The following is a 264,947-nucleotide window of genomic DNA, read 5'->3' as shown; positions in this document are numbered from 1 at the left end:
TAATGGATTACAATGACCAGACCACTGTGTTTGCTTGTCTATACCATTTAGTCTACTCCGTTTACTTACTCAGCAAGCTTGCAGGAGTGCTGAGCAATACCTTAGCTCTTACAAGTGACAATGGAAGCTTACCATTGTAAGAACGCACAGTCATCTCTGGTGAAGTTTACTTGAGATCATCCTGGATTAGGATATTAATCTTCCAACATCTTGACCGACTCAAGACTTGGTGACTTGCTGAGTATTGAACTTAGAAGATATAACCTATCTTACTGCTGTTTAAGTAATTAAAAGTTTGCATGGGAAAATGGGCTTAGAGGTAACTCTTTAGATTAAAGGCCAGGCTGTTCTGCATGGCACTAACACTGCCAGGGTTAGGGCTTTGATTCCCACTATGGCCATCCATTCAAAAAATATATGCACTCACAGTACTGTAAGGCACTTTGGATAAAAGTGTCAACCAAATTGCATATGTTATATTAAGAAAAAAACAAGGCAACACTTCCCCCATGAATGCTGCAGGCCCCTTCAGGGCCAATCAGTAACAAATAATTCATCTTGTTTTGACCTGTAATTGCAGCACCTCCCTTGGGCCAATCAGGGTAATTTTGAAAATGCCAGAACACAGTGGTGAGCTGCATCATACCCCCTTTTGCGGTGTCTGAGATATTGCATGTGACGAATGGATAAACAAACAAATGACACACGGACAGAGACCGATACACAGTCCTCTCTCATAATGGGGGACAATTACAAGTAGTAAGGTGATAAGATGATTGTAAACTACGTATCATGTCTCATTGTACTCCCTGACTTTAAGTGTACTTCTGCATTTAGTTATGTAGCAAAGTTGCTCACAGCTACCATGCCTAGAAATACTGACAAGGATTGATAACCAAAAGAAGACAAACTTTTCTTCTCCCTGCAAAGTGGCCTAGCAGTGTCACAGTAAAGAAAGGGAAGATGCGTCCCATACATTTTAAAAATAAAACATGGTGGGAGGTTAGGAATGTCCTGAAATTCCAATGGGTGCATTTTTGTTCCAAAACAGAGGCAGTGAGTTTTGAAAGCCAGAAATCTCAGCACCTGGCAAAATAATTGTTGAGTCATTGGTATTGATCAACAGCCCTATCAATCACCACAGATATATTATGGTCATTTTGTGGTATGGGGGCAGTAAAAAAAACAAACATAGGTACTAATTCATTTGCAATCATCTTATCCATCAACTACTTGGAATTATTCCTTCACAGCATTTAATCCACATCGTTACCAATACAACATGTTTGAAGTTCCTCAGCCTATCATCTATTTCATCTGTTTTTCCATCAACTTAATTCAGCAAACTGTCTGTGCTATTGAATTTAAATACTTCTTCTGCTCTTTTGTTTCAGATTGACAGTGTTCAGAGTCTTTTGCAGTGCCCCAGTGTGCTGGTCTGTTTAGGGCGTGAGCCTTTTCACCCTACCATCTTGGAGAATTTTTGGAAAACATCTAATGACAAACTTCCACAGCTGAGTGTGAGGTCACGCTCCACTGGCTGCACTGAAGGACTTGAGGGTAAGATAAATAATACCCTAATCATATGAAAAACATTTTTGGATGTGCTTTCAACATAAAATAAGTTTCTACTAACAAAAATATCTACATGATGTAAGAGTATTGTCCACCATGAGTAAAATATAACTAATTCCATCTATGTTTTGTCTTTTTCTTTCTTCCTGTCCTGGTAAACCAAGGGCTGGATACAAGAAAAAATGTCATCCATCCAAAATTGGAATCTAGTAACAGATCTGCCAGACAGTCATTGTCTTCCGACAAGTCATTACCGGATGGAACAGACTCTCCAGAACATGTTGATCCCTGCCCACATACTGATGAAGCAATGACAGATGACGATATTGAGAAGCGGGTTCGTATTAATAAAGATGGCAGTTTGTCAATGGAAATGAAAGTGCGCTTCCGGCTACTGAATGATGAAACATTACATTGGTCTACAGAAGTAAGAAAGACCACAGGAAAGACCTGTGAGTACCCCCAAGGACACAATAACTTCTTTCTTGAACAGGTTAGTGATGAAACCTGTTCAGAATCAGAAAACATCTCTGCTGGTGTGGCAGATGAGGCTTACATCACCAAGCGTTATCAAAAACATATAGAGGAGCCTCACTGTCCTCACTGTTGTACTCACTGCCAGGAGTATGATATCTGGAAAAACCTTATCCCAGGGACACAGGGAGCTAGTCGTCACATTAGATCTTCCAGCTCAAGTGCATCCTCACACACAATGGTCTGTAGAAAGACAACGGTTGAAAGCAGGCAAACTATGTCTGGATCAAGTGAAGAGCATACTGAACAAGTTGTGGAGAGAGAAACTTCTTTTGAGCAGACTGTTGAGGAGGTTGAGACTGTAGAGTATTGCACAATCAGGAGCGAGTGCAAGGAGCAATCCTCCACAGTGGACAACTGTGAAAATGATCAGGTCAGTGTCAAAATCACTCAAGTCTCAGAGGAAGAAGAGCGAACAGGATCTGCTCTTAGTGCTTCCTCTCAGGTATTGGCATCCCTCAAGGAGGACCAAGATGATGAAGATGATGACATCCCACCAAGTGCTTCAAGAGCAGGTTCATGCTCTCAAAATAGTAAACCTGAAGAGGAAGCGACCACCAGAAGGACAGTTTTGAGTACAGGATCATCTATGCAACATTTATGCCCGAACCCTCCAAGTAGGGCATCTAGTGCTTCAAGGCATTCTGGCAAGTCAAGGAAATCAGAAAAGTCTGTGTCTCCAATGGCAGATGGACCAGATGAAAGTTACAAAGGTTCTCCCAGTGTAATTTTGTCTACTTCTAAAGTATCATTAAAATCCAAAAATTCAAATACTTGTCAATGCGGAGTATCTGATGTATCTATCTATGCAAGATCAAGATCAAAACCTGAAGTGGCAGGAGAGATAAAAAGAGAACAATCATCAAGTGCCATGTCTGTGAAATCAAATGCCTCTGCAATATCGAATAAGTCTGAAGAAATAGAGAATGCAGGGTATGGAGATGTAGAAATGAAACGATCCAAAAGTGCCATGTCAGTTAAATCAAATGCCTCAACAAAGTCCAAATCAGATGTTTTAGAGGTTACAGCCCAAGAAAAACAAATACATGATAGACCATTGAGTGGCATGTCTGCTGAATCTTATATTTCTGTAAGATCAATTAAGTCAGAAGTGGCAGTTGAAAAACATAAATCAGAGGAGGATGTTGATGACAAAAGTGAATTAAGTTCTTTGTCTATAAAATCCAATACTTCTATTAAATCAAAAAGATCAAAAGTCTCTTCTTTTCCAGATGAAGAAAAAGCTGAGGAAGAAACTGAGCAAAGAGCACCCAGTGCCATGTCAGCTGTGTCAAATGCCTCTGCAAAATCAAGAAAATCCAAAGTGTCTGCAGCATCTTCAGAAGAAAGTGTTCACATCCCAGTTAAAGAAAATGGGAGTGGAACTGGAGAGAGAGCACGAAGCACCATGTCAGTGAAGTCAAATGCTTCTGAAAAATCTAAAAAGTCAACAACCTTTGAAGCTCGGCCTGGAGAAAATTCAGAAGACAAACCCGAAGAGAGAGCACATAGTGCTATGTCATCCAAGTCAAACGAAGCGGGTGGAGATACTGAGGAAGAAGTGGAAACTGAAGTGCTGGATGAGGAAAATACTGAAGAGGTAGGAGAAGACCACGAGAGAGTGCCAAGTGTCATGTCATCCAAGTCAAATACCTCTGCAAGATCTAGACATTCAAAAGCATCTGAGACTCTGCCTGAAGAAAATTCTAAGGAAGACACTAAAGAGAGAGTACTTAGTGTCATGTCTAATGTTTCTGCAAGATCCACTAAGTCTAAAACCTCTGAAATTCCAATGGAACAAAATGCTGAGGAAGTCGATGCAATGGAAACTACAGAAAGAGCTCCAAGCACCATGTCAGCAAAATCAGCGAAGTCAAATGTATCTGCAAGATCCAGAAAATCTAAAACCTCTGAAGGTCCTGCAAATGAAAGTGCAGACAAACCTGTGGAAGAATATTCTGGGGAGCAAACTCAGGATAGATCACCTAGCGCCATATCAGCAAAATCAAATGTATCTCAACAGTCAAGGAAATCAAAAGCTTCTGATCTTCCAGTTGAGGAAAATGGTGATGTGGTAAAAGAAACGGAAAGAACACCAAGTGCAATGTCAGCTAGGTCTGTCAAGTCAAATGTATCTACAACATCTAGGAAGTCCAAAGCCTCTGATATATCACTTGTAATAAATGCTACAGAAGAAATGCAAGAGAGAACACAGAGTGTCATGTCATCTAAGTCAAATGCATCTGCAAGATCCATAAGGTCAAAAGTCTCTGAAGGAACAAATGAATTAAATACAGGAGATGTAGAAGAAACTAAGGAGAGAGCACCAAGCACCATGTCAGCCAAATCATCAAAATCAAATACTTCTGCAAGATCGAGGACCTCAAAGTCCTCTGGTGTTCCATGTGATGAAAATGCTGCAAATGATGAGGAAACAGTGGAGAGAACACAAAGCTCCATGTCAGAAAAATCTGCAAGGTCAAATGCTTCAGCTAGATCTAAGAAATCAAAGGCTTCTGAAGTATGTGTTGACATCCCTGATGAAGGAAATGCTGAAGAGGAAACTGAAGAGAGAGCACCAAGCTGCATGTCAGCTAAATCAGCCAAGTCAAATGTTTCTGCCAGATCAAGTAAGACAAAATGCTCAGATGTTTCAGATGAAGAAGATGTTGCTGAACAGGAGGAAACTGAAGAGAGAGGACCTAGTGCCCTGTCAGTGAAATCAGCCAAGTCAAATGCTTCTGCAAGATCTATTAAGTCAAACACCCCTGAAAGAGCTCCAAGCAACATGTCAATCAAATCAGCAAAATCAACACAGTCAAATGCTTCAGCAATATCTAAGAAATCTAAATTTTCTGAAGTTCCTGCCGATGATAGCGCTGACATGCATGATGAAGAAAACACTCAGGAAGAAACTAAACAGAGAGCGCCAAGCACCATGTCAGCCAAATCGTCAAAGTCAAATACTTCTGCAAGATCGAAGACCTCAAAGGCCTCAGGTGTTCCATCTGATGAAAATGCTGCAAATGATGAGGAAACGGTGGAAAGAACACCAAGCGCCATGTCAGAAAAATCTGCAAAGTCAAATGCTTCAGCAACGTCTAAGAAATCAAAGGCTTCTCAATGTCCTTCTGACAAAAGTGCTGACATCCCTGATGAAGGAAATGCTGACAAGGAAACTGAAGAGAGAGCACCAAGCTGCATGTCAGCTAAATCAGCCAAGTCAAATCTTTCTGCCAGATCAAAATGCTCAGATGTTTCAGATGTAGAAGATGTTGCCGAACATGAGGAAACTGAAGAGAGAGGACCTAGTGCCCTGTCAGCAAAATCAGCCAAGTCAAATGTTTCTGCCAGATCAAGTAAGACAAAATGCACAGAGGTTTCAGATGAAGAAGATGTTGCCGAACATGAGGAAACTGAAGAGAGAGGACCTAGTGCCCTGTCAGTGAAATCAGCCAAGTCAAATACTTCTGCAAGATCGAAGACCTCAAAGGCCTCTGGTGTTCCATCTGATGAAAATGCTGCAAATGATGAGGAAACGGTGGAAAGAACACCAAGCGCCATGTCAGAGAAATCTGCAAAGTCAAATGCTTCAGCAAGGTCTAAGAAATCAAAGGCTTCTCAATGTCCTTCTGACAAAAGTGCTGATATCCATGATGAAGGAAATACTGACGAGGAAACTGAAGAGAGAGCTCCAAGCTGCATGTCAGCTAAATCAGCCAAGTCAAATGTTTCTGCCAGATCAAGAAAGACAAAATGCACAGATGTTTCAGATGAAGAAGATGTTGCCGAACATGAGGAAACTGAAGAGAGAGTACCTAGTGCCCTGTCAGTGAAATCAGCCAAGTCAAATGCTTCTGCAAGATCTATTAAGTCAAACACCTCTGAAAGAGCTCCAAGCAACATGTCAGTCAAATCAGCAAAATCAACACAGTCAAATGCTTCAGCAATATCTAAGAAATCTAAATTTTCTGAAGTTCCTGCTGATGATAGCGCTGACATGCATGATGAAGAAAACACTCAGGAAGAAACTAAACAGAGAGCGCCAAGCACCATGTCAGCCAAATCGTCAAAGTCAAATACTTCTGCAAGATCGAAGACCTCAAAGGCCTCAGGTGTTCCATCTGATGAAAATGCTGCAAATGATGAGGAAACGGTGGAAAGAACACCAAGCGCCATGTCAGAAAAATCTGCAAAGTCAAATGCTTCAGCAACGTCTAAGAAATCAAAGGCTTCTCAATGTCCTTCTGACAAAAGTGCTGACATCCCTGATGAAGGAAATGCTGACAAGGAAACTGAAGAGAGAGCTCCAAGCTGCATGTCAGCTAAATCAGCCAAGTCAAATCTTTCTGCCAGATCAAAATGCTCAGATGTTTCAGATGTAGAAGATGTTGCCGAACATGAGGAAACTGAAGAGAGAGGACCTAGTGCCCTGTCAGCAAAATCAGCCAAGTCAAATGTTTCTGCCAGATCAAGTAAGACAAAATGCACAGACGTTTCAGATGAAGAAGATGTTGCCGAACATGAGGAAACTGAAGAGAGAGGACCTAGTGCCCTGTCAGTGAAATCAGCCAAGTCAAATACTTCTGCAAGATCGAAGACCTCAAAGGCCTCTGGTGTTCCATCTGATGAAAATGCTGCAAATGATGAGGAAACGGTGGAAAGAACACCAAGCGCCATGTCAGAGAAATCTGCAAAGTCAAATGCTTCAGCAAGGTCTAAGAAATCAAAGGCTTCTCAATGTCCTTCTGACAAAAGTGCTGATATCCATGATGAAGGAAATACTGACGAGGAAACTGAAGAGAGAGCTCCGAGCTGCATGTCAGCTAAATCAGCCAAGTCAAATGTTTCTGCCAGATCAAGAAAGACAAAATGCACAGATGTTTCAGATGAAGAAGATGTTGCCGAACATGTGGAAACTGAAGAGAGAGTACCTAGTGCCCTGTCAGTGAAATCAGCCAAGTCAAATGCTTCTGCAAGATCGAAGACCTCAAAGGCCTCTGGTGTTCCATCTGATGAAAATGCTGCAAATGATGAGGAAACGGTGGAAAGAACACCAAGCGCCATGTCAGAAAAATCTGCAAAGTCAAATGCTTCAGCAAGGTCTAAGAAATCAAAGGCTTCTCAATGTCCTTCTGACAAAAGTGCTGACATCCCTGATGAAGGAAATACTGACGAGGAAACTGAAGAGAGAGCTCCAAGCTGCATGTCAGCTAAATCAGCCAAGTCAAATGTTTCTGCCAGATCAAGAAAGACAAGATGCACAGATGTTTCAGATGAAGAAGATGTTGCTGAACATGAGGAAACTGAAGAGAGAGTACCTAGTGCCCTGTCAGTGAAATCAGCCAAGTCAAATGCTTCTGCAAGATCTATTAAGTCAAACATCTCTGAAAGAGCGCCAAGCAACATGTCAGTCAAATCAGGAAAATCAGCACAGTCAAATGCTTCAGCAATATCTAAGAAATCAAAATCGTCTGAAGTTCCTGCTGATGATACCACTGACATGCATGATGAAGAAAACACTGAGGAAGAAACTGAAGAGAGAGCACCAAGCATCATGTCAGCCAAATCGTCAAAGTCAAATACTTCTGCAAGATCGAGGACCTCAAAGGCCGCTGGTGTTCAACCTGATGAAAATGCTGCAAATAATGAGGAAATGGAGGACAGAACACCAAGCGCCATGTCAGAGAAATCTGCAAAGTCAAATGCTTCAGCTAGATCTAAGAAATCAAAGGCTTCAGAAGTATGTGCTGACATCCCTGATGAAGGAAATACTGAAGAGGAAACTGAAGAGAGAGCACCAAGCTGCATGTCAGCTAAATCAGCCAAGTCAAATGTTTCTGCCAGATCAAGTAAGACAAAATGCTCAGATGTTTCAGATGAAGAAGATGTTGCCGAACATGAGAAAACTGAAGAGAGAGTACCTAGTGCCCTGTCAGTGAAATCAGCCAAGTCAAATGCTTCTGCAAGATCTATTAAGTCAAACATCTCTGAAAGAGCGCCAAGCAACATGTCAGTCAAATCAGGAAAATCAGCACAGTCAAATGCTTCAGCAATATCTAAGAAATCAAAATCGTGTGAAGTTCCCGCTGATGATAGCGCTGACATGCATGATGAAGAAAACACTGAGGAAGAAACTGAAGAGAGAGCACCAAGCATCATGTCAGCCAAATCGTCAAAGTCAAATACTTCTGCAAGATCGAGGACCTCAGAGGCCTCTGGTGTTCAATCTGATGAAAATGCTGCAAATAATGAGGAAATGGAGGACAGAACACCAAGCGCCATGTCAGAGAAATCTGCAAAGTCAAATGCTTCAGCAAGATCTAAGAAATCAAAGGCTTCTGAAGTATGTGCTGACATCCCTGATGAAGGAAATGCTGAAGAGGAATCTGAAGAGAGAGCACCAAGCTGCATGTCAGCTAAATCAGCCAAGTCAAATGTTTCTGCCAGATCAACTAAGACAAAATGCTCAGATGTTTCAGATAAAGAAGATGTTGCCGAACATGAGGAAACTGAAGAGAGAGGACCTAGTGCCCTGTCAGTGAAATCAGCCAAGTCAAATGCTTCTGCAAGATCTATTAAGTCAAACATCTCTGAAAGAGCGCCAAGCAACATGTCAGTCAAATCAGGAAAATCAGCACAGTCAAATGCTTCAGCAATATCTAAGAAATCAAAATCGTCTGAAGTTCCTGCTGATGATACCACTGACATGCATGATGAAGAAAACACTGAGGAAGAAACTGAAGAGAGAGCACCAAGCATCATGTCAGCCAAATCGTCAAAGTCAAATACTTCTGCAAGATCGAGGACCTCAAAGGCCGCTGGTGTTCAACCTGATGAAAATGCTGCAAATAATGAGGAAATGGAGGACAGAACACCAAGCGCCATGTCAGAGAAATCTGCAAAGTCAAATGCTTCAGCTAGATCTAAGAAATCAAAGGCTTCAGAAGTATGTGCTGACATCCCTGATGAAGGAAATACTGAAGAGGAAACTGAAGAGAGAGCACCAAGCTGCATGTCAGCTAAATCAGCCAAGTCAAATGTTTCTGCCAGATCAAGTAAGACAAAATGCTCAGATGTTTCAGATGAAGAAGATGTTGCCGAACATGAGAAAACTGAAGAGAGAGTACCTAGTGCCCTGTCAGTGAAATCAGCCAAGTCAAATGCTTCTGCAAGATCTATTAAGTCAAACATCTCTGAAAGAGCGCCAAGCAACATGTCAGTCAAATCAGGAAAATCAGCACAGTCAAATGCTTCAGCAATATCTAAGAAATCAAAATCGTGTGAAGTTCCCGCTGATGATAGCGCTGACATGCATGATGAAGAAAACACTGAGGAAGAAACTGAAGAGAGAGCACCAAGCATCATGTCAGCCAAATCGTCAAAGTCAAATACTTCTGCAAGATCGAGGACCTCAGAGGCCTCTGGTGTTCAATCTGATGAAAATGCTGCAAATAATGAGGAAATGGAGGACAGAACACCAAGCGCCATGTCAGAGAAATCTGCAAAGTCAAATGCTTCAGCAAGATCTAAGAAATCAAAGGCTTCTGAAGTATGTGCTGACATCCCTGATGAAGGAAATGCTGAAGAGGAATCTGAAGAGAGAGCACCAAGCTGCATGTCAGCTAAATCAGCCAAGTCAAATGTTTCTGCCAGATCAACTAAGACAAAATGCTCAGATGTTTCAGATAAAGAAGATGTTGCCGAACATGAGGAAACTGAAGAGAGAGGACCTAGTGCCCTGTCAGTGAAATCAGCCAAGTCAAATGCTTCAGCAATGTCAAAGAAATCAAAATCTTCTGAAGTTCCTGCTGATGATAGTGCTGATATTCATGATGAAGAAAACACTGAGGAAGAGACTGAAGAAAGAGTGCCAAGCGCCATGTCAGTCAAATCCTCAAAGTCAAATAGTTCTACAAGATCGAGGATCTCAAAGCCCTCTGGTGTTCCATCTGATGAAAATGCTGCGAATGATGAAGCGGTGGAGAGAACACCAAGCGCCATGTCAAATGCCATGTCAGCCAAATCAGCAAAGTCAAATGCGTCTGCAACATCCACAAAATCAAAGGTTTCTGAAGTTCTTTCTGACAAAAGTGTTGATATTCCAGAAGGAAATGATGAAGAGGAGACTCGAGAGAGAGCACAAAGCACCATGTCAGCCAAATCCGCCAAATCCGCTAAATCCACCAAATCTGCCAAATCAGCCAAATCAACACAGTCAAATATTTCTGCAAAATCTAGTAAGTCAAAAGCCTCTGATGTTCCAGGTGAAGAAAATGTTGCTAATGAGGAACATGTGGAGAGAGCTCCAAGCAACATCTCGAACACCTCAGAGGCCGCTGGTGTTCAACCTGATGAAAATGCTGCAAATAATGAGGAAATGGAGGACAGAACACCAAGCGCCATGTCAGAAGAATCAACAAAGTCAAATGCTTCAGCAGGATCTAAGAAATCAAAAGCTTCTGAAGTTCCTGCTGAAGATAGTGCTGACATTCCTGAAGAAGGGAATGTAGAAAAAGACATTGAAGAGAGAAGCTGCACGTCAGCAAAATCAACCAAGTCAAATATTTTTGCAAGATCCAATAAGTCAAAGTGCTCTAATGTTCCAGCTGAAGAAAGTGTTGACAGTCCTGATGAAGGATGTGACAGGGAGCAAACTGGAGAAAGATCACCAAGCTGCATGTCAGCCAAATCAGCCAAGTCAAATGCTTCATCAATATCTACAAAATCAAAAGCTTCTCGAGTTCCTCCTGATGAAAGTGTTGATATTCCTGGTGAAGGAAATGCTGCAGAAGAAACTGACAAGAGAGCACAAAGTGCCATGTCAGATAAATCATTAAAGTCTACTGTTTCTGGAAAATCAAGTCAGTCAATAGTCTCTGAAGTTCCTGCTGAAGAAAGTGCTGATATTCCTAATAAAGCAAATGATGAAGAGGAAACTGAAGAGAGATCTCCAAGCTCTATGTCAATTAAATCAGCAAAGTCAAATGTATCTCTGAGATCAAGGAAATCTAAAGCTTCTGAACAAGCAACTGAGGAAAATATGGAAGAGGTAGACAAAACAGAGAGAGCACCTAGTGCTTTGTCAGCCAAGTCAGATGCTTCTGCAAGATCTAGGAAGTCCAAGGTGTCTGGAAATCCACCTAGTGAAAAGATGGTACATGATGAGGAAACTGATGAAAGAACACATAGTGCCATGTCAACCAAATCAGCAAAATCAAATACTTCGGCAAGATCTAAGAAATCAAACGCTTCTGAAATTCCTACTGTAGAAATTGCTGACCCTCCTTATAAGGGAACCACATCTGCAAGCTCTAAAAAATCAAATGTCTCTGCATTTGTAGCTGAGGAAGATGGTGATAACGCAGAGGAACCTGTGGAAAGATCCTCTAGTGCCATGTCCGCTAAGTCAAATAAATCCATAAGATCTAACAGATCAAAAGCCTCTGATATTCCTGCTGATGAAACAGAAGAGAGAGCACTTAGCTTTATGTCAGTAAAATCAAACATTTCTGCAATGTCAAGCAGGTCTAAATTATCTGAAATCCTTGCTGTGAAGGTAGAGGAAACTGAAGACAGAGCACCAACAACCATGTCCAATGTTTCAGCACATTCAAAAAAGTCAAAAACACCTGAAATAAAAGCAGAAGAAAATAAAGGAAGACCACAAAGTTCTTTGTCTGTTAAATCAAATCTGTCAGTGAAATCCCGAAAGTCCAAAGCTTCTGATATTTCTGTTGGTGCTGAAAATAAAGGGAAGAATGACGACAGAGTATCCAGTGCTATGTCATCTACGTTGCATACCTCAAAGTTGAAAATGTCCACAGCCGTTGATGCTCCTGCCGTTGAGGACAAAAATGTAAAAGAGGAATGTGATGAAAGAGTACCCAGTGCTTTGTCATCCAGATCCAGTTTTTCTAACAGATCAAAGAGGCCAAAGGCCTCTATTATACCTGATTCTCAAATAAATAAAGGGGAAGCTGTGGATGAAGTCAATGGGAGTGGTCATTCAGTTATGACATGCAAGTCAAGTAAACAAGGCTCAAAAAATGCAACTGTAGAGGTTACCCCCAGGCCAAATTCTGTTGCAAATTCTAGTGTGTCAGAAACTTATGCTAGTCCAATACCACCAAAAGGAACTCAGAGTAAAATTATACATCCTGTGATTTTACTTGGAGACTCAAAGGACAGTGATTTGTCACAGTCTCTGTCAACTTCAGATGTTGCCAAAGGGAAGTCTGACATGAGTCCAGCCATTGAAGAATCAAAATCCAATGTCTCTAAGAGAACAAGCAATGGGCCCTTGGAAGCTACAGACTGTAGCAGGAATATCACTGATAACAAAAGTGACAAAAGCAGCAAATGCAGACATAGGAAAGGCAGTAGTTCATCAGAACAGAAGAGAGATGATGGTGTCCTTGAGCTGGTCCCATCTAGCCTACCAAATGCATCACCCACTGAGGTTGTGAATGAATGGCTGAAAAAAATACCAGCTGACAGTGACATGTACGATGTTGTGGATGAATTTAATGAAAACTGTGATGGACCAAAAATTGGGCAGTCAACAGAGGAACTACACAAAAATAATAGAATGGAGAAGACTGAAACCAATGATGACTCTGTTGCAGAGAATAAAAAAGACCCTAATGAAGCAGATGGAGTTGTGATGAACGATGTTCCTAATAATGATTGTCAAACAAACACAGATGCACCAAATACAGATAATAGTCCCTGCACCTGTACTCAGAGAGATGATGCAACAAAAACATTTCACTCGTCTGTACAGGTGATGAAAGTACTGTTAAGTCCAAAGCTTGATAGATGTAACAGTTTACCAGAAATTTCTCTGGTGTATGGACGGAAACTGAGCACTTCAGCTAGAGGTCTCCTGGATTGCCTTGTTAAGTTGCAATTAATAGACTTTGACCCTAAAAGTGCAGCTGCCAAAAATGAAAGATACCAAGAGCTAATGAATATCCTTCAATCTCTTTGGCTTTGTGATCCTTCAGAGAGCGAGAAAATGTTAAAGCAGAATGAAAAAGTCAAAGATCAGCATTCTGTGGATGATGAATTCAATCGAAGGTCATCCTCTGGTGTGGATGTCAACAGTGGTTCCACAGGTTCTGGGAAGAGTAGTGTTAATGGTGGTGTGATTCAAACACACGCTATTGCAGAAACGTTAAAGAAGGTACAAGAAGTCAATGAGGGTGAAGAGGAAGAAGGTGCAATGTCCCCAGCCTCAACATCAGATTTGGCAACCCCAAACACAGCTAGTCAGACTCAGGGGACATCAGAGGGAGAAGTAGGAGGAATGTATAAGGAAAAACAAAATGAAGATGACCCAGCATCAGATGACACAATTAGAAGTAATGATAGTCCAAGAGAATTACTAGAAACACCACCATCCTCAAACAAGAGCTCGGGAAATGACAGTAGCAGCCAAAAACTACCAGAGGAAGTTGAAACAGAGTATCAAGAGGACATGGGTTCTGGGAGTCAAAGGGCACAGTTAGCCAAAAGGATTTCTCAAGATCCTGATCCTGTTTGGGTCTTAAATTTGCTAACCAAACTGGAAAAGCAGTTTATGACACATTATATCAATGCAATGACAGAGTTCAAAGTCCGTTGGAACTTGGATGATAATGAGCAGCTGGACGTCATGATAAGTGAACTGAAACATGAGGTCCGCAGAAGAATACAAACAAGTGTAGACAGAGAATTGAAGAAAATTCAGGGTCGAGCTGGACAACCAAGACCTCCTAAAGAAGCAATGTCACGTGAATCAACAATGCAGACCGAGGAGAGAAGGAGGAGGCTGAAGGTCATGATTAAACAATCGATTGATGCACAAGAAGAAAAAAATGATAATGACACAACAACAGACACATCTTACAGTGACCACCGCAGTGAAAATGATGATGAATACTGTCCATGTGAAACATGTTTGAAGAAAAAAATGGCATCTAGGCCGCCACTCCCTGCAGAAGTTATGACTACTGCCCCTGTAATGATGGATTTTGATTTAAAAAGAATTCTAGCGATGAAGAAAAGTGATCCTGGAAATACACAGACAATCAATTATACAGCTAAAGATGTTACTGAAGCCAAAGCTGCAGAAATGCTTGTGGAAAATGTTATTCATGAGGCTGTGAGAGAAGTGGAAGGAGATAAAGTACACCATGACACTGAAAATGATCGTGAAATTGCAGGAAAAGAAAAGGAGGTAGTTGATGTGTGTCAAGAAGCAGATCAAGAAAATGTGTCAGAAACCATAAAACTAACTAAAGCAGATGAACAGAGATGCATTGAAACAACTGAAGATAACACTGATGAAGAACAGGGGCTTATGGGAGCCACACTTGAGGATAAGATTGCTGAATCTGTGTCAGATAAAGATGCAATTGTCAGTGAAGTAGCAGAAGAATCTGTAGAAGCTGCTGCAGAAGAAACAGCTGAAGCAGGCACACATGAAGATAAAATTCCAAGAGAAAAGGGAAAAGCTGAGGTAGCTCCTGCAGAGGATCAAGCAGAAATAAATATTGCTAAAGCAATTCAAGATAAGGCTGCAGGAGAAGAAAAAACCGCAGAAGCAGCCATTACTGAGGATGAATTGGCACAAGAAGAGGACATTAAAGAGGCAACACCTGAAGATACAGCTGAAGATGAGTTTGTTGGACCAATTAAAGAAGTTGCTGGTGAAGAAGAAAGTGAAGAGGCAGCCACCACTGAGGATAAATCAGCAGAAGATGAAACAATTAATGTAACAGCTGACAATCAAGCAGAAGTAGAGATTGCGAAAGTGTTGACAGAAGTGACTGTCACGGAAGAAGAAACAGCAGAGGCAACCATTGTTGAAGATGAAATTGCTGAGGAAGAAATAATTGAAGAAACAAGCAAAGCTAAAGATAAAATTGCTGGAGAAGAGACAGCTGCCACAGCTGAAAATGAACTGGCAGAAGATGAGACTGCAGACACAGCCACAGCCACAGTTGAAGATGAATCCGTGGAAGAGAGTGCTGAAGCAGGCACAGCTGAAGATGAATCAGTGGAAGATAGTGTTGGAACACTCATGGCTAAAGAGGAGTATATGGAAGAAACTGCAGGAGAAGAAGAAACTGCTGTCACAGCTGAAGACGAATCAGGAGAAGACAGTGCTCAAATAGCTACAGCTGAAGATGCAACTGCAGATGAGGAGACAACTGAAGCAGCTACCTCTGAAAATGAATCATTGGAAGAGGACACTGCGAATGTGGTCACAACTGAAGATGAATCAGGAGAAGAGAGAGAGGAAGCAGACACAGCTGGGGATGAATCAGGTGAAGAGACTGCTGAAGCTGCCACAGCTGAGTATGAAACTGCAGGAGAAGAGGAGACTACTGAGGCTGCCACAACTGAAAATGAATCTGTCAAAGAGGAGACTGTGGAAGCAGGGAAAGATGAAGATGGAGAAGAGACTGCTGCCACAGCTGAAAATGAACTGGCAGAAGACGAGACTGCAGACACAGCCACAATTGAAGATGAATCCATGGAAGAGAGTGCTGAAGCAGGTACAGCTGAAGACGAATCAGTGGAAGATAGTGTTGGAACACTAACAGCTAAAAAGGAGTATATGGAAGAAACTGCAGTTGAACTGGAAACTGCAGGAGAAGAAGAAACTGCTGTCACAGCTGAAGAGGAATCAGAAGAGAGTGCTCAAATAGCTACAGCTGAAGATGCAACTGCAGACGAGGAGACAAATGAAGCAGCTACTGCAGAAAATGAATCAGAAGAGGACACTGCAAATGTGGTCACAACTGAAGATGAATCAGGAGAAGCAAGGGAGAAAGCAGACACAGCTGGGGATGAATCAGGTGAAGAGACTGCTGAAGCTGCCACAGCTGAGGATGAAAGTGCAGGAGAAGAGGAGACTACTGAGGCTGCCACAACTGAAAATGAATCTGACAAAGAAGAGACTGTGGAAGCAGGGGAAGATGACGATGGAGAAGAGACTGCTGCCACAGCTGAAAATGACTTGGCAGAAGATGAGACTGCAGACACAGCCACAGCCACAGTTGAAGATGAATCCATGGAAGAGAGTGCTGAAGCAGATACAGCTGAAGACGAATCAGTGGAAGATAGTATTGGAACACTCACAGCTAAAGAGGAATATATGGAAAAAACTGCAGTTGAACTGGAAACTGCAGGAGAAGAAGAAACTGCTGTCACAGCTGAAGAAGAATCAGGAGAAGACAGTGCTCAAATAGCTACAGCTGAAGATGCAACTGCAGACGAGGAGACAACTGAAGCAGCTACCTCTGAAAATGAATCATTGGAAGAGGACACTGCGAATGTGGTCACAACTGAAGATGAATCAGGAGAAGAGAGAGCGGAAGCAGACACAGCTGGGGATGAATCAGGTGAAGAGACTGCTGAAGCTGCCACAACTGAAAATGAATCTGACAAAGAAGAGATTGTGGAAGCAGGGAATGATGAAGATGGAGAAGAGGCTGCTGCCACAGCTGAAAATGAACTGGTAGAAGACGAGACTGCAGACACAGCCACCATGGAAGAGAGTGATGAAGCAGGTACAGCTGAAGATGAATCAGTGGAAGATAGTGTTGGAACACTAACAGCTAAAGAGGAGTATATGGAAGAAACTGCAGCTGAACTGGAAACTGCAGGAGAAGAAGAAACTGCTGCCACAGTTGAAGAAGAATCAGGTGAAGACAGTGCTCAAATAGCTACAGCTGAAGATGCAACTGCAGATGAGGAGACAAATGAAGCAGCTACTGCAGAAAATGAATCAGAAGAGGACACTGCAAATGTGGTCACAACTGAAGATGAATCTGGAGAAGCGAGGGAGAAAGCAGACACAGCTGGGGATGAATCAGGTGAAGAGACTGCTGAAGCTGCCACAGCTGAGGATGAAAGTGCAGGAGAAGATGAGACTACTGAGGCTGCCACAACTGAAAATGAATCTGACAAAGAGGAGACTGTGGAAGCAGGGGAAGATGAAGATGGAGAAGAGACTGCTGCCACAAGTGGAGATGATTCTGCAGAAAGTATGGATGCCGCCACAGCTGAAGATGAAACTGCAGAGGAGAATGATGACACACCCACAGCTGATGAATTGTCAGAAGAACCAGCCAAAGCAGCTACAACTGAAGATGAGATTGCTGTAGAAAAAGAAGCTGCTGCCACAGATGAAGATGAATCCGAGGAAGGGCATGAGAAAACGGAAATGGCTATAGCTGAAAATAAATCAGTGGAAGAAACTACTCATTCAGCCATGGCAGAAAATGAAACTACCGGAGAAGAGGAAATCAATAAAGCTGACAATGAATCACATGAAGAGAACATTGAAGAACATGAAGAATTTGTAGAAGCTCTGGCTGCAGGAGAAGAAAGCTCCAAAGCCATGACTGAAAATGAATCAGGGGAAGAGAGTGATGAATCAGCCATACCTGAAAATGAACCTGCAGACGTATCGATAGGTGAAGTAACTACGGATGAAAATGAGACTGTAGGAGAAGGGGAAACTGCAGAAATCACAACTGAAAATGAATCAGGAGAAGAGAGTGCAGAAGAAGCTATAGCTGAAAATGAGACTGCAGGAGAAGTGGAGAATGTAGATGAGACTGCAGGGGAAGATGATACTATAGGAGAGGATGAGAATGTTGGAGAGGCCACAACTGACGACGAGACTTCAGGACAGGACAAGAATCAACAAGTGGCCACAACTGAAAATGAGACTTCAGGAGAGGAGGAACATGTTGAAGTGGCTGCAGTTGAAGATGAGTCAGAGGGGGAAGAGCTTCATGAGAGAGAAACATCTGAAAACCAAACTACAGAAAGTGGTGCCACCGGAGATGTCGTAGCAGGAGAGGTAGAAGGTGAAACAGCAGGAGAGGAATCGGAAGAAGCTGAAACAATGGGGGAGGAATCTGCTGAAAATGAAAGCGCCGGGGAGTCTGGAGCAACAGGTGAAGATTCATGTGATAACATAGAGGAAGGGTCTACAGAGGCTGTAACAGCAGGAGATGAGATGCGAGAAGGTGAAACAGCAGGGGAGGAGTCTGAAAAACCTGAAATGGCAGGGAATGAGATTAGTGAAAGTGAAAATGAAAGCGCACAACAATCTGCAGCAACTGGGGAAGACGCTGCTGATAATATTGAAGTTGGGTCTTCAGAAGGTGTATCTGCAGGGGAGGAGGAGGAGTCAGCTAAAGTCCAAAGTGACAGACAGCAGCCTGCTGAAGCCTCAGTAGGAGAATCAGTAGAGGCTGAAACTCCACAGGATGAGTGTATTGATGCAGAGATTTCTGTCAGTGGATCTGAGACCGAGAAAGACCTTGACATAGAAAATCAGCTAGAGGGAAAAGAAACAGGGGAAGAAAGTGACATGACTAAGGAGTGTCAAGAAGATGCTTTGACAGAGTCTAATGATGAAACAGAGGGCCATGATGATGTATCAGAGCTGAAAGCAGATGATGAGGAGGATGTGGAGGACATATCAGAAAACAATGTACATGAAGAAAATGGAGAAAACAATCAAGAGGAAGCAGCAGAGGAAGATAATGACAAACAGATAGAAACAAATGTAGCACACTCTGAAAAAGAAGAGGAGGAAACTGAGACAGCCAATGAAGATGATCAAACTGGAAACCAAGGAGAATCAGCTGATGGAGAGGATGAGGCGGAAGATGACTCAGAGGAACCACAAGAGGAAACTGATGATGGAGAGCAAGATCTGGTTTCTACGGATGCAGAAATACAAGAGGAAGACAACATAGTAGCCGAGGAAACAACAGTAACCTCATTTGATACCTTGATCAAAGTGAGTGCACTATCTGAGGATGGTGCTTATGCTGATGTGGAAGATTCTGACACTGAAATTCACAACCATGAGGAAAGCATAAGCCTTGACTCAGAGAGTGCTGAAAAGATTTCATCAGAAGTTGACTGTGACTCTAAGAAGCCTGAGGAGAATCAACTGACAGAGAAAGATATGCAGGAGGAAGTTGGGGAGGCGACAGTTGAAAATGACGCGGAACAGGAGAAGACAATCAATAACACCGATGCCACAAACCCAGAACAGTCTGATGAGGATGGTGAGTCGCCATCTAAAAAGACACTGTCCAGGCAGCCAACCAAATCCTCAATGGAATCTCAGCCTGGGTCCATTGAAGAGGTCCTTAATGAAGAAACTGAAAAGGCGCCCAACAGTGGGAAGAGTTAACAAACAGGCTCAGTCCACCTGTCTGTCAAAAGTAATTGGACGCACTCTGTAGTTTATAGGGTGAAAAAGTAAAGAAACGGTTTGTGATGGTCATTAAGTGGGGTTTTAGGAGAGATATGTAGTCTCCTCAGAGAAGTCTTAACAACAAATGCAAAGTCAGGTAAACAAAAAGAGAATGACACTGATCAAGATTATCTTAATTTCTAACTTGATATTCAGAGTTCTTGTTAAACAAGGATTAAACAAACACAAGCACTTTGTTACAGCATTTCTATTGCTGCGATTGCACTCATGCACTGACTGTTGGTCATAAAGTTGTGCTAAAGGGGATTTTTAAAAACTTGAAAATATGTGAATTTGAAGGAGGTTTTACCTTGTGGAGGCACTTTTTATTTTGATGAATTATGACTCATTTAGAATATTTGTTTCTAGCACTGAAACTGTGAGCCTTAGACTGAAGGGGTTTAAATATAAGGAACTACAGGCAAATTGTTTTGCAGTAGTTACTAGATCCTAATGAACTAATGAGTGAAAAGTATCATAAACGCACACATAGTTGTCTTCAAACTACTGCAGTATGTTTCATGTTTTGGCAACATTCTTTGCTGCTGGATAATGATAAATCTCAGGTGTCTGGAATTTTATATTCCAAACATTTCCACATATACAAGAGTATGAGTATTTGAATGTATTTGTCTGATTTCAAAATTGTTCTTTGAATAAGACTATGGGTTTCACTGTTGAAATTAATACACAATGACATATTTTTCTAGTAAATGAGGTGCTTTTTTAGAAAGTTGGAAAATTTTGAATATTTAATTTAACATTGCACAGATACAGTGGCTTGGAAATAGGCTTTAAACCCCAATAATATTTTGGTTTATTTTTAAACTATTTCAATGCTGGGTTCAAATAGTCAACTCTGCTGAATGAATCAAGTACCTTCTTTGTTACCTATCAAGCTATATTACACCGGTGTATTTGTTAATAAGGTGCATTTTAAATTAACCCACTGTGTTTGCTCAGTGTAAGCTCCCTTACCATTCCATCATGTTACTATGTATGATAATTTTTCATTATGTTGTATAGCAGATAAACAGAAACTAAGCTGAAGTCATTGATTCTGTAATGTAGCAAAAGTCATGGCACTTTTTATATGTATCATGACATAATTAAAGGCTCTCTTATTCAGTGATCTCTATTTAATTAATCTGTATCAGCGAGAAAATACATTCTTCTCTGTGGTATAATGATGTTTGTGATAAAGGTAATTACCTTTGCTGAATGTACTGTATTAATGTTGTTTATGAAATTAAATGTATTAAAAAAACGCTGTTTTGTTGTTAGTTTGTACAACATATAATTAAAACAAAAAAATAGAATCTGTGCCCTTGACATGTGGCACTTTACATCTTAAACTGTGATTCCATTCCCAACATTGCCTCTACTAACAATAAAACAAATGAGATTTTGATAAACATTAGTCTGGAACATGAAAATGTGTTACTACACATGTATTGTACTATTCTTAGAAGAATATTTATGCATAGTGTTTCATACACTCAAAACCGATAACTTTGACATAAATATTAATGTATGTTTCAGTATACTGAAACACTAAAGAAATACTAAGGAAATATGTTAATAACTCGTATTGTGGTACATGATTAACAGAATTACAGCCAACCCAAAGGTTAGATGAATGTGTAAAATTGTATGGTTTTGCAGATAAGCTACACTTAATAAAAATGACAATAAACACTGGCTACTGTTCTATGATGTCATATACATTCTGGAGCTACTTTATGGGAAATGAATGGAAAATTACATGTGTGGGCGCTGACTACCTGTTTTTGGGGGCTATGATCCTCTTGCGGAGAACTATTAGTACATGGATGAATAAAGGTCATTTGAGTCTTAGGGCTCAAACATATGTTTTATAAATCTATTCACAATCACAAAATATGTATTTAATTGTCCAAGATCATTGAGATTAATTGGATATTTTGTGTTCTTCTCTTCTTCACTGGAATTGAGTGAAAAATGATTCCAAATCTAATTCGTATTCCATACTCAGGTACAGTATAATCAACTTCTTTATTAGTAAGGTATGGTGAATGGGTGTGTGAGGTTGTCTATTGAGACTTCATTCATCCTCCTCCTGCAGTGAGCCCGAGCCACAGGCCAGATGCCCCATTGGACGGGGCTGATGGATGTGCCTCTCTCAGAGAGTTCCCATTCGCTGTCTCCTGTGGGGATGTGACATAAATAATTGGTGTCACTCTGATCGACTGCATAACACAGCAGTGGAGGGGCAGTCCACTCTCCTCTCTTCTTATTTAGACAGGAATGTGACATTTCAGTCTTTGACATATAGCCATTGAAGTCCTTTTTACTGCATGTGCTGCATGCAACAGTGCACTGCTACTCCACTCCCAAGTGGAAGTTAAGACAATTCAATTTTTGTTCTCTCTTCAGGCATCAGAGGGCATAAGGAATGGTCTGAATTCAGTTTGAGAAACACATGTTTTGTATTTTAATGTGCCTCTTCAGTTTACTCTCACTCCATACAAAACCTGCTCTTGATGCTTTGGCCTAGCTCCAAATTCTATTTTCTGTCAGGGGTTTTAGAGAAAGTAATGTCAAATGAACTGATATGTTTTATTAGTTAAAGCCGTATTCTTGTGAATTCACACTACTGAATCTTCCCTCAGGTGTAAAAAAGATCAAATGACAACAAGTGTTTACCCATACCATCCTGATGTAAACAGTTATGTCAGCAACTAGAAGCTGGCTGACAAGAGTAGTTGTAAGCATAGTGTGACATTGTTTCTAGAGGAGGAAACTGTGTGACAAGCAGTATTCAACACTGTATCGTGCTCAAATCAAATCAGTTTTGATTAAGAGGCTAAAAATCCATGTAAGTTTCTAACTGGCACATAATAATCTTAGCCTCTTTCATAAAAACAGAGCACCAATGTTTGATTTGGTGAGATGGATTTCCATAGCATAATCCTCAAATCTTGTGGAAAAGCAAAGAGATTTTGAGGAAGCACCTGCTTGCTGGCACAGAGTTATTTCCATGGTAAACACTGGAAGAGTGAGGAACGTCATCCGGAGCACAATAATAAGGGGCTTTCCCCTTAGCCATGTTTACCTCAGAGCCACTTGCCACTGGAACAGCTGCATAGACCTGCTCCCAACTACATTACTGCAAAGCCCAACTCCAGATGTTTTAAACAAAAGAGTGTGCCAGGTACCTTTCACTGGGGAAAATATAATGTGCTGCTTCAGAATGACACCTCAGCAGAAACTGTTTTTTACATATGAAAGTTAAGAAACATGAAATGAATGAAAATATAACAGAAGTATAGAAAATATATGAATATGCTGAATGACAATGTGACATCTTTGTCATTCTGCACCTGGCATAAATGTACTGTCTAAAACCACTAACTACCATTTTAAAATCACCAGAACTGTCATAAAACTTGAATGTGCAACACAAAAATAGACCTTTCTCCAAAGCAGAAACTTATTATTGGGATGAAACCTAAGATTTGCATTTTTTAAAAGCAAACCCTGCATGCTAATATTAAGTGCCATCACTGCAAACTCCATAAAGCAGCAGACAGCTAAAGCTAATGCAGTGGCTATAAGCCAGCCCAGAACTATCCTATAGCTCGATGTCTGCTGCGCTGACCTCCTTAACAGAGGAAAAGCGACATGTGAAGCTCTCCCAAAACTCATGGACGTCCCGGCGGGACAGCAGAAGTGCCTCTTGAATGCATTGTTGAGCCCAATTGTTCCTCGTTTATTGACAATCACCTTGTCTTTTTAAAAGGCAAATGCAGGAGTGGGACCTTCTCTCACTCCACGTGTGAGAGAGGATAGAAATGGTTCCCACACAGGCAGGAAGTGAAAGAGGGGCCTCCTGTGATGTAGGGGGGAAATCAAAATGAAGCGAGGTGTGTGTGTGTGTGTGTGTGTGTGTGTGTGTGTGTGTGTAGGTGTGTGTGTGTGCATGTGTGTGTGTGTCAGGGTCATTTTGTGATCGAGATAAGATACTCCTTTCCATCAGTGCAAGTATGGATCAAATCTCTGATGACATTTGAAACTACACTCAGTAAACACTTATCTACGTTGACTTACTGTGCAGCTCCTAGTAATTATTCAACATATAAAGTGCATGCATACTATAATTCATGGCCACACAGGCACACACACTAACACACACGCATAAGCACGTGCATGCACATTTTCAGTCGGATGCAGTGCACACACACACATTAATAATGGGAGTTGGAAGCGGTCATTGGCAGCGTGTTTGCTTTTGGCACACAGGTGACCATGCCTGCTTTACTAAAGGAGACCCACGCTCCCTTTCTTTCCCACCGTTGTTCAGGTTATCCTGTGGGGCCACTTATGACCCTTCTGCAGGCAGGATGCAATGTCTGGGGACCCCAACAGAGCTGCGCACAAGCATCCGCCAAGCCCTGGGAAGAAAACAAGGGCTGATGGAAAACCAGAAGAAGGGAATATAAAGAGAAACAGCAGTTAGCAACCAGGACACACTCAATAACACTCACCATGCACCTGCAGCCTCTGTGTGTGTGTGTGTGTGTGTGTGTGTGTGTGTGTGCGTGTGTGTGTGTGCGTGTGGGTACAAGAGTGAAGTGAGGTTGTTCCTGCGGAGAACTACAGCACAGCGCAGTCCCCACACACAGCACAGGTGGTCCAAACAAAAACCTGTGAAGTGTTGCCCGGAGAGTAATATCCCCACGTTGCGTGTTGTATAAAGCCCCCCATAGGAAACAAACACTTCCGGTGCTATAAGATTTATTGTTCCCCGCTCTTATAGGTTTCAACGTATCCTGAATGATGTCTTCCTTACAAGTTGCTTTGATTCATTTTTTTTTTTTCATAAAAGAGGAATAAAAGGGATAATTTTGCCACCTGATAATACTGAAGGACATATTGTCTTATGTTTATTGTTTCCATCCCTGCAGAAGTGGTGAATTCCCTCTTCAGCACAGTGTGTGGTGAGAATAGGAAAGACCCGGCCGACGATACTGTATGGTGTGAAAAGGTAGAGCATTGTTATACTTTGATGGATTGACTGAGCATTAGCTGGCAATTTTTCTTTTCTTCCAATGTGACAGACTTAGCATCCGTATTCACACCGGCACAGTGCCCTCCGCACCAGATATAGTAACCAGCATTACGCAATAAAAATCCCCAAAAGTTCAACACCCCATTTAATCATTTCTCCTCATATAAGAGGTCAGTGTAAGGGTTACTTATTAATAGAAAGAGGATGAGTTTGGGAAAGAGCTGGCACTGTGTCTTGCAATGGACCTAGTTTAGTAGAGTCAAGGCTTAAAACATGAATTCCTGTGCCCTCTAGTGTCAATACTGATGAATAGCAACTTTCAGCAGTCTCACATGTAACCATATAGCATGAACCACTTAATCCTTCCTCTGGTGAAAATAGAATAAGTATTTGAATCTTTTTTTTTTTTTTCTCTTTTCTCAAGATGTTACACTTCAAACCCAGATCAGTGCAGTAAGACTTAATGATTCCTCCCATATAAAGTTGGCCTTATTTATACATGAATTAACAGTTTTATCCCCATATTGTATTGTCTTATAATCTAAAGTGATATCTGTTTAACAACTAATGAAATACACATGTCCCTATTACCATTACAGGTATAGGCTACAAATATACTGAAGGTGTAATAGTATTGAAAAACTGATGAAATAGTATTTTGTTCATTTTATGTTACAGTACCTTCAGCTATGCAAGGAGTATTTATAAGAAACAGATTTATATTTGTGTGTAGATACCATGGATGTAGGTAGATACTCTGATACTGTGTCTCAAGGAAAACAGATTCCCAGACCAGTCAGTCCATCTTGTGGTGAGAATGTGTACTGCTGCTAACCAAGCGTATGTCACGAGATGCTAAATTGTGAAGATGAGCTGTGTTGATAAGTGATACAGTAGCTCAAATGCCAAACCACCACAGGAACTGAGAACCATGTCATGGAAACCACGGTCTCTCTTTAACACATGTAACCACACCCATTCCCAAAGACATACACACGCACACGTACGCATGCACAAAACACATACCTTTAAATCCTAATTACAAAGCAGCTCTCACTTGATAGACATGTAAATGAGTGTTTTTAAAAATAGATTACTAACACACATTATAGTGCAACCTGGAAACTTGTCATTGTGGAATTGTAAGTAATGAATGAATGAACACTGTACTTCTCCCCATCACAAAATCCCACTCTTCTCATTCTAATCTACCAGCAACTAAGCTATGAACAGAAGTTTTAATGAAGTTACAGGTATTTGTAAATAAAAGTACCTCTAAACTTGAAATAAATCTAAGTGTCACAGGCTATTAGATATTAATAAGCAAACGAAGTGAAGGCTTACTTCCTTCTCTCTCTAACTTTGTCAATCAAGCTGACTTTGGGATTTGGTTGTGTCACCGTTGGGAGTTAAATCAGAAAATGATAATTCTACTATTCCGTTAGTATCAGCCACAGAGGAAAGGGAGGGAATTACCAGGCAAAATAAATAGACAAACCACTATCTATTTAAACTGAATGTAGTCCCTGAGGGCAGGCCCTAGACCTCACCATGCGCCAGTGTGTGTGTGCGCTTGTGTGTGTGTGTGTGTGTGTGTGACAGAGACAGACAGACAGAGAGAGAGAGAGAGAGAGAGAGAGAGAGAGAGAGAGTTGTGCTTCAGAAGGAACATGAGTGAGTGAGAGTAAGCGAGAGACAGACTGACATCAAGCAGTAACGTTTTAATAAGGAAATTGCAGACATTTGCATCTGGAAAGCCTGGGCCAAGTTCAAGGTATTTATGGAATGTTTATTTCACATTACATTCAAACAGAAGTGCATGCATTGTAATTTTATAGTGGTAAAATGAAAAGCCGCAGTAAACTCTGTAAAAGAATTGAAAGGAGTAATTAATTAAATAGTAATTAGTATTTGCTGTATAAGTAACTCATTTTTATATTTTCATCAGAAAAAATCTACATGCTTGACAACGTTGTACACTAATAGATTTTTCTAAATGTGTTGCAAAGTCACACACTAAATAACATATCTTGGTAACATTTCAAGAGTCCAAGAGACACTCCAACTCCTTTAGGCTACAGAGATAAACTATATAATTCAATATGAAGTCTAATTCTCAACAACAGTCCCCACTGTTTATCACAAAAGTAAATACTTAAATTCATACAAATGTTAATTAATAAACCATATTGAAAAATGGAAATTTCCAGTGTGTGTGTGTGTGTGTGTGTGTGTGTGTGTGTGTGTGTGTGTGTGTGTGTGTGTGTGTGTTTAAAGTATTTATAGGGGACATTTTCTGCAGAAAAGTAGTTTAGGCCCACTACGATGCTAAGGTCAGTGAGTGTAGCGCTCATTTTCTTTCACTTGTCAGTTTCCTCACATGACAGCAGATAGAGGATGTGCTGTATGCTGAAGGCTATTGAGGAAGACTGAAAAGCTTTAACTACCATGTAAAATAATGACCATAGTGGGGAAGAAGAAAGCTTAATTACATATCATTTGATCTATAAAAGGAAAAAAAAAATGCCTTTCAATCTATTTTGTAAGACTTTCGTCATGACATGTGTCTCCTCATCTGGAGTTTCATATATTGGTTTATGGCAAAATGGAAGCACGATCATTTTTGTAGGTTCCTACTACAGATATGACCAAACTGACTGAAAAAGTCAAACAAACATGGTGTGACCACAGTGTGAAGTCCAAGCCTCCTACTCTCTGGGGTTTTAGTGATGTAGGACGTTGTTACAAGTAAAGCAATTTGCATGGATATCCATAAAGTTTTACTTCCTCTATCCCATCAAAAACATTAATCCATTTAACACTTGCCACACAAATATTGAAATATCCTGTCTGTTAGGCACTGTTTAGTTCAGTAATGTTAACTTCTTTTTTGTTTTTAATTCACCAGCTATCTATAATTATAATACAGAAGCATACAGTAAAAAACCCTCACGTCATACAGCCATGGGTTCAGAAATAGCCTGCAGCACAAAGTACACCACTGGTGAAAAACAAGATGCTTTCACATTGCAGCAAATAACAAGAGTTCACTGTAAACTGATGCATCATACCAGCTATTTGTGGCACTTTGTTTTCCACTATTTTCAGCTCTGACATAGTGTATCACAATTTTTTACATGCAAATCTTACGCCATAAAGCTGCAAACATATTTTCCACTTCCTCTTATGAGAGTCAATTTGTTTTAAGTGCCCTTGCCGCCAAGACTTAAACCTAAAAAAACAGACTTGCCATAGATTTAGCCGTTTCTTGAGCTGAGTTTAATTTATTTTCAGCGCCAGGCATGAACTCACAGACCAGGCCCCACAGTGGGAGGAGTGGAGACTGACACCGGTTTCAGTGGAGCTAGTCTGCTTTATCAGGTAAGAGCTTAGGAATAAACACACTGTGACTATCTACGCCTCTTAGCAGGAACTTAGTATGGGTGGTGGTGTTTGATAGTGGAAAATGAACTGCACAGTATTGTGTGGCAAGTGCTGTATTATGACCGAGAAAATCTTGTTACACAAGCTGGTAGCGCGGTAAACTGGAGGAGAGAGAGTAATTTCCACTGTACATTCAGGATGGGTTGCACTTGCAGTGGTCAGAAACAGTTGCAAGATGGAAAGAAGAACCCTCAGGCATCCAACTCTTCTAATCACATAGTAAGTAGACTGTATTACGGCAAAAACCTTCACTCACATACTCAATACTCAGATACTGGAAAAAGGAGTCCATGTTCATATCAACAAATATACCAAAGTACAGGCTATATAATTCAGTATGATTTGAAATGAATCTAGATGAATGACTTTTGCCAGTATTTTTTGTTGACCTATATTTTGAATGCTTTTTTTTTCTATTCTTAGGCGCAAAGTGGCCCGATTCATGTGGATAATGGTAATGACTGAACACCATGCGTACAACAAAATGTCTACTCAAGAATAACATGGTTAGGTTTATGCTGTCTGCTGCTGTGTACAGAGAAATGACTAGCTGTAAGATGAAGCTACATTTAGTGATTGAAATCTCTCAGCATGAGAGTTCCTCTCTTGTCTTCTGGGGCAATCATGAAAGATTACTCAAGAAAGAGAGTCGCCCTCGTGTCACACGCAGTACGAAAACTGTAGAATCCTCATTCCTCAAAGAAAAGCTTTATTAACACTGTATCTTACATACATTTATGTCCTTGTGCTGTTATATCTTTGAGCCCTTGTCACAATGTCAAGTGGTACTACAGCATTACATCCTAAATAGCAGCCAAAAATATATATTGTAAGACTTTTTATAAAATCTGAATCGACCACCACTGACAGTCGATAAAATGCCATTATTATTGTTATTGTCAGTTCTTTTTAAATAAATGTTGCTGTATTTGCCTTTAGACGAAGACGTGGTTGTCGCTCAACATGACTTTAAACCGACCAACGACAGTGATCTGCCGTTCAAAAAGGGAGAGAGACTTAAGGTTTTGCAGGAGTAAGTAACATCTAAATCTTACATTGTATGCAGGAATACTGAGAGCAAACTAATACTAAATAGTATGTGACAACATAACCATTCTGATTCTGCCATCGTCTTGTTTGTAGAAATGGGGACTGGTGGCTCGCTAGATCCTTGGTGACTGGAGACGAAGGGTTTATACCATGTACCTATGTAGCCAGAGCAGATACACTAGAGATGGAAAAGTAAGCAACAATCTAACACACAGCCCAACATACACTCACCGGCCACTTCATTAGGTACGAGGTGTACCTAATGAAGTGGCCGGTGAGTGTATAACCAAATTGCAAAGCGGCATTGGAACAAACAATAATGGAGCTTTAAATGAAACCGCAGAAAAATTAAATCAAAACAAAAACAAACCAAACAAAAAGTATGTTGTGTGGCTTGTCTCTCCTGCAGATGGTTTTTCAAGAACTTGAGTAGGAGAGAGACGGAACGACTGCTCCTGGCCCCAGGAAATAAACCAGGCGCCTTTCTGGTCCGAGAGAGTGAGACCAGTAAAGGTGACCATCATCACTCTCTCTTTCTTAAAAATAAATGTTAAATTTCAACAGTAATGCATCTCTGACAGCTGTAACCAGAAACATGTGAATAAGTCCAATTTCAAAACTAAGTTGTCCATTCAGAGTGACGGTATTAAATCATGCGTGTTCCTGTGTGATGGGCTTGTTTTCCCCTGTAGGAGCCTTCTCACTGTCAGTCAGGGATTCTGCATCAGCAGAGCAAGGAGATGTGGTAAAACACTACAAGATCCGCTGTCTGGACAAGGGTGGCTACTACATCTCCCCCTCCAACACCTTCTCATCCCTACAGGAGTTGGTGAAATACTACACCCGTAAGTAACAAACTGGAACACATAATGACTCTTCAACACACTCACTGCATGATCACATGTTTCAGGGTTACATCAAATAAAAAAGTGCATACTGTATAAAGGTTTCAAAGCGTTTGCCGGATCATTATTGGCAGGGCATATTCCAGTTATCAGGACGCACTCCAAACCCTTTTACTACCCACTCTCCAAGACAGAAGAATTACACTGTGTAGGGACTTTGCACAGAGCCTTCTGGACTCCTTCAGGAACTGGCTCCCCCCCACCAGAGCCCAAATATCCAACTGACAGACCAGACAAAGCACACAATTACTGATTCCCAAGACGCGCACTGAAAGATACAGGAAGTCACCCATCCCTTTTTTAACAAGACTCTTAAATGAAAAATTATAAAATAAGGTTCAATTACCATGCTTTTATTTTGACGTGTGCATTGTAAATGCTCATGCATTTCAGTTTTCTGGATGTAAAACTGCCATATGAGTGTTAAATAAAAACTTGAACTTGAACTTGAAGCGTTACCGAAAGAATGGGAGATATATAACATCGTTGTCGTCATGGGCCCACAGATTCATACGTTTCTGTGAATTATAAGTCATCTCCACCAACATTAAAGGTTGAACACAGACCCTCATGATGCGCTGTGCATTTCCTGTGAGAGAGCAGCAATAATCTTTTCAGTATACTGTGACTAAACCACAAGATAAGAAGGCCAAATCTCTTACTTGGCGCTCAAGGCACTGCAGCTTATGAAGCAGAAGTACAGGCACAGTCCTTTTCTTTCACACACACACACACACACAGACACACACTTGCAGAATTATTTAATGAAATATCATAATTTAGGACATTTTTAAATAACATTATTATTGTGTTATAAGTGTGTCGTGAGCACTCATTTGACCTGCACTGATGCAATAACCAAAATTAGCACAACAGCAAACAAAGTAGGCTAGGTCAAAATATTCTTGACATTTGGACTCACCTGATTGAATGTACTATGTTTTTCATTAAAGCCATTTTGATCTAAAGGCTTATGCTTAAACACTTGAAATTTGTTTCTTGGACAAATATAAATAGTGAAGTTGATGCCTATGTATGAATTTCTTTCCAAAGCCTTTGCCTTTCCATCAAGGCAAAGGGCGACTACTTTAAAGAATCTAAAATATAAGACAGTTTTGATTTGTTTAACACTTTTTTGGTCACAGCATAATTCCATTTGTGTTATTTCATAGTTCTTATGTCTTTACTATTATTCTAAAATGTGGAAAATAGTAAAAATAAAGAAAAATGTGGTGTGTCCAAACTTTTGACTAGTAGTGTATCACCATTACATTTGTGTTGGTGGTGTTTGGGTTACAGGTAAAGCGGATGGTTTGTGCCAGCGGCTGAACGCTGCTTGTAAGGCTAAGGCACCTCAGTGTCCCTGGGCGCAGGATGAATGGGAGATACCTCGCGAGACACTGAAGATGGTGAAGAAACTGGGGGCCGGGCAGTTTGGAGAAGTGTGGATGGGTGAGAGACAAACTTCAGTTAATCCTGTTATCGGAGGCATTATATGAACCAGGAAGTTGTCAAGGGATTTGCCACCTGGGGATGGGGGAGGGGTTCTTCGTTGCTTTTTTTTTGTGTTTATTATATTCATAGATATTTGCTCATTGGTATGAAGTGATGAATAAGAGCACATACTCCCACAAACCCTCCATTTAAAGTTGACGGTAAATTTGACTCGACTCGCAGCGAGTTGCAGCGAGTAAAGTGCACCCTTCAACTTCCTACAGGTTACTATAAGAGCAGCCAGAAGGTTGCTGTCAAGACCTTGAAGGAGGGCACCATGGAGCCGGAGGCCTTTCTTCAGGAGGCCAACCTGATGAAGCAGCTGCAGCATGAAAGACTGGTACGCCTCCACGCTGTGGTCACCAAGGAGCCCATCCTCATCGTCACCGAGTTCATGATCAATGGTGAGAGAGAGAGAGAGAGAGAGAGGGAAGGGTGTTTTGATGATTGAAGCAGATATATGACAGTTGTCAGTGAAGAATTTTGATGGCCTAGTCTGAGAGTTTGTTTGTGCATACATATTGTAGATGTTGTTGTTTTTTTTGCCACAGACAAAACACCTATTTGCTCCAATGTGCTTCAACAATTAAAAAACTGTGATCATGAAATCATTTACAGCTTCAAAATACATTTAAAGCTGCTGTTTAGATGTCATATATTGTCAGTCCTTGTATTAGGAACTCAAAACTCTCACTTAGTTGTGAGAAAGCATAATGTGGACTGAAAATACATAGCTTCTAAAGCAGTGACAATGCACCTACTACTTAATACAACAGCATTATAAGAATTTGGTTGCTTTCAGTATCATAGATATTAGGTCTATATGTGTAGCCTAATTGTAAGCAGAAGCTAGGTGGTACTACTCTATACTAAATTTTAAAAATGTCATCCTCTGCCTTTCAATTCTCATTCTGAAAGAGTTGTGGTTCTCCTTTCCTCATTCACAGGAAGTCTGCTGGACTTTCTAAAAACAGATGAGGGAAAAAAGCTGAGGCTAACCAAACTGATAGACATGTCAGCGCAGGTGGGAAACTTTTCTGCTTTTACCGACCCTGTCGCAGTGACACAGACACACAGTGAAAAGAATGACATTGTTACAACCACACGCTCTTTGTTAATGGGCCCCAACTATATCTTATTATGTCAATATTCACCGCACTGCGAATTTAAAATAACCCAGGCCCTTCTGTTTTTGAAAAAAAGGACAGCTCCTTCTCAGAAAATCGTCTAACCATTTTAGAAAACTTTTTTTCCACCTTGTCTTACTTCCGTAATCTGTTATCTCTGAATATATTTTTCATCACTACTGCTTGCTGTAGGCACTGATGTCAAATTGCTATCAGATTCTCTGATTTTGCATCAGCTGTCAAAAACAAACACCTGCATTAATAGCTGCCATCACTGCAGAGAATTTGGTCTATTTATAGCGGGGTTAGAGCAGGACAGTTGTAGAGGCTTTTGAGCGAGTGTTTTGACAGCAGGGTTAGGGTTAGGGTTAGTGAATACACGTGGAAACTGTCAGCACTAACTGTGCGGTTTCTGTGGCAGGGCTTTTGCTCCTCAGGCTTGAAAGCCTCGCCCTGCGTCAATTATTAACATCCGGACAGGAAATCGTGTTGTTTTTTCCATCCACAGTGTGCTCCCCCCCAAACTCTCTTGCCCCCCCGAGACAGCACTGTTTTAGCTTCCTGAGAGTTGGCACATCCTGTTTAACTCAGTTTACTGATGTGCACATACAGATGAACACAAATATGCACACATATGTACTGTTGCTATGTACTGTACGATACACACACACACACACACACACACACACACACACACACACACACACACACATATACATACATATATTCCATGTATTCAGCAAGCTTTAAAAGCAACATGTGTAACTCTCCAACAAATGTAACTCTCCTCTTTCTCGGGAAATGAAAAAAATCTTGAATTAACACCTAAATATTCTCTCTTCGTATCAGAAAATCCCATGAAATGCCTTTTCCAATGTCTCTCCTCTCTTCATGACAGATAGCTGAAGGCATGGCTTACATCGAGAAGAAGAACTACATCCACCGAGACCTGCGTGCCGCCAACATACTGGTCAACGAGACCCTGCACTGCAAGATAGCAGACTTTGGCTTGGCCAGGATCATAGAAACAGAGTACACAGCCCAAGAAGGTACAGCACACAGCAATGTCAACTGATGGATCAAACAGGCATTCCAGCTGTTCATGACCTGATGTCACGCGCTCCTCTGTGTGCCATATTCATATTATGATGCGTCCAAATCAGTTCAAATTCGTGGAGCCCAGCGGTTAGATGCACAATATCTGAATATTCACTCTGACAATATACAGTGAATCTAATGCAAACAGTTATCGTGAGCCACATCAAAATATTGCAGATTCATTGGCTATTAAGTCACAGGAAATCCATCCTGTACAAACAATCAACTAAAATCAATTAAACCAAAGTCAAGTCTAATAAATTAGGATTTCTAGGCTTCTTAAGAAGTGATTAAGAAGTGATTATATTGTTATTATATTATATATATATATGTCCACATTATTCTAATCTTTCACTTTTCTATTCCATTATAGCCCTAAACACCCCATCCACTCCTCACACACACACACATACACACACACACACACACACACGCTCCACAGTCACAACCCAGTAACAGAATTCTCCTCTACTTTCTCTGTCTCCCTCTCTCTGATGATCAGGTGCTAAATTCCCCATCAAATGGACCGCCCCAGAGGCCATCAATTTTGGCACATTCAGCATCAAGTCTGACGTCTGGTCCTTTGGGATCCTCCTGACAGAAACAGTCACCTATGGAAGAATACCTTACCCAGGTACAGGAAAAGAGAAATCAATATTACCAAATTGTATTTCATTGTATGCAGGGACCAATGTAAATGTGTAGTTCTTTGCCGCAGAATAGTTTAAACAACAAATCTCAAAATATCATGAGTAAAAATTGGTTGTATTTTATTTCCCTCCCCCTAGGGATGACAAACCCAGAGGTGATCCGGAGCCTGGACAGGTTGTACAGGATGCCCTGTCCCGACGGCTGTCCCGAGGAGCTCTATGCGCTCATGATGCTGTGCTGGACGGAGAAGCCCGAGGACAGGCCCACGTTTGAGTATCTGCAGAACACCCTCAACGACTTCTTCATCGCCACTGAGGGACAATACGAGATGCAGCCATGATAAAAAAAAAAAAAGGATGAACAATATTTGCTGTTGAAGCCCATAGGGAAAACATGCACGAAAGGCAGAAATGGAACCTGAATGGATACAGCATCAACATGACATGTCGTCTTTATGACTGACATGATTTCATTTTGTTTTCCCAAGCCGAAAACAACAGCCGATCAAGTTTTGAGCCGACCTTCTAAGTGGATGTAAAACCTCACTGCAATGTCAAAAAGGAAAGCTTCAGAACTTTTATGGAAAAGAACTTTTGTTATTATCTTGACTTTATTCCAGCTTTTTCCCTTGACGACAGACTATTAATCAAGCCATGGAGAATGAAGAGATGATGGATAAATGGAAATATGAATATACAAATACATGCATGGACAGATCGCGTAAACAGCCGTTTGGACCTGAGAAAGTCAGCACAGGTACAGTTGCATAGTAAAACTCTGCATGGTACAGAAATTACCATCCTGAGATTACCTGGACTATACTTAGCACTTTTTGATCCCTTCAGTCATTCATAAGTAATCTTTGGGTAATAAAATAAAACAGAGGCTTTCTGAAGTGAAGTTATACTTGAGAGGATATATATTTTTTGTAAATAAATATTTACGCATAACTTTGGTTTGTTGCTGTATTTTATGCCAGTTGTTTTGATTACAGCGCTATCAGACGTTTCTCATAAGTAAATCTATTATGTTTTTTCAAATTGTGTCTGTCTAAACTTTAAAATAGCGATAGCACGATTTGGCCTTTACAGTTGTAGTATCAATCTACTGAGACTCTGAACTGGGCTTCCACTTTAACTTGAAACTGTACACCAGCGGTTATCAAAGGTTGTCCAATAGGGCTGTTTACAGACTTCTGTAGCAGTTTTGACATTATAAAAAAGTGAGCACTCAGAATGAAACAGGAATAGAGAGCGATGGGATGCACCGTGGAAAAAAATGCCACATACAAAATACATAATAATCAAACATAATCTGCGCCACCACTTTTGCAGCATGGAGGACATTTCAAAGTATGGCCTTATAATTTTGGATTGACTTCTGCCAGCAATCATTCAAGATTCAAACATGGGTGAATGATGGAAAATGCAACAGCTTGATTGCTTTCAAGTGAAGTTTTCATTTTAATCGCTACTATAATAACTTAAACAGTGAAACTCTGACTTTATGACATACTGCTGCACCTCAATAACAAAGTAGGGCAGAATACAGCACAGGAAGCCATCAAAAGCAACTGACCCTACTACATCACAGTGCTTTTAGTCCTCTAACTAAACCCTCCCCGGGGGACCAGACGAAATCTTGAAGATAAGCCGGTGGAATGGCCCTCCCACCCAGGGGCGAGCGCTGCCACTTCCTGAGTGGACAGGAAACAGGAAGTGTGAGTCAGCATTCCTCTCGTGCCACACGGCTGGAGCACACTCACTGGCCAACTGGCTGGCCTGTGCACATTTTTGCTGCTCAAAAATATTTGTTTTGTAGTTGGTTAATGAAAAAGACGCACTGAGGAAAGTATCTCATGACCCAACAGCTAGAATGATATGTAACATTGGAAAATACATTGGGTTTGGTGATGGATGACAAGTTATTTGACCTGATATTGTAGTTTCTATATTAATGATGCGTATTATTGCAATTTTGATGAGAAGAAAATTTTGTATAGCTGTGATAAGGAGAGAAAAGAGACACACACAGAGAGAGAGAGAAAGAGAGAGAGAGAGAGAGAGAGAGAGAGAGAGAGAGAGAGCCTTTTGACATGTTCTGAAACATCTCACAATAAAACGGATGAGAAAGGAACTAAAATCGCCTTCAAAACTTACCATCTCTCAGAAATCCCTACCCATACCCACCCACACACACATACCCACCCCCCCCACACACACACACGCAGAAGTTACATTATTTACAGTGCCAGCAGCCCTCATAGGTATGCAAACAGTCAGACACTCTTCTCCCACCATACATATTGCATTCTGCAACCCCGAAAATTCAAAAATTTTCTCAGTGAAAAATACATCTACTCCACCTTAAGGCAGCCAGAGACCCTGCCTTTCAGCGTTGCCACAGCAAAGCCCCCCATCTTTTTCCTGCAGGTCAGCCAAATGCACACTTGCTGCCCTTTTCCTGTCAGACGAATGAAGCTCCCTATGCTGAAAACCTCGCCCAGCCACAAACACAACACTCAGTAAGTTCATAACCCATATCACCTGTTTACATTGTAAAATATGGATAACAGCTTGAGATAAAACACAAAAAGACGAACCATCTCCCTCCCCCGGATCAAGCGTGCCAGGAGGCGATTTGTCACCCTGCAGATGTACAGGATTCTCTATTTGAACCCTGCAGCACCCTGAATTCATTCCACTACCACATTTAATACTTCCTCTCTTTCAGTTGATTTCCTTACATAAATAACTATATAAATAAAACTATAACCAACATGTCTGCAGTACAAAGCGTGTAAATTATGTTAAGAAAGATGCTTCATCATCACATTTACCGTTATCTGCCATAACTCTGGGAATATGATGACTAGAGGGACTAATGTTAACGCTCCACAGGCTCCCCTAATGTTGAAGCTTCTTCCCTGCCTCTAATTTATGCCAACTTTGCTAATGTATCATGGAAACTGCTTATATCTGCAAAAAACATGAGAGAAATCAACAGGGAGTTCAACTTTGGAGCGTTTCCAACTGACACGACAACAATAGGGGGGACCTCACTATATATCAAAGAAAGTTTAATTTACTGTAGTCTAACTTCTTTATATCAACAAAGTGCATCATTTTGAATTCCCTGTATTTGAATTCCCATTAGAGTATCGGATAGTTGCTACATTGGCAAATCTATTCATTCTTTCATAGGGATGTCAATGAAGACAGTCACTATTTAATGCCTATGCTGTCTCGGTGATACTGTATCTATTTCCCTGAATTATTGCACAGTCATTTGTTTCCTTTTCCCTGTACACTTCATTCAAATCTAATATAAATCCATACATGGTTATTTGGTGTATAGAGCCATAATGTGCCATTGAGACATAATGTGTTCCACCCACAGCATCGTTTCTCTCTCTTCTCACTAAGATCACTTAATACTCACATCAACGCGTTTGGAGATAGCGGTGCCAGGCAATGTCTTACAAACTGCTCTCATACAGACTGTAGAGAGATAAGGGATAAAAAAAAAAGTGCATTTGCTTTAAGAATGTGCTATTTTTAGAGTAGAAAGACTGATAGAAGAAAAAAAGTGCACAGAGCATAAAATACATGCTTCATCGTCTCAGTGAGAGACTGCTGTCTATACTCTTGCCATCCTGCAGAGGTCAGTGTCACACAGTCTTACATGTATCCTGCAAAGATTCAGTTCAGAGGAAACTATTGTGCTGCTAATGTCAGAGGAAGGGAGAGTTCTATAGCTTTTGGTGAACTAAGACAGAATAGGATATCCTGACAGGCCCTGTTGGATTCTGGGATACAGTAGGAAAGAAAGACCTCATAATAATATCAAAACGTGAGTCAACTGTTTCTCTAATGCACATAAAAACAGTCTGTGGCATTTATAATTCTGTAGTTGTTTGCACACTCAACAATTTGTGTTAACTGTTACATTCTTGAAAGAAAATAAGGAAAATGCAGCTATCAATAGTAAAATAGAGAAGGGATAAAGGTTACAATATGGGAGCTAGATATCCAAAAAGCAACTCTTAATATGGCAGTTCACTGTACCAAGTGTCTTCATGCTACACTAAGCTAGCAGGTGGACATTCTCCAATGCCAGGCAGGCAGATGTCTGCAGCCGCTCCTAATGGCATTTTGTATTTGGGCCACGGCTACGGTTTCTTATTCCTGTTGATATTTGGGAGTATCTAGCACCATGTACTAAAATGTCCAGTTGCACCTCACACATCCTAAAATCATAGATACAATCAAAGTTAGAGCAAGCAGTAGGGTAGGAAAAGGGGTAGAGGTGTATCTGAGCTTTACCTCTAACTCAAACTGCAATCCTGTAAAGCTCTTCAGAAATTTAAAACTGTGGAAATGTTGCTTAGAATTTGACTTTTTTTTGTCATTTAGCTATTGCTCTTACAATGAGAGAGCAGGAAGGGGTTCAGTGTCTTGACACAACAGGATGGACACAGGCTGTTGCAGGGAATGAGTCTGTGATGTTACAGCTATGGGAGAGTGGCAAACCACTAGACCAACCTGCCACACACTGATCCACTAAGATTTATCTGGATTTATCCAGTCTTTATCCGTGTAATGTTCTTGCTTTCTTGTTTTTGTGCAGGAAAACATTTTACAAGAGCAGATGAACTTTAACGTGAAATCATAAAAGGTGATAAACCTAAATGGCTTAAAATGATTAAATATTATTGGACAAAAATCTTAATACTTACTGTAGATCAAAGTAATTACCCCTTAGCCAAATTTAGCAGGGTCAGTGGTGGATTAGCAATGTCTCAAATATCCTGACCATTTATCTTTATCTCTTTCTTTTCCTCATGAACCCCCAAGAGGTTTTGATGAATGAAAGCAACATAGTTGAACTTCTTAATCCTTTTAATCCTTAGCCTCATACAAGATACAAGTTGTAGGACGCAGCTAATATTTAATTGATATTCTCAAAACCCACCATCCAGGCACAGCACATGACATAACACCAGTCTCTCAGTAGATATAATGATGGAACTTCCATTAACAAGCCTCACACTGTAGTATGATTGGTATGCAAGGCTCACTTTGAGATGAGCCGTGATGTTGACACATCCAAGATGACAAGACATGTGGGGGGAAAGGTTGGGAGGCCTAATCGCCCCTCTCCCCTCCTTCTATTCATCACTCCTTCCTCATTTTGTGTGAGGAATAATGATGGGAAACTGGGTGGCTCATACACAGATTGATGGCTGATCCCTGGAGGAAGGAGCGCATCATTAGCATCCTGCGAGGATTCCCCTGCACCGGCCTCCAGGATAAAAATGAACCAGTCACTACAGATAAGAAAAAATGTGTTTCCATCCTGCAATAATGTCACTGTTTTCAATGGTGTTCAATGGGCATTTACGCTCCTCATAAGCATGCTTTCTCCCCTGGGCTTTGATGTCATTAAAACAATGGGCTCCATCAATCAAGAGTGTTTGGTCCAATAGATGTGAGGGCGCTTGAAACAAAGACAGAAGATGCCTACATAACATTTCACAAAATGAGCATTTGTGCAGTAGATAACAAGGACTAGGATGAGAAATACTGATAAGAAACTGATCTTAAAGTTACTGGCTGTTCATTAGCACTTCCAAACTCATGTACAGCATCACATGAGCTTTCACATGATTAATGGATTTCAGTTAGGAGTGAAATACAACTTAAACTTTTAGTATTTTGGATACGCAGTTGATTGACATATGAAAGGAGCTGAAACAATCAGTCTTGTCACTCACTCTGGAAGCAACACCTGATGTTATGGGTTGCTAAAGGCTGTTTACCCACTGAAACAACATCAATTTAGCTCGCTGAAGGTTCCCGGCACACAGGCCAAACACAAACACAGACTTTTTCCACGACATTGCCTGACATCAAGATTTATTTCCATTGCCTTTGAAATGCAGATCGGTCCAAGCTGTTTTCTCTATGCAGTCCAAAACAGAATTTCCTTGTATTAACAAAAGGGAAAATTATATTGTTCAATCAGTTGAGAAACAATCTTACAGAAGGTCAGAGATGTCTACAAGACACAAATGAAATACTTTGTACGTTCAGGAAAATAGCTGTTAATGGTGCAAGTTGAGTGCTGCAAACAGGGCATTTTCTTCTGTTGTAGGGATTTATGTAATATAGAAGGTTATTGAAATACTCTATTTTATAGTTTATTGAAAGTGGTCACATATCTCTGTGAAGTCATTTACAAACTACATACAAACGGTTTATGTCAGAACATTACTCAATAGGCTGTGCAGTCACTACCTGTGTTTAATTAAGTGACAACAGGAAGATTTATAAGATAAACGGTTTGTAATTTTATCCCCATCCAAATGATCTATGAGTTTATGAGATCATATTGGTCAAATACTTCATGCCTTAACACAAACCCTTTCAATGAGCAAAGTATAGATATAGAAATTATAGATGTGACATTTTTGTCAAGCACTTCTATTTCTGATAAAAGTTAACATATTTAACTTGTTAAAATGTAACAAATTTCCATCCAATGTAAAGCAACATTCACATTATTTCCATCATCTTTGAGACTTTGGTCAACATTTGTGTACATGAACAAGTCATGAAGCAGCACTTTCTGGAGCTGCTCCACTGGAAATGAATACATAATGATACAGACTTTTTGGACACAGTGACAGGAGTTCTGGTGATTTTGCAGAAAGTGCCCCTTGACAACACTGCAGAAATGTTGAAATGTGACTAGTCAAGATCATATTAATAACATATATATTTTCTTAAACAGTGTATTTACCCTTTGTCCAAAGTTACTGTGTCAGTGAGATTACCATTCTGTTCCACACAGTGAAACCAGGTGGCACATACAGATGCGACTGCTGACAGTGACACCAGTGTCCTTGAAAAGGGCTTTACTGTATATGTTAATATTTACTCATCATATGGAGGAATAAAAAATCTTTTCCTATCTCTGCTGTTTTATTCAGCACTGAGCAACTGACGCAAATGCCAAATAGGGAAGAAAAGAAAAAAAATGACAAAGATGAGGAAGTGTGAGTTTGAATTTATTACTTGGCTTATATTGTACAGATACATAAGCTGAACGCATTCTCTTTCTTTCTGACCAAAATCGATTTTTTATGCAGAGGCCACTAGTGCTAATGGAATTTCCTTTGATGAAGCCAATATATAAAAGATCTGCACATACTGTACTGTAGGGGCACAATTTATAGATGCCGTTTCTTTTCTTTGGGTTCTAGGTAGGGAAGGATTCGAGAAGCCATCTGCTAGATTGACATTTTCTCTTGATATATGAGTATATGTCAATTCATTTAATGTTGGGAGCCTCACAGCCATGAGGTAGCTGGACCCCCCCCCCCCCCCCCCCCCCCTCTCTCTCTCTCTCACCCCCACAGTGCGTCTGGTAATTGACCACCCTGGTTGAGCTCAATGATGAGTCAAGGGCACCGGTAACTACAGGGAAATATAATTATATGTGCACTGGTGCAGTAACAAACACTGTAGGATATTGCTAGCCTATGCAATGTGGGCTGAAATGTGAACATTCAACGTGCTCCTAGACTTTATGTCTCCACTGTTAAATAATAGAAGAAGAGATAATCCATTCAAAATTCTAAGTAGAGACAAGAGAATGAGAATCACACTAATTAATGAGTGGGAGAGCATCCGTCTCTCTGTTGTTGCTTAAATGAATTACAGTAGAGTCTCGTATACCTTTTAATGGACAGTAAAACAGTGGGCTACACTTGTTAGTGATGTTTGACACAGCTGAAACACGTATGTAACACCTGATATCTTGCGTCACAATCATTTCAGTCTTCTGCTAGCTGACCAACAAGACACAGCTCATCATCCCTGCTCAGTATGCAGAGCGGTGCCCCGGCCCATTTAAAGGTCTCCGGTGTCACTATCTCTGTCCTCCTACTAGTTTGTCTAGCAAATGTCAACATATATATTTATATAGCAGAAGCATACTCCTTGTAAATATTCATATATGTACCTTTGACCTTGGATGGCCGTCTCTTCCATTAAACTCATCACATTCTCTCTGCCTGTCACTACCTTCCATGTCAAAATTTAAAAAAAAATCAAGAAGCAAGTAGCACAGAATGCTATGCTTTATGTTTCAGTGTGGCACTATAAGGAAATATAGAAAAATATAAAGTATACATAATGAATATGTAGGAATATGTCGTCATGGTCAGTTTTCAGTGGTCCATGTTGTTGTTTTGTACCGACCAGGCTAAAGCTGATTTCTCTAATTCGGTAATTCTGACTCATTGACTTTTTGCAGTCTTTTAACAAGTTAATCTCAATTTTTCTGAAGGTGGAGGCAAGGTGTTTGTCAACATGTGACCCAGAGCAAAAAAGCAAAGACTTGAAGGACATATGCTGTTATGGACAGTATATCCAATATTCGCCTGTACTCACTTTGTATGGAAAATCATTGACGGAAAGATTTCCGTTTGGTAAAAGTTTTGTAAACTTTGTATGATTCTGTATGATGACACTTTTCTTGCTCTTAGCATGTGACTAAGACATTATGTTATGTTGATGCTACTACTTCTTCTCCAAGCCAGAAAACTCTTTGGATTTGGGAAGTGTCATCTGCCATAAGGTTTCCAATCTCATAAGTACCTTAGAGTCATCAGAGGATGGACAAATAGGACAATAGTCAATATCCGCAGTCACTCATTCAAATCCGTGCATATCTTTCTGCATTCCCATTTCTTACAAAGCACTTCTACTAGGCACTGAACACCAAGCAATTAACATTTTGAGCCTTTCCTCATGCCAGGTGAAGTTATTTTTGAGATTTCCAAGCCTGTCCTTCGGGGACCTTGAGTTTGAAAGTTTCCAAACTTAGTGGGATGGTTACATAACAACTGAGTAATAGAGAGAAAGGTAATTTAGGTAAAGTAAGGAGGGGGAGTTGAGATACTTGTGCCAAAACATGGTGTTCAAACCCCAGAAGTGGTTCGGATGTGAGCCGCTGCCTTTTAAAAGGTGCTGTGCGCTACGTACACTTGCTTAATTTATTCATTAAAAATCAGCTCTTAAAAACATGACCTGCATAAAATTAAAAGTTCTGTGTCATAGTGTTTGAACTTTATCCAGCAATTCAATTATTAATATATGAGAATGTGGAGGCAAATTCCTTAATGTATACTGTGGTTATGTAACATCTTTCCCTTTTCTTAGAGCACAATAGTGAGAAATGGATTGCATTGATTTGAAACACCAATTTGTCAGCAGTCAGTTGAGAATTTCATATGTTTAAGTGCAAAGGTATCTTGTATCTTGCTGAGGATGTGTTACAAGTCTATAGTGTGGACAGTAGGAGGAAGTGGACTATTTTAAAGTATGCTAACAAAGTGTGTGTGTGTGTGTGTGTGTGTGTGTGGGTGTGTGCGTGCATGTGTGTGTGTGTGTGTGTGTGTATTTTCAGGCCTAATGAACTGCGAACATGCCAACCCCTTGAGCAAACCTGAGCCCTATTAAACCTTTTTGCTACTGCTCCAGCAAAAACTAGGAGTTTACTTGGCTTTAAAAATGATTCAGTGCTTTTCCTCACACTCTCCTGGTGTTTCACTCCACAGGAATTACAAGCATAAAACAGTATGTTCACCGATGATGAACTAGCCCATCATTTCAAAGATCATATTTAATTTGTATTTTTGTTATTGCAAAATACAAGCACAAACACATGCACATACACCAAGACCTCTTGATGGTAGATAATGAGCACTTACACACAGACACAGTAAGACAATCCACCTGTAGCTTTTTTTAGGCCTACATGGTATTGAATATTTCTCATGACATACTATATCTCTTGCCCTGAAAGTAGCCAATGAACCAGACACACTTCGACAAAATGTTTTTTTCTCTAAGCAGTCATGACTAATGTTTTGCAAAATTTAAGCAGAGGAAGTCAACATCTGACTGAAATAAAATATATTGTGTGTATCCACTGAACTCTAACCATCAAGAAAAAGATCCAAAAGAGCAAGCGTATCCTATGCCACAGCTGAGTAATATTATAAATAATAAAGCACCTCTGCAAACGTTCTGAACTCAGTAGTGTCCATTCTTAATTTCTGTCTGTTTTATCAAATGCTGCCACTGTGCAGACCATCTGTTATGAAGCAAGCATGTGTTTCAATATTCCAAAAACCTATTATGAGTTCCTAGGGGTTTAAAGTCCTGGATATCGCGCAAATCATCTGTCACGAATGGTGCTGGCACACTAAAACGTGTGAGGCTGAAAATCCACCCCCTGCGGCACACTGTGTAGTTGATACACACAGCTTGAATTAGTTTAATTTGACTCCATGTTGCACCTAGATTGCACACACAATGTAAGACTGCTCTCCCTCGTGTAACGGATAGCTGAGCAACTGAGGCTACTGGTGCAGTCAAGCAATTATGTTAAAAACAAACAGCTCTGTCCAAAAATAGAATGGAGCTAAATCCCCCTATGATGAGTACAGGGCAAGTTGAGTGCTGCTATGCAAAATTCAAAACTTTTCTTTTGTTCAGTCCCACAAGGCTGAGCACCCCCAAAACATCTGAGTGTAAAGATAATTACTGTTCCATTTTAAGCCAATGGACAAAGATGATCTTGAAGTATAATTTGGTTCTTTTATGGCAGTTGACATTCATTTAATTCCTTAATGCAGTTTGATGACCTTAAGGTAGCAGCTGCCTTCCAGTCACTGCAGTGTGTATGTAAGTAATGCCATGATAAGACTTTGCATAAGGCTGCCACAGACTTTAATAAACCAATGGGATAAAGGTTATTAAATTAAACCAATGCACATTTGAATCAAACTGCCATCCTTGCAATTGATGATGGGTAGAACTGAAAAGTTTGGGTTGAAAATGAAGTGAAGTTATCCATCAAAAGTGGAAAATTAGATATTTATCTAAATGTGTAGTAGGCTACATTGAGAGTTTCCATGCAATTAGAGGACTTTTTTTTTTTTTTTATCACTTTAGAGACAAAACAGAGGGGAAAGAACATGAACAAATATGTGGACATTGCAAGACTGCAGAAATTGTGTAACTGGAAGGTTTGATGTGAAAATCCAACACATTTCATGGTGAACCAAAAGCTGAGAGATTGTAATTTGATTTGTAGATCATCCTATAACTTGAAAATAGGCCAGAGTAGGCCGAGCAGCTACTACATCATTCCAAATGCTATTTTTGTTTAATGTGGGATCCAAGGATGGCTAATGTTTTATTTGCAGGATTGAAAAGGGACTGAAAAAGGATTCAAAAGTGGAGATTTATTGGGGAAATATAAATCCCCAGCCTACTTTGTCAGCTTACAGCTCTCTCCTCTCTCTAGACATCATCATTACTCACAATTTACTTGAGCGTGGTTGAAAACAAATGCATTTTTCAGGAATAACACATCACTAGAAAGCAATGCTGAGCTGATTTTGAGAACTCAGGCCTGAGACTATCATACTAAAGCAACGTCATGATGAGGATGAGTCATCAGTGAGACAACAGGCTATTTTGCAATGAAGCACGCCAAGGTCTAATATAATTGAAAACCTACAAAGTGTAAGGTTGCATCTACAGTATTAAGGAAATTCAATTGATTCTGCGTTACAGAGGAGCTCAATCAATCACTGGAAGGAATTCAAACTGTATTATTAGGCGGAAAGGAGATTTTTAAACTTCCATTAAAGGATGCACAGCAACAATCAATCTGCCCCTGTTCATGTAAATGTCATTTTCACAAGTGGGCTTATTTTTCTGCACTAATGACTGAATTAGTCTTCATCTGGTTATCATATCATGTAGTCTGAACATGTCCTGGAGAAAACATTCAAATACACAATCAAGAGGCTACACAGAAACAAAATTAGGCAGCAAACCATGGTGGATTTATTTATTTATTTTTTTCAGCATTAGCCACAATAGTCTGCTGTTTCCTGGGAGTATCTTTGCTGCAGAAAACTGAACAGCTCTTATTGAGCTAAATGTCACAGAAATGTCAGCTACAAATAGACAGCTGTCATGGTAACTCAAATATCTAATATCTAATATCTATAGCACACCATCATATTTTTAACAAAAGGCTCTGTCTGCTGCAACTCAAAGAGGGTTGATGAGCACATCGAAACCATGGCAACACCTCAGAGAATGGAAAACAATCTCTCCTTGACCACTAAAATATTTTGAGTGGTAAAATAGAGACAGTTATGGGAAATAAAGTTTTGAAAAGTGCCACACACCTACACCACTGCCTGTCGATGGAATAATTAATCTGAGTTATGCAAACATATTCATAAAATACTGTATGGTTTCCATACTAAATCATCTTCAGATAAAATCTCCGTATAGAAGCTGTATAATATGGAACATGTTTTTTTCTTCTTCATTGTGTGGAATAAGGATTGCAGTTAGCTGGCACACACACCCCTATATAGACAAGCGATCTGACGTGGACGCTTGTCCCACAAGGCAATGCACTCAGTTTATCAACATGATTAATCTCCGTGATAACACGACGTGTAATGTCTTATGCATTGCGCAGTGTATGGTGGAATCATATGGTGTGGGACATATCGACCTTCTAAGATCTTGTATGCAGCCAGAACTCAGGGGAATCGTTGACTCCATCGCTTCGTGCTTATTAGATATCTAATCCCCAGTTTAATGAATGGAATATAGGCTCTGCGCACGTGAGCCGTATAGAGCGTTATTTATTTTTTACATAGTTGTCAGATAAAATATAGGCCTACTATTCCCTCTCAAACAGTTACACAACACGGTAATGTTTGTCTCAAACAAAAAATCGGATTTCAGTGACATGCAACATTTGAACCAAACTGCCACATTAATTAACACGCGAAAACGCTCCTGTTGCTTCACTCTCATTGGAGCGAAATTGTTTTTAAGGCTGAGCATGGCTCATAACCTGGTAATATCACCACTCTGTATCATATTGCGGTAAATATTTTCTTTGACAGGTCTTTAAATATTAAAGGAGCTGGAAAGGCATTCTGTGAGCAAAGCCAAGGCTATGCGTAAACTGCTCGGCCGTCCTCTGATGACACGTGGATGAATAATCATGCTATGCTGCACATACATTGTGCCAAAAAGCTAAAGTGCTAGAAACTAGGAGGTTCTTACAGGCTGTTTGGGCAGCCGCGGAGAAGACACTAGGATGACCAGTTCGCGCGGATGAATGAATGAATGCATCCCGTAAACAGGCAGCTGTGGTGCGGGAGGGCGGACTGAAACTTAGGCGCTGTCCATGGTGCTGAATCGCCCCGGCGCGTCCCCTCACTGTCTGAGGGGACCGACGACCTCCTGAGCGTCAGTGTCCTTACGACCTGCTCATACAAGAGCACTCGGGAAGATTGATGATCGATGGTCCTGAGGATGGCATGAACGGCTGCTGAAGCCTTGTTTCAGTTACCTGCTTTAATCGGGCACCAAATGTCTCAGACTGCTGTTTGGTGCGAAACCAACCGCATGAATGAAGGATTTATGGAATTCAAATAGAAATGAAGAATCCGGCTTGTGTTGACAAAATGTTTGCGAACAGATCTTTTGTCACACACTTTCATAGGTTATTTACAAGTGATTGACCTGCTGTAGCCCGATTCAGTCAAACTGACCGTTCCATGACGAAACGATTCGTTAAAAGGAATATCAACATGTTATAAAATGAACTAATTAAGAAGTAGGAGATCTACGTTTTTATCTTTCTAAGAAGAGGAACAGCATCCATCAAGACATGGCTCGGCTGCTTGTTTTGATTAACTCCGTGGTCCTGTTGCTTTTTGGCAGCGACATGTTCCTGGTGGGAGCAAGTAAGTAAGCCTCTAGCAAAGGAGTCCAATCAATTATTTTGTACTTTCAAGGCTTATAAAAATGCACCATTAGCTCCATTCACAGGATTATTATGTAACACGTGAATAAGTCACACTAAGCTGCGTTTGTCAGTGTCTGAAGAGGCTTCTGTTGTATGTCAATTTGAACCTGATGCTATACTTGATTCTCAACTTCCTACCAGTCAGGCCTATTATACTTTTTATTATTGTTTATGTAGTCTACTTACTTATTTTGTACCTGAATGGCAAACTCACCCAGTAATATCTGCTTTTCTTGATTTGGATTAGAAAACCGGTATACTGTATAGTGAGGTACAAGGCTAGGCTTTACTTTCTTTAAATTATTCATGAAAACAAAGACATGATGTCTAACTCTGTAGATTTCTATGTCAAATCATTAATGTTATATATTTAAATTTATAGCTATGATAACCTTGATAATAACCTTGACAGTTTGTCCTAATTGTGCATTTAATAAGGGTGATGTTAGCAGGTTTACAATATGACTAACCTGGAAATTATTTCCTGATGAGAGAGCCCTACACTACAGCCATATCCAGCTTGTACCCCTTGCTTTATGTCTATGAAGCTTCTATCTTGTTTGAATCAGTAGAGCTCAAGTCATTCTTATATCTGGGTCATGGTTCTGGACAAAATGCCCTTAAAAAGTGCCCACTGTGGGACAAAATACAGGTAAACCCACATCTTTAAATTAACTCAATATACCACAGCAGTTGGAGTTCAAATCTATAAAGTCATGTCATTACAATGGCAGGCACTTTATCTTACCTCCAACCTAGCTTGGTTTATACCATGTGCGATCAACCATGTATGTCACCTCCACATTCATAGAGGCAAAATCACATGTGCTTTAAAACCAGTAACATAGCCTACTTGGGATGTAAAACCCTCTGTGTTCTTTCCATTGTAAGCCCAGCTTCAGACTTGCTGTTTATTAATCTCTCATATTTCTGTCACAAAAGATTCTCTCTCTCTCTCTCTCCCCCTCTCTCTCCCCTCTCAAGGGAACTGAGTCCTACATGTTACAGTGTCATGAGAGAATCAGATTGGTGCTCCTGTGCTTCTGTGGGCGTGTCCTGTCTGTTTGAGGGAGAGGAGTATTCAGAGCTTTTGCCATGTTCTGCTCTAAAATCTAAAATCTCAGTGGCAAAAGGAGTGTTCTTCATGGAGTTGTCAAGAACATTAATACTATTAAAACAATAAATAATTCACTTAGAAATATGAATTTGCTGTTGCAATAAGCTACGAGGTAAATAAAATAAATGTTGAAATAATTACTGCCATTCCTATGCATGCTATGAGACTGTGGGATTCACAGTGACACATCGTTCAGAGGAAAGTCTACTGTAAGCCTCTTTGGTTTATATTGAGGTGGCCCATTAAATTTTCAATGATACAATGAGGCAGGGAGAAGGGGAAATTCTGTGTGAAGTGTCTGTTAGGTAACCCAATTAATGGAGACCTGGAAACTGGCTCTTTGCTGTAATGAGAGAGTAGTACTAAAGTCGTGAAAGGACAAACTATCCTCCAGTGGAAACTGGTGAAGGCTAGTGTACTATATTAGTTGCAAATTGTTATCTGTATGCTTCCTATAATCACATCCCAAATCATATTCATTGTATATACTGTTAGTATCTTTTTGCTTTTATCTTACCAGCTGAAATAGCTTTTCAAAGCTTTTCACACATCCATTAGGCATGTTTGTCACCATGAAACATGACTGCAGTATCAGAATGTATAGATGTACACAGGCCTGTCTTAAAATGCACATTTGGAAATTCCAACTGATTTCTAATCATTCAAATCTGTAGACACATGACATATGGTCCAAATGACCATGTAATAAGGTCAGCATTGAGCCAGCTGCCAACATCTGAATAAAACAGATTTCGCCCACTCAAAGAGAATCCCAGTATGTGGCACACTAAACCAAAACTCTGATGATACCTCCCTAAGTCAAACAGGAGAGACACACATAGGGAGAATTACAAAATAAATAACTTTGACTTGATATGCTTCAGTTGCTGGGTCCAAAATGAGGAGAAATTATTGGCTGAGGGGGCCTGTATTTATTTACACAGTCGGAAAACAAGCATGTTGGAAAATTAATCCCATATGAGGTCAAAATAGTGCTCCAGAAAATAAACAAAATGTGTATTATAATTTATTGGATGGCCAGGTTCATATCACTCTGCTAAATTGGCAATTTGCTGTTCATAAATCTAGTGACACATTCTTGTCAAATAGATATTCTGTATTAGAGCTAAATATCCATCAGAGCGAGGCCCATGTTTATTCACGCACTCATAACTTTAGCTGCTGTATGAAGCAGCAGACATTCTACAAACTTACAGAAATATAGACTACAGTGCCGTGCTGACAAACTCTGATTGCAACAACCAGTAATGTATTCAGTCCTCCATTTTACATAGCTGTGATAACAAGAAGTTTCATACAGTTTGGCATCTTGTTTTGATGTTCATAGAACCAGCAAGTCAACAATTATGTCCACTGTAACTGATAAGATGGCTGCTAGAAACTTATGGAGAGAAAGTTATGGAGAAATTGTTAGAAATCTGCTCCTGCACTCCACCTCAGTCGTAGCCTTTGCCTTTCTGTGATGATGAAGTGTTGTTACCTCACAGCCGAATAGCCCATGGGAGTTTGGCCACCGATTACATTAACCTCAAACTGGCACCTGGTCCCATCTGGTCACACTGTTGTATCACCGCCTGCAGGTCCCTGACAAAGTGGACAGTGTGTACCTGAAGGAGATGGAAAGGGACAGTGAGTGCCTCTACTGTAAAGAGGCATTGAAAAGTACAGGATTTAGCTAAGCCTGGCTGCACAAGTCTTTCCATGCTCAATTCAACATCGGCACTTTACCAGTGTTGTTGCTACAGTGGATACCAGTGTACTACAGCAATGAAACTAAGCAAAGATCACATGTACCCACTGCTCCCGCATGGCATCAAACAAAAGTAGGATCTGAATGTCATCTTGAAATCAAGCTCAAAAGGGAATGCATAGCGGAGATGAAACAAGCGACTGGCTTTCGAAGGCAGTGTGGGGAAAGACGGTGCTGAGGGTGAGATAAAGCCAGCGTGATATTGCCTAAGATCCACTGCCAGGCGATTTGCAACATCGCGGCCTGGGAGCAGCAGTAACACAATCCCCTGCTGTGCAGAGGCGTGGATTTAGTCTTCCCATGGTTGAGTTTAAAACAGATTGACTTGTGAATACATCTATAAATATCAATTAAAGTCCATGTATTGAAATAGGCAGACCTATTATGATTAGTTATAGCCTTTATTCATCTGTTCTGAGTGAATATATCATACACAAGAGACCACGGCATTACAAGCTATTATAACAGTAAAACATTACAAGCATACCTTCAAACGGTCATAAACTTCAAATATCTTGCAGAGGTAATTGAGACTGAAATGTGATCAATAACATGGGGATACAGAGTCCATCACCTTAGTAAACCCACTGTGCTGTACTGTGCCTTTTGAGTGTTTGAAGCGATATGAATTATGCACCCATGGGAGTTCCATTATGACAATGTTAGTGAACCGATCAATCACTTGGAACTTTCACGCCCCCTGAATAAAGTGCTGAGCACTCATTCGTGTCAGGCTTGACATTGTCAGTAAAATCTAGCAGCAGCAGCCTCTGTCTCTCTATCTAGGGCAGTTACTGAGCCATAGAGCAAATGGCACTGCATTATATTTCATACATGTGCCCAGCTTGTGTGTTGATTCAGAAACCAACACAGGAGCAAGCACTGGGTTTACATTCTTCTAATGAAATTTTGATTTGTTAACGTGTGGATGAGGCTGTTTGATTTGTCAACTGTCAATTTGATCTTATAAATCTTGTCTTTCAATGTAAATAGAGAATATAATTCCAGTTCATCTGTAGAAGATTTTCAGTACTGAGTTGTGACCGTAGCCCAATTCAGGGTGGGTCACTGACTGTGCCATCACACTTTCTAAAGACATGCATGGAGATGAGATTTATGTTTGCCATCTAGCAAATAATCTATGATGCTCATTAAGCCTGTGATCACCTTATGGAAGCACGATACATTGATTGCAGATCAGTAATAAAAACCTGCACACATTCTGTTATGTTAATGCAGTCGTTCTATTGCTTGACCATCTCGCTCTATCAGCTCTACTAGACAATCTCCAGTGTCTTTTGATCTTGTTTTGAACGCAACATAAACAACCCAAAACATTCACTGCACAGAAATAGCGGAGTGTACTGTGCGTATTTCCCCTACAAGTAAACACAGGACAAATATAAGATGCCATGGTCCTAACTTTTTTTTCATCTCTTTTTTTTTTAACAAATCTCAAACAGGGCTCCTTTCCACGTGGCTTGTCATCCATTCAGACATCCACCTGCACTTTAGCTATCTCTGCGTGTGCACTCTGTCTAGATGGGGAGTAGCTAATGTGCCGGGCTGTGGCTGTACTCTATGATTCATCCTGACAGTGCGCCCACGTCCCAAGAGGGTGTTACCATTTGTATGCCCCGACCTACACCTCACCCACTGCGACCTATTGCTGTTTGATTTTCAGATCTTACATAACACGTCTTCTGGAGTGGGGCTACTCAAGATATGTGGTCAATAACAAATATTGAAGTCTCCCCAATGACACTTGTTACAGCAGAAGGGAACATCAAACACGGCTAAGCTAGGAGGGAACATTGGGAAGAGGTTTGAACTTCATAATTGATATTTGCACTAGGAAATCACAGAGCAACAGTGTTCATCTGTTGCCTGCTCTTGAGCCCGCCCAATCAAACTGACAATGATGAAATATTTGAAATCTCAGGGTCACTTTGCTTACATATCTAAAATTTCTCAAACACTGAACGCTTTATTGGTTTGTAGATGAATGGTAATGAGAGCAGTTTTTGTGTCTGCATGTCTGAGTCTGCATGTGCACGACAGTAATGGGGGTTTCATGGTAGAAGAATGGCACCATATCCAGACATTTCAAGTTGAAAATATACTTGTCCTGCTCAAGTCCCTGCAATGGAAATAGCCATTCTATAGCAACGGGGCAGTAATACGTTTGTGATGATTCATGGCCTGCTTCAACTGAACCGTCACTTGCTCCATCAGCAATAAATGACCTATAGACCATGCTTCATGGTTACTGCCTGATTCTTTGCCCATGTGTGGATGTCTGTAACCCCCATTACCTAAAGGACAATGAGTTTCAAGAGAAATGAATGTGTCCTTTCCTAGATAAATGGTGTACCTTAGTCTGAGGAATGTGCACTGCGGGAGGTACGCTCAAGGCAATCAAGGCTTGGCGTTGTTTGCCTGCTAGCTAAAGATTCAGAACAATCCTGACAAAACAAATGGATAACCTTGCTATTGTGGCAAAGTGTGTACTGTGGATAATTCACTTACAAGGCTACAAGTTTCTGTGTGGCAATCTGAAATGTCCTGCAATGAAAAGAGTGGCAGCTAACTAGGTTACTGTAAGGCTGTTCAGTGTGGGTGTTTTATAAGGTGATAAACTGAAAACAAAAAAAAAAAACAAAAAAAAGCCTTGTCAACTAAGTTGAAGAAGAATGTGTTTTGGTAAATTGCTGAGAGCCAATTATTGACTCAGCATCTTGTGATGTAAGTTTATTGTTGGTGATAAAAAACAATTATTATCATGACACACAATTAGCATGTTATTACATTACATTGAGAAACTGCCAAGGCACAAGGACAAAGAAACCATTAATGTAAATATATCTGTGACTCATTCCCCTCAGCCCTCAGATGATCAAAGACAATTTGGACAATGTGACTCTTCCACTCTCTTAACCTACGTCTATCTGAACACATTAGGACCCCTGCTTCCATGAAGGAGCTTTTCATTAAATGGACAAAATGAGACAGGCGTAACCTCTTGACCTCATGATGTCAGCGTTACCAACAGCCAAGCCCCCCCCTCCTCTACCCCCAGTTGGAACATTCATTTCCCCTTATTCTCTCCATCAATGGGTAACCATTAGTCTGGTCCCATGTTCAGCTCAGTCTCTGCCCTCCACTAACCAATCTATAAGCATGTCATGGGTCCAAGGAGCTGTGAGCCATGCAGGTGTCTGACCCTGACCCCCTGAGGTTTATGATGCCACGAGGGCTGAGACGGGGAGACATTGTTAAGACTGATAGCGTGACCAGAGGGTCTCGTGACCTCCCGCAATGTCATTGGCTAAGAATTGATTGTCATTTTGATAGTATGTGTGATCGCTCACCTTTGCAGCAGAACACGGAGGCCATTATTGATTGTCTCTCAGATAAAATAGAGGGAAGTGCGAGAACCGACAGAGCGGGAGCGTGAGATAAAAAGGGGAGACAGGGAGAGAGTAGCAGCGAGGGAGGTGAGAGGAATGGGGAAGGATGAAACTGCAAATCTTTTGAAATAGCTCCCAATTTCAGCATTTTCTCTTTCATCTTTCTCTCCCAAGTGCACTTTTGGGATGAAATATTGTCCTCGTACTGTACATGCCTTTGGCTGTCATCTCAAGACAACTATGTTATAGGGTAGTGAGCTTGTTCCTGATAAGTCGATAAAAGGTTTGCAAATACTAATTGACTGTACAACCTTCAATTAATATTCACTTTGTATTGGACTGCTACTAAAAGCTATAACTTGGAATCCTCCTTATAATTTATGTATATCAGTGTCTGCTGTATTTTAGCTTCGAGATTCTATTTTTAGGCAGGGCATACCTGTATAGCTCCTTCAGTGTATCCTTATATCCTGATACCATCCTCAGAAACAATTCTTTGTTCTCATTCTTCTTCACATACCTGACAGAGCGAGACATACGAGTCTCCCCTCACTTGACCCTCTCCACATTGCATCCATTAGTTTCTGTGACAACACACAAAGTCCATTAGACCCGCGTCGACGACAAAAGCCCTGAGGAGAGCCTCCAGGTTCCCTCTACTCTATCTGCCCAACCAATCCCATCTTACCTATCCATTTGACCCAAGTGATTGCTTGGAGACTGTAAAGCTGTACAGGCCCTCTATTGGATCTGTCACCCTCTGTTTCTCCTGCCCATTTGCGTTGAAAGCTTTTGTCCCGCCGTAATCAGCTTGTCCACTGGCAACTAAATCATGATAGATGGCTGGAAAGTGACAGAGTGAAGAAATGCGGCCCTGTCCAAGGGGTGGGGACATGAAATGGACACCCTGGTTACTTTTAAAAAGGCCAGTCTGTCAAGTTGAAGGACAAGGCTGTTTGGAGGGAAGGGGGGAAACAAATGCGAAAAATTCAGACACATTTGTGATTTGCAGTGACCCTGTAGTTTAATAATTCAATGCAAGCAAGCAATGCATTGGACCAAGTAACTAAATGAGCTCAAAGATTACTCAGCATTTATTATTTTGTACCCTAATTGTTCAGTCAGAGGAGCTGATATAGTAACATGTCACCACAGGCCTCCCCTCAAAACCCCACTGTCAAAATATTCCACCGGCTCCAGAGAGTGCAAAGACCTAAAGGCAGACATGTATAAAATATTCACTATACTGTAGATATTTGTGGTTTGCTGAGATTGCTTTTGAAAGCAGTTACATGACCCTCTGCAGGAACATGCCATGGTGATATTTAAATTCTGACATGGACCAGCAGAGTTAATGGAAGGATGGTTTTGTTGACACAAGACAAATTATTTTGCCCCATGCATAAATACAGCATAAGGGTTTAAGTGTGACTCAATAATCCCGTAGCAATGGTACAAGAATGTAATTACATAATACTGATGCCAATGTATGATGGATATAAAGTGTGGGACAGAGGTGTTATGGTGATATGGTTGTGGTGACCGTATCCTGGTGGCTTTGTGGTCTAATGTGCTCTGCTGTGAATACTGTGTGTGTGTGTGCTGTGGATGCACAGGCTCCACTGTAGCTCATGCTGTGGTGAAACAGCTTGCTGCTCTGTTTCCTGACTCCCTTCGCTGACTCATCTACAAAACTGACAACAAGTGCTTTGAGAGTATAAACTGGCCATTCTCTTTTATAGAAAAAAAAAAAAAACAGCCGTGGTGAGTTGAGAGTACAGATACAATGCATGAATGTTTTCTGGTGGAGTGTAGACACAGATGTCCTAGATAATTCAAAATGTAGAGACGCATCAAATAATTTTATTGCCATCACAAACCTGAACGTTATCTGTTCAGTAACATAACAAGCTATGTTCAGGCTATACATTCTAAAAAGTACATAGAGATAAAATCATGTATCAGAGCTTTTACCAGATGTGTAAACAATACCTTGACATGACAGTGTTCACTGCATCTTCACATTACCATACCTTCCACAACATAATTATTCTGTTTCCTTTTCACCAGACCGGCCACCGGCTCCCGTCAACGTGTCCGTCATGCACCTGCGGGCCGACTCGGCAACTGTATCCTGGGAGGTTCCAGAGGGAGATATAATCATTGGCTTCTCCATCTCACAACAAGTAAGTCCTAAGTTTCTAAATCTTTCCAAACAATGGGAAGATCAGCAGAACAAACTCTGAAAAAGAGAAAAATTACCTCAATTTTATTTTTGGCCACGGCCATGGAGGTTTGGCACCGAGCCTTCATCATGTCTATTTGAAAAGGTTTTGGCAGACCAGTAGACAGTATGAGGAACAGCACCTGCATGGTATCCATTTTCTACTAAGCCACAGTTCTTCTTGACAGTCTGTGGTACAAACGGGGATAAAATGCCTAAGAGCAACTTAAGTATTTGTTGAACAGTGAAAAGACAATTAGTTCACTGACTGAACTGAATTTGTGTGCTCAGCAAATACTCATCATCACTCAGTGTATCCCGAGGTTGCGTAGCATACTGAGAGAGTAGTAGCACACGCACACAAGATCCATGGTGAATAAAGATTTGTTTTTGTCTGGATGCATATTCTGAGCAACCCCTTACAAAGCTTTGCTTAGCATGGAGGAAGGCTGACTTAATCTTGACTCCAAGCCTGGAATCAAAATAAAACTTGGCATGCTTGATTTGTCAAGAGAAAACAAGGTTGCAGGGTGAATGCACATATCTGTACCTGCCAAACTGCATTTTTCAGGATGAATAGATTTCAAAGGCTTAAAATAGGCAAACGGCCCAATGAATACTAATGCTGAATGACGGAATACCATATAACGACAGTAATCGTGTTTATGCTTTATGGAACTCAATACATTATGCAGCCGTTTCACTCTGCTGTTCACTCAGTGCGACTGATGGGGCGTACCCAACATCTAAACTTCTCTCCATGGCTGTTCATCATCTTACGCATCTGAATTGAACAGGTCTGGTAATTGTCTGGAGTGTATATGGCGGTTTAATCATTACATTATTCATTGTTTAAAGAGAGTAGTGAGTTGCTTTATCAGATCCCTCAGTCTAGCAGGGCCATAAAAAACACATAAGAAGACATCTGGTCCAGTGCGTCTGAGTGCAGATGGGCCAGAAAGCGCTCTATGCACAGAGCTCAGCATGCAAATAGGAGGAATTAATCCCACAGCTTATGGGTTTTGATAGCCCAAATAACATTCTCAAAGGTCAAAGACAGAGTCTGAGACACAAAGCTGATGTCTCGAGGAACTTCTAGAATTTGGCAAAATTTTCACTCCACAACTTTTCAGCTTCCAGCCTCCAGTCTTCAACACAGCTGTACATTTTCACCCCCTTAACAACCATTCCCTGCCACATTTCCGTCCCACATATACATATATATTTGAGTTTGTTTTGTTTTTACATTTTCTAGAGGAGGTGATACAATATTGATCCTCAATGTGGAAATATATATTCTTAAGCCACAACACCTTTTAGGGAATCAGTGTCTTCCTCAAGGACATTTCCAAAGGGTTGATATTTGGGGTCATGGGCGATCAAACCTGGCACCTTCTGGTTAAAAAATGGTCTTTCTGAACACTAGACCACCCTGCTGCCCACTATATCAGTTCATTTATCTATCCATTCAGCTATCCATTCATTCTACTGATTCTATCCCTCTTCCAATCCCCAGAGGCAGGACGGCCACATGCAGCGGTTCATCCGGGAGGTGAACACCACCAGCCGGGCTTGTGTTCTCTGGGACCTGGAGGAGGAGACAGACTACATCATCCAGGTCCAGTCGATTGGCCTCTACGGGGAAAGCCAAGCCAGCAAGAAGGTCCATTTTCGCACCCTCAAGAAGTCCGACCGCTTCCCCTCCAACAGCTCCAACCAAGGTAAGCTGCTCTGACACAAGGGTCACATTTAAATATGGAAAAGTTCATGTGAAAAAACTTTGTTTGATTCTGGGTTCTAGGACAATAACAAGGGAAGTTTTGTCAGTGAGGGAGTTGGGGCAAATGTTTTCTCAAATACAACAAATCATAAAGGATTCATGGTGGACCTTTGTAAGACATTAAATGCTTTATAAATTAAGTTTTCAGACTACTGTGCCATTACTCTTATATTGACAGTATAACACATTATAGAGGAGAAGGCCTGTACATACAAATCATTGCACTGAGTGTAGTGTTTGCATAAAGTTTAACCTGCTACACACACAGCAGCCATGCTTTGTCAAACTCTTTTCAATGCTTGATGCTAACCCTAACCCTAACACCTCTGGGTGTGTCAGCCATGAATGCTCCAATAATACCAAGTGTGTCAAAAGACAGACAGAAAACTCCTGGGTAAATGGATTCATTTCTACTTGCCTTGGACAAGCACCATGTTAAGGGGAGTTTTTTTCCTCTGGCTATCCTTTTGCTCGTTACACTCCAAAAGCTCAAAGGGAGCGTTCCTTCTTGGCAAACTAACATTCATTTGCTAGCTTAGCCAAGCCAAAAATCCATCAGTAGCTTAGTTGAGGTCTAGCTAACTGGCACCTAGCTCTACCACTTCCAACTCCCTATGCTTTTCATCTTGCTATGTTGCTACGGCTACATCGACCCCCCAACAGCAAGACCAAGGAAACCACACCCCCCCTTTGCCCAGGTACATGTGGAGCCTAAATCTCAGGAAAGAATCCCCACTCTTTTGTTTTTTGGACGTCCCAGGCGGTGAGGTCACCACCTCTGTGGGCGTGAACCTACCCAAGGTCTGTAAACGCCCAGAATTGATGTTCCATGGCCAGCTGTCCAAGGGAGCAAGGACACAGAGACTTTTATGATTTTGAGTTAGAGTAACCCTTTTTTAAGTTATGAGGGCAGTGTCGATGTCTAGGCTTTTTCCTATGGCGGGAAAGATCAAATTAACACGTGAGTCCTGGAGACCCTTTGGACTAGAGCAGGTTCAGATGATTTCAGAGGCAGCACGGGTTCTGTGGCTGATGTCCAATGGCAGCATTGCATGGTTAATCACTGCAATGGAGGTTGGCTGTAAGGTTTCCTTCATATATTCACTCCAAAAATGTTGCTGCTAATCAGAAGTTAATAGCTGGTAGGAAAATATACTATAGAAAGCAAAACGAAAAACTCTCTCCCAACTAATCTTCTTCTTTGGCACTTCATCTAGCCATGAGACGTTATAACTAAAACTGCAGCATGCTGGAAAGATGTATGAAAAATCGGATGGTGTTATAGTTTTATGGAGAGTAATAACCTCTGTCAGGCAAATAATGCTATGAGGTTTGAATACAGAGTATAGATGATGAGGTCAATAGGTCACTGCAGCAGTTACTGCATTACATAACATAATGCAGAATGTTTGCCTCACTTTCAATTCCATGTGGTATGTCAAAGGCCTTTTACTCGGGGCAAAGACAGCAGCATCCCATTTCAGAGGCTTTTCCTGGTGTTGTACTATAGCCTCTCCTGGCTGCTGAACGCTTTTAAGCGCCTTGACATTGAAAATGAGGTACAGTAAAGGCTAGTGCCGACATAAGTGCATGTAACCTGGAGCCTCCTCTCACAGCGTCTCCCCGGGGGGCTCACTGTGCCTCTAGCAGGTTTATTTTCTCCCATCGTCCAATTCATTATTGACAGGCTCTTCATGCATGGCTGCAGGCAGGCTCCTCTGAATTTATGCAACTCTATATCACTTGGGGTGCCTAATCAGGATTCTGACACACACTCTAAAACACTTCAAATTCAGTTTCTGGGCTCAGCTCATGGGCTGGAGGAAATGTGAAGGCCGTGACCAATAGAGAATGGGTTCAGTGACTCTCAGTTTCTCATAGCACAGATGAGGAAAGAATGAGAAGAGCTATTAACATTACATTCAGTTGTGAGGTCTCTAAATTTCAGAAGCATTTCCTCAGCTAATCTGCTCAGCAGTGATTCAGCCATGATTATAAGATGAGCTAAGTAAATTAACTCAAATAATTGCAACTTGCATCTGACATTGGTCTAGGCCCTACTTGAAACACTTTTTTCCTTCATGATTTATATGGTGTAGTCGAGGTTCTGAATACGGGAAGTGCTGATGCTAGTGAATCATAAGTGTTTCTCTTCAGCTGACTCAGGTTGGGTACCATTAGATAAGCTGGCATCATCAGCCAAAGTGAAAGAGAAGGAAACTAATTCAACATCACCTTCTACACAAGAGCCTGTGTACGTTCCATTTTAGGTTTTTACAGGCACTGGCATTACACTGCTGCTGCTTTACATCAACATTAAACGTTGAGGAAATGTATTTCTGTACATATTTCTGAACAGAAGAATCTTGGATGAAGTTAAAAAGACAATGAGGGATTTTGCTAAGCTCACTGACCTTCAACATCAACATGCTCAACAACAAGTTTTGAGCATGGAAAAGACTTCTCTGTGTCTTTCTACTTTGTCAAGACTCTGGAAAACGATGTATTTACTATGCAACATTAATCAGGAGTTGTAGCCCCCTGAGTCATCCAAGTGGGTCAGAAAAACAGTCCAGTCAGTGGATGAGCTTCATTAGTGGGAGTGTGTTTTTGGGTCCTACTGTATAAGCAATCAGTGTCAACTTTCCATAAATTGAATGCCTGCAGTGCAGACTGTACATGCCCCGGTTTGAAAGGTCCATCCAATCACATCAAGCTTCCAATTTAAGTCAACTACATGTTTTCTTGTTTCATTATTGACATCTTGTCATTATGTATCTTCATTCATTTTTATGCTATCCGTGAATGTATGGTTGACTGAACTTTGTATCTGATATCACAAAGCACAAAACACCTGGAGAAAAATCTACATGTAGCAGCTGTGACCGAATCAGTCTTAATGTTCCTTTACTGGCTAATTGTCTTATCCCAATTTGAGAGAAGGGCATTGACGATAGCCTATATTATACAGTTGTGTTGATACAGTTTTTCCTGGTACAGGCTTGTATACATATTCCTCAATGCTATGATAGAAATGAGCCCATGAAACCATCCATAGGGACTTTTGACTACCATGGAGGAGTAAGATGTTACAATGATCAAAGCCATCATGCCCTAGGTGAGTTCCTGAGGTCATCAAATGAGAAACTGAGGCTCTGTTCCTCCATTGTAAACAGCTATCTCTTAGCAACATTGTTAATTCCTACAACGTCTGAAGATTAATTTCCATTGTTTTCTGAAAATGTAAGTTCTGTCTCATGGTGATGTAGTCCTAGAATATTTACTTGGCCCACTGAGAGAAAATGTTTTGAATTTAATGTTCCCTCCCAAAATAACCTCATATCTGTATTTTTTACTTTTACTTCTTAGTCCTCAATCCAATTAAGTGACATCTCACCACCTCAATTAAATGTCACATTGTTATGTTCAGTTTCTTGCTGATGACCACAGTGCTTTGAAAAGCCTTTTTAATCTAGCCTGCCCCTGCATCACAGAGCCATTTAAAAGATCCTTTGTCATGGCCAAGTGCTCCCCATTGAAAGTAAATTGATTTGCAGCGTATCTGAGACATTCCAGAGAGCTAGAGCTATGATACTTATGAATCAATAGTGCTTTTATTTCCCCCACTGCAATGCTCTTTGATCTAATATGATTACATATTACAGCATATGCCGCTAAATGTAAACCTATCCTGGACTGGTTCCGAATCCATCTATTTCATAAAAAGTAAGCGCTGCCTGGCAGCAGATATACACCATGTGTAGCTGGAGAATTTGAATTTAAATAGGTTGCTGTGGGATTTTCAAAGTCTAGTCCAATTTCATTAGTTCGCTGAAAGCTTTTAATTAGAATGTATGCATGTGCTTTGCCTGCCCTTCAAAAGTGAGGTATGTCTTGCTGTGGTCAGAACAGACCCAGGAGAGCTGGGAAATCTACAACAATAATGTTTTATTTAGAGCATGGCTCTGTCTTTCAGTTAGAAACATGCAGCAGTGACGCAACTCACAGTAAGACAGGCATAAACATATTCCTTTTAAACTGTTCTTTGACATATGCCTTGAGTATTTTGAGCAAAGTGAAAATATTTTGAAGAACTCTAACACTAATTTTGCTGAAGATAAGGTAAAATTACAGCCTAAGGAAGGGACTTTTCGAAATTTTTGAAAATATATATTTACCATAGGGGCATCCTCTTCTTCTCACAGAATGGGATCTGCAAATCGACAATGAATGCATTATGTTTGTTGGCATGAAAAACAGTGAGGTAACAATCAATACAATAATCTCCAGATACAATTATATAAATAATTCCTCAACAAAGCAAAATCAAACCACTGACAATGTTACCCCCTGCCACTGAACTGTCAAACAGCTTCACGTATGGAGGGTAAGAAAAACAATATTTTTAGAGGAAGAATGTCTTGTGCTGTCAAACATAACTAGGTATGTGGTCCCCTTAGACACAATTACTGTGTGATACTTCAAAGGGATGTCAGGTTGGCTCTGCTGAGTCAGAACCTTGCCTCCTCTATCTGACAGCAAAGTAACAAAGCTGCACTCAACACTGAAACCAAAGTTTGCTGCCTGCTTAATTTTTATTCATGGGTAAACAGTTTAATAATTCCCATCTTTCATTAATGCCCTATTTATGTATAAGTTCATATTGAACAGTAAATGGCTGTGCTCACATTGGGCAAATGGTGATACAACATCAGAGAAAAGACCCATTCTAGAGGATAATTATAATTAAAGCAAGTAGAAAAATATCAAATAAATTGTGCAACGAAAGTGGCAGAGCTACTTTCTCTGGATCATTACTAAGTCGGACCCTCAGAGCAATAAACATACAGTAGAAAGTGAATGGCAACTTAGTGACAGTGTGTCCCAGTTCTATTGATTACCACAGCTGAACGTGGTAGGGACTAAAGAGCTAGTTCATTGATTTTAAATCAGGGCTTTAATCCTAATGAAACCTAAGAGCACACCATGTAATTGCCTAGTCTCAAAGAGAGATAATGTAAGAATAAATCAGATGAGTTATCTTTGTGGTACCAATATAGAGCCCCTGGTGTGCTAGTACATGGCTTCACTGCACAGTTCATAGCCACAACTAACACCAAGGGATTTGAGACGAGGAGGAGGAAGGTTGACTAATTATCGCAACACGGACTCTTTTGTATACTGTAGGCACAATCCAGTCCAGGCCCTCATTCTCCTCTAGGAGAGAATCAAACAGCATATCTGAGTATGGTGCCGATGTGAAATATGTATGGTGCCGCAGCAGCACGTTATTCAGGACATTTGGAAATTCTTTTCAGCCACTCTTTGGTATAAAGCCTTGCATTACTTCACAAATATTCATCCCTAATTTGGCTTAGTACCAAACAATCTTTCGTGGGTGACTTTACAATTTATAAACATCCTAAAAATCCTGTTTCAGGAATGTACTTCACAGCATTTACCACAGCATGACAGGGTCTAGATATCACGGCAAGGTGCCATGATACCTCACCTTCAGCATCAACTATGATAATGTACTGTAGATAATCATGAGGCCATCAAGTTGGGTGGATTATAACAGCACCCCACACAAAAAGGGTGCTTTCTAAGTTGAATGATAATCTAAAATGGACTTAGAAGAAACTAAATGCTGTTGACTTAAGCTATACAAAGTCTATTGTTAGGGGGAAATTGTCAGACTTTGATTCTGCATTGATGAAGAGCTTATCAGAGAAGCCTATCAGAAGCTTAGGGAGATGGTCTTACATAAATCTTGCAGTCAAAGAGCAGCTTCAGGGGTTAGGGTAGGAAGCAGCTCAGAGTGTATAGAGAGTTCAGTGTTCCCAGACTACTTAAAGTTGTGGTGCGTGCAGCTTGTGCTAATGCCCAGCAATGGAGACATTTACGGCGTATGAGATACCCATAACAAATGCAGAGCAGTTTGAGAAAATCATTTGTATGTTAAGGAATAAGTCCCATACTGTCTTAGTGATTTAGCACTCTATGAGAAGGGGGTTGTTCCGTTGCATCCCCCTCGCCTCACAGAGGAATTCAAATGTACAAATCCGAGGAGATTTTGTGGATGCTGAGAGCGTCTGAAGACACCGCAGTAGACGTCAGAAGTGCGGTGCCTAATGTAGGCACTGACTTAGGGATTTGTAGGGCATTTGTAACAGGGTCATGGAGCTGGATGGAACAAAGCACACTTGGAAAATACAAAATTGAGGATGGAACAAATATATCAGCATGATGAAGCGGAAAGATGTGCCCGAAACCCTTTCTTTAAGTTAAGCAGGAACAATAGATGAGCTGTAGCAAAGTGTAAACAAGAAGAAGTTAAGTTGGAAAGACACAGACGTATCCTATCAGGATGCAAATGCAGTCTCTCAGGGAATGTACTCCTAACCAAGTGCTGAAGTTCCTTGCTTCAGCGATTGAAAACAAACAAACCGGAAACAATTATTGACCGACTAGGAGAGAGAATCAAGTGCATTCGATCGGTTTTGTATGTGAAGAGAAACAAATCAGAAAACACGTATTACTGAGTGAGCACAAGTTAACACAACACCTCACAGGACCAGCACTGAAGCTAAGCACTGGCCTAAGACTGGACCTGGTATTTAAGTGCAAGACAGAGCCAGCTGTTTACTTCATCACAGTAGATCAGGTAGATGAATCTTAGATGCAGGTTGTGGAATGCCAGAATTAACTGTTGAACCTCCCAGATGTGTTGTGGGCCTAATTCAAGGAAATATCTATGATGAAAGATGGCCACTTGATAATAGAAAAAAACAACAGATCCTTCACATTGGTCAATGCCTCAACAATGATGAGAGTCTCTCTGTTTGTGACCTGTAGTCTCCCTCCCTCCTTCCACTTGGGTTCTCCACTGTAACGTACCGCTCCGTCTTCACCCTCTACACACCCACACCCACACCCACGTACACCCACACCCACACACCACCACCACTTCCCAAAAACGTGGCAGCACAATTGACCCCACTTGGTAACTGCTATCGCATGCAGCAGAGAGCTGACAGCCTGGTATTCGGAGCCAGTGTCTTGACGACTTGATTCACTGAAGAGGGGCAATTGGGAAGAGTGGTGCGCTGGAAGAGTTCCATCCATGCAGGTTAAAAGATAGTTTGGGGGGTGGAAATAGGCCCATAGTCAATCCTCTTAAATGAGGATTAATGGTACAAGATTGACGTGTGATTTTCCCCACCACTTCTTCTGACTACCGTTCCTGTTAAATGGCGTGACCGTCATATGAGATGAACGGAACGTGCATTTTTGCCAGCGCTTGCTGACATGACAACTTAATGGTGATTGATATAGATTGGCTGTTGACTGGTTTCTTTGTGAGTAATGGGAAGCTATAGTTTTAAGAGGATTTGCACTCTATTTAGGTCCAAACGGTTGCCAGGAGGTTCTCAGTTGTTTGAAGCATCAGCGTGTCATTTGCTTCTTAAATGTAGAGTCTCTTTTGTAGCTTGGTGTGTATTTTGTTTCTCTCACTATTCTCAAGACATTGGATGGGGACTTAAGTCACACTTAAGTTACATACAAATTGACTTCAGACTCGACTTGGACTCTAGATTAGTGACTAATGAACAATGAGCATCTGTGAAAGAATGGCATTGTACTGCATACAATTTTGAAGTGTTTTTTTCTATTTAGGTTGCATGTGACTATGATGTATCTAGACGTCTGATGTGTTGTTCTGATGAACACAACAGCTGCATGGCATAAGCTGCAGTGACATTTATAATAGCAGTATTTGGTTACAAGACTTCAAACCATTAAAAAGCTTAGTTTTCATTGTGTTTTTTTCCTACTGGGCAGTATAATGTCTGAAGTAATTATGTACTCTTGTGGTTCCTATCTAAACCTTAATTTAGGTTACATTATCATTTAACCAATGTCTAACATACTAACAGCTAAATGAGCCATAATGTTATCAGCTGGTGTAAATTTCTTAGAAATAATGTTGTGGGTTAGGCAGACTTGATTCAGACTCGTGACTAAAGACTTGAGACTTGACTTGAACTTGCATTAAGTGACTTGTGCTGCTCAAGACAGTGTGATACTTTAGATGTGAAAGCTGAGTATAAACATGTTTGAGTTGTTCATATTATATCACAAATACAGGCAGTACAGGGTTTACAAGACTAGTCTAGTAGGTGGGTGCATTTAGTAATAGTAGCAGTCTGCACTACATTTTTATTTAGTGTATATTTATTTAGCAGTCTGTATTGACCACAGCTGTCCTGTCTCTCCTCTCTCCCAGATGACCCCACAGTGCAGGGGCTGGACAAGTCCAGACATCTACAGACAGGAGAGATGATCATCATTGTGGTGGTTTTGGTCATGTGGGCAGGTAAGTTTGTAGTTTGTCATAGCTTAGTATAGGCTTAGTTATATTTCAGCCAGATGAGTAAGAAATCTGAACTAAAAATCAGGATCAGAAACACTTCAGTAAAGTACAATAAATGTACAGGATTCTGTCTTGGTGATATTGGTGCAGAGGAAGATCAAGTTTCAAAATACATATTGACACACACGGTAGGACAAGAGGTGTGTAGAGTGCAAGACATACATTATAATAAGCAGTAGACTATACTACATGCATTCAATATCTACAGTATATACATTCAAAATGAATGCCTACATGAGCCATTTTCCATGAGATTTGGAGGTTATTCTGAAAATTAGGGCCATATCATTAGCCATTTTTGCCTGTCTAAAATTGCACTCAACTGCAGAATGTTGTCTTTGGTCTATCAGCCAAAATCAAATACATAATTAAGCAAGCACCAACTTTTACAGTACTGGGATCAAATGTAATATGCATTTTTTGATTTGGCAAGTTTCCAAAGCTTCTAATTAATATTTACTGTATAATACGGTCTCTATAACAACCATAAACTCCTAGGTCCTCAGAGTCTAACAGTAACAGGTTTCTCCATGTGGCTTCTTCTATAAAGGATATTAATAGGTTGGTTGAAGGTCTAATAAGGTTTAATAGATATAAATCAAATTTAAAGTAAGGGAGGTTACTGAGAATTTGTTATCATGAGTGAAATGACATTAAAATCCTGCTTACAAAGCTATAAGAAGATGAAACATCTTGATGGATCTGAAACATGTCAATGTTTATTGTCTGCCTTAATAATGAAGACTGATGGTGCACATCTTCGAAAGAAGCTTCAGACTGTGGTTTCCCTTGTAGCTACGTCAATACATTTACACACCAATCAATAAGTCACGAATCAATGAACCTGCCAGTCAATCAATCATCCAGCAGAAGAATACCACTAGGGTCCCTACTAAGTCAAAGTTAATGCGCTGGGTAATTCTGACGCAAAAATAAATGTGACAACTCGGAACATGTCCCACCCATTCCAGGCAGTTTTGTTCAGTAATGTCAAACCAACCAAACCACCGTCACGGCTCTCTGAGCATTCTTTGCTCTTCAGCGCTCCATTCAAGTATGACTTGCTATCCCTTTGAGGAATTGTGCTGATTAATGAAGTGTTGAGGCACGATGAGAACTGGCATATCTGACAGACTTCCAAGAGCGGGGTTTCCCGCCCCTGAGCTACAGAGACAGATCTTAAAAAAATACTAATCAGAAGAACCAAAGTAACATAGAGGATGTGAAGACAGAGTGGGAGTGAAGGAGTTGTTTGATCCCTAAAAAAAATAAATGACACTTCTCAGTTGCAGCAGCAGTTGCACAAACCTCTTAATCTTTTGCTAATTAAATTCTAGCTTATAGCTGCTTCATAAATTCATAATATCACGTTAAATAGGTTTTCTATGCATTTGGAATAAACAGTTACTGTCATCTATATATTCATTGAAACAAAAAATATTATTATAATAGGCTGCTAATTTACAAGCAGTCCTCAGCTTCCAGTTCAAAATCAGATTGAACTCATTTACTATATTTTGTAAAGAGTAAAGTATCTTCAAAAGTGCTTGAATATGCAGTTAAAGACCTGGAGAAAAAACATCTGCTCACTTTGCATAGCTGTGGAGTTGAAGTGGGAAACCTTGACAGATTGGTGCTGGTTACACTGAGCATAGTGTCACTTCACATCGGGAACTGTTCAGTTTATCTTTGTGAGGAACAGCACATGACATGAACTGAACCACGTTTCTACATATCTTTATCTACCTTGGAGCTTGACTGCCAAGTGGCAACTTTCAGATGAAATACTTGTTAACATTTATGTCTACTCCAGATGTCTGTTTCCTTGTCTATTCCTCTACAGTATTTTATACTTTTAAAGCTACCGCTCACATCCAAAGAAGCATTCAACTTCAGTAGAATTTTATGACAAAATGTAAATCTATCCCAGTTGACATTCACTACATTTACCAAAGCAATTCTTGGGCACAAAGGTACTGCACTATTTCCTAGCTCCATTCTCTTAAATATATGTAGGCCAGGAAAAGAACACCACAGGACACAAACTAAGATTTGGGATCTTTATTCCTGCCTGACTACGCCCATAAAAGAGCAACAGCATTAATCAAAGTTTAAAGGTTCAAGATAAATGTGAACTGTCCCTTTTCTACTCCAGTCTTTCCTCTTTGTATGCCAACAAGTGCATGGACTTGTGTGCAAAAAAACATCTATATAGTAATGCCCACAGAAATAAACTTAAGAGCATAAATCATTCATAGTGTGGTCTTTCATAGAGGCCTAAAGTTAAGTAAAGTACAGTAAAGTAAAGGGAAGTGCATACAGTAAGTAGTAGTAGCCTGTCTGTAATAATAATTTTAAAAAAAAATTAAAAAAAATGAGACAATTACCATGATGGGTTAGTCTCTTCTTTAAAACACATCAGTATCACAAATGAAATCCTCAAGGGAAATAGAACAGAATTCCATAGAGACCATACAGACAGACTCACTTATCAAAGTAAACATCCACTAATCAGCCTTGACTGTGCAGCTGGCTAACATCAACATCTCCCCTCTACAAAGAGACAGAGACCATTTAAATGCAACATTGTTTTCTGTAATCTTGCACAATTTATTGAAAACAGACTACAATATTAGATCTGTGCCACATGATGAAAATGTCTACATAACAGATACCGCATACAGTACATCCATAATGATGAATTGCTAATTATATGAAATTCTTGATTGTTATGAATATTTCTCATAGCTCCCTAGTTCTCATTAGTAGCTCATATTAATTCATAACTTCAGTGAAGCAAGCGAGTTAACTGTGTGCATACTTATCAAAACTGGAGGCAGAACTGCATCTGGCAGATTGCAAAATGCAACCTATCAAGGTCCATGGAGAATTTACTGTCTTCCAAGCTTGAAGATAAAAGCAGGAGCATCCCAACCCCCTGGGAACTGAATTAGATTATCCACATGGCCTTTCAACGTGCTCAGTTAGAGGAAGTGGTGACAGGTCCGTGAATGACAGCTGCTGCCATATGAATGGATTCCTAACCCTCTTCGTGTGTGCGTGTGTGTGTGTGTGTGTGTGTGTGTGTGTGTGTGTGTGTGTGTGTGTGCAGCTGTTATTGCCCTATTCTGCCGACAGTATGACATCATCAAGGACAACGACTCCAGCAACAACAAGGAGAAGGCCAAGCCGTCGTCGGAGAGGAGCACGCCAGAGCATCACAGCGGAGGGCTGCTGCGGAGCAAGGTGAGCAGCTGCGTCTCCGAACACATCACCACCAGCACAGTCCAATCAGGGAGCACATCTTCCGCTGAATTCAAAAATGAATGAAAGACTTAGGAGTACAGCAAAGTTTTGGGAAACTGGCCCATTGGTAAGTGATGAGAACATGGACACCAAAATCATTCCTGTGCCTCCTCTCCCATGCTGAGAACATTCGCTCCAGTGCTCTTTACACTTTAGCACACAACATGTCGAGTGATCGTATGTGACTGCATAGGGTTATCTCAAAAGGGACAAAACACTTTTGCAAACTTGGTTGCCTTGGATGTATTATCGTGATTCATTTTGTGGAACACAGTTACATATAGGCTCTGGTGTTAGAAAGCATGATTACCTTGGAGACTAGACACACAGCTATTTGGCTATTTGCAATGGTTGATCTCTTGTAACTAGAACAATGCCCAAAGATAGTGTAGCAGCTAAGACCCTCATGTCTGGACCCACATGTGCCCCTGCTGGCCTAGGATGAAGCCTGCCAGAAGCCTCTCTCCTGTGCCTCCCCTCCTCTGTCTCCCTCTCCTACCCTCAGTCTCTTAGTTAAGAAAAAAAAAAATAGTATTAAGTGGAGTGGATTGCCCATTCTCCCATAACAGCAAATTAGCTTTCCCAAGGATTAAAAAAAAGACCTAAATTGACATTTATTTGATTAGTGAATGCAATTTGCATGTCAAGCTTTTATGACAAAAATAAATTGAGAGGCTTGACAGCGCTCATGTCAATTTAATTCAGAAATACATTTTCTTTTAAATGCAAAAACTGAAAAACTTGTCATATCAAAATTCTCGTATCAAATCTAAGGAGATCAATGAGAACAAATGGTCACTGGTATCACTGGTAAATGAGTTTTACTTCAAATTTTCATTTTAAATTCAGTCAATTTAAAATGAAAATGCAGACCATGTCATGTATTAATGCTGTGCACTTTCCTGCACAGTTGAAAATAGCAGCTATTTTGCCATGTAGCATCGTGCTGAATCATCGCCCATTGAGTTTCATGCCTGAAGTCATCTTTACTCAGACTGCTCTGTTGCTGGAACACATCTCGACCACAGACCTTATTTCCTGGAGTTCATTTGAAGCTTGACCTTTATATACGCCAACTAATTTTCTCCATGACCCCTCTGAGTTCATATCGGTATCCATTTCAGACATGAATTCCTATATTTACTGTAGCCAAAACCCAATCTATAATGTAACCTTCTCCATCAAGGATTCTTCGACTGGGAAAAACAAACACCATCTCACATTCAATAGAGCACATAAACGATATGGTATATCTCCTACTGCTGTAACCATGGGAATCTCCAAAACACTGCATTCCCACTCAATCACAGTCTCCAACAGTGCAAAACACTTACAGAAAAAAAGAAAATACATTGCACCTACAAGCAGCATGTCGGTTATAGAAGAAACGGAGGAGAGATCTGGCTGCTGTTCCATGATACCAGAGTTAAACTTTGGATTGAGCTCAAATCCTGACTTGCTACATGGGGGACTGAGTGAAAGAGTAGGGAGTCCATACTATGAAAAATACATGCAATGCCAAATAGGGCAATGGATAACAGATATAAGTCACTGTGGGTGAGTATTGAGGCCATGACCAATCGATAGCAGAGGTCATTTGCATTGTGAATGTTGACCTCTGGGTAGGATTCAACTTAGCGACATATTGAGTTCTCCTGTTTAAATTAGCTGAAGGGTAATCATTCTAGGATTTTTCATTGTGTTGCCTTATCTCCTTTTCCGGTCCTCATTAGGTGGTTGAATGTAGAAGCAAGGTTTCTGTCAGAGAAGCTCTGATGAGAGCTTGAGGAACTCTTCTCATAGGAAACCAGCCAAGAATTGTGAATGAGATCTTCGATCTTGGGTAAAGCTGCTTATTGACATAATGACCAGTGCGCACCACAGGCTAATAAGTTTCCAGCTGGTGCTTTGTGCCTGAAGCTCCATGAGCAGGCCATTTCTGATTCCCACAGTTGGACTTCTTGCTCTGCAAGCTGAACTAACTTCTGATCATTATAGCGTCTACTATAAAGTTTTATTGTAAACTCATTAAACTAGGCTTTTTCTGGCAAATGATTTATTGATAGCATGTGCTGTGCTATAGGTGCATGTAAATTAACAAAATGATCATTATAAAATCACATCCATTACTCCTGAAGCTTTAATTCAGTCAGTCAGTGTATAGTGGTGCCTTTTTATGATCACCAAGAAAGCCCATGCTACCCTATTGAAGCTGTTTGCCGTAAGCACCATAACACTCGCATGGCTGTGAGTAAAAGGCTAATTAAGCTTTAACAAAGTATTAAAAAGGCCCAGTATATGCTCACATTAGCTGGAAAGTATCATTGAAAAATGTTGACACTTAAAAATGCTTCACAATAGCTTTCCTCCAACATTAAGATTACATGCATTAATTATGCGATGTGATTCTATATTTATTCTAACATAAAAAACAGACATTTTTTAGATAATTCATATACTTATCTATTATGTATATATGTATATGCTTACAAACTCAAGGGGATTTATCAAAACATATTCCAAACAATCTTGTTCACTGGTCTGCAGTAAGCTTACAGTATGGCAATGTTTTCTGTAATCTATTTGCCATCATATTAATGCACACAAAATGTTTCACAAAACATTTCTTCACACCATAACCTTAAATCAGTAAACATACCTGTATGGCTGCTGAAATAAACCCCCTAATCCTTTCTCACACCTAAATCTTCAGCAGTTAAACATATAGAAGTTTGGGCCTTTCAGTACACCAGGCACACAAAAGAGACTGAAAACAGCAGCAGACAAAATGAACAAGAGAACAAGGAAAAAGGATCAGGTGGATGGGAAAGTGGCTTTCATGGCAATCAATCCCCTCTGCTTTTCACTGTAAATGATCAGGCTGAACCCTGCTGATGACCAGGATCGATGGTGATGATTTTTCTTCTGGCCTATCTGTCAGAGAGCACAGTGGGCTCCAAAGACCTCCGAGAGGGAAGGACACTCGCAACAGACACAGAACCGATCGCAGCACCGCCACACCGATCAATGACTTTGGATCGATGAACACAAGTGGCTGATACATAAAAAGTAGTATCTTATAAACGTCTGACTTACAACTTCAATAAAGAGCTTTTGAGGGGCCTATGATATTTCAACCGATGAACTTTAAAAAAAGGGAGCTATGCTTTGAAATGAGGAAACAGCCCCCTCAGGCATTGTAAACAACTACTGGCCTACATAACAAATCAAACTATCAGCCCTAGAGAGGAAACAGCCATCTGACAGTCTTTTCATCTCTCCCCCACCCCAATGTTGTCCTTAAATCATCTCTTACTTGAACCAAGAACTGAGAAAGAGTGATGGTTATAATTCTAACAGTCTTCTTCTTCTTCCTTGCTGTCTTTTATTTACAGTAGGGCCACTTTTTAATTAATTCTAGGCCCGTGTTATCCAAATATCCTCACAAAAATTCATTAATTTAACCCTGGAAACTAAGAAATGGGAGTCACTTGAAGCACTGTAGCTTCGTGGTTGCCAGTCACTCTGGGGGATAAAAGTGATAAAAAATAAGGAATTTAAAACTTCAGGGCTTATTGAGTTTAACCAAGATCAAACAATGCAAACATTTGAAGTGCTTTGAAGGGGATTAATCTGTATCATTGTGGAACATAGATTATCAGTGTCTCCAAGCATTTGTTCTTAATACTATTTGAGTTCATGGCTCAAATCAACCTCCTCAGGCACATCATTCAGTAACGGTGCACTGGCCTGCTATGATCAAATGACGCCTTAAAAGGAGAGGAGAAAGGAAAAGGAAGTCATGCTGATTTTTATTTCTCTTATCTTTTGCAGTTTCATCCCTCTGTGCCATCTATCAACATCATTGAAGTTTGAGGGGAAGAATGCGGATGCGGATATCAGATTTCTTTCTCTCTCTCTCTCTCTCTCTCTCTCTCTCTCTCTCTCTCTCCTCCCATCGCTCCCATTTTCAACCTTTCTCACTGATGAGAAAAAAAATATCTGGGCTGAGACAATTGTCTGTGGTCGTTGATGCAGGTTGGCCAAGCTAATCTTGCAGATGGCACACATGCATGCACACATGTATTCGTAAACAAAATGTCAACACAAAGGCACACATACACACCCCACCACCCATCCACACATACCCCCCCTCCCCCAAACACACACACACACACACACACACACACACACACACACAACTACACAGTCATACACACACATTACATGATGTAGTTAACATCGATGACTTTGCCAGATGCTTGGTATGTTATTGCAATACAATACACACAGTTATCATCTCTGGGAGGCCTGTCTTCACGTTTTAAATAGGCAGTGTATTTTTGATATTGGCTTGTACAACTAGATGCCATCTTCATATATTATAGACAATTCTCTGTAATTTAAATCAACTTTTTTCCATTGCACAGAGTGTTAATGTACAGCCATATCATATATTACTGTGTGGGTGCTGCAGGCAGATTGTCAGCAACAACAAAGTTAAAGGTCAGTAACAATAAAGGCAAATATTGGCATCCAAAATCCATTTGAAGAAACCACAACAAACATTTCTAAAGTATTCAAATTAAAAACCGCCATTTTGTGTATACCATTTGCATTTCTCATATGTAATACAATCATGTCTGTATATATTTCATTCATTTACGAAAAGCAGTTGCATGCAGGTCATTTGCCTGTAGAATAGCATTTGATGTGCATTCTAATTTACATGACAACAATAAACATTATTGCAATACTGTGAAACTATTATTTTGATTCTTCTGTTTGCCCTGCTTTTAAACACAGACAGATCTTTTTTCATCCATCGTTTCCCTTGATTTAGATCTTGTAAATGTCCTGACCATTGTATTATCTGACGTGTAAAATAAAGCTTCTTTTGAATGTTGTATTGATAAGTAGCAGCTAATGTAATGGTGTTGAAGGTTTGTTAAATTTACTCCTCTGGCTGAAATACTATGAAATCAGTCTCACTAACTTTTAACATAATGTGATCCTTGCAAATGCTGGATTTGCAGATTTTATCTTACGTCAAGTTTCCATCCTGGATCATATCTTGTTTTCCACTTAGTCTCGTCTGCAACAGAATGTAGCAACAAGTCTCTTAGCTAGATAACCTTAACTTTTTACAATTGGTCACCTTACACTAGCTTCCAGTTGATTTTGAATGACATGGCCCCATAGTGTCACGGTGAGGTGTGGTGAGGACCCAAATGCAGGACAGCGAGGCAGGTAGTGATCAAACCCCAAGACTGGGAGTTTAATATAACGGGTGCAGGAAACAACAGGTAAACAAAGACGGGAGCACTTAACAGACACATGACAGAAAATAATGAACCGACAAAGACTGACTGGGGAACAAGACTAATATACACATGGGGAGGTGATTACAAATCAGACACAGCTGGGGCAGACAGGTACACATAGAACTAAAAGAACCAGACAGGGAAACAAGACACAAAGAAATACAAAACCTAGACAATGAACAAAGGGACTGAAAGTCACAACCGTGACACATAGTCTTAGATCTACAAACAATGCTGTTTTCTAACTCTTGGACTTTTAGACAAGAAGAAAGTTCACTCTGTGACTGGGATTGCTTTTGTGATGCGTCAGGTGAGTTTAAAGGGATGAGTGTAACGATTTTGAAGAGGTACGTTAAACTCACACATCTGGTTAAAACACTTAGCCTCATTCAAGAGCTAGCTGTCGAGTTAATTTGATCAGTAGTGGTGTTGTCTTGATGCCGTCAAGCACGGGACTCATTATTTTGAGATCAGGAGACAGCTCACCCCAAGCAGAAGTAATAATACTTGCAAGCATGAACGACACTGAGACTACCACAGATCACATATTAGAAGTCATGGCTTCCAAAGGACAACTTTTTGTAAAACATTTATATGAAGACATTTATGTATGAAATGTTTCTCATTTATATAAATTTTCTCAAGTATGAATCATCTATTAATAGGATAAAGTGATTCGTTATCAAGTCTAAAAACAGCTCATAAATCGTAGTTATTAAAACATCTCACCAAAAACATCAGTACCTTTATCTATGATAAGTTGCATTTATTTGTTGATTAACTCAATTAAAACATTACATGTTATGAAGGATGATGATGTTGGGCTTTGATAGGGGCAGGTTTGGTTATTAGCAATTAATAATTAATAATTGTGAAATTATTAATATTCATAAAATTATTGACGGGAGTCAATATAAACGGGGCACCACCCTGGAATCAGGGACCAATAACCGAACCTTCAATGCAGTCTCAGAATGGCTGTTCACCCCCAAATGACAGTGTTTAAGGACCACTGTACATTTACGAGTGAACAGTGAAGGGTGAATTCGTACACAGGCCCTCACAACCAGCAGTTATTGCAACACATGCACAAGGAATCAAAGACAACTTCTCTTTAAAAGTATAATGGAGTTTATTTAACTTTAGTAATATCAATCAATAATCAATAACACTGCAGTTAATCAACAACTTATTATACAACTATAACTATCAGTCTAACTAACAAGCATAAAAGGCACAAATAGCATATGGCACATATGGATGCGTGTGTGTGTGTGTGTGTGTGTGTGTGTGTGTGTGTGTGTGTGAGAGAGAGAGAGAGGGGGAGAGATGAGAGAGAGAGAGAGAAAGATGGCGGACGTGACCACGCGAGTGGGACGTCTCGCGAGAGTTCAAGATGGCGGCTGTGACCGCGCAGTTTGAACAAAGGGGGTTTTGGAACCAAGATGGAGTTGGAGTTAGGCAGCTAAACCAACACCATCCAATTCTTAGGTTGCAATGAATATGTAAATGAGATGTGTGTGTGTGTGTGTGGGGGGGGGGGGGGTTAGTAAAAGAGAGAGAGAGAGTAAAGGGGAAACTCAGGGTAAACCTAGAGATTCTACTCGCCGTCTAGAGACACAACAATAGCCTTTTACCACACAGGAACTCGGGGTACGACTTGGAAATAGTACGCCGGGTTACTGGTCTTTGAACTGGTAAAACGCAGTATGCTGGCTCTTATACGGTGGTTACTAACATGGGTGCACGCTCAGCGGCATGCAATTTAACACAAATCAGCTTTACAGTCACACAATCAACTTAAGCAGCAAGCATAAGGATTGAGGTATTATTCTTACAGCATAATATGGACGCGGCGGTCCGATGCGCTTCCCAATACGCACAAATACAGCTTCTGATCAGTAAGCTTAATTCACACACCTATTCTAGTCTCTGCCCAGAACCAAAGCCTCTTACTTGGAATCACTCTCGGGTGATCGGTGTGGTAGAGTCCGTCTTATCGATCCGGGTTTTCCAGGATATCTGCGGAACCGTTTTCTCCCGTGCACGGAACAACGGCCAGCTGGTCTTCCTCGTAGGCAGCGAAGATGTCAGCCAGGAGTCGACTTGATTGAAGAACGTATCCTTACGTTGTCTTCTTGGAGGGAAGGAGTGTCCTTAGCTGTATTCTCTTCCAGTCCACTTCTGCAGGTCTGCTACACACGGCAGTGCGTGTAAGGAGTTAGAATGCCGGATGCACAAAACAGCCAATCTAATCCTTCTGGATCCAATAGTGTTATGGTTAACACTAAACAGTCTGGTCTCGTCCCGCGAGTTGAAGACTGCGCCTCGGCTAAACAAAAGAATAGTTCGAACGTTTCAGGTACCACCTTGTTTAGCAACGGGGTCGCAATAAGGGGCCATGAGGAAAGGTATCTCTGGAATTTATACTCTTGGTGACGTCATGGGGACATCCCGGGGTTCTCCCGAGTCTCGTCCAATGAGAGACCAGAGGTTGGCTTTCAGCCAGTTCGCACCTAGGTGTGAACTTCAGGGCCTGTTGGAATTTTGGCGCTGCTTTCCTTTGTTTAAGGTCCTAGCCCAGCGGGTGGGCTAGAGTTCAGGTTTCTGATTCCCTTGTTAGGCCGGTGTTTTAGGCTTTCAATCTTACATGTAGGCCTTTCCTTTGTTTGACCACATGGCCTGGCCCAACATCCCCCCTTTGGTCTGAAGAGTGGGGTGCTGGCCGCAGTCTTTAGAGCAACTCAAGGGCCGGACAGTTCATATAGGTGTAATCCTGAGGGTTACGCAATCCATATGTTCCTGAGGATAGGAGAAAATGGGAACAGTCCATACAGTTCATAGAGTTCACAAGTTCACAGAGGGCTCTGGTGTCTGGGCAGACAGTGAGGCAAGGTCTGGGCAGAGTTTTTACTTTTCTAACTACAATGAACAAACACATCAAACACAGGCATCCACATCCTAAGTAAGCAATATATATTAACCCCAACACAATCCTTTGCTGCTTTTGATCCCTGTAAGGAATTCTAAGAAAAGGGAGGAAAAGGAAAAAGGGAAGGTGGTTAGTGGTTAGTAGGCTTACTCCTTGAAAGTATTGGAGCTGGCCAGTGTGATGGTCTCAGACTTGTGTGCGAATCGTGGTGACACGAACAGTCCAGTCTGGCTTGTAGCTTCCGGATGTATTTATACATGAAGTGTGCGACAATAGCAGTGATGATTCAACCACTAAGGAGGATGTGGTAGTGAGTCCAGTCGGTTTGAGACTGAACTGCACCAATTTAGTCCCTTCAGCCAGAAGCTGCTGCTGAAGGGCGTTGTTGATTGTCGTTGAAGTTCCTAGGGCCTATGAAAAATAGGAAATTGCACTGCCAAGACTATATGCCAGATGTACCTGTGAGGGTTGCACAACAGTGGTAGTAGCTGATTTTAAGATTTGTTCAACAAGGTCTAGGGAGACCAGATAGGATGGAATCCTTCCACCACTCAGACTGTTGGCTGAGGAGCTTACTTCCCTAGTGAGGTCCTGCATCAAATCTCTAACTACCAATAGGTTATGTCTTCCTGGACAACTTTTGACAGAGTCTCTAAGGCATGCAAGGTGTTGTTGAGGAGAGCGGAGTGGAGGTTCGCCGCGACTATGGTACCCTGCAGGGTTTTACCAAAGATTATTACCAGGGGGAGGGGGATAAGGTTAGGAGCTAGTGCATGCCGGTGGAGTGAGTTGGGGCATGCGACTCCCCCTTGTGGTCCTACTGGGGTGCGTCCTTCTCCTATCGGAGTGGAGCCAGCTCCCCCCTTTCGGGTGTAGAGCCTGCCCCTCCTCCTGGGAGTAAGAACGGCTTGTAGGGTTTGACCAGGATCTGGACCAGAAGGTAGGTTGAACGACTGTTCAACTCAAGAAGGGGCGTGCCGCAGACTGTCAAGTGGAGTTCCCAGAAATGGGGCAAAGGTTGAAAGAATGCCTGTGTGCCAGGCATCTTCTGCCCTTTAAGAGTCGCGAGGCGGATGGGGGCACCTGCTGTTCGCGCGGGGATTGTCACATCAAGCTCGCTGGCAACTTGACACGCCTGGGGAATGGTCTGCCCTGATGTTATATGTTCTGGTTCAGTGGTCAGGGAATAGCTTATAGCGTCAGCTTGGGACCACAGGACCTGGTTGACTGTGTCCAGCTGGGCGCCGAACCTGACAAGAGGGTCTGCCCCTAAGAAGAATGGGGGACAGAGCTGAGGAACCATGCTCACAAAGCATTCGACCTGTTTTCTCCCAATCTGGATAGAGAGGGCGCATACTCCAATCGCCTTACAGAGAGTCTGTGGTGACTCTGCTGAAAGGAGGCAGTGGCTTCGCTGTGCGAAGGCTGGCGGAGGGTTCGGTCGGCACAGGTCGTTGTGCAGGTCCTGACTGATGGCGGATTTCTCGGACCAGGGCGCTAGGAGCGCGTCCGGGGTCGTGAGACCGTTGAGGTGTACACCTCCGACCACACGGGGGCTGTACAGTGCTGCGTTAGTGTTCTTCAACGAGCACAAGAAAGACCTGTGATTGTGAAACAGGTTAAGGCTGCCAGCCTGTGGCGGACATGGGCTCATGGGCGGCCTGGAAGACTCGGAGCCAGGATCAGGCTCCGAAAGAGGCATGAGCATCGGCAAGCCTTTGGTGATGGGCGACTTGTTCTGAGTGTAGCTGGTGATGCTAACGTTGCAGGACTCGACTTGGAGTGGTTTGCCGAGGGAACACATCGCTCTGGCGACCTTCGCAAAGGTGTTGGAACACATCAAGCTGATCTCGGAACCGGAATCGAGCAAGGCGAGGGTGCTTACACACCTTTCTATTTCCACGGAGGTGTATATGTGTCGGGCGTTGCCCTTGCGGACAAGGTCGCCCAAGAAGGTTAAGAAAGGTGGATGAGGGATGTTTGGAGTGGTTGCACTGGGGAGAGCCCTGGGCTTTGGTTCTGGTTCTCGGGGCGGCCGTCGGCCGTCCGAGTCATCCGGAGCTCCCGAGTCGCTCAGGTCGCCATAGCGATGAGGACTAATTCTTCCCCTTCTTGGTGGGGAGGGAGCTCGGTCACGGTGTGGGCGTGAAAGGTGCGACGCGTAAGGCTCACCGGGTGTCGGGGACTCCAAGTCCCTTCGACCACTCGGTAGTCGCATGTACTCCTCCTCCCTCCGCGGGGGGGATGGAGTTTGATCACGGCGCAGTCGCAAACTGCGTGACACGTAGGGCTCACTAGTGGGCAAGGGCTCGAAACCACTTTGTCCACTCAGGAGTTGAGTGCGTTCCTCCTCCCTTCGCGGTGGGGAAGGAGTCCGGTCAAGGCGCGGAACGGCGCGGCAGAGGCTGGGCCGGGGTACGTCCCAGGGGGGTATGGCGCTTAGCTCCACCTGGCGGCTTGCCGGTGGAGGTGCTCTATAGTTATCCAATGTGATGAACTCAGAGACTGCGCTTTCAGGAGCTCCCAGGCTCTTGGGCATGGTCTCCGGATGGGCGTGGGTGGCCTGGCTGCTCGGTTGGCCACTTTCAAGCCGTTGGGTAAGAACCATTTCTCGTTTTTGAGCGGCCTGAAGTTCTTGACGCAGCCGGCTGGTCTCAGCCGGGTCGTCTGGGTTTCCTCCGACCGGGTTTGGACCAGGTGGGTCGAGGAGAGAACCCATAGGGGAACCAGAGGTGGCGACAGGTGTTCCCTGACCAGAGGTGTCGGCAAATGTACGTACAGCAGCCTGGAGTTGCTTGACCAGATCTGTACTGTGTCTCCTCATCTGAGAGTTCTCTGATTCCACGTTTTCTAATTGTTGACGCAGGCGATCATAGTCTTGCCTTATGTGGGCAAACATCTCTTCACGCGCTACAGCCTGTAGCTGTACTTTACGCTGATGAAGGAGGTTTATCCGCCCAAGCACTTCCTGCTTGGTGAGCGGAGGTGACCTCGCTGTTGGGTGGTTAACATAACCTATGAGCTTCTTTAGCTCCTCCTCACACTCGCTAAGCGTATAGCTCTTGAGGTTGTTCCTTTCCTCAAGGGTGAGGGAAATAAGACCGGCGACCACATCCAGCAGTTCTGGATTGTCTACCTCCCAGGGAGCTGCAGCTCCAGACGCGGAGGGGTCTTGGCTACTCATTGTTATCTTTCCTGATCAACACGTTTAGTAGCCCACTCCTTTGTTATGACAAGGAGTGTTGCTGTGATACCAACAAACGCACAGGGGAGAGGCTTTAGACCTGTGGTTTGTAAGCTGAAATGTTAAACCTAGTTACTCTCTGCTGTCTATCCTATTAGGACGTTAATGAGGTGACCTCAGTAGCTCTGATAAGTAACAGCTATGTTAGTGTTAGAGTATGTCCAACTCAAGCTCAATCTGACAACTCAATAATTATCAAGTAATTAATCAATTACCAACCACTTGTACACACTGAAGCAATCCACAAACCACAACTGGCTATATGCTTGGCAAGTCACACAAAATGTTAATTTCCAAAAATAAAAATTTCAAAAAAAAATTAAAATTTCAAAAAATTAAAATTTCAAAATTCTGGATTATTATGCATAAATATTGCAATAATACTGGTATTAGAAGGCCTCACACGGGGCACCATTTGTTGGGCTTTGATAGGGGCAGGTTTGGTTATTAGCAATTAATAATTAATAATTGTGAAATTATTAATATTCATAAAATTATTGACGGGAGTCAATATAAACGGGGCACCACCCTGGAATCAGGGACCAATAACCGAACCTTCAATGCAGTCTCAGAATGGCTGTTCACCCCCAAATGACAGTGTTTAAGGACCACTGTACATTTACGAGTGAACAGTGAAGGGTGAATTCGTACACAGGCCCTCACAACCAGCAGTTATTGCAACACATGCACAAGGAATCAAAGACAACTTCTCTTTAAAAGTATAATGGAGTTTATTTAACTTTAGTAATATCAATCAATAATCAATAACACTGCAGTTAATCAACAATTTATTATACAACTATAACTATCAGTCTAACTAACAAGCATAAAAGGCACAAATAGCATATGGCACATATGGATGCGTGTGTGTGTGTGTGTGTGTGTGTGTGTGTGTGTGTGTGTGTGAGAGAGAGAGAGAGGGGGAGAGATGAGAGAGAGAGAGAGAAAGATGGCGGACGTGACCACGCGAGTGGGACGTCTCGCGAGAGTTCAAGATGGCGGCTGTGACCGCGCAGTTTGAACAAAGGGGGTTTTGGAACCAAGATGGAGTTGGAGTTAGGCAGCTAAACCAACACCATCCAATTCTTAGGTTGCAATGAATATGTAAATGAGATGTGTGTGTGTGTGGGGGGGGGGGGGGGGGGTTAGTAAAAGAGAGAGAGAGAGTAAAGGGGAAACTCAGGGTAAACCTAGAGATTCTACTCGCCGTCTAGAGACACAACAATAGCCTTTTACCACACAGGAACTCGGGGTACGACTTGGAAATAGTACGCCGGGTTACTGGTCTTTGAACTGGTAAAACGCAGTATGCTGGCTCTTATACGGTGGTTACTAACATGGGTGCACGCTCAGCGGCATGCAATTTAACACAAATCAGCTTTACAGTCACACAATCAACTTAAGCAGCAAGCATAAGGATTGAGGTATTATTCTTACAGCATAATATGGACGCGGCGGTCCGATGCGCTTCCCAATACGCACAAATACAGCTTCTGATCAGTAAGCTTAATTCACACACCTATTCTAGTCTCTGCCCAGAACCAAAGCCTCTTACTTGGAATCACTCTCGGGTGATCGGTGTGGTAGAGTCCGTCTTATCGATCCGGGTTTTCCAGGATATCTGCGGAACCGTTTTCTCCCGTGCACGGAACAACGGCCAGCTGGTCTTCCTCGTAGGCAGCGAAGATGTCAGCCAGGAGTCGACTTGATTGAAGAACGTATCCTTACGTTGTCTTCTTGGAGGGAAGGAGTGTCCTTAGCTGTATTCTCTTCCAGTCCACTTCTGCAGGTCTGCTACACACGGCAGTGCGTGTAAGGAGTTAGAATGCCGGATGCACAAAACAGCCAATCTAATCCTTCTGGATCCAATAGTGTTATGGTTAACACTAAACAGTCTGGTCTCGTCCCGCGAGTTGAAGACTGCGCCTCGGCTAAACAAAAGAATAGTTCGAACGTTTCAGGTACCACCTTGTTTAGCAACGGGGTCGCAATAAGGGGCCATGAGGAAAGGTATCTCTGGAATTTATACTCTTGGTGACGTCATGGGGACATCCCGGGGTTCTCCCGAGTCTCGTCCAATGAGAGACCAGAGGTTGGCTTTCAGCCAGTTCGCACCTAGGTGTGAACTTCAGGGCCTGTTGGAATTTTGGCGCTGCTTTCCTTTGTTTAAGGTCCTAGCCCAGCGGGTGGGCTAGAGTTCAGGTTTCTGATTCCCTTGTTAGGCCGGTGTTTTAGGCTTTCAATCTTACATGTAGGCCTTTCCTTTGTTTGACCACATGGCCTGGCCCAACAATGATGAACTTACAAAATGTTCTAATTATAATATATTCTTGTTTGTTCATAGTAATAAGTATAGCGACAAAAGATCAATACTGGTTCAATGTGTACTTGTTCTTTACAACTGATCAACTATTTTTAGAGCAAAACTGCCAATGCACAAACGACTTCAGTCCATACCTGTAGACAGATGCTGTGGGACGGGACTGTCTGCTGTAGTACTTTACAGAACAAATTCAATAAGCCATTTTGCCTGGCCTTTAAACTGGAAGGTTTCTTAATTAAAAATGTAATTACATAGAAGTATCTAAGAATACAGCTCAGCTTAAAATAGAAGGTGATTACAGTGTCTAAAGGATTAATGGGTAATATTCTCCTAACTCTCCTTTCAGTATCTTGGTGCAATAACTACTGCAGACTGCTTCCGGATGGTCAGAGGATACTAATTGTCTGTTGATAGCACAGATAAGTAAATTGTGACATGGCTAAGATCATCATAGGCTAACAGAAATGCAAAATAGACATTTAGATTTAGTTCACAGATCTGTAAATATGGGGTTTGCATAGGAGTCATTTCTATTTTCAGTTTTTTCACTTAGCCCCATCTATTGATATTTACCACATCCAGCTCCCTTCCCTGTTCTCCATCTGCACTGTAGCTCTTGTCTCTGCAAATGGGCCGGAGTAATGAGGCAGAAACAGACTGTCAAAGAGGGCTGAGCATCAGCTTAAGTACAACCTCATTATATCTGCTGACATTCATTGGGTCTGTATGCACTTAACAATACTCGTTAATGGTTCTTTAAGTTTAATGGGACTACAGTCATCTGTTTGATGCCATCAACTCTCACTAAGCATTGCTGAGCCATTCATTCTGTTCCCTTTCTACATCTATGAGTCTACTTCAGTCTCCTCCAATAAGTTTCATTGAGTTACATTCTTTTACACCACAAACATATCATGCATATAACAGAAACTACAAAATAAAACTTAGACATATCAGTTTGTTTATTATCATGTGCTAGATAATAGTAGATAGTCACTTTTTGTGGTAAAATGCCTTGCAGATTATTCTTCTCTGTATTCCAGTTTCTCAGCCGCAATAGTGGTAAAAACATATCTGACCTCCACCAGCCAATGTCATCACTAATAGAGTCCTAATATCACTTAAATTCTGAAATGGTACAGCCATTGCCAACCAAATTTTAAGCAATTAGGCCAGAGTGCAGCATGTTATCAGCAGCTAATTAACCATTTCGAAATCATGTTAAAAAGCCAATTAGTAATTAATGACTCACTTATGAATACCTAATGAGTGATTCATTTGCAGATCCCAGGCCACCATGGACAAATTAGACATTGATAATGAACATCTTGCCCCACAGTTAAACAAGAGTTCCTGAATTAGCACCTGCTGAATTATAAACCCTATATTCTGTGCTGTAAGAGAGAGAGAGAGAGTGAGGTGAGAGAGAGAGAGAGAGAGAGAGAGAGAGAGAGAGAGAGAGAGAGAGAGAGAGAGATTATACAGGACAAGGGACATCCACTACCTGTTTGTTTTTTTTTGTTTTTCACCTTGTCTTGTAAATCTAATGTCTGGGGTCAAGGGTGATTTGGGAGTTTGCATATGATGCCAAACAGTGGCAACACTGTAACTGTAGAGCGTCTGCTACTGCCATAACAGAAGAAAAAGTAAAGTCAGACTATACAGCATACTATACTAAAGGGCTAAATTGGTAACCTATAGCAATTATGTCTTATTGAGTAAAATTTGTTTGAAATAGTAATACCTAATAGTTATTCATGATCAAATTTTATTATATTACTTCACAAAAAAAACTATTTTTTTTTTTTTCTTTACAGTACATCCACAAGTCTAATTAGACTGTCTGTTGTAAACTCCACTGACATGACATCTAGCTTTGTATGTACAGACCTCAGATCTGTAAAAGAAGGTCAACAAGTGAACAGGAGAGCTACAATTTTATGGAACGGAAAGCAGTCGAGGTGGAAAGTAGTAGACACATTCTGGCCATTAACTCCAGTATCTCCACTCAGTCAAGTGTATTGATCAAACCAAAGCCAATATTACTGCCTATTAAATCATAATGAACTCATAAATCATTTTCTCACACTGAAATCAAGGTAAAGCTTCATCATAGAACACCACACAGCTATGATAGCACAGCACACACAAACAGCACAATAATGCTATAATTGTCAATAATTTTCAGTCTCAGTAGCAAATAAAATAACACTACAGAGTAGATTCTCAGTCTTCAGTAGATTCTATGCACCAAACGAAGTGCAGTTTCTCTTGGCAGCCATAGTTCCTCCACAGCCCCTGTTGTCTCCACAGTGCTGACTCCTCCAGGCTGGGCACATTTGCTGATCTCCTCCCCGAGGCCAGGCCTGGTGCTCCAGAGAGTCCTTGTTCACCCGCAGTCAACGGCTTCCGGGGTAAAGCAGGGTGGTACACATACGCTCGGCCATCTGAGCTTTCTGGATCTCCCTGTTGTCTATGGGAGCATTTCAGTCTCAGATACCAAACTGTTAAGTCTGTTAAGTGTGATGATCCTTGCAATGCTCCGGAGCCTTTTCCCACTTCCTCACCTCACTCACCATGACCGGAATGAAGCAGAAGAGTCAATAAATGTGATCAGAAATATACTATTTATTCCTAAACATATAACATATATACTTTTCAAACACTTCTGACACACTGGTAATAAGCAGCATTTTGTTAAAGGTTTTGGTTGAAGGTTCTTGTAATGTTTTGCTCTGAAGAATGAGGTAAAGGTTTGTTCCCACTCTTGCTCGCTGCTTGGTGTAAAAATCTGATGTGACATCCATATTTTCAGAAATTAAAATATTTGCATTTCTCCACAAACAGTCAACAGACTAATCAAACACTCACAAATCGCATCTCTATTGCTCACAAAATCTGTCCCCGGTTCCCCTGTTCCAAGATAGTCTAAAACACTTCCAAGAATTTCTGTGACTAACTGAACTCACCTGGCATTGCCTATTGCAACAGATGAGAATGATGATGAAAATGTAAATACATCTGGCCCCAAGCATCTTCTAGTCCTAGTGTCTCTTCACTGGCTCCCAGTAACTGCAAGTGAATTGACTACAAAATCCTACTTCTCACTTTTAAAGCATTAAATGGTTTCACCCCTCAATTCTTCTGTCTTTGGCTCCAGCTTCCTGCCCATGTCAGGGAATCAGACAGTCACTGTTCTGAAGTCCAGACTCAAAACTCATTTATTTAGCATTGCCTGCAGCCCACCTTAAGGCAATATTCCACTTAGTTTTAACATGGGTGTTATTCGGCACTTGACCGCCATGAAAACCAGAATATAAACTACTGACCAAGATCGGATGCAGTTTTTAGTTTGTAGCGAATACCATTTTTATTGATAGAAGAGAACATAGTGGAGGGATACCATTTAAGAGAGATAGTTCCTGTTTGGGAGACCGGATCTACTTTTATTTTTAAATACTAATTTTAGTGTAAACCAAGAACAGAAATGCAGAATGACGACAGACCCAGGACTGCTTTATTGTCTTAAAAGCGAGATACGTTGTTGAATCTGTTCACAACGTGTTAAACCTATGTTTTCAGGCTATTTTCACATACACAGAAACACGATCTGTCCAACTCAACGACTGTATTGTGTTTTTCTTCTTCTTCTTGTCTATGTTTCTCTGTAAAGCACCGACAAACCTGTAAAGCACTTTATTAAAACAATATTTTGTTTCATTTGATACTGTAAAATATAGAAAAAAGACTAACCATTATCTGGGCCCTTGACACTTCAGTCCTTTCCTGCAGTCTGTGATTTATTTTCTGCTTCTGTGAACTGGCCTGCCTGGTGCCTCAAGTCCACTCACACATACACACTCATGCCCCTACCAGCCCCTTTTCATAAAATGTGTGATTTCATGTTCTTTCTTAATTCTATTCTAACTGAACTAGTTCAGCTCAATGCAAATGAGAGAAAAGGGCCAGCAAATAGAAAATAGAAGACAACTTCATACTAAAACGTACTTCTGCACATTCTCCATTATTCTCTTTTGTCTAAAGTTAATTATGTTGCTTTTATCAGCAGTAGTTTTGCACTTGCTGCTTTGTTATGCCGGAGAAATGTTCAAGGCAGAAAAGTTAAAGAGGAGTATCTTTGCATATTTGTAACACTAACACCATTGAAGATCAAGTAAGTGTCCTAAGTGCTAAAACCTCCAACCCACCCCTCTATTACCGGTATGTATCATGAAGATGACCTATTGGCTCAGTGGACCTTCAGTCTTCCACATGTGCCCGAATCTTCCCGAAGTCAGACCCTGCTTCAGCTCATTTCCAGTCTTTACCTTCACTACTCTAACCTTTTAATATATTCCTTGGTCTAAATGATGACAGATTACACACAAAAGTCCTGTCAGAGAATTGTCGGCTTAAGTTACAGTTCCCTATGACATTCATTCTTAGCTTGCCACATGCAGTCAAATGTACTTTCAAAGATTACGCAGGCTGGCAGTGTGATAAATCTTCCACAGCCAATTACAGTAGGTGAACACCTGCGGGTGCAACAGCACACAAACATCCAAGTCAAGCTGAAATTGAGTGGTGCTGTGTGAGGGTCGTAAAGCAACCCGCGAGCAAGGTTACAGCTCTCAAGGTGCAAATACGAGTAACTTGGTTCAAATAAAATGGTTTAAGTCATTGATCATTTCAGCGTGGTGGATAGATGAATATGTAAACATCAGAGCTCAGATGGACAATTTGTTTGTCAAGTACATTCAGACAACTGACAAGATGTTGTTGCCTGCAGGCTTGTATGCATTATTCATTATTAAGTTTTTAATCAGACACCCAGTGGACCAAATGAATGGGCATATCAATGAGATTGTGTCAGTCAAACAGCAAAATAGGAGAATGTCCTTGCATTTGATCTGCAGCAGTGAGCTGGAAAATGTTTGAGAGAAAAACACAATGGATTAAAATTGCTGTTTGAATTGAAATTCTTTGGACAGACAGTAGAAACACCAAGTTAACTGGTAAAGCCCTCTCATACAAACATTTGAATTAGTTCTGCTGGTCTGCACCACGAGTTGTGGTTGTTTTGCTGATTAAACTCAATATTGATCAAATTGTAGAGCCATTTTGAAATCAAAATTGATTTGATACACAAAGATACAGTGCAATAACATTGTTTGGTATTCTTGTAGGCCTGACTGTATCTGTGTGATTAAACTGTTTATGGTAGATAAGGCTCTGACTGAAACAAAGCACTGGCTTCTGCCAGCGGCCTTGTATACAAACAAAAATGAGGGTTCAGTACAGTAAAGTATTTGTACAAAGTCCTTTATTATGCATAAATATGTAACAAACCAGAACAGTTTCCAAAGTCTGTACAAATAGGATCTTTACACGGTTTAGGATAACTGCATGTGGTTTATTCACAAATTGCTATTATAATATCACAACACTGTTTATGGAAACCCACCACTTGCATAGATAGAAAATAAGCACCTTCTTTGAAAAGTAAACTGATATTGTAAACGTCGCTTGTTAATCTGGGTAATAAAAGCTTATCTGAGAAAATCTACTTCCTTTTTCCAACTGAAGATATTCAATTGTACAAGCCTCAAATGTTATTTGGCCTTGGACCCTCCCAAGATTATTTGTATTCACTGCACTCCCGACTCAAACCGGTGTGAACCACTAAGCGCAAGTCCAGCCCCCCTCCCACACAGAAAATACTCAGCTGCACCAAAGCACTGCATCCACTCAAGACTTGCTGGGAATAAGCCAATGTTAATGTATGTGTTGGCTACATGAAACCAAACCTTTAGGAGCCTGTCCAGTCCAGTTGGATTGATCAGTGAGTTTCATAACAGAATTTGTACAGGGTTTCTGTACAATTCCACAGAACGATCCAATAGGATCCTGAGGACTGGGTTGCAAAATGAAATTACATCATGGGGGATTTTTGACAAGGCATGTCAACTTTGTTTGAAAATCAATTAAACATGGCAGACATTGGGCTAGGACTACATCGAAAGTTTAAATATAATGTACAACTGTGTATTGTTCATCCTGTAGTCCATTATGTACTATTATCGCTTCTCATTTCCAATTCCTTATCACACATATAATTGAATAGTATGTTTTTTGTTGGTGTGAATAGAGCAGTCCATCTTAATCTAGCTTGCGGTGAAGCTATGCATTAAAACTATGTCAGTTTGCATGGTTGCAAGTAAATCTGTTTCAAAACGACAATGTTCAAGTGTCCTTTGGTGGTTTGTCATCATTGAAAACCAGTTCTGAGTCTTAGAGCTCCTGGGGAACAGCCCATCTCAAAATATCACTCTCTAAAACTGAATCACCAGCCAATAAAGTAACTGAGCTGGTCAGTAAATATCGCGAAAATCGTTTCCACTCATGAGGCAAAATGTACATGAAAAGTGGAAAGTGGGGAAAATGAAAATGACAACATTGCACTTTGACACTGCACCCTGCTGACGTTGGACTTCACAGTCAATACTAAATGTCAAAATGCACCCATAGATCATCCATTGACACACTGGAGGCTACTCTTGGTATCCAAGGGGTCCAGCGCTTGTCTCCTCTGACATATGCAATGGACTTGGTATTTCAGCTTGTCAGGAATTAAACAATGCAATTAAGCTCCATGGCCTGACCCGGTAAGCCGACCAATTATTCTGCAGTGGGTGTCATGACAATGACAAAGAGCCCCCACTACCTCCCACTCTCCTGCTTTCACAATTATTCTCAGTCATAATGCCATGAGCAGGACCACCTCAGACAGACTTACAATATAATATCCTCTTGATAATGAGCATAATCTCTGCATTGGTTAAAAAAAAAACATACAGAATATAAACAGAGTATAAATTTGTCTGCGATGACATTTTGGGGAATGCAGGTGGCATAATGTGGTCAAGAAAGGAAAATGTTAATTGTGTCAAGATTATTTAGCCTTCCGGTCAAACAATCCGATCACACGGGTGATTATTGACTTGAGAACAAGATATTTTTTGACTTTACAATTATATATGTGGGTTACCATGCACAAAGAATGGCTATTCTGTAAAAAATAAAGCAATTCCTGCAGTAATAAAAATCACATACAATTAAAGTTCTACAAATGTTCTAACCTAATGCAAAACATACAGGCATCTACACATTCACATCTACAAATCTGGATCAACGAGAGTGATAAATCATTTCAAAAACAACCTGAATGAAGCCCTGATTCTATTCAGACTGCATTCTACTTCATTTAAAAGAATCCAATGTACCTACATAAATTACACAACTTTCACATTGAAAAAATACAGCATATGGAAATAGGTTTCTTTACTCTAATAGTTTTGGCCTTGCCATACATACATTGTACATACGTACATTGTCCTCACAACCCAAAATTATCACTATTCTCCAACAGAAACAACATTGTCTTTATGTACAGTAGCAAGTGAGTGAATGAAGAGCCCACTGGTTGGGTAAAACAGCTTAAAATTATATTTTGGTTATGTGAGCCACATGTGACGTTTTAACTGATAGTTCTTGAATATGTTGGCATTACAATTGAGTGTTACAGAAATGTCAGTCCATTTCTGCAAGAGAAAAGTTAGCTGACATTGTCATATTCAGCCATCACTGTCCCAGTGCTGGGGATGGTGTTTTCTACATTATTAACACAGCCTCTTTTCTCAGGATTGTACAGAATAAGTGATGGATAACATTTGCTCTTTTCTGAGAGAACTGCAACATCTCCAGTCCTGGAAGGTGAATTTTAAGGGAATGGATGGAGAGGAAATTGAACATCATGTTAGTATGGTCTACTGTAGGGTCACATGTCATGTGTAGGGTCTGCACTTGACAAACTGACATGGTGAACACAAAGCAGTCACAGGATTATTAGTTTTGAATAAGGATTGATTTTTACAACCATATCAGGAAGGGTAGATTGCCTTTAACGGTAACTAATTGCTATCTGTTGAGGCCGACAGCATTGCTGATGGTCCCTAAATCTACTAAATGCACAACCCAAACTCTGTGGTAAGACAAAATGGAAGAGCTACTGTACATGATATCAAGCAAAACTTAGATTATCTATGATTTATACACTCTTCCCCATTCTGTATAGGTTCACACTATAATGTATGCTTCTTTTAGAAACTTTTCTTTATTTTCCAGGTCGGACTCTAGTCTTTGTAACTTATGCTGCCGTATATGAAACACCAACACAAAGGAAAAGGAGCAGATGTGGGATGGACACAGCTATGTCTAACTATTGATTTAATGTCACATGTGCTGCTGTGTTCTCCACAACAACAGGTCTGATGGAGAAGATAAAATGTACAATGAATGCCTGATTCATCCAATACCATGAAGGAAGATCCGTGCCAGCCGCTGCTGCAATGCTGGACTGCTTCCAGTGACACTTGAGGCTCTTGGCAGCTGCTACTCTACCGAGCAGACAACAAGCTCAGAAAGAGCTGTTGCACTTTGAGAAAGAGAGGGCTGGATATAAGCAAATTTGGGAATTTCTGATGGGAAGCTGGATGTTTAGCAGGAGTTTGTCTTTTTGTGTTTGTGTTATGGCAGGAGATGGTTGGAGGTGGCTGTTTACATTAAATGCAGTATGTTTTAACTGGCAGAAGTCTGACAGTTTATAATATCAGGGTCGTCTTTTTGGCTTGTTTGCAGCAACCGCAGAATATCAAGTAGATAGTCTTCCGATTTCGGGTTGTGCGCCGCGGACTATGGCGTGTTCTGCTGTCTGCTCAAGTGATGTATGCTGTGTTGTGTTTGAAGTTGGTCTTGGGGACGGCGGTATGTTTTGGCGATCTGATTTTTTGTGGTTGGTGTGGACTTGTGGCGCTGTGCGTTGAGCAGCTGTTGCTGGGTGTTATTCTGAGTCGTTGCTGCTTATGGACAAGAGATCCTCAAGGGAGACCTCCTGGGGACTCAGAGCTGCATTGTCAGAGACTGGTTCGGAGCGGGACTCGGCCAGTCTGGGTGTGTGTGAGAGAGAGAGAGAGAGAGAGAGAGAGAGAGAGAGAGAGAGACAGAGAGAGAAAGGGGAGAGAGACAGCGACAGAGTAAATGGGAGAGGGAAAAAGAGAGAAAATCCACTGATATTGCTATAGAGGTCAGGGACAGAAAATATTTATTCATGGCATATCGTCAAGAGAGTTCACAGAGGATACACAAAGGTCAATAAAAACAGAGAGAAGAAGAAGAAAGGAGAAAATGAGTGAAGGCAAGAGGATGTTTATTTGAGTGATGGAATGACAATGAGCAGCGGAGGGAGGCAAACGTAGAAGAGGCACCTTGCCAAGCTGACCATCGGTGGCAGACACAGACAGGTGGAGAATTATAAGTGGTACGGGGTCAAAAATACAAAAAAAACAGTCACCATCAGAACCAAATGATCACTTGGGCACAAAGTGAGAGGAACTGTCATGGGCTGATTTGTTTGTAATACTAATGTGGAAAACCAAGTGGCACAGAGAGGTGCAGAAAAAAAGCGGCATCTTGTATGAACAAATGGCAAGAGTACCATGATTAAGATGTACGACTGAACAATGAATGGCAAACCATAACCATACAGCTATTGGAATTGGTTACTTATTTTTACTGTGTAAAAAATTAGATTCTGAAATTGTTTCCAGAGTTGGTTTCCTCCAATAAATTCTGGACAGTGTAAAAAGGCGCAGGTATGGTATGGTACAGATTTCCATGACATTCCAAATTCATGGTCTCATGCTACATGCAGTGTCAAGCATGTACTGTAACAAAACAATATACCTCTCACATCACTTACCAGTGTCCATCTCCTCTACTTCCATGTTGCTGTATGCCAGGTAGAAGACAGAAGAAATCATGACTACATCACTCAATGATGAATACGGATTAGTGAATAAACTTAAGCATTTATTGTGGCTCTGGCTAAAGACTGTACACAAGGCATAAAAACAATTTAGCTGCTCTCGGGGAACAACTTGACAAAGCTTTAATATTAAAAGCAAAATGTGTTGGCTTTGTTGGGGTTACAGGATTACATAGTCTGAGCTACTGCTACTGCTACCTGAGGAGGGTGTTTTAAATTTTTGAAAATTAAACAATATTTTCCCTAAGGTAGCCATGTTTTTATTGCATGAGAATCCCCTGACACCACATCTGTATATTTTACCTATGATCCATAAAGTCCCAGTTAACCCACAAAGCTAACCAGAGATTTCAGGAGTAGGAGGTTTTATATATTACTGTAAAGCTTTATCGATTTGTTCCCTAAGAGCAGCTGAATTCATTTTATTCCTTTGGTTCTTTCTGATTCATGCACCTTGGTGGAGCTGCAACGTTGCAACAGATTTGTTACCCTAAAGACTGTACACAGAAAAAGCACCAATGTGCCAAGACTCTAACAAGTCATCAAATGCCAAAACCATGTCCTCAAATGTAGTGTAAGCTCAATCGCTATATGAATTACAAGACTAAGTGCAAGATGGAGTTCATCTGATTTCAGTCCCAACTCTGTGTGTGTGTGTGTGTGTGTGTGTGTGTGTGTGTGCTCTAACAAATGGCAGCTATTTAGCCTACTTCCTCAATAAATTATCAACATCTGGTGTCCCTGCCCCACCATGCCTAAATGGCGATATTCCTAAAATGAAACCCAGACCGGCAAGCTTAAATATACTGTATATATAAAAAAATGAATTCATCACATTTTAGATGAGGTTGAATAATTTAAGTACCATAATGTACCATGGAACCAAGCCAGCTGTTAAACATAGTAACTTTAACTGCAATCCACTGATTGGTCACCATTTATTTGAGAAGTCATATCTTAAATCCAACTCAAACAATTTAAATAAAACCCATTTGAATTGAAGTTAATCTCATGAGGGTGTGGTAAAGAAGTCATTTTCATTAGGAAGGTTGGAGTGCTTTTCATTGAGAAACAAGTTAGCCACAATCTTAGACCCATAGTGCTCAACAGCTGTGCTACCAATGGTCAAACAGAAAAATCTGAATTATATCATGTGGTTAAAAGTGTACCACAGTGATCTACGCATCGATTCAGTATGCAGCCAATGTACACATTTTTGTCAGAATGTAAAATGTCCACACTGAAGCAGTAAGTAAGTAGTAAGCTGCTGTTGCTCCAGTTCTAAGCAGTGAGTCCCTGCTATTCAAATATAACTATTCTGAACACCCACCTGTACTGATACAATCAGTCTGAGCTTAATCTTTGAAAGCTGGTTTGGCTGGATCAGTTGGAGCTCAAAGTAACCGAAAAAATAAGCAGAATGTGGGCCCATCTGCCCATGACGCCTGGTGATTGATTGTGGTCTTTAAGAAGGCCTTTGGCTGTTTTGTTTTCAATAAAGGAGAGGGAGTAAACAACAAAACTTAATAAAAGATAAAATTGCCTCTTAAATTTGTCACCAGTGTGTGTGTGTGTCTGTGTGTGTGTCCCCTATGTGTGTAAATAGTAAATACTCCAAGTCAACTACAAATTCATGATCAAACATTTTATGTTCAGTCTTTAAATCTGTACTGAGGTAATAAAAAAAACATTTAAATAAAAAAAGCCAGACAGCATGTCACAGGAGATAGTGAAGCACTGAAGTCTAGAAATTTGAACAAACTGATTCCCAGTGGGAAAAAATGTATTATGTGTACAGAAGACTAGGCTTGATAGTGGTGCTTTAAACAGTGCAAGCATAAATCCATGTCCCATTTCTATATTTTTTTCCATGAGCATTGAATAGAATCATCTACTAAGAAGTATTACCCAATGTTGAGTAGGAATATGACTGAAGGTAGACTGAAAAGAGGTTTGGGCATCTATCCATCTATTTTTCTATTTTCTTCATCCATCTTTTGGTGACCTTTTTGGTTACCCAAAGCTCATGACCATAGGTGAGGGTCAAAACAAATACTGACCGGTAGATTGAGAGCTTTGCTTTGTGGCTGAGCTCTCTCTTTACCACCACTGTCTAATGCAAAGCCCACATTACTGAAGCCACCTTGTGAATAAGACCCTGAGACACCTGAACTCCTCCATTTGGGGTAGCTACTCACTGAACCATGGTCTCATATTTGGAGGTGCTGACACTCATCTGGACCACGTCAAACTCAACAGCAAAACAATACAGCCAAATGAGGCCAAAGGGACTACATCATCTGCGAACTGCAAAGATGCCACCCTAATGTCACTAAACTGAAGACTCTCCAGACCTCAGCTGCACCTTTGACCTTTGCACCTTTGACCCCTTGACTATCTGTGTGAAGGTAAAAAGCTGGTCCACTGCTTGGTGACCAGGACAACATCTGAGGCTTGATCATCGACTGGAGTCTCCTTTCCAGAACCTTGCCACAGGCTTTTCCCAGGGAGGCTGAGAAATGCGATCCTCCAGTAGTCAGAACAACCCCTCCGGTCTCCTCTTTTGAAGATGGGACCACTTGCCGATTCAAAGGCACTTCCATGCAATATTGAAGAGGTGAACCACGATGCCTTAATGCAATCCAGAGCCTTCAGCATTGCAGGACAGATCTCATCCTCCTCTGGTGCATTGCCAATGCGGAGATTTCTTGCTACCTCAGTGACCTCTGCCAAGGAGATCGGCTCCGACCCTCCAGTATCTTCTATCTCTGCCTCTTGAACAGAGGACGGGGTCAGGTTTAGGGGTTCCTCATAGTGTTCCCTGCACCGCCTGACAATATCCCCAGTCAAGGTCAGCATTTCCCTGCCTGAGTGATGTCCTGCCCGCCCCTCCCGAGCTGCCGAATGGCTTCCCAGAACCTCTTTGAGGATGCCTCAAAGTCATTCTCCATAGCCTCTCTGAACTCCTTCCACACCCTGGCAGTTTCCACATGGACGCTGTAATTCCAATCTTCCCCCCACTCCTCCTCCCATTTACCCATTTGCTATAAGGAAAACGTCTCATCCTCCAACACCACATGCAGATCTATTAGCCGCGAGCCAATACAACTTAATGAGCTGCCATGCCTCTAATGTGAGGGGGCCCATTCCTCCATTGCTCTCCTCCGTTTATGGAAGGATAATGCAGCTCTGCAGGACACACACACACATTAGCTGATTATATGGGGAGCCATGCAGAGTGCTCTGTGTTTTTTCTTTTTTTTTCCCCTAAAGAGACTCGCTGGACTGTATAGCCTATATCCCCCGTAGTTTGTAGTGCAGGAGGGGTGATATCAAAGTATTCTGCAGAGGCGTGCGAGGTGTGCAGAGTGTGTGTGTGTGTGTGTGTGTGTAGAGTTGGGGGTGTTTTCTTAAAGACCATGTGTATGTGAGCAAGCATACATGTGCATGTTTGCATGTTTATGAGCTTGTGTTAATCACAAGTACATCACAGAATATGTACACTATATGTATGTGTGTATTTGTGTGTGTTTGTATGTGTGTGGTTGTATGTAAGTATGTGCGCGTGTGTGTGTGTGTATGTACAGTAAGAGTGCAGAGTCAGGAGTCTTCCCCAACACGTGTATGACATCAAAAATACATGTAAGTGAGCATGTCCGCATGTATATGAGTTTATGCTATTCAAAAGTACAGCACAGAACACTTGCACTCACTTACACATGTACATGTACAAGTGCATTAACACAAAGGAATTGAAGTGTTTCTACTTAACACCTGCTTGGTATGAGGCATTAGAACAAATCACCTGTCCCTAACTAACTGAAATGGCCATTTATATTGTTCTAATTAGAGCAGAATAGCTGCCTACCTCTAAAATTGCCTCAAATTATTCCACATTGGTTTCCAAGAGATTGGGGCTTTAGAAACACCTAATTGCAGCCATTTACCATGTGCTCAGTTGCTGTTAGCGACACAGCACTCCAGGCCTACTTATAGACTAAGTAGGCTGGGGAAAAAAATATCAGGCACTTGAGGATTGGCCTTTTTACCTCACACTTTGTGTCCTATCTACTTTGCATTTTTAAATAAATCTATCTTACATTTACCGTACATGATAACAATACGTTTCTAAAACACTAAAAGTTCCAATACTTTTTCAGTACACTTTGTTTTTTACCGCCTGTCTATGTCAATGAATAGCATCATTAACAAATGCCAAACAGACCTACCACACAATCAATACAAAAAAAACAACTAGTCTGTAACCTTGAGACCAGTTGTTTTCCCACAAATCCTCTTCCACCTCAGGTCGTTTTCTGTAGATGCAATCTCTTTTTGCATATGTGAGTTAGACTGAGAGAAAAAAGAGATTGCGACATGTCCTATACTCTGTGTTTGTGTGTGTGTGTGTGTGTGTGTGTGTGTGTGTGTCTTTCTGTGCTTTAAAATTGTGCATGTGGTATCGGCGAATACATTTTTAATCATTTATGAGGGTCTGAGAGGTTATTGACAGCTTCTAAAATTCCTCTAGTGTCCAGTAGGTGATCTATTAATTTTAGAGTTGGGTACAAGATAAAACATTGTTTCACACTGTTTTCTTCCTCAGGGGTGCATTTAAGTATTTTGTGTGCAAGGACAATGCCATCTCCTTTTGTATTACACCTTGAGCACATCTGCCCAGAGAGCACAGGTGCGCTGTAGTTGCAGTACATTATGCCCTTGAATGTATTTACAGTTCACTTGCAGTCATATGCACACATTACCTTGAGAATGCGTCATCAAGCCCATCCTCCACATCCTGTTGAGACATAAACAATATGAATCAATACACGCATACATTACTGCAAACTGTAAGCCTACTTCAGTGTTAGTCAGTGTTCTCATCCCCCTCTGCATCTCCGCTGCGTCAGCTCTTTGTCATATCCCATTTTAATCAATTGACAAGCAAATTAATTAATGAGCGACATAATCTTATACTGCAGATATTTTTGATGAAGACTGAAGAAGAATTTTAATGTCAGTGCTCCAATCAATATTCATATGTCCATATCCCATGACTTATATTTGGGAAGAGTAAAGGCTATCTGTAAAGTCTGGAAACACACAGATAAGGAATACATATATTTTTTCTTGTTGAACTTGCGTTCCCCAAACACACTAGTTGTTGATCCTAATAGATCTAATAAATTGGATCTAATACATTTCCTTCAGTTCCAAGCTACACGGGAAATAACATTATATTTCATCCAATCTATTGCAAATGTGGAAGTACTATTGAATCAATAGCAAACAGGGAGCCTTTATACTCAAGCTGAGTTGGACTAGCTGATGAGATCTGCTTTACTCAATGAATGATTCTATCAGTGAAGATATTAACAAAGAGCAGAGATGAAGCTCACTGTGTGAGATCAGGCTGTAGGAACAGCACTCTAAAGGATTTGGTGTCACCTAGTGTTGAGCATCTGCAAGTGAACAAAAACAGTGGAGACTAATGTGCCTATGGAACACCACACTTTAAATAAAATGACTAACAATTTAATATAATTATTGGTGTAATTGGAAAGCAAGCACTTTTTTAATCTCAACAAAGCTCTTGTAGCAAAATAAACTCACTAACCAGTTTCTACTGAACAATGAAATACCCCAAAATAATAGAGTTCATTTTATTATGTGCTGTCATCTCTTATGCTGGACAGCATCTTTAAAAACTCTTTAGCAGAAAGGAAAGTGTAGAATGAATAATTGGAATATGCAGTCTTGTTATGCTCCCTTGGTGCTATTTGTTTACTGTGTTTAGTTTCGTTTTACTTTAGTTTGATCTATTGCCTCGGGTGAAACTTTGAATTGAACATTACTTTAAAACTCCCAATTTTTCCAAAATGCATTGGAGGACAAATTTTTCATTTGTGTAGGTTATCTGTCATGACAATAATGTTGGTGTTGTTGTGTTGAATACTTGTTTACACACTGTTCCAGGAAATGAGATTCAGATGACAAAGAAAATGCCCCGAAATGCTGATATGAAGCTAGTTTTTCTATCTCTATCAAGGCAATGCGTGTCAGTAGACGCTGATCCCAATTCTGCTTTAAATGCAGGTAACCTCTTCACTCTTCCAATACAGGTTGTTATGCAAGGAGACAGGCAATCATGGTGAGAAAACACACATCAATAATTGCCATTTATCACACCTTACCTGTCACCTGACCACAAAACTCACATGAAGAAAAAGACAAGAACATTAATTTGGAGTGTCACTAACAGACCAATCAGCGACTTGGAGACAGAGGCTGTGACCTACCCAGGAGTCATGTTTGATTGGTCGCCTTCGAGTGGGGTTGCTACGGGGCGAGGGCGAGCTGAGCGAGGCGGAGAAGAAGGGCCTCCGGAGCTTCTCCTCCATCCCATTGGGCTTGTGTGTCTCCGGATCTGAAAGAGACGGCCGGTGTGGATGAGAGGGTGAGAGGGGAAGAGAGGAAAAGAGAGGAGAGAGAGAAAGGCAGACACAGAGAGGGAAAAAGGGAAGAGAGAAAGCCAGACATGAAGAAGAGGAAAAGTGAAGTCCAGACAGACAGACACAAGGGCAGGAGGGGTGAGTGTGTGAGGGAAGGAAACGGAGGAGAGGGAAGGAGAGGCTCATAATCTCTCCGTCCCTTTGACTCTGCAAGTCGGCAGTGCAGAAGTGAGACTTTCACAGCTTTCTCTGGAGCAGGCAGAATTTAAATCATCCCCGCAAAACTTTCATGTTTCTGTCGCTGACTTACTCCCGAGATCCTCGAGGCTTTCATATCAGATTTTCTCTCTCTGTCCTCAGGCCACTACCACTGGGAGAAGAGCACACTTTAATTGAAAGGAGCTGAAAACGCCAGGTCTTAACTAACGATAAACTGAAGCTCAGTCAATGGTTGATTAAGTCTCATTCTTCTTTGACCCCCTGAGCAATGGAAAACTTTTCGACCCTATAAATGTCAAGGTTATTGTAAAGTTACTATAATCCACTGCTGCCTTGTATGACTAATGAGTTGCATATAATTAGTGATTTGGGCTCATTGTGAGAGGAGAGAATGACATCAGTTGTATGTGTGTGAAAGAGGGTGTCAACCTACACACACTACAACTGAAAAGTCATGATGCATTTACTTCATCAGGTTCACTAGAAACTCTTGGGGCTGGGAAGATTACTGAGTTAGAAGTTGGGAAGATTAATGAATACCTGGATGACTCTAATTCAGTGTTGCCTCCAAAAGTTAAATTGACACTTTATTCCAATATAGGCTTTGTAATTTGAACAGTTACAGTAAAATCATTGTCATGTCCATAATTTCACATCCAAAAGCCTTTGCTCCTGGAAATCAAGCAAGGACACAAACAAGTAATCCAACAAATTTTCTCTGCAAGTCTATGTAATCTAATTACTGTGTCTTTTCTCGGTGCCTGCAACATATTACAGCTGCCAATTTTCTTATAATCAGATCACTGCAATCTTGTAAATCAGGTGCAATCTGTTTCTGCCCGGCCCTGTATACTCAGAATGCTTCATCTTAGCAGGGGATGACATTAGCCGACCCACGTCCCAGAGTGATAAAACCTCAATATTTTCAAGCACATTTTAATTACAGCGCAAACCTCTGTATCAACAAAAGCTTATTGTTACTATGAAATATTAAATGACCTGAGTTCATTTAATCATGTGCGCTGCTGCTCCTTATCTTGAAAAACATGCTTAAATATTCTCAGTTCACCTTGGGAGGAAAATAAAAAGATTACAGCCATAATTGCGGTGCAGTAATTATCAGCAAGACATTCTGCCAATTTCAATTCAGCGGTGCAACCTTTCACCTGTAACTTTTCTTTCTTGTGTTTGCTAAGGAACTCAAATTTATCTGCAGAGACAAGATGAGGACAGATAAAATGAACTTGGCACCACCTGCTGCAACACACTGGGTGTCTGCTGTCTCCGTCTGCCCGTCGCTCGCCGCGCAGGAGCAGCAGGTCCTGGCCTTCTTGCTTTTGTCTAGGAACAGAGAAAAGAGTTCTGATCAGTGAACTCGAAGCAGACAAGGGCACATCTGTATTTGAAAAGTTTCAAGATACGATCGGTTGAGCATTTGTACTTTGTAAAACCGATTGCGTAACTTCCCCAGGAAACCTTACACTCAACTGTGTTGGTGTCACCTTCCCATGGCTGGATAAACTCACCTTCTTGAGCAATCTCCCACAGATCTAGGGCGACTTTAAAGGCCTGGGCTACGGTTAGTGTCACAGCCTGAGCCTGGGGATGAAAGGAAAAAGAAATGGATAACATAGACTAGCGAAACCCAAATGGGTGCAGTGTCAAATATAAAACATAATGAATAGTTTGGTTGGTCAGGAGGGTGAAGGTACTTTTGTTTTGATCCGTTTTATTTTTATTTCTCATCCTCCTTTGAGTCCTTTGAGGTAATCATTCATCAGTAGATGCATGGATAAAAAAGTTTTACTGTTTTACAGTTTTAATGATCAATTTTCCAAAAAGATTGTTAAAAAAGAAAGAAAAAAACATTACATAGCTGTAAGGTGACCTTTTAGGGACTGCCACAAGATGGAGCCACACACCATCTACATCAATGCTACTTTCTGCACAGTGTCACAGGGAAGCCCTCAACTTCCCCACGCAATCTGACCTCACGACCTGTTTAACTCTAATGTATATCCAATATAACAGACTAAATAGAGTCACAGCAAAATTGCAACAGAAAGCAGTCTAGGTTGTCACACACTTACAATCTTCTTCTTTTGGCAGAGAAATGCATGGCACTCCAAAGTTTCGTTGAACTGACTCTGAGAAACATAGGCGAAGACCTTATCCTGAGTTTTATCTGCTGTGCAGTAGGAGATTCTGGAAGAGAAAGATAAGAGAGGAGAGAAGAAACAAAACCCATTACTCCAATGTACCAATACAATCAATCCACCTTACATTGCTGCATTTACAATGATAGATGAGCCATTGCGTTGGATAGAACCAATTTGTGATTAGAAAATCTTAAGCCAAACTTTTTTTTTTTTTTTTTCATATGACATTAACACGTGGTACAAGAGTCAGATTCACACTTATATTGGCTACTGCGTTGAGCCTGCACTTCTGACCCGCCCTCATACATCAAGGTAAGATATGAAGATAGATCTCTATTATGGTCATAACTTTGCTGCTTGCCGCTGTGCCCAACATGATGCATATGCATAAGCAAACCAATCACAGCATGATGAGAGCGGTGGTTATGAATATTGTGCTGATTAATTCTCACAGCTGGGTATGGTGGAACAGGACAGAAATAAATAGCAGAGAAATCCATGAGAGATGCTGCAGGCTTCAGGCTGTGACTGAGCTCTTCACTGCTTAATATTTTCAGACAAAGCACATGCATTTTGTGCACAAATTGAAGGTAGTTATAACATTGCCTTGTGGATTCCTTTTTGTGACTAAATTTCACACCGTCTATCAACAAGTGTAACTAATTTTAGTCATTGCTTCAAGAGTTTCCGTGCGAGGCTCAGCTGGCTCCTTTTCATGACAGAAGTCTATGGAACAAGTGAATTTGAAATGCTCACTTTAGTTTTGTTACAATGGGAGTCATTGGGAGTCATTTACAGATTTCAGATATGTGACTAAATCATCTCATATTGGTATCATATAGAATCTGTCAGTTGATATACATAGTTTTCTGTTAAATTGGTCAGAGAACAAAGTAAAAGGTTGCCCACACTAAATTTGGTTACATTATTCATTACCATTTCAAGATTGCTTGCAACAATGGTGTTTTTATTGTTAGAAAAGTCTTGAAAAGTGTGCCAACATAATAGAGTTATGTTAGTCTAACAACGCATGATGGATCAAATGTGTTTCCTTTAAAAATGGATGAAAATCAGCTCAAAAGTTTTTGTTTTGAGAGTGTTTGAGTGTGTTTTTAGAGAAAGTTGTCTGACAGAACAAGATGTAAACAGTCATTCTGAAAAGTAATGTGTTTTTGATCAATTCACTGTATTTAGGTAGCCTTGTATCCTATTCTTCAGGGGGTGTTGTCATTTAATCGGTCTGTGTGAACATCAACCACAATGGGAAGTGAAACTGCAGGAGACCAGTTCTAGAAAACGTTTCATTTTTGCAGTAAGCTCCCCAACACTTCCTAACATATTGCAACTTCTTATCAACCAAAGAATAAATTCCCCCATGGTATATAGGTATATTCTGTTGATGTATCTGGATTTCTACTGTCAGTGGGAAATGGAAAGTCTTAGACAAAAAAAATGATCTCCACCGCGCCTATATTGCACTTGAGACCTCATTCCCAAAAGTCACACTGAATCTCTACTGGATCTAATATCTGGCTTTCAAGAAATCCAATTGTCTGCAAATCCACTGACAGCCATGGCCTGTGGTTTTCAATGGCTATCTAAAACCAATCTAGACTAAGCCCACCAAGCCATTTGCTCTCCCACGACAGCCAGCATGCGCCCGCTGAACCGAGGAACACAAAACCGATGGATTTGTTTTGTCATATTTTATGCAGGCTATTAGAAGCAGTATTGATCTGAGTCAGCCTTTATGCACAGTGTCTCTGTAAGGTTGGTTCCTACACTGACACCGTGCGTCATGTGTGTTGCTTAAAATAGGTCTGTGTCCTGGGGTTTGTAAATGAGCCGCAGTGAGCGTTGCACTTGACCTTTTTCACATAGACGCTTTATTTTAAGCAGCTCAAGGAGATGGTGCTCAACGGTACTTTTTATTTAGACTTATGTATTATACTTTTTAATTTATTCAGGGAAACTGTTTACTTTTGGTATAACTTGGTCTCTTTGATTTTGTTCAAGCAACATCTTAGGCTCTTCCATTAGGTTTAAGTTGTTATTTTTCTCTGAACAGAACACATCAAAGCATCCTATCTCAGTTGCAGGTGCTAAGGGTTTCACGATGCATATCATCATCAGAGAGGGAGACGCTGAATTGGTAATACTGAATTATCTATGGGTCTAGAGGGACTGCCGTCAGTGCTGTGTGCATCTCTGTATAATATGCCACCGCTACTGTAACTTGTAAACTGTACCAAAGGGATCGAGAGAAGACAGCCATTCATTTGGTGCCCCACTTCAAAAGGGGCCCTAAAAATTAAGTAATTTATTCTATCAAACAACAAGCATGAAATAACCAGCCCTCACATCATTGCTGGCTTGCACCACTGATGCATGACCCACATAGCAATGCCCAGGACACCCAGCTCTATGTTTTCCCCTCTTCTCTGCGCTCTAACTTATTGTTTATATTTGGGGCTTAATTGCAGAAAAATGAGCAGAGAAAAAGTTGCAAGGGATGGCCTATTTAAGTTGGGAAAGCAAGTGTGATGTAACCAAACTAATTGCTCAGTACTAAGCACTAATCAACATCTATCTATTATTGAGATATGTAAATAATTTCAATTGTTTCTATTGTGGCATACAATTATTGATGTTAATATTTAAATTAATAAGAATGATATAAATAATAAGAAGAAGTAGTGGTACTAGTAGTAGTATTAGAGTAGTAGTAGCAGTAGTAGTAGTAGGCGTAGTAGTAGTAGTAGCAGTAGTAGTAGTAGAAGTAGCAGCAGTAGTAGTAGTAGTAGTAGTAGTAGAAGTAGCAGCAGTAGTAGTAGTAGTAGTAGTAGTAGTAGTAGAAGTAGCAGCAGTAGTAGTAGTAGTAGTAGAAGTAGCAGCAGCAGTAGTAGTAGTAGTAGTAGTAGCAGTAGTAGTAGTAGTAGTAGTAGTAGTAGTAGTAGCAGTAGTAGTAGTAGAAGTAGCAGCAGTAGTAGTAGTAGTAGTAGAAGTAGCAGCAGCAGTAGTAGTAGTAGTAGCAGTAGTAGTAGTAGTAGTAGTAGTAGTAGTAGTAGAAGTAGCAGCAGTAGTAGCAGTAGTAGTAGTAGTAGTAGTAGTAGTAGTAAAGCAGTAAAAGGAAAAAGTTCTTGTCATGTTTTGTTTAGATGTTGTGACTCGGTGCCCTTGTACGTGAGGTTCCTACCCTCAACCTGTTCTCCAAGATTTAAATAAAGTTTCTACAAAGCTTCTATAGAAACATGTCCGGTCAGGTGCTGGTGAAGACTGTAGCCTGAAAGACTCTGCAAACACAGACAGGGGGTGGAAATCAGCAGACTCCTCTCTCATAGTGTACATTACAATACAGTAAAGGGAGAACTGGAGGTTCTGACCAGGCTCCAGGCAAGCTCTTGTTCCAGTTCTTACCCTTGATGAATTTCACAAATGCCTTTCTACAGGAAAGGGTGTTCTGTTTCCAGAATAGGTTGTTATAGTTGCCACAACAATCAGTTGTAGGCATTACCAAGATGAGCAAATAGGTCAATGCACGTCTGCAATGCACATATGCAAGTCTATTTGGTTATCTGCAAATATGCACATCAAATAGAATCAGTGACTCTAATTTTAATGTTTAACAATATATGATATACTTTTTCTAGGCTATCATTTTGACGGTGTACAATAGAAAATTGTGTCCATCTACATTACCTACATAATCTATAGCAAGAGTGTATTGAAGTCATGACAATGAAATCATAAAAGACTAAATACAATGGCCTATTGAACATTCCTTCATGCCATTAATATGAATTTATAATGCAGTGCAATATGGGTCGCCACAAAAATTGGTCATTATAATATGGCACCCATGTGAAAAAATGGACATCTCATTCGAGTGAATCCACTTTGAGATTTTTTTGGCAAGGACACACATGCTTGTTATACAAAGGTCTGCATACATTATGCACTCCAGAGTGTGACAGTGACAGGCCCATTTGCTCTGTCTGTCATGCCTGGATGCCTTTGCTCATATGGTGTATGTGTATGTGTGTATAATACGACTTATAGCCTGATGAGCATTATCCAAAGTCTATTAAGAATTAGAAAACCCTCACATGTATAGTTTTCACTGTCATTCTAAAAGTAACCTGTTTAAAAAAGTTTTCATGTTTGCCTCCAACTTGATACCCAGTGACTCAAATTGACAAAACAAACCCTTCAGCTAAAATAAAAAATAATCACTGACTGGCAAACAACATCATCTCTCACTAAGTTCTCACTAAGCTTGAACAACAGAAGCCGAGCTGTCACACTGCATCATATCTCAAATGAGGGGCTCTGTGGACCGCATGCCTTTGATCTTCTCACTGTGTAGAGCAATGGTGTTGAGTGAGGGAGACAGCGAAAAGTCAATGGAAATATTTAAATATTTATATTATAGAAACTGAATACAACTCCTCCCGTCTAAGCCCCAACATCTCTATATATAGGTATGCCACTATACCGAGGTAAGATGCACCAAAACAACACATATTTTCCTCACTGAAATGCTTTTTCTACACAACATGGACAACATGTAATAATAATAAAAATACGCATTTTGCTTTTGCCCTACAGCAGCAGTCATCAAAAGCATTATTGAGATTTTTGCGCAACCAAACAAAAAAAAAAATGCAATTCCTCAAATACATTGTCTGAGAAAATGTCAAACTATTTTCGTAGACATTACAGTAAAGATAAACAAAAACAACACTGGCACTTACAGTATTACATGGAGAACTTCTGTTTAGGGATCTACAGGCACATCTCACAAGCTTAATTATTATTATGTTATGTCTGAAAAATGTGCATCATTGTATCCGGTCTTTAGTGATCTCCACACAGGTCTCAGTCACAGTTTAATCATTAGCCTCTACCTTTCTGACCAGTGTGTTTGGTGATTGGTATGCTGCTCAGTCACTGATAGCTCCCTTCAGAATATGAATCAGTAACAGCAGTCCAGATGGTGGCTGAACGCCCTCACAATGTTCTGCTCATCAGGAGATTGTCTCCCATTTATATGTGTTTTTCATTATTTAGGAAGAGAAATACATCAAGGACAGATACAAAGGCATATTGCAAAAAAATGCCTACTACATTGTGTCAATAGTATTAAACTAATATGAACTAACTTTCAATACTTGGCCATGGAGCTGGTTTACAGTACTGTACATATACTGTACATGCTTCTCACCACCGTAAATACTGGGAAGTGGCCTCCTTTATCAACGTGCCACCTACCTCTTTATAAATGTATCCACTCTATGTCAAGTCTATTTATAACCCAACATGGTACAACAGCAAAACACAATATTTATTTTGTTTTTCACAGATAATTGTTCTTTGCATTCAGACCTTTAAAATGGATAATTGTTGAATTATTTCCTCCGAAGTTAATGTCTCTCCTTTTGTGGCTTGTCAGTGTCTTCAATGAGGTTGTTGTATTTGAGCAGTAATTGGTTGTTTCTAGTCTCTCAGTCTGTCTTGGTGGAATAATGATCCTCAAAGATCCTTTGTGAGTCCTTGGTCTAATCCATGCCAGCAGGCAGACACATCACAAGACACACCTGCTAATGGTCGATGATCAAGCTCAAGGCAACAAAATAAAAGGCAATAAAACTGCAGTATTTCTGGCAAGGTGCTTCAACGCCTGTTCATTGGCATATCTGTCATCAACGTCACTCAGAATTTAATTTGAGTGACTGGTGCTGCAAAGTAAAGTAATCAAGAAGCTCAAGGCTGTCTTTGCGCTGCTGAATTTCATATTAAATTGTTTGGAAGTAGAATCAGTTTGACATTAACTTTGAAAACTTAAATACCCTGCATACAGAATGATACGCAATATGTCTTATTGTAGCATAGTTTCAGTTGCATTGCATTGTGTGTGTGTGTGTGTGTGTGTGTGTGTGTGTGTTTGTGAGAGAGAGTGTGTAGGTGGGGTTATGGTAACAGGAATTGTATTTCCAATGCGATGCACAATGCCTTCCTATTTGTTTTCTATCCCACACTTAGCTTCCCCTGAGGGAAACAGCCTGGGTTCACGTTAGTGTGAATACACAATTAAGGCTAAAAGATACACATTTACATAGACATTCACTGTGAGGCGCATACTTAAATGCTCATGTGCATGCCTCCACACATGTTCATCCATGCATTGCCACATGTGCATACACACACACACACACACACACACACACACACACACACACACACACACACACACACACACCTTGTGGAGGGTCTGTATCTCACTCTGTTCTGTTCTTCCTCTTCTGTTATGCAAAATATGAACACTGTCTGATTTGATCCATTCTCTTTGAATCTACACTCTTCTTTCTCCCCTTTCTTTCACCCCTCGCTTGCTTGGATCATGTGCTACAACAATAAAATAGAAGAAAGGAGTGGTAGCAGCAGGGAGAGGAGGAGGGGGGCTGATGGAGATGTTAAATCAATGCTCAGTCAACCCAAGTTCTATCAATGGCCCTACAGTCTACCCTGAGACGGTATGTAGCAGCATTAGCCAAAACTGCCAGCGTTTTAAAGTGGGCAATTAGTCTCGGGTATTCCTGCGATCAAGAGCTCTGGTTATGTTGATATGAATAGAAAAGAGAGATTTCTTTCTAGACAGAAGAGGTGGAAAGGGGTGGGAGAGGAGGGGAAGATGAGAGGAGGAGAGGGGGGAGATCAAAGGCGAGGATGATTCCCCCGGCCCGTGGTCTGCTCCAGCTGATAAGGTGGATCAGAAGGGAAATGTAGACCTACACACACACACACACACACACACACACACACACACACACACACACACACGATATGCCCCAATGTCTCCTCTGTCCAACCGCATTCACCCTCCCCACACCCGCACACACATCCCCCCTTCTCTATCACAGTCTGTTCTGTAATCACAGGCCAGCCATATGATGTTTAGACTGTAATCCTCAATGACACCAGGCCCAATCTATATTACAGGATCCTATCCAGAGGGAAGAAGCCTGCCAAACATATCACAGTTCACGCACTGTTCACTGAGATGTTAACTCCTAGGTTATAGGGGGGATCTAGCATGATGCTGAAAATGGTTAGCTCTCTTTGACATAAAGAGACTCTAACAGACAGCCCCAGCTAACCCCCCCAAACCCCCATTATTGGTTTCCAAGTGAATTGATCAAACATGAGACTCACAACAGCTAAGAGCAGAGAACTGCTTAGTTTAATCACGCAAAGGAGTGCATGCAATGGACAGAGGGGAAAGTGACCTAGATAGAAGATACTGTATGTGTTTAGTAGTGGAAAACTGCAGCTCTCTATAAGACGAAGCAACTTCTTTTTTCATGACTCATCTTGAAGGTTTATCAGTACTTTTTAATCATTTTTAGCAATAATTGGATTCATGAATAGCCCATTTCATAAACCCATATTAAGTGATCATCTGTGATGTCATCAATCTTCATAATGCTCTAACATGCTAATAAAGTCAGACATTTGCTCTATGAAGTAACTGTATGTAGGATGATAATGCCCCACAGCTGGCATGCATAACAATTCCATAACATTCTCTATGACATCACATAGTTGCATGAAACCAGTAGTTCTCAATGAGGTCACGGTCACTCATGTCATATCAAATTCATTTTACTGGAATAAAAAAATAGGTTTTCTATTATATATGATTTGATTCACTGACAATCTTAAAGTACATGGCTTGAATGGGAATCTAACAGTGGGGTACACATGTGAACCCAGCTAGTGTGTTTTTCTCACTTTGCCCCAGGTTTCTCTTTAAAAATGTACATTAATTAAATATTTATCGACTAATAGACTTACAAAAGGCTATGTGTATCTATTGCAGGTCTCTCTTTAAAATTTGACATTAATGCAGTATTTTTAAACGAATACGCTTATAAAGGGTGACATGTGAAATGAACAATTTACCTGTATATGGAGACATTCTCTATGAGGTCTGTAGTCTCTGTGTCTGTGATGATGATGCCTTTCGGCGAGACGGTCAGTGTGACTTTCCGGAACTTCTTGGCACTGGCTCTGGCCTGTTAATGTGAAATATGACACAGGAAAACACAAATACACACAATAAAATCAGATGGAAAAAATGTTGCCTTGGGTAGGAGCAGATCTAGCTTGTCACTGTGACACAAATATAAGATGAAATTACTTCTGATAAAAAAAAAAAAAACCCTTAACTGTGACTGTAGCAGCAGAGCAAAATGGAAACAGCCTGCATGAGTCGTCCCAGAAATGTGGGGAATTTATAAAAAGGTGACAGAACAGGGGGAGGAAAGCTGGTATGTGTAGCCCAGAATGAGTATTCGAGGTCAGGCTGGCAGCCACAGACTCCCCCTGCCAGCTCAGCTCCATCTGGAGCGCCAAAAAACAAGGTAATAGTGCTGAGCTTGTGCTCTGCGAGAGCGCCTGTTGACAATGACAGTGACCTCCTTACCACCTGATTAGCTAGCAAATGAAACCTGTTTTATGCTGTCCTTTTTAATTTCATATCCAATTGATTTCAGGAAGAGAATCGTTAGAGTGACTGGGAAGGAATAAAGAAAGGGGAGAAAGAAGAAAGAAGAAAAGGAAATGAAAGTGAGAGATTCTCATCGCGCTAGTCACTGTATATGTTTATATATTCGCCCTGCATAAAAACACTCTTCCATTTTGATATGTTTGCAGGGGATGAAATAGAAGCCAACAGTGGAGAGAGTGAAGCTGAAGAGGGAAAAGGACGGGGATCCTTGCTTATACAAAAAAAAAAAAAAAAGGACTTCTCAAGGACAACAGGAATGGTGTCATGCCTTACTGTTGGGGCCTAAGTGCCCTGGAGAAAGTGACAGCGAACAGCGTATTCTGTCTGTACCCACAGCACATGCAATATGGGAAACTGACATTATAATGGGGAGAGAGAGGGTGGTGTGCCTGACTGTGGCAGCTTCTTCATGTAGGAAGTGCGAACAGCCACATTTTCCACTGTCATGTAACTAGTGTCGCGCCACGAGGCAAAAACCAATCTGTCAGCTTGAGATACGCCAAGTTCAGACGCTCTCTTGGTTTGGTCCCTTGGTCTAGTCTTCCTCACTTAAACATGTAGCAAATGGAAAACTCACAAATGTATTCAATAATCCCATTCAGGTTGCTTGGTTTCCTAGGGAACACAGACAGAAACAATTGACTTTCTTTTTCTATCCTGGAGTAAATCAATTGAATCTTAATCCTGCAATCAGGTTTGGTTCTGTCTCTAATTGAGAAGGGTGTGTGTGTGTGTGTGTGTGTGTGTGTGTGTGTGTGTTTGGGGGGGGGGGGGGGGGGGGTATGATTAGCTGCCTGTTCCAGGCTTTTCTTTGCAGAGAAAGGATTCCAACAGATTAGCAGCGGCATCCTCATTGTTGGTGGGATGTGGTGAATGGTGTGTGTGTGTGTGTGTGTGTGTGTGTGAAAAATGCTAATTCAAGGGAAAATGAAAGGAAGAAATATTAAGAGATGCTGTTTAAATTAGAAGATTTTTGTGTGCGGCTAAAAACATACAGGGCTTTCTGTATGTCTACAAGCAGGGTGGTTTAAAATGCAACAGTTTCATTGCAGTTTTAGAAAAACTGCCTTGAGAAAAATGACAGCATTCTGAATTGATGTGGAAAACCATGCTCAGAAAATCCCCTATGCGGCTCAGGCCTGTTGAGTAAACATCACATCAATAATTTGACTGCTGCACATGTGCAACCCATTGATAATCCAGGATTAACAACCATGTTTCCATTTGGCCATACTGACCTTGATGTAAACATAAACACTACCCGGCTATAAGTACACCACATGCCCAGGAGTATGATGGGAAGTTGAAGGTGAATGCCACTAAATTTCAGTGTTTAAAATGAATCTCTAGGGCAGTACAGTCTGTCAGTGAACATTTCAGAACTCTTGTTTCCCACAACCAGAAACAAGAATAAATAGTTTGTCCTGCTCCCTAATTTGTAAGGCCACACCGATGTACTGAAGAAATCCACAGATATTGAACCAGAATGATTTTCTGGACATAGGGGCACATTTTCTGGCTTGTAACTGATTGAATTACTATGACATGAAGGACATTTTATATTAAAGTTCAAACACAATCAGTCCACAAAGTCAGTATGCCATTCATTGTCCGCAGAGTTACCCCAGCTTGTAATTCGGTATGTTACAACAGATGAAGGTTTGGGTTCTCTGGTTTCTATCTTTGGCAGACACTTGTTCATCCTGATAAAAGAAGATTAGGATAACATTTGTGAATTCTTCCTTTGAGCGGTATTCCCCTTTAAGTCAATCAAACCCAGTGCATTACAGTTTGAGGCTGTAATTTCACTCATATCCATAAGGGAATTTCTATAAAAAGGATCACTGCAGTTTGAAATCTTTACAATGTCACTCTCCTTTTCACGTTGCTACTGAATGCACTGATCATGCCTTCAGAATTTTCTAGGATGTTTTTTGCAAATATCAGAATCAATACAATATAATACATCACATCATGTACAGTAGTTATAATGAAATGTAAGTATATTAAGTATATTAAGATTTGGTATGCACTGACTGTAAAATGTATGCATTGCATTGCATTATAAAGTTGCTTAAGTCAGCAAGGTCACCAGTGACTCACCGTGGCAACAATCCTGCGAATGGCAGCCGATGCCATGTCCTCTCCTTTGGGCTGGCCCACCAGTGTCATGCCCAGGTACTTCACATTGAACACCATCCCTTCCAGCAACGTCTCCTTGGTGTCTGTCCAGTTCTCCGGCAGCTCTGATTGGACAACGAGACAAGACAATGGAAATCACTGAATGGGACTAACAGGACTGAACGGGGACATTCTGATGTGTTTGATTAAACATGGTGACTTTTGTGGCAAGCATTTCAACCTGCCCTTTTGTACCTGTGAAGAGCATTATCACCTTTGCAGATGACTGTATTCTTGTGGATGATGGACAAATGAACATCATATAACCCCATTAATGAGATCCATAACATTGCAGGAAAGAATGTTAGAAGTTAATATGGCGCTCATCTTGAAGATTGTTGTCATAACTCACAAAAAAGGGAACTGGATTGATGGGAATTTTAAGTCTGTATATAACAAGGCTTCAATTCCCTGCTGTTGCTGTAGCTGTGATGTCCAACAGGTAGCACCAAGCAAGCTGTCGCCTAGCTGGCTACTGTGGGCAGAGAGGGGGACTGTGTCCAAGCAGACAGCTTAAAATATCTCTCAGTGACACCTGGACATGAGACAGAACCCTGCAGAGGAGCGTCGGGGCAGGAAATACTTACAACAGTGCAATACCACATCATATCATATATTTAATGGGGCAATAGGTGAAACATGGTAATCCATCAATCCGTGCTATTTCAAAGCATTCCTATAGTCCACTATAATAGGGATAATCATACAATAAATGCATAACCAATTGATAAACAGACAAGGAACTGCAAATTTCAATACTTTTGCCTCTGCTGATTCTCTCTGTGTCCAGGTATTTCTGCTCATAGCACAGACTGAGATGAAAGAGTGAGATTGACAAAGAGAATGAGTAAGAACAGCATAGCGGGCCAGAGAGAGAGAGATGATCGGTGTCCAACATTCTGCTGGGCTGTCCTGGCACCGAATTCTCCTCATGGGCCGAGCCATCTGTCACCGGCAGACCCCAAGCAGCTGTTGAGGCGTACAATAGAGAGCGGCACCCCCTTACGGCCCTTCCACAGCTCTGAATTATTAACTCATGTTCAATCGCACTACAGGGGCTGGTTCAAAACCATAGAGGACATTTGATGTTATTTAATGTGATTGCTTAGGCACCTGGTGGACAGCACAGTTCATTGCTTTTGATTGTTCTGGAGGAGAGGTACATGAAGATTAGGAAAGTTGAGCAATGTGAAGACAAGACGTCTTCAGAATCTCAACATCTCACCGACGATACAAAACAGTCAAAGCATCATCGCCACCACCACCACTTCACCTTTTTTCTTTCTTTTTAATATTCTATTGATCCCTAAAGGAGAAATGTATCTTTTCACTTGCGCCCCTCCACAGGGAGGTCAGAGGTCAGAGTCAGCTACATCACAGCAGCCCCTGGAGATGGTGGAGAGGGAGGAGCAGGTGGGGATTCAGTTTCTTGCTCAGGGTCACTCCAGCAGGGCGGATGGTTGCTGACACAGGGGATTGAACCTGGGCCATCCGGCTCAAGGACAGTCTCCCTAGTCACTTTAATTCAAGACATCATCAACTTTGCTCCCACATTTATTAGCTCAGAGAACACTGATTCAGAGTTTCATCTAGACTAAGAGGTGTTTGCGATCACAGTCTTAAAATCCAGTCGTCTTTCCCAGTGAGGATCGCACAAGATCCTGTGACAAGGAGGGCTCTTTTGGAGACCTACATCCTTTTACCTTCCACAAACTATTTAAGCTGAAGAATGAAGCACTATGGTGCACACTGAATTATGCATAATTACAGTAGGGCTTCAACAATGTCTTAAAACTTTCAAAATCCATGTGTACATTCTTACAACTATCTTTACAATCTTCAAAAGACCTGAAAGAGTGATGTTCAGGCAGCGATAGACTATATTATACACCAATCTGTGATGCTTTCATCTTGAAATTCTGATGTGAAAATGAAAAATCAGTGAAACACCTCAATTACATCTGATTAAATGATTATACTCACTTTGAAGTGTTAGGGTCTGTGAGATCACAATAAATCAAAGGTCACGATAAATCAAGTGGCGGAATGTGGTTTAGATGAGAAAAGGCAAAAGAGTAGGTCAAAAGGTAAAGGTCAGAGATAGCCATGTTTAAATGAAACATAAAAATTTGATCTGATATCAAATAGATTATACTGTAGATTCATAAGGGCCCCAAAATTCTGAATATGATTGATTTAGGCACATACTACTGCATATTTACAGATCGAGAAATCGATCTGAATTTAAAGGTTGCATAGCTCATATGTGGTGCAAATGTCAGTTCCCAAAGATATCTGTAGGACAAGGGTCCTAAAACCTACTCATAACAGAACTCCAAGATAAATTTAGCCACAACAACTCATCTGAGAAAAGATCTGCCCGAGGAAAAGTGTATTACGCTATTGCTTCTCGTCTAAAGGTGGGGTCATAAAAGTGGACAGAATGAAACAGAAGTACAACCAAAATACTCATTCTCACAATGCAACTGGCATTAACTAGTGGTGAATGAAATAAGTGACACTGAACTATTACACTATTCATTTGGACTCCCTTTGATCCTCTTGGATCACTGGAGCCTACTTTAAAAGTATAAATGCACAGAGGGATGATCTTCACAGTCCATAAGCAGCACACTAACTATAAAGCTCATGACATATAACTGATGGGATGTCTTTGGAGTCAGGAAAACAGATTTGGCATTATCCTGTATAGATAAATGATCCCCTTATAAATGAGAGTATTGAGCCTTTTATTTTTTCTTCGCTGATATCAGCATTACTCCTGTCAAAGTAACAAAGCACAGTTTTTCTCTCTTGGAAAAACAATGCTTCCCTTCCTCGAGAGCCCAGTGTCCACTACTCTCTTTTGGCTTAAAGCCTAGATCCTTTATGCACCTTAACTCCTGCCAAAGCCTGTTGTGAAGGGAGGGATGTCTCACAGATCTAAACTGCTGACAGGGTGCAACTCCCGGTCAAAGAGGGTCTCTATGGATCCATTCTCTAAAACTCTAAAAGCCCAACCGAAATGCCACAGCGCCACAATGCTAAACTGCTACAGTCCATATCGTATCTCCACCAGGCAACACACATGAATTATTAAAGAGCTTCATGTTGATGCTGCAGGCTTTCAAATATATTATCCCCCCAAAAGAGGAACGCTTAAATATTTAATAAATCCTGTGTGAGTGTGGGACTACAGAGGGACTGGGACTGATAAGAGTGACAGGAACAAGCGGAGTGAAACTAATTGGATTTTAACATGTTAAAGCAAATACTAGGGAGCACCGAGAAAAATGTGCGACTGAGACTTTCCAGGAGGCCGGTGTATTTTTGAACAGCGAAGAACTACTACTATACGTTTGTCATCTGTGAAAATGTGTGTGTGACTGTGTGTGTGTGTGTGTGTCAAGGTGATCCAATTTGAAAGAGCATGAAACAAGATTACCGAGGGAGAGGCCGTGGCGGTGCACTGACGTTTGCATCTTTATTGAACTGATGCCTGGCAACACTTTCACACCCGGGCTGCTGCAGAAAGCGCACGGACACCATTGTGCTCCCTCAAAAAGCCTCACAGTCAGAACCGAACACACAGTAAAAGTATCAATGCATTACAATGAAGGCGCAGAGCAATTTGACGATATTTTGCCGCACTGGGCCAGAAGGGTATTCACATAAAATCATAATACGAGAGCCGTGAGATGTTGAGCGCTGTCGGCTTTCCTTACAACACAAAATATTTAACACTCTACTGAGCCAGCAGCTGAACTAGTGCAGTATTTCGCAGTGCTTGAGCCGACCTGGGCAAGTGTTGCTGTAATATAATGGGTACCTGGGGCTCTGCGAGCCTTGAGCTACATCCAGCGCTCACCAGCTGGCTCTTTGAGCTGCACACACTGTGATTTAATTTGCACTCAAAAGTCAAAACGATACCCTGGCGGATTCTGGTCTGGCTGAACACCTTACGCTGTGGATTAATTAATAACACAAACACAAGCACACAGATATGCACACAGGCATGTCCATAATCTAACATATGCACGCACGCAGGCATGCAGGGGGGGCCACACACACACACACACACACACACACACACACAAACACATCACTTTTTTCCCCAAGATACCATCATCTCAATTAACTGCGAAGGCTGCTGGAATAACTGTGCGCTCCAGGGTCAAAAAAGCACAAGCATTCCCTGTATTCCTTTGCTCATTTTCCCCACTGGTCAGTAACTAGGCCATTCATTCTGAGGCGGTTTCACACACCATCTTTGATACCACCAGCTGCTTTAAATCGAACATCCATTTGAATGAGTACAGCATCGTAAGTGAAGTGTTCTGCTTGCTTTTCAAACCCAATTGACACCCCCGCCCTCCACCCACATCCTGATATAATCTCTCCGCTTTACTGTTTTACTCATCCTTTGGAACTTTGAATCTAGGACACCACCTTGACAGGAAAATAGGCCGCACATTCAGGGAAGATGGTGGGCTGGGATGGTGTGTGTGGGGGGGTGGGGGTGGGGGGGTGTAACTGGTTTTCTGATTCTGCCTTGAGGGGAAACCAAGTAAAGCAAAGTCCTTCCTTTTCAAGAACTCACTCTTCTTACTACTTCCTCTACTCTCTCCCTCTCTCTCTCTCATCTAAGAAGCTGGTTTATTAGGGGGGCATTCGATACCCCTCAATCACAGCTGCAAACCACTCACCAAACAATAACAATAACAACAATAACTAGGAGGCAGACATGGCATCAAACAGCATATGTTGCTAGGCAACCACAGCCTCTATTGCTAACAATCCAGCAGCGGCTGTGGCAGGGGGGGGTGGTGCATCCAAATTACATTACTGAACACCTTGGCTGGGCATCAAAAGAAGCGTACAAACCACATAAAGTGCTCGGATAACACTGGAATTGGATAGCCTGCACTCAGAATTGGAGCAGTGCGTAATACCCCCACTTCTGGAATCACATATTACACACCCAGTGGGCCTGACTTCAAACCTCATGTCATGCTATTTTCAAATGTTGCCACCCCTACTCTGACTGCCTTTCTATGTTTCCACACTTAAACAAATCTGACATAACTTAAATGTCATTGAACACAACCGCTGTCTTGACACCACCATAAGAAAATGTGGTTTTGCAATAGATAATAATGAGCAAGTTTTATCACAGAAAAACAACAGTGGTTATTTGTCACTGCCATGTTGTACCACAGTACCATAATGTTATGCAAATTATGGTGCCAGGATGACCTTAATTATGATAATAATTAGACCTGAGTTTTGTACTAGGCCTACATGATCATTGTAGGAGGATGGTGGAGGAAATGTATACTTGATTTCCTTGCGAACTATCAGGGCTTGATATCTTTTTATGGGACTATTATCTGGTGAAACAGGAGTACACAACACATTGCTTATCCCATTCAAAATGGTAAAATGATTTACTGAGGAATTGTTTCCAAAGAACAAATGTTACACCAGTGAAATTTAGCTGAAGGAGAAATCAGATTTCTTTTTGAAGAAAAAATAAATGGGAAATCCCGCTGCAAACCCAAGAAAAATCTTCTTGACAAATTGGGTGTTACTGCTGTTATTGAGGCTACGGTGGAAAATAGTCGATTTATACCTTCTCTAGTTCCTGTATTTGACTATATATATTTTTATTTGCAGAGTTATATGAGGATATGGGTCTTTTATGGGGGAAAAAACAGAAATCAAAGCTTTTTTGAAAATGTCATGGATCTTTGTTTATAATGGTTGGTGTTTGCCATGATGATCACTGACTGGAAGTCATAGTTTACCCACCTTTTTATTTACACTACATCAGTGTGAGTTTCTTGAGTAACAATATTCTTGGGTGCTTTCAAAAGCGTCCCTAAAAAGTATAACACTAAAAAGAGACTAGAGTTTCTGTCTAATTCTAAAAACATTTACATATTAAGTAGAGTGGACCCATTAACCTTCTACAGAAATCATTTCAGTTAAGCTTTTATTGCATTTTCCCTGTCAGGAAAAACATCTCTGGAGTGAAAGGAATTCAGCTTCATGAATCAAGTGTTTGCCCTGGAGGTCCTCAGTTGAATCAGTGCTGGTGTGGATCTTTCAACATAATCCCCTATTCACCAGGAACTCCCAGTAATTGCTTTCACTTCAAACACCCTATCTGCTGTTAATCATAATTATGATGCAAGTTATCTGGCATATGCATGGCTGGGCAAATAGACCTACTGCAAGGCGAAAGCTGTTCAGTTCAGACTGGGAATATGGAGGAGGAAATCTTAAGTCTGCCAAGTAATTGAGTGAGTTCGCTTTGGAATCTCACAGCAGAGACTGGATTTTCTCTGACAAGAAAAAAGGAGGGAAATTCTGACACAGGTGTCGTGTTGGCACATCAAACATGACATAGCATATCTAATTGACTGTCAAAAAGTGGCTGGTTTAACCAAATTATGAAGAAGCTCCCTAAAAGTGAAGGAAACACTATCTCTAGGTCCAGACTACTTTATAAAAAATATATTTATGAATATATTTATGGGTGTTTATGGAAGGGCGAAGAGCTGTGAATGTAAAGTATATATCGTATATGCCTTATCATATACCGTGTGTTTCAAAGGTATACAATTTTTAATGTGTATATAATACACATACAATAATAATACAAAAACAAAGCTGTACAATTTTAATAAAAGAGTAGGCAGGTATAGAAAAATCCATAACTACTTTTGAAACAGACTGTATATATTCATAAAAAGGAAAATACAGCAGGAACTACATGAAAGAATTTCCTCTAATGTGCTAAATGCTAATTGCCTTGAGTTACAGTCATTATGCAAAACATCGGCCTTGACCCTCCCATCAGAAACCCTCTTATGAAGCCTCTGTGAATCACTAATTAGAGAGGATCAAACCAAAGCTCTCACACACGACAGTCAAACAGTCTTATCTGTTCTGTTCTAAGTAGCATGTTTTGTCCTTAGGAGTGTCCGGAGACTGAAATGGGATTAGGACGGGGGTTACTTTGTGGGCGGCCATTGTTACATGCTGAAAATCAACAGCCAACATAGACGTTGGAACTTTGTCCACGATTGACTTCCTTTATTCTATTTATGGCTCATATCCTGCAAGAAAACAGGTGCTGATGTTTGCTCTGCAGACAGGCAGTGACAGTTAGACGTCTGTCTCTGAGTCACGATGTCGGATGGTGGCGGAGGATCAGGAGATCAGTGTGGATGGCACTGTGGTGGAATAGGACTGACTCAGTCCCTGATTGTAGAAGAAAACACAAAATGGGATAAATCCATGATTTACTTTATAAAATAAATAATAAAATCCCATAATTGTACCATTGAGAGTTGGTTGAGCATGAGAGTTAGGTGGAGGTGAGCTACAGGGTCACCAATAAACTAAACAGTGGTCACAGTTTAACACCATTCATCACTTCTTACCAAGGTCTCATTGAGGGCGTCAGTAGTGACAAAGAAAGGGCATGTGGAGGCTCTCCAGCCCTCTTCACTTCACAAAGAGACCAATTTGTGTTTGAAGGAGAGGAACATGTACTGTGCTGCACCTGACTTAACACCATATAGGAGGCTGTATAGGCGGCTTTTACTGTAATGTATGCTAAATGGCCCTTTGAGTTCCTGTAAGGACTGGAAAAACAAATCCATGAGCATAGTTACAATGTGTTAACCACAAAGAGCAAATGGGACTCATCAAGCACTACAGGACTATATATAACCTAATGATATAGTCTAGGCTTATCCTTGTTACATGAGGGCTTTGATCAAGAGGGCTTTGTTAGAGTCATTTAAATGAGCAAAACACAAGGCAAGGTCTGCCCTTGCATTTTAGCAGCAGAAAACAAAGTCAGATCAATGAATAAAACAAGGCATCTAACACTAGTGTAAATTATTTCACGCAGACAATTCCTCAAATCCAAAAGATGGGGGATTGTTCAGTACGCAGACTGTTTACGATCTCTTGACAGTTCTAGTTAATCACTGACTAAAGGGCATTAAATATGGAGGTGACTTGCACAGTGAATGTCCATTGAAAGTGCCTTCCATCAATAATGAAATGACTCAGCACTCACCATATGTCTATGCCTGACAAGTGGGTTGCTGCTGACTGCCAAATGAATGGTGTTGAGATCTTCCCAACATGAGGTGACAATTAACATAGGTCCGACACACCAAGGTCAATTTGTCTGCCCACTGGCCTGTATGTGTATTTCATTCAAACTGAAGTCACTTTATACATTTCTAAAACAGCTTCCAAATCTGTAGAAATGGGCATTTTAGAAAAAAATGTGAAGAACAAAAAAACTGAGGAGTATTTAACGCTTCATAGGGGTTTCTGTCAACACCCATATGAGGAGGACCAGTAAGAAGTGATAGAAGAAGAGGAAGGCTTGCCAGAATTGTGCCAAAACAACATTACCGCATGAACAATGCAGACGCTTCCATACTGGGGGAAATCTTTCCTTGCAGCTATTTATTCATAAAGCATAATCGTTCAGCACCGTGGAAGGATTGTTTTCATTAGCAATTCAAACAGTGGATGATTTTCTCTCTGCTGATACAGATCTTTTCCCCCTGGAGTCTGCTGGCTTCCTTCCTTTTCAACATCTTCATCAACTATAAATAGCTCCCTCAATAAATAAAACAAACTAATTCATGAAATAATAGGTTGGGATTTTGTTTCATTTCAAAGGGGTAAAGCTGTGAGTCGTTAAAGAAAAACAGAAAAATCCAGACCTCCTCATTTGAGGCAAAACAACCCCAATCCCCATTTCAATTTAAGTGCGAGGAAAACAACACTTTGCCTGGCCAATCATTTGCTTTCCCCTCCATTATCACACCAAAGCAAGCAAGCCGCTTTCAAGAGCTGTTGATCTCATTTGAGACCGTGTGGCTCTGCGCCCCTTTAATAGATGAGGGCTTCCCATGGGAATCCCCTCTAATGCGGTAGAGCACTTTAGACCCCTCCGACTGACTGATGGATGTTAGTTTGACACAGCCGGATGCCTCGGCTTCTGAGGTCCCGGTCTCTGGAGTATCACAATAAAGAAGGGGTTAACACAGAGAGCTATGCTGTACAGTGTGGGAATGACTTGATACTTAAAAGAGCAAACTGTATGAGACTAGCTGGAGTTACATTCAAACTAAAATCACACACAGTTTTTCTCATGCCAAATAAATGTAAACAGCAATAATCTAAAATAATTAATGATTTATATAAGAATTTTCAACAAAATGGTTTCCAAATGATCAAAAGAGCTAATGTGCAGCAGCAATTTTTCATTAATTTTCAGTGACATGGAAAGATTCAGTAGATCACCATCAACTGGCTGCATGATTAATATAAGGATGATTACAGAAATCAATTATTCATTCAATTATCTCCACTGGTTTTCAACATCAATAGCTCATCTTAATTAGATCGAGAACCAAGACATCAAGGTAACTAACGTCTTATGAGAAAAAAGTAAAAATCTACCGGCCTTTCTAGTTCTTTGTTTTAGCCATATGCTAGCATGCGTATTGCGTATCCATACTGCACACAGCTACTGAACTTTTCCATTTTCACTTTGAGGTTATTTTTAAGAGTGGGTGTCTCTGCTCTTACTGCCAAGCTCAGATGGGGACATGATGTGTCAGAAATGGTTGGGCAAGTTTGAATTTTTCAGGAGAACAGAACACAGGGACGGCATTTCGCCTGCCAGTGGAGGAGGGAGCAGGTTCAGCTGATACACACACATACACACACACACACACACACTAAGGGAGGCATCTGCAGTACCTAACATTTTTCTTTCTCGCCCCCTCTGTCACACACACACACACACAGAATAACAATGGAAATATGTTCAAAAAGAGTCTTACACCGGAGCGACCGCATATCCCATTTCACAGACAGCTGCCATGGACATCAAACACAAAGAGGACTAGGATGTTTGCTGTGCACACTTAACAGGAAGCTGGTGTGTGTGTGTGTGTGTGTGTGTGTGTGTGTGTGTGTGTGTGTCTGCGAGTGCATACTCTGCTGCAATAGCATGAACAAGCAGCTCTCCCAACACGGGGTCTCTCTGTTTCCTTGTGTTGCATAATTCACTTCACTGCAGGCCAGGGAAGCTACTTGGTGTTGAAAAACACTTTAGAGAGTCGGCACATTTCAGGAATGCCACACTGTGTATGTGACAGAAACACAGAGTGCGGTTATGGACTAGAGAATATGAGAACGTAGGAGGAGAGAGTGGGGAGGTGAAAGAGAGAGATAGGAACGCAACTGTGTGTTTAATTTGTGTTATCAATACATGCAGCACTCTGGGATACTTGACATTAACATACACTGAATGTGCAACATATTAGGGACGATTACTCTTTTCATGAAGTACACTGATGAGGTGAATCCAGGTAAAAGCCATTATCCTATATTGATTTGCCTTATTAGTGTGATGCACGATAATGTCATGTGCCACAATAAAACAGTGATCAGCAATTACTTACAGACAGCTGAAAATGCTTTTTCTAGCCATTGTGTTGTACAGCTTTGTCTCCATTTAAATTCAATGGTTTCATTCCAAGTCACTATACTGTATATTAAAAAAAAAAAAAACAATAATAAAAATCAATGCCTGATATTTATTATTCAATAATTTTGGTCAAAAAATATAAGGAATTAAGTCTTTCACTAACTAACTAAGGATTCAAGTTACCTACTATCCTTTTAAGTACTATGATTTGCTTTAATTTTGTGCTATCATTTTGTCATATTAGGTGCCACTTTTTCAAAATGGTGGATGTCTCATTTTAGAACAAAATGCTTCACTTGTTAGATAACTAGAAACATTATCATGGCAGTTTCCCAACAGACTGTTGGCTATTAAAGCATGGACTGGGTGAACCCTCGATTCTGATTGTCTGGTCTGCGGAGAGGTGTTTACTTTGAGATAACTGGACTGTTTTGACGTGGCGGTATTATCACTGTTTGACATTAATCTGCTATCAGGATGTAAGCATTCTACTGAGCCAACAGCTGATGCACTGGGACCAAATGCGGTTAGAGGTGCAGCATTTATTCAGTTTTGGGAATGGCTCAGCTGTTCCTTAAACCTAGCTGTGTCTCTGTCATCCCTATGATCACAGTAAGTATTGTTAACCTAGATGACAGTGATAAATTTAGGCCTAGATAACCTAGAAAGCCTATGAAAGAACGTACTGGTAAGAGTCACCTAAACGTAACCCTTTACAACACAATAATCATATACTGTGGGTCAGCCTCTTTCCTAAATATGAGAATATACGATATACACTTGCCATAGCACAACTCTCGAGGGCCTCAAAAAGAAAATCAATAGAGAGTAGAACAGTAAAATATGATGTGCAGCAGTTTTTAATAACATGAGACTGAGGCCTTAAAATCAATGTTTGCTGGGTGCAACACAGAAAATACACTTGCTGCTTCAAATGACGCCGGTTCAAGACAACATGTGAAAAGAAAAAAATATCACCATCATGAAAAATTTAATTTCTGAATATTGAGTTGAAACTAAGTTATTGGAGGATAACGTTGAGCCCAAGATACCACAAAATCAATATCAGTGTTTACTATTGCTGTTCCTGGAGGGAAGATTCAACTCAGCCATTCAATCTTCCAATCCACCAGACTATGTACATACTGTATGAACACAAGTCCTTTGTCTGCATGTTTATTAACAAAAACGTAGGAAATATTTATAGAAAAGTTAATATGGAGAAAATCAAAGTGATCAAATGTGCGACAGCAGCTGAACATATCTGCAGTGGATCCTTCACACATCCTTATTCATGTTTTTTCCCAAACTCTTCTTTGTTTTGACTATAGGGCAAGATAGGGCACCTACTGTTTAATGTATCTTCTATTCTGTTATTCGTAACCCATAGGGAAGAATAAAGGAAAATCTCCTGTCTCCCTGGCACAGTTGGGATTTGAAGGCATTAATACAGAAATGATAGTCATGGAATAAAAGACAGATGGGCCCCCGCTAAGCTTTGATTAGGTTTTAAGCCCAGACCTGTGACAGGAAAAGAATGTAGTAGTATTTGATTTAAAAATACCCATAGCAATTGCAGGATTAGAACATAAAAGACAAGGAAAGAGGATTTTTTATATATAGTCTGGGGAACCAGTGTGATTATTTGGTGCACACCCGAGTGCAAATAGCATCGTTCACACCTGCCCAAATGAACCGTACTGAAGGATTAAACACTCCAGAGTGTAATTAAACTGCTCCAAACATGCTAAGTGTGAATGAATCGATCGATTGAGGAAAAAAGCAACCCTAAATTCCACTTCTGTGACTCAAAGTGGGGAAACTGGATTCACAAGGGGATGAGAAACAAACTTTGTTCAACAGAGGACAGCACAGATAGATCCATACAGACAGGCTGGCATTCATTTTTGCTGCACATAAATATGAAACTTTGACATGCAAAGTTTCCAGTAGGTTGCCGAACCACTGGGAAGGAATACCAGATTAAATTTAAATGTCACAGCTAGACCACTGAGCAATTAAGTAAGTGAAGAGCATATGAATAGCTTCACTACTGATGAAAACTAACCCAAGTGTCAATGAAATATTTCATATAAAGACGTCAGTAATGCCAGAGACACAAAATCCTATTAGTTAAGAATTTATTACCAAAAGAGAATGTCACTGAAAATGTACGTCAAGAAGTTCCACACCAATGTGAGTAAGAGAAAAAGAAGAGTTAAGTAAAAAAAAAAAACAGACAAAAAGAAAGTGTGTGCAGAGCTGTCACAGGGATTGCTGTGCTTTTGACAGTAATCCAACTAATCAGACTCTTGGGGGGGATTGTGCTCATGCAGCTCTGTTCTGACCAAAGTGGAAAGAGTCAAAAGGTCTGGCACTCACACAAAATCCTCTCTGCCCTTATTCTTGCAACTATATAAAGCTGTATTTGAATATTATGTGTACCGAGTCATTTTGCTAAATTTTCCCCCAGTGAACTAAAGGGGAAAATAGGGAACTTATCTACCTTATGGCCAATGGCCCACGATGAAGGGCATGAAGTCTAAGGTAGTTTTTGAAGGGAAAAATATACAATGTCCTTTGAAATTATTAAAGGCAAATCTACTATGAATATTGTCATAAAATTAGTGTTGCTCCAGAAGCATGCTGATGGTGGTGGACAAAAACTCATTTAAAACAAGTTCTGATTATCTGAAGTTCTGATTATGTTTGTCGTGACTGAATTCAACAGATCTGGAGGCTATACCAAGAGTTTGAATGACTTAAATTAATCAATTCTATGAAAAAGATACTTTTAAACGTTTGGCAACCGCTGATCTTTGAAATATTTTTTCTCAAGGAATCCATTACGCAGGTACTTCCCTCAAAGTGTGCTCCATGAAAACTCATTAGAAGCACTTTATCATCTTATCTATCCCATCATCAGTATGCAATTTGAGAGACTGATGAGTCTGTGAGCATGAATAATGCAAAGTATAGGTAGGAAGTCTCTTCAATTAAATGATCTTTTGATACACTGAAGCTCAGCTCAGAGCACATATTTCATTTCACTGGTTTTCTTAATGAGTGTCCAGGTTGTCTGGACCCTGATGACCATAAAGTGCAAAAACTGGATGTTCTTTCATGCAATGTATGAGAAAGAATTGGACAAAACTTTAGAATAATTAAAGTTTATAAACTTTAACAAACTATGATTTCATGATGAAATAAATAACAATAAGGCTTACTTATCATATTATAAATATTTGTTCCTGATTAGTACATCATTAGTAATGACATTAGATACAATTGTATATCCAATTCGTAAGTGATCACTACTATTGCTAGTACATCATTTGTACATCTCTACCTACTATAATGTTAACAGACCTTCATATCCTTCTTTAGGATCCCATAAAGTTATCAATATTTTTACTAATGATATATAAATTGTCTGTTGATGATTAACAACAAATGCTTTAATGTTTCAGAAATTATTTATTAAGGTTAAATTGATGCACTGGACTGTACTCCTGTCTTACTCATGTATGACAAATTGTTTGTTTAGACCAAAAAAGGAAGATAACCGCACACTCATGCCGATGCCATAGGATATTTAATCGACGTTTCGACCCTAAAGGGTCTTTTTCAAGATCAGAGACCCTTTAGGGTCGAAACGTCGATTAAATATCCTATGGCATTGGCATGAGTGTGCAGTTATCTTCCTTTTTTGGTCTCAGCTTATTCCCATAGCCAGCACCTCTCTTGGTATGCATTTTTTGTTTCCTCGTTGGAAATTGTTTGTTTATACATCTCTTAAAACATCTGTTAAAACATCTGTTAAACAGTTGTAGCCTGAAGGTTTTTGTGGTCCCTAATCTAAAGTTGAAACTGTTCTTCATGTGCAAACATGCATAAGGGTTTTTTTAAGCTATTTGTAAGATATAACTTTTCCCAAGTATTTCTAATCCTTTATGAATGTGCTGTAAATGTATCCATTAATTGTTTGCTCCTCATTAATAAAACTATTTGCAGCTCCTAATCTTAAATTGCAACAAATAACAGTCTATAAACATCAAAATGGCGATACGGTGACAGCAATTCACCTTATTCACATGGCAACCATATTAGATTTATGTCAAACAGCAGATGAAAACTCAACTGGTCTTTGAACCAGAAAATGAAGATATACTCCGATCCGATACCATCCTTCAATATCATAAAGAGATAAGCAGAGTGGAGATGGTCCAAATGAGAGGCTGCAACAAAAGGAACACCCATGATATTGATCCATAATGTTAACTAATAGGCTATTAGCAGTCAGCTACTTGATGTTGTTAACATTATATTTACCTCTAAACCAACTAGGTTGAATTGTGTAAATTGTAGCCAACAACTAGCTGCAGTTTTAACCAGATAGAATCACCTAATCTAATGCTAGCGTTAGCTAGCAGACACGGCTAACATAAACAACTTGTCTGTCAATATAGCGCCACTAAGAACATGAAGGATAATGTTAGCATTTTTAATTATACAAAAGATAAAGGCTGTTAACACTTACAGTTACTATGAATTGAGTTGATTATAGTCTCAGAGGATGATATAATAATATTTTCAGCCTTGTTGCAGGCTGTTTAGCAGTCTATAGTGCACCAAGGTTGGTCTGAACCGCAACAAATGACTTACTAACCTTTACAAATGTTTATAGACTAATTGTTGCAACTTTAGATTAAGGGCTGCAAAAATCTGTACAGCTGTATAACAGATGATAAAGCATTTATGTAGGTCGAAGTATACTAGATAGGTACTAGATGTACAAAATTATGTACCAGCAATAGTATTCTGTATAATATGAATCTGATGTACATTTTTAACTAATGTCATTAGCAATGATGTACTATTCAGTTACAGATATTGACAATATGATAAGTAGCTTATCATTAACTCATAGTTTAAGGCACCTAAACATTCATTATTCTAAAGTGTTACTGAATTGTCTGGGGAAAAAACAGTATCGTTCCATTTAACTGGTTCCTACATTTCTCCATCTTTCTTACTTTTTCTCACCCTCGGCTGTGTGTGTAAGCAAGTCTGTGTCAATCAATACACAGGGTAAATGGATTGAATTTTGCCTGCCTATGGAGTGTGTGTGTGTGTGTGTGTGTGTGTGTGTGTGTGTGTGCGTGTGTGTGTGTGTGTGTGTGTGTGCGTGTGTGTGTAAGGCTAGGGCTTTGGGCTGTGTGTAAGATTTCGATCCATTCTTTGTAATTGGGGGCATGACCACTGAAAGCAATGCCACTTTAATACCATGCAATACCATAAAGTATCTGCATTTTATCCACTTGTCCCTCAAATAATATCGCAGTCTTATATGGGCTTTCCACTGGACATACAGCCATTCGATTCTGTTTGGTATTCAATATCTAACACTGGACACTGGGCAGTGCGTTGGTGTTGCTGTGTGTTACAACACTTTCCCCTCACTTACATGGATCTCCTTGGCTCACGTTCGGCTTCTGCCAAATGATCTGACATTTTCTACATTCAAAGCGCTAGACACAAAGCCGCAGCGATAACACTTTAATTCTGCATCATAACGCAAATCCAAATGACACATCAGTCCCCAATGCTCCAGTCACACTTATTCATCGCATTCAAAGCATGGAAATACCCTGCAATTTGATACCCACTCATCCCTGCCTTTATCCTCCTCTTTGACATTCCCTTCATCATTATCCCGTATCTTCTCTCCACACCCCCCCCCCACTTCCCCCCCCCCCCCCATTGCTTTTGCTCTTCCTCATTCTCACTGGCATCCCCCTGACTCATGGGTTCCCGTCTTTAACGAGCCATTGAGAGATAATTGCTCCTTGAGGGGCAGCGCTAACTGACACCACTGCCTCCTGCGTGTCATTCAGTCAAGCCCCTGTCAGCTTTAATAGAACCACAGGCTGCACTCGCCGCCGGAGTTCCCAACCAATCGGATCTAATGGCTGCTGAGTCCACTAATTTCAGATCAAGCGTCTTCCTGAGCGATGTAGGTAGAGTGCGGATTCTGACATCTTCCCTCAAGGCAATAAAGCATGAGAATATAATAGAAGCACACTTGAGATGTGTATTCAAAAATTGCATGAAGGTAATTGAGTTTAATTATTTGCATGACTTTGATATTATGATTGCACGACTGTGCAGCAGAGATGAGATAGGAAAATGACAACTGCAGCACTAGAGGATTTAAAAAATACTAGGAATGGGACAATATATCAAAATGCAATATATCGCAATACAAAAATGTGACAATACGTATTGTGGGGCAGAAAAATGAATTGCAATATTAGCTCCATTTTATTCTGCTGTAGTAATCACAAATGAGACGGCTTGTCCATCACAATTTCACAAGCTCTCCATCCAAATTATATTATTTGCACTTTGGAATGACATTTTTACATTGTTGTTTACATTCTAGCAAGCCAGTGCCATTGCTTGAAAGCTTTGTGTCTCAGAAATAAACATAATTCTGCACAGTCATACTTTGTTGTCACTGAACTTTTATTTATTGCATCGTATCGTGGTTGTATTGAATCATGAACCACATATCACATATCGAATCATATCGTGAGATAAACATATCGCCACATCCGTAAAAAATACTAAACTCAAGGATGCAGTCTCACTGGTTCATACTCCTTTGTCCCACAAATTGTCCTTTGTCACACAATTTTGAGCTGTGGTGAAGACTGTACAGTATGTATAAGCCCTTGATGCCAAGGGCAAATGTGCGTGACCTTTGAGACACAGAAAGGTTGTTACTGCTTCCATGTGACGTGATCCAAAGGGATGGCTTGCACTCTAGGCACACGCTGTGTCCTCTTTGGTCCTGCCAGTAGCCGTGACCTCAACAGATGACAACAGGCAACCATGAGGGGTAATGGGGAAGAGCTGTACATGCCATTTTTCTCCCGGCCAAAGAGCTGGAGCCTGGCTTCATTTCTGTATAAAGATGTCTGGAAATAGCCATCTTATGTGCAGGAGGCAGAGTCATATCCTAATTCTGCCTGTTATAAATAAAAATCTCTCTGAAGCTATTATTTTACTAGTGAGCAATGTGGCTTTTCACATGGCTTAGAGGAGCCCTAGCAGCAGAGGGATACAGCATCTGTTGTAGCGTAACTAGAAATCGAGCTTTTCCTTGCATCTCCTTACAGGAGACAGCAGACCAAAGCACAATTCAAAGCCATGACTACATTCAAAGTGAAATTCCGCCTGTTTATACAGAAAAAAACACATCTCCTCAAGTGGAACTCTCTTCAAAGCCAGATGTAAAAATACACATTTTTGACTAGAGTAACTTGGGCCTTAGGCTAAGGCAGATATGACCAGACACATTTCTACCAGGGTAAATAGGCCTCCTCTCATCTGGGAAATATCTGTTACAGTGATGGGCCAAGCGACAGATGCACTACCGATGTATGTTTCCAATTCATCTTGTTCTCATGACAGCTGTGAAGGATGGGCGGCTTCTGGGTATTGAACATGTTATGATTTCTGGGTAGTCAATCACTCAGGTCAAGCGCTGCGAAAGGTGAGGAAATGTGACTAAGAGATTGCAGAGCCAATGGCCAGTTTTGAATAATTCAATAAGGTGCATAGGCTAAAATCTGCTGTCATTGCTCTGTCTGAGTAATACGGTCATATGTCAACCGTTTGAATGGCTCAGCCGGAGCTTTTTAGCAAGGTCACTTGGATACCTTCCAAATTCATCACTGTCAATGGTACCACTGCACTATGCCAAATATTGCGAAAATTAGATGTAGTTGGCTAGTGTCTGTTTTATCAGTGTTGTCATCTGTCAATAGCAGAACAAGGCCATTGCCCCTACATGTCTCTCCATAGAGCTACTTGGAAAGGCACAACACAAATTAACTGTATATTGCCATTAACTGTGGTTATTTAACAAAGGTGACATGAAATGAAGCCTTCCATCTACCTCATTTTCAGTTTGGGGCTAGAGAAAGTCTGTCTTTGGGTTGAAGTGAGATAAAAATGAATCTCTATTGACAGGCCGTAAACAATTCATCACTTTTTTCCCCCCCAACTTTAATCACACCTAATTTGTGTGAATGTTTGGCAAGCAGCTGCAATGATGCCTTGTTTGCATTCCGACAGCCAGCTTTGACGCATCGCCACATGCTGGCATAGAGATGCTGTCCTCTATCCAAATTGCCTGCTAAGTAGCTTCTGGACATTAGCAGTCACTCTGTCTCTCTGTACTGTTTGTGACTGCTGTGTTCACATTTTTTCCAGCCTGATTCCTCTGGTGGCTCTCAGATGTAAACTGCTTCTGTCATAAGGCACCAAAAATCCAGCTGGATTCTGTTCGAGCGATGCCGTTCTGTTTCCCCTCCCTTTCTTTCTGTGATGCTGACAACAATAACACAATAAAAGCACAACGCTGACGCTCCTGTTAACAATGCGACTGAGACACTGTGTTTCAAAAATAACAGAGCAGTTTGTTTGTCAGCCTTTGTCATCATAAAATCACCATGGTGGATGATGATGATGAATAGGGCGATGATGAGAATAATAACAATTCCTATCCATCAAAGTTAGCATCAAAGTTGCGATCAGAACTCTCAGTGCGGCGGCCGTCCACAGCCAACATCCCAAACCATGTAAGACAACTCGTCACTTATCGTTGGCGTCCTCATTATAACCCTAATCCAATGAGAGCATATCTAATGCCCACAGACTCACACTTAAATTCAATAATTTATGTAGAGCATTTCCTAGAGAGAGGGAGAAGAAGCCAAGCACATTTTACTGGCTGTGAAATTTATCAGTCTGTTGAGTGAAGACTGGCCTGGGTGGCTGCTTATTCACCAGCCAGGAATTCAGGATGAGGCAAAACCACATGAATCCCAGCATCAGTTTTAAGATATACATGTAGGAAATAGGAGTCTCCTTTGTTTCAGGTTACATAGAGGTTTTCTGAGCAGCAGACACCACAAATAATACATTCTGTGCCACTGCTATGGCACACGATAAACATCTATCCGCATGGCAGTCGATGACAGAATCTCACTCTGAGTGTGACTGATAAAGCCCACTCAATAAAATCATTCATTTTTTGTTTATTGTGCTGTTTTTTTCCCCCTCCCCTGCAAGTGCAAGTCTGCATACAAGCATTTACGGCTGTGAGGAGCTTACAGGCGCTGTCGCCCCGGGGAGCGAGTCTTGAAGACACTTCACACATCAGAGAGACAGCATGAGCTGCCAGCAAGCCAACCAGCCCTCACTCTCCGCCTGTCACTGGTGATGTGACAGGGACTGCTGCTCTGACCCTTCACTCAGCAAGAGCAGCGTCTGCTAGTTTCCACTGTAGACAGTAGCCCAATAGAGACACTGCACACGATTTTGCAGTATTTTCTGAATAATTTTGCAAGAAACTAATGGCAAACACTGTTTCCCTTTTGTATTCAACTACTGTATATTGAGGTATTAATTGTATTTTGTTATTATTATTATTAGTAGTAGTAGTAGTGGTAGTATTAGTAGTAGTAGTAGTACAACTACTTCTTAATTTTATGTATTTATTTATCCCCTTTCCCCCAGTTCTCCATCAAGAGGCATTTCACCTCTTGCCAGACCTTCATTGCAAATAAGAATTTGTTCTTAATTAACTTGCCTGATTAAAGAAAGGTTAAATTACAAAATACATTAAATGTATTGCAACTATAAAGAGCTATGTGTTTTATTTTCTTAAAAGGTAAATTTACTGCAAAAAAAAAAAGCAAATCATTTTTACATGGCAAGATATAACTGCCTCCTGACAGGTGATGTTGTCTAACTCTTGGATGGAATGGAAGGAAGAGTTACAGCCAAGTGATAGCCCTAACCAAAAATCACTAGCCTACAACATACTCCTCAAGGTATTGAGTTTACAAAGACCTTATCGTACTTCATGGTATATTATCTCCAGTGGTATCACTACAATAATCATTGACAATGTTATATATAGTTTAACTGTGATATTAACTGAAATTTACTAGTTTTCGTGAGGCAGAATTGGCGTTAGGACCCGGAGCATTCGGGCGGGAGTAAAAGCCAAGGTAGAATCGATAATGAACAATGCAAATAATACAGTTTGTATTGGTTGCCAGCCATATAGTACAGCTAGTAGACTGCACTACATCCAGCTGGGCTACATTTGGCAGCATGACACACACAAGCTCCCCAGTAAACCACAGAATAGCTTACACAGTACTAACAGTCCACTACTACTACAGTCCACTACAGTGTGAACAGCCAGAGGCTCCTATTGTCGCCGCTCGCTCTCACACTGATTCCACTGCCTTTACAACCCCAGCCGTATCTTTGCAACATTGTGACACGTCCTAAAGACTTGGACACACACACACACACACACACATACACACACGCCTCACTCACTTTCGTGCTTTGAAGTTCCCCATGTGTGCCGCGGGACTCCCGGGCTCTTGATAATCGCTCTGCCGGCGGATTTCAGAGCATCCATCCCGAGGTGTGTCTCGTCTTCGGCAGGTGGATTCCCCCGGTCTGCGGACTACAGGCAGGTACAGTAGCGCTCGACGACTGATGCGCCAAAAAACCACACACAGCAGGCAGAGAGGAGAGACCGTTCCCACCCTGTGTATCCCTGATCCTGGTGCCTTCCCCTCGGAGAGTGGGACTGATCAGTTTGATGGGCAAACACATCAACCGCTGCTCCCTTTCCAAAGTTAAGGGCGTGTCCTTCTAACCTTGCTGTACGAAGCCTCTGCTGAAGTGCTCCGGATTGTTTTAAGGACAAACCCGAATGAAAAATAACTACAGTATTCCTGCAGTGTTGCTTAAAGGACTTACACTCTTTAGTGAGTTTTATAGTGACCATACTATCACACTTCATGGGATTTTTTGACCTCCTATGGTATTCATTTAGTATCTGTATGATTATTTTCAAGTTCTGCTCTCAAAGTATAATAGGTCTATCCTTCTAAAATGTATTATAGGATTACTAGAGTTTCTGCAGATGTTTTGGAGTGCCGAGTAGATAAATGCTGTAACATTAACTATCCAAATATCTTGCTGGAAAATGGAATAGCCCCTTTGTTTGCCCTATTTTTTTTTATCAGCCCTTCACTACAGTTGGCATAACATTAACACAAGCCCTGTTGATGTTTAAAGACAGTTTTACAAAACTGCATCAAATGACATGCTCGGCCTAACAGCTACATGTTCCTGAGGGAGTGTGTTGCAGAGGCTACCTGTGATAACATAAAGCACTGAATGCAAAAATCAATAATCTATGAAAAACAAAGCAAAGAAAAATATCTCCCATAATGCCCCTGTTTTTCTAAGTTGGGTCAAAAATATGTTGCATACGATCTTATTAGTGTGAAAACCGTGTTGCCAAAATTAGTTTGTCTTTGCAACAGATAATGAACTGATATAAGACCAGGCAACATTTCAGACAAATGCTTCAAAGTGCTATATTTGTTGTATGTTGGCGCCCTCTACTGGTTACAAGTAGTTATTACAATGTCCCAGTCCACAGCATGCAGTGACCCATCTTCACTCTGTACAGTAGCTTGGTAATGTGTCAGAATGTTGCCTATACTAGTGAAAAGTTTCAGTAATAAAACTAGTCACAAATGATTTGCACCATAGCAACACCATTCACAAATATGCAGTGATATCTGGAATAGAGTTGGGTCAGATGCATATATGCCATTTCAGAAAGTAGGTAACCTTGTATACAGGTGTCACTTGAACTTTTACTGCAGAAAAGTCATAATCTCTGACACATACAAAATATCACATTCTGTGTTTGTCCTTCATGGTGAAATCTTTATTTCATTTCTCTCCACAACCCGGCACAGGTTATCATGTCAAGTCCGCGTTCATCTCACAAGTATTTCACACTCAGGAAGCTAAACAGTACATGTATAGTCATGTATTTCTCATTAATCATCTAGAAGGGGTTATTACAGTATAGCCTGAGGTGGCATGCTGCTGTAGGAATTTTGGTGCTCTGTGATCATTTGAGAGGGTCTCTAGTTTATATTTAATGCTCTTAGCACACACTACTGCAACTGCACCGGCTGCCGTGAGTGTGTATGTGTGTGTGTATGTGTGTATGGGAATGTGTGTGCGTGCGCTTGCATGTGTGCGGTGTGTGTGTTATCCTGGATACACAGCGAGTAGTAGAATCATGCAGCTATTTTTAAAGTTGAGACTCTTCAGAAAAACGCTGTGGTGGTGCTGCCACTGCCGCTGTTACTAATGCAAGTGAAATACTGCATTAGAATAAGCATTTTAACAAACTAGAGCGAGAGAGAGAGAGAGAGAGAGAGAGAGAGAGAGAGAGCAACGCCTCCATACCAAGTTTCAAAGGAAACGGCCTCCTGAAGGCTAAAAGTTGCAACACTGACAGAACGCATGCCTCAAGAGACACTGTCCCCGGCTGTATCTCCTTACATGGAAGACTTTGGATCTGAAACTGGCTGATATTGTTAATGGTAATTATGAGCCCTCCTGTCATTTCAACCAATCGGCGACACAATGTCACAGAGCACAGTCTTGAAATGAACAACTTCCAGATGTCTGGACTGCATACACTCAATCATTTCACCATTTCTGGAACTCTTTCGCAAAAGAATAATTGAACAGTGCAGCATGCGTCGTCTGTTTAAGCTCGCCCAATTCAGGTGTGAACACTGCATCTTTAAAATACTAGAGATACCCTCGACGAGACAAATTCCCCTCCTGTGGACCCTGTTTGTACAGGAGCCTCCGAATGTTTCACAGCATGGCATCAGCTTGGGAAGCGTTTGATATTTCCTCAGTGACAAGACAGTTGCATGTTAAAATTTTCCTCCCCCATGGAACAAATCATGCTTGTGGGATCACTTTTTTTAAATGGGGGGTGGGGGGGGGGGGGAGTTAGGTCACTAGAAGAAGTATAAGAGTATAGCCAGAGGAAGAGAGGGCTTCATGAAATAGACTCGTATTAGAGGGGTAAGGTAGTCTCTTTTAGAAAGGACACAGTAGAAAAAAAACAGGCTAACTCCCACTGAACTAGTCAGCTAACATGCTCTCAGTCATTTCTGTTTTCAATTCATTCATGGTTTCTATCCTGTGAGTTCCTGTCTGCTTAACAATAATATAACAATATATCCCCCTCCAGTTTTTTGTCATCGTCTCATACGAACTAAACTGTCTCATACACACACAGAGACACGCACACATACATGCACACAATCACTCGCACACACACACACTTTCATCTTTTTCATTTGCTCTCTCTAAAGCTCCTTAGAGGCCGGAGCTAGAAGGCAACTGGTGGGAGGGCCTGTGGTGGGAGCAGGAGGTGGCCTGGGCCAATGATTTTCAGGTCAAGCCAATGTCATGTCAACTCATGGATTCATTTACTTCCATAAAACCTGACTAATCTTCAACCAAGGACATAGCCTGGAACGGGAGGACCTCATACACCGTCTATTTCAAAGACCGGGCAGACAGTCCCTTCTCCCTCTCCCGCTGCTCCTCCTGGTTTCTCTCTTCCCTCCTGCTCCGCTCCTTCTCCTCCTCCTCCCCCTCTTCTTTCTTCAAGTTCTGAGGCACACAGGTAGTCTTGTGACTGGGACTGGGAGCGTCCCAGGGACTCGACCGACAGGCTTCGGCTGGACAGGACGCTACTTAGGCTGGACTGGCGGGCGCCTCGCGGGTGGGTCTCAATTTCCACACGGACCTCGATATTGGTTCCTTCCCTGTGGTGACAGCAGACACACAAAGAGGCATCGATATGAAGCTGCCATGTGTTCAAAACTTATTTCCAAGGTAGTTTATGCAAAGAATACCATAATGAGTTCAAAAATACAACTGTGCAACTGCAGGATTGTAGGTTTAAACATAGATATCAGTTTAGAAAATACATTCCTGCTTCCAAAAAGACAATAAAAAGAGAATCTTCCCTCAAAATAGAAAAAGGACAGACAGAGGCAACATTCACCTCAAAGGAAAAGCTTGTGTGTCGTTGAGCTTGCTATCAGGCACAATAACCACCTCGCAGTCTGATTGGCTGTCCTGTTGGGCGTATCCGTGGCGTTTTGTGGCTTCGTCCAGTTCCACATAGCTATCTAGCTCTGGAGGCGTGGTGCTCGTACTCGGGAGCACGCCCACTTCCTGTACACTGACTCTGACTTCCTGGACGCTGGTGTCGCTGAGCGCCGGGTTGTTCTGACCCGTCCAGTGGTCGCTGACTACATGAGAGAATAGAAGATCTTCAAGAGAAGTTGAAACTTCATCAGATCAGGCCACACTCAGGAGCAACAATCACACTGTGCTATCATATCAGAACCACAAAATTATTTTAGCACAAGACTATGTCATACTAATATACACTGGGATTGAATTCTATACTCACAGCTGGCTAAGTCCTCCAGTTGGATCTTGTGTGATTCGGGGGGCTCGCTCTGCGGTCGACACCACCCGTTCCTACAGAGTGACATGGGGACCACCCCATAGACATAAGTCAGCATGAGCGGCACACCCACACCTGCAGGAAGACACAAGTGTGAGCAACTAATTCATACTAGATGTCATTTGTCCAGAGTTTCTCAGAATACACTAATTTCATCTAAAGTAGGTTAGAAAGGTACGTTTTTCATTTGCACTATACTTTGCAAGAAATGTGCATTGATACCTACAAAAAAAATAATTAGTAGCACTTGAATAGGAAAGCTTGTTAAAGTTACACTGACACTGTGTTGTATATCTATACTAGTAATATATGAATAACCAAAAGTTTGACAAGAGTTAAATGTGCATTTCGTAATCTATGACGTATCAGTGAAAGTGATTGACAGGTCTCTGGCACAGCCCAAACCCCCCCCCCCCCCCCCCCCCACCCCTCCTGTTCACTTGAGTTACAGTGTCTTGTAACTGACAGAAACAATGAAGTCACATTTTCACAATGGAGATGAGCAAGCTAATTAGAGCAGAGATCCAACAGAAACATCTAGTGAAGAGGTAATATACAAAATGCTGTAATAATAATATTGATTTGTCATTGCTTTTTTGACTTGAGAATGAAATGTTGTGCAACATTCGGTCCAGTCGCTTGCTTGTAGCACCGTCCTCCATTGTTGAAGTGATTGAGATTTGCCAGAAATCTCAGCAACTAGTTAAGTAAACAAATCCCCACTGATATATTGGGTGTTTCAAAAGTAGGTATGCATGTTTATATACATTATTAATACTCACTTATTTTGTTAAAAAGACTAAGTTAAAAATTAATTTATCAGCTTTCTTTTCTATTATTTTCTCTATAGGCTACTTACTTTTGAAACACGTGGTATTATGGTCAGTTTGTGCTATGAAGCAGTATAAATCATACTTATTGCCCCCTTTAACCACAAAACTAAATCTGAATTTAACTAAAATGATGTACTGCACTACTGTATACACTTTCAAAGTCAAGTTTCATTTTCCAAGTTCCATTTTTCTCCCTGCTCTCATAACCTTCACGAATGTACTTTCAACAAAACCCCCAAACTTGATGAGCAGAAGCCTCCCTGTGCCGTGTGATTATGCAACCTGTGATTGAGATAGGAATTTGGGAGCACAATGCGGAGCGCAGACCAAACAAAGAGACATCATTAACACAGCCGTGGGTGCTGGAACACTGGGACACTATCGACCCGGCGCCGGGGTGAAACCAGAGCAAGAGGACGAGCCTGCCAGCTGCATAGTTCACAGAAAGAGACGAGTGAAAGACTGTGTGTGTGTGTGAGAAACAGAGAGAGAGAGAGAGAGAGAAAGGGACAGAAAGAGCGAGACGGGGAGTTGTGACAGAAGGGGGAGTACGAGAAAGAAAAATTGAGAGGGGAGAGAGAGGGAGAGGTATCGGAGACAAAATAGAAGAGATATGATAAAGCATATGACAGAGAGAAAAACAGGCCAAAGCCAACCTCATCGATGAGAACAGACGGGGCCTTACCGACTGAAATAAATGAAATCGGAGGGGCACAGAGAGAGGGATGAAAGGAGGGGGTGGGAGGTGAGGGTGAAAGAGTACAGTGTGGCCAAATGTGTGTGTGTGTGTGTGTGTGAGAGGGCCCGTCAGTGCACGGTACAGTGATGGCTGTGACAATGCAGAGGCGGCGGGAAGCTGTGAAGCTCCTAAAGCCTTAAGGATTTCTGTCACAGTCAGACATGTTGCCTAGGCATGAGTCATCAAAATGTCAAGGCATAGGAGCTACTCTGCACTCTGTGTGTGTGTGTGTGTGTGTGTGTGAGACAGCGGTAATGAAATAAAGTGTGTGCATATAGAGACCTGGCTGCTTTATCGACATGAGTGGGTGTTCATATGGTTGCACATGAGTAGGTTTATGCCAGTATAAGACTGCATGTTTAAATGTGTGTGGGTGCGTACAATGACAGTGAATTTACTGTGAGCTTCAAAAGTGTTGGGCATTCAGAGATACTTTTTTTGTGTCATGACTCTGCGCTCTATTCATTTGAGTATAGAATCGCATAATAACCACAAAGTTTAACTACAAACGGTCACCGTTAATTTGAGAAATTCCATCCCCATCTGATGAATACAAGGACCTCAAACAGGTTGGCCAACTTGGCCATGACCATGAAGTTAAAGTACAAAATTTGAGGAATGTCAATCATCCATGTCTAATGAATAGTAAAAAAAAATGATGGCAATTTTTGTACATTCTTTCCTTACTGCGGTGCTTATGATATTTATTATTATTATTATGGTTCAGTGTGGAATACACAGTAGCGAGGTTTTGTAAAGGTCAATAAATGACTAATGAATGTGTGTTTGTGTGTACACTTACATATACAAAACTGCATAATGAAGTTAAAGTACAGTCACCTTTAATTTGAGGCTGCTCATCCACATCTGAAAAAATCTACAGTAGCTCTTCAATGGACCTTGTGCTCTTCATTATTGCGGTTCAGTATACAGGCATACACAGTTGGTAATGGCTCCAAGTCAGCATGGGTTGAAAGTATCAAACCAGCTTCAAAAGGGGCTAAAAGCACCTCACAGGAGCTTGACGGTTTGAGGTCAGTTTGATACCTCAGACCTTCGTTTACTTTCCAACAGTAGTTTAAAGTAGAGTGTAGCCCGTAACTGAATTCTCCAAGGGATATACTGAGCTGCAACAATGCTGTCAACAATCAAGCAACACCTAAAAGTAAGATATCAAGAGATTTAAAGGGCTTCATCTGCTGTAGACTTCTGTAATCATTGCATGTTAAGAATGATTGCTGATGCTCTGAAGTTTTAAGCTGTTAAAAACTTAACAACTTTTTTATTTGAAGCGGAAAATATACCCTCAAATTAACGCTCACGGCATGTTAACCACATAATCACTGTGACATTTGAAATTCAAATCATTGCTTATGCATGGTTTTACAGCAGCATGGGCAGAGCCGCTGTCTGCATGAGAGAGACAATGTTTGACTACATGAATACAGATTAACAAGCTAGTACTTCATACAATGTGAGGCTTTGTAAATATCAGGTCAATAAATAACTAATGGAAATGTTTGTATGTGTTTGTTTCTGTATGAGTGTGGATTGTGCTTCTCTTCCTGTGCTTGCATGTGCGTTTGTGTCTTTGTGTGGGTGTGCATGGCTTAGTATACGTGCATGCGTCTTAGTGTGTGTGTGTGTGTGTGTGTGTGTGTGTGTGTGTGTGTTGTGTGTGCCAGCTCCTGTCCCAGATGGAGAGCTGTGAGAGGTAGGTAGCATGGCCAGTGGAGTGTGAACAGGCCTGGGGTCTCTCTGTCTGGTCATGCCCACAGTCCTGACTCATCAGTTTGGCTGGGAGTATCCCTGCCACTCCACAGCTAGCAGCCTGTGCGCCTGTCAAGCCCCCATGGCTCATTTTTATTTTCATCACTTTAACTCTCCGCGTGAATACTACCTCAGCCAGAACTGAAAGGAGCACATATTGGGTTTGACACAGCCACAGTTTAGTATATCTAACAGCAATAAATATTCTATAAATTAACATATTTAGCAAGTGTAGGATTCTCTGGTTTCTAAACTGCTATATTCCGCACATTGTGGAGATTAGGTTTTTATCTGTATTCTTAAAAGCAAATCCTATTTTGATAATAACAATTGTGTTCACCACTGATTTGCTGGCAAGCTTATTTTGCCCCATTATCACTCTATTCAGTGCGCACAGCAGAAGGTGGCGGCTATGCTGCTGCCTCTTCCTTACCCACAGTGACAGCTGCTATGACCGGCGACACAAACACTGACATCATCACCCCACTTGCCACGGTCAAGTAGTGCTTACTTCCTGAGATATTGTTTTTCTTACAGCGACCATGGACCTGCAAAATAATAAAGATAATATAAATTATAGACAGTGGGAATTTAATTTGTCACTTCCAAACCCTAAATAAACATATTGATTGGTATTTTTTCCCCTCAACATACCACCACTATATATGCATCAAGACTATTCAATGTGATGAAGTGTTCAAGGGAAAGTTCAGTTTACACCTGTCCATTAGATGCATCATTAATCACATATTTTCAGTAAATGTCTGGTAGAAGAGATTTCTATCTTTCACAGGTCATGGCAGGTCATTCAAAGACTGAAATCTTTCCAAATCATTCAAATTAATGTGTATACTTTGTACAGCCCAGAGTGCCATATGAGAGGGGTTTGCACTTTTGGGCAATCCGGCTTCCAAGCGATGAACAAAATCCATCAATCCCCGAAAAAAGTAATTGAATCCATTCAAACCAGTAGTTTGATGTGAGCCAGAATTTACCTTGCGGCCCATGTAGATGGGTATGCCCACGATGATGACCGGGATGGCGATGCCCGCAATGAGGGAGATGACCACTGGTGCTCCTAGCAACATGCCCACCTGCCACAGAACCTTGCGGGTTTGCGACCATGGCTTCTTCCCCCAGAATGTACAGCCTGAGGGACTGAGACAGACGGGAGACACAAGCAGGCTTGACTTCAGGACAAACCAAGAGGGAAACATTAGAGGAAAGACTGATCTGAACCACAGTAACGATCAATTTTGGTTTAGAATTAGCACCTTTACTAGTCAGAAATATAGGTAAATAAACATTACAAGTGGTACACTAAAACACCTGATAAATAGTGCTGATCCTTGCTTTTATCCCCGTGCCTCCCCACATACACATATGCGCATACACATACACATACACAAACACATACACACTCGCAAGCACCACCTCCAATCCTCCAATCACACGAAAGCATGGTCATCAAGGTCATGACTCACACAGCCTTTGAAATGCTGTTGCCGCTCAACGCTAACAACCAGCTCACTGCGCCCACCTAGTACAGTTTTGGATGATTAATAAAAATTAAAAAAAATAAATGAGGAAATAAGGAAATAAATGAGTAGGCCCACTGCTAATGACAACAGTGGCTGGCTGTCTCATTAGTCCCATTACATAATTACCAAAACGGTATGATCTCATCCACAGTTATCAGTTTTAGCTTTGCCTCCCTGAATTATAGCCATCTGCAGCTACCATCCATTTCACCTTGCTGTAGGTTAAAAGGAAAAGCCTGGGGATTAAATTCTGTTTACAGGGAGCCATTACTCTGCTCACTTGGTATGAAAAATACTGATTACATAGTTGAAAATTCGCACAACATATGTACTGCACCCAAGCAACTCTTCCCTTATCTTTTTCTGCTAGGTTTTAGCTACAGTAAGCGTTGCTTAAAAGTGTTGCTGTAATCTTGTATCAGCATTTGGTATCCTGGTCCTGATTCTAACCGCCTAGGGAAGCAATACAACACAGACTAAATCTTACATTCTCTCAGTATACTGTTTAGTCTTAATCAAGCAGCAATTAGCTTGTAACAGCAGCAATGTAACACACTGACAATAGAAGAAACACAAATAGTGCCTTAGGGCTATACGCTATTTCTCAAAACATGAGTTTGCATTACAGCAGCAAATGTCACTTTGGGGTACTAAAAGCCTAAGTGGGGGGCATTATGGTGAGATATTATAGTTGTGCTCTGTTGCTCTGAGCTGGCAGATCTGCTGTGAGATGCTAAAAGCTTTGCCCTTCTATAGGACGTTCACTGTTATTTGTAGTGTGAAAGGCAGACATGGATGAGGGGAGAGGAAACGGAGGGGGGAGGGGGAAGAAAAAAGGAGGGGAGAAGATGGGAGGAAATTGTGGCTTATGCAAAAGGAAGGACACAAACTCTCTCTCTCTCTCTCTCTCTCTCTCTCTCTCTCCCTCTCTCTCTCATTCACAGAGAAACCCAGCTCTCTGACGCATGCACCAAGACGCATGTAGGTAACATAGTGTACAGTACTAAAGGCCTGACATAAAATGATCAACACATGAAAATTACATACACATTATGCCCACATCGACCCCTTGGCAACTGTATTTAATATAGTTCTAAAATGGATCTTGGCCAGCAGAGAGATTAAACTGCTTCTTTAAATTTAGCTAATCAGCTTCTAGCCAGTCTCTTAGCTTGAGTTACATATACTGCCGTCTGCCGCATGGAAATATGGAGGCAGATAGAGCTGATTAATTGATGACAAGTCAGCAATGGCTCCTTTCCAGGAATGGAAAAATCAATGGCAGCACGAGCATGCAGTTTAAAGTAGTGCAGCTTCAAAACAATGACATAGACCTGACTTACTGACTGGTTGGCTGTTCATATCAGACGAGCTATTGCTTTAAAATAGATACAGATGGAATGGTGGTATGCTGATTTTACTAGTGAATATGAAGCCAGTTATGAAGTTTTCATCCTGTAAGCAGAATTGAAGGAAGGATCACATCCAGTAAATGCCAGTATTGAATAGTTATCTCACCTCACGCCACTGTGAGGCGAGGATCAAATTCTGCTGCTCATTGCACAGAATTTTCACTGTCTAGATCCCAGAAACCAAGATTATGAAAGTACGCAACCTCTTGTCAAGGTGATTAAAAATTATAGCATTTAGTTAGAGGTGGGGCTGGTTGTGTATGAAAATGTATGCATGCAATTCGAGCAATGAGTATGAACAGGATACACACACAACTGTGACTAGGTACCTGAGGTAGTGCACATCGGTGATCTCCTGCATACACAGCCAGCAGAACTGACAGGCACACACAGTGCAGTTCATACGGTTACAGCTGCCATCATTGGTCTTCATGATGTAGGCACCACAGCGTGGGCATGCTTTGATCTCCTCTGCATCTACAACAAGAGGGTGAAAATGCAAGGGTGGGCACACATACCACAATATTTATTGATTTGCTTAGCTATGTTAACTACCAAAGCTGCAGTTCCAGCCAAATTTGAAGAAAGCTTCTGGGAAACAAAAAACATAATGTAGTATTTTGAAAGAAATCCCCTAAATAAGTACTTGCATAACATCCCACCAGAACATTCACTTATGTCTACCTTCAAGTTCAAGTTCCTCTTTATTGTCATCTATTTTCCCTTTCATCCCTCTTATTCTACAAGCACTAGAGGTCAGTGCACTCTTCACTCATACATGCATGGCAGCACTTTGTCATACCCTTCTCAGTCCATAAAGTTTTGGTGAAACAGTAGCTGCCACCCAGTCGTACCTCCTCCAGGTTCTTCATTGAAGACGTACAGCGTGGAGGCATCGTTGCCACCTGAGGTGTGGCGGGCTCGTTGGCGCCGGGCCTGGTCGCACGTCTGGTCCGGGTGCCACAGCTGCCGGCAGTGGTAGCAGAACTCTGTGTCGCATCCCTCGCGGCCGCAGCTCAGCTTGGGGCACTCCGCACAGCCATAGGCTATAACTGCATAGCTGTAGAGAGAGATAAACTGGGGATAAAGCGATAGAATGGATATAATGTGATAACTGATCCCTGTTTGCTTTCCCCCTTTCCACACGGAGGTCAGAGGTCAGGGTCAGCTACAGAAGAGAACCTGGGGCTGGCAGGGATTCAGTGTCTTGCTCAAGGACACTTGAGCAGGGTGGATGCCTGCCCACATGGGAGTTTGAATCCAGGTCCTCCTACCCCTCCTCCAATCTCCCTACTCACTACCCCACCCTTCTGCCCTAATGTTCAGGTCTAAGAGACCTGGGACTCACAGTGGCTGCAATTTCATTCAAGTATTATAGCTATGTAGGCTGACTGGAACAGCTCTTATTCTCTTTGTTATGTTTACCTGTTTTAGCCTAATCAAGCCCCTTGAATTGTTCATTTTTGCTTTTACTCCTGAATTACTACTACTACTGAACTTCAGTCCTTAGTCTACTCTAGATCCCAACCAATCACTATAATGATAATAAGTCCAATAAGAGTGCTCGATGCCTGTACACTCAAGCTGACTCCTCAGAGGAAACATAAACATACATTTCACAATTCAAAGGATCACATAATTAAAGAGCAAATGCAAATGAAAACAAAAATGAGTGTTGGATGGGGCTCCAGGATCCAGGCTGCACCTGTTTACCATATATGTATTGCTATGCAGTGAAGAGTTATTTGAAATAAAAGCGTGCCTAGGAGATATTGCACCAGGCACAGCCCTCAGGAAATTCCACCCTTATGTGGGTTTATGATTTATCAGTAAGGTAGATGAATCAGACAGGTTGATGGCCACTCTCATAAGAGGACAATTAGGCTACTGCCTGGATTCCACTTTGGTGTCAGAGAGGATTTGCACTGATTGTGTTTGATTCTCAAAGCAAACACTTCTGCTTGAACAACAAAGTGTGTCTGTATTGTGCTATTGTGGACCGGCACATGTAAAAACAAAAATCATTTTCAGGTATGAGCGAATGTTGTTATCAAAGATACCAGCAATAATTGGATTATCTAGATGCTAGACACCCTTTTACACTTCAACATGCCAAGAGAACTGGAGAAGTTCTAACAAAACAAAAGGACGGCAACGCTGTGGGCTATTGACATCATTCAAACCAATCAAATTTTGCTTGGGAGCAGCTTTGCACTGGTGCTCATTTCTTTAATATTCTAGAGACAACCAAGGAAACTGGTATAGTTATGTGGCAATAATTCGGTAACGCTTTATTTTACAGCCCGCTAATTACGGTGTAACTAGTTTGTAATTATGGGGTACTAGTAAAATAACAATGCTGTAGTTACAGGGTAACAAAACAAGATATATAAGGTAGTTATGGTGTAACTACTTTTGTAATTACTGCATACTAATTACAGAGTACAATAACGTTATTAGGGGGGACAAAACAAATCGGTGGTTATCGGTGCTTAAAGGTTCATGCACTGGAAAAAGACCATTGTAAAGTGCAACCCATGTTTCTATTAGCTACATGTTTTGATGCACAGGTTGTTCTGGAAAAAAGAAATTCTACACCTGAAAAGCTGAATTGAAGATGAATAACTTTTCTTTTTATTAGTATCCCCTCAGATATGATAGTAGGTAGTAGTAATAGTAATATATAGTAGTAATAGTTGTATGTAGTAGCTAGATTAGAGTGAACTAACTTGTGGCTTAAAACAGTGAAAGTGCAATAGGAATTAGCAGTTAAACCGATGTTTTCTGCATAAAAAGTCTACTGGGGGGGGGCACCCCGGTGGCTCACTGAGTACAGCGCGTACCATATAAGGCTCAGTCCTTCCCGCAGCGACCCGGGTTCAAACCCCACCCGCGGTCATTTGCTGCATGTGCTCCCCTCTCTCTCCCATACCTTCCTGTCTCTCTCTCACACTATCTCTGTCAATAAAGCCTAAAATAAATTTATTTATAATATAAATAAATATAATATAATAATATATAAATATATTATTTATTTATAAAATAAATGTCAAATAAGTGTCATAAAGGAGCGATTGACCTGAACAAAAACACAGACAGACAGACAGAGTTTCATCTCTGATCGGTGTTCACCTGCACATTGAGAAAGAAAACTCACGTTGCATTTGGAGAAACTTCAACAATATCTACCTTTTAGAGAGGAAAACATGGAGAGTGATTTCCATCTTGGTAAGCCACATGTATTTATAATGTTATTATTTAACAGGAAAAGATTAGTACAGAGGATTTTGCTGAACAAACAAGAGACAGACAGTCAGGATAGACTAGTTGTTTGTGTTGAAGGATTTGCATTTGTGTCCAGTTCTTCCTTAGTTTGATTTGCATTGGAAATTCAGTTAGATTTGTTGTTGAAATAAAACTATGATGAAAGACATGATGACCTTGAATCTTACCTTACATCAGGTGGCCTTATGGGTATTTGATTATTAAGATGTTGCCATTGCATTTCTTTCAGCATCCATGCAAATGGTCGCTCGACTCAATGCCCTTAATGACGATCGCCATGAAAACATCAACTGCATGTTTGCGAAAGTCCTGAAGAAGGAGCATTATCTTTATGCTGAAGCCTCTAGTTTCTCTGGAGTTCCTGCTGAGCTTGACTGTGACCTTTCACCTCAGTCTGCTGTTGGTCTCGGCTCCAAACCTGCTTGTGGATTTGAGAGCCTCAATATATGGGAACCAATAGTCAGCACAGCTTCATCAGCATACAAACGTCTCTTGGATATGGACAAAGGAGACTTTCCTCCCACAGAGAAAGAGTCTCCTCTCATGACCGAAGACACAGTGTTAGGTAATGCTGGAGCATCCATCCACCCAGCTCAGCATGTTGAGGCTCAATCCAACCTGCTCCGCCTTGTTGAGGCTCCATCCCATGCGCCTCCAATGACTGATGACTTCAAAATCATTGAGAGACTGAATCAGCTTCAGCGCTCCCCCTTTGGTTTTGACGATGACTACCACCTGGAGGCAGTTGGAAAGAGATACCTCTACGCTCCCCCATGTGACACATCTGGATTTGTGGCTGACTGCTGCTCACCCTGTGGATCCACTCTGGTCTGCCTGGATGAGTGGGAGCCACTGGTCATATCCCACTTTGACTTGGGGAAGGAGGGATGTGGTGAGGAGCTCCTCTACGCTTCATCACATCTCTCTAGATTTGCAGTTGACTGCTCCCCACAGCATGGGCCGACTCTGGACCAGCTTGACAAATGGGAACCTGTTGTCAGCAGCACTGATTCTCACCTGATGCAGTTCCTCTCTGTCCTCCTGAAGGAGGAGGAACTTCGTGAAAAGCACATGAATGCTTCCTCAACAGTGAGTTCTACATTTATGGCTGCCTGCTCTGCACACCATGCCCCTACTCAAGATCATCTTGATGAATGGGAGCCAATCGTCAGAGCTGAGTCTAAACTGATGCTGTTCCTCCAGGACTTGGAGAAGGAGGAAGAACAATGTCCTTCTATCATCAAGAGGGAAACGGTCAACTCTTGTGCACAGACTGAGGCCGCTGCTGAAAGCTCTGTCCCCGTCCTGCATCAACCTGAATGTTGTGAGGGAACAAAAGTCACGGTCCTCTCTGCTGGACCTGACAATAACTCCACCTCAGAGGAGGCTCTCCCCGTCTCTCTTGCTGAATACACCCTGATCCACCTGCTTAAGGAAGGATCAACCAACCTGCTTCAGGAGTCCCAGGCTCCAGCCATCCAGGTTGAGGTCAAAGCTCCACCAAGCCTTGTGGTTGAAACTGTAAAGGACACCAAGGATCTGTCCGGTCTGACCCTGGAAAAGACACTTCCACCTGTCCAACTGGTCAAACCTGCAGGACCTCAGAGTTCCAGTGCCAAAGACAGCCTGTCCACAAAACCAAAGAAGAAGAAGCGTGGCTTCTTTTCCTGGCTATCCCGCATATTCCGGGGGAAGAACAAGAAATCTGCTGACAACATGGCTCCAACAGACCTGCCAAACAGAAGCAGATGAGCCAAAGTCCTGCTTGACTGCCCTCTCACCTGCAGTCCACTTCTGAACTGCTGTTATCTTCCTATCCATTTACACAATTGAACAACTGAATCATTTGATTTGAATACATTTATTTGCACACTACTGTTATAGTGTCTTGCGCATTTCTTTCTTTAGTCCTATAGTTATGGGTAACCTGTAGCCTAAAGCAGTGAAAGTGTAATGGAATTAGTAAATATATGTTGGCCATTAACATTTTCTATACCTGTATTACTAACAATATAATCAATATTTATTCTAAATGTGGCTGTTTTTTCACTGAGAGTCCATTTTGCTTTTAATATACCACTTGTTTTCTGTAAAAAAAAAAAAAAAAATTACATAAAATTATTATTATATAATGGTAACGCTTTATTTTGCAGCCCCCTAATTATGGTGTAACTAGTTTGTAATTATGGGGTACTAATAAAATAACAATGCCGTAGTTGCAGGGTAACAAAACAAGAAGTCAGGAATTAAGGGGTAACAATTTTGTAATTATGAGAGATTTATACGTTATGGTATAACTATTTTTGTAATTACTGCACACTAATTAGCTACAGGGTACAATAACGTAATTAGGGGGGACAAAACAAATGTTATCGGTACTTGTTCCCTGTAGTTATGGAGTAAGTACAAGGTGTCCTCAAAAGAAATGATGTTCACATGCAATACATAGAGATTCTGTCACTCTATGCTGAAAAATTCGGTGTCTATTCTCATTCAAAAATACCTACAGTAACATCACTCATGCAGCAAAAAAACATGCAAAGTACACAATGTAAAAATGCACACACATAGACACAAGCGTGTGGACACACACACACACACTCAAAAACACACATTTTGCAACACATTCCCAGAGCCGACATAATCTCTAGCTAAGCTTCTGTCACTAAGACCTCTAGGAATGTGTGTATGTTAGGGACACGGGAATACACAAACCACAGCTGTGAGTGACTAGCTTACGTAATACAGCAACACTTCAAAGGCTACTTTCTCCATCAGCTTATGCTCTCACTGCATACTGTAGCTACTATTAGCTGTTTAACATTTTAAACACCGCTAACTACGCTGATATTTGGATATGTGAAACTCAAAACCCTGTAACGCTGTAACCGTGTTATAGATACTTTAGATATCAGAGCTCTTGTTTTTTCTGTGTCATATTTAATTTACAACAACATCAGACAGATCGGTGTATTGATTTTAGCTCCAGTCATTCATCATGAATGCAGACTGTGAGCACTGACAGTAGGGGAGACAGACAGTCTACCACCCAGTCCTACACCCTCTCACAGAAAGACGGGGGGGGGGGGGGGGGGGGGGGGGGTGCATACATACCGCTTTTGACCACAAATACTCTTTGAACACAAGTTCGAACACACATACACACACACGTGAACCCCCATTATGATTTCCCATCAGCAACCCTATCCTGTTACCCTTACATGTACATCAAACGCTCAGTCTTGCACATGTGTCTCCAACAACAGCATAGCAAGACACACACTATCTGTGGGCAGAGAACAAAGACGCTGTACTGTCAAAAGTCTCTTTCCACAGCCCGCTCTTCTTGTCTCCCTGTCTCAATGTGATAGGCATTCATTACTTCAAGGAAAAAACCCATCTCTTGCACTGTTATATATCATCAATCAGTCCACTCCAGAAGTTATTTTGTGATGAAGTGTTGTAATTTAATGATTTTCTACATTTCCCAGAATGCCTTTCAACAAGCCCCAGAGAACACGCCTGGACTTATTGCATTCAGCTGTGGGTTATACATGTAGGTGGAGAGAGCAATAACAATAGCGATAATGATAGCAGATTAAGACCAAGAGTTTGAGTTACACATGGAAAATAAGCTTGCTTCAACTTGATTCACAGCCCATTTCACTCAAAACACAGGTGTGTTTTGTTTCAGGATTTGCAAACATTATCACTGTAATTAAACCTTTAACAGCCTTTAAACTCAAATTTAGCTGTCACATACTGTCAGTTCATCTATCAAAAGCTCAGTCAATCAATCTGACACTGAAAAATTATTTAAATCCTGTGAACCTAAACATAAATAAAGCTACGGTGGGATGACAGGGTTTCAACAAGGGATGTCATTACGCTGTATCCGATTAGGGTTTTTAAACTTTTAATTATAGTTAATTACAGTAGATTGCTACTGCGTGTCTGAAGACATTCATAAAAGTACATTTTTCAACGGGTTTAGAAAATCTAGAGAAGTCTAGATTTTTCTAGTGTGAATGTTCAGGAAATGCCAATATTTATTAAAACAAACCAAAAAATCATGTTCTAGGAAAAAAACTGTTGATTTCACTCTGGAATATCTGGTTGGACTGGATATTGGTAATAATGAATAAATGGTGGTGGTGGTATTGGTTTGATTCTCCAAGTCCTCACCTGCAGTCAGGCGCAGGACACCAGCGTGTGTCTGGGTCAGCTGCCAGGAAACGCCTTAACTGGTACTCCTCAAAGCGCTCCAGCAGCGCCCGGTCATCCAGGATGGCACGAACATCCAGCGGCGCCAGCGCCTCGGGGCACTGCGGGCACGCGATGCCCACCCGGCTCTCTGATATCTCGATGCGCAGGTACTGGCGGAGGCAGTCGGAGCACGCCCGGTGGGAGCAGGAGCTGAGTCGGGGGAAGTGGCATCGCGGTTGGCTGAGCAGGCACAGTGGGCACTCCTCCAGGTGTTCGTCCAGTAGCTGGTCCTGGCTGGAGGAGGAGAGGCTCAGGACGCCGGTGGAGCCGCTGCTGACCCCGCCCGCGCACTCGGCCGCGGCGCCGCCGTCCTCGCCGCCCGCCTCAGCCGCTGCTGTCGTCCCTCCTCCTTCTCCTCTTTCTGTTCCAGAAACTCCTGATTCTCCAGCCTCTTCTGCTGTGATGTTCTGGTCCTGACAGAAATGACAGAACATACTCAGTTACCAAGTCCAAGCAATGCGTACAAAAAAACATACTGATGCTAGGGATGGGACGATCTGCTTATCTCACGATACGATTCGATACGCGATATGGGATTCACGATTCAATATAACCACGATACGATGTAATAAATAAAAGTTCAACGACAACAAACTCTGACTGTGCAGAATTATGTTTATTTCTGAGACACAAATCTTTATAGCGATGGCATTGGCTTGCTAGAATGTAAACAACAATTTAAAAATGTCATTACAAAGTGCAATATCGTCCCATCTCTAACTGATACATGTAGTAACACTGAAAAAAAATACACTTGTGAAGACATTCTGCCACTGTTCATAAGAGAAAGGATGTATTTTAGGGGTAGAGTTGGGGAAGAGGGAATAAATGTAACTAAATTGAATGTCCTCACATTCATAGTAACATCAACAGAGGTGAGTGTGTATGAGCAGGCATACTCTTTTGGGCAACTTGGTTTCTTGGCAACAGAATTGCTAGAAATTACCAATTAATTAAACAAACACTCTAATGGATTTGGGCTACATCAGTATGGTAGAGGGCGGAAGCAAGCAGCAGTTAATACATACAAAGTTAATGATCTACCACCTCCCTACTGGTTCCTCTGCCTTATAGAACAATCTGTGAAGCAGTCCATTTCAATTCCAGTCATTTCTATTGAAGCACTTACACACCAAAGGTATTATAACTATGACTAAAACTAGACATCTTTTTCTAAACGGATATAAAATAAACACCACTGTTTGAAAAAAAATGAAACTAAACTCAAACTATATCTACCTCTAAAACTGTAATAAAATAGCAACAACCCTGAAATGTTTTATTTCAATCTTGAAGAGAGAGAGATGGAGGTATAATCCTCTAGTTCATACATTCATATGTACTATGTCCAATATACAGTATGTTTCAAAAGTAGGTATACAATTTTTAATCATAATAATAATGAAAAACAAAGTGTCATTTTGTCATTTAAAAAAAATAACCCAACATTAAATGGTCTGTAAATAAAGGTGTGCCTGTAAACAGGAAAAAATATTTAATAATACAGTGAGTATTAATAATATAAAAATGTATACCTACTTTAGAAACACCCGGTATACTATTTTCCCATTCAAAGACAAATTTCTGTCAGATTGTTTACAAAGCCAGCACTACCAATGCACTCCATACAGGCATGTCCATGGACATAATAAAACCTTCAGCTCAAACTGGATAAAATAAACACTAAAATGGAACATTGATGAAAAATAGATTATTCACTAAGACTCACCAACTAACTGAAGTCAACTGAAATTAAAGTCAAACTGAAAAACAACAAAAAAGAAAAAGAAATAACTAAACTAAACAAAGGATACTGGATCACTTCCTTTCTTTCACTCACTCACTCACTCCAAGACAACAACGCACATGAGCCTCAGCCCGTCCCTCACCTGCTCCGGGTGCTCGCTCGGGGTCAGGGTGATGGCCACCTCCTCTTTGGGCCAGGCTTCCACCGGCCGCTCGGGCCTCGGCTCCGACTTGGGCTTCCGGCTGAAGAAGTTCAGGAAGCTCAGCGGCCCCGTCTGCTGCTTGGGCCTCTTCATGGTGTGGAGCTGGAGCGGGGGCTGGAGCTGAGGAGCGCAGGCCAACGACCATGAGCAGGACGCAACCGTGTGTGTGAATGTGTGTGTGTGTGTGTGCGTGTGTGTGCGAGCGTGTATGAGTTTAGGTGTGTGTAAGCGTGCGCGGCGAGCTCTCACGGCTCAGAGTCTCTGTTGTAGGAGGGAGGAAGAGCGAGAGAGAGCGAGAGGGAGACGACGGGGAGGAGGTAATCCCTGCCGGAGGAGAACATCACTGATTTGGATCCCGTCCGAGGCCTGGGCATGTGGTTTTTTTCTTTTTTTCCCCTCCTCCTCTTCCTCTTCCACCTCCACTGCAGTTCCCTCGTTCTGAACTAGTTCTGAACCGACGGATTGTCCTTCATCCTTTTAGGCTTCCTCTCCACTGTCAGCAGCCCCTTTTGCCTGGAAAAGGAGATTGCAACATTAAAAACTTGTGGGAATTGATGGGGAAATGACTAAATCACAGTGAATAAGATATGATGGCTATTAAAAAGTGCAATCCTGAGCAGACACAGTAACAGCAACCCATTTTAAATACCGACCTATAATGTCACAAAAATAGCATAGAACATTTTAAAAAGCTACCCTATTTTATTTCTGAATCTCTATTTAAAACTCCCAAAGTGTTATTTCTATCCGCTGAATTTGAGCTGAAAACAGGAGAAGGGCTTTGGTAACATGGCTGGGATCTGCACATCATTCAGCCTCAGACATGAGCAATAAGGTCAGAGGCATGAGACACAAAGAGTAAATACCAAGAGCAGATGGATGAGACATTTCAGACTGGTTTGACAGAAAGGTTTGGGGAGAAGGAGGACGAGGCAGAGGAAAGGCGGTGATAGACAGCACAGACAACTCATTCTGCTTCCATCAGGCAACAGCATGCTTTCATAATCAGGCCCTGAGAGCAATGGGAGCATGAGATGATTCACGCCACCCCAGACCAATTAAAATAGCCTAACTGACAGTAGCTGTCTCCATATTGGCACTACGTCAAATACGGCTGTGAGGTTAGGCATGAAATATGATATGATTATAGATTATTATCTATTTCGAGATCAAAGATAGTATCCCTTTTGCTACTTCTGTAATTATAGAAAAAGCAAAATCCATAAATGATGCACGCTTTTATTTCAGATCAATTTCAAGGGCCGGAGGCAGTGTATCACTTTAAGAGCTATATGCTTCATCATTCTTTCAACAGGAATGCACAAAGAATCTGGATTTATGTAACACTGCAGCGCCTAACCTGCCTTCCTGTCCTCTTTCCATACCGATCCAGAGATAGTTCTGTTTATATTCCAGCCCTCTGCATACCTTAAAAACCACAAGTAAATCATTTAAACCAGCTATAACACATATGAGCAAGCCAAAAGAGCAAGCAAAAAGTAATGCTAAAGGACCTTCTTGGAAATACCAGTTGGTTTTTTTTTGCATCAAAACAAATATTTAAATACATTATTGACATATAAAACTCAAAATTGCTATATCAACTTAGGTTGCTAGGAATTTGTCTAGACAATAGTCTAGACATCTGGTAAATATGCAAATCAGTCAGACAAGGCCAGTTAATAGATCTCCAGAAGTACAAAAAGTGACAGGTGGCACAATTAAAAAAGCAATAAAAGTAAAGTAAAATTAATTGAATAAAATGAAGTGCTGGTGGATTTGTAGAGCCCAAACCCATTGAATTCAACATTTTCACTGCTTCACAAAAGGTGACATGAAAACTGAAAGGTGAGAGGTGTCTATGAACGTATTCAGGGCTTTATGTTGCACACAGGTGGAGAATACAGGAGAGACAATGGCAAGGTTGGGGCAGATGAGTTTTGCTGCCGTGTATACAATTCTTTCAAACTGCCTCCTGTCCTGAGAGATGTGCTGCGATACCAAACAGTCACAGAAAAAGTGACAATTTCAATCACAGCGCTGTAAAAGCGCATCAAAGATTCCTGACTTACATGTTTTTTGGAGGACTTGTTGGTTTTTTTCAGCTGTTGACGGAAGTAGAGTCTCTGGTGAGCTTTCTGTATTAGGATGTTGGTGTAGGATGTTAGGATTTAAGGAGACTCTCTCCACTACCATCAATCATGTTTGGACTTCAGTATTGTCAACAAAAATCCTCCGCCATCTCTTTACTTTTCCCAACATTAAGCTCTAGATTGTTCTCATGAGTCTCAAGGGGTGAGTTCTAGTTGAAACTTCAATTTGCTAACTAGAAAAATGTTATAAACAAAGCAGGGGATTCATTCTGTGGAGAGTCAAGTCATCGGTGACATAAAGAACGAAGCGTCTTCAACAACAACTTCAAAGAGCAGAGGCCTACAGATTATTTAGTCTTCTTCAAACACAGCTTTTCTGCATCCCTCTTCCTAACTAACTGTGTTATCTTTTCTTGATTGTGCATCCACTCAAATTTCCCCAACATCCGTATTCCGTGGAGAGAGACTTTCTTCGCTAAATCTCAGGATCCTAAGGCGCCACCCACTGTGAGGAGCACATTTATTATTTATTATTTATAGAAGAATTTCCCACACATAAAGACATCAAAAGCACACAAGTAACAAATACACACCGAGTTGAATGTGCATGCACACATCCTTGCTGTATATGCATGCATACACGCTCACATACGTGTATGAATGCACACATGCACATGCTTGAGCGCACACAGACACACTGACAAACATACAAACACACACGTAAACACACACACACCATCACACAAATTTGCAGTGTCTTTTATTAAAGCCCAGTGGGCTCCGGTGAAGGCTTATCGCTCCACACTAAAAGACAGATAGCCAAGTAATTAGACAATACAATTTGCTGCCTAACGATTCAGATAACTTGCCATTGTGAGGGAACAGAGTTTTCCCTCAACATATTCGCAATTCAAATAGTTGCTTTGCACAGAACCCACTGCTTTTTGCTCAGCAGAGGAAAGGCGCTCCATCACCCAGAGAGGCAGGCAGCCACTTCGTACAGACTGTGCATTTAAAATTTAAACTGCACAGAACATTATGGCAACAGTGCATCACGTTAGAAATACCTGCAAACACTTCCTCAGACTCATCGGATGGAATGACAGTTGGAGAACGTGCACATATAAAAACATGCATCCATGAAACAATGCAAGACGGTCTTATGTTTCAATGTCGAGGCTAAAACGTTTAACAGAAGCAATGTGAGCTGAATTTCAAAGATGATTGTGTATAATGAATGAATTCAAAGACCAAAACTAATTTATATATAATGATCTAAACTTTGCATTTCTATTATTGTTCAGCTCTTTAGGGAGAGAGACATATTTACTAGTGCACTATATCACTTCAACATTCAACTGAATCATCTATATATTACACTGTGACCCCTTTCTTTCACTCCAGCGGTCCTGCTCACTGCCCTCGCCCATTTTGCCTGTCTCAGACCATGCAGTCCATCCTTGCACTGTAAGACATTCGTCATCCTGAATCAGATCATCCACCCATCAAAAGCCCCTGAAACAAAACACACCCACATGCACACACATACACACACACACACATGTTCTCATGCACACAGGCACAGACACACATTCAAATCATCTGGATATAGAGATGGAAATTGCAGAAGCCTCTGGATGACAAGATGCTGTTTGTCTTCCACGGCCAGTAGCTATGATACAGGCATATTGCACGTTCCTATTTAAAGGCTGAATCCATATTGTGAAAACTACTGAATGAGGGTCACAAACAAAAATTACAAGCAATAAAGTGCTACCTTGGGAGGGATAATAGCACACTTGCAACAACATCAAAATCAGAAAAAATACGTGTTCATTTTAAACAAATTCAATACTAACAAAAACTAAACAAAATAATGAATCAATAGATCCTCCTAGAAGTTTAAAGTGAATATGTGATAATCTAATCTTTGAAGATAGTGACCTGCCCAGTTGAAATCAATGAAAATCCAGTGTTGCTAGTGCCATTCATGCTCACAAGTCCAATAACATCTTCTTGGTGTCAATCTCCTGCTGATCTCAAACCCAGAAGAATTTTGTGCCTGCCGGCAACAAAACACCTCCAGGCTACCAACTGAGCTAATTCAAAAACTCATTCCTGTATCTGCTGAATGCTGAGTATTTCTACCACAGGAGCGAGTTTTACCAACTTTTGTCAACACTTTCTCATTAGGTTCAAAGAAGGGATGATGAGGATGTGGAGGAAGGGGAGAGGGGAGAGGGGAAGGGGAAGGGAGTTCTTATTTTCTTTGGTTAATGTCCTTCCTCAGAAGGCTCCAGGGAAAATACAGTAGAGCACAAGAGATGGACACAGATGCTGAGGGACAGAGAACACAGCAGCAGCAGTTTACAGCTTAATGATTTTCTTTTCTCTTGAATGAGTGAGCGTGTGTGTGCATGTGTGTACATGCGTGTGTATGTGTGTGTGTGTGTACAGTATACCATAAAATGCTCCTCAGGGCAAAGAAACATAACATCCACTTAAACATTTGACCTCCTTTGATGTTTTTTTTACTTCACTCCTTTTTCGAGAGAATTCTTGGCCACAGAGAACGAACAATTACATAAATCAGCCTTAACAAGAACTCAAATTCTTAAGATGTCTTGAGGGATTACTGAGAATTAAGGGGCAAAAACAAAATCTACCCAAGAACTTTGCTTCACTGCCAATGAATATACTGTATAAACCACCATTTTTGGGGGGATTTGCAGCCTCCATCCAAGTGGAAATACTGACCTAAATATCGAGTTGATTTCTTTACATCATTGTTATAAAAATTGAGTTTGCACAATCCTGTACATGTAAAACTGAGTGAACCATAGCTCCCACCCCACCTACAATAATACCCATTGTAAGGCTGCTGTTATTGTGTTACAGGGTCCGGCCAACAGGAGAAACACCTAGTCCCACTGAGGGTTAGGTAACCATGCCACTGAGGAGAGGGAAAAATCAATGGATGTTGAATAGAGTCCCGTGGGAATTAGGCTTTCTGGAAGCTGGATTCTTCTGAAGATAAATAACAGAAAGTCCTGAAAGAGAAATCCTCTTCTCCGCAGTCCTCGCATATTAAAAAGTAGAGGGTACACTTTAGAATACAGTATGTGCAGCTCTACAGTGTTATAACTCATATTTACTCATCCTATTTCATCGTAACTTGCCTACTAAACCCATGATATGATACGAATTTACAGATATACAACACCAGATCAACACATCCCCATATCATTCACAATGTAACTAGGAATTTCTTATTTCACATGTCGCGCTGACACACACTCGTAGATGGGACTCTCTCACACACACGTCTCCAGAGGGTTCAGAGTACGAGGGCACTCAGCAGCCATTTCCCTGGAGCAGCTGGATGGATGTTCACTGTCCTGCTCAACACCAACTTGCTTTCAACAGCCTTTGTTTTGGTACCCAAACGCCCCTTCCACACCAACTGCTTTTTTGCCCCGAGGAAGTATTCACCATCAAATAACACCCCTTCCATTCCATTTACTAGCAACTACGGCAGCAGACAAAAACAAAAAGCTTCTGCAGCATGCTTCAGTTTTAATTCACAGCAGCCGTGCCTCATATTTCATTTATTTCCAAAGGACAATAGACAACCAATCCCCTTGCCAACAGCAACACTAGACACCATTACATAATGTACAAAGGCTTTGGCTGAAGTCCTGTTTTCTTACCCTTTGGACATGATTCACTATCCTGAATCACACCAATTTCTGTCTGTCAGCAAAAGCTGCATACATGTCATATAAACACAAACACGCTTCACTGGCAATGTTACTACAGGTAAACATTAGGGAGTAAAAGTTTAATTAGCTGGCTGTGATACCCATCTAAGTTACCAAAAACATCCGATGCGGCGCTCCCATAGTGACCCAGCTTGAACTGTAATGCTACCAGAGGTGTATTGCTATTAATACAAGCCACGCAAGATGAAAATACACCTGATACAGAACAATGAAAGCAACTGCTAAAAAAAAATATTTGGTGAGGTAAACATAGAGGGAGTGGTGGCATACTACTGGGAGATTTGACCTAATGCACAGATGGTGCAGGCTCACATCAGGAGAGAATTATCCAGAGGAAATTATGCTTAATCTGATCTCTTTACATTGGACACACAGACAACAAGCCTTTAATGAGTGAAGAGCAAATGATACAAGCTGTCATGAACCTCCATCATTTCCGTTCAAAAATCAAACCCTGGATTCAGTAAATCTGGACTAGAGCAAGTAAGTGATGAGTTGCTCAAAAGTCATTCCTGATTAAATAGAGCAGGCCTTTTTAAATGTATAAACATGTAGGTTGGAGCCTATAGTTTTTCACTCTGACCTATGAAATCAGAATGACAGATGGGATTATTACACAACAAGCATCTGCCCCAAAGCTGCCCCCCCCCCCCCCCCCCCCCCTCCTTTTAAAATGCCACAGCTAGTAGGGGTCGAAACGCCCACCTTTTTGATGCTGCCCTTTGAGCTGGGCCGTGTTATCACAGGGGGACTGCGTCTCGTTTTGGAGGATGTGACACTTGTTGTTAACGAGCTGTTGCTATGCAAGCAGTTGACGGAAGGTGAGATTTCGGGCACCAATGTCGACTTGTACCACGGGGAGAAAGCGTGATGATGCACCCTATTAAATATCTCTTCACTGGACAGAAGCCCACAGCAGCAATGCGGGTTTCAGAGGCATGTGAGTGACCTCAGACAGCCCACACACACCTCCACTGCCCCGCGGTATCCCTAACCGAAATAGGCTATTCCTATTAGTAGCCTATTCCTATAGGGACTGATGGTGTGTCTGGTACTCAACAGTGAGTTTATAGTGACCTTATGGTACTTTATTTTCTCCTATATCACTGCAATATTCCTATACAGACATATAGTTTTGCTGTGACATTATTATAACATAGTATCGTCATAAAATGCATTATAAGATGCTATAGTTCTTAATGGTAATTACTCGCACTCGTGATTTAGGCCTATTTACTTCAACTCTTCACCGTAGCCTAAATTAGACTAGTATTATTCAACCAAATGACCAAATACACCATATGACAAATACATTCTGGGAACACAATTTATAAATGAAATGAAAACTTTAGTCGTGATCAAAGCGGGCTAATCGAAGGCAGCGATGCACCATTTCCAGCCTATTTAAAAAAAAATCATATACACACATCCACTTTAATTATTTAAAGGGGGTCTGTCCAGGGCATCAGCAGGCTATTGCAGGGAGTGGCAAGGTTATTAGGCTACGTATTCGCATTCATCTCCATCTCAAAACCCGCTTGTAGTCTAGTAGTCACGAACAATAACCAAAACACCGCTGTCTAAAGGCGCTTTTGAAAGCCTGTCCAGGAAGCAGATAAAACACAATAATTTCTATTACGTAAACGGTATCTTACCTCTCTCTCCAGCGCCTTCTCTTTGCAGCGTTGAATCAACAACTGGCTCCTCCCCTTGAGGACCAAACAGTAGCACAGAAACCCCCCTCCTCCTCCTAATGCTGCTGCCCCGAAAACATATCTGACCATCGAAGGTGCAGAGAGGGAGAATTCGGTACAGGGCGGCCCGGTCCGGGACAGAGGAGAGGAGATCCCCGCTGAGGACAGCCTTCCCCCGGCAGGCTACGGCAGCAGACTGATGGTTTCGCAGCGGCCTGAGGGGAGGCACACTGCGGTGACATGGACCAATGGGATGACGCAGAAATGCAGGATCTCCAATTCATAAACCCCAGTCACATAAAACACAGGGGCTCTCAAACGTCTTCAGTGCCAAATAGACACACATTGGGCCACATACAACCAAAGATTTTGTCCCATGAACCTCATATGGGAGGCTTTTTTTTTTTATTTAATTGTAGACTACAGCTGTCTATAGTGTAGGTGGGGATATAATAGTGATGATAGTGAAACACGAGTAGAGTAATCATTTTTCTACATTCTATAACTTGGGATATAAGTGGGTTTAATTAATCTATTCCTCATTTTGCAAGGTGGACCCCCTGCAACCCTCTCAACGACCCCAGGAGGTCCCTGGACCCCACTTTAACAACAACTGCCATGAAACACTTTCTAGTGAGTCTAATTAATGTTGATGAAAATGCACACATAGATGTGTGATCGGATTTGTCCATAGTTAAATGCAAATAGCCTATATGGAACTTTTCTAAAGGTTACTTTACAGCCTCAGCCTAAAGTCTATAAATCTGTGCAATATTCCAATAATAGCCACTTAGAGTGGGTCTGTGGTTCTCAGTAGTGAGTTTATAGTGACATTTTTCTGCTTGATGGTATTTTAATCTCTTATATGGTATCGCTATAATATTCCTATATGGACTTGTAGTTTTACAGTGAAATGTGTATCCCCCTAAAATTTGTTATAGGATTATAATAGTTCTTTTTCATTAGTGAATATCATTGTGTAACTAACAGAGAAGAATTTGTGGGACTGCTCTGAGTTTACAGATTCTTGCCTATTGGTAGACACAGATTAATTGTCCCAGGGTCAACTAACCCTGAGGACATACAGCCTATACAAAACATTGTGCAGATAAGTGACCTTTCCCTAGAAAGTTAGATGCTTAAATGGACCTGCTGTGAAGGTATACCTGCAACACCTACATGTTAAAGTCTGAGCATGTTCCTTCATGATATCATGGGAGCTGATTTTGTCAAATCAAATTAGCAAAAACAGTGAAAGGCGTTTCTATCAGAGACATTGAATTTGAAAAGCATTGTGGTGTAAAGTATTTGTGGCACCCCAGTGAAAAAGCTTTCAGGGGGAAGGAAATATCCTCAGAGAAACAGGAAGCAGGAAGAAAGAGCAATGGTTGACTAAAAGATTTTACATCTCATCTGCACCTCCTGATTTTAGAGATTACTGATTATCAAGGTAAAACACATATGGGTAGGCCTGTATGTCATAATCTACAGGGCCTAAATCTGAATAAATTGTGCAACCTTGTATTATGTGTCAACAAACATTTTCTTAATTTGATAATGGATAAGGTTGGCCAGAATTTTTTTAGGTACCTGGAGAAAATCACTGACATGCTAGTTCTGAACAGGATTGAATTGGTGGAGATGCTCAGGTAAAAAATATAATCACCAGATCTCCTCATGATAGCTTTTGATTGTTTTGTGAAATGCACAAATGAAACAAAATATCATAAAACATGAGCAAAATAATGCATTAATTTGTATCTTCACCAATTTTCTTGATGTAAAGCGAAGAACATGTAGCCACATGTCTTCAAGTCAAATTCCTCCTACATTTATAGCATATTGCCTTTGTAGCATTCTGTGTTGGGCCCTTATCTTATAGGCTATTCAAAATCTTAATCTTTGCATGAGTAAATGTTGTTGACTTTTATCTTGTGCTTTATGAATGAGCTAGATCTGTGCTGATTTGGTTTCAGTCCACTGTGAATAACAGATAGTCTATTAATAATTGAAGTTTGTTGTTTTTCTTTTCTTTCATGATTCTAGTGCTTGACAGTACACTTCCCTTCCATTACATGAGAACACTGTGTTTTTGTAACCTATACGAAGAATTGGTGAAGTCCTCTGCTTAATAAACAGACACATAGGTCCAGCATTGCAAAGATATTTAGTGTAGATGTGGATTTTTTTCAGCTCATATACAAGAACTACAAATACCACACTGCAGTGAGTGCGTCACCGGAAATTGTTTTCGGAAACGGAAACACCTAAGTAAGCGGAAGAGAATGTATACAATGGGAATCAGAAAATCAATTAAGTTATGAAAAACACCATTAATTGCCTTTCTTTGTCACCGCAGCTCATGAAGAAATGGCGGATCTCTAGACGCTCTGCATTTGACCAAGTGTACTTCCCATCTAATGACGCGTACAGCGACTGTAAACATCGCAATCGACAGGAATATTTACGTATTTTAGGTAAGTTAGCTTGACAGCTAGTTAAGTTAACGTTAGCTGCTCGGCTAATTTAGCTATTGGTTAACACGGTTAGCCACGGCTAACATTAGCTAATGATGGTACCTGCCAGTCAGTACTACAGGCTAGTGTTAGCTGATGAGGACGCGCTTGGATTACATTATTAGGTCGGGTACCGACAGCTTTCCGAAATGCCACTGGCATTTGCATTGCATATAGTTAACAATAGCTTTATGTTGTCTGTGATTTAGTTTTCTGGGTAAATAGCTAACTTGCTTGCTATCCTTACTTTCCAATTGCTGCCTCAAATGCCAAAGCTAATGTTAGCCATCTTGCTAAACTAGCTCGTTGGCTACCTACATTTCAGCAGATCTATCATTTGTAAATGATGCCAGTTAAAGGGTAATGCTACTCAATACAAGGCTAAACATTACAGACCATAGAAGTCATCATCACAGTGTACAGTCAGTATACAAATATGGCCAGAAAATCCTCCTGGTGCTCTTACAGTCGTGCTTTCTTATTCATTTTCAATAGAGCTGTACATGGATATGATGTCACAGATTTGGGGGTGAGACAAACACCTCTCTGTCACAGCTATAGGTGATAGAAGTGAATGTTAACTAACATGAGCTGTCCCAGCCTGTTATATTGTTATTAACGCTTTATACCACAGTTTGTTCCAACCAAGCAAAGATGTGCGACAGTTACAGCACTAACCCCAAGCTGTTTGTGTTTTCTGTCTTTCATCTTTAGAAATACCGAAGAAGAAGTTCCAAAGGGATGAGAATGAGCTGATGGTTTTGGAAGTCTTCCAGAAGACGTTGCAAAAAGGAGAGAGGCTGACTGGAAGATGCCAAGAAAAAAACAGCAGAATCCACAGCCAGTCAAGTGTAGGTATTTAAAGATCAAGTAGTCAAAGTATAGCCTAGCCTGTTTCCTGAAATCGTTACCGCCATCCTTTAATCAGACCTCGACACTCACAGGCTTGTAGAGCAAAAGTAGAATCTGCTCACTGCAGGTTGCTCCTAGTGTATGAATTTATAAACACCTGTGGATGTGATGTTTTGAGCTAATAAATTCTCATAAAAAAAATCTGACACATTGGGAGCAGCTTGCAGTGCGCATATTTTACTTTTGTTCTATGTTTTGTATTCTGTTCAGCACCTGATTCGGAGTGGGATGTACTTGTTTTTATGCTGCTCACTCACCAGCTGCTATGAGAGTAGATGAAGCTGACAAAGAGCATATGTCAGAGGAGATCTTAGGAATATGAGCATTACTTTTACTTTTGAGTGTTGTCTGTTTCCTCTAGTTGGTAAACATGTACGTAGTACACTGCTCGAGGAATGGTTATATCAAAAGCTTTCACATGATTACATGGTTGTTTTATACAGAGCTTAAGCTGTTAACTGGTACATACTGTATGCTACAGATGCCATACATGCTAACAAAATCTATAACTCAATTCAGTCTCGAACCCTGTGCCTGTCAGTATGTCTAGACATGCATGCCAACGAATTAGCCGAAGGGCAGTATTTGTTAAACCAATTTCTTCATCTCCCTTACACTCATCCCTACTAAAATGTACTAATCACAACAACAACCCTAACTAAAGCGATGTGATCTCGGTCAACTGGTGTAAATCATCCTAGTAAGGAATATAACCTCCTCTTGGGGTGAGCCACTACCCAGTCTTGAACCTACAAGTCCTATGCGAGGATAGTATTTCTTCCAGAGGAGTGAGTGTAACTGCTATCTGTTATACATAGAAAATGCTCACCACTTTAAGAAATTTGTCACTTACAAATTAAACAGCAACACTGCTGTTTAACACTGCTATTAGTATAGCAATAATACACCCAAGACTTAGCTATAACATGGATATTTGGCATTGCTGTGCTGTGCAAAAATCTCACAGTACAGTTACTTCCTCTTGTGTATCATTGCTTAGTGACCTGGGTGTTGGCCCAGTGAATCATCGCAGCCTTCAGAGAAATGGTATTATTGTTGCCACATATTAAATGGCCGTGTCGACGATAAAAGCCATTCTATTTTAAGTTAACTTGAGGTGTGGCTCTGTGAAAATGAGGAACATATCGGACACACTTGCTAGATTATTGTCATTCTCTGTCAAGCTCCAAAATGTCCACTAGATGGTAGCATGATGCCAGGAGAATCTGCTAAATGGGCTGCTGTGCATGTTGTCCTTGAATTGGCCTGGTAGTTGTTTCCTGAAAAGTGACAGCTGTGTTTCAAGGGTGTTGGTTTCCATTAAGCCTGAGAGAACAAGTTAGAATTTCAGGCGTCATTAGCAGTAACTGCAGTAAGTGAACGCCATCTGTCAACTGTTAATCAGTTTGTGTTTTTGATAAAACTTTGGTGCTGTTTGTACCCTGTAGGGCTGTAGACTAATTTATCTGCCTAGACTGTCTGATGGTGTTATGCACCAAGATCACATAGCCTAACCATAACCATAACCTTCTGACTTTTCAGAGTAACCCTGACTTTCGACTTGTATACCCAAATTTGTAAAGTGACAACATTTTACTGGAACTAAGAGGATTTTCTAGAACAAATCCAACAACTGCACCCATACAGAAGACATCAAGTCTCTTCTCCAATTACAGATGACCTGGCTGATAATGTATTGATGCGCCACAAGCCCATATGCTTTAGAGACCTAAATTGATGTATAATTCAGCTTAGTTTAATATTAGTAGGATAGGCCGAAAAGTGCACACAATAGTTGACATTGTTGGACAAGTGGAATGATGTAAATTTAGCTGCAAAATGGGAAGAATTAATGCATTTTGTGAGTTTTTGGCTTGTTATATCTGGAAAAACTATAATGTAATTACATTTTTGTACAAGTCAGTATTGCATATTAGGATTATGGCTTATTTATTGTCATACAGTGTCAAGAATAAAAAGATTCTTTAGCTTTTTGTTCGTTTGAATAATCGACATGTATAGTTTAAATCCAAATATTGATAAAGCATGGTGTATCAAACCAAACATTACAGAAAGCCATTTCCTTTTCATTATTTGAGCAACAGTTTGTCGAAAATCCTCAAAACTAACCTCCTTACTGAAAAAGTAACATGAACCTCATAGTTAAAATGTAATTTATACCACATGACGCGTCCCAGTAGTCCGGTGCCTCGTGTGGAATGCATTGTTGACTTAATAATTTACTCAGCACAAGCAAGTGATCGCAGTCTCACTACCATCACCCTACTTCTTCCATGTCTCATGTTCATAATGAGTCCTTCATCCAAAATAATTTATTAGTCTAATTATAGACTAAGACTTACAAAATGTTCAAATATTTCTAAATGGACCATACATGCACTACCAGTCAAAAGTTCGGACGCACGCATTTTTCTTTATTTTTACTATTTTCCACATTTTAGAATAATAGTGAAGAAATCAAAACTATGAAACAACACAAATGGAATTATGCAGTGACCAGAAAAGTGTTAAACAAATCAAAACTATCTTATATTTTAGATTCTTTAAAGCCCTTTGCCTTGATGGAAAGGCAAAGGCTTTGGAAAGAAATTCATACATAGGCATCAACTTCACTATTTATATTTGTCTAAAAAAACAATTTCAAGCATTTAAGCAGAAGCCTTTAGATCAAAATGGATTTAAGATAATGAAAAACAAAGTACATTCAATCAGGTGTGTCCAAACTTTTGAGTGGTAGTATACATAAAAAAACAGTTATGTCAACAGCATTTCACTGCTGCCTTGACTTTAACTGATTGTAACAAATTATTATTAATATTTGCTTTGTATCTTCATAAAAATGCCAACAAAACGGTTATTAGCCCATATAATATCTCTGTCCAGCTGCCAACGATTCTGAACAATGCACTTAACCTCCAGCTGCTTCAGGGGTGTGGTGTCTCTCTGTAATTATGCATTGTGTGTGTGTGTGTGTGTCATTCCCTCTAGGGATATACAATAGAATTTCCATGCAAATTGGATTAGAAACTACCCTTCTTTTAACTTGTGGAGAAGTGAAAGTAGTCATCAAATGTTGTTGATTGGCTCCTTTTTATGACTATAGTGGATTCTGAAGATGGTGTAGCCATTGAAGCTCCAGGAAACCTCACCTTAGACACAGACTTCCTTCTAGGACAAGACCTTGAGTTTGGTGATCCCGATCATGACAACAAGATTCTAGGCCTGGAAAAGTTCTCAGGTTTGTAATCCAATGCTTTATAAGTGTTTTGAAGGCAGTGTGTATTGATTTTTATCTCTCTGTCTGTCTGTTTATCTGTCTATCTGTCTGTCTACTGTCTATATCTTTAGTTATTTATTGAGCCCAAGTTTTTCTCTTTATTTTAGAGTCCTACTGTGTCTACTCCTCGCATGTTTTATTTGCACTCCTCATTCTTGCGCACTGGCTTTCTCAATTTCAGCTAGCGTTAGTGAGTGTTTTGTATTTGTATTTGAATTGACATATTGTTTTCCCGCATTCTCACTATTGACATTGACTATATAATTGAGGTCTGACAATCAAGAGGATCGCATAAGCCCGGTCATTGTAATAATAGTCAATTTAGTTCATTATTTCAGCTGTGTTTTGCTTGGTGCAGGGACGATGGTCTCATTATGGTTTGCATAAGCTCTCAGTTTAATTGACTTTCATGCCAGAAAAATCTTTTTTTACTAGTATTACTAAAGCAAGTGCAGTCCCAACTTCGTGGCTAAAGTGGCGACAATACAAAGAGGACTGGCTGGGCTTTATGTCTCTCAGTATCAAGTGCAGCCCCTCTCTGTGTCACAGTGAGAGAAATGAAACTCCCACTGCAGCCCATATTTCCCAGCATGGCTCTTTGTCAGAGAGAATGATCTGAAAAATGGAAAAGTAGAAAAAGGAGCTGAGACACCATTATTATATAAGGGTCATAAAAATAGGGCCATTACCATCAAGGACACCATTACAGGAGGGCATTTATTCATCATCATCACCATCATCATCACCATCATCATCATCATCTGCCGCTGCCTCTGCTCCCACTACCCCACTGCCATTATCGTTTCCCCCTCATCATCATCATCATCATCATCATCATCATCTACCCTCATCATCATCATCTACCCTCATCATCATTATCATCATCATCATCATCAGCCTTACCATTATAGTCATCATCATTATCATTAGGCTCGGTAATCATCCACGAGGGGTTTCCAAGGGGCAGGATAAAAGGGCAGTCCCGACTCTTTCCTTCCTCACATCCTCCCTCTGCATCTGTGGAGGAAGGTGCTTTTCTGTCGCCTGCTTCGCTTCACATGGTGGGAAGGCCATTTTACAGAGAGAGCAGCACTGGCCTAAGTCTGAGTGCTACGTGCTTGAAGCTTTTCTTTCTGCCTTCTGGGAAAGGGTTGTTTTTTGTTTTTTTTTATCTTAAAACCCCAGATGGCATAACAACATAACAACGCAGGTAACCTCGCTGGTAGCACTGTGAGTATCAAGTCTTGGAATTTCTCTGGAATTCCGTTGTGTTCTTCTGAAAAAAAGAAGTTAAGTTATCTTACACAGTCCAACCTGAATGGTAAGGCAGGCACCTTTTTGAATGTTGTTTTTTCTTTGTCAGAATTTAGGCAGTTTTGAATCGTTCAGCCAGACTTGCTAAAGGAAATACTGTTTGAACTGAGAGATCTGCGCTCTTTAGGTGATTCTATTTGAAATATGTCTAAATATAACAGGGTCCGAGGTGTTGGTGTTCATTTGTGTGAACATCTGTTATAGTTTTGTGGTTTGGGCGCTTTGTTTTTCGACAGTTTGACAGAATAATGCACATTTCTATAATTCATACCAGATTGAGATAGGAGAGTTGCAAATCTTGCAAAACCAGAACACTGGTGTGACAGGCAGATTGAAAGAATTAAACAATCCTTTCTGTTTCTGAAGGTCTGTTGTTGTTGAAAACACACAGTACTTGGAAACACAATAATTTTGTGTGTGTGTCTTTCCTACACAGAAGTAGCTGCCGAGATTGGTTTCTCTGTGTATCCTCTGGGTGATGAGCAGAGTCCTGCCTACAGCCAACTCAGCATGGAAAGTGAAGCAGACAACTCACGCAGCACGACTGACAACGGAAGGGAAGACGAGGGCAGAGCGGCCCAGTCCGAGCCCACGTTCCCCCCCTACCTGTCCTGCAGGGGCTGCGGCCAGCTCCGCGATGAACCTCTGGGACCCGGCATAGACCTGGTGGGTCCATACTGCCTTAGGTGCTGCAAAGCCTCCAGGGAAGCCAAAAGCACGGACTTCTGTTCACCGTTCGGTAGCGTCAGTGGGATTCGCTCGGGTTCCCACGTGCAGAGCGACGGCGAAGGGGTGGGAAACGGGTTGGGTGAGAAAGGACTGATAGGTGAAGACGGATCGTCCAAAGTGCACTCATGCCACCTGTGCGGCTTCTCCTCACGCTACGCCAACCATGTGAAGCGTCACATGAAGACGCACAACGGGGAGAAGCCCTTCAACTGCCCCCTGTGCACCTACGCCTCAGCCCAGCTGGTGAACCTGCAGAGACACCTGCGCATTCACACTGGGGAAAAACCATATAAATGTGACAGCTGCACTTTTGCCTGCAGTTCCCTCGGCAACCTCAAGAGGCACCAACGCATGCATGTGCCCTCCGCCGGGGTGGGACAGGACTCACCGCGACCCGCCAGTGGCCAAACCAGCCTGAAGAGGCAAGTGACTGGCCAAAGGCCCAGCGTGGAAGAGCCTGGTGCTTCAGCCAAAGGTATTTAGGCTTTACTCTATAATATATTTAAATCATCTCCAAAATTACATTAGTGCAGCAAGGAAGAGGGAAAGTGGGCATAGTTTTCTCTCTATTGGCAGTTATTGAATTGTCTCCAGGTGTATATTTCTCAATTTCACAGCAAATATAAAAAATATCAAATATTTTTTGCTTTTTTACTGTCTAATTAAACTGTAAAAATGGGTAAAAAGAGGCAATGATAAGTGTTACTCTTTCCTTCTTCATCTGAAAAATTCCTTAAATAATAGACACGGCCCTTAAATTATCTGCATAATGTCTAGTCTGTCTCAGTGTGAATGAAATTGGGTATGAAATTGTATTTTCACCATTTTGAAGTAGTCTGAGGACAAAAACTTCTTTTGCTTTTTGATAGCTTTGATCACCCAGCATCAAACTATCCAGTCTAACTGACTTTCTCATTTGTTTTTGATGAAGTTGCAGAGGTTGTGAGGCCAACATCAAACCTGAATTTGGGCGCCCAGAACAATGACTACCTATCAGCCTTTGACAGCTTAAAGGGGGCACCCCCACCACCCCTGCCAAGCTCAATCCCAGCTCCTGGCCACCGGCCCCCAGCTCTTCTGGAGACCACCAGCAGCAGTGGCAGCAGGGCGACAGTCCAGACCAGAGGGGGAGTAGCGGACGGCGCCCTGCCCCCTTCACTTTTCCCTTTTACTTGCCGGTTGTGCGGCATTGTCCTGGAGGACGAGGACGGCACCTCGGCCCAGATATGTGCCAAGTGTACCCTTGAAATGCTGACTAAGGACTCTTCGTCGTCACCCAACAGCCCCGGCGAGCGCAGCGACAAGGTCTACACTTGCGCCGCCTGCCCCTTCCTCACACACTACCCGAACCACTTGGCGCGCCACATGAAAACCCACAGCGGCGAGAAACCATACAAGTGCCCACAGTGCGACTACGCCTCAGCGCACTTCGACAACCTCAAGCGCCACCACAGGGTGCACACGGGCGAGAAACCTTACAAGTGCCATTTGTGCGATTACGCCTGCGGGAACCTGGCCAACCTGAAGCGCCATCAGCGGGTGCACTCGGGCGCCAAGCCCTTCCAGTGCGCCGTGTGCAGTTACAGCTGCAACCAGAGCATGAACCTCAAGCGCCATATGCTTCGGCACACGGGGGAGAAGCCGTACAAATGTCAGGAGTGCGGCTACACCACCGGCCACTGGGACAATTACAAGCGGCACCAGAAGAAGCACGGCCTGGCGACCGACGGCTGGGTCAAAGTTCAGATGCCTGGCAACGACGAAGAGGAAGAGGTCGAAGAAAGGATGGGAGTCACAGTGGGTGTTGGAGTTCAAACTCAGAGAAAAGAAGTAGGGGTCGATATGCAGTATATGTCTAGGTAGGGAAGACAGTACATTTGTGCCACAAACTTGAGATTGTATAAAATATAACTCAGTAAAACTAAGCTACCAGCAACTTGTATTTTTTTTTCACAAAGCCTTTATATTGTTTTTGTGTTCGTTGGGTCTTTTTAGTGTTTTGTCAAAATGTCTTCAGAGGCTGCTACTTGTTTGTTTGTAGAATTCTGCACAATTATGTAAAACAATGTTCAGAATATGTTGATGCCTTTTGAATTGAGTAGGGCGGAGGAAGCTATTCAGAGCCTGTCTTCTACTCTGTTGTTACTGTATTTGTGTCAGACAAATGGACTTAGATAAGTGCTCCACTTTGTAGGTCCTTTCAATATCCCTTTCTGTGTTTTACACCACGATAGGCTAATCACCACAACACTGCCCTCAGACCGCCCCGCACATTTACACTACGTCACAGAACCACTTTTTGCCCTTCTTACCGAATATTAGTCAATACGTGGAGCTCGTGCCACTTTTGCCTGAATTCTTAAAGCTGCATTGTGTAGTGTTAGGAAGGAAATTTTTATATTTATTTGTATGACATTTTAAATGTCAATTTCAAAGGTTTTAAGTCAAAGCTTTAGCTGTGTACCAAGAATACAATTTTATCGCTGGAGTGCTGTTTGAAGCTAGAAAGAACCTATTTTGTGTGGTGTTCCTATCCTCCCACCACGTTTACAGTACAGGAATAAAAAGTTTGACTCACAGTACCTTTGGTTTGCTTCATAAGGTCATTTGAATATGACATGAGATTTGAAAGCATTTGTAAATTATTAAGAGTCTTATTTTCTCCCTAAAACGACACAGTGCAGCTTTAAGTGAAGATGGGCCTTTGTGAGGGCCTGTGCTGTGCTTCATTGCAGTGATGCACCAGTCCTGGTAATGGCATGCCATCAGAACTAATGTACTAATGTATGTACTACTAGCACAGCACTATTTGATAATGCTGAAATTGTTTTATCAGTTGATAAACTATATTGGTAAATTAGGTTGTGTTAACCTAATAAAATAATCTCCAATGTCTTGAACTGCACATTGTCATTTATCCCAAACCCCTCAGGAATAAAGGCCAGTTGGAAGACTGAAATGTTGGGAAATGGATTACATTTCTGAACCAGAGCTTATTCAAAATACTAAATATGCATGCACAAGTATTCTGAAAAGCTCCGTTCAGTCTTATAGTTGCTTGTGACGTTAAGGAAAAATCATTAGTTAAGCACAATCATACAAACATACCATACATACATACTTTTGCATTGGTAGACGGAATAAAAACTGAGGTTGGGATAAACAAAGTTCTACTTGGTGAGAAAAAAATGGCATTGTGCATCACCGCCATTACCACTTCTGATTCAGCACACACATAAATCATACATGATCATGCTTCTCAAAGGATGTTTCCCACTGAACGTTATCGGTACATATCACCAAGCCTTCATTGATTGTCTGAGCCTAAATTTTAGCCCTTATACCTTTTTGGGAAGTGTCCTATTGAGGGAGACTGTGTGTTGAGTCATGTTGCTTTTGATTACTGTTTCTTATTGACTGTGAAATTAGCTCATTGTTGTGTGCATTTTTTTTACTTGAAAAAAAAAAAAAGATGACACTTATTAGTAAGCATGTGAGTGTCAAAATGAAATATATAGTATAGTTTTTTTTTATTTTTCTAATGTGGCTGTATTACACTATTAGAAGTGCATACTTTATTAATATATATATATATATATAATTTTTTTTTCTTTTCTATTTTGAATGTGTGATGTGTCAGTGGCATTTAGTTAATATGGGAAAAATATTAGGGACCGTGATTTACGTTTCATCTCTTTGTGAATTACTACTATTATATGCAAGTGAGATATTTTTCAGGTTGCCATGACACAGCGGAGCATCGAAACCCATTGATTAGTGCTGAGGTCCCCAACTGTTCTCTTTTGTCCTTATGCAGTGGTTTCATAATTGCCTTAAGTGAGGATTTTGAAATAAACACATGAAATTCATTTCATTGAATGTCAGACATCAGACTGGTTTTCTTTTTTCCTTTAAGATTTGTGAGTCATATAATATACATGTGAAATATTGCTTAAACTCATAGTTCCTTTTTTCTCATTACGGCTTAGACGCTGCTACTTTTGAGTCTTGATAAAGCAAGAAACACACCACTCCAAAATTCCATATGCCTTCCATGAAGATCAGCCAAGATATTTTATATAGGTACGTACATGAATTGTTCTGTGATGTACTGATTCCTAACACTGTTGTTTTAATGGGTACTGCAACTCATGGCTGCTGTTATCAAATGGAGGAGGACCAAAGCTCACAATAATGAATATGGGAGTAACTCTGCAATGATGTAGACATGACTGAACTAGATCAATTGAGAACTACATCACTTCATTTCTTAGTTCATTTCAGCCTCTTGAGAAAAAGACCAATGACAGCTGTCACTGAGCTCACCACCAAAATAAAAAAAGAAGAAAACTAGTGGAATGAAACAAGCCAACACACTCTAGATGAAATTTGATACATTTTTCTTTATGTTTGATAGTGATCGAAAATGCACTCCAAGTCAAAGTGTAATTTGGCACCTACACATTTATTGACATCCAGGACTTTGCAGCTTCCATGTATTTGTTCTTGACAGTAATACGGAGACACAAAAAATGATCAAAATAGGCCTCAATGGTGACACACTTCTATTTAGTGTCCATACTCCTCTACCCTCCGCTGAAGACACAGAGAAGCATAACAGTGAAAGAACAAGACATTTCTATGTTGAGAACATTTGTTGTTTACAGTTCTGGCTACCAATGAGAGAGTACACTTGTTGATGGGCTGGCATCGATTTACATTTACGTTTCAAACCACTGAGATGCAGCTTTTGGAAATATCTGATGCTAACAGCAAAGGGAATGACTTGTTGAACCTGGAATGACAGCTGTTACAAAATAGTGGAATATGTTCATTTTGTTTGTTACCTTCCATTAACTAACTTTGTTCAGAGATCACACCAGCATCTGTGATCACATTAGCCACTTCATCAAGCACCTTTTCAGCTAAATCCTCTGAGATGATTGACACACTTTACTTACAAATTACAATAATGAATTGAAGCCCAAAAGATGCTCCGCACAACACCATTACTCGCCCCAAAAAGAAAAAGACAATCAATACAAATCAGATGTGAAATTTGTAAACACTTTTCATTTTAACTAAAAAGTCCCCTAAACATTCTGTAAACAATGATAAATGTTAGTCCTTTTAAACTTTTTTTGTTCTATACAGCTTAGATTACATTTGATCTATTTGATTACAATAAACTATTGATGATAAAGATATTAGTAAATGTTCAGAATACTTTTTAAATTGCATGTACATAATATAAAAGTGACATTGTCATAATTTTTTTATGTTTCTTTTGTGCAAAATGCTTTAGTAAACTATAATTTGGCATTTATGAGAAACCTTAAAAAATTGGTTGGAAAAAAAAAAAAAAAATCATAGATGGATTTACAGAGCCCCTTAGAAATATCCACACAATATTAAGTCATGCTCAAGCTTTCACTCAAATATCCATCTCCACCTGTAATACTGTGCAAAATTATGGGTTCAGCAAGTGCAAGCAGCTCGGCCAAATCAACCAATCTATGACGTTCTGCAAGATTCTAGGTAACACTGGCTAAGACTAACTAGATTTTCTTTTAAGTTTCAACCAATGGCATAACCTCCCCATTCTCTTGTTAAATGACAAGGTAGCCGATGAGGCAAAAAGGAAGAGTTAAGGCATTAGACTGTTTCTGAAGGCAGTATGAGTGGCTGTGCCTCAAACATAAGGTGAAAATTCCATTAAAAACACCATTGTAATCATCTTGTGGAGCCAAACCTAACTTGTTTACTAGCTTGGCACATGAACAGCATGACAGACAGAGGATCGCTAACAGTATGGAAACTAGATATTGGCTAAGTACATGACATTTTGGTATATAGCCGAGCCAAAAGTATCATCCATATAATTAAGCTGTCGCTCTGAATAGTCTACAGTTTTAATTGCTCAAATGAGATCAATTTCAACACATTCACTGGACTCTGGATAATTCAGATAACTACCCATGTCCAGTTCTGCTGTATCATCACTAGTGCCAGGTCTTACTAAACATTTGGCTCTCTAGTTGGAAAGGAACATGCAAATCCGAGATCTGGCAAGTTTTCTTCATCTGTTTAGTTTCCAATATATTAATTTACTTTGTACCTCAAAAATTCCAATGGATTATAGAACTTCACACATAATGTCAATGTACAATGGAAAAAAAAAATCAGGAATTTGTAAGACAGTAATATATAAGCGATTCTTTTGAAAGAACACAGATTTCTGCAATGTAGAAGAATGCATCCCTATTTTAATATCTGTAGCTTTGCATGCTATTTAAATGATGTCGCAAGTTCCATAACATAGGGACAAAGTTTAAATTGAATATGATGACTGTAACTAAAATACAAAATCAAGATGAGCTTTTTATAAGTCTGAAAAACAAAGACACTGTCAAAGATTAAATGAGAGCTTAAGGCAGCAAATTCTCCAGGAGGAAGCTACAATCTTGCAGAACCGGACACCTACGTTCCGCTCGGCTCGGCTCAGCTCAGCTTGTAATCTTTGTCGTCCCAATCGTTGAGAGTGGAATGGAAGGAGAGGAGGAGGAGGGGGAAGCAGGGGTTACAGGTCGTCATCCCCGATTCCCTCGAAAGCGTAGTTGCCATGGAAATCATTGCCACTGATATCGTTTGCAGAGTTGGAGGCGCTGATCCCTCGGAGGGACACTGAGCTCAGCTTGGTCTGGATGGAAGCATCGATAGCATACTTAATACAGCACAGACATTAGATTTATCTCTGTAAGAGCCTATTTAAGGGGTGTGGGGTTATGGAAATACATTATCCAACCACATTACTGGGCTGCATGTTTCACCATTTTGCAGAACACAATATTTTTTAGAGCATGACACCTTACAACAGACTCAAAAATCCACATATACTCACAGAGAGTTTGACGATTTGTTCACGGTTCGGGTCGGGGGAGTCCTGCAGCCAAAATGAACACACAGAGTCAAATTCTCCTCTTACCAGAGATCTAAATCCAACACAAAAACACACTTAGGGCATGATGTCCCATTGCTCACCAGTAGAGGGGGAGATTTCACAGCTTGCTGACTGTCTGACCGGTGGATGGAGCCGTTGTGCCGTTTCCTCAGCATCTAGGAGGTGACACAAGATAAAATAAACACATTATTATTGTAAGGAAAGAAAATCTATGAACATCTGAAGTGTGCTTTACATATAAGTATGAGCCTGATTTCAGAACTGCACTCAAAACAGAGGATGTTTGCCCATGACAAGTTTGAATGCCTGTGTGAGCCATTTAGTATTAGCAGTGATATAGTGGTAAATAAAAAGGTGAGAAATCTATTATCTCCACTTGATGATCATCATGAGGCATCGCAACCACCAAAATGAACAAAAACCAAGTTATATTTTCAGCAAAGCATCAATTTATGCCTTTTTTTTCTCCTAAAAGACACCATCTTCATGTAAATTATATCAGTTTGCTTACTATGATGTATAATGTAAATTTAGTACATAAAAATGTATGCCAGCCTAAAAACGTAGGTAAACTATTCTTTAAATAAAAAGGTGGGTAAACTGAGTTTAGGTGCATTTACCCTCCACTACATTCCTGAGTATTGGAATATTGAGCATGTTGGGTCTAGCTGATCATCATACGTAGGTGGTATTAAAATTCCCTGGAAACAAACCTTTTTGATGCTGCCCCCTGACTTCTTCACCATTAGCTCATCCACCATAGACTGAAGGCAGATACTCATCATGATAGCCTGAAATCACAGCCGGTAAAAAAAAAAATCTGCTGAATTTTATACAGTTCCAAGTATATTTTTAAACACATCTTTCATAGATACTATCAAAATAGATAACAGACCAGTTTCCGAGAGGAAGAATTCAAGGAAATGGAAGAAGAGGAAGAAAAAAACCGAGTGACCATAATCAGCACAATCACTTTGAGTCGCAGTAATTTAATGCTTCGCTTAACCTGCTCGGTGACCCTTGTTGACCCCAGATTGACCCTGTCAGTGAGCCTTTACCTGTGGACTGGTGATGGTGACCCACTGGAGGCGGTCCTTGCTCATCAAATACTCGAAGGCCAGCTCCAGCTTGACCTCACACTTGGCTGAGCTGCAGGGATTGGTCGTGCCGTTTGCTACTGGGACTTGCTGCAGTGGAGGAGGGAAAGGCGGAGGGTTATTTGGCTTTGCTGGCTGGCAGGCGTTGTCACTATCATCACCATCTAAATTTGTTATACATCATCACTGTGATCATCATTATCATCATCAGCCACTGATGATTTACACTCATTAACAATCATGTTCTATTGTCTTCATCGTCATCATCATCATCATCATCATCTCTGTCCACAGCTACAGCATGCAAGCATCATTATAATTCAATAGAGCGACAATACTTCATCACCACCACCATTATGTTTGTCTTCTCGTATGCAAAATACATGGAAAAATAGAGAGTATTTCCATATTTTGGCACATACACCTAAATGGAGGACAAGCTTCCCATTCTATTCTTTGATTGGAGGATCATATAAGCAGCCCAATGACATTTCCTATCCTACGTCTCTCCTCGTTAAGCCCTCGTTACTGTGCTGCTGCATCACAAACCGCAAGCAGGCTTAGAGCGGTAGGCACACAGAGGCACGCTGGCATGTGTGCACACAGACACACATACACCTTCTGTTGTCAAATTCACATTTAATAGGATGCTGTATTGCAACCCACACACATCTTGAGATTCAAGATGGCACACACTCAAAAGACAAACATATAAGCAAAGAAAGAGGCAAAGATGTACAAGTGAAGACATTCAAATGCATTCAGAAATCCCTAAGCCACAGAAGACGCACATTGCTCTCTGGAGACGAGCCCTCATTCCTCATTAGTGGAGCCTCTGTTCTGTGGAGTGCCGAGGCTCTCTGGGGCTCTCCAGTCTGAGTGGGACTACTTCCTCTGGGCTAGATCCTGGCTATACCCCTCCCATGCTAACTCTACCCATCATGTCCCCCCTTATCATGAAAAAATACACACTTAAGACACAAATGCACACAGAAACAAAGGGTCTGACACACACACACACACTAACTGTTTACACTTGTCCTCCTTGCAGAAATATACAGCCTGTTCCTGCTTCCTTGAAAAAGATCCAACAAGATGTGATTTGAGATATGACTGTGAAGGAGGATTGCAGGACCCCATGAAATGAGATGTTTTGGATAGTTTGTTTGGAGAGGAAAAGACTCATTAAAATGACTTCGACCTCCGAGAATGAGCTCAGGAATTAGTCAGTCTGCTGGACAATGTCTAATCCAGTTTAGTCATGTGTATTTATATATCCCTTCATCACAAGCAGGGCTTCACATACCATCATAGACATCATTTAGGTTTCTGTGATGCAGATGACTACATGGCTGTAACTATAATGCAATACAAAAGTGAACTGTTTTCCCCATTTACATTTAAATGCGGACTTGCATCTACGACTGTTCATCTTTCAAACTGGAGCTGAAATATCTGGGCAGAGCTCACAAGAAGAGAATATGTAATGCTTTTCTCAGCTATTCACACAAGTGAAAATAGCTTGTTCAGTCTTTCAAAAGAGCCGTTTCCTTTCGGGATGACTGATTGAGTGTAAGCAGAAAAAAAATGCATATTCAAAGCAGAGCAAGCTTTACTGTGACCGTGTGGTGCATGATGATCAGTGCTGAATTCCTCTGAAGCAATTCTAAAACTGACAATTTTGGAGGTTTTCTGTGCTTCCCTAATAATCATAGACGAGTTCAGAGAAATTTTATATCCATCTATTTATTTTACATCTATAAAGTGGTGGTTGTGGGAGTGGGGGTGGGGGGTATCTGTAGGACAAGTGAAACTTCAAAGGATGAAGTGGCTGAAAAGTTAATGTCAACCCGTGGAAAGCACAGGTCGGAAAGTGAGTTTTGAAGGGCAGAAATCTCAGCACCTGGCACCGTAACTGTTGAGTCACTGGTATTGATCAATAACCCTATCAACCAATCAGAGATTTATTATGGTCATTTTGTGCAATAGGGTGGTAAACCTTACTTATTACTTACTTTAATCAATGGCAATTACTGAATTTATACATCAATTTGCAAAATGATTTTTAAAAAGGCATTCAATTTTACTTTTACTGCATCATTCCATTTACTAATGTGTTTTCCAATTCAGTTTGCATCTCGCAATTCATTTGTCTACTGTTTTACCATTTACATTTCCTGCTTTGGGCCACAATTTTATTAGGCAACTTATTAGATTTAATGCATCGAGTGTGCAATGTATAAAAACTATGCAATCATTCTGAGCTCAATAATAGCCACCCACACCTCTACACTATACTGTATATATCTGTACAGAATCTGCTGGGTATGTGCTTTCTTGTACCGCATGCCACCAGATTCCCTCCTAGCAAATAGACAATATCAATTAAAGTAAAGGATGGTGTTCTATGTGTGAGGTTGGTGGATCAATATAGCACTACCCTTGTGTGGGCTATGTGTTTGGGTAATTGGACTGATGAAGATGGATGGTATGGAGGTCAGCACTTTTAGTTTGCAGGAGGAGGAGAAACTGATGCTTGGCAAGACTAAGAAAAGACATTTGGCTCTGGTACAGTGGTGAGATGAGGTTTGTAAAGCTCTACTTGTGTAAACAAGCGACTCTGGAAAGGCATGCACCCTCGCTGGTTTGAGGCGGACTCTAGCCAACTCCTCTGTCTCTCTACTCTGCCAACTCTACTGTCCTAATAATATGGACGGATTCCAAATAGATAACATATCTTTCCCTGCATAGGCACGCATAGGCAGACACCAACACATGCATGTAGGCGAACACGCACATAGCCTCTCTCCTTCCCCCCCTCTCACTCACACATACACATACACACACACACACACACACACACACACACACACACACACACACACACTAGTCCACTTACAGAGGAGGTGACCCGCCAGCACCTCATGCGTGTGACCTTGAAGCTTCCCTCCTTCATCTGTTCGTTGGGCAGCTTGACGTGGAAGTTGAGCTCGTTGTTGCCAGCGCTAACGATGACGTGGCAGCCCTTCTCGGGGAAGTCAGTGATACACGGGTCGAACTTGATATAGCCAAAATATTTGAGTGTCTGGCCTAGCCGGATGAACTGGATATAAAAAAAACAACAACAACAAAAACAGAAGAACAGAAGTGGGGATTTTAGATGAGTCATTTCTCTAAAAATGTCTTTTTCCTAACCTTGGAATAAAAACAGTTGGAATTCTCAAATAGATTCATGTAACAGACCTCTTCTTTTCAAAAGGATGCTCCCATGTAAATGCAATATGGATGTAATGAAAAATTAATATTGTACGTCAGTATTAAAAAAACTAGGCTAATTGCGTAACATAATGCACTAGAGACGGTATTCTCTACGGTCTACAGACTTTTCCTCGGACAAAGACAATTCCTTGTATTCTGCAAGCTGGATTCAAGACAAGACAATGTGGAGGTATATCAATCTACATGAGATGGCCTTGTTTACCTCTTTCTTGGAGCCTTTCTCCTGCAGCGATTTGAGCTGCCTGTGCTGGTCTTTGTTGACGAGTATCCAGCCTCGCTCAATGTCAGACACTGTCTGGTAGAGCAAAAAGAAGAATTGAGGTTCATCTATCTGCACAGATTAATAAAATACAGCATGTGCAAAAGTCACATTTTTCTTTCTTTGGTACATGCACTGATTTTTGTATTGTGGAAGAATTCAATAAGTCACTTTGCATACAGAAAGTAGAGGTCAGCAAGTGCACAGGCACACAGACACACACGTACACACACCACTTATTCTCTTTGATTACTTTTTTAGACTTCCACTCAGCTACACAGCGGCAACACTCAACAGCCACAGATTTTAATCAAACCAGCCATCCCTAAAATGTTTAAGAAAACAGAACACAGTTGCTGCGGCTAAGGGGATCAGCTATTAATAGGATCATAGAGAAACACAGGGAGGTACTGGGTTCAGCGCGCCGCAAAGCCAAAACACGCTGAACACCTCCATCAGATAAGTGATGGACCCAAGGGATGGATAAAGCCATTTAGCAGCCCAGGGATGACGCTGTGCTTGATTTAGTTTCCTCGGTGTGGTGATGGCACCGTGCAAGCTCAATGAAGCACAAAAGATGCATTGTGGAAACAAATACATTCTGTTTCGATTTACATTCCCTGTTCGGTCCCATTCCTTTGGGGGATTTTAATTTGAGAAAATGCCAAAATAAATGCAAATGCCTGGTTCACCTACATCATGCGACAAGCAACCCTAAAAGGTCCTAAAAACACTGGTGACCTTAATACTGACCCCTTACCTGGGCATATAGCAAGTTCAGGCCAACTCTGTTTTCCATTACGTCACTGTCATATGCCATGTCCCAGTAACTGCAGAAATAAAAACAAAACAGTCAGTCTGAATACATCTATCTCAAAACAACATTTACTACTATTACTTCCAGTGGGCTGAACCATTTGAATAGCATCCAGGAACTTATGAGACCTGAAACAGATTCAATAAAAAAACAATCATATTTGGCTATCTGCCGCTTAGTTTCAGCATTCTCTGACATGCGAGGGCTGTACTGGTCATAAAGTTTCATTAACTGCGGACTTACTGGCAGCAGGCCCACAGTAGAGTCAAACAAGAGACATTTCAATTGTGTGTTGACTAACAGAACACAGAGAGATGGCAGAACATTACCAAGGAGTGTGTGTGTGTACACGTGCAAGTAATGGGCTCCACTGCTCAGATTGTTTTGAAAGCTGAAGATACTATATCTTTTATCTTTAATATGTTCCATTTGTTGTTTGCTGTTACAACGACCCAATTTCTCCAAAGGCAAAGGTTTCATCTAATCTTCTCTCTTGGTTCACAGCCTCCATTAAAGAGCCAGTATAATATTAGTTATATCAAATTGACTGTTTCGTAATACCGAATAAGAGAATAAAGTAATGTTTTATTTTACATAAATTGTCATTGTTAATTGCATTTGTAGAAAAACAGGTAAAAAAGAACATGTAGTCAGGGTAGTTATGACAGCCTTTAGTTACAACCTGACATATACAGATTTCCTGGTGTTTTTAGGGCTTCATTAGCGATCTCCTGTCTGCAGTGTGTGATCAAAGACACACTTCAATTCCCTACAATGGAGTCTCATCAGCTGCATTTATCTTTTAGCTATAGGTTGGAAAATTCCTTTCTTGAATTGACATTGGTTTCATGCTTCCATCTCAGACTGCAGACTCTGTTGTCAAAGTCTCTGCTACTAGCACTGAGAGCACTGGATTTCTTTATCCGCTTTTCGATGAGTCTCTAGCTTTTGCTCATTAGCATCTCATGGTATTGATGCCTCTCTTCTGACACTTTAATACAGGCGCCAAATTTAACATGCTGTAATCTCCTGCAACTTGACTTCTGAGTAAGTATGAGGCATGACACGAGGGATGTTAGTGGACAGAGAAGTTGTTAAAAGAGATATGAGCCAAGCTGCCCGGCCACATTAGCAATTCAAAGACACTAACAAGGCAGAGGGAGATGAAGGAGAGAGTGAAAAGGGAGAGGAATGGAGGGAGGAAAGAGGGGAAAGAGTACTGCAATCGAAATGAGTGTCTGTGAGTGCATTTCTTTTGCAGCTTTAGATTCACTCATATACGTGTAAATGTTAAGAATTATTGCCAACGAGAACCTCTGATGAGACAGACAAGGCTTCTCTTTCAAAATCTGTTAAATGCGTATACAAAATAAAATGCCAATTTGTGGCTGTCTCAGTACAAATATAAGTGCATATCATTGTTGTCCTGCGAAAAACCTTGTATCTCCAATATTGGTGATTTTGATGTTTTAACTTCAGTTGAAGGATTACTACCCTTGATATTATGAAAACCTCTTAAAACCCATTGGATAAACTAAGTAATAATTCATGGTGGTCAAGCCAAAAAAACAAGGCTTTTCGCTTAGTTCTCTTAGCTGACATTTTGGAGATACACGGCTTTCACTGAACAGCGATGATGTTTTCTCCATTTGTGGCCTGGAGCACCAGCCAAACCGAACTATTTGATTCATTTTGACCTAATCTTCTGCTGGATCTCTTAATACTGGTCGGTCTGTTTTCCCTCCCAACCCTCCACTCCCACCTGTTAGCTCCACATTCATTCTCCCCTTGCTGCTCTACACTCTACAGTGAAACTAGGTCAGGGGGACTAAGACTTTCCTTGAGGCAGAAAGTAAGTCAACATCCTGTGTACCTCAGGAGGCAGGGTGATGCAAGAACAGGAGGAGGAGGAAGTGGAAAGGTGTTATCAAGTGGAGGAGGGGTGCAGTCACTAATCTCAGACTTGGCGAGGTAGCAGCATCCACACATTACATCAAGAGGGTTGAGAGATTGGACATTTTGGTGTGGACTAAACCATACACATTCTGCGACTGCATGGGTCCAAAATCCTCTATCTCATGCTAGCTATTTACCCTCCTCTGATTTTTGCCTATCTTCCATCTAAAATAACTTTCTATCTGAAAGAAAGATGAGATCAGTAATAAGATACTGCTGATCAACGACACAAGCTTAGAAAGCAAAATACTTTCTGTTGACCTGTCTGGTTCCTGGATGTCCACTGCTCTAGGTAAACAGTGTGGCAGACTTCTTGCCATACCTCCATATGGTCCCACTTACACAGAGCAGCGGGAGACATGCTGGAGCAATTTCAGGTTAAGAGCCCCTTTGGCTTTGCTGGGGCGAAGTTAAACCAATCAACTGTCTGGTCACAATAACTACAGTACTTGGAAAAAAAAAACAACTAATCAGGTCTACGCTCCAAATTAACTGCCACATGGTGACTTTGCAAAACGCGGTCAAGTTGGATAAGAAGCTCATGCTCAGGCTTGCCGTTGCTCCGGCACGTGAGGATGAGTGCATGACTTGAGATAAGGAGTGAAGCATGAGTAACATCAGAAACACCCCGAAAGAAACCTCACTGTTGTGCTTGAATGAATTATAGTACGTGCAGCGGATGCAATTTATGTGCTGCTTATCAAAAGGGAAATATTTTGCCTGCTTCTTTACAGGATTACATTAATAATACATGAACACTTCAGACAATGAATCAGAGCTATAATTCGCATACTCATGCCAATACTAAGTGTGGAGGAGAGCGCTTTGGGAATAGCAAGATGGAACTCAAAGTCGTGACGCGGGCAGGTGCTTGGTACCTTTTCCGTAGGAGTATGTGAAATTCGGAGCTCCGCAAGCTGGTGATGGATACATAAGGCAGCTCAAACTCCTGCAGCTTCCGCACAACTGAGAGGGAGAGGGAGAGGGAGAGAGAGAGAGAGAGAGAGAGAGAGAGAGAGAGAGAGAGAGAGAGAGAGAGAGAGAGAGAGAGAGAGAAGAAGGAATGAGTACAGCTACAGTATAATCCCAAGGACATTTGGATAATGGTGGTGACAACAAACAATGAGGGATGAGAAGAGTCCATCTGGACAGATCCCAGCAGGGTAAAACTGTTTGTGTGTGTGTGTGTGCGCGTGTGTGTGTGTGTGTGTGTGTGTGTGTGTGTGTGTGTGTGTGTGTGTGTGTATTCAAATGTGAAAAAAGATGACAGTCTGCATGTGTGTGTGTTTGTCCACAATCTGCAGCTGTTTCGCTGCGGCCCGTTCCCCGAGGAGAGTGAAGGAGATCACAGTAGTCAGAGATGCTGCTTGCTGCTGCTGGGTTTGCAGGCATCAATAAATGTGCACAACACTGCAAATCGAATGACTAAAATGCACTTTAGTTTGCTATTAGGTTTGCAAAATTATGTGTTTACTCCTTTATGGGCTGGAATGCCGAGTACACAAGCTACAGTAGAAAGCACATGCTGGTTAACTTTCATGTTGGAGATCTCTGGAGGAATTCAAGAAAAACAGATATAAACTGAATGGTTAAAATGTTTTGGAACACTCTGAGGCGAACCTAAGCGGCGATGGGAAACTATAAAAGCAATAAAAAAAAAAGGAAGATAAGAAGACCAACACTGCTATTTCAAACCACATGCTGGTTCAGCTTGACATGTCTTTGCATATTTTACAGCACGTATTGATTTACATTCATTTTTGAGAAACTTGTGTGCCTGTCAGAGAGGAAATGAATTCCTCTTGGTGTCCCCTTTTGTCAATACTCCCACTACCAATTTTGTTTGATCGAGGCCTGCTGGGCCCGATTTGGTTCAGCAGTCGAGTTACATTAAACACGCGGCCCTTGTCTTTCATATCACTCACATTTTCAGATTCAAACACTGTGCCAAGAATGAACAAAATGCCTGCAATATTTACAGATTCCTCCAGCTTAGATTCGAGTTCAATTGGCACCATTTTCAGCCCGGAATGAATTTGGCTTGAGGAGTGGAGGAGCGTTTGGCAGGTGGAAGAGGAAAAGAGAACCTTTGGGACAGAGGGAGGACAGGCTCGGACCCTACAGGGCGTGATGGAATGGAAAATAGGACTGGAAAAAGAAGCATCTTGATGTGGAAAGCTTTAAGCCGGAGCCACTTATCTGTGACAGCAAATACTGCCCAAATATTTTATAATGACTTGCATAGACTGAGTTTGTTTAAGTGAGTATAAACAAGAGTCCAAGCACTTTCTAGGTGCTCAGGTGGGTGGTGGGGTGGGGGGGGGGGGGGGGTATGCATGATTGGAGTGAGTGAAAGTCTGTTGATTTTTAAAAACTCCACCTGTTAACACCAAAGTGCTGTGGCAGCACTGTGTTGTTGCAACTAAGAGAATCGCTGAACAAAATATTTAATTCATGTGTTGACTTAGCCAATACATTTAGAAATAATTAAGCTACTTTTTGGTAAATTAATGTATCGTGCAACAACGTAGAGCTGGCTCATGCTTATGTGACTTCTACTGTACTGCCTGGTGTATTAGCGCACACTGCATTTCCCTCTTAGGGCTCTCCGCTGCTGAAATAGTGCATACCATAATTCCCAAATGAACCAACCGACCAACCAACACACAGAGCCCGGCTCTTACCGAGGTGCTCCCGAACACCTAATAATAAATGAATTATGCATTCTTGCCAGAAGCAGACACTGGGACATGAGATACGTCAATCATGGGCACTGCAGTTCTGCTTTTTTAACTAAACTGAATTTCCACACAGTGAGACAGACAGGCCAAGCTGCTGGACCAGAGCCAGAGCCAGCTCTTTAGGATTCCAAGCGAGAGATTTTATGAGTAAAAAAAGAAAACTCGAAGCAAAAACATGACATCAATTTACCTTGATGTGTTATTTATTTCCTATCTCGCTCTAGCTTCTACAGTAATTATCTGCCTACACCAACTCAAAAGGCAGCACCCTCTAATTCCCTCTGCATACCCAGACTCAAGTCTTTCTTCGGTGCAGCCTAGTAAATGGCAAAGTTATTGAAATTCACTTCTGTTTTTTTCCAAATCCAACCAACTTCTGTTTTCTTCCTCCGAGTTCTTCAGGATGTGCTATGATTTGTGTTTCCTCTGAGAACAGTCCTTGGATGACCTGATAAAGTAGTTTGCATTATTTTATCAAAGAGCTAAAAGCACACTTAGTCTGCCTTGATAAACAGCACAGATTATTTGAAGTTCACCTACTGCAGTGTTTACAGAAACTGAAACCCTTAAAAAGACGATTTTCATAAACGTCTGAAAGCAGTCAAGTATGAACCTAAATAATCAGCAGTGATTAATATGATTTATGGATACCAAATATGTTTTTATGGAAAAAGAGCTTTAAAATGCCTGCTGTCATACTAATGCAACATTAGGATTTCTGTTTCTAGTATACATTCTAATAGTGACAGAGACCAAGAAATATTACACAGGGCCAAATCATTTTCATTGCTTACATTCTTCTGATTTTGGCAAGTAGTGAGGGGTTTAAGGTCCACACTTACATGTTAAACCTCCATCCACACCTTCCCGGACCAGGAAGAGGCTGAAGTAACCGACGAGGTCGTCTGGGAGGTCAAGCTTTGACGCAACAGCCTGTAGAAAGATGAGGGACCGTTTATTTTCAAGATAAAATGTAATTCTTCCATTCTTTCATCTTATTTCTACTGCTTAGTGAGATGTACAAAATGAGTTTGAAATTGGTCAAGGACAGATTTTCACGATTTCGCGATCATGATTATTAGTGCAAATTCAACCAGTCCCGGCATTATTTATAAATAAAGGCAGGAAATGGACAAATCAACAGAGCACTTTTTTTTTTTCCATTCATTACACTTTTCGTACAAAATGGTCCATTCAAATCATGCTTCAAACTATGTCTACCTTGGCCTTCTTACTCTACAACCAACTCCAGTGATGCTTTTGAGAGGGAGGAGATGCAGGATGATTCAGAGGGCAATGAGTTGCAGTTATATTCACTCGCTCAAGTCGAGTGCACTTTATTCTTCATTTAACCTGCATTATTATGGCTTCCATTTATCATGAGCCTTTGGTTTACATGCTGTTAGTCAGAAGAACCCAAAGTCTAAATCAAACATCAGTGGGCACTTTGAAGCTACACAGTTTTATAATAATGAAACATATTCAAATGCACTGATTTTATTTGATGCTCACTGTGTTGATGTTGAGCTGAATGTTTATTCATGAAGAATGGGATCCAAGCACAGTAATTTCCTTTGTTCTAACTTTGAGCCCATGTTTTTATTTTGTGTTCAGAAAATAACAAGGATGAGCACTAAGGATGACCCCCCCACACACACACATACACACACATACACACAAAAACAAAACAAATGTAAAAAAACAAAAACACACATATACACACACACATATACACAGCCTAGAAGTCCACCTTGTTACCTGCTGCGGTGAACAAGGTCTATAGTTAACATCCTGCATTTTCGTTAACAGCAGTTGAAGAGTACTCCATAAAGCTGGATTTACAGCCATCAGTGACAAAGGGCATCTCACGATGCTGAATAACAACTACCATGTACTGTATATCTCTTGGGTTATTTTAGAGTGTGTGTAGTAGCAATGGGTTTTAACGCATGTACTTTTGGGTCAAAAGAGAGCGGAGGTGAAGGGATGCACTAATGTTGATTTGGTAGGCAGGCACTGCCTCTCTCATAAAAACCACATATACTATCAGGCTGTCTGTTTCATGATTTAAGACATGTAGTGCTCTGCAATACATCACAGCTTATAGGAGAGCCTGAAGTCGTACTGCATGGCCTCAAGGCAGTCCCAGGCGTCTGTTGGCACCATTATTAAAAACAGAGATTGAATGCCTATAGATAAACAGCCACAGATGCTCTGAAGGTAGATAGCGCACAGTAAAAAACTGTTTAAGACCTCAGATGATGTTATCCTAATCAAGAATGCTGGGGGCTTTAAGAGGGAATCAGCACTAAATCATGTTTTTGAGCTGTAAACATGGTTATATGGCTTCAATATAGTGAACAGCATTAATCCTGTACTTAATTTCATAATTTTATGAATTAGGTCCTGCAACCGCTAGGGCAGAAAATCGTTGTTGCACCGTCTTTCAAGCGTGTTGCACTTCTGACCGCACCTCAATCAATGATGTCAAGGCAGGTATTTCAGCTTTGACAGCGTCAAATGCTTTGCAATCAGAAAATTACCGCCCCCAAGTAAAGATAAAGGTAATCCGTTATCACAGACACACCCCTTTCCCACTTTTCGCATCTTTCAAAATTGTGTACTAGGTGGAGACCGGCTGAACCCTGGGCACCCCGTCACAAACCTCAAGGACATCCTCTGTCTGGTCCGAGGTCAGGATGTTGACTGTAACCTTCTGACCGTTGGACAGGCAGATCTCCAGAGCAACCTCTTCTGTGGGGATCTGCTGGGTCTCCTGTGGCACAAGACACAAAACATAAAAGTTATCCTTCACAGTCAACTTCATGGGTAAACTATGGGTTGTCCTTCCTATCAGTCAGAGTTGAATTTCCAGTGGGGATTGCTGAGGAAGAAATGGAAAAGTACCTATACTAAGCAACATTCGTATAAACTCACTTAATATGTAACCTTTGACCCATACTTACACCTCAAGTGCCTAAAACTCAAGAATACTGAATCTGCTTCACCATTATAGGATTAAACTCTAAAAGTAACATCTGGTGTGTTTCTCACAGAACTGTGAGCCTGGAATGTGCAAATGCCCAAATCTCATAGATAACATTGACCAAGTGGCTTTGACAAAATAATAACTTGTCTTCTAGAAGAAGGCGGTTCCTCTTATTACTCATCTCCTTAAAGTGCTAGAACTATAATTATCATGCGTCGTTCAATCTTGTTCATATGACCTTATACCTTTTGACCAATAGCTTTATTATATTCTATCTGTATTAACATAATCATGAATATTCAACACTATAAAATGCTGTGTAATCCAGATTTTGAGTTCCTTGGCTCCCAACCTACAGACTGAATAAACCTGTCAAATCTCTCGTCCTGAGTTTTCTTCCAGAGGATAGACACAAAACATACAAGTTATCCTTTGCCATTGTTACACTTATCTTCTCAAAGGCATTTTATCATTCAGTCATGCAAGGACAAATAAACTCAGCAGGTCTGAATGTTCCCAAATTGGATACTGGTTGCATTGCAATCTGCTGATTATGATCATTTTAGCGGCAATTCATCTGTCAACTGTTACAGACATTGCCTCATTAGTATTTAGCCATTTCGACTTACAATATTTATCTTCAGTCACTTGTTTGTAGAGCGGTCTCTTCCATTTACAATACGACTACTGCTTGACACGGAAAATAAGGGATTGTTGTTCATTAGCAGTGCTGTGTTTATGCCCTTGTTCAAGCACTAACTGAACAAGGAGGACAACAGAACAAAACCAACAAAATGCATGAATAACAAGCAAGGAAAATAAATTGAACTGCCAAAACCTATGAATATTTCATTTTCACAGAACAAAACTGTAAATAATAGCTACTGAACTGAAAATGAGAAACATGAAATTGCAAACTGGATAACCCTAGACTCTTCTGTCCCCAGGCAGTCTCTTGCCACCTCTGCAAAAACCATCTCGCATCCTCCCCGCTCCCTCACCGAGGGGTCTCAAAGTGCATCTCGATCACTAAAGGTGCAGATGAAATGACAACACCGGGTGGTAACTCATCTCCTATTCTGCACTTGCTGTCCTCGCAGTGCAAGGCGATGGGGGAGAGGAGAGACAAACACAGACTCTAATAAGAGAGCAAGACAGAGGGAGAGGGAGAGATTGAGGATGGGTGTGTGACATGGCTGCAGACTGATGAATCTGTTCATAAAGGTTACTGGATTTACACCACTCCTGGCAACGCAGGTCACAGCTTGAATGATGACTGTTCAACCTTGCTCCCTGATCGGAATAAGCCAATGACACACCATCATTTTGAAATAGCCTCTTCTGGCAGGTGGCAACAAAAAACACCAGAACAGCACTTGTGTTCTTACAATCTCATCCACTTCCACTATCAGTACAGCATACAGCACACTCTGGCATTTAGTACTACATAAAAAGCCTGTTGACAAATCCAGCAGGATGAATCATAACTTTCCTCGCATTTTCAATATTTTTTGGGATATATGATATAATGCTCCAAAGGGATCCAACTCCCACACAGGATGTAACCATGTTGTTAAATTTGGCCACGGGTGGCTTTCCGCACAGTTTTACGTCTGACATAATCTGTTCATTTATACGCATGCAAACCAAAACTGAAGCTTACACGTCACACCATTCCCTGACCAACTAGCTTATGCAAACATAGACAATATACACACTATCACATTTTTCCCTCACGCATGCTAAATCAGATGAGAGAATGCGCTGCCACAGACTGTGACAAACATCAAGAATACAGCCACCTCACTCAACAAGTTACCACATTGCCAAAAGTAATTACTAGCCTGCCAGCAATTACTGCATCAGCCTTTTGGCTCAAGAGGCACATCCTGCCTCCTCACAGGCCTGCTGCCCGTGTTGACGCAACACAAAACTGCCTGATCCAGTAAGGAAACAACTACCAACCTGCTGGGCTTTCCTTAAGAAGCTGTTGAACATCTCACTGGCTCCAAGCAAGGGGTCCTGACGCACTGTAAAGAAATGCAGAAGACACTGATGGACATTAATCCAAAACACAGCAACACGATTACAAAATTCTTCACCTCTCATTGTTCAGTTGAAAGGAACATGTACAGTGGGGGATATATTTAGCTTGGCATTGATAAATCAGCAATTAGTTGAGGGGCTTTGAGTGGATGTTATGTAAACATAAACCTCCTTAAGGAGAGCTATTTCCCATTTCTTCATTTTTCTCTTATCGTGCATCTTTGTATTTTTGCAAAACGCGCTTGACCACTCAACATTTGACAAGGCAATTTAGCTTAACATACAAACATTGCACTTCATGAAAAGAAGTCAGTTAAAGAAACATTAACTGGTCATCTGGCGTAGTTTCAAGTGACTGTAAATTATTACAGACCAGGAGGAGTCAACATGATAAGTCTCCAGATTTGGTCAATTATAGACTCTCAGACTGTCCAACTCTGCCTATTTTGCTCATCTGACTTTTGTTTTCTGTTGTCAGTTTTCCTTTTGCAGTGTAGTGAAGTTTAATTAGCCTAATTCATTGTGCTATAACCTTATATGACTTAAATATGACCAAGTCTATCTGTAAGTCAGTATGCTGTTGCCCTTTTCCAAATTAGTCTAACCCTTTCACAAAATGCAAAAGTTCTGACACTCTGAAAAGCATTCAGTATTTGTTAATGTTCATTTTAAAAGGCTGTACAAAACAGCGTCACTGCAGATGCTTGGGCTCATGAGCCCTCTCCCTCAGAGCAGATTGTGTTTGTGGCGGTTAATTTTCCATAACTATGTAAAAGCCATGATGTAACCAAGCAAACGTCCAGCCAAGAACACCCTGTGTGTGTATGCTCCCAGACTATGAGCAAATACGCACTCCAACAACGCTTCCTTGTTCTGCTGAAACTGCCAGTGCTTGAGAGGATTAAAACAAACCCACAGCATCGCTGCCAGTTCCACTCCATTCACTTTGTGTGTATGGCCAAAGTTCACCCTTGACCCGTTTGGAAAACTTTGGGCAATAGCCTGGAGCCTCCTAAACCGGGATATGAACCTCCCATTGGGCCTTGAACATGATGCAGAGTTGCAAAAGAAACCCTTCAAAACATCATGAGGCACATGTTCAGAAAACAGACACCAGGTCAAAACACCAGGAAATATGAATTACATTCATATTTACATTCAGGTTTTCTTTCAGAAAAGAATCCAGCATACATCCCTGGAAGTGGCACATTAGATACTACAAACCCATAAAACTCAAAAATCATACCAGGGAATGGGTCTGAAATACTGAGTACAGAGAATGTCTAATTTCAGGTGCGTCAGCTTTGGCTTTGTGTGCCAGCACCCACTGTGCTCAGATCAGCAGTCCCTGAGTGAGACACCCATAGCTTTTATGTGGCATGAAGAGACCAGTGTACGTCTGGCTCCCCACAGACACCAAGCCAAGTCATTCTTAGGGTTGTTGTGGAGAACTTTTCAGCTAAAGTTTTTGCTGCAAAGTTGCACTGTTAGAAAGACACAGTCTTGTTTTTGTCTTGGTTTTTTTCTTTTACTAAATAAATCACAGTCCCCACACTAAAAAGGGAAAATAATAGTCAGGGTTAAGCATCTCAATTCCACTGCAGTTCAGAGGAGAAAAATTTAAATTCCATCTCAGAATTTAAACACTGTCAAAAACAAGCACAACGCAGCTGGAATTTAAATTCAACCAGAATTGAAATGAAAGGCAATACAAGCCATCAGTGAAAGGCCATTCAGCATAAATAACTTACCAGCCTGCATGTATTTCTCCAGCTGTTCTCGTCTCTGTTCTACCTCAGCAGGAGTCAGTGTGAAGATCTTCTTTGGAGGGAAGGCAGGCACCACATTATTGCCATACTCTTTCTTGATCTGTTGGTACAAAGGGAAACTTGTGAAGCTAAATTGGGTGTATTGTACAACCTCCAAACACTGTATTTTTCTCTTCTTTTAACAATGAACTCAAATCAAAAAATCAGATCAGAAAAATCAGATTACCATTTCTTTTTTTTTTTAAATAAAATTAGAAAACCTGTGAAACAAGACATATATGGTTTCATATGATTAAGGTCTACAGTAACTGTCTCCAAAACCCATTACCTGCAGTATACATTAGCAGGCTCTTGAATTAAAGAGTTGTGAATCCACTTTCCTCAGAGGTACATTCATGCCGTTTAAGATGAATCACAGGTTTATTTTAAGCCGTGCTTCAGCGAATAGCTGGTAGAGTTTCCATGCGTAACACACGGACACATCTGGAACGCTGAATGTCTAGTCATTCCCAAGTTTACTTTGTCTTCCAGCCTCCTTGACTCATTTATTCCCATTGAAATTCATTTTCTATCATTAGAAGATTGGCAGCTTTGAACCATGGAAGTTTCAAACTAAACCCTAAATAATCTAGAACCAGACATCAAGTAATGTGTAATTTTGACCTGTAGGTTGCTACAGGCAAAAGGAGCGTGCATCCGAAACTTGTCGGCAGGAATTCCTTTTGCCTTACAAGGCAACTTGCGCAACGTCCACTGACATGTTCTGTTTCCTTGTTACAGAGAACATTCTAGACCCAACACGTGATGAAGATAGGCCACGGTGCATATTGGAGGGAGTGAGGTGATTTTTACCTCAACATACTGCCCTTTGGTATTTCCAATGCGCAAGAGCCAGCATTGGTCACGCATACAAATCAGCTCTTGTAGCCACAGACACTTAGCGCGCGTTACAGATGCATCAGAGTCCCCTAAAGCCGAAAAAAGCTGTGAGCTCATGCAGCTTCTCCTCGACTGTCCCTTAGCAGAACTCTCCAATTCCCCATTGACTTTCAACAGACCCTGGAATCTGGCGGAAGATTTGCAAATCTTTCACGAAAGATAAAAACAAAAAGAGAAACCATTAACATTCAAATTTTGTCAGCAATAACTGGGTGGAGTGAGTGTCCCGCAATCACCAGAGTGTTTTCAGGCCATGCATACGCCACAGGAAGCCCTGCGGGGTTGGAGCTCTGAACCGAGTGTGTCTTCCCCACACCCTGTTGCCAAGCAACGGCAGCTGTCAGACGGGATAACATAGGCTTGAGGACACAGATATCAAAGTTTGCCCTTTCCTTCCTTATTTATTAATATATGACCACAGGAGACTGGGCACTTCCATAAGGATATGTTTTGTGTCATCGCTTGCATTTCATACCATGAGGAGTTCAGGGGCGACCTAGCAATCCGACTACCTTGTGATTCACAACACCTAGCTTACAATCAATGCATCCTTCACTCATGGCCTCTCCAATATTAGATATATACTTTGTTCACAAGAGTTGTTTAATTTTCTCCTTCTGCAGTAAAAATAAGAAAAAGAAAATCAAAGACACGCTGGATGCCAAATAATTTTAACGCCTAATAAGGGCTCCAACAAATTGCAGTGGCTGTGTGTGAGGTTCCACTGAGGCAGAGAACAGAAAATACTAAGCAACTCAAGGCTTTCCCACAGCAGTACTTTCTCAGCTAAAGTTCCCTTTCCCAGCAGGTGAAGTGAGAGAAAACAGAAAGGCCAAGAACATTCCTTCCATGTCACCCCCCTCCAACCTCCTCTACAATACCGGCCATTTACATGCATTAGCTTTAACTCGGGGAGGAATAAGAGCGCGAGTCTTCAAGCGACGGCGGTCATGATTCAAAGTGACGGGAGTGCAATGCCGTATCGACCGGACAAAGATAAGTGAAAGGTCGCGTTGAGGGGATGTTGTGACATTTAAACACAGTGTTCAGTGCGCCGGACATACAGCCCGATCACCACTGGACCACAACAACCTGACAGCACTGGGTATATTTTGATGCCTTACCTGTTCATGGAGACCGAGAAGTTGACTGTAGCGCACCCGACAGTGCAGGACACCGTTGACGTGGATGTTGTAGGCCTGTGGGAGAGAGGGGGGAGACCAATTGTGAGGAGAAGAGTTCCTTCTGTGCCGAGAGACTCTCTAAAGGTCTGAAATAACACAGAGACTGAACCTCAAAAGCCTGTATCGATCTGTTTGGAAAGCTTGTAGGTGGAGCAGCAGACACAAAAACGTCAGGTTAAAAGACAATAGCGCTTTCTATCTCATTCGGTCTCAAACTAGCTCTTCGTGCTTCTTTTCTATTCATAATTGGCCAGCATAAAGCAAAACATTTGCTTGAAAATGATCTTCAGAAAAGGAAGCAGGGTGGCTGATTAGAATTTCAATGCGGAAATAAAGCCAGAATTTGTAAAAGATAGTGGACCAAACTAAAAAAAAACTGTTTACATGCTGGACCTAGAGCATGAGTTTCACTTCTGATTTCCCACACCTCCTCGAAACAAAATCAATCTGCATCCACCTCGCTCACTGCTGAGTGTTTGCCCACTCCGCCTTTGTTTTCATTAGGAGGACCAAACAAATGAAGTGTGAATTGGATCCAAACCCTTCTGACTTCCAGTTGAACAGTTTCTTCCGAAGGGGAATACAGAATCTACAGTGCATTTTCCAATCAAAACAGCTGCTCCTCGCATTATGCAGGGGCTAATGAATGCAGAAAGTGAGGATCACACAAGGAATCTTTCATTCTTTCCCTGTGACTCCCCTTGTTTGTTTTGACAAGAGCCATCACTGGGTACTCCTCCACAAAACCACCATTTGGAATCATCAAACCAAATACGTGCCTGCAGTCACATTTACAGACCAATGATGGAAAGTAAAGCAAAATTTTGTTGGTGTCAACTGCCTCATTAAAAACTTCTTGAAATGTTTTGGATTATACTGAACCACATGAATAACAAAGTGGCACTTTATTGATCCCCTTAGGGAAATTCTCCTTCAAGTTTGTGTGTTGAGTGCAGGCTCACCTTCAAAACAGGTAAAACTGTTCTTGAACTGGCAAAATTCCAGTGTTTTGCTCAAGTATTTCCAGTCTCAGTAAACCATTACACAACCCTGCCGCCCTGAACACCGACACGTTCATCCATGGTGTTAGGGAAATTGTCTCATATAAACAAATGCACAACACAGCTCAAAAACCTTGGCACTTATGCATATTTTGACTATTTACACAGTATATCCATGGTCTAAAACTGTCAAAGGTTAGGCCTATATTTTGTTTAAAAAGCATTCAGTTGCTCTCAGTTCCTGAAAACAGAATATGAAAATGATCACCTTTCCAAACCTCTCGCGCTCTCTCACACACACAAAGACCTTAACTGGTTAGCTAAAGGAGTCTTTTTTATGATTGGAAGTCTGGAATTGCCTAGCCTATCATATAAATACTGCTGAGAGAGGCTTAGGATCACAATTGAGCCATTTTGTCATTGACAAGAATATATGCTCCTTCATTTGCTAAGAGGAATCGGCTTCCACACACACACAGACGAACAGCTTTGGGCAGGGATGAGAGGAAGTGCATACGTTGGTAGGAGACGTTTCCTGTTTGAGTGTCAAAGCACAAACTGTCAGCACTTTAATCTTCTGCCGCGTCTGTTCTCAATCTCTATGAATATTTATAGTCAACATGCTGTGTCATCTGTCCAAACAAAACTAGTTTTGATGACTCCTGACCTCACCGTTGCATGTGGTTGTACATACCATTGTTGACCCAGGCGGGCAATCAACAGTATAAATTGGGAAGAAAAAAAAAAGAACAAACCAAAACTTCTAGAGGGGAAGAGGAAGGGAAAGGGAAAGGAATGAACTAAAAGATGTGTATGTAGGCAAGATTCAGGCAGGAAGGAAGAATGAGTATGCAGAATGTCTCGGCTGTGTGATAAGACAAAAAAAAAGTACCGTGAATGTTTTGTGAATTGCAAGCAGTTGCATTTAGGGACAATTTTAGGGGATGAGATCATTTCCTTGAATAACCACTATGATTTACCATTGCCCATTTCACATAATACTAAGTAAAATGAATAGGATGAAATCACTTGACGATGTAATTTTTCAAGTTTATGGAATTCTAGGATGAGTGCTTATGTAAGCATAGTGTAGAAAGAATCCATAAGTGCATTCCTTAAATGTCTGTAAAATATTTGCACACTGTCAGAGACAGGTTGATGCATAACCACATGCACTTGAGTATAATTTACATCCTTAGTAAAAAAAATAAAATAAAAATATAAAACACAAATGAAGTGAGCTTGTTCATATCAGAGCATCTGAGCTCAGCTATCAAGCCCTAACCTGTTTCCTCAGCCAAAGTAAATGAGTCACCGTCAATTACAGGTAGAAGCACCAAAGTCTCTCTCTTTCAATCTCTCTCTCTCTCTCTCTCTCACACACACACACACACACACACACATCTACTGTACCAGCCATGAAAACTAGGAAGGAAGATACAGCATGTCTACCAGCCAACAGAGAGTGTGAGCAGTCATAAAGAAAACGTTTTTGTGTGCTTGCACCGGAATAGCGGCATGTAAAAAAAAAAAAAAATGCAGCCCTTGTTATTCTAAAAATCCCCGTGCAAACTCGGCACATTCTGTGGCCTACTGGTTCCAAGGTACACAGCCCATCTCTCAGCATTATAATCAAGCAAGGTCTCTTCCTGTAGGCTGGTTACAGTAAGGTCACAATGACAGTCACAGGACTGCCAGCTGAAAGGCGAAAGGCCCTCCATTAAAGCTCCCACTGCAGTACAGGCTAAAGCTGTGCCCAGCCAGGTAGAAGAGAGTCGGGGAAGGCTGCTGAAATGCCATAATTACAATATTGACTTTCAACAGCAAGAGTAGGTTTTTTGGAAACAATTGTAGGAAAGGATGTAAACAATATTAGATCAATTTCCATTTCATTTTGCAAATTATTGCAGGACTTGTACAGAAAACGCACACCATATTTTGTTTGCTACTACTGCAGAGAAAGTCGATATCTAAGCTCATATCCAAGATTAATCTTGTACTTCTTGAGGCAGCTGGCAAATTGAACAGAACACACACACACACACACACACACACACACACACACACACACACACACACACACACACACACACACACACACACACACACACACGGGAACTCAAATATCAACGGGCTTCTTCCAAGAATGTCTTTCCCTTTGGAGCACATGGGATCAAGATGTAAAAAAAAAAAAAGTGTCGTCCACTGAGTGTGAAATTAAGAAGGGGAAGTGTGATTTCACATGAAAATCCTTTCATGGTACAGGCGTGATCTAAAAGCACCTGGTAAGAAAATAATTCAAAACTAGACTGAGTTGTGTATCATGAATGGGTCTGACTGACATCCAGTAGGTACAAGTGGGTACTGTTATCAGCCATGTTAACATACATGCATTCACACTGATACTCTTGTCTAATTCCAAGAGTCATAAAAGGGAAATAACATTTTCCTAAAGTGCTAGTACTTCTCTCTGAGAGTGTCTGAAGAAATGTCGAATATCCATGACACTTCACTATGGTCGTCCTTGAGCAACCTCCATGAATCATTCTCACTAAACACTAGAGTGCAGTTCAGCCAATGTGTCAACATACAGCTTGGCTACTGGAACCTGCTGCACACCAGATTTTAGTGGAGGCAGCTTGACAACCAAGAGAGATAATCCCCTTATCGCTACTCTAGATGTACTGGCAAGACATTACTGTATTTTAGACTGAAAGATAGAATTGTTTGTTTGGGAAGGGGTCTGAATATGGTTTCCAAATGCAAAATGTGTAATATTTTTGCCCCTTAAGAACAAGGGGGGGGATTGCAATATCATGGCTGGTAAACCTCAAATCTCAGAAAGGATTTAAACTGCTGACTCAAACCCTGAAAAACAAAAGGGACTTTGTTGTGCCTGAGGTCAGGAATCACTTTCACTGCTCCATAACAGTCTGGGCCACAGGCAGTACAGTTTATTGAGGTGGTGAGATGTTCCGCTTTGACAGTAACTGAATACATCTCAATGTTACTTAAAACGCCCCCTTGTAACCGTGCATCAGCAACATTTGGGGCCTACATTAACATTTTGTTTCTGTTTCCTGTAAGATAAAGTCTAATGTCAAATGTTAGGTTTAATCATGATGGGGGACATACCAAGAAACAAAAGGCCACTAACTGATGGGGATTACACTCCTGTTAATGTTTTAAATGACCTTACAGAATTATAACCTGAAGTTATTCTGAACATATGCAATCTAAGCAGGGATGTAGTGGAAGGTAAACCCACTTTTACTCAATTCCCCTACCTTTTTATTCTCTGAATAGAGTTTATTCACCTTTTTATACTGACATAAATCTTTATGAGATCAATTTATAGCATATATAATAGTAAGTAGTATCAAACTAATGGAAATTGTTTGGGGTTAGGTTCTTTTTAGTAGGAAAAAAGCAAAAAAATAATGATTTTCTGAAAATGTAACTGATTTTTGTTTATGTTGATGGTGGTTTGCCTTATGATGATGACCGACCGGAGGTCATAACCCACCTTTTTATTTAGCACTACATCACTGTTTATATTATCAGAGAATCTATTTCTTTCTCAAACCCACGTACCAGCCTCCGTTTGATAACAACATAACAAACTTTGGTGTGAAACGTTACATCTGCATTGTCATTAGACCGACCTGTAGCCAGCTAAAGCCAACGTTAAGCATTACAAAGTAAGAGCTCATGAAGCAAAAACACAATTTGTCATGCTCACCACATAGGTTGATCCATTTTCTCCCGAACGAACCTCCGTTTCGGGTATGGAAAAATGCATTTTAGGTCAAAATACAGACTGCTGCCGGGCGACAAGTCCTTTTAATACCGCTGCTTGCGATGGAAAAGGCACCACAAATTCTCACAAAGTCCACTGCAGTGACTGTCGGCGGAGACTACAGAGGAGGAGGCTCTCATAAGGTTCATCCACTGGTTCGTAAGTCCGAGGAAAAGTGGTGCCAGGCTGGAGGAGACCAATGACGACTTTTTATCTGACCAGCAACTCATGTACCAACTAACATTCGCATAAAACTTCTCCCACGTCAGTGTTAAACTTTTCTCACTGCCGTCCCCGCAGCAGCCATGTTGCAAGTGTAAGTAATTACACCTTCATTGCTGGCGTAAAAAAAAATGTCTTATTTCACCCACTTGTAAATGATTCGTGCTGAGTTACAACCACTCGCTGCAGAAAAGGGGGTTTAATGATGCAGATAATTCCGTTCACTTGCGTAACCAGATGAAGTTTCGGGATAAAAAGGTGCAGTTGGTTCCTGCAAAACCCCCCCAGCGTCGCAGACCCGATGGTAAACGAAATATGAGGGGGGACAATTCAATGTGTTATTGTTTTGCGTGTTTCCCTGTTTCCTACAGCTGCTAAATAGCAATCTATGCGGCCACGGAGCAACCACGTAAATAAAAAATGTGATACAAATCGAAGAAAAGCGGATACAACAGTGTCGTCAAGCCATTATGTGTTCAACCTGTATCTAGTGGCCCATCAAGAGGCATTGCAACAATCCTTCTGTCCAAACCATCTCTTTTTCAAGCGGGGGTGGCCGTCCCTTTGTATGTTGGAAAATGTGGATAAATAGGCATAACTTCGGTCACAATTTCCAAACTTTAAACATAACTTACACTAAAATAACCATAACAAAATATAACTTTCAATTATTTTGCTCTACATGTGTTTCTTTTGACTCCTCTAACTCGACGTCCCCACCTTAATGGTTCAACCCAGAGCGACAGGGAGAGCGCAGTCAAAATTCATTAGATCAGTACAGTCAAGAGTAAAACTGTTCCTAGATGTCGTGAACAAATTCAGAAGTAAAATACTAACATGACAGAATATTTTCGTTCAAATGTGTGCTTTGATTGGTGGGCGATAGTCATATTACAAAAATCGAATCGTTGACTTGAAAAAACAAAAAGAATTACATGAAAGATTTTTAAAATGCTAATACGTAAAAAAGATTAAATTAAATTTAAGGCCTTTTATTAGCAGCAATATCAGTCTCTAGATTGAATGAGTTGGAAACACTTAATTCCTTTTCGCCAAATAGCTAATGCGTTGTTTAGGTGCTATAAAATATTGTGCGTATTTAAACACAGTGTCGATTTAACATCCTATTCATTACAGGGGCAGTTAAATATGCCTACGTTTTATTATTGTAACGCATCATCGCTTGACTCTATGCGTAAATGCAGCGCAAAAATAGGCGGTTGAACGCTTTGGCTGCGTTCAAACACCCCTGCCGCTTCTGTCCACTCTTTCCTCTTACATTGCTGGAAGCAACAAACTAGAGGGAAGTCAAAAGGCGACATTTAGCTACAGTTTTAGTGCAAGCTAAGCCGGTGGCATTTTCAGATTAATATCAACGAGCGGGCCAAGGTTAAACATGGCCAAAGAGGCTGGTGGAAAAGTGTTGGGATAAAGCCGTGCTTCGTGTCACGTGCAGCTCCTACAGTAGGTCATATGACTTCAGTCTACGAAAATGAGAGCTGGGTGCTGCCAGCTGAAACCAGCAGTGGTTATATTCATCTTTAATTTATGCTTTTACGCGAGTTACCAACTGACTGAGCTGCAGGTAAGGGCGTGATTAAGCAGTATAACAATTATATAGTAGGAATAAATAAGTGCCAAATTACATATCATTGCATAATAGCGTGTTTTGGTGGATGTACAGTAGGTGTCAGTGAAGGAAGCGTTGGGAACATCGTCATCCCTAAGCGGTTGTTTGTTTATCACAGGTATGTAGCCTCTGTAACGGGACGGTCCTCAACGGCACCGCGGTGGGCCAGTTCTGCACCTCATCCGCAGGTCGGACAGATGGGCGCTGCTGCCTCAGAAACGACAACACGAGCACACCGGAATACATCATCGGGTAAGGATGTTGATGCCAGTTGCCTTCGAGTGCTGTCGGAAATGTAGGAATTAAGACACGCGCGAACATAAACGACCCAACAAAGTGGTAAACATAACTGGGAAAGTCGGAATTTTCTGTGATTACCGTGTTGCATAGATGTGATGCATTTAAGCCACGTCAACAAATGATGGTATAGCCTAAGTGATGAATTAAACATCAAATTTTGGCTAGTAAATTCATTAAAACATCGATTGCATGCCTGATGTGAATTTTCTCCTCTTCTTTCTGCTGCTGCAGAACAAGTGTCTCTGTGACAATTGCTTTGTAAAGTAAAACAACATCAGCCATCAAAAAATGCTCTTGTTACAGGGCCCATTTTGTTATGTTTTCCGACCAAAAGCACTTGAATGCGCGACAAGTCGTATTTACGACCTTTGATGTCAGAAGTACGAGTTTATGAGGAGCACGGAAAGGCAGCACTGGTGTTGCAGTCCGACACTCTTTTTCTGATCACATATTCTCTATTTAGACCGTCCTATAGGCTATTTAAACTACGCTGTAAGTGTAGCTACATGTCCCTATATAATAGCCCATTATGAAGGTTATGCCCCTGCAACTTTAAAGGATAGAACTGCATAATGTTAAGTATATATTATTAGTGTATTGACACTGTTTTATTTTTTTTATTCTTATGCAGGTTGGATCTATCCAATTGTTCATTAGCTCATGTGGAGGATCTTCAGGGAGCATCTACAGCACTAATGATGTATGTAAATACAGTCTCTTACACTTTAAACTACATACTGTACAAAGTATAGCTGAGATAATGACATCCCCTGCCTAAAGACTTCCTCAGTGACTCTAAAGAACAAGAACAATGCTGATCACTACATATTGATCTTATGAGCCTTCCAGTTTTGTGATAGTGGTAGAAAATGCATTCCACAAATCCACAAACATCTCCCGCTCAGTTGCGACCTAGTCATAGAGAAGGGGTTGGCAAGTCATTGCTACACTCAGAAGAAAAATATGTCATGGATGAAGGCGATTCTTCAGAATTATCTATATTATTTTTGAAAAGTTTTCAGCCTTCGACCCAACTGACAACTGTTGTCTCTCCCATGGACTGGGACCAAGACTCATTCTTTTAATTTGTGGACCCATCAGCAAAATGCCCAGAACCCATTTTGTGTCCCAACCTGTTAAAAACTAGAAAATGTGCTCAGTAGAGCACAGACTTCCGCCATGTCTGACAACACCCCACAAGGAAGTTATGCACCTTTTGGTGATATGCCACACCCGACATGAAAAGTTAATCAGTTCTTCCTTGGCCCATAACCAACCTTCATACCACGTTTTGTGCAAATCCGTGCCCAACTATTTCAGGAAATGGATCCCACAAAGTACAGAACCACCAGAACCCTTTCCTATAGAAGGAATTTATGACCATGTCTCCTTCCTGTTTATTATTAACATTTATATAACACTATACAGATTTATACACATATATTTTTTACTTTCATAACATTTCATAAACTTTTGCCTTGCAGAGACCTCTCACTCAATCCCATTGTCAGCATCAATGACTCAGTGTTTCGAGGATTTATTGAGTTAAATTACATGTAAGTACCGTTATAAAAAAATTTACTTGACCCATGATAACTTCTTTTGGAAATTATGTTCATTTTATCTGTATGTTTTCATAATCCTATTCTATTTCTTTGGCTCTTTAGGATTTTGCCACCAAACATACTTTGTCCAGGGGGCAATGCATCTTGGGAAAAGGTGGAGGTCAAGGAGGGAAATCGTCTTTGTCAAGGCCAAAGGAATGTGTGTAACCAGACTGGACAGATGTGTAAGTCCCTGTCTGAGATTTCCTATATACAGGATATATAGTATAGTGCTGAAACGATTAGTTGATTAATCGATTAGTTGTTGAAAACAAAAAATTTAGCAAGTAACAATACTAAATATTTGCTGGTTACAGCTTCACAAATGCTAAGATTTGCTTGTTTTTCTCCATTTCATATCATTATAAAATCAATACTTTGGGGTTTTTTGGCTGCTGGTCAGACTCAGCAATTTTGGTTACTTGAGATGAGCATTTGCCATTATTTTTGACATTTTATACATTTATACTAAATGATTAATCAAAAAAATAATTGATAGATTAATCGATAACGAAAATAATCGTTGGCTGCAGCCCTAATATAGTATCCAGCTGTCCTTTTAATGTTCATTGTTGTGAACTTGTCTCTAGTCAATGCCAGTGATTTCTACAGTGGAGTGTTTGATTTTGCTTGTTCTATTGCATTCGAAATACTGTGTACACTGTACATATAGAGAAGTCAAATCTAAAACTAAATTACTGGTAATTTAGAGATCTGTTGGTAGATCTGTTCATCTGACAACTGTTGACACTCCACAGCCTTAAACTGTCCGGAGAACTCCCTCTGCGCCCCCTACGGCCCCGGCTTCTTTGAGTGCAGCTGTACTGACAACTACCATGGGTACAAGTGTCTTCGAGAGGTCAGTTCAATAGGAATCATCAGTGTTATTGTTTCAAAAAATACACCATTTAATTACTATAATACCGTTATTGCAGTTAAATCTTTGTTTTTGTTAACAGGGGGGGTTTCCAGCTGTCCAGGTGTTTGGGCCTCTTGGGGCGTCCACAGTCCTGATCTCCATCCTGCTGTGGGTCACCCAGAGACGCAAGGCCAAATCAGTCTGAGGTTGAACTGCTTTCCCCCGGCTTTTGGCTTTATTCTTAGACCCTGCAGTGATCTACTGAACTGAAACTGACTGACGTGAAAGGGAAAATGCTGACACAAAGTCTGCGGTGGCCCCACCCCAGGCTTGTTTTAAATGTTTTATGACTGTTTTACCTTTGCAAGGCAGCTATGTTTTATTTAGGGGAAATATTTAAAACTGACAGTGATATGTTTTTTTACAATAGTATCACAGTGCAGTTTTTCAGAAAGAAGGGTATTTGAACAAACATTGCTCTAATTATTGTTTTACATTAGTTTTAAAGTTGTATCATTAATTACCACTAGTCCACATCAATCACTGTATGTTTTTACTTGGAGTTGACATAAGATATGAATGAAATTAAGAGGATGTGTTAAACATAATTTGAGAGATTTGCTTCACTGTCATAACTGTGCCAAACTCTGTACATTTACATGATCACTGGGACTTCATATCTTCAAGCATGTATTTGTGTTTTTTGGGAAATTTGTGGATTTTGGCAAATTGGAGCAATAGTTAATTGCATGTGCAATAACGTGTTTTACTGACAGCAGAAACCAAGTCAATTTTAATATATGAATCACAATGTGAACCACTGAGGTTCAAGCTTAACAGAGCTTTTATGCCTGTGCTGGAATTTGTAAAGTTATAATTTCTATTATGAGATTGTTGGATAATGAGTTGGATATTAAATACTGCAATATATTGTTCAGTTCTGATGATATCACTTGGTAATATCAGAACGCCAGTATGTTTCATTGATGGTGTAGTGAAACATTAAACTATTTTTATCCTCCATGATATCTTTGGCAGTATGGATCTGTGTCTGTCTGTATATTTTGTTCATTAGTCACGTGTGATATCTTGGAAACTGTCCTGTTGTTGATGGGCAAATGGTCAAGTGATGCCTGTTGACATTGAGATTCAGGACTCAATTTCTAACTATAAACTAAGAAACTGTTTTTTTTAATATAAAAGTCTGTATCTGTGGAAATGTCACAATTGACCCAAAAGGAGCACAGTGTCTTTAGTGGAGGACAGTCTTCATTATGTCAGATGAACAGGTGGCCAGAGTGTAAACAAATGTATATATTTTTGAAATTATTTGAATATATCACATTAATGCAATATGGCTACAATGCACTAATTGTGTAACAAGTATAGTCAATACATAATTTCAGACTAATTAAGAACTGTTTTAAAGGAACGAGCAGGATTGTGTGTAAACTACATTGTAACAATTTTTTATTTAGTTATTTTTCCCAAAAAGATTTTACTACCTGTTAATGTCCTACTCGTCCTCACACAGCTCCAGCCTGTAGCTCTAGTCTGAAGATTTTATATCGGCTATAAAATTCCTCTGCGACAGATGTTGGAGCTCCAACAGTAATTAGGGAAACAAATTTCAGTTAGTTAAAAATGAAGAGCATGTTGTCAGCCACATTGGAATCCTACTAAGTAATGGCAATTAAATGTTTGTCTTGTAAAGAAACACTTTACAACAGTGGCCAATTAAAACATCTTGCCTTGACCCAATATTACAGACAGAACTCTTACATTCCAACACCAACTGTTGGAGTATGGATTTACCTTTTTACCTTTACAGTCCTCATATTGCCTCACCCCATCAGCCCAATACACAATATCCTGTAAGTAGCCAATCCTGCCACAAAACACACATGGACTCTGTTTAAAAAGCATATGCCATTTCAGATATATATTTATTGCATGCCAAAAGCACGATATTTTGTGTTGTGTGCAAGCATTCACACACACAGACTCCTCCATCTTGACGCGGAGAGACAGCCTCTTGACTCGGACCGGCTTGGACCGGATCTGACTGATGTGGAGCGGAGAAAATTCACAGGTCTATGTTTTTGACCCGCAGCACCACAGGGACCGAGGTGCAGGGGATCATTCCAAGATCTGTGATGACCAGGTCCACGAAATCGGGCGGAGTCACGTCATAGACCAGGTTGAGCAGGCCCAGTGAGGTCACTTCCTGCCAGTGCTCCAGCTGGGTCTTCCCCTTCCGGGTCACGATGAGGTCATCAGGGTCATCTGGCATGGACATGACAAGTCAGATGAAGACAAATTCCTCGTCTATATAACTTGGCCAACAGTGTGATTCTGATGGCGTTTTATAATGGACACTGATGAAGCCCTGCATAGCAAAACATTTGTTGACAAATACGTGAAGTAAATATGACTAATGAATCCAGAGTCCAGATTTCTGATTTTTCTATTGACATAATTGGTCTACACACCATGGACTATACTGGAGTAATGCATGTGGTATTGCATTAAGTTTATAATGGTTGCAATAATTTTATATCAATTCATAGAACTATGTTTGAGGTAAATGGAGTGAACACCAGGAAACCACTTCAGTAAACCAGCTGCACAGACACTTTTGGCTTTGCTCATACAATAATTCCAGTGAGCGACTGGGTGTCATTTCCTCACCTAGTTCATTGGACACGAAGGAATCTGTCTGCACCCTCTCACAGAACTTGTAGGTCTCACAGCACACCAGCACAGGCACATTAAAGGCTTTGGCCACCAGAGCGATTTGTGATGTCCCCACGCGGGACATGACATAACCGTTGGCCAGCAGAGCATGGGCACCGAGGAACACCTTCGACACCTGTGAGGTCAGAGTTAATGATTAAAAAGGACAACTTACACAAGGACACTTCTACGATATATTGACATATTCACACAAAACTACTGAATAAAGAAAACCTGTGCCTTAATACAGCAATGTTAACGCCCTGCTCTATCCACTAAGGCTATGATGTATGAATGTTTTGCGATCACCTCTGGTAGAATGTAGGAGACAGCTGAGATGAGGACGTAGGTGCAGCTGATGCCTCTCTGGACCAGGCGCCTCAGGGCCTCCCTGCCCTCCAGCCTGGGCCTGCTGTCCACCACAATCACACGGAACTTCCTGCTCTTCTCAAAGGCCTCGCACAGGATGTGGTTGACCAGCGATGAGCTGAGAGGAGGGAGAGACGGAAGAGGAGAGGAAATAAGAGAGGGTGACGTTAGGAGAGAGTGAGCGTGGGTGAGAGTATAGAGGCGAGGGAAGGGGAAGAAGAAGGGGGTTCAAGTCTGGATACATGAGCAATGTATTTCTTCAGCATTACAAACAATGCAGAAAGTTCTACACACACACACGAACTGCCTAAATGTCAGATTTGAGTGTCTCACCATCCATAAACTAGAATGACATCTCCATCACTGATCTTCTCTATGGCGTACTTGGCGATAGCTTTAGCAGCAAGAATGATCTTCTCTTCGATGTAGCGGTCGATACAGCTCTGCAGTTTGCTCTTTGCCTGAACAGAGCGAGAGAGAATGCATGAGTTGGGAAGCAATGGACACGCATACTGAAACTCAAGAACATTAAGTCTATATAACTCATATAATGTGTATGCGATATGTGAGCTGCAACACACTAAATGTATGACTTCAGGCTAAACTCCAACTAAAAAACAGGTGTGAAAATAACCTCTTCTTCTTTGCATTGACTAGGAATATTGGAGATCTCTTTCTTGATGTATTTGATTGCGTTACCCATGCTGGCTGACAGAGGGCGACATTGATTCAAAAAACTGCAAGAGAAAAAGACAAAAAAAGCAAAGTCAAATTTCAGTGTAGCTCAAAATGTTAAGTGTTCCGTCAACTTGATTCATGAGGTTACAAATCAAGAGGATAGGTAGAAGCAACAGCCTCTATGGTCTGCCATATTACTTTTACTTATCAGGTCCTATCAAAGCTAACGCAGGATGTTGATGATACAGGATTAGATGTAAAACATTTTTTGTACCTGATATAGGGTTTCAGCTTGTTGACCAGGTCTCTAGACAGCTCCTCATTGGGAGGCGTAGTGTAGTCCCTTATTACCTGGACAGAAACAGATGCAGTTGTATTTCATTAACTTTAAAGAGACGGCACAATTTCAGTTGATATGTCATCCTCATATTTTTAATGCAGTTTGGAGACACCCCATCATCAGTGCAGACGTGTGGCATTCTATTATGCTCACTGTTAAAATCTCATTTCCCATGTCTTTCCTTGTTTGTGAAAAACAGGTAACAGAGAAAACATCTTTTCTGTTGTAGTAGTCATATTGGAGAGCTAACCAAACTATTTTTCAACAAGTTCTGGTTACAAACTAGTCAAATGTTTAAAAAAAACAGCCTATGGCTATGATGAGTATCTCCAATTTCTGTTAACATTTCGTAAAGTGACCTATGCACTTACATTGCACTTAAAGGATAAGGCTGGTGTTTTTTAATGCATTGCTTACCGTCAACAAATCCTATGAAAATAACAAAATCAACAATGCGTTTGCTCTACTCCCGTTACTTTCTGACTTCCCATGTACCGTTTTTAGCCGTCAACCCGGAAGTCACTGGCTCCAATTGTAAGCTAAAAACCTTGAAATACAGCTCACAAAGACATAGTTTACATTTAAAAAAATCGCTGTTACCACGAAAAGTCAGGCTGTTGTAGTTATTACCAAATCAAATGGGAACAAATTCTTCATTACGCCGGGGACTATTTTTGGTGCTACGGAACTACTTTCTTAAGATCGCAAACGTGTTTACAGCTGGTTTATTAAGTTGTTTGAGGAAAAAGTCGGCTGGCCCGGTGCATCGTGATGATGAAATACGTTGCCCAGAGCAACGGCATGGCTCTTTGACGTGTTTTTAATCGTTTTTTTAATACAATGGAGTTCTATGGCTGCTGGGACATGGCTGCATTGGGCACCGGCTACATGGACGAGACTTGTTGGCAAGACAAAATCATTGTTGATTTTGTTATTTTCATAGGATTTGTTGACGGTATGCATTAAAAAACACCAGCCTTATCCTTTAACTACAAAAACAGAGTCAAACCACCCATTAAGAACAGAAAACATCACGTACAATCAAGTCTAAATACAGGAAAGAGGATAGGATGTGTAAAGTGGATGGGTAAAGCAGTCAAAATGAATGAATGAATGTATGGTATATGGCACTGCACCTGCTTGAAGGCGTGCAGCAGAGCGACAGAGCGAGCGTTGGATCCTGCCACAATGCCCTGTGAATACTGCAGACCCAGCCGCACAACAGCGGGGTGAATCACTGAGGAGGGAATGCTGCCGCAGACAAACACAGTCAATAATGGATCAAGTGGATTCAATTAAATAATGTGGGTATAAATGAATATGAACTAGGATTTCGAAACACTTTATTTTCTATCAAGAGAGATAACCTGACACTACGTGAACAAAATACAAGTCTTCTTGGCAGAACACTTTTGACATTAGACACTACGTAATTTTCTGATATGCTGTGTATGAAAAGTCAAAGTCAGCTTACCTCAGTAGCTGTGTGAGAGGGGCTTTGCGACTGTACTGGTGGAGGTGAGAAAACAGGCTGACTTTGTAGCCGTAGTCCAACCGGAGTGGGATCTGAAATATAACACATTATGTTCCAGTGCCATCAGTGCCCAAAGCAGTTCAGAGGTCAAAAGCTGGGTCATGAGGATAACAACGGAAGCACCTCCATTGCGGCAAAGCCTAGGCGTAATCCAAAATACAGTTGAAGTAAAATTCACTGGACCCTAGGGAAGAACAATGGTCCTTTAAGAGCCAAAATGCTATTTTGACTTGTGATAGGCTAAATTCACAGCAATTTCAGAGAGAGGCCTATTCATGTTTAACTTTGGAAACAAATAACTTTTACATATGATTTTTTTTCTAACTACTAAAACTCCAAATGAATGTAATGTCATCACCACACCGTTGTGGCTCTCCAAACAAATAACAACAAAAAACTTTAACAGGTTAGTAGTGCGGATTACAACCAAAAACCTGCACAGCAAACAGCTCTGTGTTGTAGGTAAGCACAGAGCACAGAAAACAGAGGACACAGGTAGTTATCAACTTCTCAAACAACGCATATATAAACACATCAACGCTGACAAACCGTCCCTGTCCTCATCCCTCTCGTAAACTTTGCAGTGACGAAGAGGTGGAGCGCAATTAGAATGATAAAAAACACAACAGCACACGTTTAAGAGGGCCAGACCTTGATGCCTAATACCTGTCTATCAGCGTTGTGCCCTGGCGTCTGCAAGAAATGTTAGGTACAATCACATGCAGTGAGGAATGAGGGTGGTTATGATGACTGGTGGTTATACATCAGTAACACACAGTATTCAGTAAGCATTTTGCCATGGTAAAAAGGTCTGAAATGACAATATAAAGCAGCTGACCTGTTGCCTTTCCAACTTCTTGGCCAGTTTCTTTAAAACCTCGGGGTTGTCCACTTGGATATGCTCTGGGAGCCTCTTTACCACTGCAAATAAATAATGAATGAGACTTTCTCCACAAAATGATGGGTCTTTGAGTTCAGTCGGGATTCTGTAGGATGAGAAAGTGTCATGCTGCCCCGTCTCCTGGCTGTTACAGTACCTGGCTGCAGCTCGCTGGGCGGTGCCTTGGCTTTGCCGGCGGCGGCCTGTGGTCCCGCCTCTCCCTTCTTGCCCTGTTTGGAGGCCCTCTCAGCCTCTTGCCGGGCTCTCCTCTCAGCCTTCAGCTCTGCTTTGCTCTTAGCGGGCTTGTCTGCCGGGGCAGGAGGTTCTGAGACGGGCACGAGAACCACTGCAGGGGCAGGCGCCGCTAAAGGAGCTGGAGGAGACACAAGGTTGGGATTAGAGACAGTAATTATGGACCGCTGATGGAGAGACTAGTTTCTTGACTGAAACCATAGACATGAGTAAAGTTGCATGAAAGTAGAGTGTACAGTGCATCTAAAAATTCAATGTCACCGAACCCAGCAACTAATCTACTCATCAGCAAGTGAAAAATAGATTTATGTCATATATTATCATGCAGTCCAAGATCCACCACAATGCCTAACGGGTGCTGCATTTTGCACCAACAATAGGCACCTTTCTGTGTTGGGGGTTGTGTAGCTGGCTGTGAAGCCGGGGCTGAACTGACGGGCTTCTTCTCTTTCTCGCTTTCCAACGAGGCCTTGTCATCTTTTTTCTCTTTGTTTTTCTTCTGTTGCTTCTTCTCTTTCCTCAGCCGCTGCTTCTCCTCTTTGGTCAGCTCTTTTCCCTCGTTCTGGAGGTGCCGAGGAGGGATAAAAACACAACATCACACGTAGGTCAGGTGTGTATCATATAAACACAGCATGTAAACTAGGCTTGAATAACTCGGAATCCTTAAAAAAAAAAAAAAAAAAAAAAAAAAAAAAGCGATACTAACCTTTACACGTGCAATGTCATCTGGCTTCTCAGGTCCATCTGTAAGACGATCACAGGATGAATTTGTCAGCTGAACCGTTGGGTTGCTGATTACATCGATAACCTTTAGATGGTTGTCATTCGCTTATGTTGCACTTTGCATAAGAGGCAGGACTGAGCGACATGAGCATCCTGTATCCAGCTGCCTGTCCCTCAGTGTTGATGAGGTTATTAGCTCGTTACAACTATGAACTTGCTTGTTTTGCATCATGCTAACTGTGCCGGTTTGAGCATTGGTTCGCTAGTATCATATTCCCAGAATGTACTGATAACTACAAATCGACTCCCTGAGTTATTTTATTGGATAAGAAGCCTACATGTATGGCTGATGCAATATCATTCAATAGCAATATGTAACAGGCGGCCACGGTATGCAACACACACTCCAGTAACTTGGTTGCGATGCTAACGTTAGCTGTACTGACTAGCATCTGGAAAATTAACTTAGAAGGCAAACCCAAGGAGCTCCACACGCAAGTTATAAGCGCAAGACATTTTGATGCTATATCCATCACAACGCAATGACAAGTAATGGGACAGGGTTGTAACGTTAAGCTGTTATTCAGTCCCAGAACTCACCTGTCACTCCACTGTCAGCCATGTTTACGGTGCAGCTTCCCTTCCCTCACTGTGGGAACTAGCGCGCACTAAATTTTATATCGCCCCCTTGTGGGGAAAAAAATGTGTTGCTGCTATCTACTGTTTCATGATGCTTCCTTTCTTTACTTTGAGGGGATTTGATTACAGATTTATTTTGAATTAATTTCTTATCGTCGATTATTTTGACTGTTTTAAATTCAAGGCAAATTTTTAATTTCACCTGTCCCTATTGTTGACATAATTTACTTTTTATGTTTCATCATATATCGGCTGATATATTAGATTAGGCTCTCAGACCCAGTATAGCCCCTGATTGTTGAATTAATGTGCTTGAACTACAAGCATGCAACTGCAAGCATTCCATTAGCCTTTAGGATGGGACTTACCTAGGATGCTGAATTTGACAATTACAATTATTTGTTGTGCTGTTCTGGATATAAGAGTAACATACAGTAATAGCCTACAGTTTTAAGACTTGAAAATTGGTGCATGCAGAAAGGAACATTGAGGCATGGTTAAAGCGAACCAAAAACCATAAAAACACAAATATCTACCACAGTACCACAGGAATCCCACAGCATCACCCAACATAACTCTATATGACCGACGCTGTCCATGGTTCTGACTGGACCTGTGATTGATAGACTGGACCAATTTATCTGTATAGGCTAGATAGATCTGATTACATCAGAAAACAGCATGAAGAGGGGAGACGAAGCGACGGTCTCTAAATGATTTCAACAACGGTAAGGAAACGCATTTAAGCCGAGCGCTTATGTGTCATTTATTCAATTAGCCTACAATTATGTTCATAGATTTGTAGCGATAACAAAAATTAAATATTAACGTTTTTATTGTGATTTTTGATGTGTGCTTGTTACCTGGGCACCTGGATTGAACTGTTAGATCTAGCTGTTAGCGGTCAGCTCAATTTATAGCCTACTTTGCACTGCCAAGTGACGATTCAAGCAGCATTTATCAGACTTGAATAGCTCTTCTTACTAAAGTATTTCAAGGGATTTTGGCGGAAGGGAAGCGAGCTTTTCACTGCTTTTGGTGAGTATTTTTTTATTGTCTGCTGTCTTTTTGAAGGTCTTAAAATTGTCTGAGGCTAAATGACATATGACACAGACTATTCCATTTTTTTTTAAAATAATCTTCTGAATGGAAAAATGGATCAGTGGTTAAATCTTATTGTGGATGTAAGTTAACATAACCATGTTAAGATTACAGTTGCCAGGGCTCATAACCTCTCCCTTCAATAAGGCCAGGTTAGATTTTTGTTGGAAAGTGTTCTGCAGAATGAGGCTCTTTTCATTTCAGTGGTCCTCTAAATTGAGTTTTTGGATAATACAGTACAATTGTGGATCATCAATGTTCAACTGTGCATAACAACATAATGTTCATTGCTGATGACAGTACATGTGGATGTAAGTTATGGCCAGGCCCACATTTTAATTCTTCTAATGATCAAAAACAAGAACGATTCCTACATTCACCCACAGTAAAATGAGCTTGCATAGGAAAATGTGACTGTATGTAATATTTCCTATTCTTCTTCTTACAATTTCTTACAATTTCTAACTAATGCAAGAAATTTACATGAACAGAGGAATACAAAATAAACACTGTACGCTGTCAGTAATATTTTATTTTATTTTCAAACATACATTGTCATACAGAAACAATCAATACGGAGCTACTAAAGGATACAAATAAATCTAGAAATGAATGACCATCACTAGACTAGAGCCTCAAAGCATGCAGCATTACGCCACAACGCCACTCTGTCTGTCATTCCCGCCGGTGTCTGCTGACTGAATTCACGACGCAGTAGCTGGTTGAAGGGGACCAAACCTCACAGAAACACCTGACTTGGTTCCGTTTGACCAGCCACAGCAAGGCGTGTTGCTTCAGCTGCGAGAGGGAGAGGGAGAGCGAGAGACAGAGAAGAGAGAAAAGAGAGAGAGAGAGAGAGAGAGAGAGAGAGAGAGAGAGAGAGAGAGAGAAGGGGGAGAGGTAGAGTAAAGAAAGAGTAAGGGAGAGAGTGAGGGAGGAGAGAGAGAGAGAATAGAGGGGAACAGGACGGGTGCGGACATCATCCTCAAGCAGCCATGAGGCCATCAGGTCCTCTTCAGCCTTACCTGATAAAAGAAAGAGAGAGAAGAAGAAAACAGGTGAGTCGGTGTTCAGAAATAAATGGGTGCTGATGAGCAGGGAGACAATGATACAACATGTGTAGTTACAGCATGGAAACAGGTGTCTTGATGTTACCGAGCAGATAAAGCCTATTTACAGGCTGGGGAACCCCGCACACAGCCAGCCATCTCCCTACTTCCCTCCAAAGCCAGCCTGCAGGAGCTAACCTTAACTCTCAATGACAGTTCCACATCCCTGCCCCACTTACTCCCCCTCTCCCTCCCCCCCCACCCCGACCCCCCGCCCCTCCTTTTTCGAGAGTCCTCTGGTCGCTATAATGGGTGACAGCTGCGGTGTCTGTCAATCCCCCCTTGACTGTCAGCAGTTGGAGCGGGGCAAGGAATTTTCCAGACGGGCTCCCTGAGACCCGATCAGTAATGCTAACTGTACACGTGCTGCAGGGGAGCAGAAGAAGAACGGGGCTTTCACCTGTTGTCGTTGCAGAGCGGCCACACACACACACACACTCACACACACACACACCATACATGCTCATGAACCCGACCCCCCCCCCCCCCACACACACACACACACACACACACACTCCCAACCCCCACCCCACATACACACACAGGGTCACACTCAGACAATAGGTTTAAATTGCTGAATAAAAATCCATCTTTCAAATCTGGCCATTCAGTTGTAAAAATGTACATTACAGGGCAAGAAAACACTCTGAAATGTCTCTTCGTCCCACTGTGGCGCTCAAGTCCCCTTGCAACCACACACTTCCTTACATTCCATAACTGGTGTATTCATATGGGGATATAAGGAAGCATGTCTTCACAAGGGGCAACAACTGGATTCACTGCTGCGCGGACACAAAGCACCCTTTCATAGTCGCAGTTGCAGAGTAGCGGGAACAACCGGCTTAACAATGGTTAACTGTGACAGAGAGGGAGAGGGACGGGGCTCAAGACAAATGTGATAGCTGGTGCAATGGTCTGTTCCATAGACTTAATGGAAATTCAAAGTTTTATCTGATAAAAGGGGGGAATTTCAAGTTCAACTGAGGTTAAAAATACATATTAAGTTTGTTATCACTACAACAACTTGAGGCTTGTTGGCAAGAAAACTTGGCAAGAGGAACCTTTCCAAAGGCAAAAAGAGAAAAATAGCTAAATTATCAAAAATCAAGCTTAAAGCTGCTAAATAGCAGAGCAGAGGCTCTCAGACTGCAGAGCCCTTTGATACATAATGCTGCTATGATGATGTTGAAGTGTCTCTCTTGGTAACTTCAGACTCCCATGTGTCTAAATAACTCTGAAGGGTGAGGCAAAGACCGACTCCTGGCAGACAACGGTGTTATTTCCTAAACATTGCCATGCCAAGTCATTTTTTATCCCAACAACAGTGTATAAATACCCAATGTGGAACTGTTTTAAGACCATTGATAATAGATACCAGTGTTAAGAGGCACATATTGGAAATAGAATTTGAGTTTGAACGCATTGAAATTGATTTTTACCCACCTTTACTGAATTCTGCTGCGTTTGGATCCTTGTCTCCTCTTGTAGTTCCCTTTCACACACTGGTTGAGTAGTTGGGGTTGAGATGTCAGCAGTAGGTTCAGCTAGCCTCTCCTATACTTTCTACCTAGTGACCTCCTTCATATATAAGAAATCCACTGCTACTTCATACAACCAGCTCCACACCATGTGACCATAAGAAAGAGTAACACATATACGTTGATTAAAGATTGTTATTGCTCTTCTGGGAGAGACACACCTCAAGTAACCAAATTTCCCGATCAGCCCTTTCCTGTATAACACCTCAGCCGTCCCTCACCTGACAGAGGTGTCGTGTTCTGCCGGAGCGCGTTGTGTCTATCGTAAAAACCGAGAGACGCCGTCTAACAACTGGTTTGACACCTGATTTTACTCACATGGTGCTGCAAAATCAAGGAAACCGATTGAGAGAGAGCAGAGCACACAAGAACAAGGCCTCAAAGTCTATTACAGCACTCAAAGATTTTGGACTCAACAGAAAACCTTATTTCTAGGTCAGTTTGTCTCATGGCCTTTTGTCTAGTTGCAAATATTAACCCAAACCTGCATTTGGCAACAATAAGAAACACTTCATATACAAAAAAGGTTGTTCTAAAAGTAGAGATTTACATGAAAAGCTATGATCACAACTTAGCATACAATGAATCACCTACTGCTACTACAGCACAGACAAAACTGACAGACCAACCTTACTCCAAGCCCAACTGAAGCCAAACTCCTCACACTATCCCTCCACCTGAGAACCGTCCCTCAACTTCACCCTGCTGCTCTCCTCTCCTCTCTTTACCTCTCCTCTCCTCTCTTCACCTCTCCTCTCTTCACCTCTCCTCTGGTGAACCATCCTCCTCGATATCTGGCCCGGTGAGTTGTGCCCAGAACAGGCCTTGCAGATCGGCCTTTTCTATCCCGCCGGGCGCGCCCCCCTCCAAAGCGGCCTCCCACCTGTTGGTGTCCTTTAGAAGCCCGGGCCTCTCCTGCGCCTCCTGTCCGGCCCAATCAGGGCCCTGACAGGGGGGAGCCAGCCTGTGAAATCACACCTCTCAGCTGTTCGCACTGGGCTCGAGACACCCTACACCCCTGCCGTTCCTCTGTTCAGCCCCCACCACACACCACCCCCTCTTTTACACCGAATGTCAATGGCTCCTTTTTGGAGAAAAAAAAAAGAGGGAGAGAAAGAGAGGGATAGGGAGAGAGAACGGGTACAAGGAAACAACTGCAGTATGGGGTGGTTTTATTGGTTTGGGGTACAGTCAGAACAGCAGTTACAGCAGCGCCTCAGTCACAGCTGAAGGCAAGGTTGAGTTTCATCCCATTTTGGTTTCTGGGCTTCACTTTAGTTTCATTGGGTCACTCACACTTAGAGTATAGTTAGAAAAAGTTGCTTTCACTGTTGACAAAATATTATACATTAAAATATTTAGTCTGCGGTGAGACCACTTATTTATTTATATATTTTTCCAGCGAAAAGCCAGTTTCATGTGGCTCTTCAGCAGTGACAACATGATGATTTGAAGTTGAACTTTTGGGGAAAATTACCTTTTTTAGGCCGTCACAAAACAAATACTACTGTCTGTCAGTCAATATGTTTACAAAATGTTTCTGCCTTTAAAAGTCCACTGTCTATCAAATGTGGTAGATGTTTCAGTCAGTCTTTGAACCACTGTTAGCCCAGCCTATGATATGTGAGGAGTGTGAATATACTATATGGGTGTTCTCCTGGCACCATAAAAAAAAGCAATAAATTCTCCACTGGCCACAAGGTGACCATCTTGCCTCTATGACACTTACAAAACAGTATTAAATGTAAAATGAGGTTGTGCTGTGGGAAGAGGGAAATCAAAAAAGTTTATAATAAATGTTGCATACAAAATCATTAGAATCTGTCTATTCAATTATGTTGTTAGTCACCAAATACAGCATAGCAACAATTTCTCAGAACAGGACAGTTTGGCTAACTGGGCAGCCAGTGAGTAGTTTTTTTGTATTATTATTATGCAGTTATTATCCCTGGAGGAAATTATATATTATCCTCAGCTCCATATATGCCTGTTCTGAAGCATCTGTGTGACCATGCAGTGATCAGCCACACAGAGCGGCAGCTCCAGCTGTAGAGGCGAACGGGCCGAGCTCAGGGGTTCATTTTCCTCTGCTGCAAGCACAAGCCGCTCCACTAAGGTCAACACCTGTGTTCTAAAATCAGCCGCGGGGTTGGGTGTGATAGGAACCCGGGCCTCATTCACAGAAAGCTAGAGCTCAGAGAGGGGGGCTTATATTGAAACCCAATGCTCTCGCTATTTTAGAGGCACTCACCGTCCACAAATAGCACCCATCGCATCTTTGTAGCCCCCGTTTTTCTCCACAGGATGTTGTCTAAATTCGACAGTTGTTCAATATTTCCCGTGGCAAAGAGCCAGGGTGTATCACAAATGCAACATTTCCACTAATGCCAGCTATGTGCCAAGGCCTTGCCAGATATATCTGGGTGCTAGGAATATCGAATGTCTTTTGTTGCTGATTAAATTCTTGGTCGCGCGCACCGGACACAATGGTTAAGACACAAATCATAATCCCACTGTTCCTCTCGACGGGACAGCTGATCACCGGCAGGCACGGCCGGCAGGCTGAGCATTTTGCCCACGCTGTTCCAACAAACAGAAAGGTTCCCTCAGTCGAAGCCTCTCATCTAATGTTCTGTTTCTGTTTCATCATGTGTCATGCATCATGCAAAAGATCTCATCTTACTCAATGACATATTTTCTTTCTAACCGCTCCTCTGCTTCATTTGTTTGAGTTACAAACATCAGTCTGATCCTTCATAGACCAGAGACAACGATCTGCAGATTCAGAATTAGCTTCCTCAAAATGTCTCACTGAACGTCATGATTATCCAGTGTGTGTGTGTGTGTGTGTGTGTGTGTGTGTGTGATTCAAGATAATTCTTTTAATTTCATTCCACCACAAATTCATTGAGTCATTCTAAAGAACAATTAGGCCAAAGTGGGAGGAAGACAGGAAAGGAGATCAGCGGTTGAGTGGCATGTTAACTCCAAATTGGGTCAGCGAGGTTATTTTTATCCCATGTTCACATACCGGGGCCCCCGTTTGCTAATCACTTTGTTCCCCTCTGTCATACCCATTTGCCCCGTTGCCAATGTCCCACTGCTTTTGGGGAGGTCACAGCACACTTTCGTAGCAGGAGGATATAATTTCCCTTGGGACAGCAGGTAGAAGTTAGACTAACCCCAGACCAGTTTCTTCAACAGTGGATAGCACAGACATTTATGGTATGAATAACCCGGCAGCTGACACCAGACCAGGTCTTGCTCTCTACATGGGGCAGATTTCTGCACAGGATGGAACGACCTAACTGTCTTAACCCCTGTTCTGTGGAGGAAACTCCCTGTGGGAGGTGGAGAACCGACGTGAATCCCCCTACCTCTGATTGATTTCCAAATCTCATCCTTACTGTCACAAAAATATCCCTGATTTGGATGTGTTTTCTAGATTGGCCTGTGATTTTATGAGTGATAATAATATATCTTGAGAAGGAAGAGAGTGATGATAATGAGCTGTGTCTCAGTGTATTTGCAAAGAAACTTTTAATGCTGACAAGAAATGTGTGACAGATGTGTTTTAGTTCACTGATTATATTTGCCGAGGTTTTCAGAAACCAAAACAAAGAAGCAGCATGTGGGGAAAAATCCACAATATGAGGGAATAAAAAAGTAAACCCTTAAAATTGGGAAAGGTAAATCAGTGCTTCAAGGAGAAATATTTATTGAACATAAAGAAGACCATATAGGCCTACATTAGCATGTTGAGCTACACTGCTATCATGAAATTTCACCACGGTGCTCAATCGCTAACAAAATAATAGAGCAACAACAAATGGCAAAAAGTAAAAGCGAACAGCTTGATCCTAAGAAAGCTAAAACAGATATCTTTGTAGCATGTTGCTGAGTCATTACATGGTCTGACATTAACGCCGCTCTCTGTCTGTCCTTCACGGGCCGCGCCAGTTGCCGGGGCTGAGGTTGACACAGCTGTTGCAGGGAGCCTGGTCCCGTGTGGTGAAGCAATGGAGCAGAAAGGTCAAAGGGCAGCAGCATTTAGGCTAAAAGAGAGAACAGGTGATGGAGAGGTGAAGGCGGTTCGCTCCCGTGAGCCACGGAGGGAACAAAGGGATTTTGATAGATGCTTTGAGGTCATTGGATTTTGGAATAGGGAGTTACAATTCTACTAATTCTAGAAACTGCAGATGTTTCAGTTGATGGCTCATTTATTTGCTTGTTTGGGTGCAATCTCACAAACAATTTAATCTCCATTATTTAGAAAAAAACAACTCATAAACAGATAAACTCAAACTAATTCAAAGAATCTCTCAAACTATACTTTCATCAGTATTTTGTGAGGCCTGGTGGTGACTGTAAAATAATCAGAACAAACTCTTTGACCCATCTCATCCTGTCAATCCACCATGGAAAGATCAGGGTAACAATGACTTGTGAAGGCCATGCGGTTAAACAAAAGGTGGTCATCCTTCATTCAAACACCAGTGGCAGACAAAGGAGACGAACATAGTATTTTAAAACTATTTTCAGTGTCACATAAAAGGTGTGGCCACGGCTTTTTGTTTATTACAAAAAAAAAAATAAAGAGAGGATTGCTATAGTGTGTTCCCATTTTTGCTGATTATCTTTCCACTATAATTATAGTGTTACGCTGAATTTCTGGAAATGCCTTGGAAGGTGGCACTCGACTTATGATCTGTTACTAAAGCCCCAAGAGGTGTCAGAACAGGAAACTCATCCCTGACCTGGGAATTCCCACCTAGCTCCCTCTTAACAAACAACTCGGACATAAAAGGGCTGTAGGTGTTACACGGGGGCCCGTGTCTCCCTTTAAGTGGTGTCACTGACCCTGTTGTAATGGTCAGGCGGCCTCTGAGTGACCGGGTGACAGGTGAGCTGCAATGTGGTGGATCAGTAGGACAGTGATTCTCAACCTTTTTCATATCAAGGAGCCCTAATTTAGTACACATTAGGGACACAGACCCCCATTTGATGAAATTTTGTCTCTCAGAACCAAATCGGAGAATATTTTTATCGTTAGATTTTATCCAGAATTCCATGATTATCTACTGTATATTGTAGGTAGAGAGATAACAGTGAAACTATGATCAAAATAGTCATTCTTCTACATCCCCTAATTGTGTTAACTTCTTGTAAATGAAATAATGGTGAAGTTTAACAATTGATCAATTTGCTGGGGACCCCCTAGAACCCCCTCAAGGACCCCTGGTAGACCCCGGACCCCATGTTGAGAACCACTACACTAGGATATGCAGTACAAACCTGGCTGTATTTTTTTTTCTTAAAAAAAATATGAAAACAGAAGTTAAATTCTCATTTCCCCACTTGCATATAACTTTTATGTTGTGGATGTCACCTTGAAAGCTCTTCTTTGACTCAGCATGATTAGATAGGACAGTTCAAGTGTTTTTTATATATATATACAGTATAAAACAATTTTAGCTTCACTGGCTAGCAGCATTTTGGAAACAGAATCATCTTTATTCAATAAATGTACAAAATGCCATTTACAAAGAATTTTGACTTGGAATTTATATGTTCTTTCCATTTACATTAGATACCGACTTCACATGATACACAAGAGACAATAATTGGACAGGCACACACATACAGTGCAAGTAAAGGAGGACAGGATGGAAAGTAATTCACAGTATTTACAGCATACACATATATGCACAGAGTAAAAAACATTTTCAGTGATATTTTCAGTACATATGGACATACACATATCCTTTAGCCATGCTACCGAAATATTTGTGTTCATGCTTAGATGGTTGGCAGCATTTCAAATTGCTGCCCATTCATTACTGGTGTGTGCCTATCAATTACCCTGCTGAGGGATGTAGTGTAGAAAGGCAATCTCTATGTTAAAGACCCTATATTACTGTATCAGATCATATCAGACTACACTATTTGTGTACAAGGCCACTATACTATTTATATGCAAGGCCACTTACTGTATGTGTATTGGTTATGTATTCACACAAAGTAAACATACGATGCCTTGTGCACAAGTAGTGTAATCTTATAAGACCAACAAACACATGAGGCTATATCAGGCACAACATTTGGCATTAATCCTGTCTCATTCATGTCAAAATTAGGAAAATTTCCATTACAGTTTTATAACAGGAATACAAAACCCCTTTATAGGTTTCCTCAGAACCCCAAAAGATTGTCTAGTATCACAGGAAAGTGGTCTCCCTGCTGCTATGTGACACATATTTCCACATGATCCCTCTGCCGTGGCTCCTGGTGAAGGAATGAATGTGAAGTGGCCTATGGACACCCAAGTGCCTGTGGGGGGGGGGGGGGGGGGGGGGGGGTCGTCAGTCAGCTGCCCGGCACCCACCAAAAGGGAATGACAACTGCAGGAGAGCCAGCAGCAACAGCAGCACCAGTCAGCAGTAGCAGTGACACCAAGATAAAACAGAGATAGGGTTCATGGTGGGCAGAGAGCAGGGGGATCAGCTGCCCAGCTGAGGATGTTTAATGGAAGAGTCAGCGGTCATCAATGACGCTCTCTGTTACGTCCAGTTTGTCTACTGTCCCACTGGAGCCTGCTCATTCCTGATGAATGATACATGTTTTTAGTCAGTTCAGGAAATGTGCCTGTCTCGCGACTGTACATGATGGATTTCCCAAATGAACCAATAAAACATTTATTCATTCATCCATCCATCAGGAGGGACCAGATTCTGCAGAGATATTAGATTAAGTGGATATAGAAGAGAGAAATACAGTGGAGAAAATAACAGAATATAACTGAAACACCTGACAATGTATGAATATCAAGCACCAAGGAAACACAAAGGAGTTTGCCTTCAGAACAGCTTCAGTCCTCCTTCAAGAAGGAAGAAGTCCTCAAGAAGTTCTTTGAGGGATGAAGGGGGGTTGAAATCTAGTTGCACTCTATGCTCCAGAACTTCCCAATATTTGACTTCATCCTGGTGTTCATAAAACCACTCTTAAATTTCACATACAGTAAAACGGCCTCATATTCCTTTACCCTTATACCACCATGTAGAACAATCATCAACCTAATCACTCCCACAAAATGGCTGCCATAACCATTACAGATCCACTACCATGTTTACCAGTTGGTAGCAGACTCATCAGACTATATTACCGTTTCCCATTGCTCAGGGCATTGGTCTTGGATTCAAAAGGTTTGTGAATGGCAGCCCTGCCGTAAATACCAGCTTTGTAAAGCTCATGACTTTAAGTGTTTGTTGAGACTCTATCACAGAGGTGTTGATACTTTTGAGGCTGAAGTTTTATGGTGTTTAGCACTATCCTCTTAAATATCTATCGCTGTCAGTTAGCTTCGACTTGCGACCACTGTTCCTCTTTGCCAGTGCAGTTTGTCTGTGTTTGGCACATTAAATAATTTTACCCTTTTTGTGACCTATGCACCTGCAATTTTTGGACAAACTATTTGCCTGTTAGCTGCCTCATTTTGCTTTGAAAACTCACATACAGGTGATGACTGTCAGACCTCTTGGTGACACAAACTGGCATTCAACTTAATATGACTCGCCCGTGTCGATGCCTGTGTAATTGTTATTTTGTTACTTTAAAGTCCTTTGTCATTTGGTGTATCTGTTATTTTCTCCACCTCTGGAGTAATAAATCCCGCTCCTGTGTTTGATGTAGGCTCTTGGTTGACTCGGTGGTTTAGGAAAAGACAATGGCCTGCTGTCTGAAGCAGTCTGTGAGTAATGGTAGCCACCATTTGTTCATCTCTAATCACCCATGTGTGTTTTGGACAGCGGTTTGTTTATGACAGCACAAACAATGACTCAGTTTTGGTTAATAAAGATGAAAAATGTAGTACAGACCTACATTGTGTAGTTTTGAATTGATTTTCCTACTGTACTTTATTAAGCCAGCATCACACTCATCCCCCATTCCCCTTCTCTCCTGTGTCACCCCGTCTCCAAGCCCCATCCCCACCCCCCCGACACCTCCTCTCGTCCTCTCCATCCCCTCATGGGAGGCAACAGCTGTGGTGTCACCCCAAGTCACATGACATTGGCAGGTGGGAGAAACCTATGTGGGACAGCCATCCCCCTCCTCCCTTCCCCCCTATTCTTTCTCTTTCTCTGAATGTCACCCCCCCAAACCACCTCATTTCAAGGGTGTGGCATTTTTGCATTGCTGGAATGTGTCCAGTGTGTGGAACTCATACTGTAGGTCTGATCTCCCACATTGATGAAATTCCACAGACAAAATTCTCTCTTGTTGGAGTCTCTGATTGTAGCTGCTATGCTGTCAGTTACTGAAGAGAGAATCTAGTATTCACACAGGATCCAACCATAATCACCTGCTTTTCTATTCAATTCTATCATTGTTTTAGAGATATTGAACTTTTTGGGGGGTGACTAGGACATTTGACTTTAATCGTAATTTCATGTCTGCCCTCAAGCTACCTTGTCTCTATAAATGGTTGTGGAACAAAGTCAAGTGGAGCATGCTGTTTGAGCTGTCAGCATGTTTCCATTCAAGTCAACACGGAGGGAATAAAGCATGATAAATCAACTATGTGGCTTAAGGGAGCCTATGGCATATGTAAAGGGTGGGTTTACATTGAATCCCCACCAGCCCAGGGATGCTGATCCCTTATGGGGATCAATAAAGTATCACATCATTACTATTAAAGACAGAGGTGATGACATGTGCCAAAGGTCTTGAGCTGGACCAAAACCCAAAGGTTTATGAGCACATGGTAAACATGAACAGGTATCTCCCAATACCAGAGGCCCAAAAACTAAAACTCTGTTTAGTGTCATCAACAGAAGACACAACCTAGAAATTTGTAGACTAACAGAAGGTTTGTTTGAGCCTGTCCAACTGAAATTTGCTTATAGTTATAAACTAGAAAACCTACCCATCTCCCTTTAAAATCACCCCTGGTCCTGCTGGCAAATTATCAACTCTTGCTTCTTTTGTGTCTAACTTTGTTAATTTTCACAAATCTAGACTGAACAGTCATATAATAACCTGAGGTGGATTTTCTTTTGACTTGGTCTCACACTCACAGTGGAATTTCAATCGCCACACTTAACGTGGAACTACATGTACTGTTTTAGTTTCTGGGGACAGTATTTACGAACGGACTGACTAGTATGGAGAGAGATTCCAACACTTCATATCTTAGTACATACATACACAAAATCCTAATTACATTATAGACACTTATAGTTCGTTAGGCAGTGAGTGGAGACGTAACGAACCGTGTTCATATATACTTCCTATAATATGGCTGCGCACATTGCGCTGCTCTCGACTGCAAACTGACCGGTCAGACAAGATACACTATTTCTGAAACTACCGTTATTCCATTCGCAAGTGAGGTCAGTACTAATAGTGGATGTAATTCTTAATATTAGATTAGCAGTAATGATAAAAATGCAAACGTAACGTTCTTAGCGATAGAACAATCTCCATTGTAACGTTACATTGTTGCTAGTTAGCTTCTTCAATGCAGTGTGACAAAAAATGGGCTTTGACCTTGCGGAAAACCAGCTACAATACTGTTGTTAACAGCACAGCCTAATTTCTGTTATTCTGTCTTTCTAGGCAATGTTACTAACCGTTGGTCGCTGGTCCAAAGCACTGCAGCTCACTCTAGCGGTCATCAAGCCAGATGCGGTTGCGCATCCTGTGATGTTGGAGGTGAGAGAACCTTTCCTCTTTCTGCTCATTTGCTTTCACAGTGAGTGGGTTAGCTGAAAGCTAGCACACTCATGCTATTCCTCTACGCATGGATGTGTAATTGTTATTGCTGTAAAGGCTTTATCTGCTTCTTTGGGCTCCAACTTCTTTGTTTTTGTTATTATAAAGGCTCTTTTTGGTGCTGTAAAAACTTTAACATACGTTCAGCCAGAGACTGTCTTCCAACTTTGAAGTGTTCACGTACTTAAGGGGATGTTCTGATCAGGTTCTGATGCATTCAACCTTTTGATACCCTATACTTCGTAGGATATTATTTTTTCCCTATATAAATGAATGGCAGCATGAATAGTGACATCTGGTGGTCAAAGTGTAAACATTTTTTTAAAGATGAACAAATTTCTCTTTCTTAATTTAGCTCATTGTCAAACAAAATCGTCACAAGAAAAAAAAAATCATAATCATACCTCTCTTCGTGTGTGTTCATCACTGGTCTAGACATCGTCCACCTTGCCCTCCCTCCCTCTCTCCTCTGTCCCCTCTCTCCACCTGATTGCACCTGATTGTCTCACAAGATTGCGAGACAATTTGGTGTCCATGAAATGCAGTGTTGTAGGTCATGCAGCCCACAACAACAGCTCAATGTGGCACAGGTTAAAATGGTGCACATGTTTTCTCCAGGCATTAACACTCCACAAAATCATCGGAAGGGATTTGATTAATGACCTCCATCTCTGACCAATTTATATTGGTTGGTAGGCAAAGTGCTAAGGATCCATAGTGGCTTGTTATTTGATATAGGCCTATTCCTCTGAAAACACAATTTCATTCAATAGATTTCAACATAAAAGAAGCTCACTTTGCTGCCTTGATAAACTCACAAGCCCCAAGGCCTCAAACGGATGAAAGTGTGAATCATAAAATATTCCATTACCAGAAGGTTCCATTTGAAAGCCTCATAAATTGAACCTGTTTTATGTCTGTTGTCACCTTAATAAATAGTGGAGGAATGGCTCCAGAAGACCTTTGTATCTATTAGTATTATCTAGTATTTTGCTGTCAGTGTCATCCTTGGCATCCTTGGCAGTGCTAACACTTATATCAAAATGTTTACCATTTTCCTATAAACCTTTTGGAAGAAATTTGCACATGGCAGCCTGTATGCACATTTGATCCAAACATACATTTACTGGTCAACTAGAGCTATAGTAATGTACAAGGAGGTAACACAACATATTTTTTGTTCTTTCAGGCTCTTCACCAGAGAATCCTGGACAACAACTTTGTCATTGTTAGGAGCAAAGATCTGGTGTGGAGAAGACAGGACTCTGAGAGGTTTTACGCTGAGCATGCAGGTGTGGAAACATCTCTTGTCTGTGTTCATTACGTTCCCCATGTATTCAAATTAGCAAGGCTATACTGCAGTGGCTCCATCTGACCAAACAAATGAGTCAGCTGCACACTTGGCTGATGCATCACTAATTCCCATGTATCTAGGCTACATAACAAGCGTAATACCACCAGTTACTGTTACCATCCAGAGAAGAATTTCCTGTGAATATGTGAAGTGGTTGGTTATCCATTTTCCAGTTTGTCTAGCTTCAAAGGCACAACTTGAATCAGACCAGTCAGAACCAGATGATTCATCCCCTCCTGTGTTAATTGGGCATCTGCTTCCAGAGAAAACAACCTGCCTTTAGTAATGGTGCAGTTGTTTCTCCTTGATATTTCTTCCCAAGTTGGACGATGAAGAACAATTTTCAAATTGCCAAAGGCTTCAGGCATGAATGAGTTTATGTGTGATATCTTTTAGATAACGAGAGCTGTCTGGGAGGAATACAAGGCTCCTGGCTCTTTCAGACCCGTGCTACCTCTGTAGTGCACTCGCATTCTAGTTATTGCTTTATCTATTGTCTGTTTCCCCTATTGTCTGTTTGAGCTTTAGAGGCATTTTCACTTCAAATGTTTTGCTTTTGTTTTGCTTCTTAGGGCGATTCTTCTATCAAAGACTTGTAGAATTCATGTCAAGGTAAGCTTTACTTTACACTGACAGACATGTACAATTCCCACACCCATGCCAATGTTAGTTAAGTGCATGTGTGTAACTATTGTGCTTTCAGGCATTTGGATAAGTGCTGTTTCCTTTGTCTGATGTATTGGAAAGGGAATAACTGTTAAAACATTGTAGGGAAAAAAAAACAGCCTTATCACTTAGCCCACTGGGCTGACGCATAGAAGCACATCTCGGTTGATAACGCTTTTATTTCACGCTCACCAAGTCACCAAGAAATCATTTCTATCCAGATTCTGAAACATCACTACAGGGGTTTCAATTATCTGTAGACTGCCATGTTTAGCGCTCGACCCCTGGAGCAACCGTTTGAAGATCGGCATGCAGCCTACCTATTATAGTTTGTATGGGCTCCTCATGCCGAGGACCCCCACTGGATTGCTAAAGGTTCTTGTAATCACACTGTCATCTTTGTAGAGTCACCGTGGTGAAGCCACGGTTGCTACAGCAACCTTTCCTTGGGTGATGTTATTGTTAGTGGAGACACAGAATGGATCATCAGCACGTCAGCAAGTCCAGCTTGAAGCACCCCCTGTTTGCCTTGTTTTGCATAATCAGATAGCTACATACGCTGGATATGTATTTATAGGCCAACTTTCTTCATAGGGGGTTGCAGAGAGAATAGATTGAACTTTCACTGTTTGGCTCTCTATTTACGGCTAGTCATGCATCCAGCACTCCAAATTAAAGGTTTGTAACAGACAGACAGAGCAACACATGGTGTTGCACTTGTGGCTCATACTGTACTGTACTGATAATATTTAACCATGAATGCTCAGATTTTTATTTCACACTCTTACCCCCAGTGGTCCGATGCGGGCGTACATTTTAGCCCGGGAGGATGCCATACGTCACTGGAGGGAACTGATGGGACCAACCAAAGTGTTCAGGGCCAGATATACCTCTCCTGCCACCATCCGGGCCCAGTATGGACTCACAGACACAAGGAACACTACTCATGGCTCAGGTATGAAGCCTCATGATACAAGAGTAATTATGCAATATGCTATTTCTAATTTAAAAGGGGCATTATGTCATTTATTTACGTCTTTCAATTTTAACTCTCCTTAACAATTTATGCTCCTGCTCACAAATCCCCAGGCCAACCTCTTTGCTTTACAATAAGTCCGAAGGCCAGTGCATCATTACAAGGGCAGTCAAACCACATAATGTCCTGCAATTTTAGCAGGTTTAGTGCAGGCCTGGAATTGCACTGAAACAGTGTAATCATAGGCCAGAAACACAAGCATAGGGAAAAACTTTGCCACACACACAAAATCACAAAAGTGATTTTTCAGGCAATTTGTAAAATGAGTATTTGACACACTTCCATAGTGCATCTTAATATCTGCCTTAATAATATTTTGATTAAGTTAAAATCAATCAAGTATTTGCTTTCATTTTACATTCAGTAAGAGTCTGAACCTATTGATTTTATTATGGCCCTAGTACTAGGTGAGTGGTACACAAAGTGGTCTGAAATTACAGTGGTGCAGATTCTCAAGGGTCTGATTGTTCAACAATAGGCCCTGTGTGACCAATCATAGAAGTTGCTATTGTGTAATCATTATACACTCTTGTAATCATGGGACAGTTCTGAATATTTCTTCAGGTATATCAAGTGCCTTTATATAACTGAAGAAATATACTAAAGAAATTTACATATTGACCCCCTATACTTTCATTTTTAGACATGCTTAAAAGATATGTGTTTGTTCTAGTTATACATTTATTAAATTTACCAAATGTTATATTTCTTAATCTGCCATTCTTCTTACCAGATTCAGCTGAGTCGGCACACAGAGAGATCAACTTCTTCTTCCCAGAGTTCAGTGTGGAGGAGTGGATGGAGAAGGAGGAGCCATCATTCAGAATAGGAGAGATACAATACGACCAGAAAAAACAGATCCACACACTGTCAACACAAAGCTGACCAAAGAGCAGACGTTAGAATAAAAGTGATGGCCAACTGTATAGTTACTGATCTAGGACCACAGAAAAAACTCTTTGCAATTGCTCATCTTACAGGTCCATTGCACACAGTAATGCAAGCTGCCAGAGTCGATGTCGCATGCTATGTGTAAGGAGGATGCTGCCAAAAAAGTGCATGTTTGTTGTTCTTCTTCACTGTTTTTTTTTTTTTAAAGGAAAGTGGGAGAGGACATTTAGCATTTCACTAGTTCTCCATAGAGTACAGCGATACTGTAAAGATGAGATAAATCTGACAGGGGCACATGAGTTTTGTATCCATGCAGTCTCTAAACAGTCACACTTGTTCCCTCAACAAATATGGCACCACTGTTCACCTATGTTCTTCACTGTATGTAAAGCAAAAATGACAATATGCCCATCGCTTGTTTGTGTCATCAAAATAGATCTCTCTTGAACATGTTACTAGTCATACAACTTCTATGAAGTGATTTGAAGATGATCAGAGCCATAAAGAACACCTTGTTTGATTTATTGTAAGTAAAAAACTCACGAGACTCGGGAGAAATAGATCAGAAATCCAACACTGTATTGTTTTCCCGACATTAAAAAAGGTAGAAATACAAACAACGCATGATGTATGAAGACAGTTTCTACATGATCAACACAAACATAAAAGCAGGCTTTACACACTGTAAATAGTGCAATCAACACAATCAGATTCAGATTCCTGAGCCATTCAAATTTAAGCCAGCGGCAACTACATGTTGTATATCAAAGTCGAATAACAAAACTATGTATGACATGTTTATGTGAATATTCATGTGTGTAACATTAGTTTTATAGCATAAGCATCTTAAAATGCTTTCCTAAGATTCCAGTTCACTGATTGAATGAGCCAAATAATGATTGTCTTTCCATAATTTTGAAAGCGGCTGTCTGATTTGATGTACTATGTATTCACTTTTTTTTTGTCTGATAATGTATGCTAAAATGTCATTGTTTTTTTGACCAACCTACATTTTCACATGTAAACATCATATTCTAAAACACTTTTTTTTCACCTGTCAAGATACAGTAAAACAACATTGCTGTAACAGGCACATAGAAATACCTCATACAGTATTAAATACAATACGGCCTAGTTCACCATGTTTTTCAGGAAAATGAGCCATGTATCTAACATGAGACACTCTTAACTCGCACAGTTCAAAGTCAGTACAGTACAAAGTCAGACATCCCTCTTGTGCTTTCTTCACATGCTTATGGCCATAAAGTCAGTCTATAAATCCCCTGCAATCAAACCTTCAAGTTTTCTCCATGAAACAAAATTAATTCATTAACAGATCAACCAGTGTTCAGTTATTTCACAGTCTTCATTTATCTTTGGCTCCTACCTATCCTCGCTGTACTTAAGTGTTTTGTGTGGCCACCTGTTTGAGGCTTTCAACAGGTTTCATAACCTCGTAGGTGGTGAGGGACTTCTCCTTGATCTTTCCGCTCTTGTCCACCTGACGGATGCTCTGCGTCACCGTGATGGTCACCTGCTTGGTCGACATTCGATTGTCCTGCCACTTCGTCTGGGAAGGGAGGAAAGTGAAAGAAGGGAGACGAATTGTAAAAATAATAAAAAAATATGGCACCTGAAACTTAGAAAGATGAAGCAGAAACAGATGACATGTCTATGGTGAAGTTAACTGAGATGTCAGTAGTTTTAATTGTAACTTGTGGCACAATGCAGTAACTGAAACAAGAGGCACTTGAGCTGCCTAATGTCCCACCATAATCACCATGATATATTAAACATACACAGTTATGCTAATGAGGTCATTCATCAAGCCAATTCATGTATTAATTAGCAGATATTTCAGTGTTAATATACTTGTCTTCACATAACACATGGGTGGTATTAATTTGAACTCCATATCTTAAAGAATCAAGGAGTTATACTGCTTTCAAGAAAATTCATTTTTCTCATTAATATGTAAATTTATGCAGCAAGGTGCTGCAAAATCTAATCAGATAATCGACTCAATAGGGGGAATCTGTGGTGTAAATATGAAGTTTCTATCATGTGTTGTTCTTGTTCTTGAGTTACTGTATTGACAAGAATATGTCTATAGTATAGAAAGATGCCACCATGACAACATAAGGTCCTGCATACTATGTACCATGGTGTATTGACTCTCTCTAGACCTCTATCCACAATTGGGTGAGCCATGGCTCATTACCTTTACAACAGGTGTCTTTGCATATCTTGAACAGAGAGTAGACTTTGGAGCTATCAAAAGCATCAGAGAGCAGCTTACAATTTCCTCGGTGCGTAGGACACTTCTGCGCTGCACTGTGGTGCCAGAGGAGGGTAACACCGCCTCCTGGTGAGGAGAGGCCAGTATTGCAGGGGGGCTGCTGGGTTTCACGTCGTTCAGATTGGCCTCGGACATGGCCGAGCAAACCTTCAGGTACGCCTGAGCCGGAGGAGGTAGACCGTCTTCAAAGAAATCTGGAACTGGAACAGAAAAAAACTGGAGCTTTGTCCCTTTTGCAGCAACTAAATCACTGTACATCCATGCGTGTGCTCTTATGAAAAGTGCTTTACTGTGAGGGTATACTTGTGGCTGCAGTAGCCTGAAGATGGCGAGTTTGTGACTAGTAGTGTGTGTTAACTGCTGGCTAGAATCTTGGAAACTGGGAATCTGGAAACTTGCTTTGAAAGGAGGGGGAAGTGAATCAATAACCCTCAACATGAACCTTCAGTTTGTCCTTGGGCACACCCAAAGACATCCTGGGTTGACATCATTCCTCTTTTCATGTCATCCCAAATCTCAGCATCCACTCATGCCAGTTGGGTTGGCTAGGAGGTTGGAATGACATCAATCCAGGAGTTTGTTTTTCTGCTGCACGTGACCCACTGACCTCCAAACCCTTGACATTATGAAGATCACCATCCCTTTAGTTAATGGGTCCAACATACAGTGCTGAACAATGATTCAAGGAGTCCTTTATCAGAAGTCACTGCAGATGAACTTAACATGGTCACTGACAAAGATTTTACCCATTTGTCTTGTGACTGACTGTGACAGGCAACACAACAGATTGGATGCCCTTTTTGAAACAAAGTGCTGCATGGTGACTCATCAAATAAACATTACCATATTTGAAAAACATACCTTTTTTGTGGACAGATGTATGGTATATTGTTACAGACCCGTTGTTGCCAGCTGCTAATTAATTTGGGCAGATTTGGATTTGTTTTGTCTCTTCAGAAAGTAGCTTAACCGAATTTGTCTTCACAATTAGATCAAGGTTCCTCTTATCGCATCAGCTAAAGGTTGTATCCGTTGCCATGTGAGCCAGATCCTGTTTGAGCACACTGGTTATTGATGCAGCCTATTCAACCCGTCCACTGATTCATCTCTCCCCCACATCAAAGAATTTGTGCCCAGAAATGTCCAGCATCCCTGGCAATGACAAATTTACAAACTACAGTACCAGTATAGTCAGATCCATCTTCAATTGTCACACATCCTGCATAGCTCAATTGGTGAATATGTTATAGAGATAATCAGAAAATAATGGGTTTGAATTCAGAGCAGAACATCCATGAAAATGAAGTCACACATGATCACCGGTTACAAGGGCTCCAAAAATGAGAGAGAAAAAAAACCCCCAGATAAAATAATTGGCATTTCAAATATACCATATTCTATGATGGGAATCAATTTATACATTCATTCGACAATTCATGGATTATTAATTTGTTCAGCCTAGTCCCTGTTAGAGATCAATTAAGTATTCATTCATTCATCCACCGATCCATAATTCATTTTTCTCACCGGGGCTGATTGTTTTCTCGGAAGCGAAGCCGGCCTCGGAGGAGTTGTCGGAGGGGATGCTCTGGATGGACGACAGGGGAATGTCAGTGTCGGTGCTGGTCAGCCACGTCGACTCCGTCTCCTTGGTCCAGCTCTCCAGGTAGCGAGGCTCCAGAGCGTCTGTCCTGCTCCCCCCGCACCCCATGGCTCTGCCCTGACTGACCCCAGCTGGACTTTCTTCAGCATTTAGGAAGAAAATAATTAGAGACAGACTGACATTTCGGTTCAATTAAATTATAGGGAACTGTAGTTTCTGTTCACATTTTAGATTGAAGTGAATGTGTATTGAGCCAGATGTTTTTCTCGGGACAGAAAAAACACAATAAAGCAGAGCCAGTCGTTTTACTTATGCTTGCAATTCCACATTGGTGATATACTGTAACTTAAATAATATAAACTGACATTATGTTGTTTAAATCTAGACATTGGAGCAGATATGTTCTCATATGACACCAACACAAACTTAAGTACCATCAGTTTTAATACTTACAAAACCTCTGAATCTCTGGTGGCACAGGATTGTGCCACCTTTCACAGCAGTGTGAAAAACTGAGCTTCCTCATAAGATTAGAGTCCAAACACTTTTATCCCCCAAAGAGCAGGTTGAGAGGTTTCATCTGCATTAACCCAATCACTTTGTCATTTTTCCCTGAGTCACTGAAGATATCATTCTTCTATGTCCATCAACTTGGTCAAGGAGAAACACACAGCATAGATCCTGAAGCGGGCCAATCAATCACATTTAGCCACCTATGAAATGGAGGGAGAGAGGGAGAGAGAGAGAGAGAGGGAGAGAGAGAGAGAGAGAGAGAGAGAGAGAGAGAGAGAGAGAGAGAGAGCAGTCATGTTGGTTAGACTATGAGAGCAAGATTATAATGGATGAAAATACAGCAGTTTTTGTTTAAATTAACCTGATGCCTCAATATGCACTGGTCAATTGTGCAAATTTATATATATAATGGAATTGGAAAAAAAACAACGTACTTTATTAAATTATTACAAGACAACTACAACATAATAACCACAATCTCCATCATTCAGTGTCATTAATAATCACTAATCAGTATGAATTAGTGAAAACTTACATTAAAGTTTGCTTATTGCACGCTGACATAGATTGCAATTTATGGCTTTACTGATGTAGTAAGACTGAATGAACCGTTCAGGCCTTTTTTGGGCTTCCCCGTGATAATTAGGCTCACATCTGTCAGTGTATTGATTAATAACATGGTCGTCTCACGTGCCAACGCGCAGCCTCATATAACATGATTTTGATAAATAACAAGATGATGCAGATGGAGGCACAATCCATGCACACGAATGGTCAAAACAATGACATTTTCGCAGCTCTCGAACCATTTTTATCACTATAGGCCACGCGACAAGATAACCATTGATTGCATGAAATAAATCAAATGAAAACGCTGCGAGGTGTGCATGGCAGAAACGCGAACGACGCCGTTTAATAGGGTCGCTGTCGGCTAATGGAGCGAAAGCAACCACTGCACAGTAAATTATAGATGGTAAAGGCTTACTGATGATGGGAATTCCTTTTTTTTCCTCGTCTCGGTCTTCCTCGGTGTCGTCTGCCAAACCATAACACATTGTCAATAATGACACTCCTCCCGGTCTCTAATAGACTGGGCACGTGACCGCACGCTAAATTACGCCAGAGTCATTGGTTTTCTCCGCTTTTCTCATCCATCCTCTTTATCAGAGGTTACTACGAAGGGGTGGTGAAATGTAAATCACTCACCCACTTGTTTTGGCTCACGAAGGTGAGGAAATTGTTATTGTTGTTGTTAAAATTTGTATTTTATTTGAATTAACACGTTACATATTATTCAACTAATTTCTTGAAAAGTAGGCTTACCTCAACTGTTGCCAGGTAGGGTAAAGTTTAAAACAATGTCACTAATGCTAATACTGGTGGCCTCTATGTTAGGCCATGTATAATGCTATGTATAATGTATAATGCATACAACTGTGTATACAAATGTTTAACATGTATACACACTTACAAAGGATGTGTCATTTTAACACATCAGTGTGTCTTCTTTAGGAAAATGCACACTTGTGTTACTTTTCAACACAAGATATGTCAGTAACAACACACAAAATGTATTGTCATTAGGTTGTGTTGAATAGTGTGTGTTGTACCAAAGAAGATACACAGATGTGTTGAAAAGAGTGTGCATACCATATTATTTACAGACTATGGTACACACATTTCAGTGACAAGTGAAATGAAATGAGACTAATGTACATATCACATGCAGCCATAATCCCCTCAAGTGTTTTGAAGACAAGAAATGTGAGTCAAGAATGAGATTTACATTTGCTTTACATTTAAGGCATGTAGTTGACGCTCTTGTCCAGAGTGACTTTCAGTGAGCGAGGTAGGGATTCAGTGTCTTTCTCAATGGCACTCTGACAGGACACACTGCTGTTGTAGGGTTTGAACCTGTGACTTTATGGCTACAGGCCGGTCACTCCCACCACTAGACCACCTTACCACTCCAATGAGATGTTCACTACTCTGCCCACAAGGGGACAGTCACAGCTCACTTCTGCTCTTATGGTTCTGCTAATAAATGCCAGAAAACAGTAGGCATATTCTTAATTAAAGACTTAAAGTGTTAGTTTAAAGGAGAGTTGGTAAATATTTCACTTATAGGTGGTTGTTCAGTATTTCTAAAAAACTGACTCAAAAACAGATGGGAACAAAGACGATGTGAAATATAGGCCTAGTCATAGAAAATCTAACAGGTAAAAAATACTGATGGATTACTGCTGTCCTGTGGAAATGTTCAGTTCACCACGCAGCAGTTGCCTCCTCCAATACTGCATTTCCATATTGTTTTTGAAACTTCTTACTTGGCAGCAAAGTGCACATTTATCACAGTCCTGTGATTGCTTTGGTCAGTGAGGAGTTTTGATTTCCATAAATGGCAGAAACAATAAATCAGAAGCAACACACCTCTCATTGTGTTGAATTGTCTGAAGCAATGGAGCATTTGAAAAGTACAGCTTTGAAGTATTTAATGCCACTTGTGTAAATCAAGGTGATTTTTCATGTGTGTCAGGATGCATTAGCTGTCAATAAAGGAAACTGCAAAAAAGAAAAGAAAAATAGAGCTTCACTTGTAAGATCAATTCACTAATTAGCAAGCTTACCAAGCTCGAGTCATATTTACTGCTACTCAAGCAGAGGAAATAATTTGTCTGACCTTAATGTGCAACATTATAAATACAGAACCCAATTCAATTAGTGAACCTCCCATCAATGCACATATGCCACTAATGCTGCTTTCATTAACTCATTGCAGTGTGTGCCTCATACAAAACTGCTGTGTAGTGAGCAGCCAGGGTCAAATCCTGGATAAACCTCTAATTATAATTGATTCAAATATCTGACTTTGAAGTCAAATAGTCGAGGTGTGCTGGACTTAATGCACAAACACCTCAAAGGACAGGTGCAGATAACTTGTAAATTAGCTTTGTGAAGCACTCCTCATGCCTTTCAGATAGAGGCAGGATGGATAGCCTGCTATCAGTAATGTATAAACTCTGTCCACCTTGTTTTTGAATATATTAAACACATTTTTATGGCATTTCTTCACAACTGGATAGAATACAGTGGAGAGTGACAAGAAAGACAGAAGTGCTCAAAGGAATGATACCCAAGTCTGAGCAGGTTTAGCACCCATGACACCTTGCTCACTTAGCATGCACTCCTGTCTGCTGCACTGCTGACCCTCCCCATTATATACATTCACAAGCTGAAAAGCACTCAGCCGAAAAACGCCATCACACACACACACACACACACACACACACACACACACAGATGGATCACAGAGAAGAGGCAGAAACTGAATCCTGGTCCACTATGAGGAATTAGCAGAGAGACTAAGACCCAGCTGCCACGTGGAGCCTTGCCCTCCAATACATATTCAGCCATTATTTTGTCCAGGTCTGGCAGGGCCTGAGCTGAATCAAATCCCCCTGTCTTCCTGAGCTCGGCCCTCGCTTCATTCCCCTGTCACCCAGCTAATGAATCTCGCTTCTTGTAGACAGCCTGGTCAATATGGGGCCGGACAGCTTTGATTTGTATGTCCTGCCCCTCTGTCCTATTGGACTACTGGTCAATAGGCCTGTCTTCCCATTACCCTGGCGATTAATGTGGCACGCTGCCAAACACTACACAGGAGTGACTGTGGCCGAGCTCTCAGCAGTGTCTCAGCTACAAGTGAGCCTGAACGGCATGAAATTAAACTGAAAATTCGCCTTAAAACAGGTTTCAGCATGCAGCAGTCTTCCTCTGAATATGAGCAAGTCTGTCCCAAAGTTAGAAATCGGCGAACCAAAGTCTCTAATCTGTGATATCTTTGATAGACAAGATCTAGAGCTGCTCCACTGACAACAAATTGGAGACTGATTTCGTCAGCAGGCAGTATGTTTGAGCTTTTACATCCAAATGAGCTTTATTTCGTTGCTGCGCTGATAGTTATGTGCCCACATCCCTGAAAAATCACTCTAGTTAATGTCATTATGTCCGCAAGGTCTGTCTCTCATTCACTGTCTGTTGCAGCTCCTGATTTTGTTGCTATGGGAGAGACTTGTTGACGTTCCCATATCTTGGCTGTTCAAGATCATATGAGAATTTTGCTTTCATTTTCCCTTTAAATTTGTTCATAGTGTGCGTGTGCGTATGTGTGTGTGCGTTAAGCCAAATTGTGTGCTTCAGCTTGCTTCAGTATTCATCGCCCCTGCTTTACTTTAAACAGCTGGTGAAGGTTGATAGCGAATATGCATTCTCCATTGATTTACAAAGTTTTGCAGGAGGGAAAAGAACTATTTTCTGGCAAATTCTGTCAGAGGGGAGTGAATGAGCCAATGTGAGGTGGGGAAGGGGCCAAGTGCAAACTTTCAGTGGGATTTCAGTGAGGCAGGCAGTGAGTTGTAGCACTGGAAAGCTAATCAGAAAGGTTCAGTGCTTTTACGTGTCCATTCGCTGATTGTCCCGAGTAAAATGAAGACTGCAGTTATAAAGTATCCTGTGGTAAAGCTTCACATGGAAGACAGGTCATTAAATCTTTGCACTCCTGAAATTCATGCCAGTGAGGACACACAGGAGGGTAAACATAAAAAAAAAATCCCTCTCACAGTATGTGTTTCATACGGCAATCGGCATCACAGTTTAGCTCAATTCGCTTTAAATACTTAAAATCAACAACAAAAAAGAGAAAATACATAATAGAAAGCTAAACAAGCAACAATGTAATTTGCAAAACAATCAAGCATCAGAAAAAATAGAAATATATAACTGATACAGAGGCCATATCATGTCCACTTATCCAGATTCCATCAGCATATTGTAGATATTGGAGCTGCTCGCAGGACAGCGAGGGGCTTATCCAGATTGTGCTTGGCCTGGAGGTTGCGGTTCAGCTGCATCAATCACATCTCTGGGCCTTTTCTCTTTTGGCAGGGATGTGGCTTCCCTCGGACTGGCAGTGACAATCCCTCCCTCTCATGCGGAGCTGTGCCAGCGACCCTCCAGAGGTTGTGTTCTTTCCATCCATCATGGTCTGAGCTAACATGACACCTTTTCATTAGTGCAAAGTGCTCCAAAGGATACGGCCCGAAATAAGCAAGTGGGGCTAACACAATAGTATTCACCAGGTAAAGGTGATAATGAGCTGCTCTTAAGTTCATTAACTTCTTGGGGAATAAGGAGGGCATTACGTTAATTGTATAGACAGCTCAGACAAGCTCACTCAGTGAATTAATAGCTGTGAAGATTTTCACTTTCTATTCTCAGACTCGTTTTTGCAGACTGTTGATTTAACATAACCGGTTTGACTGAGCTTTCATATAATTTATATAAATTAATCACAGATCTGAAAAGTGAAGCGTTTCTTCTGTAATTAGCCCAAATGGAAGCTGGGGAAAGAAATTGCATAGCACAGCATCATTAAGTATGGATATATCTTACTCTCTGTAAAAGATTCTTCATTTTGGAATAGGTGAATCAATATAATCCATTATACCTTGATGAAACTAATTTGAAAAAGCCTTATCTCTTTTAACTACATAGGATGACCACTGAAAAATTATGACTATGAACGCTGAGTAAGACTTTGTCAAGACTTTGTCAATTGTGCAACATCAAAAGTCATGTTTGACCTAAAATATGATTCATATTACCATAATAATAAAGGCATCCCCCTGACTGATTTATGTAATTTCCCTTACTGTCATTTACACTATCAAGGGAAGTGGTGAATCGATCCTTCGCCACTCCTCTGGTGTCAATTGATATTTCTGCCTTTTAAATTCTGTTGAAGGCTGGCCCATAAATGCAGCCTTTGCACTTTATGTGCTCCATTCGTTTTATCCTGCTAAACACACAACCCTAATCCTATCAAAGGCAAGGAATATTCCAGAAAGGGCATTGGTGGGGGCTTACGGAGCGAGAGAGAGGGAGAGGGAGCATTAGCATTCATGGGATTTCTGGGGACAGACTCTTAGTTTTAGGGAAATTATCTTGGGAAACTCTGATGGAGCTAACATAAACATTAGAGTATGAGCTACCAGGCAAGAGTCTGGAGCGTGGCTGGAGTGTGGCCGCCAGTCGAAGCCAAAATTATGTGACTAAACACTAGAAAGGATAATGAATTTTGGAGGTTTCGAAGAGAAGGTCAACAAGCTGTCAGTTGAACTACTATTTCCTTGTATGACTTAGAAAGTCTAACACTGGTTGTTACAGAAAAGTGTAAGAAAAGTCATGGGACATTTTGAAACGAGATATTTCAATTCTAAAATGCAAAGCAGGTTATTTGACTGTGGCTTGGCCTTTGTATTATTAAACATTGCTAGTACAGCTGCTGCAAAAATTATAAAGTACAGTATGTGTGAATGTGTACAAGTCCACAATTGGCTATATCCATGAGTGAGAGACATTTTTTCTCTATAGACACATACAGTAGTTTGGCTTAATCATGACTAGTGATTTGAATAACTTCAGCCAAATAACCGCTGGTACCACTGGTAGATTTATAAAATATTCTGTGTCATTCAACCAGCTAGGGATCACATTTGACCTCTCTCACATTTTTTCAATGGGGTCTTTTTCAGCTTCTTGTAATCATTTGAGGGAAGCCTGGGCCAGTGATTTGAATACTGATATAGCTGAAGAAACCTGGGAAGAAGGATAAACAAGGATTCACTCTGGCTCTGTAAATGTCAGATATAGGTTGATCAAATATGAAGTTATGCATAGATTGCATTGCATGGCAAAACTGAGTAGAGTATATCCAGCAATCTCCCCATTATGTGAAAGATGTTAGACAGCAGAAGGGTCACTTGCACAATTTCTGGACAAATATATTCTGATGGTTTTCCAAAGGTTATAATAAGATCACCTGAGTCTCTGAGATCACCATAGACTGATGTTGGGAATGGTCACAGCAAAAAAAAGAAATATTAATAATAAAATACTCATAGACTGGAAATCATCAGCAGCACCCTGCTTTCAAAAATGTCAAAATGAAATGGCTACCATCATATAAATGGAGAAGATACGATATAACAAATCAAAGTCACCTGTAAGGTTTCCTAAAGTTTGGGGTCCATTCATTGAAAAAAAGGGGACTGAAATCTGTCTCTTACTTGGATTGTATTACTTCTATCAGTATCCATGTACAAGAAATGCCTTTTTTCAGTTTGTTTCTTTGTGTATGCATCACTGTTGTCTTTCTCTGGCTTTGCTCTCTTGAGTCTCACTTGAGTCTTTGACACATGATGTTGTGATTGGATTTTATCTTTTCTGCTGTTAAATGAGGGAAGATGTTGAAACAACAATTAGAGTATGCCTCTACATATTCTGTGGATATTGGAGATAATCTTATAAGATAGTTGTGAGATAAGCTTGGTAAAATCTTCTCTAACATTGAGTACATTGCAAATATGTTTTACTGGAATATTTTGCATGTTAAGGGAGGGTTCCTGTGAGTAAAACCTTGATCATGTTGTGAAGGCTGTTCTGGACGTCAGATGTGTCAAGTCAGTTTTCCTGTTAACAATACACACAACAATACACAGAACATTTCTGAGAACTCTCATTCTATGGGCTTCTGAGAGGATTAATAATAAATGAATTGTTGCTATATTGAAGGCCAATTTGCAAGCAAAGCGTGTGTGGTTTTGTTTGTGGGTTCCCTCCTGCTTTAAAGGTAGGCGAATGTTTCAATTTCAACAAACAAAATAATGTTCATGCATGATTTTATTATGCCATTGCCTTTTCAACAGAAAAGGAAATTTATTCATGCTAATTCTTTCTTCTGTTCTCTCTTCTATGTTGAGGTTTGATGTTTACACCATTGAAGGAGTATCTTCAGTTGATTATACTGTATGTATACACTTTCAAGATCTGTCTCTTATTACCATTTATGAAACCTATTACACATGCAAATGAGTTAAGCCTGTCCTTATAATTTTTTGCATAAAAAGGGTCATTAGTAAATGGCAAATTAGTAAACAATCAATAAATTGTATGTAAAATATGAATATACTTTTTGATAATTCAAGTTTGAGGCAGCATTGTGGGCAATATAGTAGTCAGACATGTTGTGGTAACAAGTAGCCAATATTAATACAGTGATTTTACTACAGTGATTTTACTTAGAGGAAGAAAGAAAGAAAGAAAGAAAATCTAACATTACAATATACTGTTATCTTTTCACAATATAAAAAAATCCCGTCAAGCATTACATCTTGATTTGCTGACTTGATAGAAAATGCTTGTATTAGATTTGACAAGAGGTTGTAGCTGTCACTATTCAAGGCCATTTTTAGTAGAGATGTTGCACAGATGCGCAGGCATGAGTGTGTAGGTGGAGGTCTGGACATCTTGTCCATTAACTGTGATGGACAGTGACAGAGGCTCCAACAACAGTCCCTGTCAGGTACATCTCCTGTTACTCTTATCATCAGCGTCATGCTTTATGGATTGCCATATCAATACTAATAATGCTATTGCATAAACCTGTGTACTGTTTTAAAACAAAGACCATTTCATGTGTTTATTTGTAATGTAGCACATTTCTTTATCAAATGAACGTCCAGCAGTATGTGCAACAGAGTAAACTATCTCTGGAGGGCATTTTGTTTTTGGTAAGACAAAAATTATTTAATGAGATATTTTAATGGAAGCAATATTTGTAACTAAAAAGGCTGCTTTCAGTGGACCTAACATTGTAATAATGAGTGGCAAAGTAAAAGTAATGTTGATAGTGTTGATTTAATTTCCCAGGTGTGATTAGCTGCAGCTATTCCAGCCCGAGTGACATTTTGACAGAATAATTTCTACTGTTGGTGGAAAGTGCCTTAACACTGTCATCTATCATCAGAACCTAATGAGCCAATGAGATGATCTCATTAATTAACTGCTCTGTACTCTGAGGAATCATGATATTCTCTCAGGGAGCACTAAGACGCTCTGAGAGACACTTCAGCAAACATGGACTTACATTTATAAAGTCAATATGAGCAGTCAAAGAGCTAATTTAGATTCAGTTTTGCCAGTTTTATCATAAGATGAATTAGCAACAGATTTTTTTTTTGATAAAATGTGCAACACTATTCATATTTTCCCTATTCAAATAGTTTTTGATTGGTTATTTGTTCAGTAGTACACTTAAGGTGGTTGCCATAGAATGTGGAAAAACCTGATGTGAAGTCAGCATTTAGCTGAATATTTCAGTAGCTGCTTTGTTGAACCCTCCAGTCTCATTGACTGGCTATAAATGAAAATAGCAGATTTTCATTAGAACATTATCATATATCAAAAACATGACAACATTATCAGATATCAACAACGTGATCGTGAGTGTACCAAAGGAGAGTACCATACTACTCCAGGCCGTTCACCTTCTATTCATTCTAATTGTATAAGTATGAGCGGTGTTGCTTGGTTACAGTGGAGAGATGTTGCTGAGCAGCTAAGGACCATCCATGGCCACTTGGCATTGAGGACAGATATAGGGTCCAAGGAGAACCACTTGGTGACTAGCAAGTGTGAACATCAAGTCATTGGCCACTACATTTTTTAATCAGATCTCAATATTGCCAATATTGGTTGATATTAAGTGACTACATTATCTATTTATTTATCAGGAGCTTTAAAAAGTGAGTCTTGAGTGAGAGATAAACTCAGTCCTAAAACTTTTTGTGCTCTCTCTCTAGAGACGCCACTGCCAACCAATGGTTCCCTATTTCACACAGGATCAATACACTCCAAAATGAATCCACATTAAAGGGGCAGAAGTGTTTATAACAATAAAAAGGAGCAGGCAGTGCAGTAGATGGGACTGTTTCATACTCTGCTGATTCACTGTAATGGGAACAGTAAACATCCCCAGCTCATAGCCTGATATATGCTTTTCAGGACTCAAACAGACAGGACAGGCAAGTACTACAGTGAACCCATTTCCCAGTGATTACCATCTCTTATGGTTAAGGTGTTCCCATGAGCATGCCACAATAGCACGTGTTTACCATTGTCTTGCATTGTTTGATCCATTTACAATAGGCCTATACTGCACTTCTTTGGTGCACTTTCTTTTCACTGAGATATTTTATGGAACAAAAAACTTAAATGATTTCTGACAAACACAACTCCAAGTCAAAAAACAAAACACAAACAAATGTTTACTTTCAATGAAAATTGTAAGGTACATGCAAGCAAAGTAATTGGGTTGAGGTGAGAAGTGAGGCTAGAGACACTTCCAAACTTCCAAACTTCCCCCTGTCTGATTTAAAAGGCTGCCCTCTTCATTATTTAGCACTTTAGAATCTCCCCAAGTGTTGACGATGCCAGCATCTTGTGGTCTGGGAGCCCAATGCACTGGTTTTTGCAAGTCAGATTACTGTCCAGATCCCGTAGGTGGGCTTGGCAAGGATTTTTTTTGAATGAAGGTGGACTTTGATATTGTACATACTGGGCACCACTTAAATGAACTGAAAAAGTGACTTCCAAAAACTCAGCCAGCTACCTGCAGAGCTGTTCACACTCAACATTTATCTGATACGACATGACTGAGTGTCAACCTACAGTAGCTTTGTTATTGAGTGACTTTGTCAGTCATTTTGGCAGGCACTACTGCTGATTCATGTCTCTCTCTATAAAGTATTTCAAGCATGCTGACAAAATCAAGTTTCACACGTCAGCAATGTCAACTACTAATGCCTCTAGTCTTAATTTTAATGATGATGCTAATTGCAGGTGATGATGATAATTGACCTGATGCTGACACAAATCGGCTGTGATGAATTGCACCCTAAGTGGAACATTTTATATATGATGTTATTCAGCGGCATTAAGATTAGGATTTCAGAACATCCCATTTATGGGTATGTGCTCATCACTCCTCATCTGTCTCTTTACTGTAAAAAAATAAATAAATAAATCCAATCCTAATCCAATGAGTTAATCAAATCAAAGAATCAAAAGTTATGTCTCTATATATTTCACTGGAGGGGATCCAGAGAAATATGGCCCTCTCCACACACGACCAGGCTGTTAAGCTCAAGGCAGAGCAGAAGGAGAAGGAGTTCGTCCTCCGACAAATGGAGGAACACACACGGTTCCAGAAAAAGAAGGTCTTCGCCATACTTGAGGACCTTAAGGCAGAGTGGAAGGAGGAGGGCCTCCACCGAAAAATAGGAAGGAACTCCAACTTCTCCAGAAAAAAATGGCCTTCTCCATACACGAGCAGGCCACTAAGCTGAAGGCCGAGCAGGAGGAGAAGGAGGTCCTCCTGATGAGCTTAAAGAAAAGCTCCACAGCGCCCACGAGCAGGCCATGAAGCAGACCTGTGAGATGGAGGAGGCACACCACAAAAAGATGGAAGAGCTGAAAAAGCCCCAGAATGAGAAGGCCGTAGCAACCTGGAGACCACAAGGCTCCGGGCCTCGGAGCTGGTGAAGGAACTGGACCAAAAAAGTGAGGAGCTGAAAAGGCTCTGCACAGAGAAGGCCTTGAGTGCAGAGCTTACAAGCTCAAGGCAGAGAAAGAGGAGGAGGGCCTCCTCCAAGAAATGGAGAATCTGAAGATGCTCCATAAAGATAAGGCCTTGAGCATCCAGGAGCTTTCAATCAAACTCAAGACGGAGAAGGAGGAGAAGGAGGCTCTACTCCAAGAAATGGAGGAGCAGGCCATGAAGCTCAAGGCCTGTTATATGGAGAAAGAGGCCCTCAACACACAGCAAACAAGCCCCTGCGGGGCCACTGTGGGGTTTTTGTGGGCGGTGTGGGCTGGGGCAAACCCACTCTAATCCCACAAGGGCCGACTGTGGATTTGCCCATGCGGGGCCCACAGTCTTTTCCCACCTATGGGCCCATACTGGCTTTCTGTAATAGTATTATTAACACTGGCTACGCACATAATCTGCATTTTGACATGACTCAGACATGCCTCTCCTTTTTGGATGACTGCATTCAGAGGAATGTATTGCAGCTGAAAGACTTGATTTATACTTGCATTAAGCATTTATCATGTTAGAAAAGATAGCGAGCTCAAAGCATCAAGCTATGTAGCTAGCTAGATAAATAAGCTAGTTAAGGAGTGACACCAGAGAGGCAGATGTGGGAGGCTCTGGAGAGCAAGACGAGAAAGAGCACAAAAAGTCCAGGAAGCCTTCCATGCTCAGAAGATTTGTAAAGCTGACTCCAACATTTGACTTTCCTGAATTCCTTCAAGCCAAGAACCTTTGCACATTGACACCAGTGTACACACACACACACACACACACACACACACACACACACACACACACACAACCTTTTGTAAATGTGCACACATTCCTTTAAATCTGCACATTCATAATTTTACAACATTTTGAATAAAATCTAAAAATAAATAAAATAATGCACCGTCTGTATTGTTTCATTCCTGTGGAGAATTGTAAGTGGCACTGCAGTCAACATTGTATGCAGAGAATTTAAGACAGCTGGACAGAGACAGTGTTGTAGAGGAAATATCAAAGCTGTGTTGGATCTATAGTTGTTTATATTTTTTAACGTTTGAATTGTTTGTGTGGTTCTGCAATTTAAATGCTGTTGTCAAGCTCAGAAATGGAAGTGGAGCTGCTATGCTGCTCTACATTTACCTCATCCTGGAATCACATCATGACCTTGGAACAAGTCAAATATAAGTTAGTCAAAAATAACTTTTTTATATAATGCAGCTACAACAATACATTTCACGTTCTCAATTATAAAGTGCCACATTAAAGACCCCATGACCCCAGCATCTTTACTACCTTGATTTGATGTATTTCCTATTAATACTGTATTCCAGCTAAATAAAGGGCAATTAATTCAGACAGCCTGACCATTAACTTAACAACAAAGTGACTCAATTTATGTTAGAATACCCTGACCCTGAAATGACAGAATCAAACATGAACGACCACATTACAGAATAAAATACAAACCTGCAATCCTAATCCTCCAACCTTATCTCAATAGCAGGAAATGGGGGAAAAAAATTGGGGATTACAGAAGTGAATCCTAATTCCACATTGGTTTCCAATTTCAACTTCACCATAACATCTTAACTTTATTTTAGGACATCCCAACTGCTGTGATCAAACTCTGCGTTCCGTTTATAATGTCTGTAGTCAAAGCTGTCCAAGAATGGGAATGGGAATTGTTTAAACTGACAAATGAATAACGGGCAAACTTTTGAGTCATCCAAGAGTTGTGAGCTGTATCTTGATACACAATTGGATCCTCCTCACAGTAATGACATCATACCACAAGCTGAAAATAACCGCCTTCAAAGAAAACAAGGTGAGGTGTGAGCAACTGTCGGCAGCGTTCTTCTAATGAATGTCACCCCACTGACCACCCTCTTTTGCTCAGTGATGTAACATCCCAGGCTTTCTCTACACAGCTGCGCTTCAGAGAGTGGACTTGATTCAATTTATTGTACACCACATATTTAAATGAGGGTCCAGCACAAAAGAGGGAACACTGCAAGGACATGTTGAGTGTAATGAGAAAATAATGATTACGGGATGCCATCTAAAACAGGGACCTTGCATTCTAGGCAAGATATTAGGTGAGTCAGTGAAGCAGATGTTAAGAAGGACCCGGCAGTCTGTTAGTGCTGCTCAGAGTAGCACCTTGCTTTGCAATCCACAACATTACACTCAGCCACAATTGGTGAAAAGCCTTGAACATCTTTTGATACATAAATTTCTTAGTGGCTGGCGGGGGCGGAGGGTGTGAGGGATTTTTTTCCCCAAGCAGGTTAAGCCATTATTGGTGAGTTCAATTTTCCCTCAACGGACTGCTCACTTGCTGCTGTTTAGGAGCAAGTTTTGTATCAGTCCTCAATTTCAATTCGTCATGTCCTGTGTGGAGAGAAGATTTGCCTCCAGTGATCATATCAGACACCAAAACGATAATAATAATAAATAGGGTGAATCTACGGTGTCTCAATTAGGGGGGATGGAATGCTCTTCTCTGTAGCCCCAATTTGTGATAAAACGGGTGTATCTTTACATAAAAGTCCTGCCTAGTGCAGCTTTAACCTTGAGTCTGCTCCACACTGCAGGAGATGATCCCCGAAGCTGAGGTGTTCCTCAACAGAGGCACAAGTTTGCCTGCTAATTACCAGAGATGCATGAGTCAGTTTCCACTTGGTCGGTGAGGTCTTAACCTCTCCGCCGACTCTGAGGAGTAACGAAGAAGAGGAGGAGGAAGACGGAGACTGGATGGAATGAGGAAGATGGATGATCTGTCAAGGCTGAGGATGTGATTAGTGTGAGCCTGAAACTCAGAAGCAAGGAACGGCGAGGCTGACCTTCAACCCTCACTGAGAACCCAGCTGTCCATCATACCCCCAAAACCATGGAAACGCTTCAGTGAGGGGCCAATCAGTGGCTCAGAACTCTCAGACAGATTCTGATTTCTTGCACTATTAAAAATATACAAACACATTTAATCTGACTGTGTGCAATATGGCAATTTGTAAATTGAATTTCTTAAGCTTGAAGTTTATCCTTACCCCATTTATTTTACCAACTTTTTTCTGTAAAGATTTGGAAGTGGATTACAGTAGATGTGCATCAAGTGAGAGCTATAAACTCTGTTGTATTGTGCTGAGAGCTGCTGACTACTGATATATATTTTCTGTTCTGCCTGAGCACAATGCTACTTCTCTCTGCCCTAAGAGTACGTGGCCAGAATTTACAAAGTTAACAGCCTGACCTTGCATCACCTTTGAAGCCTGGAATTAGAGCCTTTTCTAATTGTGTTGGGATCACCAGGCTTGACACAAAACTTTGTCCTTGTACTCTTTCACCCTCCTCTTGAAAATGTCACATTACACTACTAACCCATAAAGAGAGATTTCAGTTGGCAGGCTATTCCATCTCCTTCAAATTATTTCAGTAACAGCTATCACAAATAGTGACAGTATTTTTCCACACCACTTGGTGGCAACAGTGGCTCATCTTGTTAGGGGATAACTAGAATGCAACTAGAAGCAAATATTAGTAGCCCAATGAGACAACGTACATCAACTTACTATACTTTCTGCCAAAGAGTTTATCACTGCTAGCATTACTACTAAGGACAGCAGGTTTTGCTGTTAGTGGTCACCTTAAAGACTGATCTACAGTATACAAAATCTAGAACAGTCTAGGTGAAGGATTGATATATAAGTGTCATCATACAACCACACACTGCAAACTATACAAATGCTAACTACATTTCCACAACAAAATACATTTACATTTTAGGCATTACACTAATCTAAAGTGACTTACAATGAATCCAACAGAATAAGCCTGATTTCCTATATCACCAGCATTGCAAGAAGCAGGACACATTGCCCTGACAATATTCCTGTAATCACAGAAAGATCATGTAAGAGAGAAGTGCCAGAAAAAAGAAAAGACAGAGGTTGAATGGATTTTTTAAGCTTGCCACTACTGGGGCAATCTTCTAGAAATAGCTTTTGTGGTTTGGCCAGGAGTCATCCTTTTTCTCTCCTTTTCCTAAGGTCTGTGTTGAACTGCGCAGGTGTAAACTTTGTTGAACTGAAAGCAACTTTTGTAGCCACCTGCGCACATGTAAACTTCACTGCAAGACCCGGTTGAACTTAAAGTAAACAGTTTGTAGCAACTTTCAGCGTGATTTGGAACCTATTCCATTTCATTTTTCGATGAGACTTAAGTTGGTGTTTTTGAAGTTCTCCAATTTCTTGAAAAGGTAATTGCATTGATACTACATTAGTTTGTAGTTTGTAGTATTTGTTTTTATTGTTGTGAGGTGTATATGGTTTGTTGGATATTTTTGGAACATGTCTGTAGCATGGATGTAGGTTTTCATAATTATGTTGAGGTACTCCCTTGCGGTTACTCTTTTGTTTATACTATAATAAGTAGCCAAGTTAGCAGGCCTAAGATTACGGCATAAGAGTTGTTTAGCCCAGTCAAGGGCTAAGCATTGAAAATGATGTTGGGAAACTGGGGAAGAGTGCTAATGTTACCAAACTGAGGGAGAAGCCAAATAGTTTTGGTAATAAAGTTAGGGAGGTTCATGCTGAATAAAGTGCTGCTAGCACGTTTGTATAGCTAAGTTAACATTAACCATACACATGCAAGGAAAACATAGCAAAAAAGGACTAATGTTGCAGGTGTCTGCTAGTGTAAATCGCTTGACTTTAAAAAGTGGACGATATTTGAACATAAAAATTATTGTCTGAAGATGACTAGATGTTTATCACTTACAGGATACACTCAGTCATGATGTCTTGCTCCCATCCTGTCTGTGGTCCTGCCAGCGGTGACACGGGAGTATTGACCCAAAGAACTGACAACAGGCTCAAAGGCTCACATTAGAAAATCACCCAGCCGCAGGACCAGCAGACCCAGCAGCTGGGCCATTCATATACTGTGGCCTAGCAACTCTCACGGGGCTTGTTAATAATGAGTATAAATGCAAAACATAAGTGGGCATACACCGAAACGTGGGGAAAGGACCTGGTAGAATATGTCAGTAAGTATACAGCCTATACATATGTATATTCTCAACTACACCGCTGCTAATTGAGCAGAGCGCCATTGCTTGGTGGAAAGCTGGAATCACATTAAAGTCTCTTTTTTGGCCGTGGCTACTGAGATGACTAGTGTGCCATTTTTATTTGTATTTTTATTATCTACTGTATATCTATTATTATTTATGTGTCCAATTCATTGTAAAAGAAGGTTAGCCCAAGGGCGGTCTTACCATTAGGCACTGTCATTCCTTTTACTTGAAACAAAATGTCATACCTTGTTTAACGACAACAAATTAACTAAAAACGAGTGTATACACAACATCAGTGCAGCTAATGAAAAACAATATTGCATTATTCACCCATACACTCCCACGTGGCAAGCTTATAACTAGCACCGTGCTACTTTTCACTTGTTTTTTATTTCAGGACAAGAGCATATTAGAGTGAGTAGAGGAGGCAGATATGGGAGAGGGAATATGATTCAGTGAGGAGAGGGTGACATGAGGTAACTCAGCAAACTTATTAAACAACATCATGATCTCTTGCAGTCAGCTTTCTTGTCTCCAAGTCTCGTTCATGTCAAATCTTCACACTATCCATTTAAGATAATTGCTGAGGCTTTACCAAAGCAAATACATGAATAGCATTGCACAGGCCCGTATTCTGTGTAAACTTGTGATAGGGCAACATCTCTGTCCTCACTTTATGCATCGCCTCTCTCAACACCACTCATCTCACTAATGGATCACAGATGGCTCAGGGTTCATGTAGCAACTCATGCATATGGATATGTGTAATGTGTGAAGATGTGAGGTGGATGAGACTTTATACAAGTAAGCAGGTCACAGGAGATCTTTGTTTGTGTAAGTTTACAGATTAACCTTTTAAAATTTGTGAATTTGTGCACTTGTGAATCTGAAGTTGTTTTTCTTACTCAGTCAGCTATATTGAGACAGAGACTTGCATCAGGTGCATTTATCTCTGAAAAGATGCCTTGATTTCCTAAACCTTAGTTTTCTTCCTGGACGATTTCCAACTTGGTCTCCTGTTTGAACTAAATGGATCGAAAGGACTGAGATTTTAAGCAACTCCCCTGACACCCAGACAGACGATTTTATATGTTCTTCATTCAAAAAGCCATCAATGGTAAAAGTTTATCAATTCCGTATGGGTTCAGCATAGAACAGAGACTAGCAAACAAACTTGCCAAACACTGCCAATACAAAGTGCACCCTAGGGTTCTTGTGATAGAATTTTATTGAATGGACATTGGGTTTCTTGTACACAACCCGCCTAATTTGCATTGACTTTAGACAGTAATTGCAGACGACAAACACCGTCTGGTATTTGGCAAAGAATGACTAAGAGTTAATTACAGAGTTACAAAACAGGGCAGAAAAATATCCATGCTAAATTGGAGAATAGGCAGATTTGGGACATTGTGGGAGGAATGTTAAAGCATACTAATTTCTCAAGAGTGTAATAAATGTTTTAGTTCCCCTTTAAGATCACCATATATTGCCTGCTGTCAGAGACACTTGCCTCTTTTATGCTTTCATGTAGCTGCTATAGATTACTGTAGAGATAATTCACTATAACATCCCACCTACTATTGATCCTGATAGGGATGAATTACGCCTTAGACTTGTTACATTGTTTTTTTTTGTCATGGATGTCAATAGCAGAGCAAAACAACTAAGTACCCAACTCCCCAGACACATACACAGGAACAGCAAACACACAGTGGAATAGCAATGATTACCTCCTGCTGCTGCAACTACTGTGATTTAAATCATTAAAGCCTTTCCCACTCAATTTGCCTTAAAAAGAACATCATTATTCATCTCAAGAGCCAGTTAATGAAGAAAATGTGTCACTTATCTGTACTTTGTATTCTAGCATACACATTGATCTATTCCATGAATAAAGCATTTGTATGCATTTGGATGCTACTATGTGACTGTAAATTGATTTGTATAGATTGGTGTACTATAAATATGACATATATAGTTTTGCACTTAAATCAGAGAAAAAATGAGGAAGCCATTTGTTCAATGTTGCTATGGTGAGAGACAAAGTGTTGAGCAATGCTTGGAGAGGATTTGATAATAGTTGGAATATTTGGTATAGTCAATCACATTCATGAGTATAAGATCAAGCTCTGTTACTGCAGAATACTTTCCTATGTGTCTGGGAGAATGAGCAAGCCTTTTTAGATGCTTATTTAACATGCTTATGGTTCAAGGTCAAGACTTTATTGTTCCAAATGGGAAATGTAGCTTGCGACAAGGCATGCAACATAATACAAGACACACTAAACAATGGAAAGAGCAAAATATTAAAGAATGAGCAGCAGTAGATCACATATGGACTTGCAGTAAAGACAATTCCTTCCCCTCTGTGTTAGACAGTAACAGCCTTTCTGTCCTTCCTGGGGACAAAGATGTCTTCGGTTTCTCAGGAAGTAACACAGCAGATTAATTCAGGGAGACATCAAATTCCTCAAAATTACCGTCTCTAAGTTCTTACAGATAGAGGTGAATTAAAACATAAAAATACCTCTATCAATTGGATTCCACTCAGCCACATTTTAGTTTTTTCCAGCCCCATTCAAACTGCCAGTGCCCTGCTCCTCTTGCTGAATGTATTATCCCTAAATAGCCATGAAGAAAACAAATTAGTCACACCGGGGACAGAGGATGTTCACCCTAACCATGTTATAAATTTCATACTCCAAATGGCCCTGTTTTTATACTTTAAAGCAGGTTAGTGCAGTGGATGTGGATGGTAAAAGAGGGACGGAGGGAAGGAGCAAAACAAACTAAAACGTGACCTTTGCTCTATTGAATTTTTGAACTTAAAGCACGGAACTGATAAAATTAGGGAAGAGATGTATTGTGCCTATTACGTACAATACTGTGCTTAAGAGAGTTTTTATTCCTTTGCAGCGGTTAGTGACGACTTTACATCTACTCCCAACAACTTCAACATGTGTCAATCGACGGCCTCATCAGAATCTTTTAAACTCTGAACAAAAACCAAAGCGCAACTAAAAAACACTCAGTTTTTTGTATATGTTAAGTATCATTGTGATGATGATATTACATTTGATATTTTAGGCATTTAGCTGACACCCTTATCCTGAGCAATTCACTGTGAGCAATTCACTTGTGTCAAGCATTTGCTTGGAAGTTGCTTCAGGAAACAAGATTTTGGGCACTGGCAAAAATGCCCCAAATGCTTATTCTGTTTCACAATTTCCTCCTATTCATTGCATAGGAGCTGAAGTTGATCATAAATCAAACTTAACTGTTGGTATCCCTACCATCTCCAAATGCAAGCCATTTCCTCTGTAAACAGAAATAAGCCAAATGCCAACACAGACAAATTTCATTTCAATGTTTATTTGAATAGGGACAGATACATAGAATGTTTTAAAGAAAATAGTAATAAGAGAGAGAGAGAGAGAGAGAGAGAGAGAGCGAGAGAGAGAGAGAGAGAGATAGATTTCAGTTTGTATTTAAAGTGATCCAATTATGATCACCATTCCATATATTGACCCCCTGTGCAGAGAAAGCTGTTTGTCCAAAGGAGGTTTTGCAATAAGGCACTTTGCAATTCCCCACAGCAGCATCCCTGGTGGTTGTGCCAGAGTCCCAAGGAGATTTCACCATATCACTGAGAATCTGAGGAGCCTGATTAAGATATTTGACCTCAAAGCCTGTTCGATGGATTGTCTATTGATTTCTAGATTTAATTTATTTTCTTCATTTGGTGAGGACCATCTCCTGGACAAGAAGCATATTGACACAGTTTTCTTAATGTTCAGTGTTAGACAAGAGTTTCTGAGCCATGCCTCTACAGATTCTAGAATTTCTGTCAATTGTGCAGAAACTGAGGTGGTAGTCTGGCCAGACACATATATGACAGTGTCAGCTGCATACATCTGGAGACCTGCTTTACATGATTCTGGAAAATCGCTTATATATAAACTAAAAAGTAGTGGTCCGAGAATGGACCCCTGTGGAATTCCTGTTTTGCTCCCTAGGAAAGAAGATTATTTATTGTTCACGATTACAGATATATGATTTAAACCATAGTAAAGTTTTATCAGAAAAGTTAAATTTGGAGAGTTTAGAGATAAGAATATTATGATTAATGGTGTCAAATGCTTAAAGTCCAGGAAAACTGCCCCTACTAAATTAATTTATAAATTGAAAGTTTAAGTTGTTCTATAAAAAAACAATTAGCACTCTCAGTGGAATAATTAGAACGAATACCAAACTGTAAAGGGTGCAAATAGTTATGCATTTCCAGGTACTTCACAAGTTGTGTGGCCAAAGTTTTCTCCAAAACTTTGGAAAAAACGAGGAGAATGCTAATTGGCCTATAATTGCATGAAAAAAATCCCTTTGAGTTTAACGTTAGTGGCCAATATAACTTTTGAATGATTGACTGTTTGAAAAATGTGATTTCATTTGTGTTAAGTCACTGCAGCGCTGCTTTTCAAAACATTCAGTTCAGAGCGGTGTTTTAATTTTTGTGTCTTAACGGCTGGTTGTGGAGCCTTGATCCTCTGCTGGCAATGAACGGTGAGTCCTGTTGGCTGTCCGGTGGCGACTGACACTGTGCAGTCCCATTCAGCTCACCGTCCCCCGCCGGGCACCCACGCACAGACAAAGCGTTCGCCGGCATCAGCTCTGCAGCGGGGGGTTCATGTAGGCCCGTTCCCTGCCAGGTGTCCCCAGTGATCTATGTCTAGCTACACCACGGCTCCAGAACTTCATTTGAATGTTCTGGTAGCTCCGCAGTAGTTGTCCAGTGACTGTTTTGATCTAAATTATTCTGTTCAGTGGATTTAAATGAATATCGCCTGCTAGAAGTATCAATAAGGAGTAGATTGCAGCTGCTTTTACCCTCCTACATTTTTTGTATGTCTGGTTGGTTTAGATGCCTTTATATTGATGTGTGCAAGTCCATTGTCCAGTATTGTACTGAAAATGACATAGTAGCCACATGATCAAACTTGTGCAGGCTGACTGGGGAAATTTGTTGCTCAGCTGTAATCTCTCACTGGGCTGCATGTTGGCACGTAGACGGCACATCCACATACCATAGGGAGGAGACCCAGTATTCCACAGGTGAGCAGGAGAAGCAGGTGTGCACGCATTTTTGTCAAGGTGGTGAGTTATTGTTCTTGGAGATGTTTAAAACGTTGTTAATTGAGAACAGCACATGTAACACGGAGCCCAACCAACCATACTGATATGAAGCTGCCTCTCCTGTCTCCACCATCTTCCCTGCTAGTAATTCACATCCGTTCTCTGATAGGATACCCACATAGACTCATGACAGTGCTATTGATACTCTTTTGCAATGTACTTTATACAAAGAAGCAGACCAACAAGATCAACTTATTTGTGTCTGACCACAAGTGTATTATTTTTGATACTGTTTTTAATGCTGACATCCAATCCATCAAACGCACTACCCGTTCTCACACTCTCAATAGCCACTCTGCTGACAACTTCTCCTCTGTCTTTGCAGACCTTTGTAAGGATATGGCTCTCCCTGTCCAGACCAATGACTTAGTCTGCTTCTTTAACAACCTCTGTTTGTCAACCTTAGATTTGGTCGCTCCTTTTAAAAACAAATCGATTGGTTATGTTAACTCATCCCCTTGGATGAATGATAACATACTTTTTCTTAAAAGAGAGTGCAGAAAGGTTGAGCGTAGGTGGAAAAACACTAAGCTGGAGGTTCACTTTACTTACATGAAGGAACTACTTTCATCTTTTAATCAGAAAGTGAAAGAGGCGAGAACTGCCTATTTTTCCAACTTGATTTACTCTAATAAGAAAAATCCTAGAGCTTTGTTTAGCGCAATCGATAGATTGGTGGACCCTGCCCCTCCCCCTGTACCGGGCTCTTCAAATGATGACTGTGAAATGTTTCTATCATTCTGTGTGGATAAGGTCACTGTCATAAGCTCTAAGATATTGCCTTCCTGTACCCCTAGGGTTGATTGTCCGGCCCATGTTTCTCTATTGAGCCAGTTTAGCCCAAGTACTGCTCATTCAAATCAAATGACCTTAGTCAGCTCTCTACCTTGCAAGACTGCTTAACAGCTATCAAGGACTGGATGTCACACAACTTCTTCCAGCTTAACCCTGAAAACAGAAGTCCTTATTATAGGCCCTGAGAGCATTTCTGATAAAATACAGCAGTGTATTGGTCCTTTAGCAGCAAATGTCAAGCAAGCCTCAAAAAACCTAGGAGTCTACTTTGACCAACATATGAACTTTGAGTTGCATGTAAAGAAAGTGGTCCAATCCTGTTTCTTTCAACTAAGAAACATTGCCAAAATCAAATCTGTATTATCGTTTCAAGATCTGGAAAAAATCATTCATGTTTTGTCTCCTCCTCCGTCTTGATTATTGTAATTCACTGTTCACCACCCTGAATCGCTCCTCTGTGTCTCGGCTCCAGGTGGTCCAAAATGCGGCCGCCAGACTTTTAACCAATACACGCCGTAGGTCACACATTACACCAGTGTTGGCCACTCTACATTGGTTACCCATTGACTGCAGAATTTATTTTAAAATTCTCTTAATCACCTATAAAGCACTACATGGGCTGGCCCCACTTTATATATCAGAATTATTGCGTCCCTTGGCCACAGTGCAGTGAGATCATTGAGATCTCTCAGGTCTTCTGACCAAGGCCTTCTAGCTGTCCCAAAAACCAGACTTAAAATTAAGGGTGACCGAGCTTTTTCAGTTGCAGCACCCACTCTGGAGCCGTCTTCCTTTAGTCATAAAAAACGCAGAGTCAGTAGATAGTTTTAAGAAGCTTTTAAAAACTCACTTGTTTTGTAAGCACTTTGTTTTGTAATGTGTGTTTGCCTTCAGTGCAGTTTTTAATGTTTTTATTTTGTTATTTTCTGTTTCTAACTTTCTTTTTTATTTTCTATTTTTTAATGTTTTCACTGTACAGCACCTTGTAACTCTGGTTTCGAAAGGCGCTTTATAAATAAAGTTTACTTACTTACTGAGTGAAAACTTGCTTGAGCTGTTCATGTGAACAAATATTGATTAAACTGTCATCGGCCATAACAGTAATGTAGGTGAATCCTCATATTGAGGTATTTTCCTTTAATATGAGGACATAAACTGATATAGACAACACAGAATTGTGATATTGATTTATGAATTTTGTTACCCAGCTGTGCTGGGTCATAGATTCTGGCTACAGCTTATATCATGGCACATTTTTCTGTGTCATGGATATTGGAATATTTTGTATCACAATATATTATGTTATAATATATTCTTACACATCTACGGCCTGACTTCAGCTGTGAATCTTCCACTCACCAGCACTTGATCCTGACAGCTGAATATTCACTGTCTTCCCCAAACTGCCACTTCAGAACGACACGGTTCACATGGCGAGGCAGGGGTATTTCAACTTAATAGTGTGTTTACACCAAAAGGCAACATCATGCAGAATCAAACAAACTGCACTCTCCCCTCTAAACTCACTCCACACATCACAGTGACCCAAGCAGGAGAGCCGGGTTCAACCACATTATCTGGATCAACAGGCACATCTGTAACCAACAGTCACTGGCCACTGGCAGACACTCCCTGTTCATCATTTGCCCTCAGTCTGGCTCAAACTGAGTACCCGCTGCTCACCATGAAATACTGTCACATCAAATCCACCGTGTGAGAAGGATCCAATTCAAATGGCAACGCACGGCATTTCAGCATAGGAGTGAGCTTACACCAAGGGGCTATATCACATCAGAGATGGGCAAAAATACAAAAATACAAATACTACTTCGAATAATTTAGCATAATAACCTACAAATGACTGGTGGCAAGAAATGCATTTAATTAAAATACAGAAAATAAAATGCTTGGAACCTGGATATTGGCCATATTCCGGTTAAAGTCTTATTCAGGTTAAGCTGTTTACATGAATAAACCAATTAACAAAATATTCCTGTCCACCTGTGGTGTCCCGCCCTTAGACAGAATGGTCCGCCAGAAAAAGAGGATGAAAAGGTGCGGCCACCAGCTACCCCCTCCCAGGGGAAAGAAATGATCCCAGTAGTAATAGTATGGTGTGCTCTCCACTATATTTTATGACCAAATGTTGAAATTTTGATTTTGTCAAAATGTGCCCATAATACTGTGCTAGTGTTGAGTTTGTGCAGATGGCAAAAAACACTGTGAAAGGAATAAAGTTTACATGCCACAGAAACCCATTACTATTGGAGCACGCCAGTCATCTTAACTGGGTTTCTCATGATAGAAGTATGAGCTAATTTCTAACCAAATTATGACATTTCTATGTATCGGGTTAATAGCAACAGCTTTAATAGCAACATTTTCCTTGCATGTAAACATAGCCAAAGATGCAGCTTTATAACAGAGATACAAAAAAACTCTCCTCAGAAGAATCTTGTTACAAATTATATCATATTTTGAGGCCTAAAAATACAAATCAAAACATGTGCAAAAGTTACAAAAAAATACATATTTCATACACATAAATGAGATTTACCCATCTTACTTTGGTTGGGCAAAATTGGCACACTGTCAAAAAAATTGTTTAATATTAAATTGAATAAATTATTCAGAAGTCATTGTCAGATTTAATGTAGGGGTTTTGAACAATACTTTCCTGTCAAAACTGTTTCAATCATGTCTGTCATGCATAGAGATGGCTCTCTAATAAATAGACAAGTAACTGCATTTTTAAGTGCTTAGCTATTCAGTCACAGTGAAATGTTCTTCAAGGAAGACCATTAAACAAGGTAAAACACAGTATTGCCTATACAGCTCACATCTTTCAGTAGAGGCACTAAACTTCTGCAAGCCATTTCCTGACTTAATTTCCAGCTTCTCATTGCACAGGAATAGACGTTGCCCTGCTGGATCGATATAAACATCATTCTTTTATCTGCCTCAGTCAGATTGATTTCAGCATCAAAAAAGCTAGTTATTAATGCTTAAATTGGCCTGTGGTGGGTCGGCATTCTGTACTCCTTCCACAGGAACACACCCTGAATAGAGGAACAGAGAGTTAAGGGTCTGCAGCCTGTTTGCCAACGGATGGTGGAATAGTTAAGACCCTGAATCTGAAATCATATGGATACAGTATCCCACCAAAATCCCACCACAATCTTCCCTTTGTCTCCACTACTCTGCGTCCCTCTAAGCATCAGAAAAATGGAGGAGTGGACTTCTCATTCTCCTTAAGAAAGATAAAATAACTGTCTAGGAAAGTACACACACCATTCCTTTCATAGATAATCATGCCATTGACCTTTTCTAAGGATTACAGCTTTTACTGCAGACCACTTTCCCTGCGGCGAAAGAGTCAGGCTGTAGAAAGGTCATCGGGGTATTTAACTTTATGACAAAGCACTTAAAAAATCAGAGAGACTCACTTTGAATACCATGCAGTGTGAATTATTAAATCAAAATACCTCTGTTTTCTGGACTGTATGATTAAAGATTAGATAATAATGAAAACTTTCCTGCAGAAGATAGTTCCTTCTGTTACTTCCATGAATGAAAAGCACTGTCAGATTTTTATGGAAACTTCTACACTGTGCCACTGGATACAGTTGTTGTCTCTGCCCACTCAAAACAATTTGTGGTTATCATTTCCTAAACACAAAAGGCCAGAGGGCGTCCTGTTGTATTAGTGCTACAGCGGCTCTCATGAGGATTTTTTTGACTTGCATGTTTGTTTGGCCAAACACAGAAGTCTCTTCGGAAAAGATTGGCTTACAGACGAGGATGCCATTATTACGCTCACCCTCTGTGCTGTGAAATTGACCTGAACTGAACCTCAGAGAACTGGAAATGAAACAAATTTAAGTCCTAAAATGGACAAGTTGAAGTTTGCTGCTTTAAAAGTTATGCACCAAGTGTCGACTCTCTATTGAATGTTTCATAACAGTTTTATAGCAATGGATTTTCAGGTAACCCTTTAGATTGCAGATTGCTAATATTCAATTATAAGTATAGCTTTTTGATGAGAAAATATGTAATTACATTACACGTTAGGCATTTAGCTGGCACTCCTATCCAAAGTGACCAAGTGGAAAGCTTTGTCTCGAAAATTCATCAATGTATCATCAATAATAGAGAAGTGCTGAGTACAAAAAGAAAAGACAAGCAGAATAGTTTTTTTTTCTTTCTTTTATAAGACAAGTGCGAGATCTGGTGCCAGTAGAAGAAGGTAGGGTTGAGGGGAGGTGAAGAGCTGCCTGAAGAGATATAGCTTTCACGCTACAACGGGGAATTATTCTCGATTGTGGTCAGAAAGTAATTCCACCGTTGGGGAGCCAGGAGGGAGAAGCAATGTAGCAATGGCCAGTTCACTTGGCCCTTACCTGGCAGGACATGCACTGTAGTGTGGGGTTAAACTTGGAGGCAGGGGCTTGCGGCTGCCTTGCAGGCCTTAGCAACCTTGTTTGCCAGCAGCAAGGTTTTGAAATGGATATGAGCGGCTACAGGGAGCTTCGGGGAGTGACATGGGAGAATTTAGGGAGGTTGCAGACTGAAGCATTTTGGATGAGCTGTACTGTAGAGGTTAGGGGATTTAAAGTTCATCCAACTGGTTGCCACTAATTGCCCAGTAACTAGCAATAACTACATAATAAGCAGTGATATGTCATATGAAAGATTTTCCTCCAGGGTGTTCTTACATCCCTGACACATTGACCCTTACTACACAACTGTCACTACATAGATTATGCTATGTTTTGCACTCACGTCCCTGTTATTACACCTGACTAAGGCTCTGTCCATTCCCACCATCTTTATATAGGCCCTTTATAATGGATAGCAAAAGCACTGGCAAGGGAGAAAAAGCCACACTTTGCTTTTTGGTCTTTAAACCTGGAATGAAAGCACTTGAGTGTGCATAAATGAATTCAACTTGTCTGGCTGGCGACTTGGTGCGGTGCAGAAGCCAAGTGTGGCCGTTTTCAGTAATGAACAAAGGTGCGGCAGAGGCGAGCTCCCTCCTCCCTGAGCCAAGATGTGTCGGCACATTTGTTGCCATTCTAATGGCAGTACTTAAACTAAATGCAGAGTCATTTGAGACATTTAACTCTAATAATAGCCCATAGAGGACACTGAAAGAGAACAGGCTTAACTTTGCTGAATCTGACAGCAAAGCAATAAATTTTAGGGCATGACCACAAAATAATAAAGTATCTGGCCCACATTCAGTGATCTGGATTTGATTTAGATCCTAATGAGACACGACGTGCCAATATTATCAATAAGCTTTCATATTACTTAAAAACTGCCAAGCATGCTGCTACAGACAAAAATGAAAATAACCTTTAAGTAGCCATAAAAATAGAAGACAAGCACCCTTGGGAAACACAAATGCATTAGGTGCCTTTGATTAACTTAACATACCTGCAGTAAACAAAATACTTTCCAACTGAACTAAATCCAACGAGGTTGTTAAATGGGGAAATTTAACACAACCAAGCTTAGGAGAGAGACTGAAAGCATTAGTGGATAGAAACCCAGTGGATGGACTCCAGGTCTCAAAACCTCTCCTAACATCAAACAAAATACAACATGGATATTGATGAACAGACCATGAAGGCTGATGAAGAGCAGCTCCTCTATGTATCAGGTTCAGTGTTTGCTAATTAATCTAATGGTCTTTTCTACATCTCCTCTCTTTTTTTCTGCTTTGATGCGTCAAGAGGAACAAGACTCATCATATCTCCTGTCCTCTATTCACTCTAATTGCTAAAAAAAAATCCCTTTTATCTCTCTCTTTCATTCTTATTTTATTTATTTTCCTAGCAAATCTTTCTTACATGATAATTCTGTGGTCGCAGGTAACCTGTGCACTCCTTACAAATGGCTGCTTATAGTTTGAGATTTTTTTTTAAGTCTGAGAATTTAAGCTTATTCTGCTGTTGCACTCATTTTGAATGGCTCAGGTAAATACCGAAAATGTGAAAATGGAAATGTAGTGTCTATTCACTTCTCTCTAAATTAATCAGCTAATCACCTTTTCCCCAAAATGTATTGATTCAAATTTCTATTTCAATCAACTTCATTTTTTTAATTTAATAGCCTGTACACAGATCAGGGCTATATGGTGGAGAGACAGTTACGCAACTCATAAAGTCACTCTCTTATCACAGTTAGACTTTTTCCCACAGCAACACATTCATTGGAGGTCATTCCCTTTGGTTTGAATTGCCACTTGTCAAATAGTCTTAGAATTGTTTATGGCAATACGTGAGCC

At 41.0% G+C, this 264,947-nt stretch overlaps 10 protein-coding genes across 12 annotated transcripts; 5 read left to right on the top strand and 5 right to left on the bottom strand.

The window, feature by feature from the left end:
* The first annotated feature begins 26,105 nt into the window (after positions 1 to 26,105).
* On the top strand, positions 26,106 to 35,173 carry blk (BLK proto-oncogene, Src family tyrosine kinase). The gene is made up of 14 exons (XM_071901525.2): positions 26,106 to 26,214; positions 27,735 to 27,821; positions 28,022 to 28,103; positions 28,308 to 28,338; positions 28,824 to 28,917; positions 29,028 to 29,126; positions 29,344 to 29,447; positions 29,627 to 29,779; positions 31,139 to 31,291; positions 31,558 to 31,737; positions 32,281 to 32,357; positions 33,359 to 33,509; positions 34,061 to 34,192; positions 34,347 to 35,173. The coding sequence occupies exons 3-14, from the start codon at positions 28,023 to 28,025 to the stop codon at positions 34,547 to 34,549; spliced, it is 1,458 nt and encodes a 485-aa protein (XP_071757626.1). The 5' UTR covers positions 26,106 to 26,214; positions 27,735 to 27,821; position 28,022; the 3' UTR covers positions 34,550 to 35,173.
* A 12,817-nt stretch (positions 35,174 to 47,990) lies between these two features.
* On the top strand, positions 47,991 to 74,132 carry fndc4a (fibronectin type III domain containing 4a). The gene is made up of 6 exons (XM_078289952.1): positions 47,991 to 48,079; positions 56,510 to 56,625; positions 58,180 to 58,384; positions 66,734 to 66,823; positions 69,993 to 70,126; positions 74,021 to 74,132. Exons 1-6 carry the CDS (start codon positions 48,004 to 48,006, stop codon positions 74,060 to 74,062), a joined length of 663 nt encoding a protein of 220 aa, XP_078146078.1. The 5' UTR covers positions 47,991 to 48,003; the 3' UTR covers positions 74,063 to 74,132.
* Positions 74,133 to 92,967: 18,835 nt separating this feature from the next.
* Positions 92,968 to 134,525, bottom strand: LOC139925179 (low density lipoprotein receptor adapter protein 1). The gene is made up of 10 exons (XM_071916438.2): positions 134,441 to 134,525; positions 113,395 to 113,537; positions 110,685 to 110,797; positions 102,654 to 102,768; positions 102,090 to 102,162; positions 101,818 to 101,904; positions 100,192 to 100,319; positions 98,656 to 98,690; positions 93,827 to 93,855; positions 92,968 to 93,014 (listed from the first exon to the last, which is right to left on the bottom strand). The coding sequence occupies exons 1-10, from the start codon at positions 134,523 to 134,525 to the stop codon at positions 92,968 to 92,970; spliced, it is 855 nt and encodes a 284-aa protein (XP_071772539.1).
* Positions 134,526 to 136,747: 2,222 nt separating this feature from the next.
* Positions 136,748 to 154,379, bottom strand: LOC139925181 (E3 ubiquitin-protein ligase RNF19A). Its single transcript, XM_078290021.1, has 9 exons — positions 154,227 to 154,379; positions 152,257 to 152,726; positions 145,641 to 145,846; positions 145,116 to 145,263; positions 142,829 to 142,991; positions 142,267 to 142,381; positions 138,435 to 138,566; positions 138,021 to 138,291; positions 136,748 to 137,778 (listed from the first exon to the last, which is right to left on the bottom strand). Exons 1-9 carry the CDS (start codon positions 154,377 to 154,379, stop codon positions 137,496 to 137,498), a joined length of 1,941 nt encoding a protein of 646 aa, XP_078146147.1. The 3' UTR covers positions 136,748 to 137,495.
* Positions 154,380 to 164,207: 9,828 nt separating this feature from the next.
* On the top strand, positions 164,208 to 174,510 carry znf513a (zinc finger protein 513a). The gene is made up of 5 exons (XM_071916432.2): positions 164,208 to 164,332; positions 165,086 to 165,222; positions 168,408 to 168,542; positions 170,332 to 171,099; positions 171,556 to 174,510. Exons 2-5 carry the CDS (start codon positions 165,183 to 165,185, stop codon positions 172,485 to 172,487), a joined length of 1,875 nt encoding a protein of 624 aa, XP_071772533.2. The 5' UTR covers positions 164,208 to 164,332; positions 165,086 to 165,182; the 3' UTR covers positions 172,488 to 174,510.
* A 497-nt stretch (positions 174,511 to 175,007) lies between these two features.
* Positions 175,008 to 202,156, bottom strand: snx17 (sorting nexin 17). 2 transcript variants are annotated; one of them, XM_071916406.2, is made up of 15 exons: positions 201,405 to 202,156; positions 196,602 to 196,676; positions 194,521 to 194,638; positions 192,689 to 192,753; positions 190,400 to 190,510; positions 188,577 to 188,667; positions 185,872 to 185,959; positions 182,981 to 183,050; positions 182,164 to 182,256; positions 181,582 to 181,785; positions 178,644 to 178,772; positions 178,299 to 178,376; positions 177,666 to 177,740; positions 177,526 to 177,567; positions 175,008 to 177,324 (listed from the first exon to the last, which is right to left on the bottom strand). In XM_071916406.2, the coding sequence occupies exons 1-15, from the start codon at positions 201,462 to 201,464 to the stop codon at positions 177,205 to 177,207; spliced, it is 1,419 nt and encodes a 472-aa protein (XP_071772507.1). In that variant the 5' UTR covers positions 201,465 to 202,156; the 3' UTR covers positions 175,008 to 177,204. The 2 variants fall into 2 exon arrangements, with proteins under 2 accessions (XP_071772507.1, XP_078146063.1); XM_078289937.1 differs by lacking the exon at positions 178,299 to 178,376.
* A 797-nt stretch (positions 202,157 to 202,953) lies between these two features.
* atraid (all-trans retinoic acid-induced differentiation factor) lies at positions 202,954 to 207,102 on the top strand. Its single transcript, XM_071916429.2, has 7 exons — positions 202,954 to 203,268; positions 203,432 to 203,565; positions 204,245 to 204,313; positions 205,098 to 205,169; positions 205,281 to 205,402; positions 205,976 to 206,076; positions 206,177 to 207,102. The coding sequence occupies exons 1-7, from the start codon at positions 203,176 to 203,178 to the stop codon at positions 206,279 to 206,281; spliced, it is 696 nt and encodes a 231-aa protein (XP_071772530.2). The 5' UTR covers positions 202,954 to 203,175; the 3' UTR covers positions 206,282 to 207,102.
* Positions 207,103 to 207,574: 472 nt separating this feature from the next.
* Positions 207,575 to 214,244, bottom strand: eif2b4 (eukaryotic translation initiation factor 2B, subunit 4 delta). Its single transcript, XM_071916421.2, has 13 exons — positions 214,189 to 214,244; positions 213,572 to 213,609; positions 213,250 to 213,427; positions 212,771 to 212,986; positions 212,572 to 212,654; positions 211,674 to 211,765; positions 211,336 to 211,450; positions 210,134 to 210,210; positions 209,816 to 209,918; positions 209,515 to 209,642; positions 209,122 to 209,299; positions 208,768 to 208,948; positions 207,575 to 208,362 (listed from the first exon to the last, which is right to left on the bottom strand). Exons 1-13 carry the CDS (start codon positions 214,208 to 214,210, stop codon positions 208,163 to 208,165), a joined length of 1,611 nt encoding a protein of 536 aa, XP_071772522.1. The 5' UTR covers positions 214,211 to 214,244; the 3' UTR covers positions 207,575 to 208,162.
* A 12,887-nt stretch (positions 214,245 to 227,131) lies between these two features.
* On the top strand, positions 227,132 to 231,972 carry nme6 (NME/NM23 nucleoside diphosphate kinase 6). Of its 2 annotated transcripts, none has more exons than XM_071916437.2 (6): positions 227,132 to 227,359; positions 227,591 to 227,686; positions 228,936 to 229,038; positions 229,673 to 229,712; positions 230,561 to 230,721; positions 231,536 to 231,972. In XM_071916437.2, the coding sequence occupies exons 2-6, from the start codon at positions 227,594 to 227,596 to the stop codon at positions 231,685 to 231,687; spliced, it is 549 nt and encodes a 182-aa protein (XP_071772538.1). In that variant the 5' UTR covers positions 227,132 to 227,359; positions 227,591 to 227,593; the 3' UTR covers positions 231,688 to 231,972. The 2 variants fall into 2 exon arrangements, with proteins under 2 accessions (XP_071772538.1, XP_071772536.1); XM_071916435.2 differs by having other exon boundaries at positions 227,132 to 227,364.
* Positions 231,973 to 233,095: 1,123 nt separating this feature from the next.
* baalcb (BAALC binder of MAP3K1 and KLF4 b) lies at positions 233,096 to 235,703 on the bottom strand. The gene is made up of 3 exons (XM_071916447.1): positions 235,520 to 235,703; positions 233,993 to 234,192; positions 233,096 to 233,263 (listed from the first exon to the last, which is right to left on the bottom strand). Exons 1-3 carry the CDS (start codon positions 235,701 to 235,703, stop codon positions 233,096 to 233,098), a joined length of 552 nt encoding a protein of 183 aa, XP_071772548.1.
* Between the last annotated feature and the right edge of the window lie 29,244 nt (positions 235,704 to 264,947).

This window comes from Centroberyx gerrardi, chromosome 18 (assembly GCF_048128805.1).
Source record: "Centroberyx gerrardi isolate f3 chromosome 18, fCenGer3.hap1.cur.20231027, whole genome shotgun sequence".
NCBI classification, from domain to species: domain Eukaryota; kingdom Metazoa; phylum Chordata; class Actinopteri; order Beryciformes; family Berycidae; genus Centroberyx; species Centroberyx gerrardi.
This window is presented reverse-complemented; position numbering and strand designations above follow the sequence as displayed.

What these genes read in the sequence shown, in the direction of transcription:
- blk (XM_071901525.2), top strand. Translation starts at nt 28,023, where the DNA reads ATGGGTTGCACTTGCAGTGGTCAGAAACAGTTGCAAGATGGAAAGAAG. An exon ending in CCCGATTCATGTGGATAATG is followed by an intron (nt 28,339 to 28,823) that starts GTAATGACTGAA and finishes ATTTGCCTTTAG; the next exon opens with ACGAAGACGTGGTTGTCGCT. An exon ending in GTTGGTGAAATACTACACCC is followed by an intron (nt 29,780 to 31,138) that starts GTAAGTAACAAA and finishes TTTGGGTTACAG; the next exon opens with GTAAAGCGGATGGTTTGTGC.
- fndc4a (XM_078289952.1), top strand. Translation starts at nt 48,004, where the DNA reads ATGGCTCGGCTGCTTGTTTTGATTAACTCCGTGGTCCTGTTGCTTTTT. An exon ending in GGTTTTGGTCATGTGGGCAG is followed by an intron (nt 66,824 to 69,992) that starts GTAAGTTTGTAG and finishes GTGTGTGTGCAG; the next exon opens with CTGTTATTGCCCTATTCTGC. An exon ending in GAGGGCTGCTGCGGAGCAAG is followed by an intron (nt 70,127 to 74,020) that starts GTGAGCAGCTGC and finishes TATCTTTTGCAG; the next exon opens with TTTCATCCCTCTGTGCCATC.
- LOC139925179 (XM_071916438.2), bottom strand. Translation starts at nt 134,525, where the DNA reads ATGGATGCTCTGAAATCCGCCGGCAGAGCGATTATCAAGAGCCCGGGA. An exon ending in TTCGCAGGATTGTTGCCACG is followed by an intron (nt 110,798 to 113,394) that starts GTGAGTCACTGG and finishes TCACATTAACAG; the next exon opens with GCCAGAGCCAGTGCCAAGAA. An exon ending in TCTGCCAAAAGAAGAAGATT is followed by an intron (nt 102,163 to 102,653) that starts GTAAGTGTGTGA and finishes TTTCATCCCCAG; the next exon opens with GCTCAGGCTGTGACACTAAC.
- LOC139925181 (XM_078290021.1), bottom strand. Translation starts at nt 154,379, where the DNA reads ATGAAGAGGCCCAAGCAGCAGACGGGGCCGCTGAGCTTCCTGAACTTC. An exon ending in CGAGCGAGCACCCGGAGCAG is followed by an intron (nt 152,727 to 154,226) that starts GTGAGGGACGGG and finishes ACAGCAGAAGAG; the next exon opens with GCTGGAGAATCAGGAGTTTC. An exon ending in CCATCTACATGGGCCGCAAG is followed by an intron (nt 142,382 to 142,828) that starts GTAAATTCTGGC and finishes ATTATTTTGCAG; the next exon opens with GTCCATGGTCGCTGTAAGAA.
- znf513a (XM_071916432.2), top strand. Translation starts at nt 165,183, where the DNA reads ATGCCAAGAAAAAAACAGCAGAATCCACAGCCAGTCAAGT. An exon ending in GAATCCACAGCCAGTCAAGT is followed by an intron (nt 165,223 to 168,407) that starts GTAGGTATTTAA and finishes TTATGACTATAG; the next exon opens with TGGATTCTGAAGATGGTGTA. An exon ending in AGGCCTGGAAAAGTTCTCAG is followed by an intron (nt 168,543 to 170,331) that starts GTTTGTAATCCA and finishes TTTCCTACACAG; the next exon opens with AAGTAGCTGCCGAGATTGGT.
- snx17 (XM_071916406.2), bottom strand. Translation starts at nt 201,464, where the DNA reads ATGCATTTTTCCATACCCGAAACGGAGGTTCGTTCGGGAGAAAATGGA. An exon ending in AAAATGGATCAACCTATGTG is followed by an intron (nt 196,677 to 201,404) that starts GTGAGCATGACA and finishes TCTCTCCCACAG; the next exon opens with GCCTACAACATCCACGTCAA. An exon ending in TCACCATCACCAGTCCACAG is followed by an intron (nt 178,377 to 178,643) that starts GTAAAGGCTCAC and finishes CTGTGATTTCAG; the next exon opens with GCTATCATGATGAGTATCTG.
- atraid (XM_071916429.2), top strand. Translation starts at nt 203,176, where the DNA reads ATGAGAGCTGGGTGCTGCCAGCTGAAACCAGCAGTGGTTATATTCATC. An exon ending in ACCAACTGACTGAGCTGCAG is followed by an intron (nt 203,269 to 203,431) that starts GTAAGGGCGTGA and finishes TGTTTATCACAG; the next exon opens with GTATGTAGCCTCTGTAACGG. An exon ending in GGTACAAGTGTCTTCGAGAG is followed by an intron (nt 206,077 to 206,176) that starts GTCAGTTCAATA and finishes TTTTGTTAACAG; the next exon opens with GGGGGGTTTCCAGCTGTCCA.
- eif2b4 (XM_071916421.2), bottom strand. Translation starts at nt 214,210, where the DNA reads ATGGCTGACAGTGGAGTGACAG. An exon ending in AGAAGTTGGAAAGGCAACAG is followed by an intron (nt 211,766 to 212,571) that starts GTCAGCTGCTTT and finishes GTTATATTTCAG; the next exon opens with ATCCCACTCCGGTTGGACTA. An exon ending in AAGCTGAAACCCTATATCAG is followed by an intron (nt 209,919 to 210,133) that starts GTACAAAAAATG and finishes TTTCTCTTGCAG; the next exon opens with TTTTTTGAATCAATGTCGCC.
- nme6 (XM_071916437.2), top strand. Translation starts at nt 227,594, where the DNA reads ATGTTACTAACCGTTGGTCGCTGGTCCAAAGCACTGCAGCTCACTCTA. An exon ending in GTTTTACGCTGAGCATGCAG is followed by an intron (nt 229,039 to 229,672) that starts GTGTGGAAACAT and finishes TTTGCTTCTTAG; the next exon opens with GGCGATTCTTCTATCAAAGA. An exon ending in CTTGTAGAATTCATGTCAAG is followed by an intron (nt 229,713 to 230,560) that starts GTAAGCTTTACT and finishes TCTTACCCCCAG; the next exon opens with TGGTCCGATGCGGGCGTACA.
- baalcb (XM_071916447.1), bottom strand. Translation starts at nt 235,703, where the DNA reads ATGGGGTGCGGGGGGAGCAGGACAGACGCTCTGGAGCCTCGCTACCTG. An exon ending in CGAGAAAACAATCAGCCCCG is followed by an intron (nt 234,193 to 235,519) that starts GTGAGAAAAATG and finishes TTTCTGTTCCAG; the next exon opens with TTCCAGATTTCTTTGAAGAC. An exon ending in TCCTACGCACCGAGGAAATT is followed by an intron (nt 233,264 to 233,992) that starts GTAAGCTGCTCT and finishes CTCCCTTCCCAG; the next exon opens with ACGAAGTGGCAGGACAATCG.